Consider the following 220746-nt stretch of genomic DNA (forward strand, 5'->3'; position numbering starts at 1 on the left):
GAGGGCTCAGCAGGGGTTCCCATGGGAGCCTGACTAGGGCCCACACTGCTTGACCTCACACCCCCTCCACTAGGGCATCCCCAGCATCCTTCCAGCAGCTCCATCCCACGCCCCCGAGGGGTCCTGCAGGGTCTTTTCAGTGATGCCCTCCGAAGGTGCCCACCTCCAGTGCCCACTCCTGCTGCCCACAGGACCCACGCGTTGCCAACTCCTTGTAGGTGCTGCCAGCTCAGGCCTCTGGTTGGGAAGTCGAATCTGGGGGAAATATCGTGGGACAGTTGGTACCCCCACCAGGGACAGGCCCAGCCACTGGCCAGGCACAGAGGACATCCACAGTGGCCTCCTTCATTTAGAGACACCAGCCCAATAGGCCATCTGCTCTTCCAGCCCCGGGCTAAACGCTCAGTGGAGACAGTATGCTTCCAGATGGGACTTTCTTCTGTAGCTGCAAAGCAGGGTCACAAAAAAAAAGGTCGATCTGTGTGTCCTCAGCTCATAGACACAGAAGGCTCTGTTCAGCCCCTCCGACTGGGCAGGTCCAGTCCGGGGGCTCCTGTGTTCTATTCTGTGCCCGTTTCCCCCCTGAGCGCCAGGCCCGGGCCAAGCTACATCTCCACCACCTCCACCAGGACCCCCAGGCTGCTCTCCTCCAACCCAGCCTCCCACAGGTTCTGCACCCCCCAAACAAACCACAGTGTAAGGAGCTGGAACCACTGTCCACCCAATCTCACCTTCCCACTCAGCTCTCAGGGGCACTGGCCCTGTCCACCTGGCTACCTGCTTTTCATTCTTCCTGTGTTATCATGAAATGCCCTTCTCATGGGCTGTAGAACATTCCTTGCCCCTAACCTAAGGTAGAGCTTACCGTGGCCCATGTCCACTGCCAGTGCGGTTGTGGGTATGTCTTCCCTACTGAACTAGGAATCTTCCCAGAAGACCAGCAGGGGGTGCCCTTTGGTCCATCCAGAACCCGGCCTGTGCCTAGAAGACAGTGGGCGCTGGGAAGTACTCGTGGGGCTAGTGGGTGAGAGCACTACCTCCGGACCAGTGTGTAGACTCGCTTAGTTTAGTCTGGCTTTCCTTTCAACAGGTACAAATGATTACCCAGCGAGGCTTTCAAGTGCACGACAACACTTCCCGTTTGCTAGTCTTTTCCTCCCTATGATGACAAAGTGTCTTGGTGGGTGGGACAGTCCTTTCCCTCGGTGCTCACCAGCGTAGATTTGGTTCAAACTTAGGTACTATTGTTTACTTTACTAAAACAACACTTATTTGTGTTTCTGAATATACAAGTGCAATTGTTGGATAGATTTTTTAAAATAAACGTCCCCAGGAGAATCATAGCCCTGGAGGGTGCTACCATTAACCAGGGATACCCACTACCGGGGCTGGGCTGCTCATCCCACTTGGCGGCCAGGTCCTGCTCGCCCCTCAGGGCTCTCCCACCAAGGCCTGTACCACCCAGTCACTCAGAGCCCACTTGGCCCACCCTTCTGAGGACACGCTAAGGGGTACTCCTGCCCCACAGCTGCTAGCCCTGGGGGTGGCAGGATGAAGGTGGTGCCTCTTTGCTAAACAGGCTTTTAAAAGTCTGCATAAGCACACGCTTGTGAGATGATCTGCAGACAGAACAACACAACAGAGTCTCTGAATCCCTTGCCAGAGAAATGTGGGCAGACACATGCAAACAAGATTTCACATAAATTAGAAACAAACTTTCCAGTAACATAAACTTTGTTTAATAAATTATAGTACCTATAATACTATGTAGCAATTAAAGTTTGTGTTGTAAAATAACTTCTAATTATAGGAAAAGTTTTTTCAGGAAGTGTTAAATGGGAGAGCAATGACACTGTATGTGTGCCAGAAACACAGGGCGGAGGTGATGAAAGGGCCACATAACCCACAATGGCTGGGGTTATGGATCCCAACGGCTTTCTTCTTGCATTTTGGTACATTTTTAAATTTTTTCTACAATAAGCTTGCACTATGTAAAAATTAGGAATATATATATATATGAAAAATTAGGAATATATAGATTCCAAAGAGCTCTCCAATGCACCATGTGAAAATTAGGAACATACATATATATGAAAAATTAGGACTATATATATGTGTATATATATATATATACACATATATATATGATACGAGAGACAAAGGGCCTTGGCTGCCTGTCCTGCCCACTGTCACCAGGCTCTTTTAGAATATGAGTATGTCGTCCTATCTTGGTATCTGCAGGACCCAGCCCAGTATAAAGTTTTGAATAAATATATTTTACCAAATGTCACCTTCTAAATATATTCAAGAAATATGCAAAGCAGGTCTTGCCCCAGTTAACACTGGGGAAACTTTGATCAAAAACAGTGCCCAAAGTCAGAGAGAGCAAAGCTTATACCACTTGTCCTCGGGAGTTCTTGGTTTCCAGGACACAGAATGAAAAACCATCTGGAGTTGAACCCAAGGATGACAAAAAGAGCAAAGCAGTGATGCATTTTCTTTCTTTTTTATCAACACACACTTAAAGTAACGTAAAACGTGAAGCTCATGCACACTCAGCTCAGTCCTCATTCTCACCACAAGTGAGATGCGCAGTGCACTTTTCATCAACCTACAGCAGTATTTTCAACCTTTTTTATCTCATGGTACACTTGAACCTACCGTTAAAATTCTGTGGCTTACTTAAAATTATGCTGATTAAAAAAGAATATACTTATTGTGCTTTGAACTTCTTTCAAAGTAATTTAATTAATGAAATTTAAAATGTTTGTGGCACATCTAAGATTCTCCCACCCCGCAGCACATCGGTTGAAGAGCACTGCTCTAGAAAGCTCCCCGTGGCCTTTCCAGTCAATCCCTTGACTTCTCTCCCTGTAGACTAAGGTCACCTGCTCGTGGACCTCACACGTGGCCTCACACAGCACAGACTTTTGCCTTTGTCTTCTGTGATTACCAGGATGTTTGAGACATGTTGTGCTGTTGTCTTCATGGTCACTGGGGACACAGCACAACTGGTTCCCCTACCCAGTTGATGTGACGTTGGAAAGCCTCCAATGTTGGCTGTTTTGCACATTCTTGAACGAGGCTTTTATAGACATACATTTCATTTCTCTTGGATAAGTAAGTACTTATGAGCAGAATTGCTAGATCTCAGGCAAGACGCGTGGTTAAGTAGAGACTGCAAAGAGCTATCCCATGCACTGTCCCACTCCACACTCCCACCAATACCTCAGTTGTCCTAATGGGTATGAAATATTTCATTGTGGTTTTAATTTGCATTTCTATGGCAACACGTGGCTTGAGCAAGGTTCCCTGCTCACTATTTGTTTGCGCCTTGGGGTCTTTTGTTCCTTTTGCAAGGTTCACCTTTCCAATGTTGACACACAGGAGTACTTTATAAGGGACACAAGACCTTTGTCCACTGTCCAGGCTACGAATCCTTTCATCCAGTCTGTGGTTTGCTTGTCACTTAGTGCTAACTTTTATGAACAGAAAATTTGAATTTTAATGAATTCAGCGCATCATATCTTTTTTAAATAGTTTGTTTGTGTCTTGTCCAAAAAGTCTTTGTTTCCTTCAGAGTCATGCAGATTTGTCTTCTGAGCTTTCTTATCTTTATTATTATTATTATTATTTTTTTTTTTTTTTTTTTGCAGTTTTTGGCTGGGGCTGGGTTTGAACCCACCACCTCTGGCATGTGGGACCAGCACCCTACTCCTTTGAGCCACAGGTGCTCCCCTGTCCTTTTAAATTAGCTTTATGGTCCTGAATCCATGTTTAGGTCCACACTCCATTTAAATCAATATCGGTGTAGATGGAAAGAAAGGGTTCAAGGTTCCTTTTTATCTCTCTACAGAGATCTAGGTTTGTTTTTTTTTTTTTTTTGCAGTTTTTGGCCAGGGCTGGGTTTGAACCCGCCACCTCCAGCATATGGAGCCGGCACCCTACTCCTTTGAGCCACAGGTGCCGCCCACAGAAATCTAGTTTTTGCAGTAATGTTTGTTGAAAGGACTTTCCTTTCTCCATTTGATCGACTTGGCACCATAGTTGAATTGACCTTAGTGAATCTTTTTCTGGGTTGTCCTTTTCGTTCCAGTAATCTACATGTCCATCTCTTTACCAACATGCACCTAGCTGAATAATTGTAACTCTATAGTAAGTTGTGAATTCAGGTAGGAAAAATTCTTCTACTTTGTTCTTTTTCAAAAATGTTTTGGTTGTTTTAGTTCCTTTGAATCTCCAAATAGCCTTTAGAATTATGTCAAAAAAAAAAAAAAACCCCTCCTGGAATTTTGATAAGGTTTGCCTTGAGTCTGTGTCAATTTGTTGAAACCGACATCTTAACAACATTGAGTCTTTCAGTCCACGGACATAGTCTACATCTCCATATATTTAGGTTTTGCTTTCTAACCTGTTCATTTCTCATTGCAGAGGCATTACATACATTTCACTAGATTTATTATTAGGTATTTGGTAATTTTGATGCTACTTTAAATGGTACAGCTTTTTAACTTTTATTTTACAAGCGTCCACTGCAAAGTTGCATGAAAATGCCGTTGATATTCATAATTCTTTTTGACTGAGTAATGACTTTTGTATCCCATGACATTTATTTATTACAGAAGGATTTTTGTATATTTCACAGGGTTTTCTACATGTACCACCAGGCCATTGTGAATAGTGACAGTTCTTCTTTGCTTCTGATCTTTATGCCTTTTCACTGAACTGTCTAGAGCTCTGGTCCTCAGTTTGTGGGTCTCGACCCACAGAAACTGTATTAAAGGGCCACAGCATTATGAAGGCTGAGAACCACTGGTCTAGAACCTATAATACAATGTTGAATAAAAGTGGTGATAAAAGTCTTATTCTCAATCTCAGGAGAAAACTTTTTTAAATTATTATTGAGTTTTAGAAGTGCGGGTCTCACTACATTGCCAAGGTTAGTCACAAACTCCTGGGCTCAAGTGATCCTCCTACGCCTGCCACCCAAGTGCCTGGTTTACGGGTGAGCAATCTCTCACCTCCCCCTTCCAGGTACCTGGCCTACAGGTGAGCACCACGGCATCTGGCTGTTTGTAGACTTTTCTTATTTTCTGTTTATTGCCTTAAGCACATCTTCTTCTATTCTAAGTTTGCCAAACATTTTTACATTGAGGTCTGTCAAATATTTTGTCTTCATCTAAGATAAGATGATTGGGTTTTCTCTTGTTTTATTCTGTTAGTGTATTTTCTTTATTTCAAGTAAAAATATATATTGTTCTGGTTCTCAAGGAGCAAGTTTTGGGAAACTTTGCATATCAAAGCTAAAGTTCTTGTCAGAAATATGTCGTTTAAGGGAGAGGCTAAAACACATCTTCAAAAAGACACCACCATCGTCATCCACAGTTTGCCCATTATTGCTGATTGCATTTTCTTCCAAATAAAAGTATATTGAAGGCAGTGATAAGAGGGGTGAGAACAAAGGCTTGTCCTCCTTTCACTATAAGATCTTCGGGCAAAAACGTGGGGGATACTTTACCCACCAGTTTCTCTAGAATGAGCCTTGGTAAGCTCCCCAAGGGCAGGGTCACATGTGTGCCTCGTTCTAGGATGTCCTGCACACAGAACACACTGGCTGCTGAATTCATAACTGACTATACAGCTACAATTATTATTGTTTAATACAATTTATTAAATAAGCAAAAGTGTAAATAAATGCAGGGGCAGGCAAATGCATCAGTGAGTAAGTGAAGGAGAAACCAAGTGGGTTGGAGGCAGGTTATCCGGTCAGGATGCAGACGTGTGTGGAGCAGATATGAGCTCGCATGTGCTGGGGAGCCGGCCTCACAGTCAGAGGCTGGAGAAAGCAGACATCTGGAGGGCTCCAGTTACGCCCTGGCACTGGAATGCCACATATTTATTATTTTTAGTCAATCCTAGCTGTTCCTGCCTTAACAAGGAAAGGTCAATGTGCTTATCTCCATCCATAGCAAGAAAAAGGGAGAAAACTTCGCCCCTTCACACCAAGAGAAAATAGGAGCAGCTCCCCTGCCTGTGACCCCAAGCGACCCGCTGGCCAAATGTTTACTTGTCAGCCCTGTGACCTAGGGCCTTCTAGGCTGGAGGTCTCAGTTCCAGAGGAAGGAATGCCTCCCCCAGACACAATGATTCCATTGAACTACAAGATGAGGCTGCCACCCGGCCACTCTAACCCCCACATGCCTCTGAGTCAGCAGGCAGAGGAAAGAGTTATGCGTGGCTGGGGCTAGCGGCCCAGACCCTGCGCGGGAGGAGCGGAAGAAAGCGTCTGCGGCACACACGTCCCTCCGGGTCCCCTGGAGGGACTAAAGTCAGTGGAAAAATAAATGCAGCACCCCAGCTCAAAGGGGGCTGCAGATGCCCTGGACCCTCCAGGAAGGAAACAGGGAAAGACCCACAGTCAGCAGGGGTTCCTGGCAAGGCAGAGGGAAGGCAGAGTGGGTCAATATTCACGTTAATACCAGCTGTGGCCACGGGACCAGTGCACACAAGAGGCCTGAAACTGATTATTTCTTCCTTATTCTGTACTGAATGTTCTTATATTTTAACCAAATATTTTGCTTTCTTCCATTTCTTCTGTCTTTATTATCCAACATATGATAATTAATTTTACTTGACTGTATGTATGTTACAGGATATCAGGAAGAGTGAACATCTTCCAAGAACTTTGCATACTCCTTCGTGGAAAGTGTCTGGGGCTATTTGCTTGGATACCATGTGGGCAGAGGTATGGCCCTGCTGTTGTCTTTATTTGGTGACCAAGTGAGTTTTAAGGGGCGTGCCTGGGGCCAAGCTAACAGGGATGAACTGTGGCAGTCAGTTCCTCATGGCAACCTGGCGGGGCTGCTCTCCTAGCTCTCCAGTTACACACGGTTCAGAGGAGGTTCTGAGCTCAAGGAACTCCAGTGTAAGCCCCCTAACCTCACAGCCTGTAGTTCCTGAGGCTCCTCCCACTTGGAAAAAATGTTCCTAAGCCACAAATGCCCAGCAATGTGTTTCCTGGAGTCTGTGAAACTGGGTTTGAACACATAATCTAGAGTGCACGTACCTATGTGGCTTCTTCTGGAGGCGGGTTGTACAGTTTTTATTAAATCCTCTCATGGGCAATGAAGCTGCCCCAGCCTCAGAAAGAAAATGTTAAGAACTATTATTATTTATTCTTAGAACAAGATTCACTCAATTCCCTACCCACAAACTGTAAACCCTTCAGTCTACGGTTTCCACTTCAGAACACAAAAGTTTCCAGGCAGGTTTAGAATTTCATGTCCGTCGTGAAATCTCACATTCTATGCATCCTGACGTGTGTTAGATCTCAGCTGTTATCTGGCCATCTGGTTTTATCTGGGGCAAGCACTGTGTTGAATGGAGGCACACCTATCCCAGGAATGCCAGTGTTATCTCGAGGAATCCTAACAGACCCAGTTTACAGATAAGAAAAAGCACAGACAAGACAATCTGCCCAAAGTCATGCGGCAGGCTGGGGCCTGGGATTTGAAACCAGGTCTCTAGATTCCAGAGATATGAGGCTCTGGATTGGAGGGAGAACATTCCAGCCTTCTCATGTTAGAAATGCAAAGTGCTGAGGGCCAGAAGTCACACCGGGAGGACAGCGCTGAGCAGGAGCCCCGGGCGGCTCTCACTGTCCCCAGGTTTGGAACAGGCAGTCCTTGCTGGTCCACTTTTGGATGTGCACATAATGAAGGAGATTCCAGGCATTTCTGCAGGTCTCCACTGACCCTGGCTATCAGGGCCTGGTGGCTGGCATCACAGCACTCATCTCCTAGGTGTCTACAAAGAAGCCTTCCTGTGGCATCTGGTGGCTCACCTCAGATAAGAGGTGGAGGGACTAAATCCTCTGGGGACTCATTTTCCTCAAGTATAGCCTGATGTGGGTGATGGAGTTAAACCTTATAGAGGGCAAGGCAGCTGGGAGACTGCCCAGCTGCACCATTGGACATGTGACCTGGCACCGACCTCGCCAAGAATAGACGTTTCCAAGTACGGTTATAGAAGGGATTTGGGGCTGCAGTCCAGCTTCCCCGTGAAGTGCCTGTGGAATCCAGGTGGGCCATTCCCCCTGCAGATGGGCAGATGAGGCTGGGGCCGGGAGGCTTGGCTAGGAATTCCATCCCTCAAGTCTGCTGCCTGGCCAATATTTAATATCCTGAAATTCGTTTAGTAAATGTGGAATATAAATGTCTTAGCACAATAACTAAGAAAATGCCAGAAAGGCTATGTTAACCTGTGTGATGAAAATGTGTCAAACGGTCTATGAAACCAGGGTATGGTGCCCCATGATCACATTAATGTACACAGCTATGATTTAATAAAAAATAAATAAAATAAAAACCAAAATTTCTTGCTTCTCCTTTCAAAACAGAAGCAATAGGAGCAGCTGGGGCGGCTCAGGCTCTTCCCTCCTGCCTTTCTGCCTGGAGGTCCAGCCCCAGAGCCTCTCCTGACCCTGGGCAGGAGAGGGGCAGGTCGGACCCCTGCCCTCCGCCTACTGAGTGGCCAGAGCTGACCTTCTATAACTCTGATTCCCCACAGGGTCCAATCTCCTGCTGAAGGAGACGTTCCCAAGTTTCTCAGACTCGGCAAGAAAGAGTGACTCTGCTTTCAGGGAAAATATGTGCCCTGTCTTTTCCACAAAGAATTCAACCATAAACATTTCTGGATGTGCTAAAAGTCTGCTGCTAAACCCTGGTAACGAAACCAGGAATTTCTTGAATGAATCAAGCCAGGAGGGCCACCACTCATGGGCTTTGCACTCCACTATGACTCTGTGCGGTCAGATAACATTATTTCTCCTCCTGGGATTATGGCGCCTGGGGGGGTGGGGGAGTGGGGAGGATGTCAGAATGTCCCCAGAGCTCAGTGTCTGCTGAACACGGCCAGCAGCCACTGTCTCTACCTCGACCTCCTGGCTGGGAGGCAGCTGTGTCCTGGTGCCCTGGCCTGGCGAGGTCTGCCCAGCACCAGGCCTTTTCCAGGACTGGCAGTCCAGGGGTGGAGAGATAGCAGAGCTCTTTTCTTTTCCTTTTTTTTTTTTTTTTTTTTTTTTTTGCAGTTTTTGGCCAGGGCTGGGTTTGAACCCACCACCTCCAGTATATGGGGCTGGTGCCCTACCCCTTGAGCCACAGGTGCCGCCCACAGAGCTGTTTTTACCTGATGTTTTATTAAGTGACTTCTGGTTGTTGGGCATATTTTTTTTGTTTGTTTTTTTTTTGAGACAGAGTCTCACTGTCACCCTAAGTAGAGTCCTGTGGCATCACAGCTCATAGCAACCAACAACTTTTGGGCTTAAGTGATTCTCTTTCCCCAGCCTCCCAAGTAGCTAGGACTATAGGTGCCTGCCACAATGCCTGGCTATTTTGTTGTTGTCGTCGTAGTTGTTATCGTTGTTTAGCAGGCCTGCGCTGGGTTTGAACCTGCCAACCCCAGTGTATGTGGCTGGTGCTGTAACCACTGAGCCCGTTGAGCATATTTTTTTTTTATGTTTTTTGGCTGGGGCTAGGTTTGAACCCACCACCTCCGGCATATGGGACCGGCGCCCTACTCCTTGAGCCACAGGTGCCACCCCTATTGAGCATATTTTAATGATTGGATTTTACAAGATCTGTCTCCAGGGCTTTTTTAGTGAACAACGACAATTTGAAAATGAGTCTTAAATACTTACGTGGAAAGAAAGGAAACAGCTGTGCACACACAGCTTCCCCTCTGTCCTGCGGCGACACTGTCCTCGAAGCCATCCCTGAGGCACGGGGGAGTCGTATATTCATCTACAAAGCATCAGAATCTCTTTTCAGATTGCTTTGCAGACTTTAAATCTTCACAAGTGAAATGTTTCATATCAACCATTTGCCACAAACTGGACCTTGCTACATATGGAGACCTTGGGCAGCTGGTGCCGTCTCGGGTGGGTAGATGGCCACAGGAAGCGCCAGGTGTGGCCGCCTGAGGCTGACCTGGCTGGGGCACGCTGACTGCTGACTGCAGAGTAGGGAGGCAGTCGGGCCGGGTTCTACACGGGGCCTGCCGTGAAATAATGTCCTCTGGGTGATGCATTATTGAGGGAAGTGCTATGAATTTTTTAACAAAATAAATAATGTAATCCAAACAGGGTCAGTCCCTGCCCATTTACCAATTGGGATGGGAACATTGTACCCAAACAATTTGAAAGTACTTTTTTTGGTGTCAGCACGATGTTTCAGTAAAGAGACAACCGAATCTTATTTTTCAATGTTTCTTACTATGTTTGAGTTGCTGCGTTGACGAGCGTCAGTGCTGCGGAGGAAATAAAAGATGGAAGGGAAACTTAACTCCTCTGCTCAGACTTGATGGTGGGGGCGTGCTCCTGTGTGTGTGTTGATGTGTGCACATGTCAGCTTGTGAATGCATGTGTATATGCATGTGTGTATGAGTGTGTGAGTATTGGGAAGAAAAGGGAATATATAGAGAGAAAATTGGCTGGGCACTGTAGCTCATGCCTACAATCCGAGAGCACAGGGAGGCCAAGGCAGGAGGATCACTTGAGAACAGGAACTTCAGACCAGCATGGGCAACACAGCAAGACCCCATCTCTACAAAATATATAAAAATCAGCCGGGTGTGATGGCACACACCTGTGGCCCCAGCTACTTAGGAGGCTGAGGTGAGAGGATCATTTGAATCCAGGAGGTCCAGGTGGCAGTGAGCTATGATTATGCCCCTGTTCTCCAGCCTGGGGGACAGAATGAGGTCCTGTCTCTTAAAATAAAAAATAAATTAAAAAGGGTACATGACCCTCTGTCAGCAAAACTCTCCATCTGGTCAGGTGAAGGACAGCCCTGTCCCTGTGCATAAAGGTGTCTGTCACACCCCTAGGGCCTGGCACTGGACATACCCATTCTCTGCTGAGCTTTCTCCCCTGCACCCACAGCCTCCACCCATGAGCCATACTGGACGTGAACTTGCATCGCACACCCAGCAGACGCTCAGTGCTGACCTCCAGTCCTTGCTGCTGCTGTTTGATTTTATTTAGCCACTGAACACTCAGCCTGGTCAGCAGAGTACTGGGGCCCTAGGCCATGGCCAGCGAGGTCCAGCATCTCCAGGTACCAGGGCAGTGACAGCCTTGTACAGATGCCTAACATGAATATCATTGCCAAACCACAAAGACACTGTGGTCCCCAATTGGATGTCCTCAGCCTGGGACCAAGGCTGAGGTTCTAGTGGGGGAGGGGCTGCACCAGGGTTTCCCATTCAGAATCTGCTGACTCGTCAGCCTCTCACTTGAGGCTCAGACTTGCGAGGTACCCTCTGGAGCAGGGGTGTGTCCACATCCAGGCGATACTCTGAAGAGCTGCCCGCCGCCCCTGAGCTGTGGCATCGTCAGCATCCGCATCTATCTGCAGCTGATCCCCCGGCCTCCTACCAGTGGACATCAGCTCTGTCCCCATCACAGAGTGTTGACCACCTACTCAAGCAGGCACGTAGTGGACGCAGCCTCCTCTGGCATCAGAGAGCAGAATCTACCCTGAGGATCATGCTGGGGCCAGCTGGGACCCTCTGTGTCCAAAGGCTGCTAATCACTCCAACCATTAGCATCTTCTCTCCACCACTGAAAAGATGAGTCATTTTCAGGGCCGTGGAAAAGAATGCTCCCTTAGTGTAACTGATTACACGAAAACACTGCAGGCGAGGCTGGGCTGCTTTCAAAATGCTCACAGATAATAGATTCTGCATGAGTTGACTTCATTCTGCTGACCAGGCCGAGTGCTCAGTGCACACCCACATGGGAAGCCCTGAGGGAGGGGGGCCACATGTCCAGAGAGGACAAACTTGGGGTTCCTGGACAGGCTCCAGAGGCACCTGCGACAACCCCCCCCAAATGTGCTGTGCACATTTGCCACACTTGCTTTGGCGCCCCTGCTCCTGGGACAACACCTGCGGCTTTTCATATTTTCAGAGTTTTGTGACCCTTGAAGTTTAAGAACCACAGTTAGGGAACGTTTTCTTGGGTTTAATGCAACAGGGAATGTCATAAAGATATAAAAGATTCATATTCTTAATTCTGAAAACACTTCGGGGGGCGCTTGTGAAACCTCTACTGTGGGGAGCGAAGGCGAGGCTGCCGGAGAAGCCTGTCGTAAAAACCACTGTCTGAGAACTCTGAAGGGAAAGAAGCTCATATTTCAATTAATAATAATAATAATAATAATAATTGTACAAATGACCATGTGATTTATTTTTACATTCACCTTCAGATTCTAAGTTTGTTGAAAGTTTCCTACTTTTAATCTCCATTCCCATTTTATCCAATTACATGCAGCTCTCCAGTTCTCAGACTCTTAATAATCTTGTTAGAGAAACTGTGCTTCACTACACTTAAATGAAATGTCACACAGATGGCCTATGGAGTCGATCTTAGTACCTAATTTTATACATGCAAAGTTTCTTGCAGTCTACAAGCCTGGAGCCCCAGGAAGACTCCTAGCACACAGTGAGGACGCTGCTGCCCGCCTCCCAGGAGCGGCCCCAGGCTGGCTGGGTCTGTGCAGCAGACCATCGGCCTGTGTGGCCTGTTTTCCTTCCTGAGTCTCATCATTCTTGACCTTCCTTTCGGGAATGGACAGTCTGAACCGCCACAGCCACCTAATTTTCCACCTTTCCTGGAGATTAAACTGCAGTCTCACTGCGTCTAGGTGAGCAGCTCTCGTTAAGCAGGAATCCTGTAGGTTTGCTCTCAGTTTCTTGCAGGTGGGAGAAACTGTCCAGGGCAGAGCAGCTGGGCAGGAAAAGGCAACCACGGGCCAGGCCAGCAGGCAGCTGAAACTGCCCCGCCTTCCACTCAGGAAGCCTGCATGGGCTGATTACCAACTCACACGCTCATCCTAGGCTGCTCAACCTGTTTGTCTGCATGTTACAAGTCGGCTGGGAAGCAGTGACAGTGACATTTATTTGTTATTTTAGGAGTAAGTTGCGTGGGAGACTCTGGTTGGTTACAGCTCCTCAGCGTGCAGATGGACCCACCTGGATTCCTGCAGGGGTCTCAGCCCTTGAAATAACATACTTTCTGATAAGATTGGTGGGTCCCTTGCCCACAGTCAGCATGGGGAGAGTCGCGCAAGGCATGTGCAGACGTGTTACATAATCGGCATTCTCCACTGGAACCAAGGTTCTGCGTGTTTACGCCCAGACCCTCTGTTGACCTGGCAGAGCCACAAAGATGTCAGCAGCTGTGTTTCCTCACTTTCCCTTCTCTCTCTTCTGCCTTCTGACCTTTTTCATGAGTTGCCATTCTGATCTCAGAAGGGCCCTGAAGGGGATGGGAGAAGAAGAGCAATCCCGAATCCTCTCTGCATCTTGGAAGTTGCTCAGCCTTGGGGAGATGGTGCTCTCTCATTGGTGGCTGAGGAATGTTCACACAGATGAAGCTGAAATCCTGGGGTTCCATCTGCCTGTCCTGTAGGTTGGGGTAGCCCTGCTTGGACTCTCACCCCACTGAATTGATGAGATTCAATCTCGCCTCTTTCTCAAGCCTGTAGCCTAAAGCAGGCTGCGCTCCCAATCACAGGAGCTCGCAGGAGCCTCACGCCCAAGCATGGCCTGGCCCTGCTTCGCCTTGGAACTTAGCTTCAGTTCTCTTGCCCCACAAATTTTATTGCTAAATAAAGAATTAAGTTCCCCCTTTAAATAGTGGCTAAGAAAAAATACAAACAGGATCCAAAAGGAATCCCAAGAATTAATCAGCCAAAAGAGAAAAGCACATGCCCACGGCTGGTGCTATGGCTGGGTGGATGCAGCACCAGCGAAACCTCCTGCCACCAGTTAGCCTCAGTTTCATCAGAACCAGAAGCTCAAAGAGAGTCTGAGTCATAAAACTTTAAGGCTTAAATGAGATCTCAGAAGCTAAGACAGTACTTGAGAGTGTGCTTCTCAAATGTCACCATACACAGGTCCCCTGGGCACCTTGTTAGGGGAGGATTCTGGGTCATCAGGACAGGGTGGGCCTGAGAGTCCACATCCCCAATGGGCCACACTGGAATGCCAGGCCCTGGAGGACGGCAGGGCTCCAGAGTGGGCTCATCTTACACTGCAGAGCAGGAGGAAAGATCCGTATTTTCAGACATAAGGACCCTTGGGAAGGATTGACACCTGTCATCTTTAGCATAAATTGTTCAGAGAGGTTTCAGTGTGCTTGCCCCTTTGACTCATCACATTACCAAGCATGAGCTCTTCACACTTTGGTATTTGTGGTTCAAAATGTTGAATTTTTAAAATGACTTTAGGGTGTTTATTGATTTTTATTTTTTTTTTTATAAATGTAAAGCAAAACTCAGGTATTTGCTCAGAAGGCTTTTTCCCTTTGAAAGGTTTTAACAAAATACTGCAGATAAATAAAACTTTTCATCTGGGGTCAGCCTATGAAGCGATAGAGAAGTTGGTCATAGGTGTGCGGCTGTGGTGTGTACATGTGTAGTGTGTACCTGTAGTGTGTACCTGTAGGGTATGTACCTGTGGGGTGTGTTCCTGTGTGATGTGTACCTGTGAAGGTACCCTTGTAGGGTTTACCTGGGGTATGTACACCTAGGGCATGTACCTGTATAAGTGTACCTGTGTGGGGTTTACCTGTGGTGTGTATCTGTGTAGGGTGTACCTGGGGCATGTACCTGTGGTGTGTGCCTGGAGTGTAAATGGAGTGTGTACCTGTGGGGTATACACCTGTTGTGTGAACCTGGGGTGTGTACCTGTGTGGTGTGTACTTGTGATGCATACCTGTGGTGTGTTCCTATCTGGCATGTAGCTGTGGTATGTACCTGTGTGGTGTGTACCTAGGATATGTACCTGTGTGGTATGTACCTGTGTGGTGTGTACCTAGGGTATATAGCTGTGTGGTGTGTACCTGTGTGGTGTGTACCTTGTGTATATAGCTGTGTGGTGTGTACCTGTGTGGTGTGTACCTAGTGTATATAGCTGCGTGGTGTGTACCTGTGTGGTGTGTACCTAGTGTATATAGCTGTGTGGTGTGTACCTGTGTGGTGCGTACCTAGTGTATATAGCTGTGTGGTGTGTACCTAGTATATATAGCTGTGTGGTGTGTACCTAGTGTATATAGCTGTGTGGTGTGTGCCTAGTGTAATAGCTGTGTGGTGTGTACCTGTGTGGTGTGTACCTAGGGTATATAGCTGTGTGGTGTGTACCTAGGGTATGTAGCAGTCTGGTGTGTACCTGTGTGGTATGTACCTAGGGCATATAGCTGTGTGGTGTGTAGCTGTCTCATTAATTATTATTTTCATTACTTATTTCCATCAACTTTAACTGATGAAATTCTCCATTTATTTGGGATTGTGTAGACACAAGGTGTAGGTGGGAAAGGTGAAATGCGTAAAGAGCCTTTGATCTTATACTGGACACCAGAAGTGCCCTTCCCCTGGTCCGGGGGCAGGACTCAGTCATTAACGAGAGACTGTACCCCATGGCCCCCCAGGTTCTACAGAACCTGAGCCCAGAGGAGGCCTGGGGGTGTCCATGGCACTTCATGGTCGACCCAGATGTTGATCCCTAGATCGACCTCTCTAGATCCCTGGGCACCCCACAGCACCCCAAGAGGATCTCAGTGACCAGAAGAGTTTCTGAGCCACCTGTGGATGACGTTCTCCTTCTCGGGATCCAGTCAACACCTATTTGTTGACTTGTTCACTCAGCACAAAGCGCTGAGGTGAGCAACACACAGACCTTCCCTGGAGAAACGCATCACTCAGGGGAGCAGGCGGGTTAATTACTGACCACTGTGTAGGGCTGAGCCGCCAGAGGCTGTGATGAGTGGACAGACGGTGCTGGAGGCTGCAGGGATGAGCTGGCCTTCAGAGGGTGCCTTGGGCAGAGGGGAGGGAGGTGCAGCCTCAGTCGTGAACTAAAACCTAATCTCCAACCTGCTGCTTAGTGAGATAACACTTCACATTTATTAGAATAGCTAGGGGTGTATGCAGTCAGATGTACGTGACCAGCAGTTCCCTGGTCATCCCTCATGACCGACCCTTTGCACGAGGTTTCCCTCCTGTCCCCTGGTGCATAGTCCATCTTTGCTTCCTGCTGAACGTCAGACTCTGCAGCTCTTTCCATGTCTGTGCCTGCAGAGCTTTCTCCTTGTCTTCTTACAGCTGAGTGTTATTCAAGCAGACCCTCTGGGTTCACACCCAGGCCATCCCCAGCCCTTTGCTGCTGCAAACCACAGCACAGGGAAGGGCTTTGTGTTGGTGTCGGACTGCACCTGTGCCGGTGTGGACAGCAGCAGACTGCCTGCCACAGGTGCGCTGCCGCCCTGCATGTCCACTGACACGTGTGAACATAGTCATGCGTGTTGGTGGACATGCCTGCTCCCCACAGCACTGCCAACAAAGTCCCTTCCCAGAACTTTCGATTGTCTGCGTATCTCCTAAGTCAGATATGGAGTCTCAGCTTAGTTCCCACTGCACTTCTCTTATTCCCTCTCATTGTGGATGGTGGTGGACATTTACAAGTGTGTTCTTAGAAGAAAGACCATTAGGGGCTGTGCCTGTGGCTCAAAGGAGTAGGGCACTGGCCCCATATGCTGGAGGTGGCAGGTTCAAACCTAGCCCCAGCCAGAAACTGCAAAAAAAAAAAAAAAGAAAGAAGAAAGACCATTAGGTTTTTTTATTCAGTGTCCACCTAAATATTCAACATCGGTTTTAGAAACCCAGCAGTGACACTGGGGTGATACATCCATTTCTCTGCCTCCAGGTCATTTCTTTTCTGATAAAACTCGAGTTTGTGAGTCTGGGATAGAGGTGTACCCAACACATGCACCATCTGTCACACACACACACAGTGAGGCAGGGAAGGCTTTGCCGGTGCCAGAGCACCCTGCAGCCAGGTGAGCTGGGAAAGAACATCCTTCAGAAGCAACAGGCTGCATCCCCCGGGCTGAGTGGATGGGCCATATCTCATAGCTGCCCATGAGTTCCCGTGGGCACCTAAACTCCAGGTAGTTGGGGGCCCCTGGAAAAGGTGCTAGGACATTCATTTGCTCAGTTTTGTGGGGCTAAAACCTTGGTCCTCTCTGCTCAATAACCCACTTTATCCTGCCAAGAGCTAGAAGGAGGGGCCGAGGCTGCCACCAGCAGTGAAAGTTAGCTGCAGAAAGTCAAAATAAATAAATACTTGACTGGAATTGAATAGGTGCAAATAGTACCCAGCAGTGGGAGGTTGGCCTGTGTCAAAGCAGGGCGCCGGCATTGTCCTTGCCTCTGTAGCAGACCAGGAGAGACACACCTGTTCTCTACTCTCCCCAGGTGAGAGCAGATAGGCTTCCCAGAGGAAGGCAGGTGCATGCCCACACCACGTAAGCACCGTGTCCTGCCTTGTCTCGGGCTTTAGAGAGATGATAGGGACGTGTCTGGTGGGTGCACAAGGAGCATGGAGCCAGGTTGAGTGAGCTAGCAGAGGACACCTGTCACCACACACAGGGAGGTTTTCTCTGCTCAGATTCACACCTGCGTAGTTCACTTCCCAACTCGTGTGCAAGTTCACTCTGTCTTCATGAAGAATACTCACTATGGCCCTCTGAGCACACAGAAGGGGTCTTTGATACCACTCACCTGCTTCAGGAGAAGAAATCAGGGGTGAAGGGCTGAAAGGCAGGAAATTCTTTGACGCTGACTGCCTGTCCCTCTGCTCTGATTGACTCACCCCAGGTCCAGGCAGGGACGTCCTATGCTGAGATGTCCAGCAGGGTGCCGCACGGCCACTCAGACCCCAGCTTGCACACACAAAGAAGACTGCACTCCTGCCCCAGCCATTCTTCAGGGGTCCGTGGGATGCCACATTTCCTTCTAGAACCTTCTAACGTCCTGTGTCACCCATGGTACCCTCCCCAGGGAAGTCACATCTAGAGTTAGAGGACCTTTGGTTTAGGGAAAGAAATTGAGGCTAGGTCTGAGTAGGAGAGAGAAGAGGTGGAGAGCCACATTGTATTACTCCCTTGTTGCCTCCCACGCTGTTCTGGAAGGTTCCCAGCCTCACGCCTGCCAAAACCAAACCCGATTCCTGACAAGCATCTGGACCACACAGCACAGAGAAGAGACAGATGGATGCTTTATAGGAGAAGGCCTGACCCTGGGGTGGGTGAGGTGGCTGAGCCCAGAGCCACACACCTGCACGAGGTAGGCGCCAACCATGTGTTTAGGGGGAATGTACAGGGGAGCCAGGGGAAGTCTCCGGCTGCCAGCTCAGGCCTCAGGACGAGTGAGCCAGCACTGCCCTGGCCAGAGCGGCTCTGAAAGACCCCATTCACTCCTGCCAAGGGCAGCCTCCTGCAGCTTCCTGTCAGCCTCCAAGGCCAAGGTCAGAGGTGAGAATGTGTTTTGAAACTACACAAACTTCTGGCTCTGTCCTTGCTCTCCAGTCCTCTGCCCTGAGCCCCTGTGACCTGGGCCCTGAGTGTCAGCCCAGTTGGCCACAGAAACCAAGTGGCTGGGAGGTCAGTGGAGTCCTGGAGGCAGAGATGGTGTGGGTACACAGCAGACCCTGGGCCTGCACTTCTCACACACAGACTCATTTAATGCTCACACAGCCCTGCTCTTACTCAAGTTTCACTGCAGAGGGGGCCCGAGACAGGCAGAGGCCCCCAGGCCATGTGCTGAGTATGTGGGTGCCGGAACTAAGCCTGAGTCTAGGAGGCCAGCAGAGGCTGCTCTGAATCACACTGACCTGATTCTCCACCCAGAGTGCAGATTACGACTCCCAGCATTCCCCCGAACTCTCAGCACTCCCAGTGCACCCTGGCCCTCCACCTCCACCAGTCCACCCCTGTCCACCCATCTATGTGTCCCTCATTCACAGGGCTGGTGGGTCACTGGTTGGGCAGCAGTCCAGAGGGGGTGATGGCACAGGGAAGGGACAGAGGCAGAGGCGTACACAGTGCCTGCATCGTCACACGGATTAGACTGTGGGCACAGAGGGGACACTGAACAGAGGCTGAGGTCTGGGCAGCACTGTCTTGCCACACAGGGGAACCCTGCCAGAAAGCTCATTGCTGACTCTTCTCTTGATCCCTGTCTGGCCCGTCCTAACACTCGCTCTCCCTGTTATGTCCACCCTCCACCAGCCTCAGCTTTCCCCAGGAAAGCTCTATCTCAGTGTTTGCCCTTCCCCAACTTCACCTTTTTTTTTTTTTTGAGACACCCTGGGTAGAGTGCTGTGGCATCATCACAGCTCACAGCAACTCGAAGTCCTGGCCTCAAGCAAGCCTCCTGCCTCAGCCTCCTGAGATGTGAGCCGACTGCCTCAGCGTCCCGAGGAGCTGGGACTATAGGCGTCTGCCACAACAGTCGGCCCAGCCCAAATGTCACCTTAATTCTGAACAATGCCACATTGTGTCCAAAGCATAAACTTCACTGATGGAAGGAAAGTAATGGGACTTTCCAAGAGCAGAGGGGCCTGAGGTTGCAATTATAACCAAACACATCCGGTCTTCCACCAGCTTGGCAACATGCAGCACGGCAGGTGAAACTCACACTCCTGGGACAAGTTGTGCTTTAAGTATGACGACAAGCTATGAGCTATTTCTCAATTGTGTTATCACCAGCGTGAAATCTAATGTCAGCACATGAGGCGCTGCCAGGAGGCAGAGTAAGCCCCGTACGTAATGGAGTCTTCATGTTTGATCTGGCGCAGAAGGAAGAAAACAGCTCTGATCAATAAATCATATGCATGGTTGCTGGGTCTCTCAATATGGCCAATAAACACAGTCTTAAAATCGAGTTATATAAAGCTACATTCATCTTTCATTTCTTTTTATTGGACTTGACATATTTCAAGCTTCTGTAAAGTTGCTGTCTGCAAGAACATTGTTGAAAGCAAAAAAAATAGACTAGAAGAAATAAAAAGTAATCCCGAAATTCCTTCAGATTTTGAAACAAAGGCACAGATGTATTTACAGAGTCCCAGTCACAGCACATACCCCGTGGTCCACACCCTCTGGTGGGTAAGCGCTCTCTCAGCTGCCCGGGCTTCTGGACTCAGTGCACCAGAGGGAGGGGTGGTGGTAACGGTCAGCACTGTTTTCCCAGGTCCGGTCCCTTCTCTTTGCAGCTCACAGAGGATCAGCCTCCCCAACCCTGGTATGGGCGTGGATCCAGCCGTGAGCGAGTGCGGGTCTGCCAGCACCTGGGACTGCCGTCCTCCTTCTGCCCATCTGACAAATGCAGAAACTGAGGCACAAAGTAGAGTCACACAATGGAACTAAAGTTTACAACGTGTTTATTAAGTCATTCTTTTTAAAGCCAGGTTCCATCTTTATGTCCTTAAATATTCTGTCTTATTATATTCACAATTGTGGATGATGATAGCAAAATTAATTTTCCCTACTCCCTGACAGTCGAGGGTTGTCAAGATTGAGAAGGGCAGCAGAGCACAGCCCCTGACAATCCCTCAGGCCAGAAGAGGGATCCCCTGTTACTAGCAGGGTTACAGGTTCCCAGCTGTATGGGCTGTCTTGGTCCAGTCTTGGCACCAGCATCTGAGCACAGATGTAGTCTGCCTCCCTGCCACCCTGTAGCCATCAGTGGGTGTAGTATAATGGTGTTGCAATGGGCTTCTGGGAACCAGGGGTTTCCACAGAGGTTCTGGAAAGGAGGAAGGTGAGGGCATGCCCCAGGAGCCCAGCCCAGCTCTCCAGAACACTCTCCTTCTGGGCATAGACTGGATTTCCATGTCCAGTCCTGCAAAGTTGCCCTGAGCTTAGGAACCCGACAGTGGGTTTGTGTGCCAGCTGCCCTCTTCCAAGGTGCCTGGCCTTGGACAAGCAACTATTTTCCCTGTGACTTCCACTCCTTCATTTTTCTAAAATGAAAGCTATTGGGATAACAATGCCCCCTCGGCCAGGCTAGGAAACTGCTCCAATCTCTGGGAACGGCCAGCGGTGTGGTGGGTGGGACTCTCCTGGGAGAGGTGACCCTGGGTGGACCCGGCAGGATGAAGGTGCCTACTCCCCACTGACTCTGACTCGCCCACTTAAATCCTTGTGTTTTCCTTGCTCAGCTTCGGGGGGAGAGTGGAGAGGAGCCTATCACTGGGAAAACAGATTTCAAAGCCGATATGCTTTGAATTCTACAGAACTCGTGGTTAGATTTTTGCTCAATCTCGATGGATTTCGACTCCTGTATCGTTACCTCAAATGTAGTCAAGCTTCAAAGAAATTCACTGGGCCAGGATATTTGAATTAATCATAAAATCAGTCTCTTAGAGAAAATCTCATGTTCTGAGCTCTCTCCTCCAGGCCCTTCAAACACAGTTGCAGCTCTTGGCTCTAATAGGCACCCAATTAAGAATAATCTAACACAGAACCTGAGCCAGACTGAATCACTAATTTCTGTCGGTCTTGTCGTTAGGGTGAGAACTTCACAGTAAGGAATCCGGGCTCTTTAGGGATGAATACAAATCCTAAGGGTTAAAGCAGGACCAGAGCTGAGCACAGAGTCTTATTTCTAGACTCAGCCCTTGGGCCCCTTTCCCAAGTGGATCGTTCATAACTGTGTGTGCAGGTGTCCAGCCTCAATGTGGCGTCCGTGGTCAGGCCCACCCTGGGGACTGCCTGTGCTGTTGTCCTTCTGTGTTTTCCTCCTGACAGAGGCAGAGTCACGGGCTGTAGAGACTGCGCCTCTGGCTTCTGTGTCTGACGGTGTCTGAGTTCAAGTTCAGAGATGGAGGCAGCTGGTTGTGGGACAGGGCACTGGGCATATACACAGTGACTTCTCAAGGCCATCCCATGCCTAGAATGTCTGCAGGTCCTTCTGGAATCTGAGTGTCCTCTGGTCAGCAACACCCCACCTTCATGCCTAAGTGTGCCTCAGTCCACCACTCTCCCTCCCACCGGCCCTGGGTGAGCCTGCTGCCCCCTGCACGTGTCTGCTCTGGGGCTGACCAACTGGGGGCTGACTTTAATACAAACTAACTGAATCATCTCATTATTTGGATCCCTTTTTCCCACAGAGGCTCAACATGACACAAACGAAGACTTTCTATTTTTTTGAATAGTTTTCCCGCTTGCCCTGCCATCCTCTGGCTCCCACTTATGTCCAATGTGGCTCCTGAGGGCGCTCATCCTGCCTTAGTGAGAAATGGGCAGGAACCACACATTTCTGTGTGCTGGGCCCAGGCTCTGTGGAGTGCGACAGACCTGCCCGTGCAGAGGCCTGACCACTCAGGCCTGCAGACCGCGTCTGTGCACAGGGACAGCAGCACTGCCCGTGGCGTTCCTGAGACGCCGCCATGTGAAGTGGCATGTTTTGCTTCTCGTCATCATGCTCTGCTGACCAGTTGGCCTACGTTTGTTCCCACTTACGTTTTTGATGACCTTGAGCTAGTTGACCCGTAAGGTTGCCAGGATGCAACGTGTCCAAATTGCTTCTGATACCGGCAGGCTTCTGTCAGGGTCCCTGGGGCCCAAGGTGGCTCAGGAAAGCTCCTCTGCTGGCAGGTGCCCTTCCAGGACAGGACGGGTCACAGCCTACAGACTTTTCCCAACACCCCACCATGATGACTTGATGCATAGTTGGCACTGACAATTTTTGACAGTCTCTGTGGAAACTAATAAAAGAACTGTTTTTAATACATTAGCTATGTAATCACAAAATTGACAAAACCATTAAACTATCTTCTAAGTCATATATATTGTGTTTGAAATAAATTGTTACAGTAATCTTATGTTAAAGAGATGTAACTTGACTGATAGCAATTGAAATTTTACTGCTTTGGTTTGTAAATTTTTCAAAAAGTTTTCACATTTTGGGTAGCGCCTATGGCTCAAAGGAATAGGGCGTTGGCCCCATAGGCCAGAGGTGGCAGGTTCAAACCCAGCCCCAGCCAAAAACTGCATAATTTCAATTAGCACAGTCAAAAATCCAGACTACAGTCAACCTGTACGTGTCTGTGCTACTCTGCCTTTGAAGTTCTACTATTTTATGTCTGAAATGCAGCAGAGTAGGTGGTCTAAAAGATTATGGTAGTATCCTCTAAATATTTCTTGACTGCTTTATTGACAAACTAACAAATTTTCATAAGCATTTATTATTTTAAATATCATATGAAATTGAATCATGATATTCTTCTGATTTTTTCTTCATTAATATTACAACTTCTCTTTCTATAAACCGTGGGCCTTTAGTATATGTTTATCCCCATACTAAAATATACAGATGATCAGCGTTTTTTATTTTTAACATTATAAAAGTTGGCACCATTTGCATCTAACATTTACGTTGATATCAATAATGCCACATATGTTACTGAAATAGTCAAATTGTTTTTAATTCCAGCAATGCAGCTTTAAAAAAACATTCTTACATAACATCAAATCCTGTGTCAGGCCAGTCTGGTTTCTCATAGTATCAGAAGATCTTCCGGGCAGCAGATTTTATTTACATTGCCTCTTCTTTGTTCTTGTAAAGATCCAGAACGTGCTTGTTGATGAAATTTAAAGGGAATATTACCACACTTATCCAGAGTCGTCTTTGCTTGTCATATTTTGTTTTAAATTCTGTAACTACCATTTACATAAGAAATTCAATGTGCCACAACAATAAAACCAAAGTTTCTCAGAAGACAGTAAAATGAAAAGCCCATTCATCTATAACAGTTGCAGTGATCTATAAAAATTAGCGTGACCCAGTGAGTTTACCTTAAAATTTATATTATCATGAAATATTTGAACTGTCACCAGTTACTACAGCTACTATTAATATGCTGTTTACCAACCACTATGGAAATATTTCAGGTTTCTACCACAGTCCCTACTGGACAGTCTATTAATGTATGGCCCAGTGCTCAGCTAACTCATTGTTGAATTGAACATAACAGAATGGAATTACTGTCCTCAAGGGCTGTCCTTCTTACAGGCAGGTGAGTTTTTAACCTTCTTTATAATATAATTAATATACCATAGATTTGCCAATTTAAACTGCATAATTCCATGGTATTTCATATATTCACAAATTGGGTAAAAGAGGTGAAGGCTATGTTGATTAGTAGGATGTAAGCACTCCAATTTGTACAAATAATCAACACATTGAATCCCATAATGGCATAAATGTATTTATGATCTCTGTACAAACAACTTAATACAAAAAGAAAATAAATAAAATAGGAAGTAATGTGTTTATTATGCTATAATCAACAGATAAAAATTATATGTAAAAAAATATATATATATTCACAGGTTGTGTGAACACCACCGCTACCTAACTCCAGAGCATTTTAACACCCTCAAAGGAGCCCCGTACCCAGCACCTGTCCCTCCTCCCAACGCTGGAACCACTAATTCACTTCACCTGCCTGTCCGGATCTTTCATGCAGACGGGATCGTACACTACCTGGCTTTTTGCATCTGTTCGCTTTCACTAGGCATGTTTTCAAGGTGTATCCATGATGTGATGTAAGTCTGTACTTGTTTGTTCATGAGACTTTATTTTCAGAGCAGTTTTAGGTCCACAGCAGAAGTGAGTGAAAGACACAGAGCCTCCCACGTGCGCACCGCCCCCACCATCGCCACCCACCCCAGAGGGGCATCTGCTGATACACACTGGTGCGTCGTGGGCACCAGAGCGCACAGTTCACGTGAGGGTCCCCTCGTGGTGCTGCACCTGGTCCCACGGGTTGGACAGACGCACAAGATGGGAATCCTTTGCTGCAGTGTCATGGAGCCTGCTGTCACTGCCCTCGACATCCTCTGTGCCTGCCTAGGGCAGAGGACCTTCCCACCTAACAGGAGAGCAAGGGCTAGTTAGCGTCACTTGTCCCATCTCCGGGCTCTGCCTGTCCGGGCGTCCTGCAGAGTTACAGCAGGGGCCCCTGTGCTCTCACAGACTCTGTCTCTGTCCTGCCTCTCTGGGACCAGTAACCAGACCACATGTTTTATTTAGCCTGTAGTTTTCCACCTGTGGGGCTGTTTGGGTCACCCTGACAGGTTATATCAGCATGTTTCGTACCTTTGCCCAGTTTCCTCCTCTTTGAACTGTGATGAGAATCAAATGAGAAGGGTATGCCAGGGTGCCCGCAGAGGAGGAAGAGCTGCCGGGGCCACACATCAAATACGCAAACACCAATGACAGCTGATAAGCCAAAAAAAAAAAAAAGAAAGAAAGAAAAAGAACTCCCAATGACAGCTGATAAGCCAAAAAAAAAAAAAAGAAAGAAAAAGAACTCCGTGTGTACTTTTCATAACGTCTAATGCCACAAATAAGCAAAGCCATCTCAAGTAATGTGCACACAGCCTGCGGATGGCACTGGGACTCCCCTGGTATACTGGTTCGTCCTGAGCCTAAATAAACATCGGCTGTTGTAAGGCTCTGCTCCAAGCAGAGTTCGAACACTCACTGCTCAGACGCTGCAGACACTGGTTGTAAGGCTCTGCTCCAAGTGAAGTCCCGCACACTCACTGCTCAGATGTTACAGAGACTGGTTGTAAGGCTCTGCTCCAAGCAGAGTCTTGCACACTCACTGCTCAGGCGCTGCAGACACTGGCTGTAAGGCTCTGCTCCAAGTGGAGTCCTGCACACTCACTGCTCAGACGCTACAGACACTGGTTGTAAGGCTCTGCTCCAAGAGGAGTTCACACACTCACTGCTCAGACGTTGCAGACACTGGTTGTAAGGCTCTCCTCCAAGCGGAGTTCGCACACTCACTGCTAAGATGCTGCAGACACTGGTTGTAAGGCTCTGCTCCAAGTGGAGTTCGCACACTCACTGTTCAGATGCTGCAGACACTGGTTGTAAGGCTCTGCTCCAAGTGGAGTTCGCACACTCACTGTTCAGATGCTGCAGACACTGGTTGTAAGGCTCTGCTCCAAGCGGAGTCCCGCACACTCACTGCTCAGACACTGCAGACACTGGTTGTAAGGCTCTGCTCCAAGCGGAGTTCGCACTCACAGCTCAGATGCTGCAGACACTGGTGCTCGGCGGAGCTCATCTGGCCTTTTCTTTTCCTCTCCAGCCGTGAGAGGTCCTGTCTGGGCTCATCCACCCTAGTCCTTCCTACTGGGTGCTTAGGGTCGGTCATAAACTTGTCTACTTTACTCCTTTGATTTGTTCTTTGAGGCCTCCAGTCAGTCAATCCTCAGCCAGTTGGAGGTCTGATAATGCAGCTTAAGCACTTCTCCTTTAGTGAATGTTCTGTTTCTCTTCATTCTTCTGAGGCTTCCATGTGGACCATTTCCCAGCATCCAGACAGAAGGTGCTCGCAGGAGGACAGCCAGTGAATCTCAACTGACTGTGTGATGATTGGCGTCACACAGATGGGGGTCCAGCCATCCCTCCCACCTGTCCAAATACATAGACACACAGTACCTGAGCCCTGGGTGTTTCTTACCCCAGTTACTGAGTTCCCAGCCTGGCTCATGAACAGAGCAGAGTTTTGTTCATCATGGAGTGGGAGAGGTGTATTTAGACAGTTGCAGGGAGTCAGGTTTTCTAAACTGGGAGGGACTCTTTATAAAAGTGGCAATTTGCTGGAAGCAGAGGGTTTGTTGAAGCTGGGGGGCGGGGGAGTGCACACAGGAGTGTCTCAGGCTTTGAGATTGGGGGGCCTGCACCCATCACATGGGACTCCCAGAGCAGCACTGCCTCATCTCCCATGACCTGCATCACGAGGTGACTGTGGTCTCAGCTCCTGCAAGTGACCACAACAATCAGGGCAGACACTCACAGCCCTGTGCTCCTTCAGCCAAGCCAGGCACAGGCCCTGGGGCCCTGCCAGGCCTGAGTTGTGAGCCTCTGGGCCCAAGGGGGAGAGAGGGAAAGAAACAGAAGGATCTAGATTGGTTATCACTGCAATCCTGAGGCCGGAGGGCCAAGGAAAGTCTGGCCACTTGTGCTGGGAGGGCAGAGAGTACAGTACACGAATCTCCTCCTGCCCCCTCTCGGCCCCCCTGTAATTGCCCATGTTTTACTTTTGGTGTCATTGGTCTGGAAGAAATCTGCTTGCAGTTGGAAATGTTACTGAAAATCCTGGAAACACCATTGTCTGCCTGGCTGTTTAAACATCTGATAAACAGCCTCCATTGCAGGCCTCACCTGTGGCCGGCCCTGCCTCCGCCCATTTGTGTAACCTAAATACCTCTTGTTGCCAGCGAAGCTCTTCCCTGTAATTTCACAGACTGACTAATGAAACCCAGATTCACAGAACAAGGAGCAGGCTGGCGAGAACATACCAGTGTGTCTAACCTGTCTTTCATCTTGGACATGGAAGCTCAAACAAAATGAATGGTTATTGAAAGGTGTGACTTTTTTAACCTGGTGCTTAATTTGGGCTGGGAATTATGATGGCATCACCTTGGCCAGGCAGGGGTAGGGTGACTGTCCCCAAGTCTATTAAAAACAGCATCCTACCACACACACACACACACACACACACACCCAGCCTCAGAAGCCAGCGACTTCCGTGCAGGAGGCAGTGTTCACAATGTGCCTTGGTAGACGTGCCTTTTCTAAATGGCCCTCCGAGAACTGTGCAGATGTTAATAATGTTTCTAAACCCACTTGGCAGCATCATTACCAGACGAGGAAGAGGCAAACAAGTCTCCCGCAGTGGCCACGCCACCAGGGCCAAGCTGCCTCCGTCCACCCTGCCCAGCTGTGCTCAGCTGCCTGCTTGGAGTCCTCTCATGGGGTCATTAAGTTCTCATTTTTGGCAACACTCCCCCTCCACTCTCTGTGCACCCCGCCCCCCAGCACCAGGGCTACAATAAACCAGCCCCATGCATCTCCAGCGCCCTGGGGCCCTCGCCTCTGCTGACTCCTGGGTGCTGGCCCTGCCTCGCCCTCCAGGCTTTCTCACGCCCACCCGCTTCCCTCCGCCTGCTCCTGGCTTCTCCCTCCCAGACCACAGCCAGACGCACCTTCCCGACGCCACTTGGCTGGGTCCCTCCTCTGCTCAGGAACATACAAAAGCCAGTAATTACTGACCACAGCAGGTCACCGGCTTGTCTGTCTGGTTCTGGAGACTTTCTGTGTGATCTCGTTCTCCACAAAGCTTAGTCCTGACTGCTTGGTCTACTCTGAGGCTACCTCCACTGCCCCAGGGCAGCACCTGCCTCAACCACAGCCTCCCCAGGATAGGGGCCACACCTGTCAGAAGGAGCCTGTACCTGGAGCCAGGAGAGCCCCTTCCCACTCGCTCACCAGCAGGCAAACTCTGCACTGTTGGTACAGATGAGGCATCAACCCCAGAATGGTCAGGCAAGGGGTTCAGGACCCCTCGGCAGGACCCCAGCTGGGCCTGCCTCTGCTCTGACACCCAGGGTCACAGCCTCCTTCAAAGTGTCACAGCCTCCTTCAAAGCCCCTCATCCCTTCCTGGGCCATGATTAAATGCCACGGTCTACAAGAATCATTCTGGATAATGAGGCGGGGTCCTTGGCTTGAAAGAAATTATAACCAAATAAGCAGAAAAGATAGAAGCAATGAAAAGAGTAGTTATTGACAGAAAGAGCAAATGATAAGACCTATAGAACATCAGGGACAGTGACTGCGGCAGAAGGAAGGACGTGTATATCTGAGGCCAAAGTGACCCAGAGACAGTTCCATGAAAAAGGGGGTGTCTGCTGTGGCCTGGTGTGGTGTGTGATCCTATGGTCTCTCCAAGCACAGGTGGTCTCCCCCAGCACAGGTGGTCTCCCTGAGCACAGGTGGTCTCCCTGAGCATAGGTGGTCTCCCTGAGTACAGGTGGTCTCCCTGAGCACAGGTAGTCTCCCCCAGCACAGGTGGTCTCCCTGAGCATAGGTGGTCTCCCTGAGTACAAGTGATCTCCCCCAGCACAGGTGGTCTCCCTGAGCATAGGTGGTCTCCCTGAGTACAGGTGGTCTCCCCCAGCACAGGTGGTCTCCCTGAGCACAGGTGGTCTCCCTGAGCATAGATGGTCTCCCTGAGTACATGTGATCTCCCTGAGCACAGGTGGTCTCCCCCAGCACAGGTGGTCTCTCTAAGCACAGGTTGTCTCCCTGAGCATAGGTGGTCTCCCTGAGTACAGGTGATCTCCCTGAGCACAGGTGGTCTCCCCCAGCACAGGTGGTCTCCCTGAACATAGGTGGTCTCCCCAAGCACAGGTGGTCTCCCTGAGCACAGGTGGTCTCCCCCAGCACAGGTGGTCTCCCTGAGTATAGGTGGTCTCCCTGAGCACAGGTGGTCTCCCCCAGCACAGGTGGTCTCCCTGAACATAGGTGGTCTCCCCAAGCACAGGTGGTCTCCCCGAGCACAGGTGGTCTCCCCCAGCACAGGTGGTCTCCCTGAACATAGGTGGTCTCCCCAAGCACAGGTGGTCTCCCTGAGCACAGGTGGTCTCCCCCAGCACAGGTGGTCTCCCTGAGCATAGGTGGTTTCCCTGAGCACAGGTGGTCTCCCCCAGCACAGGTGGTCTCCCTGAGCACAGGTGGTCTCCCCCAGCACAGGTGGTCTCCCTGAGCATAGGTGGTTTCCCTGAGCACAGGTGGTCTCCCCCAGCACAGGTGGTCTCCCTGAACATAGGTGGTCTCCCCAAGCACAGGTGGTCTCCCCCAGCACAGGTGGTCTCCCTGAGCATAGGTGGTCTCCCCAAGCACAGGTGGTCTCCCCCAGCACAGGTGGTCTCCCTGAACATAGGTGGTCTCCCCAAGCACAGGTGGTCTCCCTGAGCACAGGTGGTCTCCCCCAGCACAGGTGGTCTCCCTGAGCATAGGTGGTTTCCCTGAGCACAGGTGGTCTCCCCGAGCACAGGTGGTCTCCCCCAGCACAGGTGGTCTCCCTGAACATAGGTGGTCTCCCCAAGCACAGGTGGTCTCCCTGAGCACAGGTGGTCTCCCCCAGCACAGGTGGTCTCCCTGAGCATAGGTGGTTTCCCTGAGCACAGGTGGTCTCCCCCAGCACAGGTGGTCTCCCTGAGCACAGGTGGTCTCCCCCAGCACAGGTGGTCTCCCTGAGCATAGGTGGTTTCCCTGAGCACAGGTGGTCTCCCCCAGCACAGGTGGTCTCCCTGAACATAGGTGGTCTCCCCAAGCACAGGTGGTCTCCCCCAGCACAGGTGGTCTCCCTGAGCATAGGTGGTCTCCCCAAGCACAGGTGGTCTCCCCAAGCACAGGTGGTCTCCCCCAGCACAGGTGGTCTCCCTGAACATAGGTGGTCTCCCCAAGCACAGGTGGTCTCCCTGAGCACAGGTGGTCTCCCCCAGCACAGGTGGTCTCCCTGAGCATAGGTGGTTTCCCTGAGCACAGGTGGTCTCCCCCAGCACAGGTGGTCTCCCTGAGCACAGGTGGTCTCCCCCAGCACAGGTGGTCTCCCTGAGCATAGGTGGTTTCCCTGAGCACAGGTGGTCTCCCCCAGCACAGGTGGTCTCCCTGAACATAGGTGGTCTCCCCAAGCACAGGTGGTCTCCCCCAGCACAGGTGGTCTCCTCCATCACAGGTGGTCTCCCCAAGCACAGGTGGTCTCCTCCATCACAGGTGGTCTCTCCATCACAGGTGGTCTCTCCAGCACAGGTGGTCTCTCCAGCACAGGTGAAATGCCCTCTGCAGGGCTCCCCGGCCTCGCCCCCAGGGTCTGCTTCCACTCTGGAATGTCATTTGTTCTTCCCAGTGGTTCCCCCTGGTCAGGTCTTCTCCTCAGCAACATTGAAGGCATTATCTTACAAATACCAATATAGTACAAATTTTTAAATAGACACTTCCACTTCTTTCCCAGCCAGGCCTCAGCACAACCATGAAGGCTGACATGGAGGCCGCATGGTGAGACACAGGCTCAGGACGTGGGACAGAGCTGGGCCCACGGTGAGGACCCCACAGGGAGGTGTTGGCCTGCTGGGCCCCTTGGGCCCCCAGGGAGTGGAAAGGGGCCTCTGACGGAAACAGTGATTCAGCCAAACACGGGTGGGGCTGCACTGAAGGACGGAGCCTGGGGACGGGATGACCCATGAAGGACAGAGCTGGCTGCTCACTGCCTGAGGCTGGAGGCTGATCTGGCGCTGGGATCAGGAACCAGGGGTCTGGTGAGGACCGCTACTCTCAGACGTGGCATCTGTGTCCTCACATGGCGGAAGAATGGCCCGGAGCAGACTGGCCCCAGGCCCTCACCTCGTCGTTTACCCTCCTCCTAAGGCCGTCTTCATTCTGTCACCCTGGTGATCATAAGAGTGTGGGGACACATTCAGACCATCTCAGATGCAACTGACAGGACAACAACATAAAATCTGTTACAAGTTTAGTCACAAGAACATCAGCCTCCTCCCTGTGCTGGCCCTAGACCTCCCCATTCACAGCCCCTCGAGGACAGTGCGTGTCCTCACCTACTGATTCAGACCCCACAGATTCTGGCCCCTGCCACCCTGCGCCTCTCCTCTGTCCCCAGAAGTCCTGTCCTCCAGAGCCTGGCACGGGCTTCCCTCTGCCTGTCTCTCTCCCTGCAGGACTCCGGAGGCAGGAGCCGTACTCCAGATACCGGCCCAAGCCCAGGCCCAGCCCACAGTGCCCCGTGGGCCTGCCCTGGAGCATGGAGCGGAGCAGCAGGGCCTGGCGGAGACCATCAGCTCCTGGCTTCTGCTGCCCCAGCTGCAGCCCTCACCCAGGGGGCCGCAGTGGTTGTGAACCTTAGCACAAAGGCCTAAAAGCAAACCACCCTACCCAGAGCATCATGTGCATTCCTGCTCGGCTCATTGTCAATAAGGGCCTGAATTCAGAGTCCAGGTAACTACTAATCAGTAGAATGGACCAGATTAGTCCTTTAACTACGAAACATAAAAGACCTAGTTGCAAGGTCACACCTCAGAGGAAGACCTAAAGTCCGCCCGCCCCTGCCTCCCCTCAGAACTGCTCAATCTTTCCGAGGCACTTAGGGGGCAGGGACGCTCTGCCACCTCTGCCTGAGGCCTTGAGGTTTGGCTGCCGAGTCTGTCCCTACATCACACATAGGCAAAGGAAGAATTGGGAATTACAGCCTGGCAGTTGTCTTTTCAGGAAAATATGCATTTCTGTTTGTTTTCTACAATAAAAATGAGTGTCTCCAAAAGAGTTTCGAAGGTGACGTACGAACCCTCTTGTGTTTGGGACCAAACAAGGGGTTGAAGAGTTTATGTACCCTCTCCACCTGCCTCAATGGCTTGTGTATGCCTCGTTTTCCCCATGAGCTTATGAGTTACCTGTCTTCCCACACCTAGGCTCACTCCCACCTCAACCTGCCCTTCTAGGTGTCTTTAGACATAAAGAGAATTGCCCACATTAGCATCTGCATAGCTATGATGGGCGCATCATGCTAGTTTGAAGGCTCCTTTTCTTTTACACCCACAGACAAACGTGAGTGACCATGAGCCCCAAGCCTCAAGTTGAGGATCCCTGCTTATATTCAGTGTCTACCCTGCACTCTGGTTTCAAGATCAGGGGCTGTGGTCAGCACTATTTGAACAGAATGAGAGGAATCGAACCCCACCAGATTGTCTCTCCTGGGGATCTCTCTTCCCTTGAACACACTAATTGGCCACAAAACATCTTTGCTATGCAGCTAAAGTCTGTAAAAGATCTGTAAATTGTTGGAGCTGGTCATGCAGCACCTCACAGGGTGGGAGCTCCTTGGTGCCTGGTGTGAGAGTAAGTGGCTGGATGACTAAACCACAGGGCCATGGACCCTCAGCCATGGTGAGCAGGTGGCAAATCCCCACTGTGGAAGAGAGAGTTCTCAGGCAGCTTCTCCCTACTTCAACCCCCTACACTGGTAAGTTATGAAAACAAAAGATTGCCGCACAGGTCTCCAAAGCTGTTCCAGGTCCAAAAATTATCAGGTGTAATTTAATTCTGTCAGTAGCCTGCAGCCTTTTCTCCATTCCGCAGGTGAGAAAACTGAGCATCAGAGGCGGTGAATGACCGCTGAGCAGCTGCTGAGGTGAAGGGCCGAGATTTCGGAGTCAGACTCCAATTTCTGCAGGTCTAGTGATGACACTGTTGCAGGCATGTCTCAAACCTTAATATGGACACGGGTGGCAGGGGCTGGATGGGGCCTGATGTTCTGGGCTCGGAACAACCTCCCAGGCAACAGCCAGGCTGACTGTCCACACCTGACTCCACTACTCCACCTCCCCTCTGAGGCATCTCCACAGCTTCCCTAACTGTATAAATTCACCTTTTTATTTTTGCGATTCAGTTTTCTATTAATCAGGATGCTCTGGGGAAGCAGAACCAGGAGATTGCACACTCTCTCTCCACACACACACATACACCTACATATGCACACATACACACTCGCAGAGGGTGCCAAAAAAGCACACACATTTTGAGATAAAAATGTATTAAAATTGTAATACTCAATCTATCCTGATAACAAAAGATGGACACAAGTCTCGTTGAGCACCTCCTGTAATTGCAGAAGTCAAATGTGACTTCAGTATTATAATTTTCATTTTAATGGAGTTTTTTCCTTTCTTAAAATATGTATACATTTTTTGGTGATCTTTGTGTATATGTGTGTGTGTATATATGTATATATAAAGAGAGAGATTTTAAGGAATTAGCTCATGTGATGTGAGGAGGACATGTTGTCAGCAGCCTAGAGATTGGGGTAATAGTTGGGATTTTAGTCTGGGGGGGTCCAAGGCTATCTGGGTGAAGAATTCCTTCTTCTTCAGGAAACCTCAGCCCCAGGGAAGTCTCCTGAAGCCTCCAACGCTGAGGTCACCACATCATGGGCAGTTGTCTGCTTTACTCGAGGCAGACAGATCAAAGTGTCAATCACCTTTAAAATACCTCCCAGCAATGTCCGGCCTGGTGCTGGATCAAACAACTGGCCGCCACTGCCCAGCCATGTGGCCCTGCACACTCAGGCCTCACAAGCTTCGACTTGCAGACAGGTCTTGTGATCTTCCTGCCCTGGTTGTCTCTCCTCCTCCAGCTTCACAGCTCCGCCTTTGAACCAAGCCCCACGCACTTCCTCCCACAGTCCACTCCGCGCTTGGCCTTCACCACCACAAGCTCCTCTTTGTTCTCTCTGCCTTGCGTCCCGCGCAGTCCTTGCCATGTCAATCTCCCACCACGTCGACGCTCCAAAAACATCCCTCAAGTTGCACAAAGCCCTCCTCTTACCTAGAGCAGCGTTGCGTTCCGTTTCATCTCAGGAACACTCACACTCTTAAAAACTATCAAAACCCAGAGAGCTTTTGCTTATGTGAGTCACTTCCTTCAATATTTATGGTATTTGAAATTAAAACTGAGAATTTTCTAAAATAGTTGCTGATCCATTCAAATGTAACAATAACTAACTCATTACGTATTAACATTAATAACAACCTTTTATAAAAATACCCATATTTTCCAAAACAAACAAAAAAAAGAAACTTGATGAGAAACACACACTGCAATATTTTTAATGTCTGGCTGAACCAAAGCAAGTTGCACTGACACCCCCTTCTGCATTCAGCCTATTGCAACATGTTGCTTTGGTTGATTCCAGAAGAAGAAAATATTTTAACTGTCTTTTCAGATAATTATAGGCTTTCATTTTTGATAACACATCAAAACTAGAAGAGCGAGCATTTCAAAAGGCTGATTGCAATTTGGAGTCTGAAATCATACCAATGAGTTTTTCACTGTCTTACATTAAAATTTATAGACCTCTCCTGCTTTATGAAAGGACCCTTTTCTCAGGCGTGACTTTGTGATATCAGGCAGGGGTCACTTCAAAAGTTTTGACTCACTGTGTCTTTCAGATCATTTTACAAAAGTTGATACATCTTATGCAATTTTTAAAAATCATGTTTGTTAATATTATCACTGATTTCATTTTTTTGTAAAGTTCTTTAAGGATTGGGAAAATGTCAAGATTATGGTGGTGAACACAAGTTTTCCAGAATTTAATTTTCACAAAAAAAACTCAAATTTGTCCTTGCCAAGAAGTGCTATCAGTTATTTTCCTCAAAGACATGGGCTCCGTACGTTCATTCTCTGGCAACCGTTGCCAAGGACCCAAGTCTGGATAATGTAGTTGACCTATCACCTGTTTGCTCAGGTAAAACGGGTCCATGTGGCCAGGTCATCCTGCAGCGGGACCAGCCTGGGCAGCCTGCCCTCCCACTCAGAGTCAGGACCAGCACCTCACACATGTTCCCGCTCATCACGTGTGAAATCACAAAGACGTGAGCTCAGTAGACGAAACACAATGAAGCTAGTGATGTTTACTGCTTCACACTCCTAGATGACACTGGAAGTTTTTTCACTGCAGTTGCTTAGTGGTGAAGAATCCAGTGACCAACGTGGGGCCACCACCTGGACTCACGCTGAGGCCCTAGCAGTTGTACCCACTGTGGTCTCTGTACCATCAGTGCAGACATCATCGCAGTGAAAAGGCCACTGACACTTTAGTGTTGTTAGGAACATGTTTTATATTCAGCTTCATGTTCACATGTGGTCCTGCTTTGAATCCTTTTGACCTTGGAGACCCCGGGGGTGCCCGGACCACACTTCACGCACCTGCAGCCTGGAAAGTTGCTTCCTCTTCCTCAGCAGGGCTTTCTGTGCCCTGCACAACCTGACCTCTGTTTCTCGCTCCAATCTGAGCTTTCTCTTTACCACCTTGCATTAAAAAAGCAGAAAGCAAACCTTAATGTGATGTCAGCCAGACCTGTATTAAGCACTAGTTCTCTTTACTAGCTGAGGAACCTGCTGAAAATTAGCAAAACTTACCAACATTAGTTTTTCCCAACAGTAAAATAGGGGTAAATATACTTATTAGATAGTTGTGAAAATTAAATGAGTTAGTGTATATAATGCCCCTATCATTAATAAATAGAAATTCCCTTCCTTTGTCCTCTACTCTGGGTAAAAAGGGCTCTAATTTCCTAAAAGCTCCATCACACCGTAAGTCAAGCTTTAATCAAGTTCATTCACCCTTGGAGCAAATTCCTGGTGCTCTACAATTACACTTAAAACTACCTCCTTCTCCAAAGGTCAGCTGACTTTGATCTCTCCCTTCTTTGAACTCTCAAGGCAAGTATTTTCTGAATATTTATTTTTATAAATCAGTCACATGTTTGTTCTTCATTCCACAACTATATCTTCTATCTACCACTAAAATCTAAGCTTCAAGAAGTCAAACTATCTCAAAAATTTCATAACTCCTCCGTATTAGTGATCTAATAACAGATCCCCCCAGAACACAGTGGCTACAAAAATAGCAAAAATCAGCTGGGCATTGGACATCTGTCTGTAGTCCCCACTATTTGGGAGGCTGAGGCGGGAGGATCCCTTGGAGCTCAGAAGTTTGAGGCTGCAGTGAGCTCTGATGCCACTGCACTCCAGCCTGGGTGACAGAGGGAGACTCCTCCCCAAAAGGGAGTTATTACTAACTTGTAATCTGTCTAGTTAGTAGAATCCCACTCATTACTTGGGTGGAAGGCTGCCCACTCCTCTGGGATGGCCCTAGTCCCGCCTGTCCTAGCGACTGTGTGCGCCTGCTGCTTCGCTTTCTCTGCTTTCCGCCTCTTCTTTGTACCGATACCTGCATTGCCTCTTAACTGATCATGGGATCCCAGGGTGCAAGGTCTCCATCTGGTTCAAATCATAGTACATAATTGGTGCTCAGAAAATGTGAGATTCGAATTCCTAGTGTTAACTCGCACTGTCAACTAGGAAACTCATAAACCGCGAAGTGACTGACCTTGTAAAGATACTCCCCTCTCACAGCGCGTGTCTAGAGCACAGAGGTGCACACCCGACCGTGCTTACAAATCAGCCCCAAAGCACGCCAGGTACTCACCTGTGCCTCCCTCGACGGGGGTGCTAGGGGCCTGGAGCGGGAGCTGCACGAGGATACAAACACAATTGCCATTGCCGTCATTCTCACGCTGCTGACCAGCCACTGCAGTCCCCATGGGTTTGCTCCTCTGTGACGTGCTCTTCCTCCCAGTCCCTCACTGCAGCTGGAGCGTCATGGGGGACTGGGGGGGTCCTCGAGCCCTGTTCTCACCCAGTTCTCTGTCAGGTCTTTTGTAGTAATACCACCGATAGTCTCCCAGAGGTTAAATAAACTCAGGTCTTCAAAACAAAAATGGTACAGAATTTGTAATTTGGAACTTATCTGACTTTTCTTATGAACTATCGGTATGGTTGTATTTCTCTGCAAACCATGTACTTTTCCATACATTATTGCAACCTAGTTCTTCTAGACTGTGACATCTTTGAAGGCAGAACCTGTCTCCAAGTATCAGGGACTCTCCACCAGAGCAGCTGCCACATTGTAGCCCTCAGCTGGTGTTTGTTCAACATCTAGTGAAGGATTCACTCAGGTGCAACTTAACAAACTTCTTTTACATTATTTTATCTTTACCTGGAAAATTAATTTTCTCTTATTAGAGCAATTTTGCTTTTAAACGTCCTAAAATAAGATGTTTGGAACGAGGAAACCAATACAAACTGAGGAGCCACCTGAGAGGACCTTTGTGACACTCTCGTCAATCAACCTCCCAGCCCCCAAGAGGAAACGAGCTCCCAGGCAGGTCCGGGGCCACAGCCAGCTGCCAGCGCACAGGGCCAAGTCTGAGGCTCTTGCTGCTGCCATGAGCAACATCAGAGATCTAACCCCTAAATAGCACTTCTCTTCTATTTTAATCCCTCATAATTTGTAAATCTGAAGAACGCCCATGTCTGTTACTAGGGTGTGAGCCCAAGCGTGGAGGCCAAGGCCACTGCTTTTATGGACAGAGCTTGTTCTGCTCTTTTGCAAGAAACCCCTGTCATGGGGCTATGGAGCCTCCCTCCGCCATCGAGGAAGGCCCGGGGCAGAGGAGGTGCACACGCTCAGGCCTGGCCATTTAGGCAAAGCTAATTGTGCTGGACATTGTCCAGAGATCCTTCTGCCAGCCAAGGACAGAGATGGGCCATTTCAAGGAGCAGCCCAGGTCAGGACGGACACAGGCAACTCTGCTTCTCTTTTAGAGTTTGTTGGCAACTGTCAGTGAGGCTGCTCTAATCTGTAAGAAGTTTAAAAAAAAGAAAAAAAAGCCCTAGGAAAATAAACAGGAGAAAGGAGCTTGGCTCTAGGACCCCGGCCTGGCTGCGTTTGGGGTCTGTTTTTATTAGCACACAGCAGAATGCTGGCACAGAGACCCTTGACAAATATTTACCCAAGATGAATGAATTCTGAGCATGTCGCTTAACCCCTTTACACTCAGATCCCACATCTGCAAAATAAGAAGTTTGAACTAAACAATTGTCATGACTGGTTCTCTGGGAGGCTGAGGTGGGCAGATTGCTTGAGTTCAGGAGTGCAAGACCGGCCTGAGCAAGAGTGAGACCCGATGTCTACTAAAAATAGAAAAACTGAGGCAAGAGGATTGCTCGAGCCAAAGAGTTTGAGGTTGCTGTGAGCTATGATGATGCCCTACCCAGGAGGACAGAATGAGACTATCACAAACAAACAAACAAAAAACACAATTGTCATGACTGTAAAAATGTCTTCATTTACAGATATCTGTTTTTCCCAAGTATCTACTCTCATACACGATTGAAGCAAATTATAATCAAATCTTGTTAACTTAGAGCGATAGGAGCAAGGCTCATCTAATTCATTAAAAATCTGAATTATAAAATATATAAAGAGACATCCTATTTTATTTTTTAAATATAATAAAAAGTATGAAGATGTAAGTATATAAAAGTAAAATGGATTACCTAAAATGATTCGTATGCTTATGTTCCAGACCAGTTAATCCAAACTTCAAGATGCCCTAACAAGGAGAGAGAGTTCTGAGCCCTTCTGCTGCTTGTTTTGTTATTCCGCCTGATGTTTCAGTCCTGCTTCTCCTACAGGATGTTGTCTATAGGAGAGGGCTTATGAGAAACCTTGAAAATTTCCCTAAGTATTTCAGAATAAATTGTGCCCCCCCCCATCCAATTCATATGTTAAAGTCCTGACCCCAACTGACTGTTTGGGAGCTAGAACCTGCGGAGATGTTAAGGTTACATGAGGCCACAGGTGGGCCCCGAGCCAATATGGGAAGAGATGACAGAGAGCTCTGTCCCCCCAGGCATGTAGGGGAGGGGTGGTGCCACCAAGAGCAAGGCCGTGGCCACCTGCAGGTCTAGGGACCAGGCCTCAGGAACCTACCCTGCTGCTACCTTGACCTTAGACTTCCAGCCTCCAGAACAGAGAAATCAGTGTGTGTCGTTCAAGCTGCCAGTGTGCTTCATTACAACAGCCCCGGCAGATAGACACCAGAGCAGCTTCCAACACTGCAGAGTTGACACCTGGGTCCTCCTCAAAGGCAAAGCAGCCCAGGAAGCCACAGCTCCTGTCTCACTCACGGGTCACCAGAGTGGCCAGGTTTACTCTCCACGACACCCTGCCATCTTCCCTACTCTCCACCACCTGCCCTGCTCCCCGATACCTGCCCCTGTCCCCCTCTATTCTCCAAGTCAGCTCATGTGCCCTCCAGTGCAGCTACCAACCTTCCTGAGAGGGCAGAGGGGCAATCTCCCCACCCAAATTCTCAGCACTTTTCCATCTCCCCTCACCCCAGCTCACCTCTGCAGTGATGGAGACATATTACTTGAGGGAATAAAGCAGATTTTTAAACCTCCTCTTAACAACAATAAAAAATTCAAGGCACGAAGCAGTGAAGAGCCGCCCTTTCTTCAGTGCACACTTTTTGACCTTCCGAGAGTGACGGGCCGTGCCTCAGCTCTCAGCAGACAAGATCAATTTCAGTTTCAGATAAGCCACAAATAATTTCTTTTTTTTTTTTTTTTTTTGTAGAGACAGAGTCTCACTGTACCGCCCTCGGGTAGAGTGCCGTGGCATCACACCACTCACAGCAACCTCTACTCTTGGGCTTACGCGATTCTCTTGCCTCAGCCTCCCGAGCAGCTGGGACTACAGGCGCCCGCCACAATGCCCGGCTATTTTTTTGTTGCAGTTTGGCCGGGGCTGGGTTTGAACCCGCCACCCTCAGTATATGGGGCCGGCGCCCTGCTCACTGAGCCACAGGCGCTGCCCAGCCACAAATAATTTCTTAAATTATACTAGATTTACATTGTGCTACATAGCACTCTACTGTACTAGATTCTGGATCATGCTGAAAAATGATTCATGACTTGTTAGAAATTCAGATTTACCTGGTGCAATATATTTTATTTGCTGTATCTGGCAACTCTTTCCCTGCAGGGAGGGTAAAGGGCCATGAAGTTGGGAGAGTCATGTTCTGCAGGGAAAGAGTCAGAGGTGTTCCACGGCCACACCTACCAGACACCCACCCCCACCCCACCCTGTCTCCCTCCCTTGCAGGCCTGAAGAAGAAGAGAAGGAAAGCAGGTCCCTCCAGCACCAAATGTGTACAGTCTGCACCAGGAACAGGGGGACTTGGCTCTGTCCTCAGGGGTGGTGGTTGGCAGCTTCCCCTGTACAACCCAGCACAGTGCAATGTGTCGAGGGGAGGGGCTGCTTCAACTGTAACCAGTGCTGGGAACTAGTCTGTGAAATACTGACTGTTCTGCACACATGAAACTGACATTGGGCCACTATCTCTCCCATTAGCTGGTTAAGGCCTTAACTAGTCCACTGATCACTTAACATAGTCCTTCCCCTCCAGCTTGGGGTCACGTTTCAGGGTTGAGTCACTACAAGAACGCTGGTATTTCCAGTAATAATGGGTCAGGCCTGATGACATATATGCTATCTTTATGTCCACTCTTCAATTCATCTTATGGTAGGTTAAGGTACAGAAAAATTAAACAATTAAAATGTAATAGTAAAAATAACATTTGAGTAAGATAGAAAAACAGGGAAGTCAATCTCTGCTTTCAGAAGTTGGCATGTCAGAGCCCAGAAATGCCTGCCACAGCTTCAGGGCGCTGTGTGCTCTGGTGTTTAATCCAGCTCTGTTTATGGGGGTAAGCACAGTCTGGGAACTTTCACTAAGCTGACGCACTGAGTATACTTTCTGTATGTATGTCGTATTTCCCTAAACAGAGAACATTGAATAAAACAATGAGAGAGGAAGCTTGAGTCACAAGGGCAGAAAATTGTTCATACACTTTTTACCCATGCGGAGTTTCTGGGCCTTTGGGGTGACTCTCTGGCCCCATGGTAGCAGCCCACAGGGAATGCTGGACCTGGGGCAACTTGCAGCTCTCAGAACATTGGCACTTCGTGACATTATGCGAGCACATGAACCACAACTTTAATTGCTAAGATGATAAACCAACTCAAAAAAAAACCATTGCTTAACCATCACTTATTTTGGAAGCCCCAATTAACAAGGCACTAAGTGACAGTGGGGTAACACTGACCACTCACATCCTATGCTGCCCTGAGTAAACCTGGATGCCCAGCTGCCCCTAGACCCTACGTGCTGGTACAGGTGCCAGGCGCAGCCAGTGCTCAGGCCAGGGCCAGTCTAACATGTATTTTTCTACAAGCCTTTTAGGAAGGGATCAAATGCCACACAGGTCCAAGAACTCGTTAACATTAGAGTAAGGCCCCACCCCCTTGGCAGGGTTGAGTGGAGTGCCGCATTGTGGAGGGAACAACTGCCTTCTGCAAGGTACCTGAGGACAGAGCCAGGTCCTCCCGCTGTTCCCCCTTCATTTCCTGGTGGGCGCTCAGTGGCAGCTCCGGGGACAATGCGTGTTTGGTAATGAGAGGTGGTCACGAGGACCCCCCTTCTCCTCTCCTCCTCCTCGGTGAGGCAGACTGTGGCTGGCGGGCTGATTGGCAGGCCGAGGAGCACCATCGGACCATCAGTGATTCATTTTCCATTAACCCTCTAAAAACTGTCAACACAAGCAGAGTTTTAAACCAAAAAGGCATCTTAGCATCTGGGCCATGGAGATTTTGCAGCAGCCTTGGGTAAATCCTAACACAGTGATATCCCAAATGCTCAGCACCAGAAGTGTTTCGGATTTTGGATTTCTTTGGATTTTGGAATATTTACATTTACTTAATGAGACATCTTGGGTATGGGCCCAAATTTAGACACAATTTTTTTTTTTTTTACATACACCTTATACATACAGACTGAAGGTAATTTCATACAATTTTTTAAAATAATTTTGTGCATGAAACAAAGTTTGACTGCATTCTGACTAAGCTCATCACCATAGGTCAGGTATGGAATTTTCCACTGTGGGAGCACGCTGATGCCCTTAAAGTTTTGGACCTTGGAGTATTTCAAATTTCTGTTTTCACATTAGGGATGTGAAACCTGTATTGCAGAGAGCAGATGTGGCAGCTCCCAACTAACGGGAATCTAACCTTGGGCTGCTAATGCAGGAAAATGCTGCATTGGTCAGATGTCCAATATGGAAGTTGAAGCTGAATCTGTCAGTGTCTGTGTGGACCCTGCTTCATCTGTGGATAATGCTGGCATTATCATCTTACTGCTCAAACAAAGATAATTCACGTATTTTTTTAATCTCCCTGGTATAGAAACTTAAAAAAATTTTTTTTGAGACAGAGTCTTACTTTGTCACCCTAGGTAGAGTGCCATGACGTCTTAGCTCACAACAACCTCAAACTCCTGGGCTCAAGTGATCCTCCTGCCTCAGACTCCCGAGTAGCTGGGACTACAGGCACCTGCCACAATGCCTGGCTATTTTTAGAGACAGGGTCTTGCTCTTGCTCAAGCAGGTCTCTAACTCCTGAGCTCAGGTGATCCACCCGCCTCGGCCTACCAGAGTGCTAGAAACTTTAAAAATTAAATATAGTCTCTAAGAATATCTGATTTCAAGTGCGGTGCACAAATCATATTTCTGCAGTGGGCTGAGGCTGATTCTCTTCTTAGACATGGCTCTGCAGTCCAGCCTGGCTGTCTACTCCCTTTTTTTCTTTTTTTGGAAATATGTCAGGTCTGTTGCCCTGTTTGTGTAATTTCCTTTAATTCATCCTCAGTCAAGGTTTTCAGGGGACCCTGGGCATGGCTGTTCACAATCTGCACCCAGCAAGACAAACGGACCAGTGCCTGGGACACAGCCAGACAATGATCCCACCACACACTAGAGAATCAGGTCTTGGAGCAAACATCCACAGCAACAGTGATGTTTTATTGCCTCCATGGAGGCCACAGCCTCCTTCGTGTATAATGAGACCTGAAGTATCTTTTGATAAAACCATATACAAAGTTCTCCTTATATTCCATGTCTTAGAATTTCGGATGATTTGATTCAAATTCCCAAAGATCTGACTAGATGGTGCGGACACTAGCAGGCTTTGTCCTGCTGAGTGGAAGAGCCTGATTCTGACACCCTATAACTGTCTTGGCCCTCAGGCCTGAGTTAACTCACTCCAGTGATTTAAAACTGGCCACCGTTTGACAACTTCCAAATCTATGAATTTTTCTGAAATCTTTGCTTCATTATGTTAAGTGGACAGTCCTTGTCATTATCTGTGACAACACACTCTTTTTATTTTTTCTGTATGTAATTTTACATTTATTTTTTATTCTAATTTCCATCTTCTTCACCAAAAAGGAAGTTCCACGAAGGCAGGAATTAGGACTTTATTCCCATTTCTCTACCATCCATTTCTCTACCATTTCTCTATACACAACATTCAACTTACCATTTTTGCAAACATCTGTTAATGAACAGGGGAGCCCCCTGAACGTGAATCCTTTACAGCCTTCTCAGTGCAGCCCAGGTGCACAGTAGGAGCAACTCTGCTGAGCCCTCTGTCACTGCAGCGTCCTGAGAAACCTGCCTTTCACGTGCAGCAGCTCCGCACGGCAGCCTGGACAGCCTGTGCACAGTGGACCAGCCCTGATCCTGCCACTCAGGGTGGTGGCCGATGGGGAGAGTTAGCAGGCTGGCCAGGGAGGGTGGGAACACCCCGGTGTCCTGTGGATCAAGTCCTTTAGGACAGATCCCCTTACGTCATATTTCCTACAACACTTGGCAAGTTGTGTTTATTCACATGTCCCTAAAGGTGGATCACTATGCAGACCCCCTTGATTCATGGAGCTCAACGTCTACACAAGTGGTCATGATCAGATACAAGTTTAAGGATTTCCAGAATTAACATCATAGCGATGATGGATAGATGGATACAGAGAGGTTAGGGAGCTTGTGGACAGATAATGACCCTGGTGATGTTAGACAGGACAGGCGGCGTACACAGAGGGAGGAAAGCATGGACGGGCTTTCATAAACATCCCGTATCATTCAATCAAGGCAGAGCCTCCACCCGTGGGGAAGCTTTTGGTGGTGGTGTTGGGGCATGCAAATGTTTGCTCACCCACATGTGTTTGAGAGGAAAAGAGAGGAAGAAGGAAGTGGGAAGGAGGAAAGAAGAGAAACAATGGGACCAAGAACCCAGGACAGACCCCTGTGACCATTTCTCAGATGCGAAGTTATTTGAGCAGCGGCAACCGGGGTGTGTAACAGTCTGAACTGTTACATCAGACTGTTTTCTATGAACAGTTAATGAAGCAAACATGGAGCAGACCACATGCCCTCTTTGGGTGTCCCTTCATGGCTCCTCACAGGCCAGGCGCGCAGGCTCAGACGCAGCCTAGAGCTAGGGATCGGCTCCCACGGTCCTACCCTTCTCCCCACTGGACCACGGCAGCGGGTCTCGGCCCCATCTGCATCCCCGTCTTTGGGCCAATAGTGGATTCTGGAGGAGCTTCGGGGGCCCTGTGGCCTTCTGTAGAGACCTCCATCGTGACTTTTTCTGTCTGTGCTTCTCTGAGTCACCTCTCAAATATACCACCTGTGTCCCAAGATGTCTCCCTCCTGCTTAGTCCTGTTCCTCTGAGCCACCCACTTCCTTGCCCACCCTGGTCAGATAATCTCTGCGCTGCTGGGCAGACTTCAGCTCTCAATAAGTTGAAAATGATTGATATCCAATCCTATCCCGAGAGTGTCACCAACTGGGGCCTGTTTGAGGTCAAAAGAAGAAAGCAGAACTAAGACAAGCCAAGGTTTTAGGCAAGCGGCACTGGATGGTCCAGCAGGAGCTGAGCCCTGAGGCAGGTGAGGTCTCTCTCAGCAGGTCCCGAGGAGGCTCCGCCCCAGTGGGGAAGGAGGGTAGGTCTGTGTTCTTCCTAGCAAAGGCGTCAGCTAAGGGAGTCCAGCAGTGACTGGCAGCTGCCCGATGCCACTATACGTGCTGGCCTGGCCACGTCCCATGGTTCCCCACTGTTGGCCCCAATGTGGCAGGGCACAAGGAGCAGTTCAGCACTCCTGGCCAGCTGGTCCGTGGATGAGCTTCTGCCAGGCCAGACTGGACCACTTTAGGTCTGAGCTGATGCCTTCTCTCAGAACTCAGCCTCCCACCTGGACGCTGGCAGGCAGAGCCATCTGCCAGCTCCCCTCGCAGGCTCTGGCCTCCCAGCAGCACAATGGAGGACACAGCACTTCCAGACGTTGACAGCCATTGTGGGGAGTTCCAGGCCCTTCCTTCTTGCAATCATGAATAATTCCAAACTGGGCAGGGATGACCAGACAGCAGCAGGGATTGCTGGGAACACCTGCTCCATCACGACTTGGACTCCACTGAGTTGTGCCAGCACCTGCTGAGGTTGGGCTGCCCAGGGCCAGCTTTACAGGTGGATTCCAGGTGGTGATGGGAAGTGGCTCCTAGGAGATGCCTTTTAGGTCACGTGAGGATATTTTAATCAGCATGCATGGTTGGTTCTCAAACTTCAGTGGTGGCTTCTGCAAGTGAATTAACATAAGTGAGATGGGAGCTCTCACAGACAGGATGAAGGAGGCTGTGAACTCCCTGCAGGGCCTCCAGCACAGAGGGGAAGGGCAGGCAGTGGGTGTGGAGACCAAGCCGCTGAGCTCCGGAGCAAGAAGCACACCTGCGTCTCCTCTGCCTCGGCTGCCACCTTATCCTTAGCTTCAATTCAAGAAATTGTGCTTCTGGGGGACTTTAAAAAAAAAAATCACCTGTGCTTCTTTAGTTTGGAAAACCACGTGTCACTAGTTGTCACCGCCCAGGTAAGAGAGGGGAGGGGCACAAGGAAGGTAAACCCTTACTGAGCGCCTACGCCTGCCGTTCCCCTCACATCACATATAGCTCCCCCCAATCCTCCAGGGCACCGGCAAGGTCACAGAGGTTGTCCGAGGTGAGAAGCTCTGATGTGCCAGATGGGCTCCAGGTCCAGATTCTGGGTCTGGGTCTCAGGCTGCACGGGTGCCTTCTGCTCTGGACACCCCCTTGCTCACATGTGGTCACTGCTCACGCAGCTTGTTAAAGTTCCACTTCCCAGTGATGGTCCTGGGAATGGGGCAGCACTTCTGATGGATAATTCCTTAATTTTTTCCCACTGCCAGCCCAACGCCAGGGATGCTGCTTACAAGGAAACCAGCTCACCACAGATGCTTGTGAGCTAAGGAGTTGTTCCTGGTAAGGTGAGGGACTTTATAGGCTTCTGGCGCAAAGATCCTCAGAGAGTCTAGACGAGTTACAGTGCAAGTCAGGAGATGTGGGCACACGTTTAGGATGGGGTGTCTGGAGGTTTTGAATCCAGAAAGAGACAACTCTGCACTCAGCATATATAGGTAGGGACATAGATACATATACACACATCAGGTTAAGGCACATCTCCGTGTTCTTGAAGGAAAACAATGGCACATGGTCTGGAAGTGTCGTCCCTGTGCTGGGCTACTGGACAGCAACAACAAAAGTGGAGGCTTGAATTAAGTGATGCTGGACACTTCCAGAGATTCCTGGAGAGCGTCGGCTGCACCCAAATTCTAGGCAGATGTTCATTTCTCAAGTGACTGCAACATAATGGTGACACGATTCCATAGAACAGTTTTAAAGTACACGATTTGGATCACCATGAAAAATGGCTTGCCACTCAGAATGACTCGGGATAGTTTCAACCTCTGGAAAAGTTACAGTGGAGGAAAAGGTTGATGGGAGGGAGTCAGAGGGGAAGCCAGGACGGTGAGTCTGAGCGGAGACGGGCGCAGAGAGGAGGACACACTCCACTTGGAAGGCTTAGCTGGAAAAGAGGCGTGTGGAGCAGCTCACCACTACTTTTATATTACACGCATGCTCAAACTATAGTATTTGGATATGGGGGTTAAATATGATATATTATTAAAATTATTTTCACCTGTTTCTTTTTATTTTTTTAATGTGGTTAAAGAAAATTTTCAATCACATATATGGCCCATTATACTTCTATTGAAAAAAGCTGGTTTTTAACATGTCAGAACTTCTGGTGGTCTGGTCAAATTGTTAATATAGTACCACGTTCAAAAAAAATTCTTGTTTTAGGGAGGTGCCTGTGGTTCAGTGAGTAGGGCGTTGGCCTCATATACTGAAGGTGGCGAGTTCAAACCCGGCCCCGGCCAAACTGCAAAACAAATAAAATAAAATAAAATAATATATATACATATATATATATCTTTGTTTTATGAAGGTAGTAAACTGTTGGTTGGTTGTTTTTCTTTTAAATAGAACTGTACTAATCGTTGCTTACATGGCCACAGTGGTTGATTGCCCTCTAAACCATATGGCTTCCGTGATATTGAGCCTGGTGAAAGGACTCTCATGCATTCCTTGTTGACAAAGCAAACTGCACTTGTGTCTTATAAAGCAGAAACAGTCCAGCTGCTGCAACTAAGAGCCCACACTGCCATGGGCCCACTCATCGGCTCCTAGAGCCTTGGTCTTAGAGTCCTGTGATGGGAGGACTCCCCCTGCACCAGGGGAGAGCTCCATGGACTTGGGCCAGTTAACCAAGTTCTCTGTGCCTGGGTTCTTCGTTTATATAATGGAAATACCAAAAGTCCCCATCAACTGCCATGATGGGGGACAAGAGAAATAAACAATTTAGAAAATACTAAGTGCAAAATAGTGGGGGTCCCCAAATAGAAAGTTAAATAATGGAAATTTATTTCCTTAAGGATTGAAACTTTAAAAAAGCACTTTAGATGATTTTTAATATATGAACTTTATTTTTTTTCATTCTTCAACAAATTAGTGAGTGTGAGTATGTCTGAGAGAGAGATTCAGTGCCAGGGTTAAGAAAATAAATTTGGGAGCAATTATACCATTTGGAGAAACTGAGTTACAGAAAGGTTTTTGAACCTGCATTAAATGTCCCTGGGTTTAGTTACTTTAACTTTCATATTTGCTTTTTATAGTTATTATTGTTCTTTTTCTTATTCTTCTTCTTCTCACTTCTTACTGTTTTTTTCTTTAATAAACATCAATTCTTGGGATAAGCAATGAATTGGCTAAGTAATTAGAGAAAGTGAAAAAAATTTCAGGATGGAGAAAGGAGTAAACATGAAGACACTAGAGAAAATGCCAAAAGAGGAAAAGCAGTTTGTTGCGGTTGGAGAGACCCTCGGAGGCCAGGGCCAGCCTCGCCCTCTCCTGTCCTGTCCTGTCCCTTCTGGGCCTTTTCCAGCCACCTCCCCAGTCTTCAGCCCTTCTCAGTCCTGCCCTTTGAGTTATTGTCAAACTTCCCAGGAGATAACTCATGCTCTCTCCTTTCTACTTCTTCACTGTCCGTCCACACTTTAAAAGGCTGAAATGTAACCCCCGCCCCCACCATCAGAGCAATACAATTTGCCAAGCCCAGCTGGGGAGAAACTGCCCTGGCTACAGTCCTTCCATGACAAACTGAGAGCTGAAGTCTCGCCCTTGGCCTTTGCTCCACATCTGGCTCAGGTAGCCACTCCCACCTTGGAATTTCTTTCTTGTCCATTCCATGAAAATGCTCCTTCCAGGATTTCTTCCTTTATCTGTTGTGGCTCTTCCTTACCCTCTTTCTTCTCTTCCCTAACCTTCTTATCTACTAAGTTTCCCCTAAAGATTCTCTTGCAACCCTCTTTCAACTCCACACTCCGGGGGAAAGTGATTCAAGCACAAATAGCTGTAGCCTGTGGCTGTGGTCGGACTGTGGCCCCCCGGAGTTCACCTGTCATAATCCTCCAGAGAGCAGAGTTGAGAGATCAGACCTTGAAGAGCTGATTAGGTCATGAGGGCTCTGCCTCGTGGATGGATTAACGCTGTTGTAGGAGCAAGAGTGGGTCAGTTATCCTGGGAGTGGGTTCCTGATACAAAAGTGGGCTCAGGCCCCACACTTGCTGCCCTCTGCCTTCCTCCCTGGGGTGACATGGCACGAAGACCCTTGCCAGGTGTTGGCGCCTCGATACCAGACCTCCCAGCCCCCAGGACTGTGGGAAATTAATTTCTTTATAAAGTAAGTACCCAGCCTTTGATGCTCTGTTACAGCAGTTCAGACCATGACACCTGTCCTGAGGCCCTGGCTTTGTCCGTCTGCCTCTGCTATTGTCTTTACTGTCCCGGCGCTCAGGCCAGGGCTGCCTGTGCCATGTGGTGTGCAGAGGGCGACAGGCTGGGAAAGGCAGAAGCACGGCAGGGTGAGGGGTGACCGAAACCTTCTGAATACAGCGGGTGGGTCCCTCTGTCGGGGTGCTGGACCTTCATGTCACTGGAGAGGGAAGGACTCTTGAGTCTGCCTTTGCCTGGGCTTGGCCTCTCTAGGCAGCTCTGGTCCTGAAACACGGGGCCAGAGCTCAGTGGACATTCCCCCAGATACCCTGGACAAAGCCTGCTGCAGTGTCCCCGCAGCACCCGCTGTCTTCCCACCTTCAAAACTGCTCCATTCTGTTTGTCCTGTCTCAGTTGAAGGCACTGCCCCTGGCCCAGTGGCTCATTACCCCATTATAGCTCTGGCTGCCTCCCTTCTCTCCCTTCTCTCCCTTGCTCTCTCAGCAGGACATGAGGGCCACTTGGAGAGTCTCATGTTTACACAGGTGTGGGCAGGGCTGAGGGATCCCCACAGCAGAGCAGATGTGCCTTTAGAGGAACGTCTGCAGTGGACGAATCTACAGCTCCATGCCAGCCCCGGTGCTGCCTGTGCTATGCAGCCTGTGAGTTCTACATGTCATCATCTCTCCTCTACCCGGGAAGAAGCTGACTTGGAGCTAAGAAAACAGCTGTGTAACCCTAAAACGGCAGCAGGGCAGGAGCATCTGTCTTCCATGGCTTCCGCCACTAGGAAACTAGAGGCTTCAGAAAGTCAGTCATGTTCTAACTTTTGAAAGGTACTTCTAATCATGATAATGAAGTGCCACTCTATTCCTAGCTTGCTAAGAGGTTTTATAAAATCATAAATGGATTTATTTTGTAAAAAATGCTTTCTCTCTATCAAGCTTATGATTATATGTAATTTTCCTCTTTATCCTGTTGAAATGCTACTCCCCCAATTGTCCTGTGTTATCCTTTTTACATATACTGCGGTATATTTAACTTGCTATTTATAAAATCTGCACCCATATGTACAAGGAAATTGGCCTATCATTTATTGTTTTTCATTCTTATGTCCTTGTTAGGTTTGACATTAAAGTTATGCTGATCTCATAAAAAATTTAGTGCTGGGAGGGCCCCCCTTTTCTATTCTTTGGTCTTCCTCATGTCCTTTAAACATTATACAGAATTTACTTGGACTTGGGAGTTTTAGGGGGGTATGCGGGATTGGAGTGGAAGAATTTTAAGTACAGATATAATTTCTTGAATAGCCACAGAACTTTTTAAATCATCTATTTCTTTTTGTGTCAGTTGTTCTTAAGTTTCATTTTCTGAGATTATATCCAATTCATCCAAAATTTTGAATTTTTGGCATGAGGCCATTTATAATTATCTTAAAATCATGCTAATGTGTATAGGATCTGTAATAATGTCTCTTTTCAATCCCAATATTGGTTATTCATGCCTAGGAATTTATTAATTTCATGAATCTTTTCACAGAGCCAAGTCTTGGTTTTATTCATTATAATCAGTTTTCTGAGAGGCCATGAAATAATGGGAAATGTGAGTATGTGATTGGGAATACAAACAGGCTTAAATTATTAGAGTGAAAGATAGGCTTTGTTGATACTGTTTAAGGAAGGTCAATGACATTTTAAAAACAATTGAGTATTGAGACATAATTCATGCACTATAAATTTCTACTTTAAAGGCATATAATTCAGCGGTTTTTAGTAAATTGCACTATTTCTATCTGAGAAAATGCAATTGTAAACTAAAAAATAATAATTCAGCTTTTTGTCTAGAGCTGTTTTCCTAATTTTTTTTTTTTGAGACAGAGTCTCACTTTGTTGCCCTTCGCCTGGGTAGAGTGCGGTGGCATCATAGCTCACAGCAACTGCATACTCTTTGGCTCAAGTGATTCTCTTGTCTCAGCTTCCGGAGTTGCAGGGACTGTAGGTACCCACCATAGCACCTGGCTATTTTATTTTAGAGATGGGGTCTCATTCTTGCTCAGGCTGGTCTCAAACTCATGAGCTCAGGCAATTCACCTGCCTCAGCCTCCCAGAGTGCTGGGATTACAGGCACAAGCCACCTTGCCTAGCCCGTTTTACTAATTAATCCTTCTAGCCCAATGCCCAGTATATGAATGTCCAAATGGCATCAGGGGAAGCCCTTGTACTTAACAGCTGCTGGACCATCCCAAACAGGTTATAATGGTAAATACATATCTGCAAATATGGTTTGCCAGGAGAAAACCTTGAGAATATCATTTTGGACTAAAACACTTCCTTCTGGATTAATTATCACTGTCCTCCAAGAAAAGCTATGAAATCTGACCTTTTTGGTTTCAACAAAGCAAATATAGTTAAATCAAATCTTAACTGGTAAGAAATGGACACTTTACTTTTACTTCTGTGACTTAACATCTGTTTATTAATTAATATATCTAGGCTTCAAAATTAGTATTTTTTCATGAGCCACCTTTTTGCTTTTTTCCCCAACCCATTTAAAAATCTAAAAAGCACTGTTAGTTTAAAGCCATGCAAAGACCAGAGGCTGGCTGGATTTGTCCCACAGGATGTGGTTTGCTGACCCCTGGCTCAGAATATTAACCTTTTTTTTTCACATATTAATCCATAGTTTAAGCGACTTCAGAGATTGGGGCTGCCTGTGAGAATGTAGATGGTGGTATAGAAAATTCTGCAAAACTAAAAGTATTTAAAATTCTTTAAAAAAATGGAATTCACCCTACCTGGTTATTCCTTATGCAGGTTGAGTAGCCCTAACCTAAAATCCAAAATGCTCCAAGATCTGAAATTTGGGGAGGCTGACATGATGCAGAAAAGAAATGCCCTTGGAGCGTGCTGGATCTTGGAGTTTGGATCAGGGCTGAACTGGGAAGAATATAATGCGAATGTTCCAAAGCCCAAAATGTGAAACACAGTTCTGATCTCAAGCATTTTGGATAAGAGATACTCAATCTTGAACTGTCTTATAATAAATAAGCCAAATTATTAAGCTAAAAAGCTAATATTTTTGTAGTAGACTTTGAATAAACATCTCTTCCTGAATTTACTATATTTTCAATAACACAGATTTTCAATAACACAATTCTCTTGCTCATAATTTGGTACATGAAAGTTTGAATATTTTATAATATGTACTCTTGTCTACAGCCCCTTCTAAAATAGATTTTTTTTTACCCTAATGCTAGGCATTGAAATCCAAACTGTAATGTCTTGTCTTCTTTAATAACTGTGGGAAATTAAAAGTTAAAAAACTCTCAGAAAAAATAATTATTTAGCCAAAAGGGTTAATTCCTGGAGTCTTAATTCAAACACAAGTCTAGAATCATACAAAATTCTCACATAACAAGCTGTGGGGATTAATGTTTTAAAAGATATGACTTCTTAAATTTCTCATGGGAATTTCAGCTACAGATTATTGAAACTACTTGGGTGCCTAAGGCCATTGTTGATAATGCATTTCTGATCACACTGTCTCTTACTCTGCCCTAGGGTAACAGTCATGGTTGCAGTGTGGATAATAAATATATTATTCCAAGAATTTGGCATCTAAACAATAAATTGGTTTCTTCTCGTCTATAATGTCAGTTCATCTGTAATGAATGTTTATTTATTCACTTCATCCCAACACATAAGTAAATCTCTGTTAAACATAGAAAAAAAGCCTTGAACCCAATTGTCATACATTTCAAAATAGATACTCGGGTCACAGATAATTGGAGACATATTTGAATCATTCTATAATTCAACTTTCCTTGTGATTCTTTTTAAATTGATTTTCCTTATGAATACTCAATTTAAAAATTTATTATTAAAAGACAAGAACATTACTATGTAATCATTTAAGCAAACTATTTACAGTTCTTTTCCTAATTATCTTAAAAATAGCTACGTGTCTGTGTCTTATTGTAAGAGATTATATTTTGGGAAAAACTAGGCAGAGAAATTTGTGCAATGTATAATCACAGAAAAATAAAAATAAAATTCTCTGAAATTCCTTTAAGTTTTGTAATTTTTTTTTTTTTAAGTTTCGTGTGTGTGTGTTTTTTTTTTTTTTTTTTTTGAGACAGAGTCTCACTATGTCGCCCTTGGTAGAGTGCCGTGCGTCACAGCTCACAGCAACCTCAAACTTTTGGGCTTAAGTGATTCTCTTGCCTCAGCCTCCCAAGTACCTGAGACTACAGGCGCCCGCCAGAATGCCCGGCTATTTTTTTTGTTGTAATTGTCATTGTTGTTGGGAAGGCCCAGGCTGAGTTCGAACCTGCTGGACAGCTCTGGTGTATGTGGCTGGTGTCCTAGCTGCTGAGCTACAGGCTCCCAGCCAAGTTTCACGTGTTTTTAATATTAAGAAGAGAGAAAGACATCAATACTGCAGGCTTTAGTATTTGGTGAGCGCTGTGTACAGTTATTGCAGAATCATAGTTCATTTTGCTTTTACAATTCTGAGGCATCATGTCAATTATTTAGGTTACCAAATCAAACAAGTTTCGTCTGGCCTGAGGGCACTGAGTTCCCACTACTGGCTGCTTCTGGTCAGTTACTCCTCCTCCCACTCTCACCCCTCCCCACTACTGCACTTGACCAGTCTCTAAAAAGCATCGAGTGTCAGAAGGATCCCTGGCCGGTAAATGGCTGGTGGAAGTTGAACATTCATACTGAGTCAGACTCAGGTCAGTGCCATCCCAGACACCCACCTTGGTCCCATCCTGCTCAGGTACAGCTGCCAAAATGAGGAACACACAAAATGCTCAGGGGGTGGTGTTGGCAGGAGGGTCACTCCCAGCTGTGGGTGGTGGGAAGCACCATGGTGGCAGAGGAATTTGAGTGCAGATAGGCCAAATTATTTTGCTATAATAAGTGACATCAGGGGCTCAACACAACAAAAGTTACTTTCTGCAAACTGCACATCTCCCTGCAGGGCCCAGAGACCCTGCAGCAGCTGTCCCTTGCACGCTGGCACAGACCGGCCTTGGGCCTTGCACTTGCTTTTGCACAGACGCCAGGGCAAAGGAAAGCAGGGATGGACTGTCACTGCCTGGTCCCAAACACTTCCACCCAGAAGTGACACACTTGGCTTCTGCACTGTTTCCTGGACAAAAACAAGTCCCGTGGTTCTGCTTAACTTCACAGGGTGGAAGATGCAGGGAAATTAACAGCCAGCAGCACGTCTGACAGAGGTGGACAAGAGGAGCACTTCCGCGTGGCTGCATTTGTGAGGTTCACATGTGGAATGACAGGAAAGAGAGCTAAGAAGGTGCCTGGGCTTTGAATACTGGGATTTTGTCTGGGTGAGCATAGAGAGGACTTCCTCAGAGCAGTGCTTGGGGAAGACTGGGATGGTTTCTGGGGGGAAGAATGCAGTGACACCATGTGGAAATTGTATTAGAAAAAAATACAATTTTGGGGGGACCAGTAGGAGAGAGAAAAGAGAAGAGCCTGTTAGGAAAAGCACACCAAGGAAGAGGCAACCCTCAGGGTGTGTGTGGAGAGAGGGGATGGGAGGCTGGCTGCAGCCACTCCTGACTCCCTGAAACTGAAATACATGGGGGAGGGGAGTGTCCTGTATATAGAGAATATAAAGCTTTAAAATTTGCAACACATAGTACATCAAACTCATTGTAGAAAACTTATTTCAATGAAAACAATTATAATACACACACCCGCACACCAAACAAAAGTTACAGCAGATATTTATTGCAACATTCTTTGGCTAAAACCCTCCAAAGGCTTTCGAGGTTCACGGCAATATTCTGAACAAATGGAAGTCGTAATGTAGTACCCTTTAATAATTAAAAATATGCATAAAAATTTAAAATTGAGTAGTCTTCCCTCCCCCCCAAACAAACATAAGCTTGAATGTCTATTGTTACCCTCACATACAAGTCTATTAAAAACTTCCCTGGGCTTCTCTTTTTCTCATGGACATTTTTAACCCTTGCAGTGACAATGTTCAAATACAGAATGAAAACATTTCTTTCTCAATGAACGTCCGGAGAGGACATTCATGTGCTTTAATTTAATTTTATCTTAGAACAGCCATGGAGGGTAAGTAGTTTAGGTCTATTGCCATCCTTACATTTTTCTTTTTTTTTTTTTTTGTAGAGACAGAGTCTCAGTGTACTACCCTTGGGTAGAGTGCCGTGGCGTCACACGGCTCACAGCAACCTCTAACTCTTGGGCTTACACAATTCTCTTGCCTCAGCCTCCCAAGCAGCTGGGACTACAGGCGCCTGCCACAACGCCCAGCTATTTTTTTTTTTTGTTGCAGTTTGGCCGGGGCTGGGTTTGAACCCGCCACCCTTGGCATATGGGGCCGGCGCCCTACTCACTGAGCCACAGGCGCCGCCCGCCATCCTTACATTTTTCATGCTAGAAGACTGAGTCTTAAAAGAGCTATGGGGACCCCTTCATTGTCCTGCAACTGGTGTAAGAGTCTGATCTCAAAGCGGGGAACTGTGACTCTTAACTCACGCTGCTTTCCCACTCAACACTCCTGATCACTTGCCTGGAGTTGATCTCTGCTTAGTGACAGAATGGAAACAGTCTCAACCAGGAGGAAGGCGTGTGACACTTGAAAAATGTCAAGGTCAAAAGGAACCTAAAAGGTCATCCAAGTGAGTGATTCTCAAACTCCACTGCGTAACAGAATCACTTAGGGAGACGAAAATCCACAGACTGTTTGACCGAGATGCTGACTCCTGTCTGGAATTTGGTTGAAGGGACATCTATATTTCTAGAAAAAAAGGGCAGAGACAGAGAAAAGAAGAGTTGATGCAGACGGTGTCCACACCACTTGCTTTTCTGAAATATATCAAGGCTCTATTCTTTCCTCTAGAAATTTCTACATTACGGAGCCTCTGGCAGTGGGGGAGGGGGTCAGGTGCTTGGCCTCTGCACCTGGCTTTCATAACCCCTCCCATGCTCCTGTGCCTTTGTTCTGTCAGTGACAGCTAGATGTTAGGGTCCTATCAAAGTTGCTTAGTAGATCAAGATCTCTACCTGGGAATGAGGCAAGCACACTTTTCCTCCTTCTAAGCCCATTGTTTGGGACTATACCTTTTATTTTCACGAGAAAAGGTGAAAGGCCAGAAAACTTCCAAGGCCTCCAGGCTGTGGACTCCCTACCCTTGTAAAAATCACTACCTGAATAGAGTCTCTGCCCCAGGTGGCTGACTGAGAATGGGCTGGGCACCTCAGTCTGGTCAAGGAGCGTTTCTCAAGTATCTGTTATGTACAAAACACTGTGCTGGAAGTGGGAGACAGAATAAAAAACCATTAAAAAGGGTCTCCAACATCAAGTAGCCTAGAACTAGTGGGAAAAAAGGCACTTTCAGAATTTTGAGTCAAAACTCAATGCAAGATAGAAACTAAAATCAAAGTACCAATTATGAGGGATTAGGGAAATTTGGCAAGATGACTTCAAGAGAAAAAAATAGCACAGTTCAGTTGATCAGCCCTCTAAGTGGGAAACAGAAGCTAAGGAAATGGGGCCCGAGAATGAGACATTTTGTTAGGTGGGAGCATTTCTAGGTGGTACCTGGGAAGAAGGAAAAGGAGGTGGGTGGTGAAGAGACAGGTGAGATGCAACTGCCACAGTTTTACTCACCAGGAGGCCAGGATAGTCTAACGATTTTCAGGCTATGTAAGATCCACCTTTCCACTTAGCCTTGACACATGCTGAACAAAAATAAGGTAATATGAAGCAATTCTCCAACACATCTAAAGGTAACTGGCCAATGTTTACAAGCTATAAATTGCCTTCTAATATCGACAAGAAAAAAAAATTCATTTCACCACCTTCAGTGTAAACATGCTGTTGATACACTTAAGACGTAGCTTTTTTTTTTTTTTTTTAAGACTTAGCTTTTTTATTCCCGTCAGCACCATCTTAGGTTATCAAATGGTACAAAACACATTTAACCACAGCTGTCTTTCTGGGTTGATAAATGTTTTTAAAAATAAATAAGATTAAATTCCTATTTTAAGGATGTTTATATCACTATCTTCTCTGTAAAAATTCATTTCCTGGAAATTACATTAGGTAAGCTAAAATTTGACTAGATATTGGGAACATGGTAAGGTAAGCAAGCAGAGCTAGAATGTCCTTTTCTCCATTTTCACATAAAGTAGCACACACCGTCCTTGTGGAAACTTAATCCTCTGGAATTTCTCATTTTGGGGGGGGAAACTAAATTAACAACACTGACCTTTCTAGCCAATGGGTTAGGCAAAGGAGAGTCTGGTTATTTAATTTCCTAGATTAACTAGATTTAACTCTCATGTGCAGGGGCTACCGTGGGAGAAAATCTGCCCCAAGGGTCTGCTGTTGGCACCCTTGCTAGATCTGTTCACTTTTTGTTTACAGATCAGCCCTTAAATTGATCTTATCTACTACAAGAACTTATAATATGATTTATACAATTATAGTAGTAAATACTTCCAATTTACATAGTTGTTATTCTTATATATATTTATGATGTAATGTTCCTTTTACTTCTTGTTTTCTAGGTCTTGTGAAAACTAGGGCAGGAAAAGGTTTATTACATTTGGTTGGTCTCAGAACCATGTTTGCATAATATTAAAAAACAAATTTAAATACCCTCAAAGTTTTACCAAAAATTAAAAAAAAAAATCATTACTTATCTGTTCTTGTATATTTATTCCCTTTTCATGATACTTTAAAGTTTTAAGGAGATTTTGGTCTTAGAAGACATTTAGAAATATTTGTACATCAGTGTTGATTTAAACAGGAGTTTTTACTTTCTAAGTAATGTAACTAAAAATAATACTTTTGGAAGAGAAAACCAGAAGTATAAAGTACATTTAAAAAAACTGACTTGTAGATTAAAAAGCTTTTTTTCAACTTCATGCAGTGTAGTTTTGATTAGCTTTGGGCTTTCATCACACATTTCAGTTTCTCCATCTGTAGAATGGGATGAAAAATATCTCACAGGATTTCACTTTTATATAGCATTTCCTGAATGTCATTCAACTATAATTCTTAAATGTATCAGAACTCAGCAGTGCACTGAAAAGAGAAGATGGGTATTACTCCCACTTTTCATTGTTATATGTGGTATCAAAACTAATACATAGCTCAGAAGGTTACCCTGGGGTCTTGAACAATAATTAGTGGAAGACTATGTCAGCTGGAAATTTTCATGGCCTAAAATAAATGTATACCGAATCCGAGAATCTTCATGATTTAAGACTCAGAAGTGTTCTATGAATTTCTGGTTCATCTTAAACTCTTGTCAATAAACCAGTGTTGGCTGGCACCACTATGAACTGTACTTTGGATAGTGACATACCACTCATGCCTACTACAACAAAAGTAATTAACATTGATTTAGAGTTTTCCATGTGCCCTGCATCCTACAGTAGGCATTTCTCCTATGCTATATGTATTTTCATTACAAAATAGCACTGCAAAGAGACCATACTTATTTCTAGCAATACTGAATTTTCTCTTTACTGATACTACACATACTTACTTTGGATATTAGCAATCTAATTGCCAGCTTTGCAAACTACTTCTTTAAGAGCCACGTCATTTTTGGTAACAGCACCATCAGGAATAAAGGTCTTATGATGAGAATCCAGTTAACCCTGTGGTTGTCCAGTCCAGCTGACTGGACTAGGCGGCTCAGCACAATCAAAGTGGAGCCTGCAGAGCAGCCGGGGAGTTACCAGGGAACAGACAGCTGCAACATGGAGGTGCCATTCATACACAGACGGTTTTCTGTTAAGTCCCCCACGCTGTAATTTTGAGAAAGAAGACCAGAGATCTATTGAAGAATTCATTCCCCGTGGCACTGGTTCAACACCTCAGGCTTGTCTGCTGAAAAGCTTCCTTATGTAGCTGCTCTGTATCACAGCAGCAGAAAACTGAAAACAAAACCCAGCAGGGATGACAGAATTCTCTTCTTTCTTACCAAAGAAGAAATCCAATTGGTGGAGAGAAAAATTATCTCCACACTGGAAAACAAAAACGTAATGACAAAAATAGAGAGGCTTTGTCAAATATAGCTCCCTATCCTCATTACTTAGCTCTGGTATTTCAAAGACCAACGCTTTTGTTACAACACATCACGGATAACCGAGGAGAAGCCAACTTCACTTGAATGAACACTGCTCGAGGAAACAGCCCACTGGGATGAATGCTGCAGCCAAAAAAACCTGTTTGCTAGGGTGAGGGGCAGTTAAAAAAAAGGCAACTAATGAAACAAACACCCTTGCTGGCAGAACTTGCTACTGAAATTAATGTTAGGTTTCTATGTCTACTGAGACACAGAATTCAAAATTATGCTAACGTGGCATTTCCGGGTGCTAAAATAATAGATAATAAATAAACATTAAACAGCAACCCCCCCCATTGTCTTTTATTTTACACCTGCAGTCCGTTATCTGTGTCTGCGGAGCACGCGGACACACTGTGTCTGGGAGAGCTGTCCTCTGAGCAGGTGCCACCGAGGGAGCTGGACGCTGCGCCTTCACAGCGCGGGGGTCGCGGGGGGCCGCGCGGCAGCAGGAGGTGGGCACATAGCGCAGTACTTCATCCTCCTCCGAAGCAAGCAGGCTCGACCCCATCAGACAGCGAATCTCCCAGGACCCAGCACGCACGTAATCCAGGGACAGAGCGGGGACCGCGGGTGAGACGCCCCGCCCCGCTCCCGTCGACCCGGCGGGCGGGCGGGCGAGCGGGCGGTCCCGGGAGGAGATGGGGTTCTGCCCGCGCGTCCCTCCCTCCGCACGGCCGGCCCACGCCCACCTGTCCCGACCCCAGTACCGCCCGACGGGGCCGGACCGAGCAAAGCCCGTCGGAAGCCAGCACCGCTCGTCCGGACCGAGCACCGTCCGTCCGGACCCAGTGCCGCCCGTCGGGACCGGACCCGGCGCCGCCCACCCGACCCCACGCGGCGCCGCCCGGCCCGCCTCCAGGCCGGCGCCGGCAGCAGCACCTAGCGGAGCGGCCCGGAGGTGCGGCGGCGGCGGCGCGCGTGCGCGGGAGGCGGCGGCGGCGCGCACGGCGGGCGCGCACGGCGGCGGGCGGGGCGGGCGCGCGGGCGCGCGGGCGCGGGGCGCACACCGGCGGGGCTGAGGCGGCGGGCTGAGGCGCGGCGGCGGCGGAGCCCCGGGCAGAGGCCGAGGCGGCGGCGCGGAAGGGAGGCGGAGCGGCCGGAGCGGCGGCGAGGGGCGCCGGGCCCCCGCGGACCTGTCGTCCTCGCCCGGCCGGCCCGGCCCCGCGCGGCTGAGGAGGCGCGGCCGGGACCATGTCGGGCGGTCGCGACGAGGAGCGGCGGAAGCTGGCCGACATCATCCACCACTGGAACGCCAACCGGCTGGACCTGTTCGAGATCAGCCAGCCGACCGAGGTGGGCGCCGCGGGCGGGCGGGGGCGGGGGGCGCGGGGCGCCGGGGACGGGTCGCCCCCTCTGGGAACCTCCTCGCGCCGCCCCTCCCTCGCCGTTCTCCACTCCGGCCGGGGAGCCTCGGACCCGGCCGGCACTCGCCCTCCCCTCCCCCGCGACCCTCACCTCCGCTCCCCGGCGGCGGACCGGCGCCCCCGGCCTCCACTGCGTCCCGAGCCCTCTCTCCGGCTCTGCAGCCCGCCCCTCTCCGCCGCCCACGGCCTATCTGGTCCGGGTGGGGTCGCGGGGTCGCGGGGTCGCGGCGGCCGAACCAGGGCCTGCGGCGCGGCCCGTCACCTGTTTCCCGCTCGGGGCCTCCCCCGCCGCCCGTGCGCCCACCTGTCCGCCCCCGACCCGCGGTCTTCCTACCTGTCGGTCCCCACGCCCATGTCCCCCACCCCCCCGTGTCCCCACCTGGCGCCCCCCGCCCCTCCGGCCTCCCGCCGCGGCGCGGGCGCCAACCCGGAGCGTGGAGCTCGGGGCAGCCCCGGGCTGGGACCGGGTCCGCGGGGTCGCGGGACCCGCCGTTCCCGCCCGTTTCCCGGGTGGAAAGGCGGGCGTGATTGGAAATTTCTGTTCTCGTTGCAGCCTGTTTGTTTTTCTAATGGTGTCTTTTAACTGCTGGTTAAATAGATCTTTGTCACTCCCTGGGAGCATGTGACTGCTGGTGTTGTGCTTCAGTAGGTCTGAAACTTGGAGGTTGCCAACTTCGAGTATAAAGTCAATATCAGAAAAGTTGTTCTGGTTGCGAATTTACTGATAATACAGGCCCGGAATTCAGCTCCGATGGGGGAAAAAGTGTGTGTTCTCCACCTTGTGGGCAATGCCTTTGGGTTGGAGGAGAGGCGCCCCACCCCCAGCCAAGGCCGGTTAAAGTGTGCAGGTCACCGCGGCGCGAGCCGGTGCTCGCTGCCTGGGAAAAGAAGGAAATCACGCTCGCTCTTGGCCTACTACAATGGTGGCTGTTGATAACAAAGCTGCTGAGAGTTCTCAACAGTTTTTAAAAAAATGTTTTGAGTCGCAGCCTATTAGGACTGGAGGGATTCTGTGGGAGAATGGGTAGGGGGTGAAATCAGGGAAAGACTGTAAATCGCTCTGTAACTCTATGTTTATTTAGAGTTGTGTTTCATTCATTCATTCATTCATAAGTCTTAGTAGCCGTACAGACTTAAACAGAACGAAGTACATAGTATATGTGCCTGTTTGGGAAATCATTTTAATAACATCTATTTTTCATTTCTTGTAATAGGTGATTCAAAGTTAATAATATTTGCTAAATACGAGCTCTTAGGCACCAAAACCTGTTTGGCAAATTTGAACATTTCTTATGAGAATTGACTCCCTTTTCTTAGCATTCAATCCCGATTTATATTTTTGAGTAAATTTTCGCTTTTTAGACTTCACGATTTTGCCATTGGTGGGAAGAATTCCATTTCTTCTGTCTCCATCTCGACCTGTGACCACACTTGACAGGGTAGAACCCTTGGTCCTAATCCCCAGTTGAATGCTGATGGAAATCATTTGGTTCAAGTTGCCAGTCTGAACACTGATGGTATGTTAAGTTACTCATGATTCACAACTCGTCTTCTGTAATGATTTTAGTAGTTAGGTTCTAGTAAGCAAATTAATACAATGTGGTCAAGTGTTCATTTGTAGGTTTTTAAGTACATTTTTAAAAGGTGACATGTAATAAGTTAGTTTGAGGATTGTATTATTTTTCAGACTGAGCTCATTTTTCTTTTCATCACTAGATAAAATTTGGATGTAAAATGTTATCTTGATACATAGTTGTTTTATTTTTGTTTGAATAGGTTTATTTTTAATTTTTGAGAGATTTCTCAAGTTTGGTTGAGGAAAGGAATCTTCATTTTATTAATAGAGAATTCGTTTTATTTTTTAGTCTTTCAAATTGACTTGGCATTTTTTAAAGGTCTCAAATCAGAAGCAGATTATAGTTCATTTAATTCTATCTTAAGCACTCAATTGAAGCCTTTTCTCTATTTTGTTAGTTATATGAATAGTTACTAAAGGAAAATTGACCCATCATTTGGAAAGCTATTTTTTTCAGTTATCCTGGAGGTGAAAATTGGCTGTGTACATGTATTGAAGCAAAGAAAGAATTGAAGCATTTAAAAAAAATCTTTATATATGTCATTCACCAGTTTTTTCTCTCACTTATGACTGAACATTTCTGCTTTTACAAATGATTTGTCAGAATTGTATTAGAAAGTCTTTCATAATGAAATGATGAAACATTTTCTAAAATGTTGTTATTTTCCTTAGCCTTGCCATTATCTAGTGGCTAGCTCATACTTTCTATTTTATTTACTGGAGAACCTTTGTTTATCCTGATCTTACAAGTTAAGCTTTACATTTAACATACTATATCTTTCATTATGATATAGGTAAATTTACTTAATACTAACTAATTCTCTAAACCAGTATTTCAAGGCCAACAGTTTCAATTTGCTTTGAGCTTTGTCTGAAAATTTTTTACCATCTAATGATTATTTTTACTCTGTTTGGCTGTCACAAACCATATTTCTGGTTTTCTGCAAGAATATATTTTATTGACCCTTATTAGATGTTTAATGAATGTTGAACAAATTCACTACAGAAGTTGTTTTGTAGGAATAAGATTTAAGTCTTATTTATTTGGGTGATCATTTTAAGTAATGTGTATGAGAGTTTAGTCATGGTTTTTTTTCTTTTGTTTGCTTTTTTGTTTTGTACAGCCAGTAGCTGTTTTCAAATTTTACAACTCCATTAATTGGCTGTGATTGGTGGTTTCAGGCAGCTTTGATAACCACCGATAATTCTGTTGTTTCTCTTTAGGAAAATGGTAAATTTACTTCTTTGGATTACATCCACTTTTAAGAAAATTGGAGTATGTTTTAAAATTAACCTGGCTTTTGCTTTTTCCTTCATATTAACATTTGCGTGTAAGAGGATGGCTTCCAGAAATTAAGTTATCATTGAGTATTTTTCAAGCCCCTTCTTCACTTAGATCCGCCTCTTAAGTGAGAGTTGAGGATCTAAACCTAATGTTGATATTTTATCATCAGGAAATTGATGTTGAGCTGGATTAGTGTCTTGATACTGTGGGAAGTTGTGGGTCATAAAAGATTCTTAAAGATTTTTAGGCTTTTCTTGCCTTATTTTTAATGTTAAGTTTTGGTTTCTTTTTGTAATTGTTTATAATGGCTAAGTGCTTGCTGCTAATCTTCCCTTCCCATTCCACCTCTTCATAGAGGGCTTCTCTAGTTATCCAGAGAAATCCCTTTTGATTTTAACTTACTGCCCTGTCTTTATGGCCATTGGTTTGTCTGTTTCCCTCCTTCATTACAAAGGCAGGGATTTAGAGTTTTGTCCATTAAAAATTATCGTCTGTCACATAGGAAGTGTTTAATAAATGTTTTGTGGAAATAATATCAAATATGACCTTCGTGTGTATTTTTACTTCTTACAAAACATGAGATATATGGTTTTTGAAAATTTAGTGAAAATTCTCTGGTAGGCTAATAAAAATTTCTTCTCTCAGTTTTGCATGGAGGTTAAACTTAAATGCAGAAGCTATGCTAGGTAATTGACCATTTAGCTTTACAGAATGTTTCTTAAAGTCGTGTATTGAGTTCATTGCCTTTTCTTTGTCCTGATGGAAAAAACCCAGAATTTGTGTGGACACCTACACATGCTTTATTATATGTGAATATGTGACATCTTAGTACTCTGATTAATCTTCACAAGTAATGTGGTGATTCATATTACCCAAAGATGTGTGTGAAAAATAACTTCTAGTTTGTCAGCAGAGGTGGAGTCGGAAGTCTTCAGGTGAAGTAATAATAGCTACATAACTTATTATAGCTTAATCTATATTCCAGACTGATATTTAGTTTGTATGCTTTATCATACAGTTTAACTATATTTGGAAAAGTTTATGATTATGACATTGAGGATTTAATTGAGCAATTGTAGTGTTTGAAGATGTTGGTTATTCTGGTAGCATTGGTTAATTTGTTTATAAACAATTTTACCAGACTTGAACTTTGTTACAATGTCAGACAGTGCTAATAAATAGTATAGCAATTATTTTGATATAAATCCATTTTTACAGAAGAATTAAAGTAATTGGATATAGCAGTAGCCATACTGAACATAGAAATATGACTGCTTAATTGAAAATTATTTTCAGGTTAGGTAGAATTTTGATTTTTGTTTAAAAGTTTGCTATTTTGATCAGTTCTATCTATCAGTGCTATTTTGGCTGATTCTTTGTGGGATGTACTCATTCATCTCGAAGTTGCTTAGTATAGAGAAAAAAATGTATTTTCATCTATACCTGTAAGTTAGATAGATATTGAGCTGTGTGCTGAACCGCACAGGCCTTACCACTTCTGGGCATATCCAGGTTGGCAACACTGACATGTTGACAGAGCCTGAAAATCTACTGGTGGGCTTCCAGTTGGTGTCTCCACATGTATGAGCTCACAGCAGATGTGTGTGTGTTGTCATAGTTGGACCATTTTTATTCATGGACTGAAAATTTCACTTAAATTTCTGGTTGCTGGTAAGCGGACTAAAGCAGGCTGAGAGGTGGTGGCCAGGGAGATGTTTATTTGCCTGTCTCACGTCTAGCAGCAATAAAAACATAAAATTGACTAATAATTTTGACTTATGTGCTTCACCAAGATAATATTATAATTTAATTTAGAAAGTGAGTAGACTTAATATAGTGAAAATAAGCACATAGGTTCATAATTAAAGCAGGAGAGTATTTTCTCAATATATGTTTTTCCAAAAATTAAGCATAATTTAAAGTTTCCTACTTGCAAATTTGTAAATATGTGTCATGAATGAAGTTATTTAGAGGAACTGAAATGGAATCATTTACTATGGCTGGAGAATAGCCAAAATTTTTGTACTTTTACTTACAAGAAATTTAATGTTAAAGAAAATTGTGTGGCTTACAAAAATGTGAAATTTTGTTGTACTTGTCTGTGCTGTTGTGTTTAAACAGAATATACAGAACTTGCTTTACCTTGTAAATGTCACAGGGATATGGTTAGAGTGACCCTGTGCACACTTTGTGAGTGAAAGCAGCTCTGTTAGTAATTCTGTAAGGACAATGGGTATAAACCAGAACAGTAGGTGCACTAGGATGGATGTGCTTAACGCTGTTTCTTCAGTTTCTGTAGTTTCAGACTTCCTGAAGTTTACTAGTTCCCGGTTGGCTTAGAACAAGATTATTTTTCAGACTATTCAGACATTTTTCTTTGTGTTTTTAGAGCTGTCTCACTTTTTGGTGGATTGGAAGCAGAGAGGACCTGTTAACTGTCGAGCTTAGCTCTGTCTCCCTCTGCCATACAGACAGGGTGATGGGTGTTTCCAAATTTAGGAAGTCTCCCTTCTTAAAACACCACCTGAAAGTTTCTTTGATTTTCAAAGTAGAACAGAGGTTGACCCCAAATTATGATCCATTAAAAATGCTTATTTGTTGTTGTTTGGAGGTGTTTTATTGCTTAAGGGTGGTCCAGTTGGCTGTTGTATTCGGAATCCTAGCTCATAGTTTTCTGTTGCTTGATTGCATAAATGTTCTGTTAAAGGAAGATCAAGCAAATTCTGTTTTTTGCAAACTTAAACCTTTCATTCCTTCCAAGTATATACCTTCCTCTTATCCTTAATTGCTGATAGTGGTACTTTCCAGGGTAACCCATTTATTATTTCTATTTCTTGATTTTTACAGGAGGACCAACAAAAGGTCTATTTTATAATATTTTGTCCTACTGTTGTCAGCTTTTGATACTAAAACTTGAGATTGCAATTTTCTACTCTTATTGCTTTGACTTTGCTTTCATATGTTTAGTAGAGAAAATAAAGTGAGAATATCAGTATGACCACTTTTGAGACACCATCCCATGTTTAAAAGCCATTGTATTTTTAAATTTCATAACCTCTTATGGACATGCTTTGTATAAAATTTATATATTTGGAAGATATCTTTCAAATAGGTTATTTTTAGATGGATATTGACATTATTATCTGAATAAACTGAATTCTTGAAATTCCTATATGCTTCTACAATATGCTGTGATTTTATATAAGCTGTAAAGAACATTTCTTCATTATAATATATTATGATTTTACAAGCGTTCTTAGGTTACGCTGCATAAAACTTTTTATACAATTTTTTTGGCAACAACTTATAATTATTTTTAAGAGACATTGGTAATGAAAATAATCAGTCACACCAAGGTTCTAGTTTGAGCTTAAATATTTTCATTTCTGCCAGTAATTCTTCAGGAGATTACTTTAAATACTTTTCATGTTCTGTTCCACTAAAATCCATTTGTCTGTCTTGCTCTTTGAATGGGTCTTTTACCCATGCATGATTTTGTGCTATCATGCATTGATTATTGGAGAATATTGTTTCACTAAGAACATGCAGATCTACCAAATGTTGACCAATTTCCTTAAACAATTATAAAATGTTAACATTTGTTAATGTCACACCACTGACTTATCAAAATCCTAAGTACTCTCAATCTTACAGTGGTGGGTACAGTTTTTCAGAAAACTTAATATTTATTTTAAAGCTCAAACTTTATTAGCGTGTCACTGTCATAAAAGACAGGATTTGAAGGGACATGCTTGCTTTATTCATTTTTGAGAAAATGTCTACCAAATATCCAAGACTGAATAATCACAGCTTATCAGTCATTCTTTTTTAAGTAAAAAAGGGTATTCCATGAAAAATGTGGGTAATTGAATTCACACCTTAAACAATTGCTCAGATAAGTTTTTCTGAGACATTCATCAAACTTTAATATGCAGTAGCCTAGAAAGGTTTTGTGTATACGTCCCATTTGGGTGTATAATTGAACAAACATGTATTCAAGAGTCAAGGTTCAAGAAAACCAATGTATTATTTTTTGTTTCATCAAAGACATTCTTAAGTAAAACTGGCATTTAAAAAAATGAGTGCATGAGTGAAAAATACATTTTCTGCACACTGCATGTTGATGGTGCTGCCTTGGTTTGTGCAGATGTGCCTTCCATTGGCTTTACCATCATTTCTTTTGACCATTCCTGAAAATGGCAGCAATGGAGAAAGGCTCGTACTGTCTAAAGATTATTAAGAAAATAGTTTTGACTTTATGAATGACCTAAAAGGGACTTAGGGAACATCAAGCATTTGTAGACTGCAGTTTATGAGCTGCTGCCGCAGAATATTTAGTGATGGTTTTTTTTGAAAAATACATATTCTAACGTAGATATTAAAGTCTTCATTCATGGTATTTTCCAAGTAAGGCTATCACATAAACAGATGTAATATTTAAAATGTGAACAGGACTCACTTATGATGGAAGGGTACATTTCAGCATATATTTATTTTATGCATTATGTATTTGTTTTCTGTATTTAGAAATGCCTTATTTTAATTTGTGGTAGTCATTGATAAGATGAAAACATCTACATTTTTGTTATTCAAGAATACTGGCCACAGCATAGCTAAAGTAATGACCATTAAGTTTTATTGCTCTAATTTGCTCAGGATGTGACTTACGCCACTCTTCAGGAGGCCTGTTCTACCCATGGGTTTTCTCTGTTTCAGAGAACAGTGAGGTCTGATGTTTTCCAGCTAATGTGGAGTTACTCTAATTAATGCTTTAGGTTTTCTGGCATTTGTCTGCCCTTTAAGTCCCAAGTATAAATTCTTGAGTTATGCCAACCACTGGCTGTGTAAAGATGTCTTTTTCTTTCTGCTTTAATTGTATTTTCTTTTAGCTTTTTTCCTGAGAGACAGCCACACAAACACAGAGTATTTATGTTATAAAACTCATCATGCACATATAATTTTAATACTTAAAAATTATAAATGAATATATTTTAAAAATACATGTGATAAAAAGGAAATATTGGAGTACTGAATTTAAAGATTAGCAGCACTTAAGGTTAATGTATTTCTACTCAGTGGCACCTTGTTTTGAACCAAATATATTGTGGTGTTATAACTGATGGGTGTAAATTCATTTTGAATTTTTGGGTGATCAGTTTATTATAGATAACATTACCGAGCTATTTTGATGGAACTCTACTTTTAACCATTTAGTGAAGGATGCTTATTAGTAAGCATATTGCTTTATCAGGATAATATAAAACAGATAAAACTTAATTCCTAAATATGTGAATTTGTAATGATTTTTTTTGTAGATCTGCTAAGCCTTTATTTACTCACGAGGAGGAGTTTGCCAGGAGTACCATGGACAGTGTTTTTACTGCATTTAAGGTTTAGAACCTTTAATATTTAAAAATGTGTTTTTAATTCAAGTTTGGGGACTGTGGCCTTTTTGAGTTCATGGTAGAGTTAATGTGGTTTTTATGCCAAACTTGCTGATTTTAGCTAAAAAAAATTTTTGTTACCTTCATGAAATTGTTATTTTTGGGAACATCAACGACAGTGAAATTAAGACTAGTAAATTAGGAAAGATGTTAAAAACTATTTAATGATGTTATTTTATGGCCAATTTTTAATTCTTGAAAACGTGGTTAGACATGAATTATCTTCACGGTAGTAAGATTATACATTTACAAAGATTTGTGTTTTCTATTATAAACTTAATATGCTTATTTTAGAACATTTGAAAAATACTGACAAGCAGAAATAAAGGTAACAAATTCCCCTGTGTTCTGCCATCTGAAGAAATTTGTTACTGTCTTCCAGGCTTTTTTTTTTTTTTAATATGTCTTTATTTAATATGTCAGATTTAATTGTATCTGGATACTAACTGTTTGCATTTTAAATACTGAATTAGGTTTCTTAACCTGTCATGTATCTGTCAGGAATCCAATTTTTAAAAGCTACCTAGGTTATTCTGATGTAATTGTAATATTTCACATTTAATGAATGCCTATAGTATACCTGATGCTTGTGTAAATGCATAACATATATTTTTCAGTTCTTGTAGCAATCCTTGAAGGCAGACACTTTTGTTATTTCCATTTTTTTTTTTTTATTGAGACAGATTCTCACTTTGTCACTCTCCCTAGAGTGCTGTAGCATCACAGCTCACAGCACCCTCAAACTCCTCAGCCTCCCAAGTAGCTGGGACTGCAGGCGCCTGCCGCAATGCCTGGCTGTTTTTTTAGAGATGAGGTCTCGCTCTGGCTCAGGCTGGTCATGAGCTCTGGTAATCCACCCAACCTTGGTTTTCCATAGTGCTGGGATTATAGGCGTGAGCCACCGTGCCTGGCCTATTATTTCCATTTTTGGATGAAGAGTCCAAGGCATAGGGAGATTAAATAAATGCAAGCATATGCACCTTATAAGCTACGGTATGAGGGTTTTAAACCCATGTAGTCTGACTGGAGACCCTTAAGCACTATGTTAGTAAAATCCAAAAATTTAAGATTACTGTAATGAAAACAATATTTGGAAGTCTTACAGGAAAATAATTTATAAGTAGAAAATTTAGAACTTAATTTTCAAGAAGAATCACAGGCACGATGATGTATTGAAACATCTCTTTTGGTTTATTTACATCAGATACTACACGCATATATATGTATATTTAATATATATATGTACATGAGTGTATTGATTTGGGGAGGGAGTAGGGTCTTTCTCTGTCACCCAGGCTGGAGTTAAATGGTGTAGTCATAGCTTACTATAACCTCAAATTCTTGGGCTTCCAAAGTGTTAGAATTACAGGTCTGAGCTATTGTGCCTGGCCTGTATTGATTTTTACTTTTTTAAATTTTGTTTTATTTTGATTCTTTTGTATTTCAGAATGTTGGGATACAGATGTTTTGTTTACATTGTTTTTGTACAGATTGAGTCAAAGTTAAACACTCATGGTTTTGATTTGCATTTTTCTAATGGTTAAAGATGTTGAACTTTTTTTTTTTTTTTTTTAGTTTACTGGCTATTGGTGTATCTTCATCTGAAGTTTCTGTTCATGTCTTTTGCCCACTTTGTAATGGGGTTGATTGTTTTTTGCTGATTTGCTTGAGTTCTTTGTAGAATCAGTCCTTTATCAGATGTATAGCATGTGAATATTTTCTCCTATTCTGTGGGTTATTTGCTTTTTTTGTGGGTCCTTGGCTATGCAGAAGCTGTTTAATTTGATCAGGTCTTGTTTATCTTTGTTGTTGCTGAGATTGCATTTGGGGTTTTCTTCATGGATTCTTTGCCTAGGCCAGTATCTGTAAGTCTCCAACATTTGTTTTTAGGATTCCTACAGTTTCCTGCCTTAGGTTTAAGTCTTTTATTCATTGTGAGTTAATTTTTGTGAATGGTGAGAAGTGTGATACTGTCTGTTAAATGTGTCTGGCTGTCCAGTTTTCCCAGCACCATTTATTGAATAGGTATTCTTTTTTCCAGTATGTGCTTTTATCTGTTTTGTCAAAATCAGATGGGAATACAAGGCTGATTTCATCTTTGGGTTCTTTGTTCTGATCTTAAGTCTGTGTCTCTCTTTTTATGTTAGTACCATGCTGATTTGGTTACCATAGCCTTGTAGTATAGCTTGAATTCTCTTAAGGTAATACCTCCTGCTTTGTTCTTATATAAAATTGCCTTGTCTATTTGAGTCTTTTCTGATTCCATACTAACTGTAGAATTACTTTTTCTAGATCTGCAAAAAATGGCATTGGTAGTTTAATGGGAATTGCATCTAATCTTTGGGTAGTATAGCTATTTTCACAATGTTAATTCTGCTAATCCATGAGCATGCTATTTTTCCATTTGTTTGTATCCTCTGCAGTTTCTTTCCTCATTGTTTCATGATTCTCCCGAGAGGTCTTTCACCTTTTTTGTTGAATATATTCCTTTGTATGTTATTTTCTTCGTTGCTACTGATTTTTACTTTTAAAAAAGTACCTTGATCTTTTAAAGCTTTATTGTAATTTTAGCTTTGACTAAACAGATTTTGAGGAATAGATCTATTTGAGTAATAGATCTTTGAATAATAGATTCTGTATTTTGTAGCCAGTGTGGTACATGCCTTATTTCATTTTCTAACTACAGGTATATGCAGACTGTGGTGCTACCTCATCTCCTGCATTGCAGCCAGAGATTTGAGAATGAGTGAAGAATGTGAGGAAATCTTGCTGCATTCTTGATGGCTTTTTTATGCCTTTAGGAAACCAAGGAAGACAAGACCTCCCCAAGATTCAGACCCTTTTCTGACAGTCTCGGCTGTGATTTTGAGTTTTATGGTCTGTACCTCCTCCTTAGTCCCTTCTCTTACTATATTGAGTCAGTGCTATCCTTCTTGACTTTGCTCTGGATATTAACCCCAGCCCCTTTCCTGTTCTGTTTAAATTAAACAACAAACAAAACTTATTCATTCTATGATTTTTGGAGAGCTGATTCTCCTTACTGCTAGGGCTCACTTAATTTTATTAAGTTTTATTTACGTGTTAACTAAAGGTTTTCCCCAGGTAACATTTGAAATTTTTTTTTTTTTTTTTTGAGACAGAGTCTCACTATGTTGCCCTCGGTAGAGTACTATGGCATCACAGCTCACAGCAACCTCAAACTCTTGGGCTTAAGCGATTCTCTTGCTTCAGCCTCACGAATATAGCTGGGACTATAGGTGCTCACCACAAGGCCCGGCTATTTTTTTGTTGCAGTTACCATTGTTTTACAGGCCTGGGCTCTAACCCACCAGCTTGAGTCTATGTGGCTGGTGCCCTACCCACTGAGCTATGGGTGCTGAGCCAGCATTTGAATTTTAACAGAATCTTCTAGAGATAATTCCTTGATTATTACTTGTCAAGTGTCTTAACTTCTTTTGACCAAATATTCATCATTCTCAAATAAGAAAGGGGAAATTTCAGACACAGGGTCCTGTTTAGGGCCAGCCTAATGGACCTTCATAAATCCTACATACTCACTCTCCCAATGATAAGCCTTTGTTTTTTCTTCTTGTAAGAAACAGTAAAGCTTGCTGAGTAGCCCCTGGAGGAAGCTTTTAGGTAGAAAGTTAAGTATAGTTTTCTTTTATGAATCAGGGACTCTCTATAAATACTTGATTTTAAGAACCATTTGTCAGCATACCTAATTTTGTGATGAGAACACACTAAATGTCCTCTGCTAATGTTACAGGATGCTTAGATAGATGTATGTAATTTCCAGCTTTCATTATTTTTTATGTGCATTAATTTAATATACCACTTGCCTCTAGCTCATTGGTTCTCAACCTTCCTAATGCTGCAACCCTTTAATCCAGTTCCTGTGGGTCGCGACCCACAGGTTGAGAACCACTGCTCTAGATTCTTGTGGCTCATATTCTTTCTTGAAAGAAATATAATTTAATTCCAAGAAGTTGGGGCTTTAGTATTATTATTATTATTTTTTAACTAGTATCTAAATGACCAAGTACTTCTTGTAATTTGCACGGTTCTGATGCTTCGGGAATGTTAACATTTTCTTCATGGTAATGACTTTTAGACATTTTATCTTTAGTATATCATTACACATGCATGTGAGTGGCATCGCCAGCTTGATTTTTGAGAATCATTGCAGATTTACATGAAGTGTATAATGGTAATAGTTACATTTCATAATGGATGTTCACGAGTAGCAAACATTTTGAGAATAGTCATGGCCTGTGTCATGAGCTGAGTAGGGTGAGAAATTATACTGTTGTTTGTTTGTTTTTATAAGTTTAACCCTATTATAACTATGGACATTTAAACATTTTCCTTCGATTATGGGGATTTATCTTAGGTAAATGCAGTATTTATTCATTCAGATTAATATTTATTGAAAGCCATATTTATAAGGTGTCAGCCTTTGTCAGGGACTAGGCTTGCAGAGATGAAGGAATGGAATAGTCTGTGATCTCATGGAAAAAAGTGAAACAGACTTGTCATAAAGCATCAGAAGCTGTGCAGATTACAAGTAAGGACCTTGTAATTTGCTGACACTGACTACATTCTGGGGCTTGAGGTTGACTTCTGGCCCTTCCACTCAGAACATATCCCTCTCTGTCTCCAACTCCATGTTCACTCTCCTGTGTGTATGGACTTCGGTACTAAGAGAGTGCGCAATAGTCACTTGACACTTTTAGATAGTCTCATTTCAGTATGAAGATAAACTGGGAAGAAGATGTTAGCAATATGGTTAAATGCTGTTTAGGTGGTAGGTGTAAGGGACCTGTTTATAGACTGGAGCCTTTAGATGAGAAGGAATATTCTATGAGGATAAAGGGGGAGGGCATTCTTGTAGTAACTGTGTATTTACTTAGTACCTCTTGTGTGCATTTACTGTGGTATAGAGGTGCAAGGAAGCACTGGGACAGAATTCCAGGTGCCAGACGGTAATGCACACGTGAACAAGTAGGCCATGTTCAGTGCTGTGAAGAGGGGAGGCCAGGTAGCTAGTGCATGGGCAGCGTACCTTTATTTGGCAAGGTGGTGAAGTTTGACTAAGTAGGAGATGATGTTTATTCTGAATCCTAAAGAATTTGTAGGAAATAGCTGGGCAAAGTGGTAATGCTTGAGAACTGACTTTAGTCAAATTGGTTGAATCACATGTGCAAATATACGGGCACATTTTGTGACGTACAGATTGTGGTGTTCCTATTCTCTCCTTCCTTTAAGAGAATTACACAGCCTTGCCCTTTTGACAAGCTTGACCACATGACTTTCTCTGGCCAGTGATAGCTCCTATGTCTGAGCAGGTACCTGAAGTCCCATTTCATGGTTTTGTCATTGCCCTTTTTCTTCTTCTGTGAATTAGTGTGTGCCTGGCTGGGGCTCATTCTTCAACTGTAGTATTAGGATATAGCACAGCTCCATCTGTGCACAGATGTTATATACGGATGCTGTCTTGAGAAAGAAATATAACTTTGTTGCTGTCAGTTGCTAAAATCTGAGGTCTTTTTGTTTTTGCACCATTAGATAGTGATAAAGTACTGCCTATGTGTCTTCAGCATACATTCAGGTGTGTGTGTGTGTACTAGTCTTCTGGGTCTAATGTATACATGGCAGGGGTGTGTGTACTAGTCTTCTTGGGTCTAATGTATACATGCAGGGGTGTGTGTACTAGTCTTCTGGGTCTAATGTATACATGCAGGGGTGTGCGTACTAGTCTTCTTGGGTCTAATGCATACATGCAGGTGTGTGTACTAGTCTTCTTGGGTCTAATGTATACATGCAGGGGTGTGCGTACTAGTCTTCTGGGTCTAATGTATACATGCAGGGGTGTGCGTACTAGTCTTCTGGGACTAATGTATACATGCAGGTGTGTGCGTACTAGTCTTCTGGGTCTAATGTATACATGCAGGGGTGTGCGTACTAGTCTTCTGGGTCTAATGTATACATGCAGGGGTGTGCGAACTAGTCTTCTTGGGTCTAATGTATACATGCAGGGGTGTGCATACTAGTCTTCTTGGGTCTAATGTATACATGCAGGGGTGTGCGTACTAGTCTTCTGGGTCTAATGTATACATGCAGGGGTGTGCGTACTAGTCTTCTTGGGTCTAATGTATACATGCAGGTGTGTGTGTACTAGTCTTCTGGGTCTAATGTATACATGCAGGGGTGTGTGTAATAGTCTTCTGGGTCTCAGGAGCCCATTGTCAGCTATGAAACCAGAGGTGTAAACCAGGACCAGTTCTCATGGGCCCTGTAAGCCCAGGTAAGAACATTCCAGGTGAAGAATATGAAGAGTTTGGTAGTTCAGCCAGACCTACCTTTGGAGTGGATGGAGACCAACCTTGGTGGCCAGAGACTTTCTCCACACTCCGCTTGTCTCTAGGAGGTAAAGGCCTAAACTAAGGTGACACAATACACATGGAAGGAGAAGTTGAAAGTTAAGGAGGTAAACTGGGACTTGGAGAGCGATGAAGAGATTCCTTGTGAGAAAGGAAGGTAGTGCAGGGAAATTCTAGTTTTTTCCTTGACTAGGTAGGTGGTTGTACCATTAACCAGAATAAAATATACAAGTGTAGATTAGATTTGGGTGGGGAAATTAAAAATTCTCTTTGAGATATACAAAATTTGAGATGCTGTGAATTCCCTAGAGGTTTCCTACCTAGGCAGTTAAGAGCAGCAGCGGTGGGGGTGGGGGTGGGTGGGTCAAGGTGATTGTAGGCAGTATTAGCCAAGGCCTAGGTGAGATCATAGGGAAGGAATTGGAAGAGAGACAAGAACCTTGGCTAGAAAGCCTGGTAACTCTGACACACTTGGTGGGCTCAGAAGAGGAGTTGGCCAAATATTCTGAAAGGGAGTGGCCATAGAAGGCCAGTATAGAAAGTAAGTTTTGAGTAATGATGTCATAGCAAGAAAGGAAGGTTTGGAGAGAAAGCGTCACCTACTGAACTTTCTATTCCTGACCTTACTTAAAGTTTATTAAATTCTCAGATCTTGCTTTAAAGTTTGTTCAGTATCTTCTTCAATGGCCCCTTTCCCGTTACCCTAGAGGTCCCTATTCCTAGATTATCTGTGGTATCTCTAATACATTAGTTACAGTGTTTCAGTTTAGGTTTCTAATTTTCTTTTTTTCTACTACTGGAATCTGCTTTATTACTTCAAAAACTCTGAGTTCTCATCAATGCCTCTCCTCTTTTTAATTAATTAATTTTTTGAGACAGGGTCTTGCTCTGTTGCTGGGGCTGGAGTCATCATAGCTCACTGCAGCCTTGCACTCTTGGGCTCAAGTGATCCTCCTGTGTCAGCCTCCCAAGTAGTTAGGACTTGGCACATAGGTGCCCAGCATGATGCCCAGCTATTTTTTTCTATTTTTAGTTGAGACAGGGTGTCACTCTTGCTCAGACAGGTTTCAAACTCCTGAGTTCAAGTGATCCTCCTGCCTCAGCTTCTCGTTGTGCTAGGATTACAGCCAACTCCTGCCTTTCTGGCTTCCAGCTAGACGACACTACTAAAACTGCTTTTCTTAGTAGCCTTGATTCCCCCCTCATTGCCAAAATCTGTTACCCATCCTAAGACTGCAAAAGACTTCATTTACCACTTCCTTTTTCTTTGTTGTGGTACTAGTCTTTTTTTTTTTTTTCAAGGTAGAAGTTTTTGTTTTTTTTTTTTTTGAGACAGAGCCTCCAGCTGTCACCCTGGGTAGAGTGCTGTGGCATCACAGCTCACAGCAATCTCCAACTCCTGGGCCCAAGCGATTCTCCTGGCTGCACCTCCCAAGTAACTGGGACTACAGGCACCCACCACAGTGCCTGGCTATTTTTTGGTTGCAGCCGTCATTGTTGTTTGGCGGGCCCGGGCTGGATTCGAACACGCCAGCTCAGGTGTAAGTGGCTGGAACCTTAGCTGCTTGAGCCACAGGCACTGAGCCTGTGGTACTAGTCTTTAGAGCAGTTTTTTATTTTTTTTTTTTACTACCCTCAGAGGCTTCATTTTGCTGCTTTCTTTGCTTTGTGTGTTGTTTTGCTGGACTGTTGGTCCTCTCCTCACTCTTTCAATAACAAAGGCCTGTAATTAACCATAGGGCCACTACCCTGAGACCAAGGTCTTACATGGATATTGACTGTAGGTGACATAGTGCACTTACTGGCATTCGTTGCCTTCAAATACTGCATGTTTATTTACAGTATTTTATAGGTATCCTGTTTTGGGGTCACAGGATATTCTGCAACAGGGATTTGCTGGGAGGGTTTGACTCCTTGGTACCTGCTACTTTCTGTGCTACTTACCATCTTTCTTCTTTGACCGGAATGTTTTTCCTGGATTTCACATGCTGGGTGTCCTCTCACTGTGTTAATGTCTTATTGCTGTCTTCATAGAATCTGGACTGTATAGACCAAGTTCTCTAGCTGATGGTTTGCGTACACCAAAATCCAGTGTTGATCTTCAGTTTTAGGCTAGCAGTCAGTTGAGGCTATTTCTTTTTTTCTTTCTTATTTACTTTTTTAGAGACAGAATATCACTTTTTTGCCTGCGGTAGAGTGCAGTGACGTCTCAGCTCACAGTAACCTCCAATTCCTGGGCTTAGGCAATTCTCTTGCCTCAGCATCCCGAGTAGCTGGGACTACAGGTGCCTGCCTGGCTATTCTTTGTTGCAGTTTGGCCAGCGCCGGGTTTAAACCCTCCACCCTCCGTATATTGGGCCCCTGCCCTACCCACTGAGCCACAGGCGCCGCCCCAGTTGAGGCTATTTCTAGGAAATGCTTTTGTGGTTGCCTTCTGCATTTCTAGTAAAGTTTCCCACACATGCACTTTCAGTCACCTGCCACTAGCTATAAATAGAGGCCTAAAAATCAAAACTAAACTAAAGCTGTGTTTGATTTTGGTGGCCAGTGTTGGAGGAGAGGAATTTACACAGCAGATAGTAAAGTAGTAGTACAGGAGAAGGAGGGAAAATAAACTGTATCCTGGGGATTCAGTGGGAATCAGGTGTAGTCTAGTAGCTAATCTGGAGTTGAGATTTGTTTCAGAGCTCCAGCATTACCTCTCAGATTAGCATTTGTGAAGATAGAGGCCTTCTGTTTATAAGCTTGATTGGTTTCTTTGCCTCCAGTTCATTCTGTATTAAAAAATCACATTAATTTTCCCAAGACTCCTCTGCCCCCAGGAGTCTAGACTGTTAAAATGTCCTTGTAGCAATTTTCGCCCTCTTTCCTACAATTTGGGAAGACAGAGTTGCTATGGGGAAATTTACATAAAGTCAAGGACGTGTCAATTTTATTCACTCAATTAGGTATTAAGTATAAGAGAGCCATTTTATTTTCAAGATTGATGAATGGGGCATTAGTATCTAAATATATGTACTTGCAGGGTATTGCACTAAATCTGTGATCTTCAAGGGTGGGAACCAGGCTGTGTATTACTCATTTTTACATTTCCGAGTCTTCCAGAGGAAGATGAGACATACACAGTAGATAGATATCTGAAGAATGCATACATTAGAGAGTTAGAGAATGTCGCTTAGAAAGGACGTACCTATGATAGACACTTAGTACAGTAAATTAGAGTTCCTTTATTTAAAGCTTTGTAAGACTCGTCCTAGTTTGCTGGGCTTGTGTAAAATTTCTTTAGAAATTGGATAACTTAACTTACAGCAAATATATGTAAACCGCTACAGATACTAAAAACTTTGTAGTACATTGTAAGAAATACAGATTTGTTCTGGAAACATGCTGCAGCTTTTCACCTGGCAGAATAACTTGCTTATGTAAGTAGAGCTTTTCACATTAACGCTTCAGTGTCTTAACTGAAGGAGAAAAACCTTCTTGGGATACAGAATCCCTAGCAAAGGGAAAAATATCCTTTTGCTGTGTTCAGTTACCACCCTTAACTTGGTTCCTCTGTTGATAAAGTAGAATATGAAGGGACCTAGGGGTTCCCCCCAACTCCAATTCTCATGGCATTCAATTATATTTTGCAGTGAGCCTGCAAGGCCTGCTTGAAATTCTTCTGACTTAATGCCATGCTCTTTATCACAGAAAAGACAATGAAAACAATGACCTTTAAAATGTATATCTTTCTAATTGTCTGCTGACAGTCTCTCATTGTAGCTGCCTTGTTTGTATGAATAAACCCACTGATCCAAAAAAAAACCTTCTTGGGATAGTGGCATTGAAGAATAATGTTAGCTTTATCACGTGGGCAGTAACCTGTTGTGTTCCGAGGGAACCTAAAGATGAATTTTATACCAGATGATACAAAGAACCTGAATTTATTAAGATTTATGTGGATTAAAATTTAGTTTGTGTTTTTTGAATGGAGTCTATAGGGTAAATTTGAAGGTGTCCTTTTTACCTCCCAATTCTAGCTATCCAGATGTAGTCACTGTTAAGAATTTTTAGAATCTCTCTTTCCCAGTTTTATTCTGTGTACTCACAAATGAATGTGTATGGTGTGTGTGTATTTGAATTTAATTTTACAGACATAGAATCACAGGATATACTGGGTGGCCATAAAGTTTGTGTGTAATTTTAAATAGACAACTATTTTAAATTGCTCACGACTTTATGGCCACCCTGTATACTTTACCGCATCATGCTTCGGAAATTGTACCATTTTGTTAACTATAAACATACTTGTGTCTTTAATAGCTGCATCATATTCCATGTTCTAGGCATTTTCTTAACTATTAAGGAACACTTTGACCATTTCCAGAATACACTGATTGAATAATGTCGATATGAACATTTTCCACACATACCTTTTAGCACTTGTGTATTTGCTAGAAGTGGAATTTGAATCAAAAGGCTATATGATTTGATAGAATAACGTGTGTTTATTTTAAAAGGCTATGTCATGGCCCAGTGCTTGTAGCTCAAGCAGCTAAGGTGCCAGCCACATACACCAGGGCTGGCAGGTTCGAATCTAGCCCGAACCTGCCAAACAGCAATGACAACTACAACAACAACAAAAATAGCCAGGCATTATGGTGGGTCCCAGCTACTTGGGAAGCTGAGGCAAGAGAATTACTTAAGCCCAAGAATTGGAGGTTGCTGTGAGCTGTGATGTCATAGTACTCTACAGAGCTTGAGGCTCTGTCTCAAAAGAAAAAAAAAAAGGCTATTCCAGTTTGTATTCCCACCGTTGTAGCTATGACCTTTTTTTACCTAACACTGGATATTTTTCTTTTTCTTTTTTTATTCTTTTTCTTTTCTTTTCTTTCTTTTTTTTTTTTTTTTACTGTTGAGGATTCATTGAGGGTATAGAGAACCAGGTTACACTGATTGCATTTGTTAGGTACAGTCCCTCTTATAATTGTGTCCCACCTCCAAGTGGTGTGTCACACATCGTGACCCCCCCCCACCTCCGCTCCCTTATTCCTCTACCCCTCTACCAAGTACTGGGTCATCAATTGTCCTCATATCAGAATTGACTACATTGGATTCTTGCTTCTCCATTCTTATGCTTAAAAAGAAGAACGTGTTTCAGTTCCATTCGGGTTAATACCAAAGATATAAAATCTCCATCTTTTTTAGTGGCTGAGTAGTATTCCATGGTATACATGTACCACAGCTTGTTAATCCATTTCTGGATTGGTGGGCATTTAGGTTGTTTCCACAGTTTGGCAATTGTAAATCGAGCTGCAATAAACAGTCTAGTGCAAACGTACTTATGATAAAATGATTTTTTTTCTTGGTATAAACTTTTCAATGTGATGGGTAAAAAGTAATATATCATTGTTTCAAAATTTCCAATTTCTTGTTCATTTGAGATTGAGCCTATTTCATAAATGGTTGTGTTTCCTTCTTGGTGAAGTGCCTGTTTTCATGTCAGGGTATTTATTTTATTCTTATAAGTGTATTAAAATGCTTTCTAATAAAACCTAGATGTTTTACTCTTTTTACAAATACTTTTTCCTAGTCATTTTGGTATTCTAATTTTGTGATATTTTTGCCATTAATGAATTTTTCTTTTTTGTTTCGTTTGTTTTCTTATTTTTTAAGAGTATGTGAAATGCAACTAAAAAACTGAGAAAACAGTTATTTTAAAGTCTTAAATATTGTAGCAGAGAGCTTGTATCTCATTCCTTTTACTTTTCCTTACACCTAGTAAGTACTATATTTATCAGAGCTTGGGCAATCTGTTTTTCTTAAATGAGCCTCACGTCTGTTAAAATCTCTCCCCCTGGACTGTATGGGTTAGAAGCAGCGCTAGGCATAGGTTTGTTTCTGAGATCTTTAAATGTTGACTAGTTTGGATGTTTTAAGTTCTAATTTTTAATATGATTACAAAACTATTCATTTTATTTCAGTGACTTTGTTTTTCTGCATTGAGAAGATTCTCTAAATGAACTATAGGAATATGTTTTTCTTATTTTGTAGTAAGTAGACTTAGACAAACAAAACTCTCCCCTGAAACCCTAGTGTGAAAAAGTCACAAATAATCTATGGGCTTTGTAGAAACTAGCCTTATTGATAATTGCTAATAGTTAAGGTTATCTCGTTACTTAAAATTTACTTCAAATTCACTTTTTGTGTTGTAGTTGTGTGTGTGTGTGTATATATATATATATATATATATATATATCACTACATGTATATGTAAGGTCCCCCCCAGTTTAATTCCACAAACATAGCAGTAAAGGAAATTACTGTATTGAAAAATATATTTAGTATTAAAAAAAAAGTTTTGTTTTCTGTTGTATCTTCCAAATTTTTTCATTGTGATTTGGGGGAGGGATAGAGTTTCTAGTAAATAACATTTTCAAAGGAGTTACTTATTAAAAGAGTCAAAATACTTAGCTTGTACAAATCAAGTATTGTTTAACATACCCACCAACCAATTTTGTGTTGTGAGAACAATAATAATACTGTTTTGTCAGTTTTGTTTTTTGCTTGACTTGGACCTGTCACCTATGTGTAAACGAGAAGAAAACAATGAAGTATTTCATTACTCTCTTATCAGATTAAAGAGGAAAGTTAAAATTTAGAACTTTTTTGTTTGCTTTTTTCACCCTGGAGGGCCAATTTTTGATTTCACCAAAACCATTCTTGTCAGAGTGACCAGTGACTCTCTGCTGCCAAATCCAGTCATCATTTCTTATTCCTCTGATACATCTGCAATTGGTCACGTCCTCTGTTAACTCCTTCTCCAACTGTCTCCAGGAATGGCATTACTACCTGACCTCAGGCTTGATCCCAGTATCTTTTCTCTTCTCCACTCCTTCAGTGAAATCTTTCATTCTCCTGGTTCTAAGTGACAACGGGTCTCAGGTTTATATTTCTAAGCTTGCTCTATGTCCAGAACTTTGGCCCTACAGAGCCAGTCACTTCCTGGACATCTCTGTAGAAATCTCAGAGTTCACCTGTCCAAAACGAATCTCTGATTTCTCTGCCGGCCCACTGCCATCTCCTCACTCAGTCCTCTCCATCTACGTCAGTGGTTCTCAACTTATGGGTTGCGACCCACAGGAACTGTATTAAAGGGTCGCGGCATTAGGAAGGTTGAGAACCACTGGTCTAAGTTAATAGCTGTTCGGTTTGCCAATTGCTCGTGCCCACAACCTGGCATTTCATTCTTGATTTCTTTCTGTTAGATCTCATGTCTAATATATCATCACATCCTGACAATTGTATCTTGAAAGTGTTTTTATAATTTCATATCTTACTGACCTAGTCCAACTTATTTGTATCTCTCACCTGGATTATTCTGGAAAACTTCATACTTAGTCTTTATGTAACTTACTTCAATTTTTTTTTTTTTTTTTTTTTTTTTTTTGGTAGAACACATTCATTTATTGCTTACGAAGCACTCATTTCCAGAACCCGGATTTCTTTTTTTTTTTTGAAATTCTCCTTGATATACTTTATTTATTTATTTTTATTAATATTAAATCATAGATGTGTACATTAATGCGATCATGGGGCACCATACATTGGTTTTATAAACAGTTTGACACATTTTCATCCCACTGGTTAACATAGCCTTCCTGGCATTTTCTTAGTTATTGTGTTAAGACAATTATATTCTACATTTACTAAGTTTCACATGTACCCTTGTAAGATGCACCGCAGGTATAATACCACCTATCATCCTCCCTCCGCCCATCCTCCCTATTTCAATGTTTAAAAATTGTATTTATTTCCATTTCCTTCCTTTGCCCCTTTATAATCTGTTTCTCACATAGAGACACACTTCTGGACATTAAGGTAAGTATAATTTTTCTGGTCAAACTGTCAAATGGTTTTTATATCACTTGAGTGTACCTTGGCCTACAAAGCCGATATGGATATGAAGACCTTCCCCTAGAGATTCTCATGCACTTTCCCCCTTCCTTATTCTGCTACAGTGATTTTCTTAACTATTTCTCAGACATGCCCACTGGGCTTCTCTACCTGGGGTCTTTGTACTTGTTCCTGGACTCAGGGTGCTCTATCTCTGCTAGACTCTGTTCAGGCATCTTGGAAGTCTTTCTTGACAACCTTCGGTGACATTGTACCTTCCCTCCCAATTCCATCCCCTAGGACTTGCACATATCACCATCTGTCATTGCTGTGTTTTCCCTCCTGCTAGACTGTAAGTTCCATGAGAGCAGAGAGACTATTCATTATTATTTTCCCATTGCTTAGAGATAGGGAGTGTGATGATGATAATGATAATTTAACTAGAAATAAAAGTGTTCTGTGGCCAGGCTTAATGTCTATTCTAAGTATTCTCTGGCTACTAAATTATAGTTTTCATTTCTTCTAAACATTTATTATAGATTATTATCACCATATAACTTAATGTTTAAATTTTTTAATGTGATTTCAAAGCATTACTGTGAAATGAACTTTATCTTTGAACTCATTCATGTCCCAGCTTCAGAGTTCTGGCCTAATGGTGGTTTTTTGATTTTTTTTTCCCCCCTACTTTAAAGGCACTTCTCCCTCTGATTTCTTTCTGTTCCTTGAGAATTATTACTGGAAATATGTGGAGGAACTTTGTCCTAAGTAACTGATTAGTTCCTAGCAGACTCATGGTTCTATACAACCTAAATCTTTGGAGAGTGCTTTCCTTGTGGGAGTATAACGTGGGGCAAACCAGAGCTCTCCAGGGGGCAATGCCTTCTTGATTTTAGTCCTGGTTATTATAGTCACATTTCTTTGATGACATATTCCATGCATTGATTCAGGTGTTATAACCAGTCTATTTCATTTGATTTGAAAATCAATAAAAGATGTATCATTATTACCTATGTTTTCTTCAGTTGAGTAAGTTCCAGAAAGTTTAAGGAATTCCGTCTCTCTTACCTTTTCTCCATCATGTGAGGGACCCACTTCCATCTCTTTTCGGAAGTGCTCTAAACTTTCCCTTTGTTCTTAAATAAAAATTCTCTTTGTTACACTGAAAAGAAAAAAAAGTTTAAGGAATTAATAGTTACAGACACAGACACAGGGCTTTCTTCCTCCTTTCCCACCTCCACTAAGAAGACTACTCACCTGAAAGTTGATGTTGGGAGGTATAGTTTATTTATTGTAGCTACTTTACAGTGTTCTATTGTGCAAATAAATTAGTTTATCTTTACTCCTTTCCAGGGGTGATTAGGTTGTTAATTCTGTTCCACTGTTAAAATGTGGATTTATTGAACATCTTTGTTCATGTTTCATGTATTAATGAAAAATTTTTAGAGTGGATACCTAGAAGTGTGATTTCTAGATTCCAATCTGCTAGATACTGTCAAATTTATTTTCACAGTTTCTATTCTGAACTTCAGTTTCCAGTATCCTTTGTATTTTCAGATTTTTGAATAAGCTGAAATATTTGAAATAATTATTTCAATTTATGTTACCCCGATTTCAGTGAGTGAATGTGTTTGCTTATGTTTACTTGCCCTTCTCTTTACTTGGATTTGTCTTTGTTACAAACTCAGCTATGCTTTGAGCAGAATGTTATTTTGTATTAGCCATCATTTGAAAAAGTAACTGATTGTCCAGTCTGCCATATTGCTATGGGGAACTGGGGGTGTTGCACCTTATTTTTATATAGCAAGGTAAGAAAGAGGCAGTGCAGTGGTTGAAAGTGTGGCTTCTTGTTTCAGAATTGCTTGAGTATGAATTCTGGCCACTGGCATTAGCTACGTGGACAAGGTACTTGATATTTTGGGGGCCTACTTTATTCCTCTGTAAGACAGGAATAGTAAAAATACCTACCATATAGGGTTGTTGTGAACATTGGTGGATAAGGCATTAAAGTACTTAACATAGGAGCCAAGTTGGAGGTGGCTTGGTACCAGTTGCAGCAAGCTGGCGGGTGGCTGCCATGCTCAGCTTCTTAAAAAAGTACTTAGCACAATGCTTTGTACAAGGTAGATGTTTAACAGATGTCTTGTTATTTGTATTTTATTGTCATTATTTGTGTTTTTTCTTTCTTTTGTTCCAGCAAAACATCCTTCTTAGTCATTTCAGGATGGAAATTCAGATTTATATGCTTATCCTTATAATTTGATGTTATTTGTCAGGGAGGGGAGATTTCCAGCAACATATTTAGGTTTATATTGTATGTTTTAGGTTGACTCTACATTTTTGTTGCTGTTTCTTTTTTCTATGTACTTACATCTAGAAATTGTAATATTTTCTTTAAAAGCATCCTTACATGAGGTCTAATGAATAGTATGGCTTTATGTGTAAAAATAGAATCAGGTTTTGAGGTTTTTGTTTCATGGAATGCGTGGAATGTAATGCTTGTCATATTCTTTTTTTTTTTTTTAGATACGGTTTTGCTGCTGTCCTGCCTAAAATTCAGTGGCATCATCCTTGCTCAATGCAGTCTCAGACTCCCTGGGTTAAGCAATCCTGCCTAAGCCTCTTGAGTAGCTAGGACTACAGGAACACTGTTTTTTTTATTTTTTAATTAAGATGGGGTCTTGCTCTTCTCAGGCTGGTCTCTCCTGCAGTCCCAAACTACAGAGCTCAAGCAATCCTCGCTCCTCCTCTCTCCTCGGCCTCCCAGAGTGCTGGAATTACAGATGTGAGCCATGTCTTTAAGTCCTGTCTTTAAGCTCATGCCTAGTGTGTATTCCATTAATTATCTAAAGAATTTTTTTCTAGAATGTCATTTTTAAAAGTTTGTGTGTCTGTATGTTAGCGTGGGATATATATTTAACTATGCGGAAGATGTTCAAAAATGAAGTATGGAGAATGTTATTTTAGTGAACAGTGTTTCCATAACATTAAATGAGAACCTATTTCATTGATTGGTTCTTTTAACAATAATTGTCTTTTATATGTTACATTAAAAAAACTCCTCAGTTGAATAGTGATCTGTTTTCATCAGTCTCACTTTGGCCATCCATAGAGGGTCTACATTCCCTTTTTGAATTACTGCTGTTAAAAATCCTCCTACAAAACTTGACCTCCTTTCAAAAGTCCTGCTGATTTATGCAGCTTACCTTTTTGTTTTTCTCATGCTTGCTACTTACTAAGTGACATTCCAGTCTTCTGTCGTCAGTCATTTGGTCATGGAGAGTGAAACTGGAAGGGTAGGCGGCAGGTACTGCTTGGCGCAAAGTGTGCAGTTCAGAATTGCGTGTGACACTCAGGGGGAGAACGTCAAATACGTGAACCAAAACAAGTATTTTGTTTCAGTTTGTAAAATTGTAGGGCAGTAATATTCAAGTTACTCACTCTACACCAAATTATTTTATTTGTCGTTTGTTCTTTCCAGCTCTGTTATAACCCCCTTTCACTTACATATCTTGTGTGAGATGGAAAAGGCCTTAAGGTAGGGGAACGCTGAAGAAACTGCCTGTATTTTATAATGTGCTTGTGTTTGCTCAGTATTTTAAACACATTTTTAATTTAGGTAAGCTGCCCGAAGATTTTTTTTTCCTTAATTGAAATAACTTCAGTGCTGTGAATTCAATTTTTTTTGTACTAAAAAAATACAGATGGAAGAAGCCCTTTCTAGGAAGCTTCTTTAAATCATTTGCCATAGTTTGAGTGTTTATTTTACTTAGATGGGAAAGTTACTATAACCGCAAGTAAATGATAATCTACCATTGTTTGTGTATATAATTTGATAGTGAATTATCCTTGCCATTCAAATTTAGAAACTTCTATTAATACTTCACACACTTAAAGAAGAATCTTAGTACAAATTCAAGAGGCAGGTTTTAAAAACAAGTTTTCTCAAGACATGATTGTAAGAGGGACTTTACCTAACAAATGCAATCAGTGTAACCTGATTTCTTGTACCCTCAATGAATCCCCAACAATAAAAAAAATAAAAACAAGTTTTCTGATTTTCTTTTGGGCTTTATTTTGAGTATTCTAATATGGTTTTCTTTTTTTCTTTTTTTTTTTTGTAGAGACAGAGTCTCACTTTATGGCCCTCGGTAGAGTGCCGTGGCCACACACAGCTCACAGCAACCTCCAACTCCTGGGCTTAAGCGATTCTCTTGCCTCAGTCTCCCGAGCAGCTGGGACTACAGGTGCCCGCCACAACGCCTGGCTATTTTTTGGTTGCAGTTTGGCCGGGGCCGGGTTTGAACCCGCCACCCTCGGTATATGGGGCTGGCACCTTACCGACTGAGCCACAGGCACCGCCCTCTTTTTTTTTTTGAGACAGAGCTTCAAGCTGTCACCCTGGGTAGAGTGATGTGGCATCACAGCTCACGGCAACCTCCAACTCCTGGTCTCAAGCGATTCTCCTGCCTCCGCCTCCCAAATAGCTGGGACCACAGGCGCCCGCCACAACGCCCGGCTATTTTTTTGTTGTAGCTATTGTTGTTTGGCGGGTCCAGGCTGGATTCGAACCCACTAGCTCAGGTGTATGTGGCTGGCGCCCTAGCCGCTTGAGCCACAGGCGCCGACCCCTTTTTTTTCTTTTTTTACTTTGAGACAGAGTCTCACTTTGTTGCCCTTGGTAGAGTGCCATGGCTTCACAGCTCAGAGCAACCTCAGACTCTTGGGCTCAAGCGATTCTCTTTCCTCAGCCTCCCCGAGTAGCTGGGACTACAGGCACCTGGCATAGTGCCCATCGATTTTTGGAGACAGGGTCTCACTCTTGCTCAGGCTGGGCTTGAACCCGTGAGCTCAGGCAGTCCATCTGGCTCAGATTCTCAAGTGCTAGGACTATAGGCGTAAGCCACAATGCCTGGCCTTCTAATATGGTTTTCTACTAAGCTTATTTTTCATTTTCCACAGACCTTTAATTCTCATTATTTTTTGCTATTGAATTTAGAGTTCTAGAGATAGATTACATAGTATGTGTGTCTGTATAAAACTTAAAGGCATTTATATATGCCATTCATACTAGTTATTATGTAAGTGTAATAAGCACTTGAGAATTTGCAGACAGGAAGTGACATTTTATTGAGTGCCTTATTTTTAGCAGTTGCCCTTATATACTGTAAATCACTTAGTAAGCACAAAACTTTGTGAAATAGTAGCTCCTCCACTTTCTAGGGAACTCAAGTTAGCCCAGAGCCTCATGGGTTTTAAGTGAAAATGAAATTAAGATTTTAACTAATGTCTGGGCATTTCCAAAGCTCTGCCTCCCTCATTTTTTCCATCATACTGCTTGTTCAATGTGAGCAAGAAACATTCAGCTGCTTCTGTTAAAAAAATAATTCATTATCTATCTATGGAATCTTTTGTGTGTGAAAATAGATTTACTGATTTTGAATTTAGTACCACTTTGTAATTATAATTTTTCACTTTAAACATTTTTTTTTCTTTGAGACAGAGTCTTGCTGTTTCGCCCTTGGTAGAGTGCTGTTAGGTCACAGCTCCCAGCAAACTCAAACTCTTGGGCTTAAGCGATTCTCTTGCCTCAGCCTCCCAGCAGGTGCCTGCCACGACGTCCGGCTATTTTTTGGTTGTAGTTGTCATTGTTGTTTAGCAGGCCTGGGTCTGGCTCAAACCACTGCAGTTGTCATTGTTGTTTAGCAGGCCTGGGCCTGGCTTGAACCGCCAGGCTCGGTGTATGTGGCTGGCACCCTACTCACTGAGCTGTGGGCGCTGGGCCTACGTTAAACATTTTTAGTTTGGAAATTTTCAAACAGACGAAATTCATCTCCAAAGTTTTGTCATTCTTAATTCATTATTTTGTGGTTGTTTTTAGCTGAACTATTTTAAGCAAACTCTAAAAACCAGTGTATTATTTCTCCTCTACTAGCTCAGTGTATCTCAAAACAATCCTAATGCAATAATCCCATCAAAAATTAACTGTAATTCCTTGTCATTATCTGTTACCTGGTCTGTACTTAGATTTTCCTGCATCTCTCAAGAATGTGTTTTTGCAGTTAATTTATTTGAATCAGGTTCCAGAGAAGGCCCGCACATTGTATTTAGTTCTTGTATGTCTTTTTGAATCTAGAGCCACGGGCTTTGGGAACACTTGGTTACTTTTCCTGTAGAACATCTCTCCTCTGGACTTAGCTTTGTCTTTTCCAGGATGATGGTGGTTTGGCTTGTTTCTCTAGATTTAAAGGTTTGAATGGATTCAGGTCTAACTCTTTGACAAGTCTTAGTAAATAGTCCTATGTATTTACAAAGGAAGCACATGCAGGGAGCAAACTGTGACGCCGCCTCCTCTACTGTCAAGTTTCTTATCAACCTTTCATTTCATGGTGTTTTCATTAAGCATCTTAATGAAATCATTTAGGAGCTACAACATAGCGATTTTTGAATTCTGTCATTTCTTTCACATTTATTGGCTGGAATTCTTCATGTCCAAATAAATTTCCTCATCGTTAGAGCTATAGGAAAGCAGGATAAATTATGAATTTTTTGACTTTAATTGGTTATTTTGGAGTAAAGAGTTGGTGCTCTAGTTACCTTCATTGCTGACAGTGACTTTGATATGGGTTTTTGGCTTATTTTTCTTTGGTGTCTTAGGAACTCGTGGATTTTTATGTGTTCTGTGTTTCGTTCGGTTTCACTTATTGTTCTTGCTGGTGTTCAGGCTGTCCCACACTTGGCCATCTGTACCTTTTGGTTGTTAGAGAATTCTTTTAACATGAACCAGTTAGTCTTTGAGAGCTTTCTTGTTTTCTGGCATAACGAGATGTCCCAAGCTCATCTTGTACCTTTTCTGACCTAGACTCTTAGTAAGTTCTTCTCTAAGTAGTTCTGGTTTCTTTTAGGGAAGAGTGATATTTGGTATTTGAGACTACAATCTAGGTGCCAGAAATGATTATTTTTACAAGTTGTCTTCTGCTTCAAGGCCTTTTCACTGGCAATAACCAGGAAATAATACATCTTTTTGTGAGGGAAAATATTCATGTTTGTACTGATGTTTCCAATTCAGATTGACTTTAAGGGTTTTTAGTTAATTTCTTTGATTTTTATATCTCTTTTCTCTTACATTGAAAATCTTGCCACTACAGCAAACTATTACTTATTGTCTTTATTATATTGTCTGTTACACAAGATAATAGCAATATTATTACTCACAGTAGGACTTCTATACTTGATCTTAGCCAAAAGGCCAAAAAATGATAAAAAATAGGACTTCTGAATGAAGGTTAATGGTTTTTTTTGCAGATATTTGTTCTTAGAATAGTCTATACTGGGAATGTGAAGTCAAAAACTGGTTTCTAAATCACTTGAAAAAAATTCCTTTTTCTGTGCTATACAGTGACCAACTTGGTAGACCTTTAGGCTCATTCATCTCAGTTTGTTTTATATTTTCTGTGATTGCTTTTTTGTTAAAATTTAATTTTTATTTACAATAATTATATGGTTCCAGAGCTGAAACTATGTAATAAAATGCATATAGAAGGGCGGCGCCTGTGGCTCAGTGAGTAGGGCGCCGGCCCCATATGCCAAGGGTGGCGGGTTCAAACCCAGCCCCGGCCAAACTGCAACAAAAAAAATAGCCGGGCGTTGTGGTGGGCGCCTGTAGTCTCAGCTGCTCGGGAGGCTGAGGCAAGAGAATCGTGAAAGCCCAAGAGTTAGAGGTTGCTGTGAGCCGTGTGACGCCACGGCTCTCTACCGGAGGGCGGTACAGTGAGACTCTGTCTCTACAAAAAAAAAAAAAAAATGCATATAGAAAAGCTTTGCTTCCATCCTGATTACATTTTGGTTTATCCACTCCAGGGAGGTTTTTTTTTTTTTTTTTTTTGTAGAGACAGAGTCTCACTTTATTGCCCTCCCCTCGGTAGAGTGCCGTGGCGTCACATGGCTCACAGCAACCTCTAACTCTTGGGCTTACGCGATTCTCTTGCCTCAGCCTCCCGAGCAGCTGGGACTACAGGCGCGCGCCACAACGCCCGGCTATTTTTTTTGTTGCAGTTTGGCCAGGGCTGGGTTTGAACCCACCACCCTTGGCATATGGGGCCGGCGCCCTACTCACTGAGCCACAGGCGCCACCCCAGGGAGGTTTTTTTTTTTTTTTGAAGATATCATCAAGTACATGTTGTGTGTTTGTGTTTCCGCCCTATCATATAAAGATGCTAAGACCTATACTGTTGTGCTCCTTGCTTTTTTTCTCATTCATTCCTTTTAAGGGCATCATTTTATTACATTATATTAATGTACCAGAATTTGTTTAACCAGTTCCCCACTGCTGGATCATTTCCAAACTTTTGCTTTTATAAACAGTACTACAGTGAATTGCCTTTGCATTAGACATTTTGCATTTGCTAATGTATCTGAGCGATCCACAAAATTAGGATTGCTATGTCAAAAAATTATGCTGTCAAACTTGGATTCTTGCCAATTTAATTGTTCAGAAATGGCATCTTATTTTGAGGTTGTTTTATCATGAGTGAGGGCGTTCATCTTTTTGTATATTTAAGGGCATCTCAGCTTTGTATACTGCCTGAGGGTTTTTGGGGGGAGGGGATTTTTCTATTGGGTTTGTCTTCACAAATTTTAGGAACTCTTCATAGAGAAATAATATTTCTGTGGTACAAGTTGGAAATGTTTTTTCCCAGCATGTTACTTGTCTTGGTACTCTACATGTTATGTGCTTTTTTGGTATGGCATAAAAGCATTATGTAGTTAAACTAGTTAACATTTCTTTAATTGCCTCTGGATTTTGAATCATGGTTAGTAACTTTTTCCTATTTCTGAATTATAATGGGATTTATTCTTTCATTCTTGTGCTTTTGTGGTTTCTTTTTTGCATCTCTTAACCACTTGGAATTTATCTTGGTATACAGTATGATATACGACAGTTTTATCTTTGTTGTCTTATCAGGACACTTAGGAAGAAAGTCCATCTTTTCCATGTTGGTATGAGACATCATCCAAAGATCTATTTCTGTACTTTTCTTACATTTATATCCAGGTGGGTTGTTGTTGTTGTTGTTGTTGTGTGTGTGTATTTGTGTATTTTTGTTATTTTATTTTTGTTTGTTTTTTGAGATAAGATCTTGCTTTGTCACTTAGGCTGAAATGCGGTGGCAGGATCATAGCTCACTGTAACCTCCCAACTCCTGGGCTCTGGGTATTGATCTTTTCACCTCAGCTTCTTGAGAAGTAGGACTATATGTGCCCACCATCATGTCTGGCTAATTACAAATTTTGGGGAAAGAGATAGAATCTCACCGTGTTGCCCAGGCTGGTCTTGAAAAAGTGAATTTTTTTTTTTTTTTTTTTTTTTTGTGACAGGGTCTTTCATTGTTCCCTGGCTAGAGTGCTATGGCATGGTCATAGCTCACAGCAACCTAAAACCCCTGATCCTCGTGAGGGCTCATTCATGATCCTCCTCCCATAGCCTCCCAAGTAGCTGAGTCTACAGGTACACACCACTCCTCCTGGTTGATTTTTCTACTTTTGGTACTCTTGTTTAGGCTGGTGTTGATCTCCTGAGCTCAAGGATCCTCCTGTCTTGGCCAGTCACAGAGCTAGGATTATAGGCATGAGCCATCGCACCTGACCAAAAAGGTGATATATTTTTTTTTTTGTTAAGTAGAGATTTTGTAACTTTTTTTAAAGCATCTAGTATGCTAGCTTTCCGTATTCATAATTCTTTTCCTGGATTGCCCTAGAGTTTTTGCAGGTTTGTATTCCCTGTGGGAAATAAAAACTTTTTAATTAGCTTGTTTAGTTTTAGGGACAAAAAAACAAAGCAAAACAAAGCCACTATATTTTACTTGATGTTTTCTTAAATTTATAAATTAAATTTAGAACTTGAATTTTTAGGAAAAAAATAAGCCAAAGGTTTTGTTGACATTACAAGAGAACTCTTACTTTCAAAAACAGGTTGTTTAATGATATTCAGTGTAATTTGACTTTAAATTTATCTTCATGTCCTTGATAACTGTAATTTGACATTGAAATCAAGTATAATGGGTACATTTTATTCAAGGTAGTTATTCTAGTTCTGTAATTATTTGAACTGGCATGGAAGTCAGTCAGTTTTTGTACTGTCATGAAAATGAATATAGTTGTGATATATAGTTTTCTCATATCCTTGACCTATAAATATCAGTGATCTAGCTAATTGGACAGAAACTACTCGTTGTTGAGTGAGCCTAGTTATCTTCTGAATGTTGGGAAATTCTTCCTTAAAATATTTCTTAAAATAACAAAAGATGAGTTTGATCTGACAGAGCTGGATGGTAAGTTTGACTGTTACTTAGTGAAAAGCAGTATGGATTCCTATCCCATTGACTGACCAAAAGTTAAATCTCTGTGGATTGAATTTATTTGCAGTTTAATCCAAGTTCAGTCAGCTTTCTTGTTTAAAATGGTTTCCACCTTAGCTGGCATTCATTGACTTTTAAGAGTACCAAAACAGCCTGTTTATATTTTATTCTAGGCTAAAGATACGGTTTTACAACTATAGTTGATTTTTCTCAGAGCTGGAATAGCATCAAGAATTTCATACTCAATTGATTGATCACTTAGCTACACCAAATAAAGACTTTAATATTTAGGCAAGGGCTAGTACTTTCTTATTTGAAAGTCCATCTAGGGACTTCTCAGATTACAGTGGATAGAACAAAACTTTTAGGGTCTACTTCTGCTTTAAAGCCTTTTGTCAGCTTTTTACTAGCCCTTTCCATTGTACTTACTTGTGATGTTTTATTACTTTTCTGACTAATAAATCATGGTGTGTTATTCCCAACCTATGTGTGGTTTCTGCCATTACAGTTACCAATGGTCAACCACTGTTTGAAAATATTAAATGGAAAATTTCAGATATAATTTATACGTTTTTAAATTGCATGTTGTTCTGAGTATTGTAATGAAATGTCATGCCATCCGCTGTGTCCCACCTGGGACATGAATCATCCTCTTGTCCCCAACCCCTACTCATTAATCACTTAGCAGCTATCTCGGTTATCAGATCAGCTGCCGTGGTGTCATAGTGCTTGAGTTAATTAACCCTTATCTTCTTACTAATGTCCCCAAAACACAAGAATGGCGATGCTGATTTATTGTTATAATTAGTTCTATTTTGTCATTATTGTTAATCTCTTAATTTGCCTAATTTATGAATTCAACTTTATTATAGGCATATATGCATGGAAACAATATAGTGTCTATTTATAGGTTTGATATTATCAGTGGTTTTATGCATCCACTGGGAGTCTTGGAATGTATCCTTTGCAGATAGGGAGGACTGCTAGACACAATGTGGTCAGTGAACTTTGGAACTAGAATAGTGAAGTCAATTCTTTCATTATTCATATGTATTTACTCTTAGGAACTCTTAAATTGGTAATTATCTAAGTCTGACCTTCCTCTAATTTAGTGTAGTTTTTGGTTAGAATTTGGATAATTCATTGTTTCTTTTGTAGAAAGGATGATAGGTCAGTAGATGGTCATATATTTTAACAAAGTAACAAACACTGATTAAATATGCACTCTGCTGTGCTAGATCTTTTTGTAGGTACTGTCTCATTTAATCCTCACTGTGGCATGGAGAAGTTGGAATTATTACCTCCATTTTTACAGAAGAGATCACTAAGTCTCAAACAGAAAAAAAAAATTTAGCTTATTTTGGAAAAAGGAGTCTTTAAAAGGAGTCTTTTTAATGTCTTAACAAGTAATCAAGTGCTAGTTTAGCTAGTCATATTTACTTATTAGTCCTATTTTATGTTTGTTGGAAGTTGGGTAGATAAGAAGAACTGTATGTGGGCTTTCATATATATTTCATAAAGTTATGTATATTTTTGCTTTTCTTCTTTTTTTTTTAATTTTTTTATTAAATCATAACTGTATACAATGATATGATTATGGGGCATCATACACTCACTTCATAAACCATTTGACACATTTTTATCACAGTGGTTAACATAGCCTTTCCGGCGTTATCTCAGTTACTGTGCCAAAACATTTACATTCTACATTTACCAAGTTTCGCAAATACCCCTGTAGTATGCACCACAGGTGTGATCCCACCGATTCCCCTCCCTCTACCCACCCACCCCCCTTTCCCACTTCCCCCTATTGTTAAGTTGTAGCTGGGTTATAGTTTTCATGTGAGAGCCCCAAATTAGTTTCATAGTAGGGCTGTGTACATTGGGTATTTTTTCTTCCATTCTTGGGATACTTTACTAAGAAGAATATGTTCCAGCTCCATCCATGTAAACATGAAAGAGGTAAAGTCTCCATCTTTCTTTAAGGCTGCATAGTATTCCATGGTATACATATACCACAATTTATTAATCCATTCGTGGATCGATGGGCACTTGGGCTTTTTCCATAACTTAGCTATTATGAATTGGGCTGCAATAAACATTCTGGTACAAATATCTTTGTTATGTTGTGATTTTTGGTCTTCTGGGTATATGCCCAGCAGAGGAATTACAGGATTGAATGGCAGATCTATTTTTAGATCTCTGAGTGTTCTCCATATATCTTTCCAAAAGGAATGTATTAATTTGCATTCCCACCAGCAGTGCAGAAGTGTTCCCTTTTCTCCGGATCCACGCCAACATCTCTGGTCTTGAGATTTTGTGATATAGGCTAGTCTCATTGGAGTTAGATGATATCTCAAAGTAGTTTTGATTTGCATTTCTCTGATGATTAAAGATGATGAGCATTTTTTCATATGTCTGAAGGCCGTGCGCCTGTCTTCTTCAGAGAAGTTTCTCTTCAAATCCCTTGCCCAGCCTGCGATGGGATCCCTTGTTTTTTTCTTGCTGATGCGTTTGAGTTCTCTGTGGATTCTGGTTATTAAACCTTTGTCAGACTTATACCCTGCAAATATCTTCTCCCATTCTGAGGGCTGTCTGCTTGCTCTGCTTACTGTGTTCTTAGCTGTGCAGAAGCTTTTTAGTTTGATCAAGTCCCAGTAGTGTATTTTTGAAGCTGCTTCAATTGCCCGGGGGGTTCTCCTCATGAAATACTCACCCAGACTAATTTCTTCAAGGGTTTTCCCTGCATTCTCCTCTAGTATTTTTATAGTTTCATGTCTTAAGTTTAAATCTTTAATCCAATGAGAGTCTATCTTAGTTAATGGTGAAAGGTGTGGGTCCAATTTCAGTCTTCTGCAGGTTGCCAGCCAGTTCACCCAGCACCATTTGTTAAATAGGGAATCTTTTCCCCACTGAATGTTTTTAATTGGCTTGTCAAAAATCAAATAGCGGTAAGTAGCTGGATTCATCTCTTGGTTCTCTATTCTATTCCAGATACCTACTTCTCTGTTTTTGTGCCAATACCATGCTGTTTTGATCACTATCGATTTGTAGTAAAGTCTGAGGTCTGGTAGTGTGATTCCTCCTGCTTTGTTTTTATTTCTGAGTAATGTCTTGGCTATTCGAGGTTTTTTCTGATTCCATATAAAACGAAGTAATGTTTTTTTCAAGATCTTTAAAATATGACAGTGGAGCTTTAATAGGGAGTGCGTTGAAATTATATATTGCTTTGGGTAGTATGGACATTTTGATAATGTTGATTCTTCCTAGCCATGAGCATGGTATGTTTTTCCATTTGTTAACATTTTCAGCTATTTCTTTTCTTAGAGTTTCATAGTTCTCTTTATAGAGATCTTTCACGTCTTTTGTTAGGTAAATTCCCAAATATTTCATCTTCTTTGGCACTACTGTGAATGGGATAGAGTCCTTAACTGCTTTTTCAATTTGACTGTTGTTGGTGTATATAAAGGCTACCGATTTATGAATGTTGATTTTGTAACCTGAGACGCTGCTGTATTCCTTGATCACTTCTAGGAGTTTTGTAGTAGAGTCCCTAGTGTTTTCCAGATACACAATCATATCATCTGCGAAGAGCGAGAGTTTGATCTCTTCTGACCCTATATGGATACCCTTGATCGCCTTTTCTTCCCTAATTGCGGTGGCTAAAACTTCCATTACAATGTTGAAAAGCAATGGAGACAATGGGCAGGCCTTGTCTGGTTCCTGATCTGAGTGGAAATGATTCCAATTTAACTCCATTCAATATGATATTGGCTGTGGGTTTGCTGTAGATAGCCTCTATCAGTTTAAGAAAAGTCCCTTCTAGACCAATTTTCTTGAGTGTTCTCATCATGAAGGGATGCTGGATATTATCAAAAGCTTTTTCTGCATCAATTGAGAGAATCATATGGTCTTTGTTTTTTAATTTGTTTATGTGCTGAATTACATTTATAGATTTACGTATATTGAACCAGCCTTGAGAACCTGGGATAAAACCAACTTGGTCATGACGTATAATTTGTTTGATGTGTTGTTGGATTCTGTTTGTTAGGATCTTGTTGAATATTTTTGCATCTATATTCATTAGTGATATTGGTCTATAATTTTCTTTTCTTGTTGGGTCTTTTCCTGGTTTGGGGATCAGGGTGATATTTGATTCATAGAACGTGTTGGGTAGTCTTCCTTCTTTTTCTACATTTTGGAACAGGTTGAGTAATATAGGTACTAATTCCTCTTTAAAGGTTTGGTAGAATTCTGACGTGAAACCATCTGGTCCCGGGCTTTTCTTTTTAGGGAGGTTTTGTATAGTTGATGCTATTTCTGAACTTGATATGGGTCTGTTCAACATTTCCACTTGATTCTGGTTAAGTCTTGGAAGGTGGCGTGCTTCCAAGTATCGGTCTATTTCCTTCAGATTTTCATATTTCTGAGAATAAAGTTTCTTGTAATATTCATGAAGGATTTTTTGGATTTCTGATGAGTCTGTGGTTATTTCGTCTTTGTTGTTTCTGATTGATGATATTAGAGATTTTACTCTTTTTTTCCTGATTAGGTTGGCCAGAGGTTTATCTATTTTATTGACCTTTTCAAAAAACCAGCTTTTTGATTTATTGATCTGTTGTATTATTCTTTTGTTTTCAATTTCATTTAATTCTGCTCTAATTTTGGTTATTTCTTTTCTTCTACTGGGTTTGGGGTTGGAATGTTCTTCCTTTTCCAGTTGCGTGAGATGTCCCATTAAGTTGTTAACTTCCTCTCTTTCCGTTCTCTTGAGGAAGGCTTGCAGTGCTATAAATTTCCCTCTTAGAACTGCCTTTGCAGTGTCCCAGAGGTTCTGATAACTTGTGTCTTCATTGTCATTTTGTTCCAAAAAATTGGTGATTTCTTTCTTAATCTCATCTCTGACCCAGCTATCATTCAGCATAAGGTTATTTAACTTCCATGTTTTTGTATGGGTATGCAGATTCCTGTTGTTACTCAATTCAAGTTTTATTCCATGATGGTCCGAGAAGATGCATGGAATAATTTCTATTCCTTTAAATTTACTGAGGTTAGACTTGTGACCTAAAATGTGATCAATTTTGGAGTAAGTTCCGTGGGCTGATGAGAAGTATGTGTATTCAGTTTTGTTGGGATGAAATGTTCTGTAGATGTCTGCTAAATCTAAATATTGGATGGTTAGGTTTAAATCTAAGATTTCTTTGCTCAGCTTCTTTCTGGAGGATCGATCCAACACTGCCAAGGGAGTGTTGAAATCTCCAACGATTATGGAGCTGGAGGAAATCAAGTTACTCATGTCTGTTAGAGTTTCTCTTATAAATTGAGGTGCATTCTGGTTGGGTGCATAGATATTAATAATTGAGATCTCGTCATGTTGAGTATTACCCTTAACAAATATGAAGTGACCATTCTTGTCCTTCCTTACTTTTGATGGTTTAAAGCCTACTGTATCTGCAAATAAAATTGCAACACCTGCTTTTTTCTGATTACCATTTGCCTGAAATATGGATGACCATCCTTTCACCCTGAGTCTGTATTTGTCTTTTAAGTTGAGATGTGACTCTTGTATGCAACAAATATCTGGCTTGAGTTTTTGTATCCAGTCAGCTAACCTATGCCTCTTTAGAGGACAGTTTAAGCCATTCACATTGATGGAGAGTATTGATAAGTCTGGTGGAATTTTGGGTATCGAGTTTTTCAAAGGTCCAGTGGACATTTTTAATCCTTTCGCCAGTGTGGAAGTTGGAGTTTGATCCGAAGTTTCTGAGTGAGTTTACTTTTGGGGTATAGGATTGGGTTGGTCATTGTGGAGGATAGGTCTGAGAACATCCTGAAGAGCTGGTTTACTTATGGCAAATTTTTTCAACATATGAATGTCATTGAAGTATTTAATTTCTCCATCATAGATGAAACTCAGTTTAGCTGGATACAAGATCCTGGGTTGAAAGTTTTTTTGCTTTAGGAGATTAAAAGTTGATGACCAGCCTCTTCTTGCTTGAAAAGTTTCAGCAGAGAGATCTGCAGTTATTCTAATATTCTTACCTTTGTACGTTATAGTTTTCTTTCGCCGGGCTGCTTTGAGAATCTTCTCTTTCATGTTAACTTTAGTGAAGCTAATTATGATATGTCTGGGAGATGGCTTATTGGGGTTGAATCGTGCTGGGGTTCTGAAGCTGTCTGCTATCTGAATTTCAGATTCTCTAGGCATGTCTGGAAAATTTTCTTTCATAATTTCATGTAGAAGGGCCTCTGTGTCCTTGGCAGCCACTTCATCATTCTCCGAAATTCCTATAACCCTTATGTTGTTTTTTTTCCGAATTATCTGAGCGCTCTCTGAGTGAGTGATCCGTTTTTGCTCTCCATTTCTCTTCCTCTTTGAGAGATTGGGAGCGTTCGAAGACTTTATCTTCAGTGTCAGAAATCCTTTCTTCTGCTTGCTCCATTCTGTTACTGAGGGATTCTACTGTATTTTTCATATCTTTGAGTGCTGTAAGTTCTTGTTTCAGTGTGTCTAAGTCTTTGGTGGTTTTGTCTTTAAATTCGTTAAATTCTTGAGACAATTTTTGAATTTCTCCTCGAATTCCTAATTCCATTTTATTAATCTTGTCTGCAAACCAAATTCTGAATTCGACTTCTGACATCTCAGCCAGTTGTTTATGAATGGGATCTTCAATCACATCTGCCGTATCTTTTCTTGGGGGGGTTGATCTATTCTGGTTATTCATGTTACCAGAGTTTTTCCGCTGATTCCGCCCCATGGTTTACTCCCTTTGGTTTTTCCCCTGGGGTTTTATCGAGGGCCCGTACAGTGTTGTGGCCTGAGAAACTGGGGCCCTGTCTGGTGTGGTGGAGCAAAGTGGTTCTGTCTTGTTTTCAGCTGGTTTCTGTTCGATCCTATTGCAACTTCTACTCTGGCTTGAAGTCTCAGAATCGCACACCCAGGGCACCGCCTGAAGAGTCCTCAGTCTATTAGCCCAGTTCAAAAGGTCCGAATCAACTGTCTCAATCGGCACTTGTCTCGGGTGGAAGGGTTCAAGAGGTCTCTGGGAACTTTTGTTTGCGTCCTTGTGATCACAACTTGCCTCAGCGGTGTTGATGTGCGTTCTTCAGCCTTCTCTCTTGGTGAGGCTCAAGTCCACCAGGATACTTACTAAATTCCTGTCCCTTAACTCTCCTTCTGGACGGGAGCCTTTGTTGAAAGCTGGCTTCAGTCCGCCATCTTGTCTCCCCAATCCTATGGCATTTTCTTATAGCAACTGGAATAGACTCAGACAACAGGTTTCATTATAAGGAAAGAACACAGATAAACAGAGAGGAGAAAGCTGATCAAGGACAGAGGCATATATTTTTGCTTTTCACGTATGATGGCATGTATTTATTCTTAGATGTCTTAATGTATAATTTTTAGAGTGTGACTTCTTTTTTTTTTTTTTTTTGTAGAGACAGAGTTTCACTTTATTGCCCTCGGTAGAGTGCCGTGGCATCATACGGCTCACAGCAACCTCCAACTCCTGGGCTTAGGCGATTCTCCTGCCTCAGCCTCCCGAGTAGCTGGGACTACAGGCGCCCGCCACAACGCCCGGCTATTTTTTTGTTGCAGTTTGGCCGGAGCCGGGTTTGAACCCGCCACCCTCGGCATATGGGGCCGGCGCCCTACTCACTGAGCCACAGGCGCCGCCCTAGAGTGTGACTTCTTGAGAAGGTGTTTATTACCCAGTAACAATTTTAAAAGCAGAGTGTAACTTGATTATTTATACTTTGTAAAATGCTGAATATTCATAGAAATGTTTGCTATGATTATAGTTAAGGCTGAAGAAGCAGCACTGAATAGGGGTTGAAAAGCTGTGTAATCTTGTTCACAGGAATCAACATGGTTTGCCAAATATAGTGATGTCATTTCCTATGTGTGAAAGAGATTGATTAGTTAAGGGAGAGGTAAGATGGGGGTGAGGGGATATTGAACTAATAGCAGGGTTACTAAGTTTGTAGATCAAGAAAGTACATTAGTCATAATGTATCTGGACTTTATCAAGGAATTCATCAGTGTATTTCATCATGTTCTTGTGTTTCAGGACTGGTGCTAAAACAATTAGGTGAATTAGAAACTAGTTGATTAGTTCTCAAAGGCTGCTGTTTGATAGATTAGCACCATCATGAAGAAATGTTTGGTAAACTAACATGAAAATGACTGAAAAATTTTAATTTTATTGGAACTTTTTGTGAATTATCTGTATTAGGTGGTCACCAAAAAGCTAGTGTAATGTTAAATTGCATTCATTATAGGTATGGTATGTAGAATTAGGGTACTTCTGATAAGACCATGTCTAGAGTTCTGTGATCAATTCTGAGAACTGTTTTAGGCTAGGAGGGTAGAACATGATCGTGTTCAATAGAGAAATGAGTATAAAATAGTGGGTAGATTTGAAAGAATGTCGCAGGAAGTACATTTGAAGGAACCAGAATTAGCATGCCATTCTGTAGAAGTGCTAGGCTTGTTCTAAATGCATGGTTCTCACCTGGGACACTTTGTACTACAGGGGCCTATGAAGCTGTCTGGAAACATTTTTGGTTAATGCACCTGGAGGTGGGGTGCAATTGGCATCTCCTGCTTATAGGGCAGGGAAGCTGTAAACATCCCACAGTACACAGGATATTCCACCCAAGAATTCCAGCCCCAAATGTCAGTTGTAATGAGACTGAGAAACCCCTTTCTTTTTTTAATTTTTATTATTATTATTTTTTTTTGTAGAGACGATCTCACTTTATCGCCCTGGGTAGAGTGCCGTGGCATCACACAGCTCACAGCAACCTCCAATTCCTGGGCTTGGATGATTCTCTTGCCTCAGCCTCCTGAGTAGCTGGGACTACAGGCACCCGCCACAACGCCCGGCTATATTGTTTTTGTTGCAGTTTGGCCGGGGCTGGGTTTGAACCCGCCACCCTTGGTATATGGGGCTGGCGCACTGCTCACTGAGCCACAGACGCTGCCTGAGAAACCCCTTTCTTAATGTAAATCAATTTAATTGTGTCGCATAATAAGAAAAAAATTGAGTTTTACCTTGCAGCCCAGGGCATACTGAATAATTTCAGGAATAACAGCCCTATTTTCTTACCTCAGAGGGAATTGTACCTAGTAGAAATCTATTTTTTACCTGATTACATTTCATTAATAAATGGAAAAAATGATCATATGATCATTCATAAGCCATGGCTTGGATAAAGATATAAATGATACCAGTAGGTAAAATTAACCCCAAATGGTAAAGCTATGAGATGGATTTTGCTTTCATTTCAAGGCAGTGTTCTCTGGCTAATGAACTATCTGAAGAAAGAATATATTGCTTGGCTAGATAGTTCTCCATCACTGAAGTGTTTTCAGTGCGTTTTTAAAATTAGGTTGTATAAATAGAACTTGTGGGGTCTTTGAATTTGGATGAGAGAAGAATTAACAGCTTTAAGTAAATTTTGATTAGCTTCTAACTAAAATGTGGCATTCTCTTATGACTTCATACTCATGTCAACTTCAAAATTTTAGTTGTGTGAACCTTCTCTAGATCTTATTTAATGTTAATAAAGAAGCACTTTCATTATTGTATCACAATTTTAAAAATATTTTAATAATTGTGTTTCAGTATAGTCTTTTTTGTTTTATTTTATGCGATTAAAATTTTGTATTTTGAGCACAGGTTCATAGGCTTCACCAACTCCCTGAGGGTACCTGGTAAAATTGGTTATAACCCTGGACTAGAAAGGTGGCTTTAGGGCTGTTCCTGTGTATCTGTACATGTGTGCAAATGTAATATTTAAAGGTTACAATTGAGGTATACACATAATCTTTAATCACAAATGTGATAATCCCCCTTTGTCATGTGGGTTTAACGTGTTCTTTAATTGATCATCCTTCAAATCCCCAGTATATGTATACATGAGTAGTTATTAACAAATGGAGGGTACAAATTTGTTAAGAGTACTGTGGGGAAAACCTTCACTTTTGACCCTTTCCCCGTAATGCTGACTAAGGAGTTGGGCAGTAAAGTTTAGTAGGAAAGCACTCACTTAACTTGCTTCGAAAGTTGATAGGTTATTATGGCTCACAAATGTGAGCAGACAGTTGTTAAGCAGATAAGGTTGGCAGTGTAACTGAGGCAATTTGAAAATGTTAGTTCATTGGTTTCTATAGCAGGTTGTGTTTTCAGGAAGAAAATTTTGTTTATAATGTTTAGGTGATTGGGTACTGGATGGATTTTTGTTAGTGCTCATAAAAAGGGAGACTGGATGGATTTTTGTTAGTGCTCATAAAAAGGGAGATCTGTGCAGATATGCATGGTTTTTCTCTGTATTTATTATGTTATTTGTTCCTCACTTGAAAAATGACCTTTCTCCACGCAGTGAACTTGGTTTTTGTCAGATTTGGTCATCAAGTATCAAGATGCTGGAGTATAGTGGTTGGGTCACATTGCACAGGTGCTTATTGCCAGGTGTTAGAGCTTATGTCTTTCTTTTCAGACAGAATACGGTTTAAAGGAGTCATTTTATTATAAAGACGAAGTATGCATGTGCAGGTATAGAGCAGACTCTTCTCCTGGATTTGGATTGCCTTTGCTAAGTAGCTTTCAGTTGGTTGTCTCTCCGTTTACATTTCCTATCTACAGTGTGTTGGTGCCCTGGGGAAGCCTGTACTATTAGTATTCCTATTTTATAGATGAGAAAATGGAGAGTAAAAGTAAAGCCAAATTGTTGAATTCTTATAGAAAACTTCTGTAGTTGGAGAGGCCGGGAGCGGGGCGGGGGGGAGGCGGGGGGGTGGATTATAAGGTAATGTAATCAGTGCTGAGAGTAAAACTCATAAAGCTAATGAGAACCACTCACTTTAAAACATGCACAACTGAATTTTCTTCTGTGTTCAGCACTGACTTGAAACCCACATCCTACCCTGTAGCAAAACAATGCTAACTTGTAGGGTTTATGTCCTGACCCACAGGAGAGGGAAGTATGGGGGTCAGGAAAAATATCCTTTGGGAATGAGTACAGTGGGAGGAGTATGCATTAGCCTGGTAATGGTATTTGAGGGCCATTCTTTTGTTTTTAACATGCTTTTATTATCTGTCTTGTGATAGTTTCAGGCAACGAAATACAAGTATTCATGTAATACCAGTGTTTAAAAAAACAGTGTTTATGCAAGTAAGATTTCAGAACCTCACGTTCAAATATTTCTTCCATCTCCTATCTGAAACTGTTAATACCTAGTGTTATTACTAATTTTTTTTATGGCTTGGAAATAGTTATTACTGTTTTTAACAGAAGCGTCTCAGATGGCTATTGTAGTCCAGCGGATAGTTCTGTGTATTAGTAACTTGTGTGTGTTGAAGGCATGGCTATATGGTGTTGGCTGACCAGCTATATCATGCATGGCTGACCTCTGTAAGTTTTAGAGTGAGTAGTTCTGATTAGCTTTATCAGAAGGAGGTTTGGGGTTGCCCTGTTGAGTTTCTACTGGTTTGGAAAGAAGGCCAATTATCAATTTTATAAATCACTAACTTATGAGATATTGATAAGATATTAAAAGAAAGTCTCCAGCTTTAATTCTTTGTTTCTTACATTGGCTCTTCAGTAATTTTACAATGTATCCTTTTTTATTTTTTGGACCATTTTATTCTTTCTGATAAATATTACAAGAATTTTGCTTTGGAGTTGTCATTAAATTGACCCCAAGCAGTTTGTTCTTTTCTGTTGGAATAATCATTGTGGGATTATTTGTATTATCAATTATTATTATTATATTATTTTTGTTATTATTAAGGGAAAAGTTTATATTAAGATAAATACATATCAGAAAAACTTGTTTCCTGTCAGGAAAAATAACCATTAATGAAAGGAAACAAGCTGTTGTCATATTATCTTCTCTTTGAGTTAAGTTATTGAGATGAGCATTATACTCTGTACTGATCAAGTGGTTATAGGCAGTTTTTATCTTACCTCTTCTAAACAGAAACTTCTTTCTGAAAATATGCTGCTAGCAAGTAGGCACTTAATTTAGGTATTGGAGAACTTATAACAGTGATTTTTATTTTAATATTCTTTGATCTCTCTTTAGGCTAAGTGCGTGATGGCTCACGCCTGTGATCCTAGCACTCTGGGAGATCGAGGCAGGTAGATCACTTGAGTTCAGGAGTTCAAGATCTGCCTGAGTAAGAGAGAGACCCGTCTCTACAAAATAGTCAGACGTTGTGGCAGGTTCCTATCGTCCCAGCTACATTGGAGTTTGAGGTCTCTGTGAGCTAAGATGTCACATTATTCTACCCAAGGGTGAAAAATTGAGACTCGGTCTCCAAAAAACAAAAAATTCTTTGCTCTTGGGCAATTTGTATAATCAGCACTAAGGTAGGAGGGAGAGGTGCTTTATTTTTTAAAGAAAACTTTGTAAAATTATAATGGGATTGGCTGGTGCAACATTACTAGAATGTTAATTCCACCCTTGATTTTATGATTTTTATTACAAACTTAAAGTTTTGTTTTCCAGGGTTCTTATCAATTGAGAAAGAATAACTACATCTAGAAGAATCGGATTTGGTCTTTGGGCATTGCGACTCAAGTTTGTTTTATTGTTATGTGCAAAGCACTGTGTTGGATCCTGAGGGAGGACCTAGAATAATGAAAAAAAAGGTTTTCTTGTCTCAGAAAATCTATTCTAGTGGGAGAGATTTTAAAGGAAGAAAACTTGTAATCTTTGAGCATGTGTGCCAGGTAGTGTGCTAGTTGCTTTCTATATAGTATTTTGTTTTATCTTCAGAACAAGCTTATTGTTTCCATTTTAAAAGTAAAGAAATTTGAGTTCATGTAAATCTGACATAACTCACTCAAATGTGAACCTGTTTATGGCCGGCTGCGCCCCCCTCCCCTGTTTTTTTATGGCACTGTGTGTTGGACAGGTGTGTAGACATGGCCAATGAGCTTGATCGGGCACCGTGTGGGCTGTGAGCTGCTGTGATGTCCAGTGCCAGCCGTATGAATACCTGTATTCCAGTAGTCTGCCTAGGCAGGTAATGGTCAAAAGTCACCACTAACTCTGAACCTCAGGCTTCTCTCAATTGTTCTTTCATTTCTTCAGGAACTCTTCTAGGACCTGTTGTAAGTCAAAGAAAAATAACTAATATTAAACTCTCTTTAGTTGACAAAGTGCCTGTTGCAGGAGAGGCAGCAGGAAGAGCATAGTGGTGTAGGCTCAAGTCTGGGGCCTGTTAATGCCCACTGCACTTCAGCCCTGCTGCGGACAAGCTGTGTACTTGTGGCCATGGACACAAGGACTTCACCTCTTTGGCACCACCCACCCCCCGACCCCACCTTGTTTTCTAGTTTAGTGACTTAACTCTTAGTTTGGGGAGTTAAGTATGTAAATCTTAGTACCTGGCCCCTCATATATGTTAAATTAATAATTATTATTGCTTGCTAATTTGGTCACCATATGCCTGCTTTTCAAGTTTAGGAACTTGATTTTATTGGTCTTCTTAGGTTTGGTAAGATTCTGTGGCTAAATAATTGGACAGAATGTTGATATCTTATTAAAGGGATATTCTGGTAACAGATATACTCAGGAATTCCTGGGTGTTGAACTAAATTACTTATCAACATCTTTGTAGTGCAAATAAAATCAAACAATGGTATGTTTCTAAAAGGCTACTTTATTTAGCTTCTGCAGAATTATTTTAGAATCTGTAGAATTGTTTCTTTAAAAACATCAATATGAATATTGCTACTTTTCAGTAGACCCGGATACTGCTGCTTGGTGAAGACATCTGTATCTCCTTACTCCTTTGGGTGTCTTTTTAAATTTTATTTTCTTTTATTTCTTAATATTTTCTGTACAGTAAGTAGCTGGGCCACATTAGTAATAGATTTCATATTTGCAGTTTCCTTTTTTACTGTGAAAGGTAGTAATTTATAGGTAAGGAATTTTCATGAAAATGATTAAGTCGATTATTTCTTTGTCAGTTCATTCTGGATTTTTTTTCCTTTGTGTTTTTGCTGATGTTATTGGGCATTCCCTCCTTTGCCAGCCACATATGATGTTTCTGTTTTTCTTAGGTTCTTTAATGTCTGGTAGTTTGGAATTATTTTTTGACAATTCTCAGGGACACTGGTGCTTTCATGTTTGTTGGGATCCTTAAGTACACTTGGCCTTTTTTATTTTTGTCACAAATGATATATAATACATCTGCTTTGTTAGTGAAATCATTAAGAACCATAGAGATTAATTTGATTTTTTGTTTTAACTTTTTCTATAAGGGTCAGGCTTTTGGAGGAGCCAAGGGTTCTGCCAGTTAATATTTGAGACTTTTAGTTATAGTATAAAGATGGCTTCAGAGTGGTTGGTGATTGTTAAAGTGTCAAAATCATAGGATAAAAAACATGATTTCCATGATAAAAACTTAAATTTATACAACTAAATTTATATAGTAATTTTTGTTCTCTAAAGTCATTTTATGAGTCTTTTAAAGAGTAGTGGACAGGGAACAGTAAAGCTGAAGTGGAGGATTCTTGAATGATTCTAGAGAGGCACATCCATTGTATGCAGGGAGAAAGGGGGTGCAGCAGAGCCGGGAGGGGGTGTAGCAGGTGCTTAGCATAGTGCTTGGCACCAAGTGACTGAGCACTGGCTGCTACTAATAGCAAATTCTCATTTACAGATTTATAGTTCATGAGTATCTTTCACGTGCGGTTTTAGTTATAAATGTTTTAGGGTTGCTAAGCCAACATAGAGGTAGAGGCATTTAAAAAGCATAGCTTGGCTTTCTTTGGCTTAACCCAGAGAAGATTAAGAGGCCATTGATAAAATTTCTGAGAGCCCAGAGCAGGACTTCTGCTAAGACAGCTGTCATTTTACTAACTCATTAAACTTTCCCAGGACTTGCTCCATAACCATGGCCCCCCTTGGTTACTGAAGCTGCCATTCAGTGTTGTTTTCAAACAGACTTGCTCCTTCACTTTGTATTTTCCCCTGGGAGTGGGGAGAACCATACTTCCTTGTAGGACAATATGAGCAAGCACAGAAAAGCTTCAGGGTTAGAAATGGGTCTTACTGTCTCATTTTGTTTTAATTCATGTAGTTGCTAAACCCATTCTTACACAGGTTAAATATTCCTAACTTGAAAATATGTAATCTGATGCGTTCCAACGTCTATCTACCAGGGATTTCTAACCATTTTTCTTTTCTGCTGAACATTAGAAGAGTAAGAGTTGTTGTAGGTCACACATTAAATACACAAACACTAACAAAAGTCGATGAGCAAAAAAGAAAAGGTCCATGCATACTTTTGGCGGTATCTGACACCACAGATAAGCCAAACAGTCCTCAGATAATCTGCATGTGGCCTGCAGGCCGCGGGTTGGACACCCTTTATTGAGTACTGATACAAGGCTCAGAGGAAGTGCTCATGGAGACATTTTGGATTTCAGAGCTCAGGTTGGGTATGCTGAAGTGTGGAATGCACATGTTCCAGCAAATAACTGAAAATATTTGAAATTGGAAACATTTCTGGTCCTAGGCATTTTGGGTAAGAGATATTCAACCTGTATCCTATTTCTCATATTTTTCTTCAAATAAATGCTTCTTAGTTTACAATTACTAGTAAATAAAAGGCTAGTAGTTTGGAGAAAGGTAAAGAAAGGCTTAAATGTGACTGATTTTGAGTACCACAGTCATGTTTTGACTTCTAAGAGAATGAAAGGCATCACAAAGCTGGGGACTGGCACATGTATAGTTCCAACTTGGTTTTAATAGGATTTTGCTTGGTTCTAGATGTGTTTTGATGGATTAGATGTGGAGGGTGAGAAAAAAAATCGAGGATGACTCCACTTGAATAACCAAAACTTGAATCTTGCTTGAGGCAGTGAAAGTGACCCAGGAATTAAAATATTCTTTGGAATTTTGTTGGGAGTTGTGCTTTTTCTGTGTTGGAGGAAATAATTGGAAAGGTTATCCCATAGTTGTGGGCTTAGGCCCACCTCACAGCAGGAAATGTATGTGGAGGGGCTACCTTTCATTGGAATTCGAAATATAAAGTATATTCATTGATTTTGAGGAAGTCGTTCATACTGAAAATTAATCACAATTATATTCTGCAAAAATCGTTTTCATTTATTCACTTTATGGTAGAATTGGGTGCTAATGTTTCCCCTTCCCTTATAACAAAGAGTCTGTTCATTTAAGCTTTAGGATCTCAGAGCTGGATGGGACCTCAGGGGCTGTGTAGGCATGGACCGTGGAGTTCAGCAGATCTGGATTTTAATTCGGCATCTGCCACATACCAACTCCATGTAGGTACTCCATGCTCTATGAGTTTGGATTACCAGATCTTGAACTAGTGTTTAACAATATTATATATTTACCTGACCATTTCAAAGACATAAACAAATCATGTATATCATGTTGTACCTGCCTGGTATTTGCTGAGCACTCAGTTGATGTCACCTGTTGCTAAAATGAGCTACTTTAAAGCCATTATTTCACACAAGAGACAAATAAAGCCAAGAGAAATTGTAAGTAACTCATCCAAAGTCATAGACTAAACTTTAAAACCAAAAACCTATCTCTCTTAGTTTCTGCCTCAGATGTTTATGATAAAGAAACACTTCTAAAAAAGTGATGGGGTGGGTGGTGCCTGTGGCTCAGTGGGTAGGGTGCCGGCCCCATATACTGAGGGTGGCGGGTTCAAACCCAGCCCTGGCCAAACTGCAACAAAAAATAGCCGGGTGTTGTGGCGGGCACCTGTAGTCCCAGCTACTGGGAGGCTGAGGCAAGAGAATCGCCTAAGCCCAAGAGCTGGAGGTTGCTGTGAGCTGTGATGTCATGGCACTCTACCAAGGGCAATAAAGTGAGACTCTGTCTCTTAAAAAAAAAAAAAGTGATGAATAGTCTTTTCCATTTATTTTTGTTAGAAAAAGTAAAACTCTTCTGAATGCTTTTCTAAAAATGTATCATTTTGATTTCTTTCAGGATTTGGAGTTCCATGGAGTGATGAGATTTTATTTTCAAGATAAAGCTGCTGGAAACTTTGCAACAAAATGTATTCGGGTCTCTAGTACTGCCACTACCCAAGATGTGATTGAAACTCTCGCGGAGAAATTCCGACCTGATATGCGAATGCTGTCTTCTCCCAAGTATTCCCTCTATGAAGTGCATGTCAGTGGAGGTCAGTACACAGAGGCAGGGCTTGGTAGAGGTGTGACTGACTTGCGAATAGGTAGCTTGTTTAGGGGCATTTTAATCACATCACCACTGGTTTGTGTCTCATTTCCCTCTTTCTTTTTTTAGAGAGGCTGGGGGAATAGGTAATAGGCTGTTAAAACTTGTTTATGTCTAGGAAGTATTCAAGTGTTCTTGTAAATCCCTGGCACATAAATTTATCAAAAGTTAGAATGAATATATTAATATGCTTATTTCTCCAAAGATAATTAAAAAGTATCTAACATATTAGAGTGTCACATACCTGGGTAGTATAGAATGCTGCCTATTCTTTGAGAATGTTTTATATAATTCTTGTGTATCGGTTTTAATGTTATGATTATATTATAATTCTTACCCAGTTTAATATTATGTGAGTATGACTAATCAGTCTTGCTATAATATTTTTGCATTCTGAAACAGTATTTTTTTTTTTTTCATTATTCTTTGGGAATAATTTGGGCATCTGGAGGGAACCTCTCGTGTATTTATTATAGTAATTTATCCTTGTATTAATTTTAGAAATTTCAGAAAATATCTTATACTGTATATAGCTTTATCAAACAATAGCTTAAGTTGGACTGATTTGAAATGTAGGAATTTATACACATTTTTATGGGTGCTTTAGAAAAGTTTAGTAACTTGTAAAAAAATACAGATTAGCGAAGCAAATAAAGGATTACATATAACACCAACCCAATTTGAATACCCCTTAAGTTCTATCTGCAAACCTTTTTGAACATATTTCAAAAGTACAGTTTTCTTGTATATTTGAGTTTGTTGTATGTGGGATTTTCAGATGTGACTAGATATTTTCCTGCCAGTAATATATAAGGCAAGCGTTTTTCCCCCTGCTTCTTTAAGGTTATAAGGTGTCACCTTCATAAAAGATAACAAGACTAAATTTCATAGTAGAGGATGTTCTCATCTTGGATGATTCTCTGAGGTTGAGTATTTTCTTTACCTTAGAATCTTTGTCAGTAGGTTATCAAGAAGAAAATCATTCTCACTTCTACCCCTTTTTTTGTCTGTGCTGTTTGGTTAGTTGAACAATATCAAGTGAAGTCTTTGGAATATTATGTAAAATTTTAATATGGGAGCGAAAAATCAGATGATTTTGATTTATTTTTAAAAGACTTTTTTCCTTTAACTTTTCTTTACTGGTCTTGTTTTTAATTAAAAAGTAAAATATATTATTTGTAAGGTGTGAAAACAAAACATAGTTAGAGAAAAACAAAACCGTGTTTCCTACTCCCTCTCCTGCCCTTCCCTGCTGCTGTGCTGAGAGCAGTGGGTGCGGGAAACCTGCACGCATGTTCTCACTGCGTCACGGAACCCGTAGTGTCTCAGTCATTTTTTAATGGCACCACTAGCCAAAAGAAATGTGCAATGTTTTTTTTTTTTTTTTTATCAAATATTAATAGTTAGGTTAGTAAACATTTAACAACTAACAATCTGGCAGGTACTTGAAAAAATAGTAAACATAAAATAAAAACTGAAATTTTCATTTTATTCTTAATCACAATTGCTCCCTGGTGGGGCAGGTGTACCTCCTAGGCTGTGCAGGGTTTTGGGACCCCAGGAGCCCTCATTTCTCATCCATGTTGGTTTTTGTGCAGAGCTCACTGTTGATTACAGTGCTGTGGTCCACTCCATCTTCTGCAGACTAGGAACTCCCTCAGGGTCTGGCAGATGCGCCTTATTTCCCTTGAAAATTTAAAATACACCTCAGTGCCCACATATACTTGGTGTGTTTGCATATCACAGCCTGCTGGGCTAAAGTCTGGGCCCCAACCCTACTTTACCCACCAAAGAAACTCTGCCTTTAATCCTTTTCATACAGTAGGATTCCTCCTATGGATTCAATTGGAAATGTAAAAAAAGGATTATGCTACTTAAAAAAAAAATTATGAAACCAGTAAGGCAGAAGGTACCTGAATTGTATGAAGGTGCTATGGGACCCACAATACTGTTTACATTCAGTGGTCAGTCCCACATGCTTCAGAATATCTCACCCTGTTCTTGTTTTACTTTCATGATTGGACTTAATGTTAGTTCTCTTAAAAAGTTACACTATGAAGGATTTTGATCTAGTATAAAATTCGCAATAGAGCAGTTTGATAATTTTGGTTTGTGGAAAGAATTCAGATTTATTGTTCTATATCTAATTTGTTTCTCTTGATTTTCATTTCTCATACTTTTAGCTAATAAAATAATTATTTAAAATTTGTTATTCTTATACATAGTATTCTGATACTTAACATTAGTTTATATATTTTAATACTTACTAAAAGACTATTCAGGTCTGTTTATCTTTTTTTAAATTATTTTTATTTATTTTTGAGACAGGGTCTCACTATGTTGCCCTTGGTAGAGGGCTGTGGTGTCACAGCTCACAGTAACCTCACACTCTTGGGCTTAAGCGATTCTCTTGCCTCAACTTCCCAAGTAGCTGGGACCATAGGCACCCACTACAACGCCCAGCTATTTTTGTTGTTGTCATTGTTATTGTTGTTTAGCAAGCCGGGGCTGGATTCTAACCTGCCAGCTCCAATGTTTGTGGCCGGCACCCTAACCACTGAGCTATGGGCACCAAGCCAGGTCTATTTATCTTTTAAGTTCTTTCTATTGACTCTTTTTTTGCTTTACACAGTAATTCTTTTTATCAGTCTCATTTTAGCATATCCTGCATCCAGTTACCTGGATAGTCAATATTGGTCTCTTCATTCCTCCATATCATCATTGTGGTGTCATTTTTTGTTAGTGGGTAAAACTATTGCTCACTTTATTATGCCCAGGAGTCTCTCAAAGACCGTACAACCAGACAAGTCAAATTTAAAGAGGCGTCCTTTCATTGAAGAGCTTGCCGGCGACTGCCTCAGTGTTCCAACGTGGGGTTTCTGAGAGCAGCCCTGAGTGCTTAAGGGGTTGGGTTTTTATTTTCGCAGTTTTTGGCTGGGGCTGGGTTTGAACCCACCATCTCCGGCATATCGGGTCGGCACCCTACTCCTTTCAGCCACAGGTGCTGCTCCAGGGGGTTGGATTTTTAAAGGCTTGGTCTGCATCCTGGTTGGCATGCAGGCTGCCTAAGCGCATTCAGGTAGGTTAGCAAGCATTGTACAGAAGCCGAATTTTGCAGTCTGTTAGTTATACATCTTTGTTTCAGTACTTTCTCCACCTGGTATTTCTTAAAGGTCAGTCTGGGGACAGTTGGTAATTCCTGGTGTGTTTCTCAGGGGAGTTAGTCAAGCAAGAAGTCAGTGAGTGCTTTCTCAAATTAGAGAGTCATCTTTCTCTGGGTGAGGCTGTAGTGAGATACCTTATGTGCTGATGATGCTTTTCCTTCTGCCTTTCTGACAGTTTTCTGCGATAACCTGTACCCCTCCTTTCCTTCAAGTCCAGCCTGGTCCTAAATGCTCTGGGCATCTTTTTATTAGATAGCCCAGCGAGAGAGTCCTTGTTGGTCTGTACTGCCTCACATAGTGTCTTTATTATAATATGTTGTTACTAATACACCAGAGTCCTCTTATCCAAAGGTACTTAGTTCCTATAAAAGGCCCCTTAAAATAAACACACTTAAAACTGGGATCAAATTTCATAGTTAGTAGTGATCAAAATTGTTTGATAGAGACCTTTTTAAAAAATGAAGTCTATCTCGTATTTGATAGTGATAGTTTGGACTATAGATGAACTAGGTGACAAAGCAAGGACTTAATGTGAGGCTCTTTATTGAGTTTCTCTTTCACTGTTGGTCATGATCATGAAGAGTGGAATGGGTTCAGGACTTGAACTGACCTTCCTTAGAATTCTTCCCAATCCTTGGAAAATCAGAACTTTCTCCTACGAGGAACCTGTGTTACCATCATCCTTGTCAGTTGTCTCTTTGGTTATTAATTGGTTTAACTGCCTGATCCTCATTTATCACTGAGTCTATGCTTATTATAGTTTTTTTAATATCACTTGCATCAGACTGGTGTGTTCTTGACCCTTCCTGCAGGGTATGAGGTTTCACTTTGCATTTAGTCTGCTTGACAGCACACTTATCACATGTGTTCTTACTGGGAGGATGTGACAGGATGCTGGGCAGTAATGTTTGAATAGGGAATCAACTTTGTAAGTGGTCAGTTCATTGCTGAATATTTTCATTTTATGATGAATTTTACTTTTTTACTTAACTATCAAAGTGCTAGGTCTTATTTTATTGATGTTCAGGTTGTGGGCATCCCTCCCTACACAGGTGTTTCTGAAATAGACATTCTTTAAAAATCTTAAAGTTCTGCCAGATTATATGCTAAAAGGTAGAGACTTTAAGATAAAGATTTGGGTAGGTCACTTGTAAAAATTTGTGACAGTGGTTCAAACACAAAAGTGCCAGCATAGGGAATGTATTTCTCTGAAGGATGAGGAGGTACCTGGGCGTGTTGCCTCCCTTGGGAGTGGGGCTTTGCAGCCTCAGAGCTGTAGCCGGCTTCCACCCTTTGTCTGTCTCCACCTGGAATGAGTGTTTCAGCGCAAAGAGCAGGTACCTCCTTCAGTGCCTCCTCCTCTCCCCAGCATCCAGCCACCTGTAGGCCTCTAGGAGGTGGGCAGGCTGTGTGAGGCTCTGAGGGATACCCTCAGTGGGATACCATGTTCTTGATTGGTGTGCCTGGAGATTTGTTATGTTTCTAGTAATGGAAGAAGTAATACACCAAACATAGCACTTTATATGAGAAAAAGTGACAGCAACTTTATGGTGGAAGGGGGTGTGAGGGTTGGAGTTGGCAAGTTTGGAGACAGAAACAGGAGAAATAGTGCAGTAATCGCTTCTAAGAGTGACAGTAGACTCTGCCATTGCTTGGTAGTGTATGACATTAACGTGATGAGAAAAATCTCGTATGAATCTGTGTTACATTAACATTTTCCCCTTGTTTTCTAGTTGTGTATGAGATGATTTGATTTACAGAAGTAGACTTACAGTAAAACCATGTATGCCTTTTTTTTCCCTAGTTCATGTCTATTTCTCTTATTTTCCTAATTAGAACTGAAGGAGGGACTTGCCCCTGGTCAGTGTCTATCCAGTGTCTAGATACATGGTAGTAGACATGGAAGAGCAACAAAATAATGATGAATTTATACTTTGATTTAACATTTTGAAATAACATTTTCAGCTGTCAGTAGGTACTTGAATAATAAAGTACTTTATGTCTATAAAATTAAATGTATATCACAGTGCTAATTAGGTAGTGCCATTTAAATAACCACGGCTTATTCTTTTTTTCATTTCATGTTTTGAAGAAGAAAGAAGATTGGATATAGAAGAGAAGCCTCTAGTTGTGCAATTGAATTGGAACAAAGATGATCGAGAGGGCAGATTTGTTCTCAAGAATGAGAACGATGCCCTTCCCCCTAAGGTAGGAGCTGACCCTGACTCTGGTCCTGAGCCAGTGTGCCTGGTAGGCAGGAGATGATACGTTGTTGTTAGAGTTCCTTCTCCTTTTTGCTTCTCCTCCTAAACTCTTTTATCCTTCTCCCAGAAAATAATTTAAAAGTAGCCTTTTCTCCCTGCTTTATCCTTTATTTCCTCTAATGATTTTAGTTGTTGCTTCTCACTTTTCAAAGAAAAGTTACATATGCTTTTGTTACTGAGAGATTTAATGATCAAGTAATCAGCTCCATTTCCCCCCCAAGATTTTATTATCAAAATTGTTCTGATAAAAATCAAAAGGGAAAATATAACATTGATAACTTGTTTTTGTGTGAACTTTTAAGGTTCATTTAAAACCTTTTCACGTTATATATACAAGGTTAGGAATTAGTAAGCTTGGGTATCTTTGTATGATACAGTGAACTGATTCTACAACTTTCTCAGGTGTTAGGACATCTGGAGTTTCTGTCCTACTTATTCTGTCCTGTTCTTATTTTGTGGAATACTGTGCAATATTGCTATAATTTCATAATGACTATATAGTTCTGTGCTAAATCAAGTAGCATCTTACATAAGAATTCAATATTGACAATTGATAGCAAATGTGCAGAGGTTAAGAATATTTGTAGAAAAATCCTACATTTAATTTTTTCTCCAATAGATGGGGAAAAGATTACCATTATTCACTTTTAGTAGCAGAAAGTTTTCATTTTGTGCAAAGTCAGTGTTTTATGGTAAAGAGACCTAGATAGATACACAAAATATATTCTTGACCTTATTTTTTTAATAAGGTGCTTCAGTGACTTGCATTTGTGCAGATTCATATAAAGTTAAGAACATCTGTCCACTATTTTGCTTTCCATGTAGCTGGTATTATTTTTTGTATACTTAAATGTGGACCACAGACCCTCATTGGCATGCACAAGAACTCTTCTTAGGACCAGTGAAATGCTGTAAATATCTAAGAATGGAAATGGAAATGTTAACATTCTTTTCTCCCTTAACTTATAAAACAAAAAGCAACTTTCTGTTGTATTATAATAGTTATTCTTTTTTTAATTTTTATTAATATTTTTCTTATTAAAAACTATGTATCTTTTTGTCAGTGCACCCAGGCCATGGTTGTGGGTTGAAATAATAATTAATAAGAAGGCAAACAGCAAAGATTTGGGGAAATTAGAAATTTTTACACACAGTACTTACGACTGCTTCATAAAAATCAGTTTATTGTGGCTACTCTTAACATTTTTTTTGAAGTTAAAGAAAAACTTCTATAAAGTAATGATTTCAACTCTTTATTTCCATAATTTCATTAGGTTCCGGTTGTTAAAGTTATTTTATGTAAATTATTTGGAGTTTTATGTATTGAAAATCAAATTTCTTGATTTCTATCCTGTTTTCTTTCTGGCTTTGGTTTTTTTGTTTGCTTCTTTGCTTGTTTTCATTCAGATAAAATTTCTGCTGAAGTGCATAGATCTTGAGTGTATAATTCAATTAGTTTTGATAAATACACCCATGCAACTGCCAGCCCAATGAAGATAAACTGCATTTCTTTTTTTTTTTTTTTTTGGCCGGGGCTGGGTTTGAACCCACCACCTCCAGCATATGGGACCGGCGCCCTACTCCTTGAGCCACAGGCGCCGCCAATAAACTGCATTTCTATTACTCCAGACCTTATCTTATTCCACTAGCTTTATTCTTGGCTGTTTGAAATGGAGTTACCTAAGCTATAGGTAGCTTTCTATGTAGTGATCAACATGGTGATAATGTTACTTTTATCAGAAGGCTCAAAGTAATGGACCTGACAAGCAAGAAAAAGAAGGTGTTATCCAGAATTTCAAGAGGACACTTTCAAAGAAAGAAAAGAAGGAAAAAAAGAAGAGAGAAAAAGAGGCTTTGCGACAGGCATCTGATAAAGACGATAGACCTTTCCAAGGGGATGACATGTAAGTTAATTATAAACTATTCCTATTTCTTTGTGCTCCAAACCAAATGTTTTTTACTGCAGCAAACTTGCCAAATCACAAGGTAAATTATGGAAAGGATGACTATCAGTCCAGACACTTACTTGGGTACACTTCAGGTTTTCTGTATTAAGGGAGAATAGAGGATCTTACCTAAGCAAGGGTTGTTGGTGACACAACCTGTCAGGCTGAGCTTGAGAAGAATCTCTGCACTCACAGTCTTGGTAATAAGCAAACTCTAGTTAACCTTACTGTTTCTTCTCTTCATCTAAAGATCATTTCAGTGGTTGTAATCACGGAGGCAGCAGTGGTTTCTTATGTACCTCAAAATGCACTTAATACCTAGTCAGAGGTTGGCAAGGCCAGGGAGAAAAGTAGTTTCATTTTTTGAAGGTTCAGATCACCATCTGTTTCCCTCTGGTCTTGTCTCCCATTCTTTACACTGTCTCACCAGCCCCACTGTAGATGGACTTTGCCCGTCTACTGGTGTTTGAGTCCTCACAGCTTAGGGAGTAAGGGAAATCTCTGTTTTCATTATAATAGAAAAGAGATCATAGGAGAAACTGTACTTTTCTTCTTAATGTGGACTTTTCTGTTCCTGGTTCACCTTTGGCAATTTTCAGTTGTTTAGTTAGTTCATTTAGTTACCGGATTTTTTACTAACTTAGGCAGTTGCTGTTGCCTTAGAATTTACTATGTAGTATGCTATATATTGCTCCTTTTTCTATTGCTGAAGTAATACACGTTTTACAAAGTCAGAACATAAGGCCATGTTTGGTTCCTCAACACCTGTGGTCCCAGAACTTTGGGAGGCTGACGTGGGAGAATAACTTGAGGCCGGGAGTGTGGAGGTTATGGTGAGCTATGAGCTATGTGTGTGCTACTGTACTCCACTGCACTGGATGGCAGTGAGACTCTATCTCTTAGAAAAGAAAGAAAGAGAGTGGGAGGGAGGGAGAAAAGAAGGAAAGAAGGCTGGGCGCCCATAGCTCAGTGGTTAGAGCGCTGGCCACCTGCTCCGGGGCCGGTGGGTTCAAACGCAGCCTGGGCCTGCTAAGCAAAAAAAAATAGCCGGGCGTTGTGGCAGGCACTTATAGTCCCAGCTACTAGGGAGGCTAAGGCAAGAGAATCGCTTCAGCCCAAGAGTTTGAAGTTGTTTTGAGCTATGATGCCACAGCACTCTACCAAGGGTGACAAAGTGAGACTGTCTCAATTAAAAATATATATATATATATTTAATAATATACATAATATATAATGAAATACTATATATTATTAATTATATATATTACCCAAAAGAATATTCATCTATTGTTACATGGGCCCAAAGAGAACCATGATTTAGTTTGTTTTTTTCTGTACAGATGTACCTTGTGTATACTTTATGTGCTTACATGAGCAGTATTAAACAAATATAATCAGGCTTTTGAATTAGACTTTACACTTTCATATTTTTCCAGAAAGATATTTATGTTTTCATCAAAACATAATTTAGATCAAATCTAAAACATTTTTAGATGATTGTGCAGTATGCTATCATATAGTTCTTTATGTAACTGATGTCTTTTTGATGAACTTGTAATTTGTTTATAGTTTTTTTTGGTATTGTGAATACCCCAGTGAATGTCATTATTCTATGACTTTGGGAAGGCATCTGATTATTTTCTCAGGGTGCCTTCTGGGAGAATGGGTAGGTAACAGGGTTTGGAAGCTTTCATGTGTTCTGAACCCCTCGGCGCCCTGCCCTTTACTCTTGTGCAGCCACGAGACCTCTTATTTCCTTACACCCTGCAGATTTTGGGTGTTAAAGAAAATATATCGCCATAGTATATAGTGCCTTCCAGGAATTGAATTTGTTTTTATCATTAATAAGGCAACATCTTTTCACATATTCATAATTTATATCAGCAGTTCTCAACCTGTGGGTCACGACCCCTTTGGACTGTATTAAAGGTTCACAGCATTAGGAAGGTTGAGAACCACTGGTTTATATTCTTCTGTTACAGTGGCCTCTCCATGCCTTTCCCCCATTTTTTAATTGAGTGTATCTGTTCTGTATGCATTGTGGATATTAACCATTTGTCAGTGAATAAATGTATACTTTAGAGTAAAATTTGAGTCCATTTTGGGTTGTAGCAAAGTGGGTTTAGATACTAATCTGCTAGGCAGTGATGCTTATGTAATCACTTCAGTCTAGTATTGCATAATAAGGCTCTAATGCAGTTATATAAGAGAAAAAATTTGCATAGATACATTGCTCATAAACTAAAAATATCAAAAAGGTGAGTTTAAAACATGCTCTGATTTGGGTGATGCCTGTGCTCAGTGGGTAGGGTGCCGATCCTATATACCGAGGGTGGCAGGTTTGAACCCGGCCCCGGCCAAACTGCAACAAAAAAATAGTTGGGCATTGTTGCGGGCGCCTGTAGTCCCAGCTACTAGGGAGGCTGAGGCAAGAGAATCGCCTAAGCCCAGGAGTTGGATGTTGCTGTGAGCTGTGACACCACAGCACTCTACCGAGGGTGATAAAGTGAGACTCTGTCTCTAAAAAAAAAATAAAGCTCTGATTTGTTCTCCTCACCATTTTAGTTTGTGGGGTGATGTATTGTTTCATTAAGAAAATGGACTAAAAATGAGTTATGTTGCTAGTAGCTTCATTTATTAAAAACTTGACTTGCTTTTAAATTATTATTGAAATTTATATCTTTAAAGTATATTTATCAAAATTTAGTCAAGTAAATCAATTTTGCTGTCTTACCTAATATTATTTTCCTTTCATCATTCTATACATTTGACTTTTTCACGGAAACTGGTAGAGCAATTTTGTTTTAAAAGTTTAATTTCAACAAAGTAAAAGTTGGTAAATCATTAGGCGTTACAAAATCATTCTATTTAATTAATTTTAGTTCTTCAAGACTTGCTGTAATTTTAAGAGAGGTTTTTACTAAGCTAAAGTATATTCTTTCATATTGTTGGAATATTATGCCATAATATCATCATTTGGTCTTTTTTAAAATAACACTGGCAGAAATTACTAAAATGTATAATCTGTACATTTTTAGTTCTATTAATAAAGTCAACATAACATTTTAATTATAGATTTCTGCTTAGTTCGTATTGAGACAAATTATATTCTTCAACACATTGTAATTAGCATATATAATATATTACCAACCTGTTGGGGTACTGATGTTATTAAATAGTACCTGCCATTTTGGTTTTTGTATGATTGTAATATATCTATTTGTAATAAAAAAAAGTACCTAAAATATTGATGACTTTTTTTTTTTTTTTACAGTGAGAATTCTCGACTGGCTGCTGAAGTCTACAAAGATATGCCTGAAACCAGCTTTACGCGAACAATTTCTAATCCTGAAGTAGTCATGAAACGGCGGCGGCAACAAAAATTAGAAAAGAGAATGCAGGAATTTCGGAGCTCAGATGGGCGGCCTGATTCAGGTATAAACTTTAAAGTGTTTTTCTCTGCTGTGTCTATTATAATGAGTATTATTTAACACCTTTTATCTTATGTGTGAGGTAAAGCAATGAGGGGAATGTAACCTGTTCATAACAAATGTGTACCATATGGACCTAGTACAAAATAACTTTTGCTTTACGTAGATTTCTATTCATACAGGAATATATTTAATATTACATTGTCTCACCCAATACAGCTTTTCTTTTTTTTAATTCTGTAAAACTTCATATATACACAAGCAAGGAAGATATAAGGAGCCCTATATACCTATCACTGAATTTTGATAATTAACAACTTGTATTTCTTCTCTACTCCAATATACATTGCCCCCATCCCCAGACTATTATTGTGAATCAAATACCAGACTTCCCGTTATAAATACATATTTTGGTATGTTTTCCTAAAAGACAAAGATTCTTCAAAACTAAAACATAACCATAATACTGTTATCACCTATAAAAGAATTGACAGTAATTTCTTAATTTATCAAAAATACATAGTCATTGTTTAAATTTTCTTGATTGAGTCAGATGAATCTTTTGAAATGGCATTCAAATAAGATTTATACATTACAATGTGGGTAGTTACTGGATTCTGCCCCATTATAGAAATTACTGAAAATTCCATTTCTTCCGATCATGTTTCTGTGTAGCACATTCTAGACAAACTCTGACTGTGATGGAAGTTGGCACCTAAACATTACATGCTTATTTAGCACTTAATCACTGAATCTTAATTACGTATTTCATAGGACTTGAGTGTTTGTGATATAAAGTAACTAAAATAACTAGGTGAGGGACTTCTGGGTTTCATAAATATTCTAATAGATTTTTTTTTTGAGGTACAGATGATTATTTGCTTATATATATCCTGTTTTGTTCTATCAAGGATTTGAAATGATTTATAAATAAATACATGCATCAAAAAAGAAAAAAAAAAGGAAAAAGAAAAGAAGGTGAGAAAATATAAAGAAAGAGAAAGGTAGTAAAAATTTTTAAAAAGACCAGAGGAATGCTAACACACACTAGACCTGAAGGCATTTTGTATGCCACAGGGAGGAGTTTGACAGTCTTTTTTTTTTTTTTTTCCCTCTTCCTTCTTTTTCTTTGCGACAAAGTCTCACTCTGTTACCACTGGCCAGAGTGCAGTGGCATCAGCCTAGCTCACAGCAATCTAACTCCTGGTTTTAAGCCTTCCTCTGGCCTCAGCCTCCTGAGTAGCTGGGACTGCAAGTGCAGCCTGCTATAACACTGGGCTAATTTTGTCTCCTTTTAGTAGAGACACAGTCTCACTGTTGCTCAGGCCTGTCTTGAACTCCTGAGCTCAAGGGATCCTCTTGTATAAGCCTCTGAGAGTGCTAGGATTACGGTGTGAGCCACTGTGCCAGGATGGAATTTGACATTCTTAACTGAAATGAATTTTTGAGGTTGAATCTATGGTAGCCTCAAGGAATGTTTAAGTATGGTGTAGGGGTATTTGAGTCATGATAAAGATAGCTTAGAGTGTCAGTTTTTATCAGTAACTTAAATATTTTTACGATGAGAAATGTGCATTAGAATGCAACATTTACGTGTATTTTTAGGTTGAAATAGGAACGTTTTGCAGGTCACTTAGCCTGTGTCTTGGGTACTTAGGTTTATTTCCCTAATAAATACTGTATTATCCCTAAATAAATAAATAAATACTAATAAATTCCCCTAATAAATACTAATAAATTCCCCTAATAAATATTAGTAAAGTACCTCTGGTACTTTGGAATAATTTGCTATGCTTTGTTAATAAGCTGCTGAGAGTTCTAAGCTGAGGATTTAGGAAGCTTGTAGTTTACTAAGCTTCATATTTAGAGAGATTACTATGGAACCAAAGTGGAAGGTGTATTTGAGGGAATTGGAATTAGAAGCAGGAGTGCCTATTAAAGAATATTGGATTGCTAACATAAAGAGTAAGGGCTTCTGATCTCTGTCACTGATAGCGGGGCTGTGAAGAAGAGTCAGGCAGAGTCAGTGAGCATAGGTGAGATTTGTTGGCTAAAAAGTGTACGGGTCATACAAAACCTTGGGGTAAGGCAGTTGAGAGGAGTCAGAAAAGAAAACAGTAAAAAACCCCAAAGAATTAGGAGGAGAAACAGCAGAACTTTAGGTAGAGTTTGTCTGTTGAAGGAGTAGTTGGGGGCAGAAGGAATAGTTTTTTGTATATGGAACTCCCGAAAACTGTAAAAACTAAATATTATTAGCAAAATTGCTATTTATGGTTAATACTAGGGAAGCCCAAAGTATTAAGTTTCCTCAAGGTTTTTGTTTGTTTGTAATAAATAATATGCTCAGAAAAATATATCCTTATAGCCTACTGTAGTTGTTGTTAGGTTGATTGTTTAGTGTGGGCTGGAGACATTGGCATCTATGGGGATCACATTTCTGAGAGTGGCTGCTGAGGCTGTTGTTTTTTTGTCTTGTCACTCCTCGCATTGGTCCCCAAGTTCTGTGATGTACCTTCTGGGTCCTCCTAACCTGTGCTGTTAGCCTTACTACACAGCTGAACAGGTGTCAGTCTTGATGACACGTTTTTCCCTGAACTTTGTGAAGCATCTTTGATCCTCAGATGTATTCCCTTTGTGATGTTTTGAAAATGCCCTGTGTTGCTCTGTTAACTGATTTGTGGCACAAATATTCCACTACAAGTTGTGTATGTTTTTTTCTCACTGAGTAACATATTAACAAAATTGTAAGAGAACTTTTAGGAAGTTGATCCTTGTCTACCTCACTTTCTTAGTGCACACTCTTGGGAGCAGCAGGGCACTGTGACATGCGGAAGATCATGGACCTGGGGAAAGGGTTCAGTTAGAGCGCTGAAGCACAAGCTGTGAGCCTCCGTTGCTTCATCTTCAAAGCGGCACAAGGACCTATATCTTAATTTTGGAACAGACACATCAATTTATTCAACATCTCTGCTCTCTGTTCTTCCTTAGTAAATTGGGATGACTGTCTCTCCCATGACAGTACCATGGTTTTATGTTTGTAAACTGAAACCTTTAAAATTTATTGCTTGTTTTATGTTTCAGAATACCTTAACCCTTAGCAACACTGAAACCAAGTCATAGTTTTAGACAGGTGTTCTAAAACATTCAAATAGATAATGAAAGTAATTCCATCCAGTAGCTAAATTCATTGGCCACGTAAGTATGAATTTTATAGTATCTCATTCCGGTGTGCTCTTGAGAAGTGTCACTCAAAAGATTGAGATTACCTGTAGGAACCATACTGTTCTTTTTTTTTTTAAATGACTTTCTGACAAACACTGTGTTTTCATTTTTTCAGACCAACAAGATCCAAATAGTCTCTTATGCTCTGTGGTCTGTAACTTTAGTACTTGTCCACATTTAGCAAGTGTCATTTTTTTTTTTTCCCAGAAAAATGAGATGTCTGACCTTTTGCATGTTTTTGGTGTGGCATCCAGGTGTGGACATGAGTTCATGTCTTCAGCCTTCAGAGTAGAAGCTGTGCTTTGCTCCTTTGTTGTCTATTGTGTGTTACCTCAGTTTGCAAAGTTGTTTACTCATCCTGTTTTGCATGTTTTTCTTATAAATTACTTAAAATCTCTGTTTGAAAGTAAGTATAATGACAGAAGGAGGGATGTGTCTTGATACAGTGGAACACGCTCTTTGAATTGGCCTCACTGCTGTTGCTGTGTCTCCACTTTCACCAGGGTCTCTTTGAAGAGCATGAGGGGCATTTTGCCTACCTCCCGACACGCACGCACACACACACACGCTCACAGATGTGTACGCATTCATACACATGTGCATACTTTCTCTTTGTTTTATACACTTAGTACGTGCAGAACTTAAAACCCTCATGGCTTCCACACTTCAACTAGAATCAAATCCAAACTCTGAATCATGGCCAGGAAAGTCCTGAGTGATCTGGTTGCAGCCAGTCTCTAACTGCATCTCTGTCTTTCCTTCATTCTGTCTACACCAGAGGTTCTCAACCTGTGGGTTGCAACCCACAGAATTGTATTAAAGGGCCGCGGCATTAGGAAGGTTGAGAACCAGTGTTCTTCACTGTCCCGTGGACCAGGCCAGCTTTACTCCAGCCCTGGGCATTTGCACTTGCTGCCCCCGTGGGAAAGCCCTTCATTTAGATTTCTACATAGCTGCTTCTGTTTCCTCTCTCAGCTCTCAGTTCAGATGTTGATTCTTCAGGGAGGTCTTGGCTAGACCCCCACACTTAGGAAGACCTGAGTCAGGTTGCTTTCTTACAACCATACTCATATTTTTAGTCTCTTTTACTACTTGTTTTCTCGTTAGTCTTCTCCCTCTGCATTCTGCCTCTGTTTTAGGGAATATACATCATTTGAAGGCAAGAATGTTGACCTGTTTGTTGCTGTGTCCTCAGCATTAGAAAGCTTGAATTTGCTTGTGGTCGCCATATGCTAAGAGCCTGGGTCATGTAGTCCACATTCTAATGCTAAGGTGGACTAGTTCATTCTTTAAAAAACAGCATTAACTTTGTGGACCAAGTTATCAAAATGTACTTTGGGTCAGATTTGTTGAAAATGAGAATATGAGAAATTTTCTGTAGCCAGAATACTGCATTAGAATTAAAGAGTGGAGAAGATTTAGAACCTGCTTCAGGAAATCCATAGAGATCTTCTATGGGGTGTAGAGCATTCTTCATTTCTTTCCTCCATTTCTTTTCATCTAGTCTTAAGATTTCAGGGCTTAATAATACTGGGCTGTAAATAGAAAGCAGATTGTGATATGCAACAGGACACTTGAGTGACAGTACTGTAACGTAGATTTCCATTAAAAAGACACAAGCAAAAAAGAAAAATATTTACATTGTTCTGTTCTAGTTGTGTTCATAGCGATATGATGATGGGATATTAGTGCCTGGGAGTAAAAGTGGAGCAGTGCTGGTGACAGATTCTTCATGAACGGTCTTTGGCCACAAGCACCTGAGATTTTCTGATTCCTATTTCACTTTTAAAAAGTGGATATGTTTAGTGAGGTTGAGATTTAACTTTATCTGGGTTTTAAATTTAAGTTTTAGATTAACGATCAGGAAGTAGAAAAAATGAGGGAAATAGGTCTATACTGGTATTTAGATAGTGGGTGGGAAAGCAGCCAAGAGAGCAGCACTGTCAAGAAACTCTGGGTTCCTTCCTCTTTTCTTAGTATAATGGAAATCAGTTCATTATTATAAAAAACAAGGTGGCTTAAAGAGAGGGCAGAAAGAGTCTGTCACATTGGATTGTTCAGAAGTTTGAAAGTGTTGCCAGTCGATCAACCAGTTACGGCTCATGGACATCGTCTCACAGGAAATGAAAGATAACAGAGGTTTCCTTCACGTTCATCTGCACTCAGAGAGATGTGCAAGTGCCTTTGCCTCTGCAGCTAGAACTGAGGTGCCCTTTTCTTAAATGATTGTCAATTTTAGCTACCTCTATTATTGGATATGATAAAATTGTGCTCAAAGACATCAGAATGTTTTTTTTTGTTTGTTTGTTTTTTCAGGTGGAACATTGAGAATTTATGCAGATAGTTTAAAACCAAATATTCCCTACAAGACAATCCTGCTGTCTACTACGGATCCTGCAGACTTTGCTGTGGCTGAGGCTTTAGAGAAATATGGTCTGGAGAAAGAAAACCCTAAGGATTACTGTATTGCTCGGGTGAGTAGCTTTATCAGATCAGTATTTCTTGCCAGTATTACACATACTAGGACCTTACATTAAATAGAAAATACTCTTTAAATAAAATTAAACCCAGGCTGATTTTCTTTCCACTGTATCATTTAGGATCTAATAAACTGAAACCATTTGTTAAATACATCTTTAAAGCAAAAAGCAAGAAAATGGAGTTTCCCTTCCATTACAAAAGTTCTATTTGTTTTCTGATACATTAACAAAATAAGAAAAATATAGAAAAGCAATTTGAAGAAAATAAAAATGTCCCCCAAATCAATTTGCCACATAGATGCCTGGTTCTATTTCTGGACTGTATTCTGTTCCATTGGTCTATACGCGTTTTTGCTAATACCACGGTATCTTACATACTGTAGATTTAGAATAAGTCTTAAAATCAGGTAAAGTAAATGTCAATTTTGTTCTTTGTTTTTAAAAATTGCTTTGCTTATTCTGAGTTATTTGTGTTTTTGTAAACATCTTAAAATCAGATTGTCATTTCCACACAAAACATTTTGGGATTGTGATTTCTTTCGCATTGCATTTGTAGATGAACTCATCTTGTGTTAACAGCATTTAAGACAGAGTGGGCAGAGAGTAGCTCTTCCCTTGCTGAGCGTGAGTTCCTTCAGGCCTCTCAGCCGTGTTTACAGGGCTCAGTGTGCATCTTTTGTTAGTTATAGATCAGCAGTTCTCAACCTGTGGGTCACGACCCACAGGAACTGTATTAAAGGGTTGCAGCATTAGGAAGGTTGAGAACCACTGCTATAGATGGAATTAATTAAATAAAAGAGCTGCTTATAACTTAATTTTTTGTTAAGAAGTTAGCTTGAGTTGGAAATCAATCTAGTTAGATCTATAGTTTTATGAATATGGCCCAAATTTTAGCTGAAAGTAGATAGAAAAATAGATGTGCTTTAGAACAGTTGTAATGTTAACATCAAAGATCACTGATCACAGATCACTGTAACAGATATGATAATGAAGAGAAAGTTTGAAATATTGAGAGAAATGTGACAAAGTGAGCACATGCTGCTGGAAAAATGGCACTGGTGGACTTGACTGATGCAGGGTTGGCTCATGCCGTCACTTTTTTTTTTTTATTTAATTGTTAAATCATAGCTGTGTACATTAGTGCAATCAAGGGATACAATGTGCTGGTTTCATATACAATCTGAAATATTCGCATCAAACTGTTGTATGTAGACATTTGTATTCTGCATTTGGTAGGTTTGGCCTGTACCTATTCTAAGATGCACCATAGGTGTGGCCCCAGCATTACCCTCTCTCCACCCTAACCTCTCCCCTCTCTTCCCCTCCCTTGGCCCTTTCCCCATATTCTTGTGCTATAGTTGGGTTATAGCCTTCATATGAAAGCTATAAATTAGCTTCATAGTAGGGCTGAGTACATTGGATACTTTTTCTTCTATTCTTGAGATACTTTGCTAAGAAGAATATGTTCCAGCTCCATCCATGTAAACATGAAAGAGGTATAGTCTCCATCTTTCTTTAAGGCCGCATAATATTCCATGTACCACAATTTGCTAGTCCATTCGTGGGTCGATGGGCACTTGGGCTTCTTCCATGATTTAGCAATTATGAATTGGGCTGCAATAAACATTCTGGTACAGATGTCTTTGTTACATTGTGATTTTTGGTCCTCTGGGTATATATCTAGTAAAGGAATTATAGGATTGAATGGCAGGTCTATTTTTAGATCTCTTAAGTATTCTCCAAATATCCTTCCAAAAGGAACGAATTAGTGTGCATTCCCAACAGCAGTGTAGAAGTGTGCCCTTTTCTCCACATCCACGCCAACATCTCTGGTTTTGGGATTTTGTTATGTGGGCTACTCTTACTGGGGTTAGGTGATATCTCAAAGTAGTTTTGATTTGCATTTCTCTGATGATTAAGGATGATGAGCTTTTTTTCATGTGTTTGTAGAGCGTGCGTCTGTCTTCGTTAGAGAAGTTTCTCTTCAAGTCCCTTGCCCAACCTGAGATGGGATCACTTGTTCTTTTCTTGCTAGTACGTTTGAGTTCTCTGTGGATTCTGGTTATTAAACCTTTATCGGAGGTATAACCTGCAAATATTTTCTCCCATTCTGAGGGCTGTTTGCTTGTTTTACTTACTATGTTCTTGGCTGCGCAGAAGATTTTTAGTTTGATCAGGTCCCAGTAATGTATTTTTGATACTGCTTCAATTGCCTGGGGAGTCCTGCTCATAAAATATTCACCCAGGCTGATTCCTTTAAGAATTTTCCCTGCACTTTCTTCAAGTATTTTTATAGTTTCATGGCTTAAGTTTAAATCTTTTATCCAGTGAGAGTCTATTTTAGTTAATGGTGAAAAGTGTGGGTCCAGTTTCAGTCTTTTACAGATTGCCAGCCAGTTCACCCAGCACCATTTGTTAAATAGGGAATCTTTTCTCCACTGAATGTTTTTAATTGGCTTGTCAAAGATCAAATAACAGTAAGTAGCTGGATTCATCTCTTGGTTCTCTATTCTGTTTCCGACATCTACTTCTCTGTTTTCGTGCCAGTACCATGCTGTTTTGATCACTATCGATTTATAGTACAGTCTCAGGTCTGGTAGCGCGATTCCTCCTGCTTTGTTTTTATTTCTGACGAATGTTTTGGCTATTCAAGGTTTTTTTCTGATTCCACATAAAACAAAGTATTACTTTTTCAAGATCTTTAAAATATGACAATGGAGCTTTAATAGGCCAAATTGTATATTGCTTTGGTTAGTATAGACATTTTAACAATGTTGATTCTTCCCAGCTGTGAGCATGGTATGTTTTTCCATTTGTTAACGTCTTCAGCTATTTCTTTTCTTAAAGTTTCATAGTTCTCTTTATAGAGATCTTTCACGTCCTTTGTTAGATAAACTCCCAAATATTTCATCATCTTTGGCACTACTGTGAAAGAAATAGAGTCCTTGACTGTTTTTTTTTTTTTTTTTTTTTTGGCTTAGCTATTGTTGGTATATATAAAGGCTACAGATTTATGGGTGTTGATTTTGTAGCCTGAGACATCATTGCTGTATTCCTTGATCACGTCTAAAAGTTTTGTAGTACAATCCCTAGTGTTTTCCAGATATATGGTCATGTCATCTGCGAAGAGTGAAAGTTTGATCTCTTCTGACCCTATGTGGATACCCTTGATCGCCTTTTTTCCCCTAATTGCAATGGCTAAAACTTCCATTACAATGTTAAAGCGCAATGGAGAGAATGGGCAACCTTGCCTGGTTCCTGATCTAAGTGGAAATGATTTCAGTTTAACTCCATTCAATATGATATTGGCTGTGGGTTTCCTGTAGATGGCCTCTATTAGTTTAAGAAATGTCCCTTCTATACCAATTTTCTTAAGTGTTCCAATCATGAAGGGATGCTGGATATTGTCAAAACCTTTTTCTGTATCAATTGAAAGAATCATATGGTCTTTATTTTTCAGTTTGTTTATGTACTGAATTAAATTTATAGATTTACATATGTTGAACCAGCCTTGAGACCCTGGGATAAATCCCACTTGGTCATGGTGTATAATTTTTTTGATGTGTTGTGTTGTTGGATTCTGTTTGTTAGGATCTTACTGAGTATTTTTGCATCAATATTTATTAGTGATATTGGTCTATAATTTTCTTTTCTTGTTGGGTCTTTCCTTGGTTTAGGGATCAAGGTGATGTTTGCTTCGTAGAATGTGTTGGGTAATAGTCTTTCTTTTTCTATATTTTGGAAGAGGTTTAATAATATAGGTACTAGTTCTTCTTTAAAGGTTTGGTAGAATTCTGACGTAAAGCCATCTGGTCCTTCGCTTTACTTTTTAGGGAGATTTTGTATAGTTGATACTATTTCAGAACTTGATATAGGCCTGTTCAACATTTCCACTTCATTCTGGCTAAGTCTTGGTAGGTGTCATACTTCCAAGTATTGGTCAATTTCTTTCAGATTTTCATATTTCTGAGAGTAAAGTTTCTTGTAGTATTTGTTAAGGATTTTTTGAATTTCTGAGGGGTCTGTTGTTATTTCATCATTACCATTTCTGATTGATGAAATTAGAGATTTTACTCTTTCTTTTTTCCTGGTTAGGTTGGCCAAAGTTTTATCTATTTTATTGATCTTTTCAAAAAACCAACTTGTGGATTATTGATCAGTTGTATAATTCGTTTGTTTTCAATTTCTGATTTTGGTTATTTCTTTTCTTCTACTGGGTTTGGGGTTGGAATGTTCTTCCTTCTCCTGTTGCTTGAGATGTCCCATTAAGTTATTAACTTTCTCTCTTTCCGTTCTCTTGAGGAAGGCTTAAGTGCTATAAATTTCCCTCTTAGGACTGCCTCTGCAGTATCCCAGAGGTTCTGATACTTCGTGTCTTCATTGTTGTTTTGTTCCAAAAAGTTGATGATTTCCTTCTTAATCTCGTCTATAACCCATCTATCCTTCAGCATAAGGTTGTTTAGTTTCCATGTTTTTGTATGGGTATGCAGGTTCCTGTTGTTACTGAGTTCAACTTTTATTCCATGATGGTCTGAGAAGATGCAAGGAATAATTTCTATTTTTTAAAATGTGCTGAGGTTAGATTTGTGGCTTAGGATGTGGTCGATTTTGGGGTATGTTACGTGGGCTGATGAGAAGAATATGTATTCAGTTTTGTTGGGATGAAATGTTCTGTAGATGTCTGTTAAGTCCAGATGTTGAATGGTTGAGTTTAAATCTAAGATTTCTTTGCTTAGCTTCTTTTTGGAGGATCTATCCAGCACTGCTAAAGGGGTGTTAAAATCTCCAACTACTATGGAAGTGGAGGAAATCAAGTTGCTCATGTCTGTTAGAGTTTCTCTTATAAATTGAGGTGCGTTCTGGTTGGGTGGATAAATATTAATAATCGAAATCTCATCATATTGAGTATTACTTTTAACAAATAAGTGTCCATCCTTATCTTTCCTTATTTCGGTTGGTTTAAAGCCTATTGCGTCTGCGAATAGGATTGCAACACCTGTTTTTTCCTGCTTTCCATTTGCCTGGAATATAGATGACCATCCCTTCACCTTGAGTCTATATTTGTCTTTTAATGTAAGGTGCGATTCTTGTATGCAGCAGATATCTGGCTTGAGTTTTTGTATCCAGTCCACCAACCTGTGCCTCTTTAGAGGACAATTTAAACCATTCACATTAGTTGAGAATATTGGTAAGCCTTTTGAGAGTCCGGTGGACATTTTTAATCCTTTTGTGACTGTGGAAGTTGGAATTTGATCAAAATTTTCTGGGTGGGTTTACTTTTGTGGTGGAGGATTACGTTGATCTTTATGAAGGATAGGTCTGAGACTATTCCTGGAGAGCTGGTTTAGTTATGGCAAATTTCTTCAACATGTGAATGTCATTGAAGTATTTAATTTCTCCATCATAAAGGAAACTCAGTTCAGCTGGGTACAGGGTCCTGGGTTAAAAGTTATTTTGATTTAGGAGATTAAAAGTCGATGACCATCCTCTTCTAGCTTGAAAGGTTTCAGCAGAGAGATCTGCAGTTATTCTAATATTCTTCCCCTTGTAGGTGATGGTTTTCTTTTGTCTGGCTGCTTTCAGAATTTTCTCCTTCATATTAACTTTAGTACAATTGATTATGATGTGTCTGGGAGATGTCTTATTCGGGTTGAGTCGTGCTGGAGTTCTGAAAATGTGTGCTATCTGAATTTCAGAATCTCTTGTCATGTCTGGAAAATTCTCCTTCATAATCTCATGGAGAAGAGACTCTGTGCCTTGTGAAGCCACTTCGTGGCTTTCAGGGATCCCTATAAGACGAATATTGGTTTTCTTCGAATTATCCCAGAGCTCTCTGAGAGAGTGATCTGTTTTTGCCTTCCATTTCTCTTACTCTTTGCGAGTTGCGAGTGTTCCAAATCTTTGTTTTCAATGTCAGAAATCCTTTCTTCTGCTTGCTCTATTCTGTTACTGAGGGATTCTACTGTGTTTCTTAGATTTTTGAGGGCTGCAACTTCTTGTCTCAATGTATCAAAATGTTTGGTCATTTGGTCTTTGAATTCCTTGAATTCTTGATACATCTTTTGGGTTACTGCTTGGAATTCTAATTCGATCTTATTTGCTATCCAGATTCTGAATTCGATTTCTGACATCTTAGCTATTTGTTTGTGCATGGGATCTTGTGCTGTGTCTGCCCCATTGTTCCTTGGAGGAGTTGATCTAGTCTAATTATTCATATTGCCAGAGTTTTTCTGTTGATTTCGCCTCATGATTGTTTTTCACTGTTGCCTCTGGCTGTCCTCAGACTTGGGGAGGTGTCTCTCCAGGATTAGACCCCAGCGGGATCACTCTATTGTTGCTGGATCTTTGTAGGGAGTGATCCTGTTTAGCTCCTCTGGGGCTGCCCCAGCCAGGGAGTTCTGGTTGTGGGAGCAGGTCCGGAGTGTGACACACCCGTATCCAATAACAGGGTAGGGGGGTGGTGCACACGGTTCTGGGAGTGCCTGGCGCCCAGTGACTTTGGCACACATGGCCCAAGGCTCCAGTAGTCTCTGGCCAGGAGAAGGGCTCCACACAGAGGCAGGGAGGGCTCCAGAGGGCACATGGCTACCAGAGTCCCTGGCCAGATGAACGGGCTGGTGTGGAGGCAGGGAGGGTACAGGAGGGAGGACGTGGGGTTGCATGGCTCCTGGAGGTCCTGGTCAGGGCGTGCGGAGGTCCGGCGGACACCGATTGCGGGTCGCGGCCCCATTCTGTCACTTTGTTAAAAAACACAACAAAACAGCATCATCTGTGAAATGCAATAAAACAAAGCACAGTAAAGAGGAGTATGCCTTTACGTTTTAAAAATACCCTATTTTTGTTATAGTAGTCTCATAAAGTGAGACAAGGAACTGCTGTGTGTGTATCATACAAGCCTATATAGAGGAAGGTCAGTGTGGGGCTGTGACACACCGGCTTGCAGTCAACCCCCATAAGAGCAGGAGGGAGAATAGAAGACTTACCATGTCTTGTTACAATTAAGATGTGAAGCTCCTTATAAAATAAATGTATCACAAAAATTCAGTTCTCCTACAGTAGTTTTTTTCTTCCTTTTGCTTTTTCTGTATTTGAATTTTTTTTTTTTTTTTTTTTTACAGAGTTTGTGTTATTCAGAATCAGAAGGAAATACAGCAAAGCTCATTTTATCGTGGGGATGGGAGAAGAGAGATGAGTCTGAGTACATGGGTATTTGGTAATTTGATGCAGGTTTTTATTTCTTTGGCTTTGTTAGTAGGAAATAGGAAGAAATAGTATTGATAAATTTAAAGGACAAAAGGTTCTCCAAGAAGGGAAATAAAAAAAAAAATACTTCTACTTCTGAATAGTAAGGTTCATAGGTAAAGTAGCTGTCACCACCTGAAATTCATTGACAAGGTATAAGGCTGGAAGGTTATGTAGGTGAGATGGTCATGTATTCTCTGTGAGGGAATAATACTTGAGGTAGAGGATGTGCTGTGCATTTTCCTCATAGCAGGTGAATATGAGGTAGAGAAAAGCCCTTTTATAATTCTAAGGCTTGTGAGATAATTACTTTTCTTTTCAGAAGAAACATATGACAAATGTTATATATATAGGAGACATAATTTACCTATGGAATAATTTTAAATCCATGGATATGATGGATTTTGTTAAGTTTGTTTTATACTTAAAATTGGTTATTAGCTCTTAGCAAGGTGGCGGTATAAATAGAGTCTGCGTTACTTGACATAGGCCTAACTCTTTCCAGCTGTGTCCCCCTGGAGGGCTGTGGACTGTAAGAATACCTTTGTTGCACCTGATACTGTTCAAGTTATTTGCTAAAGGAATGTTTTTCTTGTTAAGTATATATAAGCCTATTTAATAGTATCATCAGTTCCATAAAATTGCATGTGATATAGTGTGTAATAGTACTTTTACAGCATTTAATCCTTTCAATGATTTCTGATTGAAACTTTACTGATAAAAATGAGAAAGTGATAGGACAACTGAATCAGGGTTTGATGTTGTGCAAGTTTTGGCTTTTATTACAGTCCCTTTGACGTCATTTGATGACTTCTTTTGAAATTCTTTCTCAGTTTGGGTTTTCTGCTCTGTTATTGCCATAACAATTTTTTGTAAGCTTAGACAACACAAACTGGGAGTCGATTATTATTTTTATTTTGAATTAGAAATTCTTTATTTCTTGGCTTTTCATCTTATAAATAATACTATTTCATGTTCTTTGTATATTTTTAAGATCTATTTGTTTAATTATTCAATATATATTTAAGTTCCTTCTATTCGTTAGAAACTATGGTGGGATAATAAGAGCTGCCCTTAAAAAACTTACAGTAAAGGAAGACAGACATGCCATGAACTAGAAATACAAGCAAGGAGCTTTTATTAGAATGGAGGTCACTGAGGGCTTCCTAGAGAAGTTACTTAACTGAGTGATGGATGAAGGTCACCAGATAGCAAAGGTGGAGCGAGGGGGGCCCTGGAAGAGTGAGAAGTAGTCTCTGTCTGAGGACTGTGAGTGGTTCCCTGCTATTTGGCTCTTCCTTTTTAATGAAATATGTGCATTTTGCTGATTTTTAAATGTTAATGTTTGTGGAGCAGACATTCCTATCAAACAAATATTTCATCCCTATCAAAAATGTTTTAATGGAAACATAAAAAATTAATTTTTTATTAGTAAAACCAAATCATGTATTTCTTAAAATATACACATTTTACATGCCTTATTATTCATATTTTACACAAAATAGCCAGAAATAGAAAACAAAAACACTTAAACTACCTCATTTTAAATTGAAAATCTTTCTTCACATAGCTCTTGGAATAATGAACATTGTGAAATCATAATATATTCCAAAGTGAATTACTAAAGCAAATATGGGAAGTCATCCTCATTTGTCTCATGAGCTAAAAATAAAATTCTACCTCCTACACTGACTGAACAGACCCTCTCTTGGCGAAGGGGACCTCAGACAAACCTGAAACTGAGGTTCCTGGCCATCCAGGGAAAGGAGGTGGACACAGCTCGTTTCACCTCTTCTAGAGGTGCAGTCACACCTGCAGGCCATCACTGTGAGTCAGTGTGCCATGGCTGGCTCTATGATTAATAGAATTCCTTACCTAAAAATGTTTTTTTTTTCCTACTGATTCCAAACCTTTTCACCTATAACATGTAAGCCCTCTCATCCTGTGCTTGGAGACATCCTGCTTTTTGGAGCAAACCAATGTATACATTCCATGTATTGATTTATAATTTTAATAATTATAATTCTTGACTCTAAAATGTGTAAAACAAAACTGTAACCCATCACCTTCAGAACACTTTCTTAGGAACTTTTGAGATTATGAAGGGTCAGGTCATAGCCATACATATTCAGCTCAGAATAAACCTCTCTAAATTATTTTATAGAGCTTACATTTTGGGTCAACAATCTCAAAGGTATTTGGATTTATAGTTGTGAAGTAAAATAAAATCTTAAGCCCACTAGCTGACTGAATCCCATTTTTCCCAAGAGAACCCCAGAAATACCCTAAAGCTGATTTGCTGGCCATGAGACAGGAGGTCAGACATGTCATCCTACCCCGCCATGGCCTTTTCCATTTGGCTTTGAACGTTAGGCAAAGATTGAAACTAAAGAGATGAATGAAGGTCAGATCTTTAAGTAGTATGTGTTCTCAGCCAAGATACTGAATTTAATGCAAATGCTCTAAAGAAAGATTAATTTATCATAAGACTGATTAGTTTGTCCTTTTGAGGTAATTGAAGCAGTACAGAGAGAAAGTATAAGGTTCTATGGAAGAGTCTAATCCATTGGTGTGTGGACACTGTGGTACATTTGGGTGGTAAGATCTATTATGCTAACACCATTCCGTTAACTACAGGTTGAAAACAAAATTCAGATGCCAGTGACAGGCTTTCTCTTCCTGTTCCCTGTGACTGTGTTCTGGTCAGTGTTAGTGTTGTATTATGGTGAAGATGGCGCACGGGCCCATGGAGCATAGAAGGCTGTTGGGCAAGTGTTGTCTACTGCTCTGCTCTCTGATATGCATTTCTTGGAGCTTTCTTAGATGTTTAACAAAATTGTTTGGCTACAGTAAAAACATTTGTAATATAGCACTATGAATTTTTAAGAGTATGTTGAACATAGTATCTTAAAATAGTTGCTTAAAAAAATTTGTTGCGTGAATAAGTAGCCCCATAAAATACTTAAATGGTGTATTTAAAATGTATACATGAAGATAGATTATGTACAAGAAAAAGAAATCAGCCCTATTCTGGTTTATTGTGTGATAGTTACCCTAAAAGAGCCCATGTTGCCTGAGCCCACTTTATGAAAACTGTCCTGGTTGTTTGATGTGTAGTGGTGATTTTAAAAGATCCATGTTGGACCGGCTTGGTGGCTCACACCTATAATCCTAGCATTCTGGGAGGCCAAGGTGGGGAGTTTGCTTGAGGTCATGAGTTTGAGACCAGCCTGAGCAAAAAGCGAGATCTTGTCTCACTAAAAATAGAAAACTGAGGCAAGAGGATCACTTGAGCCCAAGAGTGGGAGGTTGCTGTGAATTATGATGCCATGGCACTCTACCCAGGGCAATAGCTTGAGACTCTGTCTCAAAAAAGTAAAAAAAATAAATAAATAAAATAAAATAAAAAAATAAAAGATCCATGTCGTATGAACCTACTTAATAAAAACCATTATTTGAATGTGAAAAGCTGGGTTAGGGATTAGGGAGTTTGAAATTGTAACAGTGAAACTGTCTTTCCTTAAGACTAAGAGGTTACTTAGAATTTAACCATTATATAAAATCTTTCCATATAAAATATTTTTATTAAATCATAACTGTACATTTATGGGGTACAGTGTACTGATTTGATATACAATGTGGAATGCTCACATCAAACTGATTAACATAACCATCACTTCACTTACTTAAAAAAGCTCACACACTCGTAATAGTTCTTTTTAGGGGACCAGTTAAGTAAAAACTATCAAATGAGCTAGCTTAACTTTCTAATATAAATTATTTCCTTCATTTTCATTGATGATTATTTGATGAATGAGAATTTGTAGTGCTCGATGAATTTGATTGTTTAAATCCTTGCTAATGTGCTAATGTTGACAGTTACTTACTTACTTTTTAGGTCATGCTTCCTCCCGGGTCTCAGCATTCTGATGAGAAAGGTGCTAAAGAGGCCATCCTTGATGACGATGAGTGTCCCTTACAGATCTTCAGGGAATGGCCCAGTGACAAAGGTAAAGAGTGATTTTTGTTTGTTAAAGGATTACTGACTTTGGATTTGTATGGATATACCAGTTGTTCAACTTATCAGATGATTCAGGAGATGTATACATGAATTTTTTTTTGGGAGGGGAGGGGATGGGGCCGGGGTTGAACCCACCACGTCCGATATATGGGGCTGGTGCCCTACGCCTTTGAGCTATAGGCGCCGCCCACGTGAATATTTTTTAATGGATGTTTTCTTGTGTAGCTGTTTTTCTTCTTTGTGGACTTGTTGGGTGGCTCCTAGGGCCACGCTCAGATTGCCTGAATCTCCTATGCAGACCTTAACAGTTACATGGCAGGTGAACAGCAGCTCACGGAAAAGCCAGAGTATTAGCACTGCATCAAGAAGGGGAAGATCATTGTCATGAATTGACTGTTGCTCAATAGAAAACCTTTGCATTAGTAAGGATATCAGTGTTTATTGCCAATTTATTATGTCAGTATTAAATGTAGGTTGGTAGTTTTAAAATACAAAAAAAAAAAGAAAAGAAAATACTAGCAAGCAAGCAGATTTCTAACCTCTTGAAAACACTTGGTTAGTACTTTTTTAAAAAGGTATAAAGTTAAACTTTATTAAAGTCAAATTGCCTTGAATTCAGGGTTAATTCAGTGGAATTAAATAAAAATCATATCAACTAAAATATATTTTATGTATTTATGCTGTATATAATTTGTGTGTGAATATGTTTTTATGTGTCTGAGTATATTATCATAAGGTTGTTTACTAATATAAGCCTTCATTTATTCTTAGATGATATGTTGTGTTGTTTTTCAAGCATATGATATCCTTGGGTAATTTAAAATAATTTTTGAAAATTGCTTGTTGGAGCTTTTCAGAACACACCATGAAACTAGTAATTCTTCTTTTGTGTAAAAGTAGAAGTTGGGGAAGATTTGGTTCAGTGATTCTTTGGCAGATGTTATCAAGTTTCGTTCTTCTTATTGATGATAACTCTTTGTTTAGTAGACTGCCAGTGAGCTGGCCATCCAGGCCAACCTGGGTCTCTTGATGATTTCCAATGTTACTGTTCTAGGGATTCTAGTCTTTCAATTGAAGAGGAGGCCACCAGATTACATCCCAAAGAAAACAAAGAAACATCTGGAAGGGAAGCAGCTGAAAGGGAAGGAGAGAGCTGATGCTGCTGGCTATGGCTCTGCCCTTCCCCCTGAGAAACTGCCGTATTTAGTGGAGTTAAGCCCAGGTGAGGCAGCTGGTCATACTGGGAAATGTGCATGCATTTTTAGCTTTAAGTGCTTGTACTTTGTCATGCATCTTATTTAAGGGGCCTTTATATTGGGCTGACTTAATGTTTTTAGACCTTTTTTTTTTGGTCAAAAAACTAAAGGTTATGCATAAAAATAAAATTTGCATGGACAAAAATGAGTATTAAGAAAAAAATTAAAATACTATATAGTTTTAAGAGAGTTTAAAATGATTTTTTCCAAGATAACTTTTAATTAAAATAATCTCCTAAAAATGACAAATTGAAATTTACTCTCCTGGGGCAGATTTAGTAGAGATGTGTTTGTGTGTGTAAAATCTTACCCCGTATAATGTCTAAAAGAATACATGTCTTTAAATTTTGTAGAACATCTAAGAAATTCATTTAGTGAGAGGAAAGCTGTTTGATTTTAAAATGATAAGGGGCTAGGTTTATTTTAGAACTCTCAAGGGCTAAAGCTGTTGTCTCAGGTTAGCCATTAGAGAGAGGAATACATTGACATTCTTAAAGAAATGTTTTCTATACATACACATCCCTATATAGTGTTGTATATATTTGTGTTTATGTGTGCTACATATAACATACTTATCATTCAGCTAAAATTACCTAATTTGTTTAACTTGTGTTATGTGACCTGCGTTATAAAATGCTCTGAAGATCATTGTTACACCCCTTTTCCAAACTGCATTTGGATAAAGCTCAATTAGTAATCATGGAAAAAATTAGCAGAAAAGTATATCAGCTGTGGAGATAATATAGGGTTCCATGGGTATGAATTGTGGTTTTTTGAGTATATATTTTTATTTACAAGGTTTGTTTAGTTTCTTATAGTTAAGTTATAATTAACTAATGATTAGATGTGGTATTTGTTGTCTAGCAGTCGAATGGTACAGCTAGGTTCTCTTGGTACAGGAAGTGACAGTATTGTTTTGATAGTACTCTATGGTCAGTGGTGTGTGGTTTTTATACATTAAAAAGTTAGATTTGAAGACTTTTTATAATTGATTAGGTATTTCCAAGGAATATATTAGTAACTGCTTTGTCCCTTACTTCTCTGGCTAGAAAATTGATTTGCAGTTTGTTTTCTTTCTATAGTTTAGAAGCACGTTCCAGTATTACTGGGTGTCTCTGGTGTGAAAGGTGATTGGTACTTGGTCGTCCCAGAAGAAGGATGGCAACAGTGAGGCAGCCATATGCTTTTTAACTTAAAATTTTTTAGAATATTTTTTAGGCATTGATTCTGCCCTTTACATTTTTACATTAAATGCTGAAAAGTAGCAATTGTTTTCCCCAAATCCATGTATTTGAGGATTAATGGGTGTTAGCTGTCAGAGAAAGTGGTAAATTGTTGCTAACAGAGTAATTTTCAAATGAGTAATAGGAAGTTTATTTTGGTGGATAGAGAGGCAGGATGAGAATGGATTCCTTCGTTCGTTTGACCAGTATTGACCAGTATTTACTGAATGCTTAACCATTTGTCACATACCGTTTTGTGCCATGGGTTTGGAGCACCAGCAAAACAGGTTAATAAAACCATTGACCTCAGGAATTTATATTCTAGTGGGAATTGTTATTTGGACTGCTTGTTTTACACTTGTGGAAGTGTATAGAAGTTTTTTATAGGTGTGAAAAGATGGCAGATTGTAGATACTCTGTTCTACCTTCCACCACAATACCACAACAACCTGTATCACATGCTTGTTAATACATTGCTTTCCTCAGGGCACTCCACTACCTTAAGTCAGCATTTGTTGACCTTCTGCTGTAGGCAAAGCAGTGCACCATAGAGGTGAATAAGATTGTTCCTGCTTGCCTTCCCGTGACTCAGTGAGGAATGACTCCATCTCTAGTCTAGAGAGACTGCTGGACTCCTGCTGAGCTGTGGACTGCTTGGGACTGGGTAGTGTTATTTGTTGTTCTACAAATGCCTAAAGTTCAGGTGTCTGACTAATGTCTGGAGGTGAACTCACTGGTGGTGGCAGGCCTGAATGCTAGGCCAAGGTCGTTCTTACACCAAAGCCATGGTTTTTTACTGGGGCATGATGTCTTTTTAGGTTTTCATTATTTGTTTACAGCATGCTGAATGAAATTGATCTATTTTCCATTTTTAAGAAAATAATGTTCATACATAATGATTTGTAATGATTCATAAGTAGCTTATTGCCACTGTGTGAGCCAAACAAAACATCTGTCCTCAGTGTTGTGAGGTCTGCTAGGTGTGTATAGGAGTTTTTTTGAGATGTGGATGTGTACGCATTGTCTTTTGGAAGAATGGGGAATAAATGTTATTTTTTTCTTGCTTTGGAGTTGAATATGTTCTTTGAGCAGAAGCTGTCAGCCATAGGGGTGGTGGCCCTCTGTGGGGCCTAACTCAACTAACTCAACTGTTGCTGTCTTGCTGCTCGGCGACTCACCTGTTGTCTTGCTGTTTCCCTTAACGTTCTGTATCGGTTTCTAAAACACCGGCTGGAGCACGGGTATAGTCTTGTCCTCACAGCTCTGAGCGCTAATGGGTGAAATGTACGCTTTCTTTCTTTGAAACATGTCTCTTCCCCTCCTCCTCTCTTGCGCCTGTTCTGCATGGCCTCTGTCCTGCTGATGCTGCCTTCACCTGGGTCCTGGCATGTGTCTTAACCCCAGGGAGAGGGAATCACTTTGCCTACTACAGCTATCACACTTATGAAGGTAATGGTATGCTTAATACTACTTTTATGACTACAGCACTAACAAATTTATGGGGAAAATAATGTTCACTGACTGAATATTTTATGCATCAGTTTTTTAGTTGATGTAAATAACCTATTTTATGTGCTAGCATAAGAAGAAATTTAATGTGCTATCATTAATTTGTACCTAGGAAGTGTTCCATATCCAGAATTCATTTCATTTACCAGAAGCTTATTTTGCTGCCTTGTTTTCTCAGGTTCACCCTGGGAAGCAGCATTGGCTGTATAGAATTGTGGAGTAAGGACAAAGGGCTGTTTAAAGGTTCTTCTTGGGTTCTGTTCACCAGTCTGTCTCTCCTCCTGGGTAGAATGTGGAAGAAAGCATTCTGTAGAAGCACTGCTGGGTACGAGGTGGTGGTTTAGATCTGTCTCTGCTTTCTGGAGAAAAGCAGACTGTATTGACTGTAGCTATCTGTTGGGAAGAAAGGTGCTCAGGCCCTTTGGGAAGAAATTAACTATTTGTGGGATACTTTTTGAGGAAGGGGAGAAAATACAGAATTTTTGTTGTAGCCAACAGTTTTATGCGTTTGCTACTGCCTGTGGGTTGATGACCATAGTTTTAAGAAGAAGGAAGTGCACGATTACATCCTCCTTCTCCCCAGCTCATACCAAACACCATTTTACTCACTAAACCCTGTGGTTACCATTTAGGGTCCTCAGTATCTATAAAGGCTTTAACTATTGTTTTCTCTTATTACTGTGAAGTGGTAATAAGAGACTGGGCAGGAAGTTTATTTCTGATGTCTCTGCTGGTGGGTTCCCTTGAGGACAGAGGGTGAGTAGGGGAGGCTGGGGAGGCATCTGCACCTCTCCCTCCCTGCGTCTCTGGGTCTTTCCATGTGGACCAGTGTGTGGCTTCTTTGTGTCACCTCCCAAGACACCTTTCAGAAACACAGTTCAAAAGAACGTGAATGTAAAGTTTTCTTTCATTCCTAAACAGACGTGCTTTTCATTTTCTTACATTTTTAACTTTGCATTGAAACAATTGTAGTTTCACATGATTATTTATTCCTTTTGCTTCTTCATAATTTGTGGTGATTTCTGTGTTGACTATATTGTATTATTCTGTTTTCGTTATCTTTTAGTATAGTTACTCCCGGTGAACGTAGTAAGTCTTCTTTAGAAGTGACATATGTGGACCATGCGCTGAGTGCTCAGTGCCAGGGTAAAGAGATTTTTTTAAAGTCCCAAAGGAGATTGGAGCCAAGAGAGAGGAGGAATAGAAGTCATCTTCAAATGTGATTAGTGGCATTATTATGAAAAAGTAGATGGGGAGGACAGAAGAGGGACACGTTTCTTCACAGGGGTGTTCGTTGGAACTATAAAATAAAATGGCAAATGTTCCTGGGGTTTGGGACTCAGCAGGTCTGGGAGGACACTGTGTGCAGGAGAAGCCCTGAATGGTTTGGGGATTTGTTCTGATAAAGACTTTATTGGAACAGCTGGAGTTGAAAATTAAACATTCCAGCATCGTGTGAAGTCACACAAATGATAACTCTGCTTTTAAATGTGTGTCAGGTGTTGGTGCTGCTTAAATACTTCAGTCATCTTACCTTCGCTCAGCTTACCTTCACCCATATGTCACAGATTTCTGAATATTTCTAAATATTTTAGAATTAGAAAATTTTTTCATTAGAGTATTACTTTGTATACCCGAAAATATCAGTTCTCATAGAAGTTGCATATTCAGGGTGGCTTTTGTCTGTGACAGTTGAGATCTCACCACCACTAAGATTTTGGGAGTCTAAAACTCAGGATGCCTGCTCATACCCTCTAAACTTCTCTAACTTTTGACGCTCCCAAATCTTACATTCCTAATCCCATGACTAGAGATTTTAACTGGCTGCTGACTCAACGACTGTAATAGGCGAGTCACGGTGGGTCAGGGAGACGCTCACGTGGCCTGTGAAGGAAGCCTCCCCTGGTGTATTTGCAGTGCTGGACTGACCATCATGGCTGTGGTGCTAATGTTGAACTTGGAAACTGTATCATAATTCATAAATTCTTTGAGGCACATTTTTCTCATGTGTTAACCACTCTGAAATCGGAGTAAATCTTCAGTGGATGTCTTGATTAACTGGGCTATAGTCGATGGGAAGTAAGCAAACATGTCTGGGTGTAAATGGGACCAGGTCTTTGGCACAGCTGCTGCTGCTTCCTCCTCCTCCCCACGCCTTCCGTATCACAGAATCTCACACTCAGGGAATTTAAAAGTTCCTGTTGTTCATAAAGGCCTACAATGACAAAAAAAAAGTCAGTCGTCTTTTGTACTCTTCACCCTGGTTCCACTCTAGGGAGCTAAGCACTTTTAACAGTAATTCTGAATCAAGAACGGCCATGGGAATTACTTGGGGAAATTATCAAGGAGACACGTGTCAGGCTCCATCTTTGAGGACTTTGATCCTGTTTAAATCCCTGTTGGCAGTGCCACACTGCCTCGGGGCTGGAGGAACTGCTTGCCCTGAGGGTGGCCAGTTTCCTATCAGGAAGGTCTGGGCAGAACTGAAGGCCTCTGTGTCTTTAAACTTCATTTTGCTAATACAGATAGTTGTTAGTGTATAGTGTAACAATTCCACAGAATTGTTAGTGAAAATTTCTTTTTATGTAGTAAGAACATACTTTATAATACTTTATATTAAATAGAAGCTGATGTGTTTCTTAATTTGAATTTCCTGTATCTAACTTGTTACATTGTTTTATATGTTGGAGAGTTCTTTGAAAAGAAATCTTAAGTGAGAATAGTACTTTCTAAGATAGAAACTTTGGGGATTTTTTTTGTTTCAAATGATGTGACAAGAACATTAGACTTTGCAAATGGAGCTGTCTTCCTTCTCTTCTCGCAGATGGCTCTGACTCCAGAGATAAGCCAAAGCTCTACCGCCTCCAGTTAAGTGTGACTGAAGTTGGGACAGAAAAGTTGGATGACAGCTCTATCCAGGTGCGCAGTCGTGATGCAGTGCTGAGGCTCCTGCTGCTCCTCTTGTGTTTCAGGAGGCGCAGTGCGTGGCAGAGAGCCTGCCACGTGGTAACGAATGAAGGAATTAAAATTATAGATTTTCTATTTAAATGTATATTTGCCATGTAAGATATACTCCCATGTATAAAGTGCACTCACATTTTTGGCTCAAACTTTCAAGAAAATGTACCTTGAGAAACTGGCCAGCTCTCAGCCAGGAGAGAGAGAGATGTCTGGGGAGAGCTAATTCTCCCCTGGTAAGTGTACAGATCATACCACTCTCCCGTAGCCTCCCTCTCTGTGAAGGGTGCCCCTTCCCTCTCTTCCTGGAGCCTTTCCTCCCTGCCACGAGGGGGGGCACAGCTCCACTGCACTGGGCCTCAGGTCTTAGGCCAAACCCTGTGTAGCCACACACTGACTCACCAGCCCTGTTACTACCCTCTTTCATGATCATAGCACTGAGCAAAGGCCGCTCCCACCCGATCCTGGACCCTCGCAGACTGGAACCTCATGTGCCTGGTAGGCCTATATGGGAGGTGCGGCAGTCCTGGCAGGCCTCCTGGGCTCCTGGTTCCTGAGTATACATATATACTACTCATGTATGGTGTGCATCCTTATTTTCCTCAGAAATTTGGGCCAAAAAGTGAGCATTATACATGGCAAAATACAGAACATCGTTTGTCAACTCAGGGTCATTTTACTCTTTAGTGAAAGAGCAGGGTGTGAGTTTATGGTCAAGCACTACCTTTAAAAACTTGGGCTCACATTCTTCTGCAATGCTTCCTTTTCTCTAAAAGATGGTGGTGATGGTGATGTTTTTATAGGTCTGCGTCACGGTTATAGGCAGTAACCTGTGCAGAAGTGCCTGTTACTGTGTCTGACACATAGCAGTAGGCATTCAATAAATTATACTTAAAACGCTAGCTGAACACAGTTTGCCTGTACTTAAAACAGATTTTAACACATTCTCTAAATTAGTGAGGTCAGGATTTGTCTCTTCCTTGAAGTCCAGTCCAGCCCAGGCACATCCCCCTTTGCTCTGTACTTTTGTTTCTCAGTTGTAGCGTGATGAGAGCATGTGGTGGTGGTCTCAGTTCTGTCCTTCCTTCCTTCATTCTTAGCACAGCCGTGACAAAAATAGGTATTTTCTGTCTGTGTTTTGAGATAGGATCTTGATCAATTGCCTAGACTGGGGTGCAGTGGTGTAATTGTAGTTCTCTATAACCTCCAAAACCTTGGCTCCAAGTGCTCCTCCCACCTCAGCCTACGTAGTAACTGGAACTACAGGCATGTGCCACCACACCTGGCTAATTTTTTTTTTTTTTAATATTTTGTAGAGACAGGGTCTCACTATGTTGCTCAGGCTGATCTCGAACTCTTAGACTTAAGTCAGCTTAAGTTGAACCTGTGGGTCGCGACCCCTTTGTAATAATGAAAATACATTGCAGCATTAGGAAGATTGAGAACCACTGCCTTAAGTGATCCTCTGGTGTCGGTTTGTCTGTTAAATTATCAAATGAATGTTTGTTAAGGTGTATGCTTTTTACTGCAAAGTTACAATATGCCTTAAGTTACTGCGTCCAAAAATAAAAGGTCTGTTTGACACTATTTTGACAGTGGAATTAGGAATTATACTATTGGGGGAAATCTGCTTTAAAAAAAGCACTTAAAATCTAGAACTTATCAGATTACATTTATCATAAAAGGGGTGCTCATAGTTTTGAAATTCTGTTTTTAAGTACGGTGTTCTTCCTGACGAGTTTCTTTGGTGTCCTTCTGTTTTCAGTTATTTGGTCCAGGAATTCAGCCCCATCACTGTGACCTCACCAACATGGATGGAGTGGTCACCGTGACACCTAGAAGTGTGGATGCTGAAACCTACGTGGAGGGCCAGCGCATCTCAGAGACCACCATGCTGCAGAGTGGCATGAAAGTGCAGTTTGGGGCCTCTCATGTGTTCAAGTTTGTGGACCCCAGCCAGGATCATGCTCTCACCAAAAGATCTGTGGATGGAGGCCTGATGGTTAAGGGTCCAAGACATAAACCTGGGTAAGTATTAGAGACCAGCCTTAGGATTTAGAATATTTTGATCATACCTAAGGTAATTTGAATTACACAAAGGTGACTTGGCTTTTTTTTTTTTTTCTTTCAGTTTAAAAAAGTCATGGTGGGGTTTGTGATTCTGGTTCATATTTTGTTAATTTGGATTGGGTTTAAAGGGAAGAAGACAGGAAAGTCTTAATTTCCTCTTAAAGTCAGAAGTTCTTACTGGTTTTAAATTTTATTTAAACTTTGATTTTTTTTTTTTTTTTTAGCCAGTATACTAAAACAGTGAGCGCCTGTGGCTCACTGAGTAGGGCACTGGCCCCATATTACCGAAGGTGGCGGGTTTGAACCTGGCCCCGGCCTAACTGCAACAACAACAAAAAATAGCCAGGCATTGTGGTGGGCACCTGTGGTCCCAGTTACTTAGGAGGCTGAGGCAAGAGAATTGCCTAAGCCCAACAGCTGGAGGTTGCTGTGAGCAGTGATGCTACAGCACTCTACCAAGGGTGACAAAGTGAGACTCTGTCTCTAAAAAAAAAAAAAAAAATTATAGTGTTCTATGTAATTATCCTATGTTACTAGGATTTTTAAATTTTTTATTGCGGTTCTTTTCTTGTGTCTTATAAGGAAATACATTAAGATCTTTTAGGAAATTTGGAATATTTTAGCGCCACCCAGTGTTCTTCTGAGGATTTACTTTGTGAGCCTGTTAGAGGGGGGAAATCTTTTCTTAATGACCGAGTAGTAAAACTTTGTGGGAGGGCATGTGACTTCTCTTTTGGTTATGATAATTTAAAGCTATAGTATATTGTTCAGCTACTTCATTATCACTTTTGCAGTTGACAGGATATTGATCTTGGGAAAATGGCTGCAGTAGCTTTTTTCTCATGCTTTTTAAAGTGACCGAAAAGTCCCCTGCAGCGTCAATTTTCCGCCCGATGAGCAGACGGCACAGCACATAGGTGTCTTTGCTGCACTGCCTTTCCAAGTGTTTTCTTTCACAGTGTACTGAGATCAGAGAGAAATGATTGTTACAGTCAAAGAAATATCAGAGTCATGTATAAGGTCACTTTAGACTTGTCCACCTACCCAGATACAGTACACCTGGGCCACGTTAAAGCTTGATGGAGGTAGCTTTGCAGGGGTGGTGGGGGGCGGTGGTGATTAAAATGCTATGCATGGTGTTGTAGATTTGTTATTCTAGGGCAGTGATTACAAATGGAATCAAAAAGGCATTGATTATACTCATTACTGTCTAGGAGAGGAAGTTGAGGGTGACCAGTGGGTATGTGTAGCAGTAGCAGGCAGCACAGGAGGTGACTGTCACTGTCCTATTCCCACTGTCAGATCAGGCAGCGGAGCCCATCTCCCCGCTCAGACTGGCGGGGCTCCACGGAGCGTTTCTGTCTCTGTGACTATCTCGCTGATAGGTGTTGACTATTTAATTTCATAAAACTTGGTGATGTATAAAGTTGTGTGCAGGAAGTTGATTATTTAGCTTTTAGTAGAAGCTTTTATTTTATTTATTTATTTATTTTCAGTTTTTGGCCGGGGCTGGTTTGAACTCACCACCTCCGGCATATGGGGCCAGCGCCCTACTCCTTTGAACCACAGGTGCCACCCAGAAGCTTTTATTTTTTAAAAGTTATTATTCATATTTTAAAGAATGATATTATTTTGTGTTACATGACACTTTTATTTTCTTCATGATGAGCTAGAGGAGGAATTGTACCTGCTTTTGTAATTTGAAAAATTGTTTTGAACTTCTGTATTACTTTTTTGTTTCATTCTATAGATTGGGCTTCATTGACTGTTTTAAGTTTCTGTGGTGTTTTGAAATTAGACTGTATAATTTTTCAAATATGGTAACAAAAGAGATTTCATTCTTTTTGATCACCTTGTGCAGAAATCCAGGACATTTAATTTACTGGTTCACCTTCATTGGCTTCCTGGTATTCAGGCTCCTGTCTCCTTGGGTTAGGTCTCTGATGAGTGATGAGAGGTTGGGCAGTGGAGGGAGGCTGGTACACGCAGCTTCATTGGTGCTGATAATTCCACTGCCCCAGCCTATTAGACATTTCAAGATGAGATTTTATCTATATTCTGAGCTAATTTTTCATAATGATGTGTTTAGAAATTTTGGTATTTTGAGCTATTTTAGGAATCCATTTAAACTAGGAAAACTCTTGATTTAATTACTAACATTATTAAAAATTTCCCATTTTTTCAATTTGTAGCCTAAGTAGTAATATCCCTGTGCATTAGGGAAAAAAATCATCCGATTGTGCCCTGCCTCCTGTGTGGTCCCCCTCCTGGATCCAGGAGTAGGGTTAAGCGCTCCTTAGTCTTTTGCATGTTGCTTCATTGTACACTGTCTGCAGCCTCAGTAGGTTCACGTAGTGAAGTAGCCGCTTTTCTTTACATTCAGTTTTTTAAATTTATAGTTTAAAAACTTATGATTCTGAGAGTATTCATTATGCACCAGCAAGAAAAATTCATGAGATTAATGATTTTTTTTGTTTTTCTATAAGTTTATGTATAGAAAATGAGGCAGTTTCTTGTAGATTGGGGTATTTAGCTAAACTCTTCCTTCTGTATTACCATGGAAGAGGCTGTGCCTTGTCATTTGAAAGTTATTAATTCTCTACTTATTCTTTTTATCCTGACAGAATTGTTCAGGAGACAACTTTTGATTTAGGAGGAGATATTCATAGTGGGACAGCATTGCCAACAAGCAAGGCAAGTAGTTATGTATGACCTGATGGGATTGTGTTTAACACTATCGGACACCGTGGATATCCCCTTTATCCACAAGGGGCACATTCAGAGATTCCCAGGGGATGCCTGAATCTCCAGAAAATATGGAGCCCTACATATGTACTGTTTTTTCCTATCTATATACGTAAGATAATTTATTTTATAAATTAAGCATAGTAAGAGGTTAACATCAATTAATAAAAATGGTATATTTATAGCAATATACTATAATAAAAGATATGTTAATGTATCTTTTTTTCTCACTTTTACTCATTCACTCTCAGAATATCTTTATTTATTGTACTCACCTATTTTCCGACCACAGTTGACTTCAGGTAATTGAAACCATGGAAATTAAAACCACTGAAATTTAGGGGGACTACTGTAATGGCAACATGCATGCAAGACTTCTTTACATGTGTATAAAAACAGACTTTGTGGTAGCTCATCAAACAGTGGTACAGGAAAGGAAGATAGCAGACTGTTCCTTTTCTCCAAGGCCAGGATATTGTGCTTTCTCTTCCCAGTGGAGCATATGTGTTGCTCCTTTATGTAACTAGCCCTTCTGGTCAGATTACCTGTAACCATAACATACTTCTGCACTTGTCTACCCCTCACTTTATATACTAGCATCAGTTAATGCTCTCAGGCACTTTGTTTCCACAGCGTCCCTTATCAGTTATTGAACTGTAACAGCAGCCATTTTATTTGTTTTATTTGTTTATTGGTTTGAGCTCACTTAGGCAGTTTGTTTGCTGGTCCTGCTGGTGGTCACTTGTGTGCCTGCATTCAAGTAGCAAGCCGGTTGGTGGCTGGATGCAGAGACATGTTCTGGCTGGAGGGAGGGCTGCTCTTCTCCGTGTGTCATCTCAGGTCCTCTCCATGGGACTTCTGCCCCATCGGGGCAGCCAGAACTCTGTGTGGTGCCTCGCAGGAACCAGGGAGCTTCCAGGTCTTCTTAAGGGGTCAGCCTACACGATACAGTGTTGGTTCCTCTGCTTTCCCTTGGCTAAAGCAGATTGCAGGAGAGCTGACTTCTCAAGATGTGGTTCTTCGGAGGCCACAATGCAGCTCCCTCCACAGTTCTGGAGTGCTCTTGTCAGCCTTGGAGCATGTTGAGCATCTCTGGTGTCCTCCGTGCTTAGACTCTCCACTCCCCAACTTTATGTTCTGTTCTCTACTCCTCTTGACTCTTGACCCTGGCACCCTCTTCAGCCCTGGCTGTCAGAACACGGATGGCCTCCCACTTCTCAGATGTGGGCTGTTTTGTCCTGTCCCACTTGTTAGGGCAGTTTCTAACTACCTCCTTTCCCTGGATATACCTCGTTTTGGCTTTGTGGGGTGTCACTTTCCTGATTCTTCGCCCACCAAATGGTGGTTCCTCCTTGGTCTGATTTGTTGTTGCCTCTTCTTCTTACGCTGAACCCTCAAAGTTGGAAGGGCTAAGGTTGCAGAGCTCGGGCCTTCTGTTTATGATCTTCCCTCAGTGACTTACCCTGCTGACTGATTTTAAATACGATTAATTAAAAAATTTTTTTTTGAGACAGAGTCTTACTTTGTTCCCTGGATAGAGTGGCATGGTATCATAGTTCACAGCAACCTCAAACTCTTGGGCTCAAGTGATTCTCTGGCCTCAACCTCCTGTGTAGCTGGGACTACAGGTGCCCACAACTCCTGACTATTTTTAGAGACAGGGTTTCTGGCTCAGGCTGGTCTAGAACTCCTGAGCTCAGACAATCCACCCGTTTTGGCCTCCCGGAGCACTAGGATTACAGGTATGAGCCACTATGCCCAGCTTCATTGGTTTTTAATTTTTATTTATTTATTTATTTTTATTTCAGATTAATACAGGGTACAAATGATTAGGTTACAGTGTTTGCATCTGTTAGGTAAGGCCCCTGTTGTCGGTGTGCCCTCACCCAGGAGGTGTGCCCTGTGCCTTTACATCATGCCCGTGAGGGGAGCACAGCAGTTCCCCTCCTCCTTCTCCCTCCCCCCACTTGAATTAAATTGAGTTTTTCTCTCATGTGGGCATATATTAGTTCATCTACTGGCTTCTTATTAGTATTGAATATATTGGATACTTTTTCAATCTTGCAATACTTTAATTTTTTTTTTTTTTTTTAAGAGACAATATCTTGCTTGTGGCATGGGCTGGAATGTATTGGCATGATTATAGTTCATTGAAACCTTGACCTCCTGGGCTCAAGTGATCCTCCTGGCTCAGCCTCCTGAGTAACTGGGACTACAGTCACATGCCATGATACCTGGCTAATTAAAAAAATTTTTTTTTGTAGAGAGAGTCTTACTATGTTGCCCAGGCAGGTCTCAAACTCTTGGCCTCAAAGCGATCCTCCCACCTGGACCTCCCGAAGTGCTGGGGTTACAGGCACGCACCACAGCACCCCATCTGGTGTTAATTACCACCTAATGTCTGCCCTTTGGCCCTGACCTTTCCAGACTCTTTTCTCTGAAGGCTTGCTTGATGTGTCCACTTGGGTGTCCTATATGTATTTCAAATTCAACGCAGCTAAAACCAGACTAGATTTTCTTTCTCAAGGAGACTTCTTTTTCTGATCCTTCCTCATCTTAGTAAATGACGCTACCATCCACAGCATTGATCTGATGGAAACCTGTTCCCAGCTCCCAGTTGGTCCCTCTCTGTCTTCAGCCTGTGAGTGCAGGGAGCGCTCTGCCCATCTGGCTCAGGCCACGGGAATCGTGGAGCAGGAAGGGCTGTGTAGCTTCCCTAGCAGTAACCCTTTGTTTGCCCAGTCTCTTATTCTCTTCACATGTTAAAAATACAAACTAGGTTCTGTCTCTGCCCTGCTTTCAAAGTGGCTTCTAACTCCAAATAATCAATTTTCTCTCTGGCCTGCCCAGCCTCTGTGACCTGACCCTGCCTCCTTCCGCTCTGTCTTACCTAGCCACTGCTCTGTTGGCTGACTCAGGTCCAGCCCTTTGGGGCTTTGTGCTCCCATCCACCTCTTTCCCATTTGAAGGCTTTTCTTGCACTGGTGTGTTTGTTTGTATCCTTGGTTTTCACATGATCGGCCCCTTCTTATCTCAGAACCCAGTTTAAAGCCACATATTTGACAAAGTTGTCCCTGAGCATCGCATCACTATCATACCCCACCTTACTAAATTCTTTGCGCAGCCTTTATTACCATCTGCCACTTGTCCTGTTTGTCTATTGACGATAGAATGTGAGCTCTGAAAGCATGGAACTTGCTTTTATATATCACTGCTGTATTCCTAGTGCTTAGAAAAGTGCCAACTGCATGAAAGACTCTGGAAATATCTTGTCAATAATAGAGTAAATGAGTACTTCAGGAGCTAAATAGAAATAGAATTGTCTTTATAAAGCAATGTTAGTTTCTTATGAAAATGTGTGTAGTCCACATAGAATACTTGGTAAAAAGAGGAAAAAAGGTTAAATGATGAAAATTGCTCACGCACACTTTATAGTCAGCCCTTGGTAATGTTTTGATGGATCCTTTTCTGAACTCTCTGAATTTATGTGTTCATTTATATGTGTGAACACAGTTGGATGTATTTTTCTTTCCACATACACCTAATCTTCAGTTTTTGTGAGCATTTTTTATGTACTTAAAATCTTTAAACAAGAAATCTAAAACTATGTAGTAGTATGCAAGCAAATAAGCATAACAATTTATTTATCCACTACCCTAATGCTAGTCATTTTATAACAGCCTTTTTTTACAGCTTATATAGTGCTATCATTCACTGATCAGGGGTTCTATTTCTGTAAATGTACCTTAGGTAAATAGTTATTGTGTGTGAATAGATGTTATCTGTAAACAGTTGTTATGTCACTTTGTTCTGAAAATTATTTTAAACAATGTTATAGCCTTGGTTTAATGAAAAATGATGAATAGACAACAAAGTGTTATATAGCCATCGCAGGTCTATAAAAATAAGTTGATATTGTGAGATGTTTATAGCATATGAAAAAGAATATTTTTACAAAATAAAATACTTTGCATTGTTCAAATAGTTCCTATTTATGGAAAATAATAAAGATATGTATAGCACTATGATAATCTCAAGGTGGTAAAGTAAGGATGATTTTTATTTTGTATTTATACTCAACTTCTTCAGTAAATAGATGTGATATAAGAAATTTTACATGAAATTTTTGCTACAGCAAATTTCGTTACATATAAATCTTTGATTTCGTTCTGATAATTTTCTTAATACAGATAACTTGTACTTTTTATTTGCCAAAAATGCCATACAAGTGGTTAGAAATGTGTCCTGTTTAGAGGTACTTAAATATACTGTGTCATCTTACCATATGATGTGTTTTTCCTTTTTGTTGATTTACAGCAAGAAATAAACCAGTTTCTATACTAAATTCATTAGGTATTGAGCTATAATGAGTAGCATTTCTAAATATGTTCTTAAAGGTAATAGAAGACCTTAACTCTTTGTGGTGGTACATATTTTCTCATGTTTTATCCTGATTTTAAAAGAACTTTCTGGAATAAAATCAATTGTTGCTGTCCTTTTTGAAAAATTATTGTGTATATGTACCAATTTTGCATGCCTGTATTTTAAAGCCAGCTCCCAGCTCTTTGAAAATGAAAGTGGCTAAGTGTTTTTATCGTTCTTTTAATGCCAGTGAGCTTCGGGCATATCCCTGTGGACATGGTGTCCTCAGCCTTGGCTCTGCTGCTTTCTGGCCTGCCCCAGAACTCTGCCTGCAGTGCTGAGTGTCAGGCTGGGCTGGTCTGCAGGGTGTTCTAAACGCACTGTGTTTCCCTCCGGCACAGAGCACCACTAGGCTGGACAGCGACAGAGCACCGTCTGCCTCCAGCACGGCTGAGCGAGGGATGGTGAAGCCGATGATCAGAGCAGAGCAGCAGCCAGACTATCGCAGGCAAGAAAGCAGGTAATTTCATTTCTTACTGTGAAAGAAGTAAAATCGTTCTTAGAGCGGGGTTTGGAATAAAGATTATTGAGTTTATAAAGGTTCTGACGTTTTAAGAATGTTGGTGATACTGTTTAAGAGTGTTTTCCTTTCCATGTTATTGAATTGAAAAGCAATGCTTCATTAATAATCATATCCCTCCCTCACTTATGTGCCATAGTGTTATCAAGTTGAAATAAGAGGCACATGGAAGTAAAATACTGCTATTTCAGGGCGGTGCCTGTGGCTCAGTCGGTAAGGCACCGGCCCCATATACCGAGGGTGGCGGGTTCAAGCCCAGCCCCGGCCAAACTGCAACCAAAAAATAGCCGGGCGTTGTGGTGGGCGCCTGTAGTCCCAGCTGCTCGGGAGGCTGAGGCAAGAGAATCGCTTAAGCCCAGGAGTTGGAGGTTGCTGTGAGCTGTGTGAGGCCACAGCACTCTACAGAGGGCCATAAAGTGAGACTCTGTCTCTACAAAAAAAAAAAAAAAATACTGCTATTTCAAATTTGCTGCTTTGAGAATACATAAAGAGAAAGGGAGTTTTTAATGGATTTTAATATTTGATAATTTTTGTATTTAAAGAAATCTAGTCATTTCATGCCTTTCTAGCTGAAATGTTTATCTGCTTACAAATACATAAAGCTACAAATGATCTTAAAATAGAGATGTTTCGAATTGTGGAGTGCCATGTCCTCTGCTCTGATGTGATGTGTCTTCCTGTTGGGATAGGTGGAGGGTGAGTTATTTTTTCTGCTGGTTTTGTTCTTACCTAGTTATTTTGGGCAGAGAACTTTAGACTTTTGTTATTTCCTTTCTTACAATTTTTAATATGTGTCACCTTAAAACATTAGAATTCTTTTTTTTTTTTTTTTGTGACCTCAAATTGTTTAAATGTTGAAAGTAATGTCAGTGGCTTAAATATGGTTGCTAACTAATAAACAGATGAGTTCCAAATGCTAACTAGTTTAAACTGCAGCATTGTTTGGTGCTGAGGACCTCTACTTGTAGCTCTAAATGAACCACAGAAATAGAGAAATTTGGTGTGACTTTTATGATGTTCTTGTTATCATCTGTGAAATTGGTAGCGTTCCCCTGTTGGTGTTCTTCAGGTTTTTGAAGAGGCCATTCTGTTTCCTGTGAAAGATCCAGTAACTGAAGCAGACAACTGCAGCAGGGGCTTGTCGAGGGTAACCTGTCAGTTCAGTCACAGTGAGGACAGTACTCGGGCTTCAGTTTCCAGCTTCCAGTAGAGGGCACTCTATGGCATGCCATTTTAACACCATTCATCTCAGTAATTAAATATGTACATTCCGAAGGAAATCTCAGGTTTTTACACTAGTTTTATTTTGGACACTTGATTCTTATGCATGGCTTTTGTTGGCTGATAGTGAGTTTTATTAGACGCAATAGTTTACTTTCTGTGTTTGTACTTGTTTATGTTAGTGTATTGTAGAATAAGATGTTCAGAATGGTGAATGGGTACCGTAAGGAATAACTGTGTATTTATAGTGATTGAGAAGTATGTCTTACAATTCTTAGCTCTTAAATACTTGAATTATTAAATGAATCCACATGTGGGAGAGGAAAGATCAATTAGGATAATGGTTTTAGGATATGCAAAATTAATGAGTAGTAAATATGTACAGTTGATAGTTTGTTAATACAGTGTCAAAAATAGCCATATGATTGTTAATTATATGTATTATTTTTTGCACTAAGCACATACTATAATTAAAATTTCTACAAGGCAGTTTGCTTTGCAAAGACTTCTTAATGGTTTTGTTTGAGTAATAAATATGCTGCTTTGTTGATGTTAAGACAGTGATGAAAACAGTGGAAACTTTCTTCCCATCTTTTTTTTTTTTTTTTTTTGTAGAGGCAGAGTCTTACTTTATGGCCCTCGGTAGAGTGCCATGGCATCACACGGCTCACAGCAACCTCCAACTCCTGGGCTTAAGCGATTCTTTTGCCTCAGCCTCCCAAGTAGCTGGGACTACAGGCGCCCGCCACAGCGCCCAGCTATTTTTTGGTTGCAGTTCAGCCCGGGCCGGGTTTGAACCCGCCACCCTCGGTATATTGGGCCTGCACCTTACCAACTGAGCCACAGGCGCCGCCCTTTCTTCTCATTTTTAACCTCATTCTCTCTGTTTTTTACATATACAATATTAGAATAAGCATTAAATTAGATAACTTAATTGGTATAGTTTAAAATACTAATTTAGTTAAAAAATCCTTTTAAATGATGGGAGTACACTTTTTGTTTTTATTAAATCATAACTGTGTACATTGATGCATTTGTGGGGTTCAGTGTACTGATTTGATATACAATGTGAAATGCTTACAATTGAACTGAATAACACATCCATCACAATTATACTCTTTTCTTAATAGATTTGAAATGTACCATTACATCATGCACATTAGGTGAGGTCCCCTCAGATACCCTCCCTCCTCCCTTCTCCCCCTCCCCTCTTTTCAGTCTCCTCTTCCCTTCCACTTTCTAGACTATAGTTATGTTTTACCATTTGTATGAATGCGTAGGTGTTTATACCTTGATTTCATAGTAGTATTGAGTATATTGGATACTTTTTTTCCATTTTTGAGATACTTTGCTAAGAAGAATATGTTCCAGCTCCATCCAGGTAAACATAAAAGATGTGAAGTCACCATCCTTTTTTTGGCTGCATAGTATTCCATGGTGTACTTATGCCACAGTTTGTTAATCCCTTGATGGTAGTAACTTTTAATTGTCAATGATGAATTTTTTTTCTTTTTCCAGTGACAATTTAACCTCCTCGTTTTTGCCAAATTTGTTGAAATAAACCATTGGTAAATTTTATTCAAGTCCCTTTTAAAAGGATAGTACATTAAAATAACTGCCTATCTGCAATGTTAGATATCTATAAATATGGGAGTGTACGAGAGACATGTTAAATAAGTGAGCATTTAAATTACATTGTTTGTAAGAGCATCTATGTTTTCCTGAATTATTGAGTTAAATCATAAAATTGTAGACTAGATGACAAACTTTGAAACATATAATTTAATAAAATGATTTTTTGGTTTTTGTTTTTAATTATTATAATAGTTTGTGTTAACTCACATTATATTCTTTTCTCTTTATTTATCTTTTGGTGCATGGAGAAGATGAGGATGTGTCTTCATCTGTTTAAAGAATTATTTTAGTTAGCCAGTCTGTAAACTATTATAAATCTATAATCATCATAAGTTGTTCTTTTTCATTTTTAAAGAAAAGTCTTTTATTGTCGTGTTTAATGAATTGACTAACAATTGCAAAAACGTAATTCAAGAAGCTCATTACCAGCTAACTGACTAAGCAGTGTTGTTGTTGCTGTCATTTTAAGTCATTGATGAGTATTTCCGATTCAAATGTGCTGATAATTGTTGACTTTCCACTTCACCAGATATGAATATTTACTTGAATAAGTTTAAGTCAAGAGATATTTTCATTCTTGTAACTCTTTATGATCCCCACTATTTAATTTTCATTTAAGTTTATAGAAAGGCAAAACATATGCTCTCTGGTGTTTGCTGTCAATTTTAGTTTTCTTATTTTTTCAAAGACAAGAGTTACTGAAAATTATTCTTGATTATCTCTAAAATGACAAAAATGGCCAGGCATAGTAGCTTATGCCTGTAATCCTAGCACTCTGGGAGCCTGGGATGGGTGGATTGCTTGAGGTCAGGAGTTCGAGACCAGCCTGAGCAACAGTGAGATCCTATCTCTTAAAAAACTAGGCAGGCATTGTGGGTGCCTGTCGTCCCAGCTACCCGGGAGGCTGAGGCAAGAGGATCACTTGAACCCAGGAATTAGAGGTTGCTGTGTGCTATGACACTATGGCACTCCACTGAGAGTGACAAAGTAAGACTCTGTCTCAAAATAAATAAATAAAATGACAAAAGTACTGAAATGTTGTTAAGGAAGTTAATAACCTGCCTCTGTGTTTGTTTTGGTTGGTTTGATTGAGTATTTTTTTATTGTGTTGTTTTTAATTTTAGATTAATGTGAGGGTACAAACAACTGGGTTACAATATTTGTATTTGTTATGTAGAGTCCCTCTTGTAGTTGTGTCCTGTTGGTTACCTATTATACATAAAAGATAGCTAGTAGCAGACTTAGAGACTGGCTTGAAGTTCTAATCATTTGTCTAAGTGAAAGAATATTTAAAGTGAGCATTATTCACTGAGGAAATACAAATCTATTACAATGAAGAGGTCTAAATTGTATTTGTAATTATCTTACACAGTTCAGAATGTCTGTGCCTAGTAATGGCTTTCAAAATGGTTTTTAACCTTGGTCACAAGGTCATACTTTACTCAATACTTGGTGGACAGAACTCATACAAATTCATGTATTCGTAATTGGAAGAAGAGTTTCACCCTTACATCCTACCAGTGAGTGGTGACCTACGGTGAAGAATTATCTTCTAGGAATAGAAGTGGACCTAATCTTTGAATTAATTTGATCCTGAATACCTGAAAAGATACAAACATTGGCACAATGCTAGTTCTTAGAAATGTTCCAAATTGTAGTTTATCTTTATTTATATGATTTTTGTCAGTTCCTTTTTTGTATAGTGTCAGGTAAATTGCGGAAAGTATTTGGCATTTGTGTGACCTTTAGAAGAAAATGTGAGTGAGTAGAATGTCTTTTTTAAGGGATGCATGATTTTGGGAGATGAAAAATAGTAACACTGGGTGGCTGTAGCAGTCATCTCATCTAACTGTATCAGTAGAGAAAGGAGGCAAAAAATGTCTTGGTCCTAGGACATTTTTTGTTTTAGTATAAGAACTCAGTTTCAAGCTCCGCATGGTTTACTTTTCCTTGGTGTCTCTTTGTAGTGTCTTTTCACTGTCACCTGAGCCAAGCTATAGCAGGTGCAATACAGCTTGATCTCTGTGCTAGACCTGAAGTGTTCATTAATAATCCAGAATTGTGTCATTGTTCTCATGGGGCAGGTATATACTTGAAGGAACTAACCTTCTGTGAGGAGTTGTGGTAAGATCTCTCCCAATATATTCATCCTAGTATTTGAATAGGTTACATGTGAAAACAAGGGCTATTACTATTTGTTTTACATTTGCAAAATCTATATAGGGATTTAAAAAATAGTTGCAGAAATCTACACGGGTTGTCAGTGATATCATTAACCATGTGACCTTATCTTAAGCAATGTCAACTTTTTTCCTTTAGAACACAGGATGCTTCTGGGCCTGAACTGATATTACCTGCAAGCATTGAATTCAGAGAAAGTTGTGAGTAGTTTCAGATTCCATTGTTAGTGAATTATTTCTTGATCCATTTTTATCCATTTGATTTTTCATGGTTTTTTTGTTTTTTTCTTTTTTCTTCTTTTTTGAAATCTTTTCACAGCTGAAGATTCATTTTTATCTGCCATTATAAATTATACTAATAGCTCTACAGTCCATTTTAAGTTGTCCCCTACATATGTATTATACATGGCATGCCGGTATGTATTGTCCAGCCAGTACAGACCGGATATCAGTTCTGCAGAACGCACTCACAAAGTCATTGCCGTAGTCAACAAGATGGTGAGCATGATGGAAGGAGTCATCCAGGTAAGGTCCAGCCTGAAAGCCCTGCTTAACCAATAATTGTTCTTATAATTTTTGAATCAGTGAATTCACTTTCTTTAATGCTTCTGATTTGGTTACATGTTTTTTTCTAAAATAAAAATTACATAAATAGCATAGAAAAATGTATAGTTTCAAAAAATTGAAAGGAAATATAAACCTTTTTTCTTATAGGCTTTCAAATAAAGATAAACTGTATGTGGTCATGAAAAAGATCCTTGAATTTGTAATAGTAAGTGTAATGAAGTGTTGAGGTTATTGTGAATGTTCTTAGAATGTCTTTAAAAATAACTTATTGAGATGAAGTTTAAGTAGCATACATAAACCACATTGATATGAGCATTGATGGTGTTGTCAACCAGTCCTTCGTCTGGTTCCCAGACATTTCCCTCACTCCAGGGTAAACCCTTTGTCCAGGAAGCAGTCCTCATGCCCCTCCCTGTTTTTTTTTTTTTGGAAAGGCACTGGCTCCTTTGTAATGAGTCAGTATGATGCCAGTAGGTCTTGGGCTTTTATACCACATGGGTATAGTGGACATCATGACAGTGTTCACTTAAGGTGAAATTCTTTTCATAAACCTATTTTGAAAATTCCAAGAAGAAAGGTAATCTGTTGGTAGAATGTTTTAATTCCTTTAAGTACTCTCTATCTATAGTTGGTAAAACTGACATAGCAAGTTTTCCATGTTCACAGATAATTTGAAGATTTAATATTTAAAGTTCTTAAAGTAAATCTATAGATTTTTAAAAAGATTTTGTAAATCGCTTGTCAATGCTATTACTCACTTTAATACATAACTCTAGTTAGATGGTTTAGTTGTTTTTCTTTTTTCTTGGCAGAATCATTTTAGGGAAACTAATAATCTTTTACTTCTTTCCTTAGAATGTTTTAAGAGGCCAGAATTTTTCAAGAAATATTTCTTTCATGTTTGAGTGGTTAGCATAATACAAGTGTGATGGCTAGGAAATAGTTAAAAGGGCAGTCATTTTATTTGGATTTTGTTACTCTCACATCTTATTTCATACACAAATATAGATTCCTTTTCAGTTGTTGTTTAGAGCCATTGTCTGTCTTCTGTCATGTCTGGACTTCTAAAGCCTGCTTCAGATTGTGAAACACCTGTGATCCAACTGTCTTTAATAGACTTTTCCTTACTCATGTGAGCTCCTCAGTGAAATCACTGTTGCCGAAGCAAGTCTTTTAAACTTCAGGCTTAGCAACCAATTAGAGAATCTTAAAGTAGTGGAAAACAACTATCACAGTAAAGAATAATTAAAAATTCCACTTTTAAAAAACAAAGAATTTACTCCATTTAGGGTAGGTATAAGTTCTTTATACATTTCAAAATTCTCAGTTTTCTCAACTTCTATTTTGATTATTTCTGTGGGTCTTGCCCTGTTTCTTTGAATTAACAAGGGAAATGGACTCTTAACTTATGAACCTTGAATTAGTAAGCACACAATTTTATTAAAAGATGTTTAAAAGTCCTTCCTTTGGAAATTTTTTAAAGAGATCAGTATGTTCTTCTGTGTTTATTGAAGCATCATCTTTGTAGATGAACTAGTTATTGGGCCAGTGGTAAGAAAATAAAACTAATAACCCTTTAGGTCATATACTTCCAAAACTGCTTCAGAGCCATACGTGAAAGTGTAATTTGGGAATAACATAAATAAATGTCGTACCTTCATGTCGTACCTTCATATTAGTGTTTTGATTTTTTTGAGCTATCATGATTGTTCACAAGTTTCTTTCTCTCGTTCTGCTTGATTTCCCCCCGTCTGTTTTTCTCCAGGAAGTAGACCAGGTTGACCAGGTAGGACATCCTGCTGGGAGCTGATCCTAGCTGTGTTGCTTAGCCAAGTTTCCTCATGCTGCTCCCATGTCAGTACAGTACTACAACAGCTGGACTGAACAGCTCATAACACTCATTCAGCAACTGAGACGTGCAATACTAAAACCCTTTTGACTGTGCAACCTTTACCAGCATTTCATAATTTCTGCTTAATGCACTTCAGTGTGGATATGAAATGACAAAAGTTCTGTTTCTTCTCTTTATTATTTATCCTTGGTTCCTATTCTTTGGATCTCATCTGAGGTTGCCTGGCCTGCACATGTGGTCGGGAGAGGATGTGATAGATCAGTACTTGATACTGAGTTGCATGGTGTCCAAGCCGGTGACTACAAGTATCAGGGTGGCTGTGGGTAACCATGGATACATGTGTGTATACTGCACAGATTACCAGATAATGCACAATCTACAATTCGATATTACATTGTTTGAAATCTCCATTTTCCCACTGATTTCATAAATTATAGCTAATTAAAGACATATAGCTAATACATGTATGTCTATGAACATGAATTCTAATAAGTAGTTGCATTGGTTTTTATTTACTTCCCATTGCTATGTATGTGCCTAAATTCCTTTGCAAATATCTGGTATCTGTGGTAAATATCTTGGTGAAAATGGGACGGTACTGGTCTATCTTCAGCAGCTTTTCAAGAGCATTCCTTTTTATTTGTATTGTTTTTGTTCATCCTTTTTTGCTTATGAAAATGTGTTCTGTCTACAGAAACAGAAGAATATTGCGGGGGCACTTGCCTTCTGGATGGCAAATGCATCTGAACTTCTCAACTTCATTAAGCAGGACCGAGACCTTAGTCGAATCACATTGGATGCCCAAGATGTTTTAGCACACTTGGTTCAAATGGCGTTTAAGTAAGGAATACGTTTTTGAAGATAACACTATTGTGTAAAGAATTAAGTCATATGTTTTTCTCATTCACTTTTCAAAACTAATTTTAAAGATTTTTATTTACCTTAACTGAAGATCATACCAAGTATAAATAAGTACATGCAAAACATCTATATTTGTTGTATTAATGCTGAATTCAATGAGCTATGTTTCAAGAATTCTGAAAGTAAAACTGAATTTTTTTTTTTATAGAAAACACATTCTGTTAACAAGTCTTGTGGTAGTGTGTCATGCTGAGATTATTAAAATTGCTTATATATTTACAGATACTTGGTTCACTGTCTTCAATCAGAACTTAATAATTACATGCCAGCCTTTCTAGATGATCCTGAAGAGAACAGTCTGCAAAGACCAAAAATAGGTTAGGATATTCTTTGATTCCCTTCCTCTCTCCTGCTCTTCCTTCACATTTAACTTGATTTTATTAGTTCATGTAAGAGGAGGTGATTTTAAAAAAATGAGTGACCTGTTTTGTTTGACAGTCTTTAATAAATTTTAACTACTGTCTGTTTTGTTTACAAATAATTCTTTGGTGTGTCATGGTGGTCATACTTTTAAAAATCTGTTAGGATGAACTTACAGTATTAAGCATAGTTAGTATTATGTTTCAGACCACATCACTGATGGTTATTTGAGTAAATTGGCATTAAACAGCAGTTATTACCTAACTACCATGACCCAAGTTCATTGTAAATCCCAAGCATTCTTCTTGGGTAACCCGGTCCTTGGCCTTCTTACCCTGTCCTGGGCAGATGATGTGCTGCACACGCTCACGGGAGCCATGTCCTTGCTGCGCCGCTGCAGAGTCAATGCTGCCCTGACCATCCAGCTCTTCTCTCAGCTGTTCCACTTCATCAATATGTGGCTGTTCAACAGATTGGTGACTGACCCGGATTCAGGGTTATGTTCTCATTACTGGGGAGCAATTATCCGCCAGCAGTTGGGACATATTGAAGCATGGGCAGAGAAGCAGGGCCTGGAGCTGGCTGCTGATTGTCACCTGAGCAGGATTGTGCAGGTGTGTACTGGCCCCACCCCACAGTCAGTGTGCTTGATGGTGAATGGATCTGGTTTTCTGATGGGCAAGAGCTTGGGTTCATCAAAACCTCAAAATCCTTCTTTTGGGGCTTTTCATGTCTACAAATAATGAAATGATGATGTGTGTATTGGTTTCCAGGCTGCCATAACCAGTGCACATCGCCAATCTGAAAGTCTGAAATCTGAAGTGCTCCAAAATTCAAAACTTTTGGAGCGTTAATATGATATTTGGCATCATATTAACAGGTAGCATGTAAATTCAGAGTGAGGAATGATGGTGATGCCACACAGCTGTGGTTTGTGTGGTTTGCTTTCCGATGGTTTAAGGTACACAAACTGCATTTCATGCACAAAATTATTAAAAATATTGTACTCAAGCTATGAGTATAGGTCATATTTGAAACATAAATGAATTTTGTATTTAGACTTGGTCCCATTCCCAAGTTTATCTCATTATGAATATAGAGATGTTCCAAGATTTGAAAAAATTCCCAAATTAAAGCACTTCTGGTCCTTTCAGGTAATGGGTATTTAATCTGTATCTTAGACTGAGCAGCTTAACAGAAATTTCCTGTCTCACAGTTCTGGAGGACAGTCAGGGTGTCAGCAGACTTGGTCCTTTCTGGGGACTGTAAGGGAAGGAACTGCTCCGGGTTTTTGCCCAGCTTCATGGAGATCTGCACACAGACTTTGGTCTTCCTTAGCCTGCAGATGGGCCACCCTAGTCTCTGCCTTTATCTTCAAGTGGTGTTCTCTTGTATGAGTGTCTGTGTCCAAATGTCCGCTCTTCATAAGGTCAGTAGGATTGGACCTACTGACCTCATTTTAACTTGATTACCCCGTGTAAAGACTCTATTTCCAAAAAATATTACATTCTGGGGTATTGGGGGCTTAGGTTCTAAGAGTATTGGGGGGCACAGTTCAGCTCATAACACATGGTAACCAGTAATATAGAGACACTCTTATAATATAAATGAGATCAGTAAGATCTGTTTCGGAAAGCTTCATGCTAAAAGATAAATAGCAATTTAAAAATATAAAAGGCAAAAATTTATACAATATGAAGAGAAACCAGAGTATGACAGTTTAATAATGGATGGTATTATAATTAATTCTACAGAATACAGAGTCACACTGTATATCCTAATGGCCGAACCAGCTCTGAGGGAAGTTCTTAGATGTTAAAAACTAGGAACTGGTATATCGCAGTTGAGGAAATGGATCATCTATAGCCTCAAACCTAGGACAGTATTATTTTACTATTATGTAAATTTTTTTCTTCATTTCTTGATCTCTTTAAAGAGGTTAAAGTATAGTAGGAGGCCAGTCAACAAGTAATGAAAAGTTGATGATAGTGAAACAATTGAGATACCAGTAATTGGTAACATGAGTGGTCATGTAAGTGCTTATACTTCTAAAGGGAATTCTTTTTAATGCTTTATGAACATAAATACTTGAATTTAAATATACATATGTTCTATTAAACTAAAGAGGGCCTCTAATGACCTTTACTAGACAATGCTTTTAGTGCAGTTTTTATGGTTAATGTTAATGGAAGTCTGTTAAAAACATCTGTGTTTCCAAATTAAATTAGCAAATTGCTACAGTTTTACAAATACTACATATACGATAATATTTATGAAAAACTGTCAAGTCATATTTTATGTCATTTATCCCTTTAAACAGGCAACCACTTTGCTTACCATGGATAAGTATGCACCTGATGACATTCCAAATATAAATAGCACCTGCTTTAAGTTAAATTCATTACAACTTCAAGCCTTATTACAAAATTATCACTGTGCACCTGATGAGCCTTTTATCCCGACGGTAGGTGAATAATGTGGGACATGTTTGCATAGGGAAGTTTGAATGACAAAAATAAAAGGAAAGTCTACTTAATAAGTTGGCTTATTTAATATTATCTTATGAGATCATTTTGCTATTGACATTTAAGTTAGAGTTGTGTGCAAGAAGCAAAACTACATAAGCATTTAAGTAGAAAGGAACTTTATTCAGAGAATTGGATTCTTGGGAAATAATTAGAAGGACTGGGGGCAGGAAGTCAGGAAGTTAGGATGACCCCACCTACATTGCCATCACCAATGCCAGGGGTTCACAGGCAGCCCACAGCCTGGCCAGGGGAGAGGCATCTACCTGGCAGAATGCTTAGTCTTGTCCAGAATGGATGCGTGGGGAGGGTACAAAACCCAGTCCACTATATCCCCCATCATCAGCTGTTTTTTATATAGTAAGAGATGATGCTCGTATTCCCATCACAGTGACATGCATCCTGAGCACTATGTAAGTTAAGTGGCTAGATAGTTCGACCTTCAATATTGAATTTATACCAACAGAAAATATCCACAAAGTAGCCACAAAGTGGAAATCTCTAAATCAGCAGTACAATATGTAGATAATCATGCTGCAGTTGTGTAAAGGAGGATCACACTACAGTGAGCGGCAGTCACGTAAAGGAGTATCATACTGCAGTGAGAAGGAATGAGTGGCATTCAGCCACAACAATTGGGATGCATATTATGGCATCATTTGCACAAAGAAGCCAAATCCCCAACGTACAGTGTATGTCCATCGGGGGAAATTTCTAAAACAGGCTCATGGCAGTATCAGAAGCCTGGACAACTGCTCCCTGGGGGAGGAGGAGAGAACGTGGTGGGGGCAGGAGTGGCTGTTCAGGAGCTGGTCTGGCCTTCTGGGTGTGGGCAATGATGGTGGGTGAGCCAAGGGCCCCCTTACCGAGCTGTGCACGTGGAGTTTGTGAGCCTTCCTGTGAGGGGGGCTGTCAGGAAAAGGCTTTCAAACAAAAATCACCCATAAACCTAAAATTTAGAAATAACCTTTATATGTTGATATATTCCAAACTGGAAAAAATACTGCATAGATATTTTGTCCTATTTTTTATATTTAACCTTGTGTGAGCTTTTCTTTGAATGTCATTAGAGAGTCTACAAAGATGATTATTAACATCTGAAAATTAACTGAAAATTGAAAGAATTATGTGAGAAAAAGATTTCTTTGGAAAAGAAGAAAAATCTTATGATAGAGCAGTTTCTTTTACTTAAAGCTACAAGTTATTTAAAATTAATAATTGATGTCTTGGTTCATGTACAAAATATGTGTGCCCTGCATGTGGGCTCTTGCTTTGGAAAACTGATTTTGAGTACGTCAACGTGTGTGTCTGTGTGTGTGCGTGTCAGAGGAGCTGTGCTCCAGTGTGCATGCAGGTGTGAGTAGCTGTTGGTCACAGGCGCATTAGTCTTTGAGCATCTCTTTGTGATTTTACATTTGTTTTCTGAACAGGATCTTATAGAAAACGTGGTGGCTGTCGCCGAGAATACTGCTGACGAGCTGGCCCGCAGTGACGGGAGGGAGGTGCAGCTGGAGGAGGACCCTGACCTGCAGCTTCCTTTTCTTTTGCCAGAAGATGGCTATTCTTGTGATGTTGTCAGAAACATTCCAAATGGTTTACAAGAATTTTTAGAGCCTCTGTGCCAAAGAGGTAAATGTCATTTATCATGCCCAAGTCTGAGCTGTGGTCCTATTGAAGTGAGCATTTTACTCATCGTCCTCCTCACAGGGCAGTCCGCTGTATTGGAGTACACCCTGCTGTCCGGGGAAGCCTCAGTCCGACTGACATGGAGAAATGTTTGTGGCAATGTAGGGTCAGACTTGGATATTATTATCCTTACTGAGCTGTGTGTCATATATCCATGTGATCACCTTTGTCAGGACTCTGCTCCTGCTGTTGAACTTACGTTATTTTTTTTTTTATTTATATATACATAGATCATGAATACATTTATGCCTTTGGGATTCAGTGTGTTGATTATTTGTACAAATTGGAGTGCTTACATCCTACTAATTAACATAGTTTTCACCTCATTTACTTAATCACAGTGTTAAGACATTTGTGTTCAATACTTGATAGATTTAACTTGTACCCTTGCAATATGCTCCACAGGTGGTTTGATAGAGGGAGGGTTAATGGTGGGACCACACCTGTGGAACTTACGTACTTTTGTTTTCTTAAATTCTAATTCAGGCATCTAGGAAACCAGTGTCTTCCCACATCTTCACATGCCTTCCCTAGGAGTGGTTCTTGTGTTGTTTTTTTGCTTCTGTTGTTGCACCAGGGGTGTCCATTACAAGTGCAGCAGCTGCCTATCCACCCACTGACCTTGTGCTCCTGGAGCCTTGGCTGGGCCGGCTGTGCGTCCTTACATGGGCCTGCTGTGTGCTCAGTGCTCAGAAATTATTTTTTAATTAATATCTTACAAATAAGCATGCAGTGAGACTAATTTATTAGCATTTTAAAATTTTATAGTGTGTGGACAACTGCCAGTTATGTAATATGCGCCAAAGAGTGTGTACTAATCAGACATAGTGAGCCCTTGACTTGAAGTTTTCTTTGTGACTTCCCCATAGGCTCTTTTGAATGGTTAATTTTAGGACATATGTACTATTTCATCATCATCTTGCCAGCACCACATTATTTCATATGTGTTAGCTGATAATGGTATATGTGGCCTCAAGCACACGTCTTCAAAAGACAAAGGATTGAGTGTTTTCTTTTATGACATCACTGTTTTAATGCTTCATAGCCAGTTCTTCGCAAACTGATTAAACAACTGCTTTGTTCTCAGTGTGTTCCTTTGTTTTTTTCATACAATACAGTTCTGTGAGAGAAGACTATATAACCAGCCTGAACTCATACCTGGTCTGAGGCACATTCCTTAGCCTAATAAAGCAAAAGTTCTGTTTGCCATATGGTCTAGAACTTACTTTAGAAATCTGACATTTGAAAAAATAAGAAAATAATTCCTAGTTGCTGAAATTACAAATCATGATAAACTTGTGATTTCCTAAAGCATGAGAAAGAGAAGCAAGGAATAGGTTATAGTTTAATGAAACTAGATTAAAACAGTGATTTTTTTTTTTTTTTTTTTTTTTTTTGTAGAGACAGAGTCTCACTTACTGCCCTCGGTAGAGTGCCGTGGCGTCACACGGCTCACAGCAACCTCCAGCTCCTGGGCTTAAGCGATTCTCTTGCCTCAGCCTCCCGAGCAGCTGGGACTACAGGCGCCCGCCACAACGCCCGGCTGTTTTTTTTTTTTTTTGCAGTTTGGCCGGAGCTGGGTTTGAACCCACCACCCTCAGCATATGGGGCCGGCGCCCTACCCACTGAGCCACAGGCGCCGCCCGTGATTTTTTTTTTTAAAGAGTAAAACTAAGGTTACATTATATCCTTACCTTAACCAAGTCTCCTTTTCCCTGTATCGCAAACAACCTCGTTGTTGTCCAGAAATAAGAATTATCCTTGCTAATAAAACACTGTATGTAGTGCATGAAACTGAGAGCCGAAGCCATTCCTCATGTCATCAGAACCAGGCGAGACTGCTGGAGAGAGCTATGCCTGGCTGCAGGTGCTCCGGGCGAGCAAAACTCCTGCTGTGGGAGGAAGATGATGGCTCTGTACAAATCAGAGTTGTGCCAGGCTTACAAGATAGCATTTTGTCAAAAACTTAACTGAAAAATACAAAGTAAGATTTGACTAAATGAAGAATAATATATTTATTTATGTTGAATTAAAAGGCTTAGTCTTACAAAGATGTCATTCGTCCTAGATGGAAATGCCACAGATATTCTTGAAAATATTATATAAAATGATGTTGAAATTTATTTGTAAGGAATGTAGTGAATATGAATGTGTAAGGATATTGGGACAAAAAGTAATGAGAGGGGGGTTTCAGATTGTATCAGTCACCTCAGCTCTTTTTCGAGTGTGACCAGAGCCTGACATGGTAGGTTGGTAGTTTCCTGTTGGAGAGCTATTTTCTGATACCCGCTTCTCGCTCTCTTTGCTAAGTAGATAGCTATTCTGAATGTTACTGAGGATCTCTCAGTTTGTCAGAGTCAACAGTTCTGCAAGGAAGTAATGACAGGGCAATTCGATAATTTCTTACAGAAGTAAGAAAAAAGTTCTTTTGGAACACGGGATAGGGAGACCAATTTCACTTTTCAGCTTGGTGTTGAAATTCTCTTGAACCAAAGCAAATGTGTGTTTTTAAAAGTCTGATGATTCAGTTTTTAGAATAAAGGCACAGAATAAGAAAATTAAATTGTCATTAGATGTTAAGCAGTCAATAATTTACCTTCTCATTAACAATCGTGTCTTGACATGGTATGCTTTTCAGTTTTATAATTTGCTTGTTTTCTCCTTAGGATTTTGCAGGTTAATTCCTCACACACGTTCGCCAGGTACTTGGACCATATATTTTGAAGGTGCAGATTATGAAAGTCACTTTCTGCGTGAGAACACAGAACTGGCAAGTATTATGAGAAAGCTAGATGGACTGTGACATGAAACATATTCCTTAGGATTGAAAATTTGATACAAATTCTTTCTTTTCTTACACTGAGCATTGTTGTGTTAGGAAAATTTTTAAATCACCTTTAAATATGGACTTTATTCAAGAATCTTTAAACTGTTTACATAGATATATATTTTTCCCAAGCCACGTCTACACAGTTACTATATAAACAAAGGTACTGTTCATAAAGAATACTTACGCACCCAGTGATACTCAGTCTTAATTTTAATTTATATTTTAGAAGAAGCATACTAATCTGATAGCTTTTAAAGATTAGAAAAATAAGAAAAATATTTCAAAAATACTTTAAAATATACTGGATGGCCATAAAGTTCATGGCCACCCTGTATATTAAATCATTTACTTAATATTTTGTATCTTTTTGAAAGAGTGGTAAATTCCAGTATTTCTTAACTTCACGCATGGTAAAGATAAATTTTTGTAACAGTAATTCAAAGTCATTTGTTTATTTTGCCCTCCTAGCATACTTCAGATTTGATAGCCATCTCCAAAAATTGAATTGGTGATTGCTCAGTTACACCAAATATTTGATCACATTCGACTACTGATAAAGTGAATATACTCTTAATACTTACTGCTATTTGTCAAATCCCAAATAATAGCAGCAACTTTTAATTACAGATTTTATGGAAAAGCAAGACCTTTTTAGATGGAATCAGTTCTTCATCTTCCTACTTTATTCTCACATTCCCATAATTTCAGCTCTTGAATTCTTAAAAGATTTGGATATTACCTAATTTTATTTATTTTCCTTAAAATACTCTTTCCCAGACTTTCGTTACTTTCCTTCTAAGTTAAAGAGCCCCGTCGTGTGTAACTCCCACTACTCGGTAGGGTCCCTGCATGCTGCGTGTTTAGTTAGCTAGGCTCTCCTTTAGTGTGGGCCCGCCATTCCTTTTCTTCTTTAATTGTGTTTACTCTTTGGTATGAGGAATGGCATGTATATTGCAGGTAACTTCAGTGAATAATTTCACTTTCTCATTATTTTATGAGTTGCTCAAGACCCCACCTGCCTCTCTCTGGTGACTAAACTGCTCAGGCTTCACTTCATGGCTTAGCATGTTGCTGCCAGAGCCTTATAGCTGCTTTGTTGTTGCTATTTAAAATAAAACGACGGTCTTGTTTTCCCAAGAGACACAGATGTTAGGCCATTTTTGTTATAACTGGTTTTTGCTGTCTTCCCTATAGCTAGTGTAAAATAAGTTTAAATTTCTTCTTTGAGTAAAAAGGGTAATTTATTTCAAAAGGTAATAAAGTAAAAATTGAATTTTGTCTTTCCAATTAGACTTTCTAATGTGATAGTAACGAGCATTTACTTTTGTTTTATAAGCTATGTTCTTCAAATAGCATTTAAATAACTTTTATGACGAGATTTATCTTGAAGTTGAGTCACGAGCATCAGTGTCTGGTTAGGGGTTAATGAGGAGACCGTCTGTATCAGCTGTCTTCTAGCCTTTCCTTTCTCCTCCTCCTCTTTGCTTTCCTATTTACTGCTGTGAGTAGGATTGTGACTGGGTCGTGCGCTGTCTAACCATACTGAAACACTTCCATTTTAGTCATAAAATAAACATTTCTTTTCGTCCTTTAGGCTCAACCTCTGAGGAAAGAACCTGAAATAATCACAGTGACCCTAAAAAAACAGAATGGAATGGGCCTCAGCATTGTCGCAGCCAAGGTAGGGCAGGGCGGGTCATGAGAGCGTTGTCGTCCCCATGCCTTAAACATGAGTCAGTAGCTGGCAGGGCTGGGTGTGTGGGAGCGCTCCCACCTGTGTATGCAGTGCAAGCTCATTCCTGCTCTCGTGGGGAACAACAATGTGATGAATGAAACTGGTGTTTTCCCTGGGCCCAGGGAGGTGAGCGATGAGCTCCCACGCTGAAGATGTGGCTGGAGTGAGTGAGATCTTGCTCCAGAGGAAACAACTTAAAAGCATGGTCAAAACATGAGTGGCACAATGGGAAAAGAAAGCTCTGGCACAGAGGACAGCTGTGTGGTGAGAACGGGCTTAGGTCTGTCACTTTATCATGCTGGGCACTGGACATTCTGGACAGGCTGCAGTGTGTGAAAGAGTGGACAGGGGTCATGCTGCACAAGCACACCTCTGCTTCTCTTCTCCAGGTGTGCCTGTAGCAGGTGGTGAGGAGCTTAGGCAACTGTGCTTTTTACCTCGGCTGTCTGTGGTCCTGCTGTGGATTGCCTGCCAGACCACACCCTTCCAGAACTCAGGCTTTGATCCTTTTGCCCACCAGTCTGAAGTAGGATATGTAAAGCCACAAAGATCTTTTCTTCTATTTAAAAGAAATGAATATTGTGACTTGTTCAAGTCACTTATTTGTCAGCTGCTTCTACTTTGTGGATACTTGGTTGTTTACTCAGCATGAATTTTAGCTTTGTGCCATACTCAGATATTTTCAATGAACAAATTTGTTTGTAGCCAGTATTTAATTACTGATGTTTCAGTTAGCTTTGCTAATATTTTTTCACTTTAGCAACTAAAATTTTTATCTGTTTTCATAACTTTGGAGAATATATGAAAAGCTTCAGTAGCAGTGTGTGAGAAGTATATTCTGAGTTGCACACTGTTAATGTGCTTTGAGAAATAATTTTTAAATTCATAATAGTCAAGAATTTTGGTTTGTATTTCTTCTACACCAGAATTATGTTACCCTGAGTATTAACTGGAAAGAAATGGACTGTTAATTGAAACCCTGCCATCCCCATTGCCTAGAGAACTGTGATTCTTAAAAGGCTGTGTAAGTGTCCTTTGGGAACAAGGGCCCAGGGGCAGACCATGAGGTCAACATGGGGCAGACTAATGTGGGGAGTGGGGGGAGAAGGAAAACCAAGGAGTGAGCTAGCTAGTGGTCCAGTAAGGTGACAGGCCTTTCCTGAGCTGGGGTTGGTGCGTCTGCTGTTGACCTGCTGCTGCTGCTTTCATGCACTGATTTCTAAGTGGCTTCCCTGGCAGTGTACCCTGCTCACCACTGTCACCTCAGTCGGGGCCCTTTCACAACTGGGATTAGATCACTGGGGGGTTGTTGCCTTCTTCCCGTTAGACTGACTCTGTGCAGCATCTTTACTATGATATCCACTCCCTAACAGTCACTGACAGATGGTATGCAAAAAGAATGTGTTGAAAAAAACAAGTAAAGGAATAAATAGGAACAAGTTTTTTAAAGGAATATGCATTTGATTTGTTGTCATGCATGTTTAATCCTGGAAATTAATTTGTTTAATAAATTACCAACTACATTAGAAAAATGCTTACTGAGTTAGTGATGAGGAAATTTGTTGTCCATTATCTTGTTCATAATAAGATAGATACCTGTGAAACAATATATGGGTAAGAAAGAAGTGATTGTGGATTCCACATCATGGAAGAAGTGGAATTTTATCTACCTGGAATAAAAGTAATTGGCAAAAACACCTTAAGGAAGATGGGTTGTGGGTGGGAGCAGTAGTAGCACGTGCAAGGGTAGGCAGGTAAGTCTCCTGCTGTGTGAGGAGCCGCGCTCCATTAGCTTTGAAACTCCTAACTGACAGGTTAAGGAGGCAGGCATCACATGAAATCAGGGTTTGGAACAAACGAGGAACATGATGAAGCTGACATTTTAGGAGGTTTTATTTGGGCATGGAGTAAGCCAGAAGAACCCAGGACAAAAGGTGGGTTGTCAGTGGAGGTGTCAGTGGAGGAGCCCTGGAAAGTGGGCTTGAGGTGCTGTGGGGTGACATGGGTTCACTGCCAGTGGGCAGAGAGGGGTCCAAAGCCCCTCTTCCTACCTCACAGTCCAGGATTTCTTTACTCCTGACGAAGGTTGTGTGTTCTTGCCGCACTTCGGGCTGCTGTAATGTAGTAAATCCACAGCTCAGAGCATTGGAGATGTGAAGGGAGAGCTTCAGTCCTGGAATTAGTTTTCTTCTTTGCTCACTGCTGAGTCAATGCCAAATGTGAGGACCAAAATTACTACACTGTACTCAGGGGAAACTTAACTTCCATGTTTTGTCATATTTGTGCTGTGATCTCATTTCATTTGTTCTTGAGATTGGAGGAGTGTGGGGATGGGGGTTTCCATTGTCAGAGTTCCCATCTTTTCCAGTTTTAAAAAAGCTCTTTTAGTACAGAACTAGTTTTCTGTAGACATGAGTCTGGTTTAGTCAAGTAGTCTTTCAGAGTTTTTGCTATTCTCTCTGGTATGATACCCTAACTTACAGAGGAAGCAGCGTGACCTTCCAGCAGGGAGGAAGGAGGGGAGCTCTGGGTCACTAGGGCGTCCCTCACCCTCCGCAGGTATCCTCTGGCCTTTCCTGGTGGTTTGTGTTTGTTCCTTTGTGCTTGTTAAATGTCAGGTGGGCCATCAGGATGAAAGGCCAGACAGAAGGTCCCAGGGGAGCCTTTATCCAGTTACCAGCAGAGCAGGCAGAGGAGTGAATCCTCTTGCTTCCCTCACACTGACTGGTGGCTGGCTGTGGAATGATGAGGGGAAGGGCTGAGAGAGAAGGGGTCAGAGTAGAAGTGACTTGGCCCAGCTGCTAGGCGGAGGCTGCAGGGCTGACCTGTCACTGCCGTTCTCTCCAAGGGATTGTTCAACTGTGCCTGAGTCCATCCAGCCCAGTGCACCTGTGCTACTGTGCTGATCCCACCTGGCCTCTGCCCACCTGCATGTCTTCCTGCCACATGTTCCCAGCCTCCTGCATGTCATTCTCCACCCCACCCCGTGAGCTGTGCTTCATGCTTGCATTTGCTCACAGGTAAGGAGGCAGCCAGACAAAATGCAGCCTTGCTTGGTGTCTTCACTAGATAATAGTTTTGTCATAAGAATAAAATTACTCAGGAATTCTTGTTATTACAAAAACTTTTATTTCTGATAAGAAGATAGAATCGGTGTCACTGTAGCCCAAGTACTGATTTCTGTGAAGTCTAATGTGATTTAGGAATCTATAGGGATTAGCTTCATGGTAAATAGTAGTTTTAAGACTATGTCCTTTATACTTTTATTAGAATAAACTTATAATATGAAAGGAGTGGCTAATTGTTAAAATAAGATTTATTTCAGAAGAGAATATTGAGTGCCTATTGTGTGAAAAGTAAGGGTGGAATTTTTCACTTTTAATCTTTAAATCTCTAGAGTTTTTTATTTTCTATAGTAAGAAAGACATTTTAAAAGATTTGTAAAAAAGACTGGGAAATAACAATAGTATTTCTATCTGAGATACAGGATTATAGATTTGGATCTTAAGGGGGCACAATAACACAGGATTAGAAAGAAATCAAAAGATGAACTTTATACCAGCTGAAGCTGGATTGGAAGTCTGGCCAGCGTGCACATCTGCATTGTGGCTGCAGACTCCTGACTCCTGAGTTAATCAACATGTTCTCCTTTCCTCCCACTCCCCAAATCACTCAGACAGCAGGTCTTCCCAGGGAGGAGGAAGGTGAGGGTGGCTGTCTCTTGAAAGCAGGGTACTGCAGAAGGCGGAGAGCACTGCAGAGGCTGAGCACCTGCCCTGTGGGGTGTCCTTGGCATGTGCTCTGTGTTGGGCATTGCCTCTTCCTTGGGGAGTCAGGTGGGAAGAGGGCAGGGACCTTTCTTAACATGTTGATGGTTTTTACTTCATTTATGTTTTTGGTTTTTTTAGGTGTTTTCCACAGTAGTAACCAGATCCATAAGCATGAAAATATTTTTTGTATTTTTTGTATTTTTTTTTTTTTTTAGTTCTTGTTTGTGTCAGGTTCCCAGGCCAGTAAGATTTCAGAACTCTGTAACTTTTCTGCTGCACTGAAGCGTTCCCATTTGAGTTTCTTTCCCAGAAATGATGGAATCTCATTGTAGCCATGAGATAACCACAAAATCTTACACCATCTAGGAAGACAAGATAAACGATACTCCACTATGGGATGGGTTGTGCCCAAGGACCGTGGAGCCTGCTTACAAGACTGAAAGAAGGACGAGTGTTAAGGCTGACTCATCATAGTACTGACATCCTGGCCCTGGGAGGGCTTAGCCACCATGCTTCGACCATGAGCTTATGTACTAACATGAGCCCTGCGCTCTACCCCAAGCACCGCGTGATGCTCATTTCTCCTTCAGAAACCCCTGACACTGTTGACCAGGGGGAGAATTTGAGGCAGTTCAGACCTGCCTCCTCCCAGTTGATGCATTCACTAAAATAAATCCTTTCTTCCGTAACAATCCTTGTCTCAGTAATGGGCTGTCCAAAACTGGAAAAAAGAAAAAGGAGTTCAGATTGATTTAGTCCTGAAATGGTTAATTCATCAGGCTTATATATAGATGTAATGAGAGTAAGTCTGGATTTGACACGCACGAAAATTATTTTTTACCTAGTAAAAGTTTTCTTCTCTCACCAAGTGTATGTCATCTGAGGCACCACTTTAGCAGTACAACCTGTGATCCCTGAAGGGAAGAGACCAAAACATATGAATGAGGAGTGACATCGCAGATGGTTATTTATTTGAGGATGTTTCTGAATGTCCAAACTCTGATATAGAGTGGAGGTCAATGAAGGCTGCTGAACGTAAACATCAGCCAGGTAGAAGGTGGGAGTGGGAGCTGGCACACAGGTTCTAAGCCCAGGGTTGGGGCCTTGTGAGGGACGTGGAGAGGCAGGCATGGCCTTTCTGCAGGAGCCAGACCTACTCTGTTGCCCTGAGTAATTTTACTGTTGTGGTGGATCACAGGGCAATTGGTGGCAGAGCATGGCTGTGTAAATAAAACTCTATTTACAAGAGCAGGCCTTGTGATGCTGGGTCTGGACAGAGTTGTGTTTTTTATTACAGGTAAAATAAAGCATTTTTGAGGAGGCTTAACTAAGGCATAATATGTTCAGAGTGCAGTTTAGAAGTTTATTTTTACTCTGTGGAGCATGGATTAGAAGTGCTCAGCATCTAGTGAGTTGTGCTTGTTTTCTGATGAGGCTCATGAGGGGCAGAGCAGTAGTGATGGCAGGTGTCAGCTGCAGAGGCTGTGCTGTGTTTGAGAGGACTAAGACAGCCTGAGACGGACGCCCTGTGAGGGCAGGCATTTCCCCTTATTCAGAGGGTTAACAGTTATGTTGTGGATACTAATAGGTATTTGTCCAATGATAGTTTTGGGGTTAATCAACTAGATGCAGTGGATGAAAGAGGGAAGTATTGAAATGAATCCTGGTTCTGTCTTGATGGGTGAGTATCTGGAGGTGTGATTTACTGAAGATAGGGGCTGTAAGTCAGGGAACTGGGGAGGCACCAGTGTTTGGGGGGGAGCTTCAAGAACTCAGCTTTGAATGCCTCACCTTGGAGCATGGGGCAGCCTGTTAAGATGAGCGCATACATTATCTAGTAGGTAATGGGATAATAGAGCTCAGAAGGCTAGAGCCTGGAAGAAATCTAGGTGTTGGCATGTTGATGCTGTGAAGGAAATAACTTGTAAGAAAATGGCCTATTAACTGGACAGTGTGCCAGTTTCAGGAAGGAAAAACAGTATACTAATGTCTGATCTTGAAATGAGACAAGTAGATCTGGCAGTTTACTTGCATACCTGAAGACTTAGTACAACCCCTTTTTTCCAGCTCATTTGTATTTTCTGCGGCAGTTGGAAAGGAGGGCTCAGCAAAAGAGAACAAGTCAGGGTCCTGGGGCAGTTGATGTAGATGCCTGGGTCTGCCCATCTCTTCATGATAGAGCTGACTTATTTGTGAGTTTTCAGTGGTGTGTTTTAAGCATAGGGTAGGTCAGTCTATGGGAGATTTTACCTCTAGCTAGAGTAATAGCTGACAGCCCTGGCTCTTAGGGAGCCTGTGTTGTGGCTGGTATCACGTGGGATTCTGCGAAGGCAGCCTTCATACGCTAAGCAAATTGCTCCCCTCTGAAAGCCCCAGCTTCCTTGCCTTTAATATAGCAGTGACAGTCACCTCAAGGACTCAGTAAAAGAAGCCGTGTATGCCACTTGTCTTTGCGTTAGTCCTGTGGCCAGATGGCATGCTTTGTTCCTGCAGAAGAGCCTGATGGCCTGTAGTTAAATTTTAGCCCCAGTAATCTATGTATTTTTGCTGTTTTCTGTCAACTGTGGTTTTTGTATTTGGCCCAGTCTTTTTTCGTTTTTTTTTAATTGGTGTATGGCTTAGCTGCTGTAACCCTTGAACCATAGTTTGATGTTAAGTTCTCTGCTTTGTCTTCCACACAGTGGTTAAGTTTTATGAAGTCCAGATGATTTGGAAGCAATGTGGGTATGCAGTTTACTTTTTAAAGCATTGCTTTTGGTTGGGAAGTTTTGTATGCTACTTCTTACTCATCCGTGGGGCAACGCGATGCTTCCTGTTTAATTTGGATTTTAAAAACACAAACAATTCCCTTCTTTTTATTTGTCTAGCTCTTTTTTAAAGTTTAATAAAGTACAAAGTGAATGAAAACCAGAGTGGACTGGTTACGTAAGAGTCTGCATGCTGCATCGTTCTAGCTTGCGTCCATAAGTGCCATGCACTGTCACACATGCAGCTTGGAATGTGGTGGCCCAGTCCTGAGAAGCCAGCCGTCTTGGTTGCTGCTGCAAACTGAGAGAAATAGGTGATTGTTTGTTCAGTTCAAGAAGTTATTGTAGTTCAGGAGGTGAAAATGTGGTTCTCTGTGGTTGGAAGAACACAGCCAGTGGTGAGTCTGCTCAGGTCTGTTGTTGACGTTCTCGTGCGGCCCTGGGATCCTTCAAGAATGCTGGGGCTTCCAGTGGGACTCGCTCAGACCTGCCAGTAATTAACCTTTCATGAGGCAACATGGCATGGAGCTTGTAATTACACACCCAGATGTTTGTTGCTTTTTATTTTGTGCTGCAGATTCTTAAGGTTTGTAAAAATATAAGGCTTCTATATGCTTCTTATTAAAAAAGTAAAGCCATAATATTTAATCCTGCTGGTTATAATGTGATAAAAATTGCTGTAAGTAGCTATAACTGCTTCTGTTTCCTTGTAACTGCCAAGGACGTGTACAAGAATATCCGTGATGCAACTTACTTTTGGCCACGTTTGGTGGTTTTAGCCTTTTTTCCCAAAAGTGGATATAAAAATGGCAATCTTAAAAGTACCTAGCCTATTTACTATTTTATTTAAAAATGAATGGTTTAATTAGTCCTTTACCTGTGTTTTGGCATGTGCTTTTAGACTTTATACTGATTTTAAGTTTCTAATTCTTAAGCTTAAAACAAAATTTCTATGCCCTAAAAATGAGAGAGTAAGGACAGCTTTTACTGATATACCTTCTGACCATTTGAAGAATGAGTTTCTTACATAGATTATAATTCAGTCCTCTGTAGAATTTGAGACCTTCTTTCTTGTGTTCTTTAATAGTATTGCTGTGACCATGAAGGAAAAACCCAGGAAAGAAATGAAGTCAGGAAATTCTGGATTCCTTTATAAAGTCAATTTCAAAGTACCCAGCGTATACAGCCTCTTTTCACTGGGGTGCCAGAAGTATCTTTCCATTAACTTGCATGAAATGACGGAGTGCCCTTTGTGGCTTTTGCTTATGAAATTGGGAGCAATATTTTATTATTTTTGTGCCAAAAGCAAAATAGTAAATATATAAAAGAATAATGTTTAACCTAGTTTATAATTGTGGCCTGAGTGCTGATTGCTTAGATTAATAAAAATCTAAGGTGTTCACCCTCTGAAGAGCCATCTTTTCTCACAGAACGATGGTGCTTTCAGGGCTGACCTCCGTGAGAGTCTTGGGCTGCCCTGGCCTCAGCCTGTCCCCCTCCGTCAAGACTTAGGGCAAGGCCATCCCTGTGCAATTAAACCCTGGTGGACTTTGTGAGGAATCTCAGGGTCCCCTCCCTGGGTCTCTCATGGCTGAAAATCTGCTAATTGATAGGGCACTTGGACAGTCTGAGATCTCCACACCCCCGGCCCTGGTGAGATGTACACGCAGTTGCTGCGTTCGATCTTCAGGGCCTGTGGGGCCATTTCCAGGGTCTCCTATCTAGTCCATTCCCTTCATTTTATGGAGAAGCAGTGAGTGGGTAGAGCAATGGTTCTGAACACGCCTGATGAGTTTTACATGTTTCTGGCCTCTGAGGTCATTCCAGCCACCTATTGTTCAAAACCTACAGTTAGAGAACCCAGAGCAGGCTGTCATACCTGAAACAATAGCGTTGGATTCATGCTGCTTTGGCCGGCATGTCTTTCTTCCTCCTGCCCTTTTTTTTTTTTTTTTTTTTTTTTTTTGACTGTGTTTTAATCACTCCCACACATGCAGGGTTTGCTGCTGGGGTGTTTAAAGCATAGGTTCCTCTGACCAAGCCTCCCTGTGCGTGTGGGAGGACTACCTAGACAGGCGTCTTCTGAGAAGGCACACAAGCAGATGATCATCAAACACCAGGCATGCGGGGAGCGTCCTTTCCCTGTAGCCATTTCTCATCGGGCATGTGAAGCAGCCAACAGGTGTGCGTCTCTTTCTGGGGAAAGAATAATGGGTGGCAGCTGGGCTATTTCTGTTTTTTTGTCATTTTTCCTGGTAACTTTTTTGTTCCTATATTGTCATTCTCTTGTCACTTTTCCACAGGCAGTGATCTAGGTTTCATTTTAATTGCTCCTGTTTAAGGACTTAGGATCTAAATTTCTCTCTCTTCTGGGCTGCCTGCCAGTCCATGGTCAGTGCTTGTTCTCCAAAACTCTGGAAGTGTTGAGAGGACGGCTGCTGAGCAGCAGCTGAGTCCCCGTCCTGCAGGTGTTGATCTCAAAGGCCTCTGCAAGGGATAAGTAAATTTAAAATTTTACTTCTACTTAAATGTGTTCAATTAAATTCCAAAATTATATTTAGTGAAGTTGGTAATTTCTGATGCCTTTGAAATCTGACTGCTTTGCAAAAGACCCTTCACACCTTTAAAAAAATTGATTCATCAAATGAGTAATTCTAAATGGTTATGATTATTTTTTCAATTTTGCAAATAAATGGACTAAAATACAATAATATCAAATGTCATCTTAGGTTTCTTTGGGAAGTAATTCTTAAAATTATTTAGCCTTTATATATTTGATATGTTGTATTCTGAATTTCAGTATCTCTTGTTGCTTTTCTTTTTCTTGGATATCAGAGTGGGTAGTATTAGCATATAGATTGTGGCAAAATCTTATTTTGCTTAGTTATCTGCATAATTATAAATTTATCGCTAGTACCTGCAGTTACTAATAACATACATGCTATGGAAAACCTGTACTGTTAGGGCAGCACTGTCTGACAGAAATATAATATGAGCCACATGGGGAATTCAAAATTTTTTCCTACCCACATTTTGAAGAAAAGAAAATTAATAACATATTTTACCTAATACATCAAAATGTCATTTCAGCATGTATTAGACATAAAAGTCAGTAATGAGAGATCTTCCATACTTTTTCCCATAATAGGTCTCTGTAGTCCTTTAGTTTCACACTAAAACATTTCTGTGCTGACGGGTCACGTTCCGAGCACACTGTGGCCATTTGGGACCCTCGGCTGCTGTGTGTTAGAGCATCTAATGTCATCTCACCAGTGTCCTTAAAACTGTTGGTTACGTTTCTGTGATTGCTTTTGGTTGGCTTTTTGGCTCTATGTAGCTTACTCTTGCATCTTTTGGGGGACTAAAGTGTGTTATACTAATATGCAGCAGCAAGGAACATTTAACCTCTGAACCTCAGTGTCTTTTTTTTTTTTTTTTAATTGAGACAGATTCTCACTCTCTCCTGACTAGAGTGCCGCCGTGCCATCGTCACAGCTCACAGCAACCTTAAAATCTTGGGTTCAAGCGATACTCCTGCCTCAGCCTCCTTGGGAGGTACCGGCTCCTGCCACATACTCAGCTAGTTTTCTCTATTTTTAGTAGAGATGGGGTCTCGCTCTTGCTCAGGCTGATCTTGAACTCATGAGCTCAAGCAGTCCACCTACTTCAGCCTCTCATTTTCCTACTTTAATTGGAAAAAAAATAGAATAACCATAATCTGAATGTTTATACTTGTGGGTGCTGTGTATGTGTGTATACACGGTTCTGTATATACATGGATTTTATATATAGGAATACTGTCTATATATGAATATATAGATATATTTTAATCAATTTTCGGTTTAGTCTTTTTAGGCTAGATTAGATTGTGCATTATTGTTTAGAAACAAGCCACAAATTAAGCAGTTTAATATTTCTGAAATATTTAAATTCTGTTAAATATTTTTATCACAGGCACTGACATTCTCATTTTTATTCGGGTAAGGTAGGACAGGCAGTGGGAGCTCCATGATGTTAGGGAATTATTATAGCTTGACAGGTAACAGTTTTCCCAGTCACCTGACCAATAACAGAGCTATTCTCAATCATAACTGGCAGTTAGAAGCAACACAGAACCCTTTAACTCTGCTGTCCACTCAGTGAGGGTGGACATTCCAGGCCAGCACTGCTATGGCCAGATTGAGAGAGTGGACACCTTATGGTTGGGCAGAGATTGTGGTGTTTCAAGTTGGAAGTGACTACCCAGTTTGATTTGATGTGTAGCATTAGAGATTCCATACAGTGCTTTCATCTCTGGATATTCATGTATGATTTTGTTTTTCTAAAACAATTACTAATAGAACTATCATTTCTCTGTACAGCAGTAGTGACATGTCTATAGCAGCCTAGCCGAGGGGGCTATGACCTAGAGGGAATTACTAAGGGATTAGCCAGAGGTTGGGCCCAAGTATCAGCTGAAATTTGGATACTTCTTAAAATATTCTAGGTCTAGATTATTTTCTTACACAGCGTGTTAGTCTTCCTCTAAGAACATTTTTCTTAATAGCATATTTTATGATGCTTTGTCTGACTTTTAATCAGATTCACAAGCATGAATGCTTATTTCCTTAGGCGAAAACCTGTTTTTGTGACAAGTAGATATAAATTCCGTTTACTTGGAATTTTAAAGAAGTAATTGTAGCTTAGAATTCAGATAAATTCACAAAGTTATATTGCTTATTCACACATAATGGACGTATCAGTTACTTGTTTGTTAACTTACAAATGTATTCATGCAATAAACTTCTGGGCTTTCTCATCTCAGGTTTTTAAAATAAGGAATTGATAAAATTGTAGTAAATCATAAGGCAGCCTCATTGGGAAGCTGCTCTGGAAGGGATAGTTCTCACACTCACTCAGTCTTATGATGGAATCAGAGAAAGGGACTTGTGCATAGGTGGCTGTAGTACAGGACACAGTAACTCACTGCTCCAATGGAACAAAGAAAATCCTGTGAGAACATAATTGGCCCTGGGCAGACGACTGGGATGGCAGGTGGTGGCAGTGAGCCTGAGAGACCAAAAAGATAGCAGAGGACCCGGCAGACAGGTGGATTGCATCAGAATGACGTGAGTTAGGTAGGATGAGAGGGCATGAAGGACACGTTGGACCAAGCTTCATGCACCAGGAGAGGGGTGCAGAGAGCCTGGGACGCCTGCTGCAGGAGGCTGCTGTGTGTTGGGCAGCAGCTGGCAGCTTGAGAAGTCCAGCAAGGACAGCGTCACCCAAGTTGTGCCCCAACACAGGGAGGCCGCACACCCACATATCAGTCATGAGGAGCTTCCTTATTTTGCCAGAATTTTCTTGAAGCTTATAATGTAAACTTCAACATATGTAGGTAGGAATGCTGTTGAATTATCTGTGCTACATCATCATTTCTACTTGGATATTTAAGTTTAGACTCTTTAGATTTGGCAGTGTAATGCAGTGTCATAAATTACCTGCCTTAAAATGATGTAGGATTTTAGGTTATATTTGCAATTCATATGGAATGTACAGTTTACTTAAGCTTATGATGATTTAGTTTACCCCTTATGTAAAATAGTTAGGAAGTAAAGAACCTGGCAGCTGCGCTCGGACTTGTGATGATGACGACTGGTGACAAAAGAGGGGAGAGGGAGGCTTGCTTTATTGCTTTAAGAATTCATATTTGGGGGTGGCGCCTGTGGCTCAGTCGGTAAGGCGCCAGCCCCATATACCGAGGGTGGCGGTTTCAAACCCGGCCTCGGCCAAATTGCAACCAAAAAATAGCCGGGTGTTGTAGCAGGCGCCTGTAGTCCCAGCTACTCAGGAGGCTGAGGCAAGAGAATTGCTTAAGCCCAGGAGTTGGAGGTTGCTGTGAGCTGTGTGAGGCCACGGCACTCTACTGAGGGCCATAAAGTGAGACTCTGTCTCTACAAAAAAAAAAAAAGAATTCATATTTGGTTATTTCTTACTTACAGTAGTCTTATTAAAAATATTGCATGACTAGCATTATTGCTAAACACTTGTTGACAGAGATAATAGTTACCTTATTTAAAGAATGATTTTTATTTACGTTACAAGGTCAGCATTACATTAACAAAAGATAATGCCATGTGTAAATGTAGGTAAATGATGCTGACAGTTGGCATTCTGACACTCAGTAAGCGTTGCTTTTCTGTCAGTCAAGTATAAAGCACAGGAAAAAATAACTGGTGCTTTTAGAACTTTAAAATAAACAAATCTGACCTAGAGTACCAGCTAAAAGGAAATAATGTGAGATTTTCCAACCAGAATTATTAGCAGATGGCTATCAAAAAAACAACTACGAGGGCAATGGGTTTTGTCTGTTTTATTCATTGATGTTTACACAGAGCTTAGGGGAATTTAGGCACTTGGTTATTTGATGAATGAAGAAAATTGTCATTTTAATGGCTCAGTTGTGGAATTTAATAGTTACTCATAGAGTATCTGAAATTTTTAAATATGTAAAAATTTAGTCTCTTAGAGCATGTGTGGGGGATATCCAGTGTACCAGAGAAGAGGCAGTGGGCCCTGTCTCAAGGTGTCTTAGGTCCTTGGATTCAAGGATTCCAGTATTGGCATAAGTGAAGTCAGGTACAAAGCATATTTATTGCTCTTTTGCTAAGTGACATGCTAAAATTCAGTAAGTTGCCATTTTTTGAGTAACCTGCTACTCAAAAATATTTCAAAGTATATTTTACTTTGAAATTTTATAAAAAAGCTCAGGTGTCACCATCCATCGACAATGCTTTCTACAGCAAGGACCACAGGTTGTGCTTGGCCATTGTGTGACGGTCAGCCTGAATGATTTCTGAAGGGCGGGTACCAGATAGACAGTGGACCTCTGGGCCTGGGCTCTAGACTGGCAGCGAGGTGAAAGAAGTGGCCCCCAAGAGAGGTATGGACACAGGACGGATAGTGAGGTGGGCAGGTTGGGATGTGCAAGAGGACCAGGAGCCCCTAGAGACAGCACTTGCTTCTGCCTTTTGTAGGACCTCTGTAAACTTAGTTCCCAGATAATATCACCATGTGAAATTTGAAGCGTACTGCTTTCCAAACATAAGTTGTTTTGCTAAATTAAGAAATTTTATACCGTTTTCAAAATGAGATATGTAATATATGGCTTACATATGCTTACAAAATGTGACGTGCTACAGGCTTGATTCCCGCCCCCCCGAGGGAGAAAGGTGGTTGGCATCAGTGATGCTGGTCACTCAGGCCATCTGTGACACACTTGGCTTGTTACTGCAGGGAAGAACGTGGGTGGTTCCGAGTGACTATCACAGAGTTTCAGGATGTCATAGTATTTTCATTAAGTTGTTTATTGAAACGACTATCTTTATACCTTTCTGTGACATATTTTCACTTCTGTGACACAGTACTTCTTAACTATTGAAATGGCTTTGGATTCACCTTTAGTCGTTGTGACCTAAGAAATTATGCTGAGTTGGATATTGTTGTTAGTAATATCCAAGTAAGATTTCATGCATTTGTTTCCTTTGATAGTTCATAAAAGACTTCGATGTATGTTACACTTGTAGTGTTTCAGTAGAATATTGATGACTCAGAAAGTGGTTATAGATGTTTCTAACTCTGCCACAGAATTTTATCATTAATATGTCAATTTTATGTGAATTGGGTCATGTTACTTTAATATTTATTTAGAGTTACCGTGAGTTAAATTATTTTCTATATAATTTTCTCTTACTACCTAAGCCTTTCTTTTTGTTTGAATTGAAATTTTTTCTTGTTTTAAATTTTAAACAGTATATATGAAAAGAATAATGGTGTTGGGGGGGTTTATAGGTAAGTAGTGGATTATTAAAAATACTGTAGTGTTAACCAGTTTGATGAAAATATTTCAAATTGTATATAAAACCAGCACATTGTACCCCATGATTGCATTAATGTACACAGCTATGATTTAATAAAAAAAAAATAGTTTCCATACCTAAAAAAAAACTGTAGTAAATTGCTTTTTGTTATAAAATAATTAATAGTATTAATATTTGACGCTAACAGATTCTAATTCACTTATACATGTAGCTATTAAGAACTATTCTCAGTCAACTTCAGGATTCCACATCTGTTTCAGTCCTCACATCAGCTGATTAATGAATAACTGATTTTTTTTCAGAAATATTTTTTCTTCTAAATTTGGAAACATATGGGTGGTGCCTGTGACTCAGTGGGTAGGGCTCTGGCCCCATATACCGAGGGTGGCGGGTTCAAACCCTGCCCTGGCCAAACTGCAACATAAAAATAGCTGGGCGTCATGCTGGGTGCTTGTAGTCCCAGCTACTTGGGAGGCTGAGGCAAAGAGTCGCCTATGCCCAGGAGTTGGAGGTTGCTGTGAGTGTGATGCCACGGCACTCTACTGAGGGCGATAAAGTAAGACTCTATCTCTACAAAAAAAAAAATAAAATTTGGAAACATAAAGTAGAAGCAATTCCATTTAGTTTCTTTAGTTTTACCAAATTGAATATACTTCAAGAAAAACTATAGTTTTCTTTTTTTTTGTAGAGACAGAGTCTCATTTTATGGCCCTCCGTAGAGTGCCGTGGCCTCACACAGCTCACAGCAACCTCCAACTCCTTGGCCTAAGGATTCTCTTGCCTCAGCCTCCCGAGCAGCTGGGACTACAGGCGCCCGCCACAACGCCCGGCTATTTTTTGGTTGCAGTTTGGCCGGGGCTGGGTTTGAACCCACCACCCTCGGTATATGGGGCCGGCGCCTTACCGACTGAGCCACAGGCACCGCCAAAACTATAGTTTTCTATAGTATAATTTTTATATTTCTAATTTTCTTTTTGAGACAGAGTCTCAATCTATCGCCCTGGGTAGAGTGCTGTGGCATCATAGCTCACAGCAACCTCCAATTCCTGGGCTTAAGCGATTCTCTTGCCTCAGCCTCCCAAGTAGCTGGGACTCCAGGCGCCCACCACAACACCCGGCTGTTTTTTTGTAGTTGTCAATGTTGTTTGGCAGGCCTGGGCTGGGTTCACACCCGCCAGCTCCAATATATGTGGCTGGCACCTAGCCGCTGAGCTACAGATGCCGAGCCTGTATTTCTAATTTTAATGTAAAAGTGAGAACTTGGACTCTGTAGCAATCACCTGTGTATAGAAGGGGTAGTTTTGTTTTTGTTTTACTTTACTGTGTAGTGTGTTTCTCACTGTGTGTTTTCAGCATGGTGTTTTTCCCTTGTTTTCTCGTAGGGTGCTGGCCAGGATAAACTGGGGATCTACGTCAAGTCTGTGGTGAAAGGAGGTGCTGCAGATGTGGTCAGTGTCAGTTTTAAAGAAGTAAATATTTGGTGTCGTATATTCAAACATGTGACTCAGGACAGTCCACTGCTAGCGGCAGTTCTGGGTGATGCTGTGTAGCGTCTGCATGCTGGAAGGACCAGAGTGATGTTTACTGACCACAGCCTGTCTTCTTTCCTCCCTCTTCCTTTGCTGTCCCCACGTGGGGTGGACCCAGGATGGACGACTAGCTGCAGGTGATCAGCTGCTCAGTGTGGATGGACGAAGTCTGGTTGGACTCTCACAGGAAAGGTACGATTGACTTACTTGTTTGAAGTTTAGTATTAGCATTTTTAGGTCATATTTCACAGTATGTTTGAAATTAGAATATAAAACATAATGCTAAGAAGTCATGCTCTCACTACTCTTTACCTTTTTAAGTATAAAAGTATTAGTGTATATGACATTTTATTTGTTGCCAAAGTGTAACATGTGTTTTAGTTTAGAACAATTTCTTTGAAAATTGAAATAAATAAACGCTTAATACTTTTTTGAATTTCTGAGTGTCATCTTACAATTCTTAGTATGATAACCCGATTTGTTGTTTGTATATTTTCACATCATAGTTAATTGTGGAAGAAAGGAAGTGGACAGTGGGAATTGCTGGGGCTACAGAACTGTTCCCCAAGACAGCAGATTAGGCTATTAACAGGACTGTGGTTGCAGTTGCAGTGACAAAGCAGGCATGGGGCTTTCATTTTCCTCATATGTGTGACACTCTATTCCCAGGGCAGCAGAACTTATGACAAGAACCAGCTCTGTGGTGACACTCGAAGTGGCAAAGCAAGGCGCCATCTACCACGGCCTAGCTACCCTCCTCAACCAACCGTCCCCCATGATGCAGAGAAGTAAGGACAGTGGTGGGTCAGTGGCCACTCGAGGGATAGCACCTACCGTAGCCGGGTGCTATGGAGTTCACAGTCATGATCTCTTTCCTAATCACAAACCCATAGGGTAGGCACTAAAGGTCAAGAAACTGAGGGTGAGATGCCCAGGTCACTGCTGGAACCAGGATTCAGACGTGGGCAGGTTTGTCTCCCTGTCTCCAAGAGCTGATTAACTTCATCCCCACAGACCTGAGCTTCCATAGGCCCAATGTAAAGTGGGCACTCAGTGACACATTTGTGATGCACAGTCTGTAAGGAATAAGCTCAGTTCTGCACTGGAGGAACATAGATGTATTCATGTGTATGTGAGGAGTTATTTTTATGTTGCATGTGCTGAGTGGAAGCGTGATGATCTTGTTCTGCATGTGGTCATGCTTCACTTGCAGATGGGGAGGTTCTGAGAAGTGCATTCTTCAGTGACTGTGTCCTTGTGAAGACATAGAGTCCACCTACACACACCCAGCCAGCACTGAACCCTGTAGGCAGTGGTCACATAAGATTTTAATGGAACTGAAAGTTTTCTGTTGCTTAATGATGTTGCAGCTTTTGTATAGTTGAAGTGTAACACGGTACTCAACGTGTTTCTGGTGATGCTGGTGTAAGCACATCTAGTGCAGGGCCACTGGTATAACAATACAACACATCCCAGAATGTATAGCACACGCACAGGTCTTGAGAATGGTGACAGATGACTGTGTTACTCATACACTTTTATCATTATTTTAGATACTTTTTTTACTTACTACAAAAAAAGTTAGTTGTAAAGCAGACTCAGGCAGGTTCTTTGGGAGGAATCCTGAATAAAGCACTATTATCATAGCTACCTCCGTGTGTGTTTCTGCCCCAGGACACCTCCCAGTAGGACCAGATGTGCAGGTGGCAGATGGTGATACTATGATCCTGACCTTACAGACCTAGGCTGTATTTATGTTTTAAGTTTTTACCAAAAAAGTTTAAAAAGTAAAAAATAGAAAAAACTTACAGAATAGGAATATAAAAAAAGAAAATATTTTTCTGTAGCTGAACAACCCATCATTGACTAAAACGTTGTTATTCAATACCTGGCTGTAATTCACTTTATATAAAACTCAATTATTTAAAAAAGTAATTTATTTGTGGAAACTGTGCTTTTGTAACTACCAGTACTTTAAAAAAGCCCCTCAGAATAAAATCAATATAAATTTAGTACTTTTTTATTTTTCAATATAAGGTGTTGGTCTGTTGCCCAGGCTAGGGTATAGTAGCATTATAGCTCACTGCAATCTCAGACTCCTGGGCTGAAGAGTTCTTCCTATCTTAGCTGCCCAAGCAGGTGGGATTGCAGGTATACACTTGTAGAGATATGGGAGGTCTCAAAATTGCCGAAGCTGGTGGCCAATTCCTGACCTCCCAGAATCCTCGGATTACAGGCATCGGCCACCCCACCCTGCCAGTGCAGAAGTTCAGAGACCACAGGAGAAAATCATTGTGATTCACATTCTGTCTTAAATCTTCATCTTTCCAGGGCATTCTTAATATGCTTTGTTAAATGTGTGCATTGCCTTCTAAATATAGGCCTTCATAGCCCTCTTCTTCAAAATTTAGAATTCTACCAACAATAGCAACAACAAAGTATCAGAGAACCTAGGCCTACTATTTACTGAAACAAACAGAAAGGGCATCCCAGCAAAACCATGTGTGATGTTGTCAGTCTTGACTCAGCACATATTTTACTTTTTATATAACAGAATTTAGTGTCCTACTTATCTGATTTCATGGTTTAGAGTCATTGAAAAGGAGCAAACTAGAATGTGAATTATTGTAGAAATCAAAGAGGAACACTGTTAAAAGTAGATAGTAAATAAACTAGGGTTAGCAAGCAAGCTGGAAAACTGAAAATTAACACTGAATGATCCCATTCGATGGCTCTCCACAGTGACAGTGACCCTCAGTGACTAAAAATTTTAATAAGTCTTTTTAAGAAATGAGGAAAGTATATTTAAGTTTTATAAAAGTTACTTAAAAATAGATTTGTTACTTGAAATGGTTAAGTTTCTTTCAGTTAATGAGAAAATAAGCTTTGAAAGTGTACGTTTTCCTGTCAGTACCAGATGAGTAAAATGTTTTCTTTATTTTCAGTATATTATTTGGAAGTTGTTCTAAGGTTCTACAGAGAGAATTTACCTTTATATTTGTGGCTCAAGCAGCTAAGGCACCAACCACATACACCTGAGCTGTCTGGTTCCAATCCAGCCCAGGCCCGCCAAACAGCAATGACAGCTGCAACCAAAAAATAGCCGGGCGTTGTGGCAGGCACCTGTAGTCCCAGCTATTTGGGAGGCGGAGGCAGGAGAATCGCTTGAGCCCAGGAGTTGGAGGTTGCTGTGAGCTGTATGCACTCTACCTAGGGTGATAGCTTGAGGCTCTGTCTCAAAAAAAAAAAAAAAAAAAACACAACTTTATTTCTTATGCTAAGAATAGTTTGTAGAGAGTTTTCAATATTTGCAGATTCACCTTTCTTTTAAAGCGATTCTAGCTGAAAATAGAATAAAATCTTGAGCCAACGAAGAGATACCTCATGTGCTTTGATTTCAGTGTCAGATCGCCGTGGCTCAGGTAAACCCCGACCAAAGAGTGAAGGTTTTGAGCTCTACAATAATTCAGCTCAAAATGGGTCTCCCGAAAGTCCTCAGCTGCCTTGGGCAGAATACAGTGAACCAAAGAAATTGCCTGGTGATGACAGACTGATGAAAAACAGAGCTGACCATCGCTCTAGCCCCAATGTGGCAAGTAAGAGGAAACACTTTTTCACTTTCCAAGTACATCCATGGTCGTAGTCAGAAGGGGAGAGGTGGGCATTTGGTGGTTTGTTAACTATTAAACTTAAATTTTTTCCTGAATATATTGGCTAACTAATACATGGTTTTCATAAAAGACATCATAATTAACGTTTCTCTAATACACATAAAAACTAAAAGGGAAAACGTTTGGTTTAATTGATGCTTTAGACAAGTACATTGATACTGTCTCTAGCAGGGGTTGGGAACAGAAGCTAAAACATTGTTTACCCTTTTAAAGAATTAACAGAAATAATAATAGGAGGAGACACAGGCTTGCAAGGCATATTTACTGCCTAGCCCCTTACCAGAGATATTCACCAGTCCTAGATAAAGCTAAGACTGTAGATAAAACTACATAGCTCTAGGTTCTGACAATTTAAGAAATGGGTATGGATGTGAGATCTAATTTCTCACATGCCTTGATATTTGTGTCTCTGTAGTAGACATCTCACTAATGATTTAAAGATGAATGAGACCCTTAAATTTTATCTTGTGCGATGCCTGTGGCTCGGTGGGTAGGGCACCAGCCCCATATACTGAGGGTGGCAAGTTCGAACCCAGCCCCGGCCAAACTGCAACAAAAAATAGCCGGGCGTTGTGGCGGGTGCCTGTAGTCCCAGCTGCTCGGGAGGCTGAGGCAAGAGAATCTCCTAAGTCCAGGGGTTGGAGGTTGCTGTGAGCTGTGATGCTTTGCCACTCTACCAAGGGCAATAAAGTGAGACTCTGTCTCTTAAAAAAAAAAAAAGAAAGAAAGAAATTTTGTCTTATAGGTAATTTATTTAATACTAAACTTTTTCTTTCTGCTTTTTAACAGATCAGCCCCCCAGTCCTGGAGGGAAAAGTTCATATGCTTCTGGAACAACAGCAAAGATAACATCCGTCTCTACTGGAAACCTCTGCACTGAGGTCTGAGAAATCAGCAAAAGATTTTTATTACATTTTAATATTAGATTTCCACTGGAATATCTAACTTAACTATTAATAAGATGATCTTTTTCTTTTGAGACAGGATCTCACTATATTGTCCAGGCTGGTCTTAAATTCCTGGGCTCAGCTGATCCTCTTGCCGCAGCCTCCTGAGTAACTAAGATTGCAGGCACAAAATACCACACATGGCTAATTTCATAAAACATTTTAGAGACCAGGTCCTGCTGTGTTGGCCAAACTGGTCTCAAACTGCTGACCTCAGTGATCCCCTTCCTCTGCCTCCCAAGTAGCTGAGATTACAGGCAGGAATTATTGTGTCTGACTTAATCTAATTAGATTATTACTCTACAAATAAGCATCGTATGTAATTCCTAAATTTGTAGCATTTAGTCTTTTGATTTTTAATACACTAGTCAGGTAAATTAGTTAAATGGATAAGTCCGGGCAAAATAAAATACTTTCTATGGTTCTCTGTATAGGATTAAACACTTAATTTTTAACACAGTATTTAATGTATATACAACTTTTTATATTTTAAAACGTACCATTAGAAATTAGTCTGTTTGCAAACAGCTCACTTATAAAAAGCTTGCTTTTCTTTGTTTTTCACATTTTACAGGAGCAGACTCCTTCTCCTAGACCTGAAGCCTACCCCATCCCCACTCAGACATACACCAGAGAGTATTTTACCTTCCCAGCTTCCAAATCCCAGGATCGGATGGGACCTTCTCAGAACCAGTGGCCAAATTATGAGGAAAAGCCACCTGTGCACACAGACAGTAATCATTCCAGTATTACAACTCAGGTTAGAAGTAAGGCATTCTGTAAACTTTCCTCAGCTCTCAAAGGAGTAAGGTAGATCGATGTGACAGAGCAAAACAGTGAGTTTTGAGACACAGTTGATATTTTCTGATAGCAGCATTCTTCTCTTCTTATTTTTTCCTTTCATCATTTTATGGGTAAGTCTGAGGAAAAAGGGAATAGGACAGAATACTTAATAAGACAAAGGATTCTTTGTTCTCTTGGTGTTTGATTAATAAAATGTTAGTAAGACAAGGCCTTGCAGTTGGGAAGGCAGGGTTTGCTGATTGTAGGAGTGAGGAGTGAGAACCCAGGGAGTCTGCACACTGTCTGTTGGGAGCTGTCCTTGCCTGTGCTGCTCAGGGCATGGTTGGGGAACAGGACAGAACAGAACAAACAGGACAGTGGTCAGTGCTGCTGGGGTGGTGGCTCCAGCTGCGTGACAAGCTGTCTTGGCCTCAATGGCCTGTGGCCTGGGCTTGTGGGTGACACCACAGCTGTCCATGTAGAAGCTGAGTAAGAGCCCAGGGTCGGCAGGAGGGGGTGGACAAGTGGGTCAGATGGAAGGACCACATGGCCACTGAGGAATTTGCGTTTTTGTCCACAGTATATATAAGGGAATGCCAGTCTCAGCAGTTAAGCTGGAGATGTTGTAAAATGTGTTTTTCTTTTTAGAAAGATAACTGTTGCACTGTGAATGATTGTGGAAAAAAATTAAAGGTATCTTTAAAAATTGGTAGTCAAGGATATGTAATATGCCTGGATGTTGTGAACAGATGCAGGAATTCTGAAGATAATCATTTTTAGATTGGCCAAAAAATACTAACTTTAGAGTTGAGATAGGATTTGAGCTGAGCCTCAGAGGATGAGAACAACAGGCAGAAGAGAGAGGGGGTTGCGCTCACAGGGGCAGCGTGAGTGCAGACAGGGAGGGGATTGCGCTCACAGGGGCAGCGTGAGTGCAGACAGGGAGGGGATTGCGCTCACAGGGGCAGCGTGAGTGCAGACAGGGAGGGGGATTGCGCTCACAGGGGCAGCGTGAGTGCAGACAGGGAGGGGGATTGCGCTCACAGGGGCAGTGTGAGTGCAGACAGGGAGGGGGATTGCGCTCACAGGGGCAGTGTGAGTGCAGACAAGGAGGAGCCTGGGTTCTGGGGATAGAAAGTGCTTCTTGGGCCACAGAGCTTGACCTGTTGTCTGGTCTGTAGTCTGTGCTGCCTGTTTCCCAGGGGTCTTGATCACCTGCAGTAGTCCAGGCCTGTGAGTGCTGGGTGCGCTCTTTCACCCTTGTCCGGCGGGGATGATGTGCCTCCTCTGACAGCAAGCTGGGGTCATCTGGGAGACAATACCTTTCTCCACCTTTGTCTATAAAAATAATCTCATGCTCTGGTTCTTCTAGCCTATTTTGTTAGACCTTAGTAAAATCTGCTTTCCATATGTCAAGGCAATCCAATTTCAAAAACGTGTACTGAATCCCATTCTCATGCACATTTTCTCCTATTTTGTGGGAGTAGTGTTATTAAGTCTTCTTATTTATAGTATGTAGCTGCCATTTCCTTCCATCTCACCTCTATTAAAGAGCTTACAAAGTAGCCGTTGGCTTGTGAATCCATGCATGGATAAGATGGTTTAGGTTTAATAATTACTCTTAAAAATAATTCGTGAATTATTTGAGATCAGTTCGAGAATTAATTGATCTTAATTAGACCAGATACTCACTCTCTTGGAGTATGAGTCATTTAGCTGGCTGTGGTGGAGACTTGGGACAAGGTGCCATAGGGTGAAGAAGGGCATAAGCTGGGAAGGGCCTCATGGTTTGTGTATTTTATTTTTTTTTGACAGTGATGCAGAGAGAAAGCTTTTCTCTCAAAAAGATAAATTTACTGTTATTCCACATTACCATTGAGCTATTGGACAGTCTCAGCTTCCGTTCTGTACACTCATGTAACAATTTTCTTAGTTTTTTCCTCCCTGAAGATAAAATGCTTATGAATATTTAATAATTTCTTCTGATAAATGGCTGAAATACAATAGTTCTTTTCCATTTTCCAGCGTGTTACCCGTTCCCAAGAAGAACTTCGGGAAGATAAAGTTTACCAACTTGAGCGGCATCACATGGAGGTGGCAACGGATCGAAAGTCTGACAGTGACATGTGGATCAATCAGAGTTCATCACTGGACTCTAGTACATCCAGCCAGGAGCATCTGAACCATTCCTCTAAGTCGGTGACCCCTGCTTCCACGCTGACTAAGAGTGGCCCTGGCAGATGGAAAACACCAGCCGCTGTTCCGCCCACTCCAGTGGCCTCCTCTCAGCCTGTCCGGACGGACCTGCCTCCGCCACCCCCTCCGCCTCCTACCCACTATGCCAGTGATTTTGATGGAATCCCCATGGATTTGCCTCTCCCACCCCCTCCTTCTGCCAACCAGATAGGACTGCAGTCTGCACAGGTGGCAGCTGCAGAACGGAAAAAGAGAGAAGAGCATCAGCGGTGGTACGAGAAGGAGAAGGCACGCTTGGAGGAGGAGCGGGAGCGGAAGCGCAGGGAACAGGAACGGAAGCTGGGCCAGATGCGCTCTCAGGCCCTCAACCCTGCCCCCTTCTCTCCCCTAACCACGCCACAGATGAAGCCAGAGAAGCCCTCCACACTGCAGAGGCCCCAGGAAACGGTCATTCGGGAACTGCAGCCACAGCAGCAGCCCCGCACAATCGAGCGCAGGGACTTGCAATACATTACGGTCAGCAGGGAGGAGCTGTCCTCTGGGGATAGTCTGTCTCCAGACCCCTGGAAGCGGGATGCCAAGGAGAAGCTAGAGAAGCAGCAGCAGATGCACATCGTGGACATGCTGAGCAAGGAGATCCAGGAGCTCCAGAACAAGCCAGACCGCAGCGCCGAGGAGAGTGACCGCCTGCGGAAGCTCATGCTGGAGTGGCAGTTCCAGAAGAGGCTCCAGGAGTCGAAGCAGAAGGACGAGGATGACGAGGAAGAGGAGGATGACGATGTGGACACCATGCTGATCATGCAACGCCTGGAGGCTGAGCGAAGAGCCAGGGTAAAGGGGAGATGCCTCGTGTGCGGTCTGTGACCCTGGTCCGGCTGTGTGTCTGTCAGGCAGCCAGGCCCCTGGCCCTGGCAGGATTAAAGAGGCCCCGGGCTGGTTACTGTATGCACTGCTGTTGGCCCGACTAGTCCTATGGAAATGGGCCTGGCCTGTGAGGCTGAAATTATAATATAGTTCGAATAGAACTTTATTGTTCTAATTAGCAAGCTCATAATTATCCTTCTCATTAACACTTCAGTTGAGAAAATAAGTATTTATTACCAAGTATTTGTTAACCAGTAATAGTCTTGATCAGGGGTTGGCTTTCAGGGCCATGTGGGCTCTGGCATCCACTCAGCTCTGCTGCCTAGCCCAGAAGCAGCCACAGATTCTTGCAAACACAAGGGCATGGCTGTGTGCCGATAAAACTTTATTTACAAACACAAGGCAGGTAATTTGCTGATTCCTGTTCTTGATTATTATGTCAGGAATTCATAGTGGTTATCGAAGTAAGCTGCTGAGGTCGTCATATGTAAGGTCATTACCAGAAGTGAGACCTCCACAGTAGTTAGTTATACTGTTAATGAAACAAGCAAACAGTTACATTTCAGTTGTAGTGTAAAGATATTGGTAACTTTGGATTTTATCCATATTTCTTTGTTTTAAAGCAAATAAAAGTAAAATTTAAATTAGTAGCAAATTGTTAAAATGCAATGTTAGATGAATGCAAGATTCCTTGTCACCCTATGAAGAAAATTATCAGCAGAGGCATTTATCAGTATTCATTGTGGGGAGTGCTGTTGACCATGATGTGTTAATGAGTTCTAGAACGTTTTTGGTTTGTTTTTTTTAAAACACAGTGCAATAATCTGAGGAGAGATGGCCGAAGGCCATGTCCTTTTTGTCTTTTGGATTTTGCTTCTAAGTTCGGCTGTCTGTACTAAAGGTCTAAACCGATGGCTGTCGGGTCAGACGTTTTACTCTCTGCTCCGGATGAGCTTCATCTGGTGATCCTTGGTGAGCGCTCACCACACAGAGCTCAGCAGTGCAGTCTTTTTATTGTGCTCTGTGCATCTTTCCTGAGAAGTCTCTGACACACACGTCTTAATATAGTATATATAATGTCTCAGCCAAATTTGTGTACATCTTCACCCAGAATTCAGCTTGAGTCCTGTCTGCACTTAGATTTCTTAAATGAGGCCAAAATGTTAACTATTACATTGTTTTCTCAGTGCTTTTTTTGGGTGTTTTTTTACAGTATCAGTAGTGAACTTCTTTAAGACTGTTCTCCATAAGAACTATTTCATTTGAAAGAGAGCTGTTTTGTTAGTAACTGAGCACTGCACTTTCGGCATAAGGATGCTTGGAATAACTTCCATCCAGTTTCTTGCCTCCCTGGTGCTCAGTAGTGTTAGCTGCCTGATCTCTCCAGGGCAGGTGCATCCCCTCTGCCCCAGCTGTGTCCCTTCTGGGCACGTCAGAATGGATGATCAGAAACTGAAACATTCATGGCCTTGTGCCACACAGCCTGGAAACAAGGCAAGGGTGCCCTGCCTCTCCTGACCAGAGACAGGGTGAGCATCTCTGTGTTAGCGTTTCTGTAATTAGCTCATTTTTATTTGAAAGTCTGTCAGAGTTATTATTCCAAATGGTTAAAACAGTAAATATTTCCAAATATCATCGTTTGTACATAAAAGACTTTGAAAGTTTCTTACAATAATTGAGTAAAAAGTATTTGATTTTTGGTCATTAGTTGTATTAGTCTCCAAATAAGAGAGCTGAGAGAAAATTTGCTTTTTATTAGTTTCTATATATCTTAATGATGAAACTCAAGTATAATATTTAGTATCATGTGTATATTTTTTTTATTTCTGAATACTTGAAATTAGTCTGTGGTTCTCTTCTCATCGGGTTGTCTAAAAACAGATGATGCATGATAGCAACAAAACGGCCAACGGCGGGGCGCACGTCTAAACCTAACTTTTTTTTTCACGCTTCATCTTTCTTTTTTTTTCCTTCTCTGTTGCCTGCAGCAGACTGCTATGCCAGCAATCTCTGTTCTAGATTTGGTATGTTCTTGTTTCTTTCCCTTTGGTACTTTTTCCTGTCTTGATTTTCTTTTTTCTTTTGGTGGTGATTATTTTGTGTTTTTAGTAGATGCCGTTCTCTTAGGGGGTCTTAGACCAGAGCTGTAGTTGGGACTCTAGAAGCATGCCTTTGAACGTGACTAGATTTAGCTACTCTTTGCTTTTCTCCATTAGTTTTAAGTGTTTCTATTTGTTTATGGTTTTGAACTTTTCTCAGTTCTAGTCATAATTGAGTCTGTGTTTTCTTATATAGTCATAAATACATGAGCAAAAGAGATCAATTTTGCCAAGAGTAATCTATTTTATTCTTCTTACATTAGCAGTAGATTTTAAATATTCCACTGTTATGAACTCAATTAAAATGGTATTGACACTGTGTATTGACACTGTTTGCCAGTTAAGATGTAATTGTCTAAGATGTCATTGTCTGTTGGTAGAGTAAGATAGGTTTCTACTAAACATGTGTGCTGTGTTGTCTTTAGTAATGTCACCTGGATTTTAGTTTAGTTTATCAGCTGTGCCAATTTATAGTCTGCTGAAAAATACGTAAGGCCACAGTCTGTTGTAATTTCCTGTGTTTATTGTCAGTATTGGGAAAATTGGATTGGTCATTTGGTGACCATACAGCTTGCTGCTGCATCTGTCACCTGTTAGACTGATACATTTATATTAACTCCGAGGCAGTATTTATTCTTAGTCAACTTCTTAGAGATGTAAAACCAGTATGAGACAATACTTTAAAAAAATCTCTGGATCATGGTTTAACTTTACTAGCCTTTCCCCCACCAACTTAAACAGTGCATGCCAGTGTCACCCTAGAGCAGTGACTTTCAAGTGGTATGCTGTGGCATCTGGTGTGCCTCAAAAATTAAAAAAAAAAAACATCAGTTATTCTTGTAAGAAGTTCAAAGCACAGGGAATATACTTTTTTTTTTTTTTATCAGCATAAAAAAGCACGCCATGGAAGTTTTAACTATAGGCTCAAGTGTGTGGTGAGTAAAAATGGTTGAAAAACACTGCCCTAGAGAGAAGCTCTTTTTGCCCACATCCCCACCCTGTGATGAGAGGGTGTATTTGCTGAGCTCTGCATTTTTTAACATGAAACAAAGCTTTAAAAATATACATTTTTCTTTTGACTTTTTCGTGTATATGAGGTGTAATTTGAAAATGTTCATCAACTAGAGGTCTTCGTGTGAGCTACTCATTAACAAGCATTTGCTTCACATCCATTACAGGGCAGGCACTGGCCAGCTCCACAGGCCCGTCTGTAACAGGGGAGCAATAATACCTAAGAACAATGGCTGCACCAAGATTTTTATTCCACAGAAATAAGTTCAAGTTTTTCTTTATGAGTATTAATATTGATCCTAAGTACATTTCTGAGCATTTCTTAGCCTGATTCCTCAGTAAATATTCTGATTATTAGCAACATCATTATTCATAGAATTCTGGATGTCAGAATGGGCAGACTACCCTGGGAGAGCCTCTCCTGTTGAGGTATTATTCCTCTCCTGCAATAGTAAGTGTAAGGGCTGGGGTGACATTGCCCTGAACAGTTCTCAAGCTCTTTTCTTAGGCACATTAGCAGGATTTTCAGGGGACTGAGGGGATGCATGAGGCAGGCCTCTCCCTGTTGGAGAGCATCTGGGTTTCACAGTCGCAGGCTGCTGAAGCTAGTGTCTGCACTCCCCCTGGTTTCTCTGTGATCTGTCAGCATTGGCCCAGGACCTGCCTCCTTTGTCTGTGCTCACCCGGGTCTGTGACAGTAGCACCACACTGATAACCAGTGACACCCCCATTTTCTAATCCAAACTTCAGACACTGAAGACTCAGGAACCCACCTGTCTATGTAACAGCTCCCCTTGGAGTCACATAAGGCTTTTCAAACGTAGCTCGTTCCAAATGCAATCCCTTCCGTCCTCTGTGTACCTTGCACTGCTCCTTGCTCTCTTTCTCTTCCCTGTATCGTGGATGTTTTATGTCACTTTGTGGAGGAACCTTACAGTCATCCGTGATTCCTTTTCCTCTCCAGTCAGGAGCTTTACTGTCTGAACTTCCACAAAACCTGTTACCTCAAAGTATCCCTGACCTGAGCCATCATCTTGTCCTGCCTGGCTCACTCCCAGAGTCTGGCTGAATCCTTCGATTCTGTCCTGGTCCTTCAGAGGGCATTGTTGACATACAAGTGAGAACATCCTCACACCTCATAAGCAAAGTTCCCCATCACTTAGACTTTCCAGATCTTCCCATTTCCTTCTCATGCCCTCACCTCTCCGCTCTTGTGTCCTTCCATGTGTAGGGCCAACTCCTCCCTGATGGTTATTGTCCTTCCCTGGGTGTACCTGTGGCTGCCTCCCGCCCTGTAAGTCTGGCTTAGATGCCACTTTCAGGGAGACCTCTCCTCCAGTCTCTCCTGTCCCTGCCCTCTGAACGCCTCTGTGCTGTGTCAGCTGCGTGGTGCATGTTACTTATCACTGTGTGCGTGTCTCTTTGGGGTTGCTTGTGCTTACTTGCAGTTAGGGCCTTTGCCCAGGTTTCTAGAGGAGTTCTGGCATGTGGTCAGCAGAGAGGGATGCTAAGTGAGTGGAGCAGGGTCCTGGGTCCAGTCCCCAGGCTCCTGAAGGTGTGTGTCCTTCCCAACTGTCAGCAGCCCAGAGTGAAGCTATCAGGACATTGTCCTCACTAAGCTTCCTAAACCAGTGTGTCTTAGTGTTTGCCTCAAAGTGTGCTAGCTGGAGAGGTTCCCTCAGCACCAAGTTATAGTGGAGCACTTGTGTCCTTAGGCCTGTCCCTTAGATCCCTAAATGAATCTGCCCAGGGGACTGCTCTGCTCACTCTGTGACACCTGTCTCCACCTCATCTGGCCTGTGTATTAGGACTTCAGGGACCGGGGGGGCTGTGGCGGAGAGGGGAAAACCCATCTGTCACTTTTGCCTGGCTGCATCTCAAGGGCAGTCTGCCCTTCCACTACACGATGGGATGTGTGACTTGTTCCCTCACTGCTCCCACCACATGATGGGATGTGTGACTAGTTCCTTCACTGTTCCCACTGCACAACAGGATGTGTGACTTGTGCCTTCACTGCTTGGGTTGAGAGGTATCGGCACCTGACACTCGTTTCCTTGTAACTAGCCCAGTGTGTGAGGGACTTGCCCAGACTCACGCAGATCTTGTGAGAATCAGGGCTCTTCAGACCTAGCATGTGAGAGACTCACCCATTCCACCTACACACCCCTGGTCTGAAAATCTGGAACCTGAAATCTTCCAAATCCCAAACTTAGCAGTGCTGACATGGTGTCATAAGTGGGACATGCACCGGTTGTTTGAAATGTTACATAAAATTACCTTTAGGCTGTGAGTATAAAGAGTATATGAAACACATCATTTTTGTATTCAGACTTCGGTCCCATCCCTAAGCTTTCTTATTATATATATATGCAAATATTTCAAAATTCCAAAATGGAAGTACTTTTAGTTCCAGTATTTTGGATTAGGGAGATTCAACTTGTTTCATGTAAAGTGAGAGCCAAGGTTCCAACCAGAATTGTCTGAGTTCATGTTAAGTGTTCTTTGTACAACACAAAAAATACCTCTTATCATAAAACTGTATTACTAGCAACCATCTTACTGGAAGTGTCTTTGGCCTGGCAGTCTCTCAGTGACTAGTCTCAGTTTTGTCTTGTCACCACATTTTAGTATGTCATCTGCCAACTCAGAGAACATGAGAACTCACAGGAGAAACTCCCACTTGGGGGGGTACCAGTGAGATGCATGTGGGGTAGACACCGGGCACACCCCTCTTTCAGTATCCTGAGTACAGGAGCTAAATGAAACTATAAGCCACATAAAAATTTCAAGCAAGACTTAACAGGAAGCCTAATTTGAGAATTATACCTTTAGAGAGACCTGTCTATAGGAAGCTGGACTATATTTTGCCTGTTCAGATTACAGCACTCAAAGATGAACTAGGAGTGCCTTCACAGCAGAGCCCTCAGGCAGTGCACCCTCTGGAGGGCGGCTTTACTCAGGATATTAATTAGGAAAGATATCATATCATGGAGTAGGAAGAAAATTGGTATGGTTTTGTAAGATAGAATGGTTGCCCTAGAAGTGTGTATTTGGGCCACTTTGAGCCACACCATGTACTTGGGGTTGCTCTGTTGGTATTTCAGCAGCTAAACTATAATGTCTGATAAAATCAGCATTTTCTTTAAATTAAGAAAAAAGCACATGTGCTGTGCTGAGGGAAGGAAGCTATTATTTAACTGAGTGCCCGGTGCTCTTGTGGGTGGTCTTCCCGATGTCAGTTAATACAGACTGCTGTTCAGAGAGGGGACTGTGTTCTCACATCGGCTCTGTGACACGGAGTGGACCTTGGCTTGGATGAACAGCTGATAAGTTTCAGAGCTGGGTTCTGAAACCAGATTTTGTGGCACCAAAGGTCTATAGTAACAAATGGTCTAATAAATAAAGAGTTTTCTTCAGTTTTTTTGGCTTGAAAAATTTTTGTAAGGTGGATATTTTTGATGGGAAAGAGCAGAAGCAGAGAAAGTCTACAGAGAATAAGATTCTGTAAGGGCTTTAGCAGACTTTGGAGTTGTGCTACAGTGGAAGTGTCAGAAAGTTAAGACTCTCTCATGACCCTGTTTTGTGTCCAAATACAAGTTAATGCATTTTTGTGGTACAAAATTATAAGTACACAGATTGCGACATGCATTCTCATTTTACCTGAAAGTGCCTGTTTTTGGAAATGTGGTCTGCCAGTATAGCAGAATCTCGGTTCTAGCTTAGTACTGGTTTTGAAATCCCAGCATAGTTCTGGATTGACAATGACTTTTACTTTGGACTGTCTCAATTCATCAGGTCATATAGTGTTTTTTCTTTATATTGATATCCCCCAAATACTACTTCCCACAAGGCTCCTTTGGTAACATAAAACTTTTCATTCTTTTAATCACAGGATTAATGTTAACAGGCAGTTTGTCTCTGGATTAAGAGTGGTTAAATTTGTAATTTCAGTTAAAATGCCCTTTAACTCTTACAGAATTTAAATGAGCTTAGCTGTAGAGCTCAATGCACTATTTTGAGCTAATAAAGAGATTCTCATTTTTCTCATTAACACTTTTTGAGATATGTAGGTAAAGCAGCATATCTTTGAAGAACAAAACAATTTATGATTTGGAAATGGAAATACATGATTTAGCCAAAAGATGGAAAGAAACTGCCTTGATTATAGTAGCCCTGGTTGATTTGCCTTCTTTTAAGAATAGTAAGGAATAAGTGAACTCAAAACAGGGAGAAGGCTGGTTGCCTGTTGCCACCCAGAGTAGGAGAGTAAGGGTTTTAAGAGAAAATACTTGTTTATAGTATTTATAAGATGGAATTTGCATTTATAATTATGAGAATGAGAATTATTCTGATTTCTTAAATTTTTATACTCCTATTTAATTTTAAAGAACTAATTTGCTGTGTTATTTAATATTTTTTTGCTGAGAACTTTATTTTAGGGGTAGAACATATACATTAGTTTGTACGTTGTTGGATAAGGGAAGAGCCCATTTCATTAAAGCAATTTTATATTCTACCTTAAATTACTTTTTGATAGGATATTTGATGTTCTCACTTGCTGTTTTATATTTTGTTATTTTTATTTGGGTGCTGATTTTTATCGTTTATACTAGCTGAATATTCCCATCTTGGCTGTGATCTCTGTGCAGGGAGCTGAGGCGGGCCGACTCCTTCCTACTTCCTGCTTCTGCTTCCTGTCCATAGTATCTGCTCCCTGCTGTAAAAAAGCCATAAAAGACATTACCCTAACACCTCTCTAGGGCTTCTAACACAGGTTACACTAAAGAGAGAGTTAAATGGAAAAGATGATTTTATTTTCTAAGGTGTTTTATAATTGTTTACTGACATGGAAGCCAACTAACACAGGTTAATATTTTTCCCACTGGATACAGTATTTTTTCCTACAGAAATAAAGGAAGAGTAAGGTTGTTAGATTTATTTATATAATATATATAATTTATTTATTTATATGTATTGTTAGATTTATTTATATATATTTAAATATATATATATATATATAAAATTCGAATCCAGGATTTAACATTTTATATTTTTTTCTGTAAACCATTTATAGACAAACTGATAATTCTATTGAAATTGAAATGCATAGGAATTTGGGGATTTTGTGTGAGGGAATCTGCAGTGGCTGGAGATTGCACTGGATGAGTTTGCATTCCAGTTTTAGAAATGCCGAGTCAGCTTGCGATGCCCTGGGATAGCACAGCTGTGGGCTGTGGCAGGTCCATTCCAGATGAGTGAGTGGAGAATGCGAATGCAGCATGTTGAGAGTTACTGTCACCTGAGGCTAGGAGGACACAAGTAGTCATGTATTGAGATGACAAAAAGGGATCGTCATAGTCTGTTGTGCACTGGTTGTTAATCCAGGGTTCCTTCTTAGCAAAGGTATTTTCAACCTCTAGTGCACAACCAGGAAGGGAAAGGAGCTAAAAACCAAAAAGAAGAAACTTAAGTGTTTGGGTGATGTTAAGGGAAGCTATTAAATTTTGTGTTCCTTCTAAAAGGTAGAACTTGAATGACCAAAGATAGAAAAACAATCAGATAATGACTTTTAGACCAATAGAAGACTTCCTGACTAGTGGTTACCTGAAAGCAGAGTGGACCGACACTAGGTTCATAGACACTAGTGTCCAGGCAGGCGTGAGCTAGGATAGGCTTCTTCCCATCTCAGTCTCAGGAATTTGGGGGATATTCCTGAGCTGGGAAGGAATTCTTACAGTCCAGAATGGCATCTGGAGGTGCTGGTAAAGGGCCGAAGAGGAGTGGTAGGCCCCTGGCCTACTGCAGTCTCGTGCTGCCTGGGGATCCTCACCCACTGAGAGACAGGTGTTGACCTCCCACATCCCATAAGAGCAGAGACTTTTTTCTTAACATTCCTAGTGGAAATTAAAAAGCAAAAAGAGCAAAGGAAGGAGGGGGCTAAGTGTGCTCCAGAATTCCGTAAGGGGGAGGCCGTTGTTCGCATCTGTTAGAGAGGGTTCACTTAAATTTATCTAATAAAAGAATCATGCTTATTTAATGTGTGAGTGTATAAATTGAATTCCATCTTTGAGCCATGATTGAGGAAGAATAACTTATACAAAGGTTTGGGGTAACTTATAATTTAAAATAATAGAGCTAAAAAATGTGCAGGTTTTATCATCTTCCAACAGTGATTTTTAAGCCGGTTTTTGTATGTAATTTTGTGTGTATCTGTGTGTCTACTTGTCTTTGTGTATTTTATGTCTTGTGCTTGTGGAGTTTACTGAACGAAAATTAAAGTCAGTTTGCTGTCAGTTGCAGGACGAGGAACGGAGACGCCAGCAGCAGTTAGAAGAGATGCGTAAACGAGAAGCCGAGGACCGTGCCCGGCAGGAGGAGGAGCGGCGGCGGCAGGAAGAGGAGCGAGTAAAGCGAGATGCTGAAGAAAAGGTCATGGTCCTCTGAGGGCAGCTAGAGTCTTCCCAGATTAGCCTGAGCGTGACGTTGGGCTGGGGCAGAGGGGCGTAGGTGTGTTACGGTGCACAAGACAGAGCAGGGTCTGCATCCCCCAGCTTTTGTGATTGGACCAAAAACTTGAGCCCCATCTGGCCACCTGCCTGTCCTCTGGACTGTCTCCAGATGCCCTTATCTTCTGAGTTGGTCTCCCTCAAGCTTCTGAACTCTTAGGTGTGTGTAGCAGTGAGCCTCTTTGCAAAAGGTCTGTGTAGTTGGGGCTCTGATCTTTACTGGACATGGTCCAGCTTGTTATTGTGAAGGTGATATTTGCTCAGTTATTGTTTAAATTGAGGTTGAACCATGTGAGCAATAGGAATAGTAAGACGGTCTATTAACATTAAACATCTCAAGTAGATATTTACTGAAATTACTCAATGCTGGTTGATGGTAAAGAGAGCATATGGCTTATACAAGGAAGATTTAGTATGTAATCTGGTTTATTTCCATGTGTTTTTTTTTTTAATTTAAGTAATTCTTTTATAGTTTAATTTTAAAATGGCAATTAATTTGACCTCCTGAGAAATGGGACCTAGAGATACTGTTCTCTGAATGGCTCTTTGTCCTGTGTGTTCATAGCTGGGCCCTCGGGGACAAGGAGGCTATAGTCATTGAGTTCACGGGGGGTTAGGAGGGTCTGTCTCATCTGGAGGGGACTGGGTGCTGCAGTGTGTGGTGTGAGAGGGGCTGGGCTGTTCTTATCTGTTAACTCCCTTCTGTGAAGGTAGAAGCTTTGAGTGTTACAACTTCTGATGGGGAAAAAACTTTTTGCTAATAATTCCTTGATAGTCTAGGGAACTATATTAATAGAACACCCCTGCTCCCCCCGGAAAAGAACTTTTAGGAAGCTTTTTGTAGTGATATAATCTATTATGATACAGAACAAGGCAGGATTGGTAGACATGGTAAGACTCATTTCAATGAAATTTTGGTGACCAGTATCAAGACACATACCTGTATTTAAATCAGTGATTTGTGCATTTTATAGACCTTCACCTTCCTTTAAATTTATCATTATATTATCTATTGTATCTGAACAGCTTTTGAAGTATTCTCAGAGCGTTTAAGCTTTCAGGATTAGGTTACCCTATGAGTCTTCCGTTTGTGAACTGGTGAGTCAAAATTGATGATCTTTCTAAGGAAATCAGATTCTCAAAATTTTGAGCCACATGATTTCTAAGTATTGATGGTGTTTGTTGTTTTGCTATTCTGTGAAAAACCCTTCTTGCTGTTCGGACGGAGAGGCTCTTCTAGTTCTCTGCCAGCTCGGGCTTCCCACCCCCTGTGTGGTACTCAGTGCTCGAGTTAAGGCCTGGCCTGGCCTCATGTGGCAGGGGAGGTCTGGTTAACACATGGAGTGGTGTGCTTGGGGACAGGGACAGGCTACGCTGTCTGTATGGAGGGGCCCCTGGGTTACTAATCTTTCCAAAATGTGTTTTCACAACTCATGATTATGTCAAGTAACTTATGTTTTAGTAACTGCTTCCATAATTGAGTGGTCACTGTAAAAAGAAGTTGATGAACTATTTTTTATACAGAATGTCCAAAATCTCTGGGTTTGCTTTGTTATAGCAAAATGTGCTATTCGTTTGTTGGGTAGAATAAATCATCTTGTAATTGTTATCTGCTTTTGGTATAACTATAAAAGAGGATGTTTTGGTTTTTCCCTAATATGTTATTAAGCAACTATTCTTCGTGTTAATACTAAGATTCTTGATAGTTTCATTTAAAAGCCACAGAAGTCATTCTGGGTTTGATCCCTGATGTCAAAGGAACACTTTGTATAGATAAGAAGATAAAAATGTCTTTCTTTCAGGGTCTGTCAATGTAGAATGAGAAGAGATGATGAGCAATTGGGTTTAGGGCAGTGCTTGGGGCTGGCATGTGATCTTAGGTTTCTCTCCCTCAGAAAGTGGAGCAGTGACCCTGTATATTCAACTCTGCGCGCGTACATGTGGCTCTGGGGGGAGGGGGGGAATATAGTGCAAAAATTAAAACAGGGATAAAAACAAACCTAATGCCAGCAAGGTCCCTAAAATTAGTTCCTGGCTGGATGAATTTGGAGGTGATCATGCTCCATCACCTGGCATTCAGCATCACTCAGGCAGATTCTTCTGCTGGGTCTTCATTCCCTTTCCTATTTCCTTTTTTCTTGTGCTCTGAAACTTTTGTCAATCTTAAAAAAACTGTGCTGTTACCTTTTTTTTAATGTTAAATTTAACACTGTCAACTGTAGTTTGTGCAGATGTATGTCAGAAAAAATGTATAGTATGTGTCAAAATATATTTGAATATCTTGTTGCTGTTACCATTAATGCCTGGCTCTCTACTTTTCTGTCAGGGAGTTTACTAAGATTTGAAATACAAGTTAAGAACTGTGGAAAGCATATTTATTAGATTACTGCTTTAGTAGAATGAGTGACTTTGTACAGTTTGTGGTGTCCTGTTAATTTCCCTCCTGGTACTGGAGGTGAATGGGGGTGGTTTGCTCACATCATACCTGTCCAGGAGGGGCTGCCCTTCTGGACTGCTCTGGGTCTCAGTGGACAGGGTGCAGGTCTGCCCTGAAATGCTGGCCACAGATGGCCAAGGAGAGCTGGGGTTTAGTTTGTGCTGTCCTTAGCAACAGCAGTAACAGGTAAGTTAACATCCTCCTGAAAACCAAAAGAGCTGCAGGAAGCATGCTGGAGCGCAGAGGAGCTGAGCCAGCAGGATGAGCGGGAGGGGCCATGGTGGGAGTCAGGATCCCACACATGAGCTCGGCCCTGTGCTGCTGAGCAGCCTTCTTTTGGGTACCCAGAGTAGACTGTGCTTTCCTGAGTCTCAAGAGAAGGCTTTCCAGGTTGACCTGCTGCTTCTGTCACAGTACTTGTGACGTTTAAACTTTGACATCCCAGGGACTTGTCCGTCTGCGTGGTGGTGGGGACTGCTCTCTGTGATGGCTCAAAGGGTGGGCAGTCCCCTCCTGCCTCTGACCTTTGCACTCTTGTCTATTCCCGCCTGCAGAGGCGACAGGAAGAAGGGTATTACAGCCGCCTGGAGGCCGAGAGGCGCAGACAGCACGATGAAGCAGCACGCAGGTTGCTGGAGCCCGAGGAGCCTGCTCTGTGCCGCCCTCCACTTCCTCGGGACTACGAACCCCCATCCCCATCCCCTGCGCCCAGCGCCCCTCCTCCCCCGCCTCAGCGAAATGCCTCCTACCTCAAAACACAAGTCCTCTCCCCTGACTCGCTGTTCACTGCCAAGTTTGTTGCATACAATGAGGAGGAGGAGGTGGAGGACTGCAGCCTAGCAGGTCAGGATAAGTACTCCAGCACCAGGAAGTCTCATGGGGACCTTCTCTCTGCCTCCCTTAAGCCACAACCGCCCCCCTGCCTGCTGCGCCCAGCCTCCGTTGGCTTCTCTCTCTCCAACTCCTTCCAGCCACCCTCAGCCAAAGCCAACAGTACTGCTCACAAAAAAGGCCAGCCCCTGCCCCCTCCAAACAAACCAGGCTACTACCGTCCCAGCCAGTGCACAGGTAGAGGTGACAGATGGCATGACTAACCACGCTCTCTGTTCTCCGTGATTGGAGCTGTGTAGTCTCCCTGCACACTTACCTTGCAGTGTGGTCCTTGTGATCGCACTTGGCTTTGGAATTTGGGTTTCACTCGATCACGCGTCTCTGCATGGTGGTCTCCTCTGCTTCCAATCGTAACGTCTGTGCTCATGACTCTTTTTCATAGATATCTTAGTACTCCATTTCCTATACCTTAAGAAGCTCCATTTCTTTGATCAGCTGACAATAATCAGTCCTCCATTATTCCCTGAATCATTTAAAGTACTGTTGGTCTTGGCTTTCATTCTCCACCTCTTCAAATGATTTTTATTTGTGGTTGAACAAGTGCCTTTTCACATATCTTAGTGTCTTTTAAGTGTAATAATTACATTGTAAGTTTTGCTGTTTTACATTAGTAGAACTTTTTGTTCTGGATTCAGTGGCTTCTGAAATGAATCATACCATTCATGGTGGTCAGTGGAGTCAGAGTGTCTGCTGAGCTGGGTGATTGTCTGGCTGTGTGACCTCAGTGCAGCTACCTTATGCCCAGGCTAGAGAGCCTAGTTAGTCTTCTAGTGATTCCTCTCCTTCCTTTTCTCTCTGTTTTCATTCTTTCCTGTCACCTCATACTCTCGGCCCCTGGCAGCATCAGCACCTGCCACTAGTTAACCTCTCTGTTGGCTGCACTACAGCAGTTCCCCTGCCTGGGACAGGGCCCTGGAGGCTACTGTGGGCGTAGAGTCTATAGTCAGTGTTCGAGATAGCACTGAGCGTTTTGTTGAAAATACAACTAAATTATAAGGATTCAGATTTAACACTACTAGTCTTGCCATAAATGAAATTGGAATTCTGGTACTAAAGATCCTCAAATACAGTGTCACTTTTAGCAAGTATGTAAGAAACTTACAAATTCGTCATAATTCTTCATAAACAATACATGGGGCTCAATTCTGAAAGAATTTTCATCTTCTCAGCCTTGGTGTAATCATGAGTCTTACATAACAGAGTTTTGTCAGAATTCAGTTTTTTTCTCACCTGGATCTGAGCTTTGATCCACTTTGAATGTTTATAGTATATTGATACTTAGATTGAATAACTTTGGAAGCCAAATTTAAATGTTTTCATAAAATAAGCCATTGTAAATATCTAGGATGTGGTGCTACCTTTTAAAGACATTTATGGCATAATAGTAAATTTTGAAGCAAGATACCATTAGTCTCCCTGCATCAGATTTTATAAACTGAACTGTTAATATTTTGTGTCATGACACAAGTGGGAGGTTTGGTAGCAGAATGCTGTCGCTAGCATTGCTTCTCATTGTCTTGGCACAGCACACACTGACCCTTACTCAGTTTCACACTTACATTCATTCTCACATTGGAGCAGACTATCTCCTGTGTCTGGGGTGCTCAGCCTCTTTGCAGACTCCTCTGTTGAGCCCAGAGCCGTCTGCAGCACACAGGCCGTTCTGACCTGTCCCCTCCTCCCACTGCTGGGCTCCTATGCTGGGCTCCTCTGCTGTGAGCACTTGGGTAAAGTGCGCTTCTATAGACTGGGCTTGGTTTCTTCACCGGATAGTGTGAGGAATAGAATCAGGATGTGAAGAATGAATAATAAATTGGATTTTAACATAGCAATCAATATATATTTGTTACTAAAACTCTTTGAAAATTTTTGTAATTTGTATTATTCACACGGTCAGCTGAAAGTATTTGATATTCTAGTTATTTTTTAAAGTTATGAAAATTTGAAGAATTGATTTTTTTTTTTTTTTTACCAGTGGAAAAAGCCAGTATCATTGTATCATTATTATTATTATTTTTGAGACAGAGTCTCACTTTGTCACCTCAGTAGAGTGCTGCGGCATCACAGCTCACAGCAACCTCCAGCTCTTGGGCTTAGGCAGTTCTCTTGCCTCAGCCTCCTGAGTAGCTGGGACCACAGGCGACCGCCACAATGCCTGGCTATTTTTTGTTACAGTTTGGCCGGGGCCAGGTTTGAACCCACCACCCTCGGTATATGGGGCTGGCGCCCTACTCACTGAGCCACAGGTGCCCCCTGCCAGTATCATTCTTAAAATTCAAAAGATAAAGCTTAATGTAAGCTTTTAAAAATAAAACAAAATAAAACTTCGGAGTTAAATGGGAAAAAAAAAATCTCACCATGCAATTAATTTATCTTAAGACCCACTTTAGGTCGCCTTAAGCTAGAAAAGTGTTCTTGTTTAGTCTTTTGAGTCTCTGCTGAGGGTGAGGGGTGTCCTCTGTGGCGACCGTGGGAGCTGAATGACAGGAAGTGAAGGTGGTGCTGTTGGGGTGACCCTGCAGGGCCTTTTGCAAGGAGAGAAACAAAAATTATTTTTTGTGGTGGCGCCTATGGCTCAGTGCGTACGGTGCCAGCCACATACATCGAGAGTGGCTGATTCGAACCTGTCCCCGGCCAGCTAAAACAACAGTGACAACTGTGACAACAACAAAAAAAATAGCCAGGCGTTGTGGGAGGCATCCATAATCCCAGCTACTCAGGAGGTTGAGGCAAGAGAATTACTTAAGCCCAAGAATTTGAGGTTGCTGTGAGCTGTGATGTACTCTACGGAGGGTGACAATGTGAGACTCTGTCTCAAAAAAAAAAAAAAAAATTCATTTTTGTGCAGCTTGCTTAAAAAGGAATCTTAATATGAAATAATTGTAATAATTTTGTGGTACTTTAATCCAGTATTCAGTACTATCAATATTTGCTGAATGTTTTGAGCATTTTTTACTCCTGCCTGTATTGGTAGAAGTAGATTTTTCAAGTGTGAGTTTATTTTTCTTGCTGACTTTTATTATTAATAGAAATACATTAATCATGATTTTAATGATGTATTATTGGTGACAGACATTATTATGTAGTACTTGAATACGTTTGAAATTTCTTACCTGCAATGCCTCTTTTGATCTTCAGCAACCCACTGGAGTTGGTGAGGCTGATGCTGACGTCACACTGAGCCCTGGTGCTTGGTGGGTGGAGGCGGGCGATGCGGGCAGGGTGCTCGGCCTCCTGCACAACCTGCTCTCAGTCCCGTGTTTATTTGGTTCGTGATTTTGTGTCTGCACCACCAGTATCAAACACTAGGAGTTGTTATGGTAGCTCATGTGTTTAAAAAGTTTTGCTTAATTTTGTTTTTAATAATTATAGCCATTTACCTTGAAAGAGAAATGCAGTAGCTATCCTGAAAAGGGGAACTTCAGTTATGTGATTACTTCTAAATCTTTGGGGGTTTTGCTCCCAGTGATTTTGTAAGAAAAATAGGAGTGTGTCTGGAAAGTTGTGTCTGATCGCCCCATTCATAAATTTTCGATAGACTTGTCTTTTCAATACATGATCATGTATTTTATCTGATTCAAGTTTTGTGGAGGTTTACTCATTACAGCTCTCCTCTCTGGCAGTAAAGGGCACGCGGTCCATTATTTAGCACCTTGTGAGGGGAGTGCTTGGATTACTTGAGCCACTGATGGTTGTAAATTTAAAATTAACGAATCTTACATAACATGAAGAGCTTTTTGCCTTATTTATTCAGTAATTATAGACACCTTATTTTTGTTACTTCACTATATCTTTATCATGAGTTAAGTTTTGGAAATAATGCAAGTTCTTTAACTTTTCATTTCTTCTTTTATGGAAAAGGGCCAAACTCTTACATGGGATCTACTGGAACTACTGGCACCCACGAGGCTTCCTGGGACCCACGAGAGAAGCGCTCTAAAAGGTACGGACACTGTGCTGGGCAGCTTCCTCCGACTGGTGACTTCTTCCACTGCTCTAAGCATTTTTAAACTATGTACAGCTGGATTGGTATTTCAGAGGCTTCATTATCAGGTCAGATGTTTCCTGTTGTACAAAATTATGTGAGCCTACAAGCTTTTTAAGTTTTATGTCGTAATGTAGTTTTGGTTCAGACAGTGATGTGGGAACTAGCCTTACTTGTTAGAAAATTGGAAGCAGTCGGCCATGCTGTCCCGTCCCACCAGAGAAAGTTAGGAATTCAAGGACGGTGTCCAGAGGGCCAACCCTGATGGTGCATAAGAAATGTATAGACTTCTTGTCTTAATTGAACGTCCTTGGTTAGAAATGCTGTGGCCCAGCCATTCTTAAAATATCGAAGTTGAACTAATCAGAAAAATCTTAAGTACCATTCTATAACTTACATGCCTCTCAGGTACATGTAAGATTCATTAAATTGTATTTTAAAATTGTACTCCACAGTTAAACTTGTTTAACTATAAGAATTACCTGCTTGTTTAAAGTTGTTTGCTTTTTGAAAGTTGAATATGACTGGGGATAGTTAAGATTTTAATAAGCAGAACATTTTGCCCCTTTTTTCCTACAGGGCTTTAAATACAGCCCCTATAATTTTAGTTAAAGGAGAAAGTAATAGCTTTAACCAATTTTACCAAAGTTTAACCAAGAATAAGTCTGTGAAAATTTTAATTAATCGCCAATTATGCAGATTTACCTAATTGTTAATTACTTCTATTTTGACCAGTAATTGTTTGTATTTCTCTCTTATGCAGCCAAGATGCAGATTTACCTGGAAGTTCTGGAGCCCCTGAAAACTTGACGTTCAAAGAGCGTCAGCGTCTTTTTTCACAAGGTCAAGATGTGTCCAATAAAGTGAAAGCTTCTCGTAAATTGACAGAACTGGAAAACGAGCTGAACACAAAATGAAAAATAGGAGTAGGGCACCTTGTGTTTACCCAAAATTTCTCTCAGTTGTGGATTTTAGGTGTGAGTTTGAAGAGGAAAAGGGAAAATTCTATTTCTAAGTGATTTATAATTTCTGTTTCTAAGATGTATGGAATTTAAAAGATGCTCCAATTTCAAGAAATTTTATTTTACTTTATCAAGTGATTGTCATTTATGTAATTCTCAAACCTGTTTCATTTCTTCGTTATCTGACTCACATGGAGAAAACTCTGTTTAGGAGTCTTGAATTCAAAGGGGACAGAGTGAAGGGTGGGGGTAGATAATGGACTGTATCTTCTCTCTTTATTTCCCCCCATGATCATCCTAGGAGCACAGACAAAGAAGCTTGATTTCTGTTCTTTTTCAGAAACTTAGTTATCAAGCAGAATAGCTTGACCTACTCTATTGTTTGCACTACTTGGCAAGAACCACACATCCTGTGCAGGAGAGAGCACCTGAGCTGCATCGCCTCCCTGTCCATGGAGGCCTTTGTAGTCTGTGTGGGCAGGATGGACGGAGCTACCTGTGGGCCGGCTGGCCACGCCTGAGAATTGCCATCTCATTTCTCACAAGTCTGAGCCCTCCCGATCAGTTCTACATAATCTGATTTTTAAAAATCTGAATGAAGAAAATTTTAAGGATTTAAGCATAGGGGATTTTATTTTTATAAATACCAGATTATTGTTAGACTTAATAAAACATTGGTGAATTTAAAGACGACAGCTGCGTTAGAAACTCCAAGGGCTCTCTGAAAGAGGATGTCTCTGGCTGAGCATTGCTGGTGTGACTAGGAGCAAAAGTATCTGAGGGCAGGAGATTGGTAGGGGACACTTGAGCACACCTGTCCCTCAGACTTCAAATTGGAAGAAAATCTGCACTGATACGCTGTCGGGGAGAGGGAGAGATTCAGTTCCATGTGACATGTGTAATTTAAGTATTGTAAGAGTAACTCATGGCAGTTCATGCTATTTTTTTTTACAGCATAATAGAGTAATTTTAATTTGCTGAATTATTACCATCACTTCTTCAGCTATGGACCTCTGGTTGATGTTGGGGAGATGGGCCTCCATTTGTCTTATATTGTGTGATGTGAAGATGATAAATTACCTGTGATTATAAGAAGATTTTCTATTTGACACAGCCCTAAGGTGGGATCCAGGAGTTTTTTGTTCTCTTACAAATATGTATGTTAGGAAAATATGCACACTTTCAAAGAAAAGAATAGACCCTTTTGCTACTTTAGAAATCACTTTTATTAAGAGTTGTATGATAAATCATTAAAAATACAAGTGTAAATATTTTTTTATGTCTGTCAGGGTTATTATTTGGAAGTGTGCTTTTACCATTGTTCTATATCAGACAGTAACATACGGGGCCGTGACAAAGGACTGGCCTGCTCCAGCAGTGCTGGGGAAGCAGGCTTCTCCCAGGTGTCTTGAGAAGCACTGGCGGCCTTAAGGTGACAAAAATCCACGCTTTCCCTGAAGAAAAGAGATGCAAATGAATTACTTTTCTGTTAATATATACAAAAACAAATACACATAAGTACATACAAATACATGTAAATATCTGTGTACAGGGATACTTGTACGTGTGGTTGTAAAACCCATAAACAAGTGGATTTGGCCATCTTTGAACAGTTAGGACAAATGTGAATATGTGTAAAAGCGCTTTTCATAACTAATTATAGAAAATCATCAAAACTGCTGTACTTTCCCATTTCTACTGTATTTCAGTTGCAACCTATTTTTAATAAACTTTGTATGTATTTAAGTGTATTTGCTATTATTTTGAAAGTGCTGACAAAAGTTTATATTTGTAACATCAGCCTTCCTCTCCCTGTCTTTTTCTCATCTGTGCACTCATCATTAAACATTTTCTGAGTATCATTCCTTTGTTGGACAGTATTTTTGTGGGGAAGTGTTCCGGGAAGCTGTCAGTTGGTCTCTCATGCCAGCTTAGCTGTCGCGGCCCTCGTGACTGAACACCATGTGTGGCAGTCCCGGAGTTGGGGGCGGGCTTATGGGGACCGTGCTTGGTTACACTGCTGCTTTGGCTGCATCCAGAAAAATAGCCAGGCGTTGTGGCAGGCGCCTGTAGTCCCAGCTACTGGGGAGGCGGAGGCAGGAGAATCGCTTGAGCCCAGGAGTTGGAGGTTGCTTTGAGCTGTGATGCCATGGCACTCTACCCAGGGTGACAGCTTGAGGCTCTGTCTCAAAAAAAGAAAGTATAATTCTAGAAAGACAAATACATGCTTTATATGAATATACAATGAGTCGCTGTTAGTTGTGTAAGGAAGGAAGGTATACACCAGGGATCCTCAAACTTTTTAAACAGGGGGCCTGTTCACTGTCCCTCAGACCGTTGGAGGGCTGGACTATAGTTAAAAAAAAACAAACTGTGAACAAATTCCTATGCACACTGCACATATCTTATTTTGAAGTAAAAAAAAACAAAATGGGAACAAATACGATCACACCGCCGCATGTGGCCTACGGGCCGTAGTTTGAGGACCCCTGGCACGTTGAAGGTAGAAGGACCCCACTTAAAATTACTGTGGAGAGGGTAGTTTTTTTTTTTTTTTTGAGAAAATGATACTGTCTTTTGAGAGAGAAGACAGGCTAGAGTCAGAGGGGCGGGCATAGGCAGAGAGTCCAGGACTACCTTGTGCTGCCAATGGCAAAGGAGGGTGTTAGATTCTAAGACCATGTGGAAAAGTTGAGCTTCTATTCTTCACGCAGTGCAAAGCCCCTGCTTGGATCTGACAACACCTGTGCCCAGCCTCCTAAGAGGTTGCCTGGTTGCCAGAAGGGAGGGGAGACGAGGAGGCCTGTGCAGGGGTAGGGAGAACATCCTGATGTTGAGAAGCCAGAGGGCACGTCACCCCGACGGGAAAGCCTGGAGGGCTTGGCAGGTGGGCATAGCAGGGGTTAAAGTTGTTGGTATGGTTTGTTACAGATGTGCCCCAGAGCAGTTCAGGAAAGATGTTGGTGGAAACTCCACCTTGTGTTCAAACAAGAATAGTTGAAGCTTTCAGGCCAAGAACAGTATTCCTCTCTGCCTTCAGTGAATTAGACCTGATTTTTTTACTGCTCCTCTAGAGCTTGTATTTTATTCTTCTATAGAGATTACAGGCTTAAATAAGTGTTAAATTGTGGGCAGTGATTCCAGCTTCAACTTGGAATTTTTTTTAAAACTATGAAACTACATAATCTAACCTCTGCCCAAAAATAGACCTGGGAAACACTAGGTCAACTGTTAGTTTAAAAAATGTTCCACCTGCCTACCTCCCCCCAACGTTTTTTTCATGAGAACAGCCTCAGAAAGATAAAAACAGACTATGTAAGTTGAGCAAAGTATGTAACATGTTCTAACAGCATACCCAAAGAAGAGAAGTGGGCCAGGTGTGGTGGAGCACGCCTGTAATCCCAACACCTTGGGAGGCTCAGGCCGGAGGGTCACTTGAGGCCAAAAGTTTGAGACCCTCCTGGGCAACATAGCAAGATTCTGTCTCTATGAAAAATGAGTATCAGTGAAGTGTGGTGGCAGGCACCTACAGTCCCAGCTACTCAGGAGGGGATGAGGCGGGGGATCACGTAAGCTAAAGAGTTCAAAGCTGCAGTGAGCTATGACTCTGCCACTGCACTCCAGCCTGGGTGACCGAGCAAGACCTACCAAAAAAAAAGTGAGGAGGGCGGGCGTTCAGGTAGGCAGTCCTGGGCTTTTGGTTTGTCCTTTTTGTTGTTGAACATTGCTAACACAGGTTAACGGTCCAGAGCCTTCTAAATCTCTGTGACCAAGAACGTGGTGTTCTCATTTAGGCTGTTTCCTCTTCTGTAAAGGGTGATTTTGTTGCTCATTCTTTCAGAAATGATCTTCAGTTCAATGAAACGATGACTCAAAGACTGGATGCTGCCTTATATAGATGGTTGGATCCACTGGCACTTAGCTCTCCTATGGCAGAGAAGGAAAAGGAATCCATGGAATACAAGCAAAAACAAAAGATAAAGGTGGAGGATTCGAGTGCAAATGGGGGACCATGTAGGCACAAAGGAAAGTGACAAGGACTCTGGGCGTCCTGGCAGGTGATGAGCTCTGTGTGGTCAGAACAGGAGGAGGATGGCAGTGCCCTCCGAGAGGGGATTTGCTCAGCACTAAGTTCTGAGGTACTGGACATGGGTGACACTGAATATTCTTCACTCGATGACAATGTCACCTGTGGGACTGTGACACACACGGGCTCCAGCCATCTGGGCAGAAGCACCTCTGTAACTCTTGGATAGGCTTCTACTGGGGAACGTCCAGAGCCAGACAGCCATTAATGCAGTAGAAACTTGTCTTTCAGGAACCCTGTCATGGGAGTAAGGGACCTCAGTGTAGAACTGGGTTCAACTCTGCATACTGCAAGGACAAATAGGCATCTCTAGCCAAGGAGCAAGGCCAGGTGGTGGACAGTCACCACACAGACACCTTAGGAATGGAGAGGGTTCTGGCTAAATGGATCTACAGGATTATTGCTAATGGCAGCCAGTGTGACCCCATGCAGAAGAGGAACCTGACCAGATGTCCAGTGTGGACTCAACTGATTCAGGAGGGGTCTTGCTAAAACCAGGCCTTGGTTGAGAAAGGCATGGAGGAGCCCAAAATCTGGGCAAGAGAGGGGCCACTGGTGCCGGGAGCAACGGGTGTCTGCATTGCTGATCCACAGACATCACGTGTCTGTGCTTGTCACAGCTACTGTGAACTGTGGCTCTAGGACAGCTGACAGTCTTCCACGTCACGGTTCTCTTGGCCTCTAATATGTGGCTAGTCAATAGTTACTACAGAGTAAGCGATAAGGAGATGATGTCCCAGAAACATACTGGGATGGGGGACAGAAAACCCCTGTCCACCACTCAGCAGCCACCACTGTGTTTCCTTGAGCATCTTCCCACATTCTTCTGACAAAAGAGGTGGTCCTGAGCAGCTCCATCCATGGAATATAATGGCGCCACTTTTGAAACACTTAAGTTTTCTAGGTAACCAATTAAAATAGTAAAAGGAAGCTCAGGTGAAATAAATCTTAATACATTAATTTTGCCTAATATATGCCAAACAGTATCTTTTCAACATGCAATTAATTAATACAAAAATCTATTCATTAGATAGTCTACACAAAGCCTGTAATAGAAAAAACTATTCATTTCAGGGGTCCTCAAACTACGGCCCGTGGGCCACATGAGGCGGTATGATTGTATTTGTTCCTGTTTTGTTGTTTTACTTCAAAATAAGATATGTGCAGTGTGCACAGGAATTTGTTCATAGTTTTTTTTTTAAACTATAGTCCGGCCCTCCAACAGTCTGAGGGACAGTGAACTGGCCCCCTGTTTAAAAAGTTTGAGGACCCCTGATAGTCTACGCAAAGCCTTTAAAATCCAGTGTCTGTCTCACACTTGGCATCTTTCTCAGCTGCTGGGCAGCTTAGGGTCAGTTGAGGTTCCCCCAGCACGGAGCATGAGTGTCAGATTGTGAGTAACCGGCAGTAACTGTGAGTATTAAAATAGGGGAGGTCATTTTGACAGTGCCAGTCTCTGGTGTTAATTATTCAGAACTCAGTGTCCAAGAGCTTTTTACATTATTTTATCATTTCATCTG

The 220746-nt window shown here is 41.5% G+C and overlaps 1 protein-coding gene and 1 long non-coding RNA gene across 11 annotated transcripts; one reads left to right on the forward strand and one right to left on the reverse strand.

Moving 5' to 3' along the window:
- Positions 1-55557: 55557 nt before the first annotated feature.
- On the reverse strand, positions 55558-59601 carry LOC128586145 (uncharacterized). Its single transcript, XR_008380190.1, has 3 exons — positions 58780-59601; positions 56892-56962; positions 55558-56018 (listed from the first exon to the last, which is right to left on the reverse strand). It is a non-coding gene; the product is annotated as an uncharacterized LOC128586145 (long non-coding RNA).
- A 772-nt stretch (positions 59602-60373) lies between these two features.
- On the forward strand, positions 60374-216999 carry AFDN (afadin, adherens junction formation factor). Of its 10 annotated transcripts, XM_053591037.1 has the most exons (34): positions 60374-60660; positions 110649-110844; positions 116154-116269; positions 118066-118229; positions 121546-121706; positions 127241-127398; positions 138545-138656; positions 139722-139889; positions 145480-145574; positions 147379-147641; positions 150308-150377; positions 155192-155310; positions 160546-160607; positions 160726-160931; positions 162739-162759; positions 163520-163665; positions 163969-164063; positions 164455-164720; positions 166427-166570; positions 168062-168260; positions 170984-171087; positions 172742-172828; positions 188641-188706; positions 188906-188979; positions 189457-189575; positions 192189-192383; positions 193248-193339; positions 193980-194165; positions 196214-197215; positions 199237-199272; positions 206653-206787; positions 209856-210369; positions 214054-214135; positions 214941-216999. In XM_053591037.1, exons 1-34 carry the CDS (start codon positions 60559-60561, stop codon positions 215092-215094), a joined length of 5709 nt encoding a protein of 1902 aa, XP_053447012.1. In that variant the 5' UTR covers positions 60374-60558; the 3' UTR covers positions 215095-216999. The 10 variants fall into 10 exon arrangements, with proteins under 10 accessions (XP_053447012.1, XP_053447013.1, XP_053447015.1 ...); XM_053591038.1 differs by lacking the exon at positions 199237-199272; XM_053591040.1 differs by lacking the exon at positions 199237-199272 and having other exon boundaries at positions 209856-210144.
- Positions 217000-220746: the final 3747 nt, after the last annotated feature.

This window comes from Nycticebus coucang, chromosome 5, assembly GCF_027406575.1.
Source record: "Nycticebus coucang isolate mNycCou1 chromosome 5, mNycCou1.pri, whole genome shotgun sequence".
NCBI classification, from domain to species: Eukaryota; Metazoa; Chordata; class Mammalia; order Primates; family Lorisidae; genus Nycticebus; species Nycticebus coucang.

Coding starts and splice junctions, on each gene's coding strand:
- AFDN (XM_053591037.1), top strand. CDS start 60,559: ATGTCGGGCGGTCGCGACGAGGAGCGGCGGAAGCTGGCCGACATCATC. Junction 166,571..168,061: donor ATGAGCCTTTTATCCCGACG/GTAGGTGAATAA, acceptor TTTTCTGAACAG/GATCTTATAGAAAACGTGGT. Junction 210,370..214,053: donor CCGTCCCAGCCAGTGCACAG/GTAGAGGTGACA, acceptor TTTATGGAAAAG/GGCCAAACTCTTACATGGGA.